The sequence below is a fragment of the Ochotona princeps genome, chromosome 5, assembly GCF_030435755.1.
Source record: "Ochotona princeps isolate mOchPri1 chromosome 5, mOchPri1.hap1, whole genome shotgun sequence".
Classification (NCBI taxonomy): domain Eukaryota; kingdom Metazoa; phylum Chordata; class Mammalia; order Lagomorpha; family Ochotonidae; genus Ochotona; species Ochotona princeps.
The window spans coordinates 82976316-83264673 of record NC_080836.1 but is presented as its reverse complement, the minus strand read 5'-3'; the positions used below and the strand labels follow the sequence as shown (position 1 = coordinate 83264673).

Sequence of the window (288358 nt, the reverse complement as noted above, 5' to 3'; positions counted from 1 at the left end):
TTGAACAAAATGTAAATGACTAAAAGGTGAGATGCTCATGCCTTTTGAATAACAACCTCATCTATTCATTAAAAAAAGTTAAGAAATGATAACATTTTGTGATAGCGATGCTCACTGTAGCCTTAGTAATAGTGGGTAAGGAAGGGGAGAAATCAAGAAGCTATATATTTATATTGGCCAGATGAGTATGAGTGTAACGTTATAATGAGATTGCATCTCTAATTAAAAAGATAAAACGTCTTTAACTGGTTTTTAATGTTAAGTTTGTTTCTTTTCATTTTATGTGATTAAGAGAAGGAGAAAGACAGAGATCTTCTATTATCGGGTTCATTAGGCAAATGCCACAGAGGCCCAGAGCTTGAAAATTAATCTGAGTCTCCCACTTGGGTGGTAGGATCCTGGTAATTGAACTGCTGTCACTGCTTCCCCGGGTGTGCAATGGGAGGTTGCTGGGATCCAGATCGGAGTTGGTACTCCAGCCCATAGTTTGATATGGAATGAAAGCCCAAGGAGCTTCTTATCTGGTATGCCAAACACCTGCTCCTTGATCAAACAACTTAATGAGCCAATACTTCATACTGGGCAATGCTCTAAGTACTTCACACATAATCCTATTTAATTTGGACATCAGTGCTACAAAATGGGTACTTACATCAGGCCCCTTATATTTATTATTAATTACTAGAGAAATTGTGTCCTCACTTTATAAGGAACAAAATTTAAATTCCAGAATTTCTGTTTGCAGAGCCCAGGCTTCTAATTTTCAGAGCTATCTGAAGTTCTTATTAGATTGAAAAATACTCCAATGTAAATTCTCATGATAGGCCTTTTTAATAATAAGATTTCTATTTATTATGATGCATATATTATAATAGTTATTATATAATAAAATAATGCAGGTTGAAAGAAAAACGTGAAAAATACACAAATTATAATATTTAATTCAGATTTACATATAGAGCTAAAATACTTTTCTATTTTCTCTACACTTGCATTGTTTCAAAGTTCTTTCAAAAGCAGATAATCTTTATAATGTGGTCAAAGGGCTCTGTGCCATGAATGTAGTTTTCCACTCCATTTCTGCTCAATACTATAAATATTCATCATTCTTATTGACTATGTCCCCCATTTTCTAAAAAACTATTAGACACCTCCTTGGATGAACATCAAGTACACTTTTGACTTCAGAGCATACAAAGCAAAATTCCTTTTTCAATGCATTTTTCTGTCTACTACACCTGGTCTCGATAAGCCTTTATTTTAAAAACTGACTAGGTAAGTAATGTGTCTTTTATAAGCCCCATACAACCACTGTCTAAGATTTGGTGATATTTTTACTAAGTATTTTTCTATTTTGATGTGTAAAGTATGTTAAAACTTTTCTGACAAAAGTGGAAAAAATCATCTAAAACAGTATTCTTTTTTCCTTCTTTGTTACTGTGAAGTGCTTTAATATCTCAAATAGGTTGAGTGTCCTCCTTTCAAAGATTTCTTCCCACTGAGCCTCTCTCTTTTCCCCTCTTTTCTCCCTCTCTCTTCTTCTCTTTCTACGGTGTCTTCTTTCATTCCATACACACTTATATCAAAAGCATTAACAAAATGAACAACACATTAAAAACATTCAGAGAATGAGAAAACTGATCATCTAATATTTCTTGCCAAAGGTCATAAATTGACCTTGAATTTTCTACTTTTTGATGTGAAATATAAAGAAGTAAGAAACATTCACTTCTTCCTCCTCTTCCTTATTCCCCTTGTAATGCATTACTCTACTTCTAGTATTTGAAGTATACAATGGGAATGGTGAAGCAAATCCTGGAGAAGAAATAGAAGATTTGAATTTTATTTTTCTTATTCTGTGTTCTTTGAAGCAGTTCTTTGACTAAAAATGGAAATATCAATAGTACCTGCCTTTGAGAGTTGTGCTTATTTCCACAGAGCTAATGATGTAAAAATGTCTGGTTGAGAATTCTGTTTGACGCATATTTTAGTAGATAATTTATCTACTCAGAATTTTCTCCCCGGTTTCAGACACTGCCATCTGATTGTTTACTGCACATGTCACCTTGCATTACCAGCAATTCACTCAGTGCATTCCAACAAAATTTTCTTAAATCAGGTTCTCTTCATGTTATTTCATAGATAATATTTTTATCACTCTGTTCCCCAAGTTAGAATGGTAGAATCTTCCTGTATTTCTTCTTGCATCCTATCTTACAGTTAAAACCTTTTTTATTCTTTCTTTGATATCTTCCATAATACATATTCTCTCGTTTGTGCACACACTATCCTTTGTGTACTTATACTGCCAAGGAATATGAATATACTATTCTTTGTTACTCTCTTTTCTTTTTATTTATTAAATGTAAAATGCATTCGTTATTGTTATTACCATTATAATTTTACCATCAGTTCCATACTAGAAAGGTCACTGTAGACAGGAATTGTGGGTTATCATTGCTGCTGCTCTAGTGTTTTGTAGTTTCTTGTTTCATTCATTCAGCAATTAACCATTCAATATAACTATGTTCCAGTGTACCAGTCATATACTGGTAGATAAGACCAATAAAGATTCCATTCTCAAATACAAACAAGACATTCTCTGGCACTTACGTTCTGTTCTTGGGTGGGGTGAGAATATCAGACATCAAAGGGTGCTATAAACAGATGTAAATGCAGGGTGGAGTCATGAGTAAGTGGTTGACTGTTTTACATGGATAGTTAGAAATGGTGATGCTAAGCTCCTACTGAGTGATAAAGGAGAAGAAAATGAGGGTGGAAAGTACAAAATGTTTGAACATTTCAGGATGGTGGGCAGAAGAAGATGGAAGGCGAGGCCAAATTATGTGTGGATTTGTAGGCCAGAACATTTGAATTAAATTTTAAATGACATCAGAATCACCAGAGTACTTATATGAGTAAAGAAATAACCGATTTTGTTAACATAGAAATGAAAGCAGGTAAAGGAATCAGGAGCTGTTTTTAAGAGCCCAGGCAAGAATGATGGTAAAGTCCACACAAGGATGGCAAAGATGGAGACATAGGCACGGACTCCTGCATATACAGTATCCAGGACCCAATACTTTCATGCTAATCATATAAATAAATGTAAAATTAATGAAATCAAATCCTTGTCCTCAAGCAGCACATGATCTAATTAAGATAAACATAAGTGGAGAATTATACTCAAATTTATTTTTATACTTTTTCATTGTGTAATTCTTATATTAAACCGGCTGTTTCACTCAATCTGTTAATCCTTATGAAAGATTAAAGATCACCTGCTTTAATGTTAAAAGAAAATAAATAATAGTGTGCAGATTTTACAAAGGAATTGCAAAGATACTCATAAAATCTGAAACTAAAATGGACGATAAAACATGTTAATATTACCGCAGCTCAACTTGAAACAACTTTTAACTTTTAGCTGTTTTACAGCTAAAAATATTTTAAAAATGAATAGTGGAGCAGGTTACAATAAAGGAGAGTGGAATAAACATTAACAAACTAAAAGACATCATTGATTGAAATGATACATTTCAATTAAATTTACAAAAAACGCTAACTTAAAAAAAGACATTTTTTTTCAAAAGTAGATTTAGAGAGAAGGAGAAAAAGACAGCAAGATCTTCTCCAAATGCCTGCAACAGCTGGAATTCAAGCCATCTGAAGTCAGGAAACAGGAACCAGGAGATTCTTTTGGGTCTCCCACATGGGTGCAGCAGCCCAAGGCCTTGAGCCATCTTCAGCTGCTTTCCAAGTCCACTATCAGGGAGATAAATATGGGATGCCAACACTGCAGGCAGATGGTTATACTGTTGATGGCCACTGTGAGGGCCTCCAAAATAGTAACTTTTATTTCACTTTCACTGTGCTTCAAATTCTTCGAAAATGCAGTTTATGATTTAATAATATCTCCAAATAAATAGATTACCATTCACTTAATAAACATTAACTTGTAATTTGAGCTATTTTAAATATTTAGTTGAAATTCTAAGCAAAAATATGTGCTTGATCAAATGTCAACTGATCAAATTAGCAAATTCTCTAAAGTGCACATTGACATAAAAATATAAATAATTTCATTCCAGAATAATCGAGCTTTGAAACATTTGGCTAACATACAACTGTGACTAAATAGTTGAAGAAATTTTTCTCCACTGACTCATTTTTATACCATTAATTCGAATTATTTATGTTTCTTTGCAGTTGCATATGAAGGTAGTCATGCAAAAATTATAAAGCAACATTAAGAATACAATTCTTCCTTCCCTAATGTATTTTAATTTGGAGGAAGTAAATCTGTAAAATTTAAGGGACTATCTGTTTTGATCGAGAATAAAATGGCTAAAAGAATAACCAATTAGATTGAATAGCCTGTGTTCTGCAAGATTCACACTTCTGTGCAAGAGAATTGCCCAAGGACAAATGCCTCTTCTTTTCTTTTCTTTTTTTCTTTTTCTTTTTCCTCTTTGTTTTTCTTTTTCTTTTTTTTCTGTTGTCTCAGTGAAATCTGAAATCCTGGACTCAGACACAGCCAGGACTATGAATGTACCTGTTTGCGGCAATTCAAGGCATGCCAGGAAAGTCTTGTCCGTCACTCAACTCTGCAACAATTTTTCACCTGTTTTGCCCCACAGTCCATGAGAATCTCCAGTGAAGCCCCTCTGTGTTTAATTGTTAACGGTTCAAAGACAATAAAGTCAATTTTGCTTGTTGGAAAGGGCAGTAGTTTTGGAATCAGGTAGAGGAAAGTTACTCATTTCTGATCTTCCTCTTGCCGGATGAAGCGAACAATATCATCCTGATGGAGCTGTTTGTTCTATGAAACCCAAACATAAGGAATGGTGTGTTACAGAAGGCTGCATACGGTGATGCTAATTCACTTCATTTTTCTTGTATTGAATGTCTCAGAGGCTTTGGAAAATGAAGGTGCCTGTGGATTGTTAGGGGATCTACTGAGCAGTAAAAACCAGTCAAGACACATTGTGACTGCTTCACTATTTAGTGTGAAGTTGATCATAAATGAAGGTATTGACAGTTTTAGCAGCATGTGATAAGTTGGACCTGTAAAAAATGATCTGGTAGGTCTGGTCTGTCCTTCAGATTTCAGGATGGCATTATTCCCAGACACGTTACTCATCCTCTTCCAAAAGCTTCAGAAGAAGAGCTTTCTGCCTTAGCCAAGCAGCCTAGGGCTTGCCAGTCACAACACGGAAAGACTTCCAAATACCTCCCTGCATTTAAGCTGCAGTTGGCCTGAATATGCCCTTCTGGAATATGGAAAAATACAGTTGGGATTCACTTAAAGAAGTTCATTACAAATGTGGAAATAAAATGACACTGGACTTACACTCTGATTTTTTTTAATAACTTATACATAGACAATTTATTGTTAAATACAACTTCTGAATTATGTATAAAACAATTAGGTTTAAAACACAGCCGAACATTAAAGATTAGATTACTTTGCAAATGTCATGATGGAGGATTTTATGTAAGCTCACTTTTGAACTGCTATTTTAGTTACTAAATTAGTTTCAAATAATTCAAATTAGGCTGTTGTTTGGAGGACTCAGAGAGGGGAAACCATAAAGAGAGAATGAGTTGGAAGAAAAGAAGGAAAAGACCAGAAAACTAGGATTCTTAAGAAATATATATGTATGTATTCTGCATACTTGAAAACAAGCTTGTTTAAAACAAACATAATAAAGTCCAACTTTTACTGCTTTTAAAATACTAGCATAAATGTTAACACCAGTTTGACAGTATTTTACACAAGACAATTTAATAGCACTCCTACAATCAAACTTGTAAATTTTCTACAAAGGAAACAATAGAACAATAATAGGTTTCTACTTTTATTCCAGGAGACTGAACTATTTTAGAAACCTTTAGGCCATTAATAAGCAATGAGCTGTCTACTTTGGAGTGTATCTGCGTATGGGCAACTTGTTAGTGTCAAGTAAACAAGTTCTATAGTGCACCGAATGGTATCCTAAGGAATGTTTCTGAAATGATAAACATAGCTAATATAAGGGTCAACATGGTGGCTTAGTATGCTAATCCTCTGCCTAGTAGAGTCAACATGCTATATGGGCACCAGTTCAAATCCTGGCTGCTCCACTTCCAATCTAGCTCTCTGTGGGTGGCCTGGGAAAGCAGCAGAGTATGACTCAAGTTCTTGGTATTGATCCTGCACCCATATGGGAGATCCGGAAGAAGCTCATTGTTCCCAGTTTTGGATCAGCTCAGCTCTAGCAGTTTTAGCTATTTTTGAGAGTGAACTAGAGATTGGAAGACCTCTCTCTGTGTGTCCCCTTCTCTCTTTGCGAATTCTGCCTTTCAAATAAAAAATAAATAAATCTTTAAACAGGTTTAATATTAGTAAACATTGACAATATGCCAGGCACTGTTAAGTGCTTTACAAGTAGTAGCTTATTTGTTCTTCACAATTTTATTATGGGAAGATCAAGCATTTTACTCCTATTTTACAAACATGGAAACTGAATTTAGACAGCATATAAAATATACCCCAGGTCAAAGAGCTCAGAAGGGACAGTTCCAGAAATGGAAATCAAATTGTCACGTACCCAGAGCCCATATTACTGTCCACAGAGAAATAGCAAAGCACACAGCAATGCCCAAAAGAGAAGTCAACGTCATGCTAAGGACAGATGAGTAGAGAAGTTCATTTCGCGCTCTCCAAAGCAAAAGGATATCCTGGAGCTCCCCAACTTTCTCATTTGGCCAAAGGAGATAAAATCTGAAATGATTAGCAAGACAGATTTGCAGTTTTTTTTTTAAACAAAGAGTTGCAAAAGCTAATCCTCCAAAACTTAACAAAGTAGTCTATACTGGATAAAAATATAATTATCATTATCTTTTAAAATGAAAATATTGTACACAGTGTTGTACTAGGTGTTTGTCCTTCAACTTTGCCCATAGTGTTCATCAACTTGCTGAGGGAGAAATTTGTGGAAGCCTTAATGATGGAATATGCTATCATATTTTCCAACAGATATCCTGAAGTTCCTATGAGATCAGCCAGTTCATTTTTGTCATTTTAAGGATGAAAAACTCCAGACTCAAGTTTAAATATCAAACAATAAGCAGGAGTGGTTAAAATCTAGGCCTTCTGAGAAACGTCATGTTGACTCTGTGAGAGAGACCCTAAATGCAGCCAGCAGAGGCAGAATGGATCTGTTCTACAGCTCACATTTACTCCTGCTTTGCATTCTGAATATTAATTCCAAGAAAGAAACATAAAGAAAAAGCTTCCGAATGGAGTTTTATTTCTCTCAGAAGTGTCAGGAAATCATGAAATCTAGGGAAGACTTATTCTTTCCAAAGGGACAAAGGAGCATCTTTGCTAACATGGGCATGGTGACCGGACATGACTAGTGACTCCCTGGAGCGATTTGAGATTTCTTAAATAAAGCGTCTTTGAAATGCCTTGCCCAGAACGGGTTGCCATAGAAACAGAGGAGTCAGCACTTGCAGTCAGCTAGTAAAAGATTTCATCGTTTGTATTTCTTTCAAAACCTGGTTGATACCGAATTTTAAAACTACAACGTTGCCTCTGAAACATTTAACATTGCATAGTGATTGTTACCAGAGGTCACCTTGGTCACCTTCATTCTCAGGGAGGATAAACCAGTCTGGAAAGATATACTGTAAGGGTAGCCATGCTTACAATAGCCCCATCATGGATCCTGAAATACCAATGTCTTTGTTAAAAAGCCAGTGAAGCATCTTTAGTTCCATGACCCCCTGGATCCATTCTCCAAACTAGAAAAATAAAGCCAGAGGAATCTCTTGATTTCTGTGTAAGAGGTTAGAGAAGAAAGTACACAAAGAGGAAGGGAGAGAAGGAAGCAGAGTCAGGAAGGAGGGGTGAGTGCAGGATGACTTGCAAAACTGAAATGCACACTATCAAGTGCAAGCAAAAAAGAAGCCAGTGTAATCCTTAGCATTAGACTGCAAACTTGGTTGGGAGAAATCAGTATTCCTAGTGTGTTAGGAGTAACATACATAAACTATGATCCAGCAGTTCCACACCTTTGAGTCTCAAGACGTTATACACATGTACATCACTAGTACAGCAACAATCTTGGTTTTCCTAGGTGTCACAGCAAAACTATTGGAGACTTTCCTGAATATAAATTAATATTGAGTTAAGCAGTGCATCATCAAATGAGAAGTGTTCTGAGAATATAAGGTTCATTACTAAATAGTTGCTATTTAAAGAAATTCACTCACAAAGATAGAATTATAAAAAAGCTTAATAAATTAGTAATTATTATTACCACAGAGTCAAGCATTACAATTACTTTAGTAAAGAGAGAGAAGCATTAAGTTAGGAGAATAATAACATTTCTGATAATTTCCTACTATACTGCTTATGAAAAATGTTAAATAAATGTATATCCTTACATATAATCTTGGAATTACTATTAAAATAAAAGTGTTAAGTGAAAATATGTACCTAATAATCAAAACAAAAATAAAAATTATCTTGCAATATCATTTTAGTCATTGTCTCTCTTAGCAAAGAATGTTATACATAAATGGACATTTTTATTTTTAGATATAATAATGGAGTTTTAATAGAATTCTTGAATGTATTAAGACTATTTACATTACTTAAATGTGAGTTCGACTATTTCTGAATGACATCCAGATAACAGAGACTCCAGTGTGACATACCCAAGGATACAGAGCTAGAAAGTGAATAAATCAACTAGGTGGCCTGATTACTTATAATTACTGTAAAAAAAAATGCTCTCTGAGGTACCCAGGTGTTCTGGCATCTTGTTTTCTCTGCCTGGGGTGCTTGTCAACTCATACCTTCTCTTTAGTTTTGTGGATTTCAATTAAGGTGGAACCTTATGGGGTTCTAATTGTGTTTCACTTTGTCATATCTAGATCACCATTTTTAACAAATCAATGAACTCTTTTTCTCTTCTGAAAGACCTCTAAGAATTAAGGTAGACAAAGACGTTTCTCTTGCTGACATATCCTTTTTACAATACTGAGGACTCCAACTTTCGTCTTCTGACATTTAATTCCATGATTGTTTGAGGTCTATAGAAGCTTAATTAAACTATTTGCAATACATCTTTTACTTTTTCATCATTAACATTGTTTAGTGATCATTTAAGTTTTAAGATTCTAGTTCCCAGGATGAGCAGCTCAGAGCTGTGATTAACTCTAGAAACCTCAAGGAAAAATGAGCAATTCAGCCCCACACAAGGGGGGAGTTTCCCCATATCTTCAAATTCATGTGCCAGGGACCTCTGCTGCCTTCTTCATCCCAAGCGAAGATGTCAGCTAATCTTGGAAAAATTCTCTTACAGCATATCCTCGTCTGACTCAGTGTCTATGACTCAGCATGCTTGACAGTCAAAGCCAACCTTGAAACAGCAGATGCAATTTCCTGGAAGCTGCTGTCAAATCTGTTTACAAAGCCAAGCAGAATAAGTTTTGTCAAGAACTCAATTATTCACCTGTCTTGGCTATATACAGAAGCTTCTTTATCTGTGGTGAAGCTATAGAGATTCCATGGAGGAAGGTGAGAGGTGAAGTGTTTACTGGATGGTGAAGTGAAGGAAGGAATGAATGTTTTATTACCACTATCAGTGCTGCCTCTACTCCTAACACATGTGCACGTATAAAAGGAGACTTAGGATACATGCAGTCACACACATACAGAGAAGCAATGTGGGGAGAAGAGGAGAAATGGATTTTGCGTTTTCAAAGGAGTCCTGTCTAGGTATCAGATTAAAGCTTTTGGGAAAGAGATTATAAGAACTAGGAGAACTGGTTTCTCTCTACACTGCTGAATTGAAATCAGAGTGTAAGTGAGAGGAGAATGGAAAGATTGGAGAAAGGTTTGTTGTACCCCTCCAGTGCATCCTCGTCATTATAGTGGTAGATGGTACTTGACTCATGTTCCTATGCAATTCGATGTCTTCCAGGGAGCTGTCTGTGAAGTTTGAGGACCAGTCTTCAGTTAGGGAAATGGTGTCCTTCCTGACTGGATTTCAGCATGGAATGGTGACTGGAGTGGCATAGTTGATGCTCCAAGTTCCATTTAGAAGTGGCAGTCACTTATACATTTCTGTACATATTTGTTTATCTAAAACCAGTCATGTGACCCTAATCTAACTTCTAAAGAGGTTAGGAAATGAATGTTTTTTTGAGTTTCAAATCCAAGAGACTATCCTTTCTCCTTCTCAACATTGCTCATTGTTCCTTTGCATCTATCCTTTTCCGTTGTCATTCACATTTAACTGTCATTTTCTCATTTTCAGACATTAACTTCGTTTTTTTAAGGACTGATTTATTAACTGATTTGGAAGGCAGAAGAACAGGTATGTGTGTATAAAAGGGAGAGAGAGAATCTTGCATCCACTAGTTTACTCCTCAAATGATGACAAGTCAAATCTGATCCAACCAAAATCAAGGAGACACACATTCCTGACTGATCACCCACATGGTTACAGGAGCTCAGGGATTTCACTCACATCCGCTCCCTTCCCAGGCTCGTTAGCAGGAAAATGAATCAGAAATGGAGCATCCTAGAGTACAGCTCCTGCTCCAATGAGGGATGCTGGCATTCAGCAACAACTTAATCTGTTGAGTCAAATTATTTCCTCATTTTTCACCTCATCATTTCCATGTTCTTTATCTTAACTCATTTCTCTATTATTCCTTACTTAATTTATAATCTGGTTATTTAAAATCTGTCTAGCAAACTACGTGAAAATAACTAGCCACATTAGTATTTTAGGGATCTATATTTTACATTTGACATTTTGTGTGGGAAAATCTATTTAAGTCAGATTATCACCAGATATCAATAATGTGAGAAGAGGTATTTTTTATCACTCACTTTTGTTTCTCTACATTTTGCCATGTCATGTTATTCTTTATTATTGCTATCTGTTTTGTATTTATTAATGTATAGACAGCAGATTTCATGCACTTTTATAGACATAATTTCAAGACTACAATGGTGTTTTCTTCCTTCCTTCCTTCCCCCACCTCTTCTTTCCTTTTATTTCTCTTCATTTTAGAACAGCACAGCTCAAAAAAAAAAAAAAAAAACCAAAAAAAAAAAACCAGAACAGCATAGTTCAGTATGCCTTATAATAATAATAGGCTCAATGCTCCTATAAATACAGAATTCTGCAAGTAAAAAGCAAACAGATCCTTGTTCTGCAGGGTTATGAACAAAAGCTACAGAACAATCATATCACATGATGGATCCTTATCCTTATTTGAACTGCAGAAAAATAATAAAAAGCTACGTTTTGCCTACTACAAGCCAGGGTAAAAACTTCCTAATTTTTATCAGTGTGGTCCCATTATAGCATAATATTCTGTTTTTCATTTTTCTCTCATTGCTTTATTTTAAATGGAGCTGCTACCCTTTGAAGAACTAATGAACTTCTAGTTTCATGGCTCAGGCTCTTCAAAGCACTCCTCACATTTTCTGAGAATTCCTGTTTACATTTGCATGCTTTTTTTCTAGTTAAATTCTCTACTTTATCACTTCAGCATTTTTCTCTACCAGTTTCAAAACAAGACAAATCTCATATTTAGAAACTTTACTGAAACTGTAGAGTTAGAGGGGTAATCTGATTAATCTGCATCTAAATAATTCCCTCTGTGAAACAATTTGCTTGGATGCCAAGCGAAGACACAGAAGAGTCCTGCTTTCCAGCAGTTATATCGTCAGTGTACGATTCTTCTTTATGTGTCTGACCTTATGAAAGGAGTAGCACAATCCACCTTTCTCCTTTGTTAGAATTCCATAGAAATTATAGAAACTAGTGTTCACTACCATGGGAATACTCCTCACCACAAATTATAGTAAAGTTTATGGCCTGAAAGGTATGCATTAAACTGTGATAATGTAACTTTCATAAGTAATATGTTTTAGATTATCGAAAAACTGCTCAAAGCATCCAGCCTTAATAATGATTCAGACCAAATCACGCACACACAAAAAACAGAAAATGCGAACAGATCATTAGTGAGTAGTGTGATTAGACTACTAGTAAGATTTATATCATCAAAGAAAGATATAGGATCAGATGGATTCGCTGATGGATTCTATCAAACATTTAAAGAAGAGTGAACAATACTTAATTGTGCCAAGAAATAGAAGAGAAGTATCTTCTTACAAACTCACCTGTACAGCCAACATTACCTCAATACAAAACCGACAAGAACATAACTAAAGCAGAAAGGTACAGGCTAACATCCTTGATGAAATACAGCAAAACTCCTCAGCAACACACTAGCAAATGTGTTCAAACAGCATGAAGGAAAGGTTATCACTACGATCAGATGGGTTTCAACCTGAGGATGCAAGAATGGTGAAATGTGTATCAATCCATACACATGCTATATTATGTCAATAGGATGGAACAAAATCATATCTCTATAGATTCAGATCAGTAACTTTTAGCATTTCTTTGTGAGAAAAATTGTGAACAAAATAGCTGGAGGAGGAATGAACCTCAAAATAAAAACAGGGTATATATAAAACAAGCTGACAGCCAATGATACTAGTGGGAAAAAAAATGAAAGTTTTCTCTTAAAAATAAGAACCAAAACAAGGATTCCTATTTTTCCTATACTTGTTTCATACGATACTGGAAGTCTTATCCAGAGGAAGTAGGCAGGAAGAAGAAATGAAAGGCATTCATACTGATACATGATCATATATATATATATAATGAAATGCTACTAGAATTACTAAGCCATATTCAGTTAAAGTTGAAAAATAGACTCAATAGTGGTATTATATATTAGAAGAAATCAAGAAAACGATCCCATTTCCAAGAGCAACAAAAATGTCTAGGAATAAATTTAACCAAAGAGGTTATCAATATCTAGGATGAAGATTGCACATTGCTGGTGAGAGAAATTGAAGCAAACATAAAAAATGGAAAAGCATCATGAGTTCTTGGACTGACATAATCAGTACCACTAATCTGTCCACATTAGATTCAAGGTAACATCAAAATTCCAATAAAAATGTTCACAGAACTAGAAAAAAGACTACCAAAATGTGTATACTTGTGTGGAACTGCCAAAGATCCTAAATAGCAAAGAATCTCGCCAAGTAACAACAAATCAGAAATCATTGCATTAACTGATTTTAAAATACACTACAGTCTTACAGTAATTAAAACAACATAATATGAATAGATTAGAAACACAAGCAAATAGAACAAAATAGAGATTTCAGAAGTAAATACAAAGCTAAAACCAACGGATCTTTGGCAAATGTGCCCAAAAAATGCTTACGAGGAAGAAGGATTTTATTTAGTAAACGGTGCTAGGTTGGCTATCCACATGTAGATGAGCAGACATAGACCCACATCTCTCATATTGCACAACAATTCAACAAATAACAAGTAATGTTTAGACTGAAAATTTGGACACTATTACATAAAAACAAAAGAAAACATTTTGTGACATTGGAATAAGTAAGATTTTTTTCTAATAATACCTCCAAATCACAGGAAACAAAAACCAAAAGCAAAAATAGACAAAAGAGATATTATAAAACTAAAGTTTGTACATAGAAAGGTAGACAATTGAGTAAAGCTAACCTACAGAATGTAAGAAAATAATTGTATGTTGTATATCTTACAAAAGCTTAATAAGCAGACTACGTAAACTGCTCAAATCAATCAATAAAAAACAAATAATCTAATTAAGGTATGAGCAGTGGATCTACACAGCTATTTATTAAAGGAAGACAATCAAATGCCCACAGGTACATAAAACACTATCCAATATTACTAATAAAGAAATACAAATAAAAACCACAATCAGAAATCATTTCACTCCAGCTCTAATCTACATGTGAGTCAGAAAATGGGGGGATCCCTGGGCCTATGGTATTGTATCATGAAAAACAGTAGTAACAAAATGTAAAAATGAGTGAATCAGTACATGGAAGATCTCTCTCTCTCTCTCTGTCTTTTGTCATTCTTCCTCTTTTCTCTCTCTCTTTGTAATGTTGCCTTTCCAACAAATCTTAAAAAATATAAAGATCACATCACTTCACTCAGGCGAAGTCTACAAAATAATAACCTCACCGAGTTTAGAGTACAATGGTGGTTACCAATGGCTGAAGATGGAAGCAATGGGGAAAGGGATCAGTCAACATAAATTATATGGATAATTGGTACTAAATTATAGCCAGAGGAGAATGGGTAGTCCTAGGGTCCTACAGTGCAGTACAGTGGATATAGAAAACACTGATGTACCTATACACCGTAATTTTTTTAATTAAAAAAGAAAAAGCTAGAAGACAAGATATTGAATGTTTGCAATATAGAGACATGTTACATTCTTTGGGAGATAAATGTGTTTGTCCTGCTTAGATATTACACAGTATCTGTGTATCAAAACATCACATGGTATCACACAAAAATCTCACAAGAAATTTACAAGTATTTAAATTCATATAGAAACTGCTAAACACTGAAGTGATTAAAATGAATAGTAGAACCACTAGTATCTTAAAAAATGTAAGAGATTGGTAGAATAGCTGTTGCCAGGATTGGAGGTAATTCTAATTTTACACTACCAGCTGCATATCACAGATAAACAAGGGTTCCAATGAGTTAGCAACAGAGAGGACTAAATATTGCCTGATAAGCCTCATTTCCACACACTCTATTTCCGTATAAAACTTGATCTTATATGCCTCACTTAAAAGAAGTACTCCACCATTTTTTTTCCAAATTATGTTCGACTCTTGGAATGGAGGAGTGATTCAGAAAAAAAATCTCAGAAACCACTGGGTGCCACACAGAGCTCAGATTACAGATCGATTCTCTTAATAAAATGCTAGAAGTCATGGTCCCTGCTCTAGCACAGCTCGTGGATTTTTATTTGCAATATCCTGCCTCAGTGTTCTACTGTATAAACTCCCAAGACAGAGCTACAGGCCTCAGTGACTCATTACTGGAGCCGGTGGGGTGTGGAATGGGTTAGGAATTGGTTTAATATCTCATTATGTTGCTGTTTGGCTCCATTATCTCATTGGCCTAGGGCAGTGTGCTGAGTATAATGTTGTTCTGCAGTTTTAGAAAGAGATAGCTTAATTCTTGAGATCTTTAAAAACTCAAAAAGGGAATATTCTAGAAATTAAGGCACATATACAAAACCCAAAAAGGTCTCAGTTGCTACACGCTGAACTCCAATGATCAAGTGTTGTACCATCGCTCACTGAAAGTGCTGAGGGGGTGAGAGGACTCAGGGCCACCATGAGTGTTTTGAAGTACAGTTGTCATTGAGATCAACCTGCAGATTTGATTTACTGTGTCTGCTTAGAAGTCCTTTTGTTCTTGGTGAGAGCTGACATATACTTCTTAGTAATGAACACGTTGCTTGTCTAGAATTGAGCCTGGCCAGGATGCACTGAGTCCTCCAAGAGCATGGCAGGCTATTTCCCTGGCACCTGTTTTGCTATTCTTCGATGATAATTATTCCCCCAATTCGAGTCATCTCCAATACAAGGCGTTAAAATGCTTCAGAAGCCCTTAAAACTGAAAATTCCAGGGATACATTGTTCACAACATCTAAGGATAGGGAACATTAACTGAAATCAGATTTTGTGTGTGCTAAAAATCATGTAACTATCCAGAAAAATAGTTGTGGTTTCTTTTTACACATACTAGTTATTATGGCCACTACATTTCTTAATTTGTTTTTCCTGACTGTACTTGTAATTAAGTGATTCAGAGCTTATTTAACTCACAAGCGGCTAAATTTTTGAAGGAAAAGAACTGATCCTTCCCAAAGTTGTTAATGTTGTACCAAGACTTCATAGGGGTGATACATAACTGATTCTCCATTAATCACTGGCTATAAGAATGGACAACCTTAACCACTTTCGTTTTGGTTTTTTGATGCAAGTAGAGTCTATTGTTACTCTTGCTTATCTGTGATTGGTGCTTAGGTGTGCCTGAAATATTATTGTGATCTGAAATGGGATCAATCAAAAGTGATACATTATCATTCAAAGAGTTTTTGAATACCTTAATAATTATGACATCTGGGCTGACACTGTGACATAGCAGGTTAATTCTCCACCGGTGATGGAGCACTGAGTTCTTGTCCCAGCTGCTCCATTTCTGACCCAGCTTGCTGTTTGTGTTCTGGGAGAGCAGCGGAGGGATGGCTCAAGTCCTTGGGCTCCTGCACTGGGGCTCCTTGTTCCTGACTCCTGGCTCCTGGGCTCTTGGCTTCTGACTTCAGATCAGCTCAGCTCCAGCTGTTGCACTATTCAGGAAGTAAATGAGTGGATGGAAGAAGCTCTCCTTCTCTGTAAATCTACCTTACAAATAAGAATAAATCTTTTAAAAACATGACATCAGAGGCAGTCATGTGGTATAAAGATCATTGTACTGGAAGCAACAGCATCTTCCTTTAGCATCTAGGCTATCTTAAGATGTTAGCTAACTTCTGTGAACATCCAAAATTTACTTTAAGAAAAGAGAGACAAAAATGGTTCTTCAACTGCAGTTTTAAGAAATGATGAGAAAACAACCATGTGTGTATGCAGCATATAATATGAATTCAGGTCAGCTTTAATCTGACCTCTACAAAGTCAAGTGGTTACCAGAAAAAGATGTGTATGATCACTGGGCCTATGTGCCAGCCTTGGCCCAGCAGCACCTTTTGGAGCCTTCTGCTTTAACAAACTACACTTTAGCTGACTCACACATGACTCAACTGCTACCCTATTACTGATCTTAGAACTCTCTCAGTTGGAGTATCATTAAAAACAACTCTTGCCAACTTGAAGAAGTCTTAAGAGAAAAACACAACTGCTAAGTAAACAATCTGCAATGTGAGGGTTTATGAGTTCTGCAATCCTCAAGTGGAAAACACTTTCAAATCCCAGCCTTTCTGCTCAACTCTTTCCTGACCCAGTGCACTTACGTGGGCTTTGTCAGGGAAACTTGGCGATCCGTCCTCCTTCTGCTTCCCCAGTTGCAGACAGGAAGTGAAGCATGAAGAGCAATCAGAGTGACATGATACAACGTCAGTAACTGTAGCCAAATAATGATATGATCTTCAGAATATATTCACCATTTTAAAGTTATTGAGATGCAGTATTTTATCTTAATTACAAAGTAACAGATATAAAAGAGTCTGGAATGATCTAATTTGGCCATTGTATCTTGTAATACTCCAGGACATAAAAAGGAATGTATCATATAGGTTCACGTGCTGCGTTTTAAATCAGTTGGTCTAATTATGGTGATGTGCAGTACGGTAATATTCCTCTGCATTTGCTCAGTCTGCTAGGATTCAAATAACATTGCAAACAGTTTCTCACTTGTGAAATACTGCAATAGACTGTTTAATTTCCTGGTGATTTTCAGTCATGGGCTGCACACAACAGTATCATTTTCATTCTACACCTGGTTGCAGGACTCTGCCAATGTGATGCCTTCATCCTTGGTTAACTGCTTTATTTTCCTGCAGTATTCTTCCTACTAATTGACATTCGGCCTTCATTAACAAAGTTGAAAGCCTGCCCACCACCTTCTTCTGCCGTATCTGGCCTCACGGCTATATTTTGAATAATAGTAATTAACATTTGTGCAGCATGATTTTTATTCACAGAGTTTCGAGGCATTAATTAGTGTTATAACAACCTTAAGAAGTAATTATAATTCTCACACATTTTACAGAGAACAAAACTGACACACAGCCTGTTTAAATCATGTAGCTATGCTTGTACACAAGGGCAAAGGGGGGACTGGAGGGACTGGGGTGCATGTTGCTACTCTGCCTGACACCAGTAAATCATCTAGCTCCCTCCTTGCTTGAAGCATCATGGTCCAGAGTCTCCTGGGAGGCTCAAAGTTCTTAGTTAATTCTTGTAGTGATGCTATTGTGTACATTCTCATAAAAACTGGGAATTTTCTGAGTACCAGTTTTCCTCATGGAGAGCTCCAGGGGGGAAGAAAGCCTCTTGGGAAGGCATTTAAAATGATTCAAAGACATAGGAAAGTAAGGTTTTGGAAAACCAAGTGAAAATTTTGCTAAAAAATGTTACATCCATGCATAAGCAAGGGTTTTAAAGGCTCTTTGGAAAAAATGTATTTATGCAAAGAAACCTATGGCTTTCAATTTTTGGTACCAAAATGAACCTACTTTTTTTTTTAAAGTTATCTATTTTTATTGTGAACTTACTCTTAATTACACTTTTCACAAATATTTTATAATACATTTGTATGTGATGCATCCGTCTTCATGTTTCCATGTTTACCAAAGATAGACTCTGATTCAGAGCTAAGAGACAGCTAACTATTTTAAACCAATATTGACTACAATACATCTGAATTAAAAATAGCACAGTATGAGCCCAGTGCAGTAGTCTATTGGCTAAACTCCTTGCCTTGAATACGCCAGGATCCCATGTGGGCGCCAGTTCTAATCCCGATGGCCCTGTTTCCTATCCAGCTACCTGCTTGTGAACTGGGAAAGCAGTCAAGGATGGCCGAAAGCCTTGGGATCCTGCACCTGTGTGGAAGACTCAGCGGAAATTCTGGTCTCCTGGCTTCAGATTGTCCAAGCTCCAGCTGTTGCAGCTGCTTGGGGAATGAATCATCGGACAGAAGCTCTTCCTCTCTGTCTCTCCTCCTCTCTGTATATCTGATGTTTCAATAAAAATAAAATAAAGCTTAAAAATAGCATGTTTAAAATTATTCTGCTTTAAGTGTATTATTTAATAGCTTCCATATGATACATAAGATTTGACTTTATCCCATTAATAACAATGGGCTTCTCTTTAGTTAGCTTTTATTTTAAAAATAGTGCTTAAGGGCAAGTGTTTGATATAGTAGTTAAGATACTGTTGTGATGCCCACAGAACGTATCAGAGTGTCTGGGCGTGAGTCCAGCTGCACTGACTGAGCCCAGCTTCCTGTTAACATGCACTCTGAGAGGCAGCAAGTGATGGAGTTTCTGGTTCTGTCCTGGACATTGTGGACATTTGGGAAATGAGCCAGTAGCTGAGAGCTCTCTCTGTATCTCTCAAATTTTATAAAATAAAAATTGAAGGTAACATTTATTGAAAAAATTTAATAGTTGTGCATTTCTGGTGGATTTCTGGTGGATTGCTTCTGTATTTGCTCACACAACAGATTAAATTTCTGAAAATTTATTTTTTGTTATGATTCTGGAATTTTTAACCCTTAAGAAGATAATGTATAAATTAATCTTGCAATCCTTTGCCTGATTACTAACTAATGGCAAGCAAAAAGGAAAATATTTTTAGATTAACAAGTGTTAATAAATTGAGCAGTTATGCCAAAATGTTGGCAGTAACTGTTGGTTATCCCAATTCTTCACCCTTTTCTTTTCTCCACAACAGAAGGCAGAAATCTGTCTCTCATCGAGCAGCTGAGCGAGTTCACTTCAGATCCATGCTCCAATCTATCGCTAGGTTATATTTTAAATGGAACTTCATATTATTTCTGTAGATGTTATTTAACTCTGGCTCTGGTTTAATAGATATTCACATTTTACATGAGAATATTTTCATTAATTATTGAGTTAAAAATTAAATTCAGTCCCAATATTGAATATTAAAAGAGAATAATTTCTTTCTTTAAGGGATTTATTTATTTGAACATGAGTGTTAGAGAGAGAGAGAGAGGTGTGAGAGAGAGATCTTCCATCTTCTGGTTCACTCCACAGATGGCCTCAGCTGCTAAGATTGGAACAAGAGAGAGATCTTCCATCCATTGGTTCACTCCACAGATGGCCTCAGCTGCTAAGATTGGAATGAGCTGAAGCCAGGAACCAGGACCATCTCCCTAGTCTCCTTCAGTAGCAATGGCCTAAGCACTTGCATCATCATCTGCTATTTTTCCTAGGCCATTAGCAGGGAGTCTTAGCACAGTAGCTTAGTCTTAGTCTTTCTTGTTTTTAATTTATTTTCCTTGTTGCTCAAATTAATGAATTGAACTGGTACTTACAGAGAAAATCTACAGTGCAAATTGCAGCATTCAGTTCACTCCTCAATATAAATTCCTTCAGTGATTCCAGGGAACCCAAAATAGATGTAAGATTTCATAGCAGGAAATAAAGCTGTTCACCATGTGGTTTCTTTATGTCCCATAATTTCCTACTGAAACCTTGGGTCTCGTTTACGTCACTATGGTGCAACTTTATTGAGCTGCAAATGGCATTGTACATGTCTGTACCTTCATGTATCATGCTACCTTCTAAGGAACATCTTCTCTCTGTATGTCAAGTGAAATCTTGTCCTTCAATATGCTCCACCACAATCATTTTAGGAACACATCTCCTACCATTCTCCGAGAAACAACAGCTGTTTTTACACAGTACTTTAAATATATCTGTCTTCACACTTATCACATTTTACTGTAATCACATTCAGGGCAGAAGTGAATTCTCTTGCTTTGTGAGAAGCGCTCAGTGTCCTGAAAGTGATTATTCACCTATCTTGTCATCTTTACAGTGCAGTTTCCCCTATGTAATCAATGGCATTGAAATCAGCTCTATTAATGTTCTATGTTATTCTATTAACTGGATCTCAGTTGTCTTAATCAGAAAAAGCCATGAAAATTACAGTTATTCAGTGTGAATTATACAAGGCAGATTCATGATTGGATTGGTGATATCCTGAAAACCCAGGGCACATTTTTTGGGTGTTATGTTTTGTTACTGAAGATAAGCCCGGAGGCTTACCAAAGGAGGAACATTTGAGAATCTATACAAAATCTGTAAGAAGAGGAAAGTTAAGTGTAAAGTTTCCTAAGTAATTTAAACTCTGAAAATTTATAATTTTTTATAGAAATTGAGTTAATCGGAATAAAATTAACAGAAAGTTAAGTGTTCAGTGTCATGACTCTTTTATAAATACATGTGCTATGTGCTATATGATGTTACTTGTATATTATCATGCATGCATAAGTATACGGTAGGTTGATACCAACAAACAATGTACATGTATATAAATATTTTGTATACCCAAAGTGTCTATACACATGTATATGGAGCATTCTTGTATATATTATGATGGCTTCATAAACAACTGTGAGGGATTCATATCTTCATTGACTCCCAGTAAATTTTTAATTTCCTGACTGCAAACTATTGGCAATATAGACATAGCTGTGTGTAACTTAACTTTCTATAATGCTTTACAACTTACAAAGTTCTTTCAAATATATTTACACTGAGGCCCTGTTCCCTGACATTATCAGGACTAATGACTTACTAGTTAATTGGAAAAAATAATAATGGGAAAATTTTATTGTGTGAGCTTTAAAATGATATATGCTTAATTTCTTCATATAATTGGCTTATAAAATTTCACATTGTTTTAAAAATAGTTCTACTTTACATTTATTTTACTTTATTTTATTTTATTTTGGGTTTTGTATTTTTTTCTTCTTAATTCCTAATCCACACATTAAATTTATCCTATATAATTTTTATCTCATTTCCTGAGAATGAGAAGTGAGAGATGCTTGCAAAACTGGCATAAACATTTATGTAGTTTGTGATTTCTCTTTCAACTTTTAATTTTGTTGATATGCATGATTCAATACACATTTTGGTAGACTCATATTTGTTGTATTCAGCTGAGTTTTCAAAAACAATTTTCTTTTGATATATCTATTTGTACCAATTAGTATAAAGATTAATTCAAAGAAATAGATGTAGGAGTAAGATCCAACGGCATCATTTGCCGATCAGTCAGTACCTGGGAGGCATGCAACTTGTTTAATTGAGGCAGAATCACACAGAATTCTCTGATTGACACATTCCGGTGAAAGACCAGAAGACAATGCTAAATGTAAAATCTTCTCTTTCTTCAGATCTGGGTTTATTCTGCCATTACAAAATGTAGGCATGGGGTATTTACACAATAAAATTAATATTTGGCATTTAAATCCCTATTCCTCGAGTTCTTGTCTAGAATTTTTCATCAGTAAATATGGTTTTCTTAGATAACTACCAGTGCCAGACACTGGGCAATATTTATTCTTCCATTACAACATGGCACTTCTCATTTTGTAGCTGATATTTACTATAGAGATTCATTCAACATGGGCATCATTTCCAGAGCTGCTGTGGCTTAGGGCAAGGATCACTGCAAGACTCTCTGTGGTTTACAGACTTGTAGGACAGACAAGATAGGTAGCAGTGCAAACAAACGAAATTAGCTGAGTAGATCTAAATATTTAGACACTAAATGTGACAATGCTAACTCCTGTGTGTATACTTGATAAGAGGTATAAATCGATTGGGAACCTGTGACAGTACTTCAACCTCTTTATCACATTTCTGAGCTCATATGGACCCTGACGGAGTAATGCAATCCGTGGGATGACATTCATTGTCCATAATGAATAATTCAACTGTAGCATTGCATAGTATTTTATTTTATTGTCAAATCATTTAAACATAAAAGTTTCTAAGAAAAATATGTACATTTTTATCATTCTCATTATTTATGGAAGGATAAAGAAATGGTGAAGTTACTTGTCCATATTTTCAAACAAATAAAAAGGACAGTGTACATTCTTCATGGCTGCACTTGTGAAATGTGCCTTAAAGCAAGAAGATTGTCTGTCTTGTTTGCTAAATGCTTGCGATACTTGGCAGTAAAACTTCCCTTTCAAAACAGCTACACACAGATTTTGCTACACTCTGCTGTTTCTTTTTCTCCACAGTAGATGAAGACATTGATGTTTTACACTGTGATGATTGCAGTGACTGGTCTGGAGTACACAGCTATGATATTTTCAACAGAATTTGTAACTCATCAAAGAGACCAGAAAAATTATAGAAATGTTTGGCTCATATGTGGGTCATTGCTCTTATCCAAGAGGAAGATGTCTCAGCAATTTAAATGCAGTGAAACTGTTTTAACCATACTTGTCATCAGCATAAACCTTTAACTCTGGAACATGAATTAATGACACCATTGTGAGCAGATCTACTTTCAGTCCCCATTGTTGGTGTCATTCCAGTGTCATGGATCAGCAAGAAGAGGTGGCATTGCCTCAGTCATCAAGTGTCAGCGGTAATAATGTCTGACAAGGCTCCAATCAGATAAGGAGCAATCTAACCTGCTAGTGATGTCAGGACATGCTCACAGGCAACAGGGAATGACACAGCTGTCTGGAATTAAAATTATTTTATTTTGATTAACTCTGGCCATCAATAAAAACAAAATCTTTATCACTAAATATTTGCATTACAATTTTAAGCACAAATCTAGCCTCATCTTGACAAATGATGTGATACATGACAGACTTATGTTATAGACATCCAAGGTCCAGGGGTAGCATGAAACTTCATTAAATATTTAAAGTCACAGACCACTGAGGCATGAAAAACACTTGTCTGAAGCAGAACTGCTTTACTGTCTTTTTCCGCAGTCCTTTCCTTGCCCTTCTGATTCAGAGCACTATACACTATACATCTTTGGGGATGTACAAAGAAAATGGAGCTTAACATTACAGACAGCAAGTCTGGATCTTGTGACTCATAAACATACCCTCATAAAATAAAAATGACAATAGGCAATATTTGCATAATCTTCCACGAACTGTTTTAAATGATTTAATGTTTCAAATTAAGTAATCAAAAAATTCCCTGATGTAGGTTTATTACTATTCACACTTTACAAATTCAGAGTGGAAAAGTAACTACTCAAAGCTCAAATAGCTAGTGACAGCTGGAGCTGGGATATGGATATAAGGTAGAGCCCATAACATTGTTCATAACAGTCTTTGGGTTAAATGAATGAAAACATAGAGTATATCGTAAGCACACTGTAAATACCCATGGCAGAAACTGTGAACTGTTTACCTAATAGTCTCCCAAACTTTACTCCTTCCTATGGTTCTCATTGTCTTTGGAGATTTATATGGATAAGGTGAAATCCTGTATTCTCAAATCTCAGCTGGAGCTAGAAGAAAATAAAGAAATGCTAACAGAAGCTATTAGGTGGAAAATAATACGGCGGGGTCCAGAATGTATGGTGTCTGCTCATCACTCCTTCTTTATCTCTCATTCCTGGATATGACTCCAGGAAATTTAGCTGTCACTGGAATTACAAGGAAGTCTTAAGGATATAACCCATCTGATAAGTCTCATCATGAAAAAAGAGACTGGATTGTTGGTAATAGATGCAACTACTGCTACTAACGTAGTTACTTTATCTTACATTTATTTTGATGTAGAGATATGAACTACTAGATACTTACACAGTTTTGCCATCAGCTGCTATTAGTTACAAAGAATTCAGTTCTTTAAAAGAAATTTGGGTGAAAGAACACAGACACTTTCTTTAATGTACTCTTGCTGTTAACCCTGTGAAGAGGGTAGAGAGAGAGCTCATTGGAAACAATCATGGATACCTCTGCTACTTGACTTGTTATACTTTTGATGGAGACAGAATGAATATAAAAAATAATATTGGATTGCTTATTAGCTTTTTTTTTTTTATTTGGTAGAATCTCAAAAGTTAGAAAACAGAGTGGCTCGCAAAAACTGAAGTAGTGGGGAAATTTTCCTGCAGAAAGTCAGCCTTGAACTCAGGCTTGGGATTTTGAGTTGGACAAAGTCAGGTAGACCATCTAGAAAAGTGAGATAGTACAGTAATAGCCATATTATCATGCGGCCATAAAGACAGTGGTCTGATTAAAACAGAATGCTAAAAAAAGTGCCCATACCTGGCGCAGTAGCCTAGCAGTAAAGACCCTTGCCTTGCACGCACCAGGATCCCACATGGGCATTGCTTCTAATTTTGGCAGCCCTGACTCTCATCCAACACTTTGCTTGTGGTCTGAGCCTGCATCCCTGTGGGAGACCCGGAACAAGTTCCTGGCTCCTGGCTTCAGATTGGCTCAGCTGCTGCCGTTGGGGCCACTTGGGGTGTGAATCATTGGACAGAAGATCTTCCTCTCTGTTTCTCCTTCTCTCTGTATATCTGACTTTTCAATAAAATAAAACTTTAAAAACTAGTGCCTATAAATGCAAGTAGTACATTAATACTGGAACATGCATTTTTATTATTTTTAGAATACTTCCACAGAATTAGATTCATATTCCAGACTATATCCAGACATCAAAGTAATTTTATATGTTGTTCCTAAAATGTTTTTCCTAAGTTAAAAATAAACTCACAGTTATCTCTTGATAAATATTCATTAAATTTCTGTTGCATGCAGGAAATAGTCCAAACTCATTGTTTTGATTTCATAATCTGATCTTTAACTCTACAAATCTCTTCTCAGTCTATCCATCTTCTAATAAAAAATGAACTGCTTCAAAATACATAAAGCTGTTTTTACAAACGCTTCCTTCGACTTCTCTCTGGAAAGTCCTTCTCCTCATGTCTTCCAAATAATCATTGTTTTCTTATAAGTTACAGTGCAGATGCTGCTGCTTTCCTCTACTTCAGTAAAGTTATCTGCCCTTTAAGAATCGGTGCGTGTAATATATCTACGTAATAAAAATGTCAAGTTTAAAAGTATATTGAATTTTTTAAAAAATTGCATACAAAAGATAATAATTAGCTCAATGGGAAACTATTTAGAAGGTAAATAAGAATTAGAATAAAAACAAAGCAGAGCAAAATTCAAGAATACATGTTGAATCACATAATAGCAATAGCTATGTTGGAGTGAAAACACTGTTCTCAGCCATCCATGGGGGAAGAAATTTTTGAGATTCAGAACATCCTTGAAAAACATTTTTCAAAAGCCAAATGCTTAAGAATGACATAACTTTCCATTCTTCTGAAAATATCTTCCAAGGGTCTTAATTAATAAAATATTGCATGATAGAACAATACATATTTTCTTTTTTAAAATTTTAGATACATAGAGGAGAGGGAGAGGAAGATCTTCTGTCCGTTCGATGATTCACTCCCCAAGTGAGCGCAATAGCTGGTGCTGTGCCGATCTGAAGCCAGGAGCCAGGAACTTCCTCTAGGTCTCCCACACAGGTGCAGGGTCCTAAGACTTTGGGGCATCCTCGACTGTTTTTCTAGGCCACAAGTAGGGAGCTGGATGGGAAGCGGAGCTGCTGGGATTAGAACCGGCACACATATGGGATCCTGGCACTTTCAAGGGCAGGACCTTAACCATTATGCTATCGCGCTGGGCCCAAAATTCCAATGCTTCTTATAATCCACACACAGCTTCAACACCTTTGTTTCTGTTCTTAGAAGCACAAAATAGATGCTTATCTCATCCACCAAATTAAAATCTTAAGCACGTTATTGCTGCTTTTCATTAGAATTTTGACTGTGATAACTAATTCTTTCGGAAGCATTGCCAGAATAATGAGCAATGATTCTGTGCTTACAAAAATACAAACTCATCAGTCCTCATGAATTTGTTTTCAGGAAAGTGTATTCCTGTACTAGACCTTCAATAGGTCTTTTAAAAATATATACTAGGGAAAACACACAAAGTTCAAGATTGCACTTCTTATTTTGCTTTTTCAATAAAACCTCATTTATGACATGTTTTGTTTGAGAAACCTGTGTGAAACCCACGTGGGAATTTAAAGTAGGGAATAGAATGAGTCTTAAGTCTGAAGAGGGCTACTATTTCCAATAATTGATAATAGGCAATATAATTTTACAACCGATATGATGTGAGCACGAATCAATCAGCAGGAGCAGGTTGCTGACTCCTGGCTTCAGATCGGCACAGCACCGGTCATTGTGGCCACTTGGGAAATGAATCATCTGACGGAAGATCTTCCTCTCTGTCTCTCTTCCTCTCTGTACATCTGCCTTTCCAATAAAATAAATAAATCTTTAAAAAAAAGAGAAGCATTGGAATTTTAAAGGTAGCTGCTGTCAGGGGTTTGATCAGAGGACCACATCCTCTCAGTACTGAGGGGAAGACAGATCTTCTCAGAAATTAGATCTGGACTCATGCCAGAGTCCTTTTAAACACCAGGAATGTTGGGCCTGTTATGTCACCATGGGAAATTAGCATAGCAGTTATAACTCAATATGATGATAAGCACTCAAGATTTTAATTAAATTTTAATGAAATAATTCTTTATCTAAATCAGTGTGGACTCTGGGATAGTATATTCGTAGGCATAAAATATTATTGTCATTTACATGCTAAGGCCCTGTGAGAACCGTTACAAGACACTGATAAAAGATACTCAGATTGGTGGTTCTAATCTTGAGAATGGGCTATTTCTACAAGGTCTGGCATCCTATTACAGATGGGGTAATACTTAGAAACAAATATCCTGTGCTAGTTGAGCTCTTGCTATGGGTATGGTAGGGTTTCCAGACTAGGTGGACAGAGCTAAGCCACTTGAATTTGCATACTAATACACATATATACATTTTCAATAATTTATTATGCATGTTAAACATTTAAAATAGAAATATCTTGAAATTAATTCACATAGGTATTTCCAAAAGAAATCTACTGTGAAATGCTTCATTCTGACAATCTCCTTTGACAGCTGGTACTCTTATTTGCAATCTATTTTCTTATCTGTTAAATTTCAGTGGTTTAGAACTGCTCACATGTGCCCCTGTGGGAAACAAATTTAGCAGTTTGAGTAGAACAATTTGTGTATTACTTTTTTGTCTTTGATCTTAATCAAGTCAAAATGTTGTACTCTACATTGCTATCGCAACCTTATTATTTACTAATTGTGTCTCAGTGGAAAATTTATTATTGTAATATTAAATTTTCTGGGGCAGGAATGAATACTTAGCAAGAACTGAACATAAACATTGAGCTGTGAGTTCTCTTTAGGGAAGACTATAATATCCTCTTTCATAATTACACATTTTGCTGTGTTTTCTTTAATCTCAAAAGCATTTTGCACTAGAAGACATTGTAACATTAAAAGACATATTCCCGTATATCTTTGTTTTAAATCTATGCTTAAGATATACTTAATGCTAGAGAAATATGCATATAAATGAATTGGCAAATACATAATTTAAGTTCCATTTAAAATTAAAAACCAAAGAAATTCAAAGAAGTCATATTTTAGACAATCGGAAATAATGTGCATTCATTTGAATTAAATATTAGAACTATAGGTCAGAAGTAAAATAAAGGAAGCAAAAAACATTCTTATACCTAATAAAATTTGTTCCAGAGCAATAGCATATAACATTTAAATAGATACTCATAAAAAGGGAATTTAATTTATCTGTTAAATATCATTTATTCAAAAGGATTAATAAAATTTTACATATATGAGAAATATTCCTCAAGTAAAATCAGAATACAGTGTAAGTAGATGATAAGAAACTGGTTTTTTCCAAAATTCTATAAAAATATCCTGAAGTCAATACAGCTTTATAGACTGTCAAGTATACACCAGCTATAAGATGTTGCTGGTCTAAACTGAGATCCTAGCTTCCTATACAAAGAGATAGCAATTACATTGCTCATGACTGTGCCACAGTAACCGAAATTTTGGCTTCCAGGAAAGCAGAAAAAATCATCTTCTAAGTACTGAATAACTAGTTTTTAAAATGCCAATATGATAAAATATCTGCAATGAAGCTACACACTAATTGCTGATCCTTTTTTCATAAAACGCTTATTGAATAAATTCATCCTGATTAATGCACTGGGCTGTATCCTTGGGAAATATAAAGATCAATACGATGCCCTATTTGTATACATTCAGGGTTGTAATAAACAAGAACATAGGAATGTAACTGATTAACATTTTTGTAAGTGTGCAAAAGGGAGACAAATGAGTACTATGTCTAATGAAATCAGAGAGAAGAAGCTTAGTCACTTACTATGAAATGGACTTGCTTCAGATATAAGATGCCATTTGGGGATTAAATTATTTTCATATTCCCAAATTAGGTGTAGGGGAGCGGTAGCCAGAAAATATTATGGTTAATATCCATAATCATTTTATTTTAAAAAAATATTCCATGCTATACATCATTTATTGTTTAAAATCACATTAAAATTTTGTAGACATTTAAATTGTAAAGATACTTTTTATAAACTATTTACTTTTTTATTTGAAAAGCAGAGTTACAGAGAAAAGAAACAGATTTTCCAATCACTGATTCTTTCCCCAAATATCTGCAACAGCTGAAGCTGAGTGAATCTGATGCCAGAAATAGGAGCATCTTCTCTATCTCTCATGTGGGTGCAGGGTCCCATGGACTTGAGCCATGATCTGCTGCTCTCCCAGATCATAAGCTGGGAGCTGGATGGGAAGTGGAGCAGCCAGGACATGACCCACTGCCCATGTGGGATTCAGACACAACAGGTGGAGGCTTACCATACTCTGCCACAGCACCCTCCCCAGTATAAAGATTCCTTCAACTTATCTTTGGCTGTTAATAATTATTCACACTTATGTAACTTTTCATATTACTTAACCAAAATTGCCTTGAAACTTGCAAGCCAGCAAATAACATCAAATAGATTTTTAAACAGATTTTTCTCCTTAAATTGAATTTGTCGTTTATAGAAGCTATACAGTTTATTTAACATTGGCCAGAAGATTTGACATATGTTTCAATACCTTAAAATGAGAAAGTTAACTTCACTATGGCTTCAAATTTCTTTGATTTGTTCTGAAGTCATTATCAGCTTTAACTCCTTCAGATGTCTCAGTATCTAAACAAAATTCAATTTTCTTGACTTGGAAGTTAACTATTTGAGTTGGTACTGTAATATAATTGACTATTGTCTTATAATGAAATATCTAAATGTGCTAATTTCTCCAGCAGTGAATATTCAGTATATTTGATTGTCAATATAGAATTATAGATCTGTTTCTTTTACGTATAGATAACGTTTTTCCGCTCAGTGATGTTATATGTGGGTTCTTGAGTGTGTTTTGGTAAAAAAAAATATTTTCTACTTTTTAAAAACTTTTTAAACTTTAAATTTTAAACTTTTACTACTTTCTATTTTTAAACTTTTAAACTTTACTGTTTTCTAATGCTTCTTTATAGAAAAATCTGATGAGGCTTAGTCTATAAAGATTGACAAGAAATTTGCAGTTCCAGGCTAAAGTATGTCCAGGCAAGCACCGTGGAATTGAACGGAGCACACTGGACATCAGTGCTCTCAACAGCTGTTTGCATTTGACTGTGGCTCATTCAGCCAAGTGACATAGACTCTACATCATTTCCAGTGGGCCTTTTGCTAAAACTTTCAGGAGCAGAGCTTCTTTCTCAAGAGCAAGAGGGAAATACTGATACTGCTTTTAGAAACATCTCAGTGACTAAAAATCAGATGTCAAATATTTGCTTCCTTCTATCAGTGTCTCCTTCTTCAAGGCTGATCACGTTAAGACATGAATGCTTGCGAGCATACTCAATGTGTGCACATTAACGGACGATTTCATGTATGACCATCAAGCTTATCACATCGCTATCTACATCACTATTGAATGATGCAGAAGATGTTTATGAAACATGTATTATTTACTTAACAGGTTTCCTACTGTAAGTTATATAACTTCATTTTTTTGTATAATAAACAACGCTGTCATCCATATTTTAATTAATTAATTAATGTATTTATTTATTCATATTAAGGGAAGAGATTTCATGTGTTTTATATGTACAGTTTTTAAGATAGAGTGGTACTTCCTGCCTGCTCTCCTTCCCCCCCTTAGTTACTCATTTTAAAATTTGTTTTAAAGACAGAAGGACTCGCCTAGGAAGATCTCTTACATTCTGGTTCACTCCTCAGATACCTGGTACAGCCAGTTCAGGGAAGAACAAAGCCAGGAGCTGGCAACTAAATCCAGGCCTCGGATTTAAGGGGCAAGAACCTAGCTACTCGATGACTCACTGCTGCCTCCCAGACTGCGGAGGAGCAACAGGCTGCAATCACTAGAGTAATAGAGACCCCCAACCCTGGAACTCTGTAAAGGATACAGGCATCCCAGCTCCATCTTTTAAAAATTAGCTTTTATTTTTAATCGTGTTTACATAGTGGATCAGGGTGGGACAGATCGAGGGTTACGGAAAAATAGGTGTGATCATCGTTTCAGGTTTTCTGTTTCTTTTTCCCATATCTGGGGGAAGGAAGGATATAAGGGGAGAAATCATTCCCAGCCTCCCAATCAACCCAGTACCCGAGATGGGGAACTGATATCAACCCAGTGTCCCCAAGTGGTTTCTTTTTTTTTCTTTTTTAATTAAATTTATTCATTAATTACATTGTGTTGTAATTACATAGAATCTGGGATTCTTCCCCCACCCTCCCCCCATGGTGGGTTCCTCCACCTTGTTGCATAACCATAGTTCAAGTTCGATAGCTCTGAAATGCTGCCAATCTCACCGATCCAAGGATGAAGAATCCTTTCCAATGTCTTCTGGCTGACATAGTCAACCTTAGAGCCTCCATTTGCCCAGATGTTTGCTGTCATTGTTTGGCTGGAGCAGTTGTCCACTTTGCTCTGTTCTCCTTCTCCTGCTATGGTAGCAGATGTCCTGTGCTGGCCCCAGTGGGCTGCCACATCCTCCATGTGCATCTGGCCCTGCTGCCTACTGCTCAGTCTTTTCCACTGAGGAGGCCCAGCCAAATTGCATCTTAACAGCCATACTAAACACTCATCCAATAAATTTTTATTTTATAATTATTGAATATGAGCATAATTTAGGTTTATTCTGACAAGTACTTATTACTTGTTCACATGAATACACAAAATGGTTGTTATAGGCAAGATATTTTGTTAAATTATCTTAAGCTTATTTTTTCAAAGAATCAACTTTACTTAAAAAACTACTGATTTCAAACGGGAAAAGACAATGAAAAAGATTCTCTAAGACGTCTTGAGAGGATGTAGGCAGCACGCTCTAAGTGATTGGGAGATACAGACCCCAGAGACACTTGAAAACAGGATTCCATGCAACAGGGAATGAAGAAGTTTTCCATGATCTTTTCCACCACTTTCCCATCACACCATCAGGGGTATAATATCCTGCTGAATGGCACAACAAAAATTTCTCTGTTCAGAATATGGAAAGAGTTTTATTCAAAAATAGGAAAAAATGATAATCTTTGGGATATGTCCAGGAGTCCAGTTAAGGGTCACCATTCATAGAAGAGCTGTTTTCTCCAACACCAAATGCCCTTTTACAGAAACTACAGGATTTCACAGTGATAATCTCTTGGAAAAAATTGTATCAGAAAAAAATTCCCTTAAGAGTTAAAAATCTGTGGAATATATCTACAAGAAATGAAAAAAAATCACTAGTAGGAAAATTATCGACTGAAAATCTGCAGAGGGATGATATTAAAATTGGGGAAAGATAGAATAGATTACATGATAACTTTCACTTTTGATTGATTAAATTTACTTAAGTGTTTTCTACAGTGAGCAAGAGTCATGAATTTCATGTGTGACTAAAATATTACCTACCATTTTTGTAAGGGAAAAAGTTGATGTTTTCAAGATTTCAATTGTAGGGTTCTTGGCCAATGGCATATAGGTAGGCTTACTGCAAATTATAAGCCCACAACCCAAGAAATTGTTCACCTTTAGATTTTTACAGTTTACCCTTTAATGGCTTACTGTGCTTCTTCCATCCTCATGTATAATCTGTATTGCAGTAGGTAAGCAGCCTTGAAATTTGGTTCTGAACTGTTACTCCTAAGTTCTCCCCCCCATACATGCTTATGTGAAATCTATGAAGACATCACCCGTTGTTTGGGATGAATAGATTTGGTATGTGAAGCAACTGCTTAATTAGAGTTTTGTTCTCCAACATGATTTTCACTGCTCTTGTGGTGTTGCTTTCTCCTTCATGCAGCTCTGAGTTGCTGTATATTCTCTCTCCTATCCAAACTTCACATTCCTGTCTTCAAGATGCTTTACAGAACAAAGTTGTGACTAGGCAGTGATGTCATTGTTATAGGTGACAGTTATTAATAGCAGTGTTGTTATGCTCTCTCTCTCTTGAAAGGAAAAAAGACAAAAAACAAAAACCTTCATCTGAAACCTTTCCTAATTCAAGGCTTTTTGACTTCCATTGTACTTACAGGGCTTTTCTTCCCCAATGCTTTTCATCCAACACAGGAGTGTCTCATCCTTTTAACTAAACACTTAGGACTGTACTTCTGAAAGTAAGGAAAACGTTTTACTCCTTGTTACTTCTGCACACAGGTTGAGTCATACTTGCATGAATTCTAGTTCCCTAATTTCTTTCAGTAATAAAGGAACTGTTCAGATTTGCTCTGTGAGAATGAGGAAGTCATTTTCCTTTCTTCCTACTTCAAAATTATCTCCATTTACTGTGACAAGTTATGGAAACACTCAGAAGAAATTTAGCACAAATAGATGAGAACATTGATTGTAGTGGGCCACTTGAAATATTAGAGACTAAACTAATATAGAATGGAATGAATGAAGTAACACAGGTGGAGCTTCATCCTGCAGAGTCCTGTGATGCAACGTTTTTTTTACAGTGTCTTTATCTAATGGATCCAAGACTAATGAGAAAAAAAAAAAAGAATTGCGGAAAATTTGGCACAGAACAAAAGAAACTGAATATATGCTATTGTAAAATAAGTTATCAGAACATATATTTACAAGAGGAGCCCTCATGGCAAAACATACTCCTAGGATTGACCAAGGAGTACCAGTCACTAACAACTCTCCATTAGCCACATCAAAGCAAACACTTTACTAAGTGAATAGAATAAGACCATTCTTCAGAAATGGAGAAATATTCACACATAACCACACAGCATTATGCTTATTAGTAGGACCAGATACTAAAACATTTCATCTTATATTTTAATGTGCCAACTCATAAATATGTGTATATCATAAAAATTAAGAACATATTCAAAAAATATCATCAGTCCCCAACAAAAAATCAAATTCTAAACACAAATAACATTAAGACATTTCTTGCCAAGTATGACTTCCTCATCCACTCACTAGAGGACACAAAGCCATTGTAAGTACTACTGGAAAAGGGAAAACTTTCATAATCTGTTGCATTCATCACACAACTCTCTGGGAATTATGGCTTCACAACGAATACAATGAAACAGAGCTTTTGCCCTTTTGAGAGCTTCTCCATGAAGGAAAAGATAAACCTTCCACACGTCAGCTTGGTAGACTCTTCACAGCCTGCAGGCTACTTGGTTTAAAACAATCACAAGGAAAATATGTAACAAAAGAGACATCTATGTGGCAAATATACAGCAAGGGATTACATTTGAGCAGCTTGGCTTCAATTATTTTCTTATCTCTCTTTATACTAGAAAAATCAATCAGATTTTTAAAATTAAAGAATAGTTAAATGGCAAGATAGCTCTCATACAACTGTGACAAAATCAGGGAATATTTAGCTGAAGGGGATGTTTGAAATTGAAAGATGGCTATTTCTCCTGCCTTTGAAATATTTCACTTTAATCCAGTCTATGTAAGATATGATTAGAAGTTATGTTTATGTAATTTTTTCCTATATTATCCTGAGCTTAGCTTCTGAAACCATGCTTCGAATGGCACTATTTTTACTTGTTTAGACTCCCCAATATACTGACTTCTGTTCTGCCATTTATGTCATTCATGCCTTATAGTGACGTCTGACTGTCTTGATCTGCATAGGAAATTTTCAATAAGGTCTTATAACATCAGTGTATCTGTAAATTATTGAGACTCTATAGGATAAACCCCTGTCAGAATGGCTGTTATAAAAATGAATTACATTCTGGTAAGGACTGGAGAAAGGAAATTCGTGTACATCATTGGTGGGTACATTAATTAGTGCAGACACTGAGGATAACAGTATGAAGATTTCCTAAAAGGACTAGAACTTCCATGCAACTAAGCAATGCCACTTTTGGATATTATATCAAATAGTTATGAACTTCTTGATTCAAACAAGTTCTTGCCTTACAATGTTTATAACAGCAAATTTCACAATATTCAAGATAAGAAATCAGCTAACTTACCCATCATTAGATGAATGGGTAGAGACTATATCTAGTAATTATGCACAATGGAATACTAATCAGCCATAAAAAGATGACACCCTGTTACATTGTGGTAAAAGAGGTGAAACCAGAGGATACCATGTTGGGTGAAACAAAGAGATGGACATTGTAGGTTTCCCCTTACACGTGGTGCTAAAAACAAAGCAAAACAAAACAAACTCAACTCAATCTGAACATAGAATGTTGACTATCAAGCTGTTGGAAAGGGTAGAAGGAACAAAAAAGCTTTAGACTAAAAAAATAAGAGAAGATGGGTGTTTCTCATTAGTTGTAATGAAAACATTAATATGAGCTATTGCTAGAAGAAGCTGAGTAAAAAGAATACAGGGATTTTTTTATTACTACCTCAGCTTTTGTTATGTAAATTTAAAATTATTCTGAAATAAATTTTAACTTAAATAATTAAAGTAAATTCATTTCCATGCAATTTTCATAAATATCTTGGTCAATTTTGAACATGTTAACAAGTAATATTAAAGGAAATGGAAACCCATTGCATAGATATTATCATAGAATGAGGTTGCAAGAACGTTGGGTCAGATTTTGTTTTATGCATATATATAATTGAAATTCTATAGCAATGTAATATATACATTTTGAACAATTTTCACAATAAGTAGAAAAAGTTACAGAATGTAAATGTTTCATCTGTTCACTGCTGACCAAGCTATGTGGTCCTAAGCCATTCATGAGACTTCACACCATCATACTTTATTCATCTACAGATGAACTTGGACCAGATTGTTTCCATGGAACTCTAAAAATACAGATTACTCAAACCAGATACACTGCAACAGAATTAATATTTAACAACACCTCTAGCTAATTCCCAGGTACATCCAAATTTGATAATCATTTGCCTTGGGGCTGGCATCCCATGTGGGTGCTGATCATGGATTGGGAAGCAGTGGAGGATGGTTCATGTCCTTGGGCTCTTACACCTATGTGGGGAACTCTGGATATGCCCAGCTCCAGACATTGCTGCCATTTGGGCAGTGAACCAGCAGATCTGTTTGTACATGTGTCTATCAAATAAAAATAAACCTTTATATAAAAAGAAAATCTTTGCCTTAGATAGTCTTCACATTACTCAAAATCATATTTTATTTACAGTCCTCCTTCTTTGAAAACACTGCCTTCTATAAGAAAGGCAATGGGTTTAGGAAAGAAATCAGCCATGGTTAAATTACAAAATCAGATAAACTTGGGATGAAACTCGAGCTCCAGCAGTTAGTTATTTTATGACTCTAGATAACTGACTCTAAATCACAGTTTTTAATCCCCCAACAGTGTATATTAATGTACTTATCTCATATTTGTTGTGTTAATTAATGTGTGTCAAGTTTGCAACACATAGTTGTGACTTAATGACTGGTAGCTATAATTATTGCCATTATACTTCTCAGTTTTACAACCCTGAATTTGTCTCATATACTCATGATAGCCAAGGCATAAGAAAGGTTAATAATGGCTTATAGATTGATCTATCCATCTCTTTGTGTATTTTCCTTTCAGAAGGAGCCTTCTAGAGGCTATTGTTCATGGGAGGACTTAATCCACAGGGCAGCCTTCTCAGTTGTCCCTGGGCTATTTTTGGATTCTTGAATAGGAGGGAATAGTGAAGCAATGTCTTCTGATGGTCACAGACCCATTTTTGGGAGGTACTAAGCAAATTGTTTGTGTGGTTCATAAGGAAGTAAGAAGTTTTCTGCCACAGGAAGTTTTTGATCTTTAACTTAAAGTTTAGAAAAGATTAAGTATTAATTGTTGTATTCTAGGTGGGTTGAAGCAAGGGACCAAATACCAGTGATCGCCACATACCTAACCATATTTGGATTAAACCAGTCCAGCTCAATTTCCTTCCCTGTTGCAGTGATCATAATTAGTGCCACATACTATATTGGAGGAGCTAATCAGACCCCAGAAATGCTATAACACAATTTTCCTAAACTGTTGTCTGAAGTCAAAAAAGCCAGGTTCCTAACATTTGGCATCATGCAGCCAGAAAACAAATGCACTCACATACTGTATTCCTAAATTATTAAAGGTTATAAATATAAACTTAAGTTTGGAATCATTCAGATATCTGGAAATTTAAAACTTAATTATATGTACAATTATATTGGTAAATAGCTTTAATAAAAATACAATTTCCCAAATCTTGGTGTATAGTATCTTCAAAGATGGCAATAAAGAATTCATATTTTGTACTGCAAAATAGTCCTCAGCAGCCATTTGCAAAAATTTCAAATTCTGCACTAGTTAATGAGTTTCTGAAAACTGAGATGTAAGGGGGGAATAATAAAATGGATCTTTATTACTTTTGGAAAGTGATAATTAGCCATATAAGAACTAGTACTGGGATTAATATTCCAGCAACTTACTTGACCAGCCTTTAATAACTTAAAAGCTTCAATTGCTTAACTTTCTTCTGGATTCTGAAGCAGTCTTTCCCCAAAATTTCTGGCCTGGAGAAACCCATACACTTGCTTTTAGAATATAGAATACAGAAGAAATGATATCTTTTTATAGGGCCCAGTGTGATGGCTTAGTGGCTAAATCCTCACCTTGTATGTGCCAGGATTCCATGTGGGCAATGGTTCGTTTCCCAACTGCTCCTCTTCCCATCCAGTTTCCTGCTTGTGGACTGAGACAGCAGTAGAGGATTGTCCAAAGCCTTGAAACCCTACACCGATGTACAAGACCCAGAAGAAGTTGCTAGCTCCTAGCTTTGGATCAGCTCAGCTTCGGCTATTGGGGATATTTGGGGAGTGAAACAGCAGGTGGAAGATCTTTCTGTCCACCTCTCCTTCTCTAAATCTACCTTTCCAATAAAAACATCTTATGTTTTTGAAAAGAAAGGACGTGCTGGCTACAGGCTGCCCATGGCAGATAACACAAGAGCACTTGTACCCTTCAGTTCACTGATTATTTTGAGTACTTGTGATGTGTAGAGTTTTTCAAATGGAGAATCTCAGAGTAGGAATGCCTCTGTTTGACTTAAAATTGGAACTGAGTTGATTTCTTTGGCTGATCATGCAGAGATACTTGCTAAATCTGCTTAATAGAACTACAGTGCATCTAGAAGCATATTCAAATAAACTCAAGCAATTTTTCCCATTGAAAAACAACTGGTTCATTTGGATTTCTGTATTGAGAATCAACAAGCAATGTTTCTATGCAGTTATGAAAACTCCCCTACATCATGCAATTTGGAGAATGGGATCTGGGTGAACGTGTTGCTGATAAATGGATACTTGCCTCTCCTTATTTGCAAAAATATGTATCATTTTAGGTAACCCATGCTAGGAGGCCTATGTTGTACATCTAATCCTGGTTTCTCCACAAATAGTTTTACTTCAGGGTATGTTATTTTGTAAAAGCAATTAATAATCCCAGTTTATCTTTTTAGTATTAAATGAGGAAATTCTGTATCTGACAGGGAGATTTCAAGGATTAAATATACACAAATGGTGCTCAGCAAATGACATAAGAATGCACATCCAAAAAATAAATTCCCAAACTAGAACTCCAGTTTATCACTTCTCAAGACCTACTGCTCCATGGTGGGCTGTTTGTGTTTGTAATATGAATTAATGTGCTATGTGGGTCTTTATCAAAAATCATAGAAGTACAGTCCAAATGATTCCTAAGTTTCTAAGTGCAAAATTTGGAACACAGTCTTCGTGGACATTTTACTTCATATGGCATTTGCAAGTGGTTAATCTTGGACACATGTGTATACTTGCACAGCAGCTGTATCCTTTTGTATTCCTGTGTGCTCTGTGCACAGCTAGTATGTGATTGTGGAATTCATTATGCGTCTCCAGTTTGTTCCCACAGCACTATTGCTCTGACTGCTACAAAGTCTTTCAGGAGGCTTAACCACATTTTCTTAGACTCCTTACTGTTGAGCTCCTGGATTGCCTCTGATTCCTCCAAGTCTCAAAGCTGCACTTGTGTCAATCTGGGTTATCTTTTTGGGGTTTGTAATCCACAAGTCAAGTCACTGAATGTTTGTGAGACCTTTATCAATACTTCCAGACTACTGCTGAGTAACAACTATACATCTATTTACCTGCCATTATGCTCTCTCTCTATTTCTTCACTTACTTCCCAACTTCTGAAATGACTTTGTTTTAAATTTATGCTCACTAGACTTATTCAGATTATTGTCTTTTTTGATAACTTTATTGATTTAGCAATCAAATTTTCTCTCTTATGTAATATCTTTTCATATTGTTAGAGAACTTTTTGTATTGATCCATTACTGGTTGATATTTGCTAATTTCTTATATGTTATATATTTATTATTTTCAGTCAGTTTTAGTTTTCACAAATGTCTTCTCCATCTGTAATTAGTGAGCTTGATTTTGTAGTTTAATTCATTAGACAGATATTCCTAATATTGATGTGCTAAAATTCAATTGTTTTTGCTTTACGGGTTGTGCTTTTCAGTCTTAAGAATGTCTTTTTAATCTTGTGAAATTTACGACAGACTATGTTTTCTTCTGTCAGCATTATCACTTTATTTGCACATTTGCGTTTTAAATCTGGATCAGTTTCTATCAAACAGCTTTAATTTTATTTATAGGACATCTTAAAATCAGAGATGTCACATTTTTAAATATTTTATTTTATTTTATTATGATACAGTTCCATAGGCTCCTTTCTTCCATCCCCAGGTCCCCTGCCCTCCACAGATTTTCCCCACATTATTACAGTAATATAGTCCTTCACATACAGTCCTAAATCCATCCTTCTGCTATTTAAATGTATCCTAACATTATAGATAAAAACAAGTGAAGAGAATCTAGCATCTAATTGTCAAGATATAATTTTGTTTTTATAATAATTTGTTCTATAATTTTTGCTTTTTTTTAAAGTTTTTTTCTTGATTAATTTTTTCACTGACTCAACAGCATCATTTTCTTCAGGATGATTTTTGACTTTTTCAGTTCTTCAGTGACACATTGGTCATTAAATAGCATGTTATTTAAAATCATGTTGTAATTTTCTATTTTTCTTTCTGTTGTTGATTTTGTTTTGTTTCATTCCTTTTCACTTAAGGGGATGAACAGCAACTGTGTAGTACAGACTATCATATGTGAAGATACATTGTGATATGCATCTCTACATCCAGATCAAAGATGGAGTCCCAATAATGTCATATTTTTATTTCCTTGTTTTCATTATAATTTTGCCCTCTAAAAATAAGCTCTGTGAGGGACTGCTTTATTTTAAACTTGTACTTTTACTTACTTTAGTGTCCAGAACAATGACTTCATACTACCCCTTATATTAATTTATTACAGAGATATTCCACATTTGAAAAAAATGACCCCCACACTAAAAAATGAACTTTTTCTGCCTTGACTCAGCAAACAAATACTTCTATGTTCCTGTTCTCAAAACTTGACCAGAGGCAAACCCCACACTTTCATTCACATCAGAAGCTGTCATTAAGGATCATTATTTCCAATTTAGTTTCTTCCAGTGCACTGTTTATTATTGAAATGTGTTTGAAGAGAGAACATGCCTCACATTTTTCTGTTATGTGTCGATCTTGTTCATATCCCCACAGTTAATCAGGGCCCTTCAAAGAGTTCATGAGAAAATGAAGCTAAACACAAGTTTAAAGACAGGCCTGTGGCGTAGTATTTAATTCACTTCTGGGTTGGCTGCACCCTGTATCAAAGTCTCTGGCTGTATTTTTAGCTGCTCTGTTTCCAAGCTAGCCTCCTTTGAAGGTACCCAGCAAAGTCACCGGTGGTGGTTCAAGACTTGCATCCCTTTATTCAGGTGGGAGACCTGGCCTAATGCTGGCCTAATGCTGACTGTGACCTTTTCATGGGAGTGAATATTGCAGGCTCCGGTCTCCCAAGGATTAACTCCACAGCTTAGCTTGTTTCTCAGAGGGTAACAGGATGAGCAATTTTGGCCTGATACATCTAGCCACTGGCTTAACCGCAAATTCCTGCTTCCTATTTGTCAAGTTATCTGCCAAGGGATTGGATAAACACTGGGAAGAACTCAAGGGATTTTGGGTGGCCACTAGAGGATTGGATAGACACTGGGAGGAACTCGAAGGATTTAGGGTGGCCACTTGAGGACTGGATAAACACTGGGAGGAGCTAGGAAGAGTATAAAAGAAAGCCTGGAGTTTCAATAAAGAGCAATCGATCGTTGGCATTCGGCATTCTGTGTACTGCGTGTTATCTTGTATTGTCTCTCTGCGTTGTCTTTTTTGTAACCCTAGTCCCTCCACTCAGCTCGGGATACGTGGCGACGCGGGCGTTGCCAACAGAATACAGCAGAGGAAAAATTTCTCTGCATCTGTGTTTCTCCATCTTTCAAATAAAATGAATGTTAAGTAAGAAAAATTATTTTAAAAGATACATTTCCAAAGGTGAAATCTATGCATTGATCTTAATACTAGGCACTTTCCTTGGGTTTTTGGAAGTGTATTACTCTAGAGAAACGTTTTGCAAATACAGTTCTATATACCTCATCCAGTGCCCTATAGCCCAGTACAGAGCACTAATACTTGTTTGTACTTATTGCTGTGAGATTGTAGAGCTGGCTGTTCTCAAAGTACTGAACACAGTGAGGAAAGTTCTTTGTGCCTTAACTCGAGATTCTTTACCATGATTTTCTTTTGGCAATATCAGTAGGAACATTTTCTTTCTGTATAAGTTCTATGGTCATGAATCCAGATGAATCCTGTGGGTGAGTATGCCCAATGCTTATATAAAAGCTTATTTGATTCGTGACATCGGAAACTGGCATGTTGCATTCCACATTTCATAGCCATTATGAATTTGGTGCTATAACTTTTTATGACTGGCATACTTTGAAAAATTGCCATAGTTTTTGCATAAACAAAAGTGAGAAAGCACTGGAAGTCTCTCCCTCATAGCTTTGTCTCAGGTGCCTCTTTGGGATGCATAATTTAATCATAAAGTTAGGCACATATGTTTTAAAATCTCCCCTCAAAATAAGTTTTACTTTTAAATTGGAAATTGATAAGGTTCTAAAAGCAGTGTTAAAAAGTTCAGAGAAATATAAAAAAATAAGATGATCCTTGGTAAATTCCCTGGCTATCACAGATTCCATTCCTTGAGGAAACCACTTTCCAATTATCTGTGTACAAAACTATATAGTTATGGATACACAACAGTAGACATTAACACCACTCTAGTTTGTGTATATATGTCCATTTCTGTGAGTGACAATTATTCTCCCAGCTTTACCTCAGAAAAGGGCAGATTATTATAAACAGGTTGAAGAAAGGGAAAGTAGAAGTAGTAAGAGATAAAGCCGGTCTGACTATGCATTATCTTTAATATAGTAAAAAAGTCATGGGAGGATTTTAGCAGGACATGAAGTGGCCAGACATTAAGACTGGACCAGGGATGACCAGTGGGAAGCTATTGCTAGACAATCTTTAGAATTTTCTAGGAAAATGATGAGTTGGAGAGAAAGAACAGACACATAAATGATGCAAAGATTTTAGTGTGAGCAAACTGTATAAATGGCAGTATTTTAGCCCAGATGTGAAAGAAAAAGTGAAGAATCATTTTACGTGGGTGGGGTATGTTGGGTTTGACACATTTATATCCAAAGTAACTGAGATGAACAAGGGACTATGTTAGAAAGGCACACATTCTACTCCACATCTGGCCAGCCCCTGTAGTTCATGTCACTACGATCACTGAGAAAACCAGGAGTTTGACAGACTGTTATTTCCCTTATACAACTCAGAAGCTTTTTAAAATTATGTATTGCATGTCATTTATAAATTTTATTGTTAGGTTATGTATATTTTATTAATATAATGACCAGTAGCTTTAACAATGAAGTTAATATTAATATTTATTGGCAATTTATTTTGGCCAATATTAAAACATACTATGAATAATAGATCATGTAACTTATTTATAAGCTTTGATCTCATAGAGGTACTATTTTCATAGACCATTTATCTCTATTTCTACTAAAATTTCTTCCCTTTTTATAATTTTTTTTACTTAGCTCTAACTTCCATTTGGGTTGTTTTTGTTTCCTAAGTCCGTGAGAAGCATTGTTCTGTCACGTATGTGATGCTTTTCCATTTATGCTGTAGGCACTTCTTTCTACGAACATTCTTCTTCATGTTGTGCTTGTTTTATCATAATTTTTAATGTCTTGTGCTTTCATTTTCATTTATTTTCCTAATTTCTTTCTCTTTTGATTTCTTGTTTGGCACAACTTTCATTCAGGAAATTATCATAGTGACAATTTATTTCACTCTTATGCCTGACTTAGGAGTTCTATTTCTTCTTTGTTGATGAAGAGTTTCGGGTAAAGTGTTCTAGGTTGGGACTTTGCTTTAGAATTCGGACAATAACTTTCCATTTTCTCTTGGCCTGTAAGATTTCTGCTGAGAAATCTGATGTCCATTTGATGGCAGCTCCCTGCAAAGTGACCTAGTACTTTTGTCTTGAAATTTTAGCGTTTTCTCTCATTGTTTTCCTTTTGGCAGTTTCACTATAATGTATCATGGTGAGGATATTTTTTGATCATGTCTATTTGAGGTTCCATGAAGTTCTTGTGTATAGAAGTTCATATGTTTCTCAAATGGGGGGAAGTGTTCACTATAATTAACTGAATAAGTTTCCAAGTCATTCTTTAAAAAAAACAACTTTTTTTCTATGCCCTGAAGAACTCTTAAGATGTATGTATTTGATAGTCTGATCATTTCTCATAGTCTCTAGGTATCGTTTTCACTCTTTGTCGTTCGTGTTCTTCTCCTCTGAAATATTTCTGAAGACCTGCCTTGTACATCAGGTATTCTTTCTTCTGACTCATAAAGTCCATTTTTAAGGCTTTCCTCTGTAGTTTATGTTTGAGTAACTTAGTATCTCACAACATTACTAGTTTTTCCCCAATATCTCTATCTCTTCTCAGCATTTCTCATCATTGAACTGATTTTCCATATTTTTGAGAAACCTTTCAGTCATTATTTAGAATTGAATATACAGAATATACAGAACCCTTTCATTTGTCATATGATAGTGAAACACATGTGTGTGTATGACTTCCCCTCTATTTGCATGTCAGTGTGATCAGATGGATATTGGTTTTCCCAGGCAGATAAAGACAAGCAAGGAATCCTAGTTTTTGTTAGAATAATTTGGCCATCTAGGATGAGAATATATAAAACTTTTCCATGAATGTTTGTTATGAAGACATATAATTTTAAATATCTATTTCTTTTGATAAAGATTGCGGACAGCTCATGATTGGGGTCCCAAACGTTTGTTCTTCTACTTTAATATGCATTGACTTTTTCAGGAATTCCCTCAATCTTCCCCTTTTCTCAGTTCATTATTATTATTATGACTATTAAAGATCGATCGATTGATTGATTTAAAAGTCAGCTATATAGAGAAGAGAGACAGGGAGAAAAATCTTCTATCTGCTGATTCACTCCCCAGGTGGCCACAACAGCCAGAGCTGAGCTGATCTGAAGCCAGGAGCCTCTTCTGAGTCTTCCACACGGGTGCAGAGTCCCAAGGCTTTGGGCCATCCTCGACTACTCTCCTATGCCACAGGCAGGGAGCTGGATGGGAAGCAGGCTGCCAGGATTAGAAACGGCAGCCATATGGGATCCTGACGCAAGCAAGGCAAAGACTTTAGCCACTAGGCTACCGTGCTGGGTCCAACTTAGTAGTATTTAGTATACTGTCCTTTAGAAGTTTGGCATGAAGGCACAACTGGCTAATTTCCTACCTGTAAGAGCCAGCATCCCATATGAACATTGTTTCATGTCCTGTCTGCTACATTTCCCATCCAGCTCTCTGCTTGTGGTGTGGGGAAGCAGTGGGGAATGTCCAAAACCCTTGATGCCCTGAATGCATGTGGGAGACCTGGAAAAAGCTTCAGATAGGCTCAACTCTAGCCATTGAGTTCATATGGAAAAATGAAGCAGAGAATGGAGATCTTTGTGTCTGTTTCTCTTTATATCTGCCTATTTTTGCTTGATTTTTCTGTCTCTGTGGAACATTTCCATCTCTTCTGGAGAATTTTCATGTTGAAGGTTTTATTTCTGGATATTTGTTTCTGAAATACCACAGAGTGTATAACATTTGCACTTGAGCTCCACTGGGTTGTAATAGTTGGGGTTATCAAAGTCTGTCCTCCATTTCTGGTGGAACAGTTCAGAATTATACACAAGATAAGCTTGGTTGATAACTTCAGGATATGGTCAATGGGTGAGGGGATGTTATAGCCAAATGATGTATTCGGAGTCCTAGCCTTTCTCTGTGCCTAGCATACTAGGTGATCCCACCACCAATGCAGCCCACCCACTCAAGGATACACACTGTTCAGAACAATGACTCATTCTGCAGTGTATGGTCTGATCTAACCGTGATATCTGTGCCCAGTGAGCAGGAAGTTCTGAGCTTCTATAGCCAGGATGGAGAGGTGCATGGGAAGCCCAGGACCTTCCCAGTTCTGGAGCTTACACCTGGAGCTCTCACTGCCACTAGGAGTAGTGATCTGCTCTCCCCTCTGTAAGCTTCTCGATTAGGAAGAACCAGATTTACAGAGATAATACAATTGTAAGTAGATAATATGGACTTTTTTTGCGGGGGGGGGGGGGAGCTAATTCAGGTAGATAGGTCATTTTGTTAAATTGAATTTTTGAAGTTTCATTATTTGACAATGTTGTATTAGGTCAGTCCTGATGATTTAATAATTTTTAAAATTTAGATTTGATCTTCATCTTCAAAACTGTTATTGCTTTACTTGGTGTAAACTTAGTCTGATTTTACCTCAGTGAAATATACAAATAATTTGAGGCCTGATTTGATATATGGCCCTAGATAACACCCTCAAATTCCCAGGGGAAGAAGGTGTTTATTGTTCTTCATAATTCCCAACTAGTACAAAGGGCCAGGAATATTTTTTCTTATCAGGGCTCAATGTAAAGAAAAGCAGATTTTGATGTCTGGGTGACTGGCTCCCCCTGCAGGTAATATAGGTGCTCTGCATCCTTAAATTCCCTTGGTTAAAAGAGCTTTGAGATTTCTAAAAATAATCTATTCTGCTTCTTCCCGTAATAGCTAAAAAAGCCATCACCCTTATTGGACTAAATACTGAAAAGATTAAGTTGTCCAGGAAAGCCTCACTCCCATGTCTAGCAATGGGATTGGTGGTAGATGGGTGATGATGACGGTGTATCTCCCATCTTTCAGCAACCCATTTGGGATTATTCAGATGACAGAAATCTCAGGGAGAATTGAAAATTCCAAAGACCATGTTTTTCTTATGCCCTTGCAATTCATAATTTTAAAAAAGATTTTAATTGGTCATCTTTTGGCACTAAACAGTACAATTTTTGATTCACAGTTGTGTGCAAGTCACTATAGTTAACATTTTGCAACATCACACTGAACCTTGTAGATAATAAACTGTACTTAATAATAAGATAATAATTGTATAATTACATAATTATATGTATTTATTATAGGTTTATATATAATTACTATATATTATGTTATATATTGTATACTATGGTATATTATATACTACTATATATAAAATATATTATATAATACTAATTAATGTGAGTTTATGTTTTTAAACATGTGCCTCTTCTTTATCTTCTTCTGCCAAAGTTTAAGCTACAGGACACCAAGTTTTGTTCCCTGTACAATTCATATGAAAACATATCTAGCAACAAAATGCAGTAGGACAACTAAGTACCCTATTGCATCTCAGCTTTGAGAAACAAATCTCACTTTTGAAAAACAATGTATTCTGTTTCTCAGTTCACCAGAAACAAAAATCAGGAGGAAATCAGGAACAGTGAAAAGTCGCCCCATTCCCTCTACTACTGCTCTCCTTCATCTAGTAACCACTAATAAAATTCCCCACTGTAATTTGAGATATAATTACTTTAATATACTCTACAGGGTACCACATTATAAGATCATAGCATATTTAAGAGCAAATACCTATTTGAAAAAGTAACTGTCGGGATTACATTTTTGTTGAAAAAATTGGCATATTTGAAGAGAGTTGTTTAGTTCTACTTTTGTTATGTTTTTAATGAACAAACCATTGCCAGCATTCTACTGAATTAGGAAAAGACTGAAGCATTTTCACTAAGATCTGAAATCACAAAAGGAGTGCTAACTCTTGCAACTGCTCTTCAATATAGTCTTGGATGTTTCTGCCAGAGCCTTGAGATAAGAAAAAGAACATAAAAGCATGCAAAATCAAAAGAATGGACCAAGTTATTCCTGTTTGTAGATGACATTATTCTCTATGTAGAAGAACCAAAAACTCTGCTAAGAGACTATTACAACTCCTGGGAGAGTGCCGTAGGTGCAAAAGGTAAAATCCACACACAAAGGTTAATGGCCTTTGTGTACATAATCAATGTATTTGCCATAACTTAGAATGTGCATAATCAGCCTCAATCATAATAACTGCAAAATATGTAAGTACCTTGGATTAAATTGAACCAAGAATGTATGGATCTTTATGATGAAAACTACAAAACATTAAAAAAGAAAATAAATAAATCACCCAAACGTGGGGGAAATTTTTGCTGGAATTCATAGATGTAAAATCATCAAAATATTCATACTGTTGAAAGCACTTTATATTTATGCAACCGCAATCAAAGTACTTACAACATTCTTCTCTATCGTAGAAAAAGTAATGCTAAAATTTATTTGGGAACATAAGAGACTCCCACTAAAGCAACATTAAACAACAAAAACAAACCTGGAGATATCACAATAAAAGACTTCAAAGCATGCTTTAGGGAAGTTGTAATCAAAACAGCTTGGTACTGAAGACATGAAGATCAGTGGAACAGAACAGAAATATCTGAAGTGAACCTACACATCTACAGCCAACTACTTTTTGACAAACCGAAATTGACCCAAGAAGAAAAGACAGTGTCTTCAACGTGTGCTGCTAGGGAAATTGCATCTACAAGTGCAGAAGTTTGAAGCAAGATCCCTAACTTACAAGTAAAAGTCAGCTCTAAATGGGTTAGAATCTAGATCTAGACCTGACACCATCCAATTACTAAAGGAAGCCGGAGGGGAATCTCTACGAGACACAGGCATATGCAGAGTTCTTGGCAGGGATCCCAAAGGCACAAGAAGTTGAAGCAAAAGCAAACAAGTGGGATTACATCCAGCTGACAAGCTTCTGTATTGCAAAGAGAACCCTCAACAGAATGGAGAACCCAAAGAATGGGAGAGATTATCTCCAATTATGCAACTGGTAGAGGAGTATTAATACATGGGATCTATAAAGAGCTCAAGGTATTCCACAACCACAAAGCAATCAACACAGTTAAGAATTGGGCAAAGGACATGAACAGGTAATTTTCAGAGGACAACATACAAATGGACAACGGACACATAAAATAAAATGCTCAATCTCTCTAGCTATCAAGGAAATGCAAATAAAAAATCATAATGAAGTTTCACCTCACCACAGTAAGGGCGGTTATTATACTGGTGAAGATGTAAAAGAAAAGGTACCCTAATCCACTGTTGGTAGAAATGTAAACTAGTGCAATCTTTATGGAAAACAGAATGAAGATTCCTCAGAAATCTCAAAATGGATCTACCATATGAAACAGCCATGCCACTCCCTGGAATTTGCCCAAAGGAAATAAAATCAGCATACAAGAGTGATATTTGTACACTGGTGCTTTTTGCAGTTTAGTCCAGATTAGCTAAGATATGAATTGATTGGTCTTTCAACCGGAGCAATTTTAACAATCTGGAATTCCATAGGTAGCTCCCAGCCCTCACTCTTCTGTTCCATGAAGAGGTTGAGCCCCTGTACCTCTTTGCCTCTCTGTGACTTCCATATGATACACTCGTTTCCACTTAGAGCTTTTATTAGAAATTTTCTTTCTATTTAAAGTTGTTTCCATCAAGGGAAGAATTTGTCAGCAAATTTAAGCCCCTCATTTTGTTCACAAGATCTTTGTTTGGTCTGAATTAATTTTTTTTTTTTTTATTTTTTTGCAAAGTTGGATATACAGAGAGAGGAGGAGAGACAGGAAGATCTTCCGTCCAGTGATTCACTCCCCAAGTGACTACAACGGCCGGTGCTGTGCCAATCCAAAGCCAGGAGCCTGGAAGTTCCTCCAGGTCTCCCACGCGGGTGCAGGGTCCCAAGGCTATGGGCCATCCTCAACTGCTTTCCCAGGCCACAAGCAGGGAGCTGGATGGGAAGTGGAGCTGCCGCGATTAGAACCAATGCCCATATGGGATCCCGGCGTGTTCAAGGCGAGGACTTTAGCTGCTAGGCCACGCCACCGGGCCCTAAACTAATCTTTTGCAGTACATTTTGTGCTGCATAAAATTATACAGGCATTACATAATGAAGCACTCATATTTCAAAATTTTAAGTTATTAAACTAAATGAGGATGGCCGTTTCTTTTTAAAAATGAATTGTAAACAGGAAAAAAGGAAAGAAATGGTATTTTTCCTAAATTACTGATAAAGTCTTAGATAAATTATTTGTCTTATGGCAAAGAGCACCCTGGCGTGAACACAGAGGAAGCCGATCCAAGCTTCTGAAGTGGAACATGCCATCACTGAATATCTCTGAGATCAGGTGATGTTTTCCATAAAATGAAATTGATATCTTCCTTACTAGATTATCCTAAGGATTAAATAAACCATGTAAGGTTTCCTGAAAGGGATTAATAATGTTATGAAGTTGTACGTGTGAACAGAACAAGCTAGCGGAAGGAAGGGACGATTGCTCCAAGGCTGTGGAAGAAAGTAGACCGTAAGTCATCGTTTAAAAATATCATACGTAAAAGACAGACTAAAGGTCACAAAATACAAGCACAAGTTTCACATACAAAAAAAAGAAAAATTAATACTATACTTTTTTTTCCAAATAAGATATATAATTCTGTAGTTTTTGTTCAGGGTCATGCTTAATTTTTTGATTGAGTTTCTCACATTGTGTCTTGATGATTTTATCACAAAGTCTACTTTGGAAGTCTTAACTTGATATCAAAGACACTCTTACTCTGTTTTCTTACCTGATCTATCAACAATAATAAAGCCTTGATTTTAATAGTTTTTTACTTTATTTAGACTAAATCAAAAACTCATGTAGAAGAACCTAAGGCTTATTATCCTCCATGCTTCCAGGTTCTTCACATATATGAACATTTTCACTGTCCTAGAAATACTTCTAGGAAGGAATTATTATTTTCGCCACTTTTCAAAAGTAGAAATCATATCAGAGATATTTGAATCACCATATTATAGCAACATTGTTCACAATAACCAAAATAGACAGTCAGGCCCAGTGCATGGCTCGGTGACTAAATCCTTGCTTTGCACATGCTGGGGTCCCATATGAGCCCTGGTTCATGTCCCGGCTGCTTCACTTCCTATCCAGATCCCTCCTCGTGGGCTAGGAAAGCAGTAGAGGATGGCCCATGTGCTTGGGACCCTGCATCCACACGGAGACCTAGAAGCAGTTCCTGGCTCCTGACTTCAGATCGGCTCCACTCCAGCTGATGTGACCACTTGTGGAGTTAACCAGTAGGTAAAAGATCTTTTTCTCTGTATCTCCTTCTCTCTACAAATCTGACATTACATTAAAAATAAATAAATCCTTAAAAAGTATATATGGAGTTAACCACAGTGTAATCAGGTGAGTGGATAAAGAAAATGTGCTATACATATGCATAATGTAATACTACTCAGTTAAAAACAATAAAATTGTATCATTTGGGTGCAACTGGAGAACATCACTTTGAGCAAAATAAACAGAAAGACAAACATCACATATAATAACCTGTATGTGGGAACAAAAATTTTTTAAAAGTGGAAAAATGCTTGGACATTTCAATATTACTACAAATTTGTTTTTTCAAACTTTGTATTTTTGTCACACACATAACCATATAAGACATACTATATAAGACATACTATTATAAGCATATAAGACATACTATTATAATTTTAAGAATATGTGACTATTTTTAAAAATTTATAAAAATTTGGCATTTTTATTTGATTGTTATTCATAACCCTTGTTTATATTCTGGCTGAATTACCATTTTTTACACTTTGTTATTGAATTTTTTCTTTAGTGAAGCATTAACCCTCTAATATTTTTAAATTATTATTTAACAATTAAAATTAAACATTAAAATCATTCTCTAAGGTAATAAAAAGGAAGGGAAAAGCGCAAAAAGGCGGGAGGAAGAGAATGAAGCAAGAGAAGTGTCATTGTATTTTTAGAATTATATCTATGAACTACACTCCGCTATTTTTAAATGCTATTTTCAAATTTTTCCTTCTAAATTTCTGTGGTTTGGGGGCTCCTAGTTATGTGTTTTCTTAAATTCTGGATAATCTAATTTGTGTACTGTTAAGACGGGTGATGTTATTCTTCCTTTAAATAGATTGATTTCATGGGTGGGCTGTTTCCTACAACTTACTGCATCCAAAGCATCCGCTTAAGCAGTGATAACCTTTAATTTAGACTGGGAAAGGAATCTCAAACTAGATTTTTTGAAGCTAAATCCCAATTAAATTTCATCTAAATATGATACATTAAATTGAGCAAAACCATGTATGTATTTATAATAATTCACTTTAATTATGATTTAAAGCAACTGTCTTCCTCATATAGCTTTGCCACAACTTACTCATTATTTAAAAAACTAAACAAAAACATTTTTGAGCTTTTTGTTACTGTTATTGAATTTAGATAGCACTGAAAATAATGGGCATAGCATCTTTTTTGATGTGTTACACTTAAGTTTGCTTTTATATCTCCCCACATTTGGTAGCCAATTATGACAATTCTTACTTAAGCTAATCACCTCTGCAACTGCAAGCATGTCAAACCTCTATTCCTTCACTTCCCATTTCCCCTGAGGAACTTACTGATAGTCCCAAGTGGCATCTTCCCACCCTCACCCTGTTCTCACTTTTGTTAGTTTTGTTGAAGTTGAGAGGTCTATAAACATATTTTTGATAATAGTTAAGGTTGATATGTGTGTTTAGTTCATAATTTTATCTGTTAATTAAAAAAACTCAAATTTTCATTGTGATGGCTAAGGAATTATCAAATCCAGGCAGTAGGTGATGCTTATATTATCATTATTGGTAATCAATAAGATGGAAAATGTTTCCAGCATTACTTATAACTAGGATGTCCTATTTTATGCCTAGACAAATGCTCATCTAATGTTCAAGATTTTCTATTGTGTCTCATTTGTACCCTGATGATTTTTTCCATTTGTTCTCACTTTCAAAATAATCTATACCTTTAAAACATATAACCATAATTGTGCTGGGGAATTATATAGGGATAACAATTAAAAAGACAATTAAACAGTAGTATAAGTTACATGATGTAGAAGAAGAAAACTTTTCAAAGAAAGATCATATCATGATAAAATCAGTGAACGCTAAGTTTAAGATTGTCTCTTATATTTTATAAAACAGGAAACCAAGGGAGAATAAGTTGTTTCTCTAAGATAGCAAAACTAGATAGTCATAATCTGGACTAAACAAAAATATAATATTTTAAAATTACTATATAATTTTAAGGTTCTTGCGGGGTCTCCCCCACAGATTCCTTTAGTACGCCGTTGCCTTAGGGGATGAGCCTGCTGCCTGCCACCCAGCCTCCTGGCCCGCGAGAGACAAACAGACAGACAGGGGTTCTGTCTAAGCAGTTCTGATTTATTGGGGAAATTCAATTTCTTATATAGGGTAAGGGATAGCCTCAGGCCGGGGATTTTGGGAATTCCAGGAGGGGAGAAACTGGGAGCCAATTACTAGGAGAATGACTGCAGAAGCACCTCCCATAGGCCGGGGTAGGTGAGTGAGATGGCCCTGGTCAATCAGTATTTCCTTGGAGCTACGTGACTCCTGCCCTGGTTCATGACCAGGGCTCTGTCCTTGGCCACCATCTTGCCCATCATTGACCTGGACTGTTAGTAGCCATCTTATTGACTTAGTGACCTCTTTGCCCCTGAGCCCCACAGGTTCTCTTACAAGTAATTTTTGCTTTAAGAATTTGACGCTGGTGCCATGATATAACAAGTAACATTTCTGCCTGTGACGCCAGCATCCCAAATGGGCACCAGATCAAGTCCCAGCCACTCCTCCATTCCCAATCTGGCTCCATGCTAATGGTCTGGTCTGGAAAGGCAACAGAGGATGGCCCAAGTCCTTGAGCCTCTGCATCCATGTGGGAGACAGAGAAGGGGGTCCCGGCTGATGGCTTCAGATCCATTCAACTCTAGTCTCTGTCGCCATTTGGAGAGTGAGCAAAGCAGCAAACGTAAGATCTCTGTCCCTGCCTTTTCTTCTCTCTGTAACTTTGACTTCCAAATAAAATAATAATTTTTAAACAAAATAAATAATAATCTGAAAAAACAACTAAAATTGGTATATTTTTAGATGTTAGATAGTTCCCAACGATAGAGGCTTAATAGGACATTTCATTTTTAGATGTCATGATTTTCACCTTTATATACCATCTTTCAATTTGGGGGAATCAAGCAGTAGAAGGAAGAAGTCTCTCTCACATTCCCTCTTTCTTTCTCTCTTTACGTGCAAGTGTGTGTGTCGGAGTCTCTCTGTAACTCTTCCTTATAAATTAAAATAAATCCTAACAACAATAACAGCAACAACAACCTATAGGAACAAGATGAAAAACAACTTTGAAGTCCCTTTGTTGTGCAGCAAATTCTTTCTCTAGTGACAAAGGTTAGCATTGTGGCAATTGGAAAGAGATGTTTTCAAGGCTTTGCTTTAAGATAAATGACAAGACAATGAAGACTGGAGATGGAACTAATAGACAAGAACTTGATAATAGATGCGCCTAGAACACTATTGTTTGCATAGCAATTTATACATTTTATTAAAATACATTTTGTTTTCTCTATTGCATTGCACACTAGTATAGGGATCATATCAGTAATAAGAAGAGTAGGAGTTAAATTATTGGTGTAGCTACCTAATGAGTAGAATCATGATATTTCCTATAATTTGCATTTTTGCCTTCAATGAAAGCTACAGTATCTTTAGAGTAAATAAAGTCAACAGCAGATGGTGCTATTCTCCTATATAATTTATTTTTTTCCAGAAAGTTTAGCAATACTCAGGTTTCCCTCCGTATAATAGTGCCATTTATATATATATTTTTGTCTTTATTTGAAAGATGAGAAACAGACACAAGAGGGAGAGACAGAGACAGATACAGAGATCTTTCGCCCACTGGCTTGCTCCCAAAATGCTTAAAACAGTTAGGATCCCAGAAATTAATCTTGGTCTCCCACATTGGTAACAGGGATCCAAATCCCAAATATTTGATCTTTACAGCTTCTTCCTGGAGTGAATATCACCTTGAAGTTTCTTCCTGGAGTGAATATAACCTTGGCTGCATTGGAAATGCAGCGAAGACACTCTGATATTCTGCACTCGAGGCAGAATATCAACCACTGAATCTAATGCCTGACCCTATGTAACCATTCTATGTAAAAGTTTTATATACATATATATATATGTGTGTATACATATATATATATATATAAATAAGAATACTTAAAAATTTAGTCAGATTTGCCAACTAGATGCATTTCAGAGGAACAACAAAAAACCCAAATAGAATAAGAACTTTCACTCTTCGATGTGTTGATTCTTGGGAGTAAATGCAAAGGAAGAGCATGGAAAACTTCTTAATACACCTCTACATTGTGGTGAAGTGATCAGAGCAGTGTGATTTTTATTATCTGAGTCTTTCTGGTAAGTTAATTCTTAATTCTATGTATCTCAATTAATATAAAAATTGATAGCACTAAACAGCACTCACTGTATCTCTTAATTTTTCCATGATAGACTTCAGGAATAGTATTCATTTTTGCTGTGGGAAATTAATGACATGGTAAAGTGCAGCATTTAAAGTATCATTTTATAACTTACTGTTGCATTATGTTTGTTTTAGAAAAGTAGGTATAATCAGATTTTAGACACCGGTGACAATGACAAAGAGCAGGCAGACAATTAATTGTGCAAAGATGAAAACCGGATACATGCCAAATATGAAAGTTGAGCATTCTACCGTTGAAGAGTGGTAGACAGTTTGTGCCCGTAAGTTTCATTTAGACATTTATCTACTTAAAACTTCACTGACAATGGCTTTATTTAAAACAACTTTGCTATGTCATGCAAAATACAGTTTAGGTATATTTTTCCGTGTGTGACTTGCATTATGTCAAGTGTGTTTGATTCTTTAAAAATACAGAATCCTGAGGGTGGGAAGTGGAACTCTGACCCACAGGGAAGTCCCTAGGGCTGTCACCATGACTCATATTGTGATTCCCCATTTCTGAATTTGCAACAACTTCATGTTTTCTGAATGATTCATACTACATGGACAATATTTCACAGTAAGCATAGCATGATAAATAATCACATTCATGCTTTTATGCAAAATTACAGTGTGTTTGTGTGTGCATATTCTGTAGTAGATGAAAATCATTAATGACTTAAAATTTAATTAGTATGAAGACAGAAAGACATCCTTTGAATTTTGACTGTTGATTTACAAGTGAAGTTTTAAAGCAAAAATCATTTAACTATTAAGGGGTATGAGTCTAGTGTGCAAGGTAAAATATGTGGAAAATGGAAATCAAACAGGAGTATTCTGTTGTAAATAAAGTTCATGCATGTTTTTTCATAATATGTATTTCCATGAACTTTTTTAGACTACTCTTATATATGGATATATATTTGTAAATATAACCCATTATATAAATATCAATCTATCATAATGTTTAAACAATTGATTTGAGAGACAGAGACATAGATGGACAAATTGAAAGAAAGCTCCATTCTGCACACTCACTCCCCACATGCCTGCACTGAAAAATAATCCAGGGTCTCCCTCAAGTGCGGCGGGTACATAATTCCATGAGCTTTCAGCCATGTCTCTCAAGGCTTGTTTTAACAGCATATGGATCAGGAACTGGATTTGGGAATCAAATCCAGGCACTTCCAATATGGCAGCCAAATGTCTTAGCCACTCCGCTGCTCCCCTAAGGCTTACCCTATAATTTTTTGGCTTTTAAAATCTTAATTACTTTTGTAAGTTATGAAGTTTTAAAGATGGTCATTTAATATTAAGTGTATTTGCTATTCTCAAAGGAGATTTTTTTCACCTTTTCCATTTCTGGACTTCTTTGTGCCAGTTAGAATCTTTTAGGTCTACTGAGGTCTCACAGAACCCATTAGGTCACTAAGCCAGACTTGCTGGTCCAAAGAAGACTAGAGAAATGTTTATTGATCAGGAAAGTATAACACCAGGGACATTTCAAACTGCTTAGTCAATGTATTGTGCACTTCACCAAGGAGCTCTCCCGAGAACTTCTACCCACTTTATTAGGCTCTGTTTGTCACGTTACACCTCCCACAACATGCAGCATAAGAAGAGACTTTGTATTCTGCTCCAAAGGAATGAAAACTGGCTTTAAAACCCTGCCCTGTATCTGGGCCAGCTCAACCCCAATTTTTTACACCCCATTAGGTCCCTGTTGAAGTATTTTCTACTGTAACCAGTTGCCTCCCTGCCTTGTTTGAACTCAAAGATGCTAAAGCCTAGCAATGTCTTCTTCCTTCTCCGCGATAAGCTCTCCTTTCTTTTTGCTTTTTGCAGGAAGGTTGAAGAACTCTGAATCTATCTCATGCTTCTAGAATGTCCCTGATGCCAATTAATATAAAACTTGGGAAGTAATGGAAGAATAGAGGAAGAAATGAGTTTTCTAGAAAAGCCAAAACTTACTTCTGACATATGCTCAAACTTGTTGCATTATGGTGTGCAATAATTCTAGGGATTTGGTGATTGTGGCACATTCTTCTTTGCTAAATTTGGTGCTGCCAACCTCAAATTTTAGCTTTCAGATTTTTGAGAGAAACAAAATAAAATTATAGGACAGATGTATAGATATATTATGTAATAACACTTATTTTAAACTATCTGAAGAACAATTTATTTTAGCATTTTTTCAATTCAGATAGCTAGTTTCTGGAGAACAGAAAACATTTTTCTTACATTTTTCTCTTGTGTTCTCTTCACTTCTCTTTGCTTCTTCTCTTCTCTTCTCTTCTCTTCCTTTTTTTTTTCTCTTTTCTCCCATTTCTGCTGATTTATTTGAGAGGGGCAGTTTCCACTATTTCACTCCTCATTTCCTTCAGTTCCCTGGGAAGGGACCAAGCAGAAGCCTGGTATAGAGAAGTCAGTTCAGGTCTCCCATTTGTGTGGCAGCAATCCTTATGACTTGAGCTATCACTGATGCCTACCAGGCTTGGCTTTGGCAGAAACTGGCAGTAGATCACTCAGGAACTTTGGTGGAGAGAACAGGTGTCTTCATCACTAGGCCAAGCATCTGCAACTGAACCTTTGTACAGTTTGCTCTTCCTTTTCGACCCCTTCTTTTACTCTCATTTCTGAAGGCCATTTAAAAGCAATTGAGTCCTGAAGCCTTCGGTAGAATTGAGCAGTAAAAAGAAGGATGGGAAAGAAACAAATGGAGATGGAAGATCACAGATGCAGGAACAGGAAAGATATCATCTTTGAAAGATTGCTTGGGCCCTGATGTCAGCTTCAGAGCTCCAGCATGGAGGAGGAGGCCTTGGGTCCCTCCACTAAGGGTGCTCAGAGAGGCATCAGAAGACTGAGAAAGGTTGTTCCTTGCAGGGTGCTGACCCAGTGTGGGGAGTCAGAGTCCAAGCAGAGTAAAGGTGGGACAGAAGCACAGAGCATAGACCTCTGAGCTGAGGCTGGTGTTCCTGCATGGGGCAGCCCAATGTGGAGATTCAGGGACCAAAGAATCAAATGAATGGCATCCAAACGGGATAGCATGACTTTTATAAGATGACAAAAGCAGGATAAGGAAAGCAGACCCTTTTTTCCTGATGTGGGTTTGTACTGATATGAATTGGAAACTAAACTGAATTTAGAAAACGTTGCATCTATCTCCTATGATGAAATCCCCATGCTTCATGATTATTATGCATAGTCACCCTCCTACTTTTTAGCAGGTTTGAGTTCATTGGATTTTATGTTTATGAAGGCCTACATTGTACATAAGATGCCTTTGAGAAAGCAAAGGAGAAATTGCTCCTGGAATAGCTGTTCTGGTCTCCTGTTTCTTAGAGTAAAACTGGCTAGTATTTTCCACCAGCAGTCTGGGCATCCTCACCATGTCTTGGCATGTTTAGAAAGTCTTCCTGTTTTCCCTTCCTGCTGCATTAGGCAAGACTGACATCTGTCCACTTAACAGGATTTATCACAGCTCTGCTACCCAGGTTTGGAATGAGCACTTACACTTGGTTTGGTAACACCCAGTCTTCCATGCATGCCTTACAACTTGAAGGCAAAACATCAAAGATAGCATAGAGTTCCATTCCCAGTGTTCTCTTATCTACCTTTTGGACAGCACTCTTAGCTGTCCATTGGTATCTTTACAGGAGAGTTTAAGTTTCTGATTTGAAATCTCTAGTGACAGGAAGTCATTATCCACATGTCCCTCATTTTATCTTTACTTAGAATGATGTTATTTGCCTTGGAACCAATGTCTCCTTATATTGGGGCATATCAGAACACATTCTATGTCTAAGGATCACAATAAATGGGGTCTAATCCGTGTTTGCCCAGAACAGACTTTCAGATGATTTGCTGCAGTCTGTCCTATCCTGCTGTCTTCTTCACAGTCAACAGCCTCAGTTCATTCAATGGAATGATTTTATGAAGTGTGTTACTTTAATTGCTTTCTCACTTGTCTTAGCATGTTCCCATAGATCAGTATACCGCTTATATTCACTTATCTGGAACTGAACATTATACTCCTTTTTATTCTCACAGTATCAGTATTGGTATGAAAAATTTAGTACTTTTATGTTGGAAAATTAATTGTATGCCCTTTCAGTTTTTCTGTAAACCCCAAACTATTTTGAAGAAAAGTTCAATTGAAAACTACAGAAAATAATTTTAAATAAAAATGACACCTGAGATATTTAACTCAGTACATTAAAACATATACATAAATATACTTTCATTAATATTTTACACTTGATCTTAGCCAAAAGACTAAAAAGTGATTCATTAATATTTTAATAAATTCTGAAATATTATTAAAACTTAGCATCAATGAATAGTCATTCACTTAATTTGCCAAGTTTCATTGTACAGAGGCATGGATTAAGTGGTGTCCAACTTTTACACATTTATTTAACTCCATTAGCAGGACTCTTTTTGCACATTTTCACTAGATCGTAGAATTTATACTAGAATCTTCATAATGCACAGCAATTTAGTAATATAGTGATGAGCTTTCCTGACACTTTTGTAATTTTCCATGAGATGGTGCTATATTGCTGTGAGAAAATATTTGCACTTCCAGTTTCACAGGGTTTGGCATAAAGTTGCTTTCCTTATCGTTATATTGCACTTATTTTTGATATACCTAGAAAAATAAAAACTATAAATTTAGTTAATAATTTATTATAAAATTAATTATTTAAAAGATAGGTGGGGTAACTTTATTGAAGGTCAGATAGAGACGAGGTTAGAATTTATGGTTCAGATGGTGGTCTCTAACGTCACTACTGTCATGGTTATCCTGAAGCAGCCATAGCCAATAAAAAATAATTGGATGTAGTTGTGTGTGAATAAAGTTTTGTTCACAAACGCAAGTATCTAGCACATGAGCTGTCATTGTTTAATCCTTGGCATAAATCACACAGAAAGGGGAATCATCATATTATAAATATTTGTGTTGGTTGAATCAAAGCTGATACTTACATAAAATGGACAGACTCAAGCAGAATCCCTATAATCTTTGCTGGCAATGTTCACCGCCTTCTCTGATCCCTTTGCCTTGATTGTGGGCAAGAATGGAGACTTCCCTGAATCCATATATATAAATCCAAAGATAATGGAATCTTACTTTTGTTACGTAAAACTCCATTTCGTTAGTGGACTTTCTCTGGATACTCTCTTTTCTGGCACAGTGAATAAAGAATGATGAGGGAATCCACATGGAAAGCAACTAAGTCCTTTTCAGCAGACATCCAGGAAATAACGGGAAGCAGTAGTTACAGAGCCACAGGAAACAAATCTAACAACAGACGCGGGAACGTTCTCCGGGGACGATGTCTTCCCTGCAGTGTGTCGGGTGACCTAGTGAAGGTGTGCATGGACTCCTGACACCCGCCTCCCAAATGTGAGATGAACAGTGTGAGCTCTTTCATATTGCCGTTTGTTATACAACAATGAAAAAGTCATCTAGAAAACTTCATCTGTATCTCTATATACATATATATGCACATACAATTATACATAATACACGCACTCTTACGAATTATTTTGTTTAAAGTATATACCTTCCGTAAAAAATTTGAAATACTATAATTGTAATAAATTTTCATTTGATTAATTCACTTACATATGAGTTAAGATCAGTGATTTAAAAATTATTTTATTTGTTTTATACTAATGTATTTTGAGTTTGTGCTCTCCTCACCATGATTAAAAGGGATAAGAGACACACACATATCTGTCAGATACATTCTAACTGGAATCCTCCTAGTTAGAAAATTTTAGTTATCAGTTTTTTTGTCAAATGAAAGGTTATTGCCATGGATAACTCTAGTGTGTCTAATATGTTAGGATCTCTGATGCTATAACTGTATTGTAGGAGTAGTGTAACTGAATACCAAGACAAAACTACTTACAAGGAAAAGAAGTTTATTTAACTCACTGATCTAAAGTTTAAAGATCCAAATGGATCTGGTATAAACTCCGTGTTGAGGGGTCTCCGGGCATCACTTTGTGGTCCAGATAAAAATGACAGGAGCATGTACCAGAGAAAGCAAGGGATTTCAGCCGGAACTGGGAACAGAAAGAGAGGAAAGCACAGCCACGTTTGTTCCTTTCATAATAAACGTCTTGTGAGAACTGCGAAGGAGTCACACAGTTACTACCTCATGTCCCCAGTAACCTAATGGCTTCCCAGTGGAACTCAAATCCCAAAGGTTCTACCACATTCCAATAGTCCCCTCCCAGCCCCCCGGGACTAAGCTTCCAAACACAATGGACCTTGAGGACAGAGACCATGTATGACATGGGACATATCCAAGTGCTGCAAGGTTGAGAAGTCAATTTTGAAACACTCAAATAAAAAGAGTGCACATGTGTAATCAACATCAAAACTATGAACATTTTTTGTTTTGTAAAGTTTGTGAACATATTCTAGGTAGCAAAATAGAAGGATGTTTAATTAAAATTTCCACTAACTGCAAACACTTTTTCTCCATTATGGTGGAGAAGAGTTTATGTGAAAGTTAATCTGTATATATTGTTTAAGTTAGCCAACAGTCAAATTAACAATCAGCAGAGAATGGAAGTTAATATTTCTGAATCATTCAAAATATTTTTACAGTGGCTATTTACTTCTCATTTTTTAACATATCTTTAGAGTTTCTGCAAAGTTAAGAAATTATAATTCTACCTTGTTTCCTCTGTTCACTTGGAAATTAGTATCACCATCTGAAAAGTGATGCAAACAACTCTGATACCTTTTGAAAAAGTGGTGAAATTATGCCCATCTCAATATAAGGACTTACTGCAAAGTCATTTTTGAAAAAAAAAAAACTATATTTGGACCATGTCATCTAGCCATAAAAACAATATGATTTTATATTTCTTTCTTTTTTTTTTTCAAGGCTTTGTTTATTTCAGCTTTGGCATGTCAGATGTACAGAGAGAAGGAGAGACAGAGAGGAAGATCTTCTGCCTGCTGGTTTACTCCCCAAGTGGCTGCAATAGCTGGACCTGAACCAATCTGAAGCCAGGAGTTAGCAGCTTCTTCTGGGTCTCACATGCTGGTGCAGGGTCCCAAGGCTTTGGGCCTTCCTTGACTACTTTCCCAGGCCACTAGCAGGATGGGAAGCTGGGACTCAGTGGCACAAACCAGCGCCCATACGGGATCCAGGCACATGCAAAAAGAGGACTTTAGACACTAGGCTAATGTGTTGGGTCTGATTTCATATTTCTAAAATATATAACTTACATATCCCAAAGTTCAAGTGTTTATAATGTACAATTTTTTAAAAGATTTATTTATTTTTATTACAAACTCAGATATACAGAGAGGTGGGGAAACAGAGAGGAAGATCTTCCATCCAATGATTCACTCCCCAAGTGAGCCGCAACGGCTGGTGCTGTGCCGATCCAAAGCCAGGAGCCAGGAACTTCCTCCAGGTCTCCCACATGGGTGCAGGGTCCCAAAGCTTTGGGCCATCCTCAACTGCTTTCCCAGGCCACAAGCAGGGAGCTGGATGGAAAGTGGAGCTGCCAGGATCAGAACCGGCGCCCATATGGGATCCCAGGGCATTCAAGGAGAGGACTTTAGCCGCTAGGCCACCGTGCTGAACCCTACAATGTACAATTGAGCATTTTCTAGGATATTCACAATGTTGTGCAATTGTCACAACTAATGAATTCCAGGATATTTTCCCAGATACTCAGTGATCACTGCTACCCTCCTAATCCTCACTGCTTTAAGAAACACTCTTATTTTCATTGTGCTTGAAAGGCGAGGAGGGGGCTGGGGAGAGTGGGCAGGAGAGACACTCCGTGTCCAGCAGCTGGGTCATTTCCCAGATAGCTGCAACAGCTGGAACTAAATAAAGCTGTTGATCTCTTAGTTGTTGAGAGCGAAATATTGATGGTCAAAGGACGAGATGTGCTGAGAGGAAAAAAGGGATAATAAAAGAGTGATTAATAGTTAATACATTATACTTAGCAGTAAAAAGTTCTAGAAATCTGTTGTGTAGTTGGATAACTATAGATAATACACTATGTATTCTATTTAAAGAAAAGGTGGCTAAAAGAGAAGATTTTGGTGTTTTCTCCATTAACAAATGATAAGTGTCTGAGGAGATAAATACATTTTTTTCTTGGACTGAACATTGGGGGTATTCAAGAAGTTCATGGAAATGTGCAATATTAAATTATGCATGGATTTCAAACTTCTTTTGCATCAGTATAAAATCTTTTCATTCTGCTTTCCCAAAATCTTTGGAAGAATTTTTCCACATATGTTTAAACACTGGAAAGCACCCCAGGCTTATCCCTTTTTCAACTCTGAAATTCTTAAAATTGTCCTCATCATATCTACGTGAAGAACAAAGTGGCTGTCACTAGGCTGAGAGGCACAGGGAGTGGAGACGCTTTGATTCCGCAGTCTGAGGCCCTCCTGAGTTCAACTGGAGGCAGCTGAAGCCCTGCAGGTCCTAAGGCAGGAAGCGGAGAAGTGCTTCCTGTTGGGCATCATTAAGTTTTAGTGTTTTTATGCACATTTTTTGATCAGAACAGCTGATTATTACATAAGCATATAAACAGTGTATTAGTGGGATTTTTTTAGACGTAATTCTTTCTTTGTTAATACCAATCATAATAACTCTTGAAATAAATTTTAGGTTAATCTTAATTATAAATAAATTCCAAATCAAATCTTATCGGCTCTAAATTGTTTCACACATCTGAAGTTGTTATAATGTCTTTCTTCTCTTTTCCCCTGAGGAATGAACATGATTCATGTTATATTTTTCTGAGAAAAATTCTACAAAGTAATTCTCAATGTACTACTTTTCAATCTGACAAATAATATACCTAGCAGAATTCAAAGCAAATTTAGTATGAGTGAGTCATTCAGCAGTTCCTGATTCTGCAGTTGAATATTTCCAAAAAAAAGTACTTATGAGTGTTAAAATAATTATTTCTAGTTCTAATTAAAATTTCCAAGCAGGTAAGTTCCTAGAATTTTAAAATTATACCAGAGCATTCTGAGGTGTGTTCTATTATAACATTACATGTAGGGTTTTTTCATGCTAACAGTGAATTAGTGCATTTTAAAGCTGATAATTAATATCCTAATAACTTCAAGAATTGTAATTGTTATATTTGTGGATCCATGCTGGCTGAATAGATAGAACCTGCTTTTGCCTCTACTACAGAGAAAAATCAGAACAATAAAAGGGCTGTGTATCCATGAGAATAATGGACAGGAAACTTCAGTTGGGAAATGATGAGAACTCTACACAGGCAGCAGAGAGAAAATAGCAAATCACAGCTCCTATGCTGATTCCCTGGCGGGGAGCTGCCTCCTCACTGAGCAAACGGAACCTGAAGGTAATTCAAGCCCTGTAAGTGCCACAGCCCAGCAGCCCTCACTGCGGAGGATCGCACAGTCCTCACTACTTTTTAATCCAGTTCAGGTAGCTGACTGTGCTCTGAGTGGTGATTTGTTCCAAATACGAAACCCACATCGCCTCCCATTCAAATATCCAGACCCCAGCTGTTAAGGCATAGCTTGTGATAAAAGTCTGTTTTGTCTTAGAGGATTGCATGCAGCTCTGTTACGCCAGAATTCCCCAGAGCTGGAGCTCAGAGCATTTCACAGTCAGAGACCAGGCTCCTCTGTTTTCTGAAGTTGGGGGAGCACAGATACAAGTTTTCCTTTGTTTCTTGATCTGCTTCTTGGAGCAGCTTGGTGCCAACAGCAATCTACATCCAAATCCAGAAAAGCAGAAGTGAGGAAGTCAAATTCTGCATCTCTTACACAGGGTGCTGTTGTCCAACACGCAAACATGAACATGCTTTCATTCTCTATGGGAACTGGGTGTGGCCTTTTCTGCGTCCTGTGGCTGGGGCACCGTGGCTGTTGGTACAAAATGCATGGAGTAACTCACCCTCTCTTATGGTACTTGGAGGGTTCTATCTGCTTTCCTCCACTTCAGGTTTGCAGCTGCCAGCCCACAGTCTCCAGCATAATCTACCATCACAACTCAGTATTATGCAGCTCTGGTACTGTGACTCATTTCTATCAACCCCATGGGACCCCAGAAAGGGAAGCAGTCAAAAATAACCTATGGGCAGAATGGCTAAAATTAACAGGACATAGCCATATGTACCCCAAAAGAAACTCACTGCAGGTAAAGATACAGACAGAAAGCAAGGAGTTCAAAAAAAGGTATACCATACAAATGGAAACCAAAAATTAGGTAGAGTAGCTATACACAACAGACTAAGTCAAAAACTAGAAAAAGACACAAAGAAGGACATTATATATTGATAAAAGGATTGATTCAACAAGAAGATATAGTAATCACAAATATGCATACACCCAGTATAAGACATTTAAATATCTACTTAAAGGATTTTACTATAATAGTAGTAAGGAATTCAGCTGCTGTTATTATTAATGGACAAATCATCCACACAGAAATCAACAATGATACATCACATTTGAACCATACTGAATGATAATTTATATCAAATAATCTAGAGTCTAAGCTTTTTTTGGGATCAAAATGGAGATTTTATACAATGGAAATATTCCATGTTATCATGTGAGATAACATCTTGAATCATGTCTTTTATCAGGGACCAGAATTGTGATTTTAATGTAAAAAAAGAAGTGTGTAGGGGACTTTCTGCTTCTGCTGAGACTTTTTATAAAGCAATTTTATTACTTACTTATTTGAAAGTCAGAGCCACAAGGAGAGAGGCAGAGATGAGAGAGATCATCTATCTGGTTCACTCTCCAGATGGCCACAATAGCCAGGGCGTGGCCAGGCCAAAGTCAGGAGCCAGAGCTTTGTCAGGATGGCTCATGTAAGTGGTTGGTGCTCAAGACCTAGCGTCATCTTCCACTGCTTTCCAAGGCACATCAGTTGAGTACTGAATTTGAGCACACAGCCTGGAGTTTGATGTGATGCATCAGTTTGGTATGGTAGCATCACTAAAAACAGCCTAAAATACTTTGCCACAACTCTGCTTTCTTCTCTTCCCATTTTAAATTGTTGGTTTTTTTTTATCTGAATGCCTGTAATTTTCCATTTTCTGGTCCTCTAAAGGTTGCCTTTTAGCAGTGCTGACTGTAATTAAAATAATCTTCTCAAAGTTAATATGGCAACAAACCAGTCTTGTTTGAGATTTCTCAGCAATTTCACCTCATGTGAAAAAGCAAAGCCTTTTTGTAGTTTATAATGCACCAACCAGTTGAATGCTTTGTACCAATGTGATTTCATGGCTCACTATTTCCCTCCTGGATTTTTCTTACCTTGGTGGGGTTGTCCCAATTCTAAGAAAAACTTGAGGTTTCTTTTACCATAGGGCTTTTCCACTTATTATTTATTTACATCTGAAACTTTCTCCTACCAAGGTAGCAAGACTAACTCCTTCGTTTTCAAGCTCGAAAGGCTCACCCAAATTCCTTATAGGTCTTTCTGGCACTTTCTTTAAAAGATACCTCTTCTGGTATTGGGATGATATAAGGTGAAATCAGTGATCTTAACTGGCAAAACTCCTGGATTCAGTTTTGTTCATCAGGAAAGAGATGCTTAGTCATGACATAAAATTTCTTGTGAAATGGATGCTAGAATTTCAACTACACTAGCTAACATCCATGCTTAAAGTGATTGAATTGATATAGTTCCGCCAATGGGAGCAAGTAATTTTTGTGCAGAAGCAATTTTGAGGAAGTTCTAACTTTTATTTACTTAATTTTTAATTTTTAGAGTTGTTTTATTTTTATTGGAAAGGCATATTTATAGAGAGAATAGACAGAAATATCTTCCATCTGCATGGACAAATGCAGAATTCTTCTCATTTATTACACATTAGTGTACAATGTTGTCAACCTCATGCATATGTATAAGAACTAAGTCAGTAGAGAAAAACTTCTGTTTGTATTTCCACTAAATTTTAGTCTTTTTATTTTTTTACTTGAACTTCTTACTTGGTAATGTACTAAGCTTTTTACTTTGGTGTAAGCCTGCCAAGATTTACTATACCCCTCTTCTTCAAAGAAGAAGCTTGTGAGGAATTTCACAGAATGTTTTAATGAAGGAAAGGGCTCCAGTGAATCCTGTGTGCAATATGCTTCCGAACCCACTAGTTCTCAAGATGTATTTCACAGGACACCTCTTCACATTATCTTGGCAATGATCATCCATTGCTAGAATGAAAGATAAATATTGGCAACTCCTCTTAAAATTTTCCTTGTGATTGTCTCCTCTTGGGCCAGTGGAAAGGAAAATAAAAAAAAGATGGAGCAGCTGTTCTCAACAGATTAGTTCTATATTAACTCACTCTTGGAAAAGATGAGTTGAAAATTAGTATGGGATCTACTTAAGGTTAGATATTGAGGGAACTTTGTTTTAAAAAAAACACCAAACATGGATAAAATAGTTGTGCATCTTACATGAAGTAACTGAGCAAATAGTACTTCATTGACAGAATGCCAAAGGTGATGCAGTTCAGAAAGACCAGCGTGAGCTTGGGCTGGACCAGCCTCAGGACACAGGAGACCTCAGAAACCCTGTTTGTGTGACTGAGGGAATGAACACGTTAGAGAGCAGAGACCCCACACTAGCTGGAAATTACAGTTGCTAGGGTACCACTTGTGCTTACACAGAATGTAATTTGAGGATAAACAAGATAGATTCTTACATGGTTTCCCCAAACAAACGTGTTGTAACAGAGAGGGTCTGAAATGTCTGTAGTTGTGTTTATCTTGGGAAAGGTGCCTGACCTAGGCAACAACCCTGCCTTGGAGGTGAAGGCAACCGATGCCACCACTTCCATGACTTTGCCTTTAGAACCCACGGGAAATCTTCTGGTTGTTTCCTTTTCTTTTTTAAAGGTCTTTGATTTTTTTATAATTCAAGCTGAGTGTAGGGTTGATGTGAATGAAGTCATTCCAGACGCCATTGTGCAACTGTTTTGTTCATCAATGTGAGGATTTTGAGCCAAGTATATTCGGCACTGTGGACCAAGTTTGAAGCTCAGTAGAGAAACTCTTATCTTTTGTTAGGGATAATGGATATTTTTTATGACAAAGCAGGACTCATATTCTCTAGACTTCCTCAGTCTCTAGTGAGATGATAACTCCAAAGGACATACGAAACAGAAAAAAATAGAAAAACAGTAAAAGAACCAATGTCGCTATTTTGTTTGTTTTTCAAGGCTTTCAGTTTAGTGCCATTTATAAACTTATCTTCAATATAATAATTGCAGGAATATAAATGTTTTGACTAAAATCAATTGTTTGCTTTTATTCCAGTTGAACAGGAAAAAATTGCTAAAAATTGCATCAAAATTTCAAATTCATTGAATTCATTTTAACCATAATAGAAAGATTTCATTATGATCAGGAACATTTTGCTTTTCATTTATGTCAAAAATTTGATTACTCTCTGTTTGAACTAGTTTTTTCAAGGCAAAATTTTGCCTGAATCTCAGTTCACAAACACTACGGATGTTTTGGCAATGGATACAAATGAAAATATGATTTGTAGAATGATACTACATTGATAAGTATCCTCTACCATTAATAATAATTAAATTTTGTTTTTTCAAGTTTATATTCATTGCATATCTGCCGTGGATGACATTACTTATACACAAACAAGGCCTGTTACCTTAAAAGAATTATTTAGTCCATCTCAAAAGAATCCGTCACTTGCATTGTTTGTTGGAAGGCAGTTGAAGAAGCCATGGCTTCGATAGGCCTCCTCACAAAGTTAAAATGTATGTGTATTTTTCATCCAATAGTTTGACAATTTTATAGGAGCATAGAAAGGCTATTTCAAGATGTCACATATTACATCAGATGAAATTTGGTCATTTTCTAATTAGTAAAGATATATATTATTGACATGTAGATTTATTAATGGTGCTCTTGGGTCATTATGATTTGAACTGATGTATCCCAATACATGCAGCTATTTTCATTCCATTTATAGAATCTGCTAATCTATTTTCCTACCTAATGCCAGCCTCTGGAAGAGAAAAAGGAAATCTCATCACATATTCAATCACAGAGAGAGTTTTTGAAATTTCTACAATTTCATAGTTTTAAACTCATATTTTTTTGCCACAAGTGAAGAAAATATTAATCTATAAGTTGATCTCATAGTATCAGCAAGTTCATGGCCAATGATATGTGCAACATCATAGCACATTGACTAATTCCTTGATAGGTATGACTCCATGTTTGTTTTTAAGAAACTAACCTTGTATTGCAGTCTTAAATTCCTCATCTCATAGCTTTTTAACACAGAGAAATTGAAATATTACACTGGGTAGAAGTGAATATCTTTCCCCAGCTGTAACAGACACTTCACGATTACAAAAACATTCACAAATTCCATATATATGTAGTATACTATGTATACACAAATACTATATACATACATAATATATCTGTATACACAAATCATATATATATATAAAGAGAAAAAGAGAGTATTAGGTATACAATGACACAGAAAACATTTCACTAAGCAGCATCAACAATGCACCTGACATTTAAGAAGTCATATTTAAGACATGTAACACTTTAAGGCAGGAGCAGAGTAGAAAATCCCCAGGGTGAGGTACCACAGATTTGTGGATGCAGAGCAGAGTCATGCAGAGCCATTTGTTAACCTGTGGGGACAACCTTGGGATTAGCTAAATGCGTTCTTTCCACATCCTTGCTACATGTTCAGTGGCAGGTAGCCTTTACCTCTGGATAAAAATTTGGCTGAATGAAAATTACAGTGACAGGTTTATCTTATTCTGTATATCGCACTCTGTAGCTCATTTATGCTTGCTTTCTCTTGTAACTTAATGTATAATTGAAGTGTCTGAAATTTCCTATTATTGGTATGTGACCTGTTTTCTGCATAAATTTTTAAAAGCAAGTTCTTATCACCAGCATTAAATATTTTGTGGGAAAGAATCAAGATGAGAGAATTTTTATTTTTATTTGAAGTGTATTTGATAACGGTTCTAATTCTCTGTCAGGAAGAATGCTTCTTAAAGGAAGAGTCTTAAACATACCAATTTCTTATGAAACAATCTCTTAGTTGAAAGGCAATGAAAGTTTACCTGTTGAACTACCAGAGTAAAATGTCCTTGTTCTGTGTAGCAATTAGCTCTTCAACTTTTCAGGTTGAACACTTTCTCTTGTGTAATATTTCTCACAAATGATCTATCACATCAATTTATTAAATTATGGAGGGGATTACTAAATTGGTGCTGATAGCAATTCTGTAAGATAGATTGCTATTCCAATTCCAACATTCTGCCATTTAGTGTATCATAGTATTGTAGGTATAGTCGATGAGAGAAAGTCCAGCATTTTATTGTCAAGACATATTTAACAGTTTCATTAGAATTACTTCTTTTATTCAGGGCTAGAAATGCATACTGCCATGTATCTACTTTTCAGTATGCTAGTCTCCATTATACAGTTCATCTGTGAGAATATATGTGTATACATTTTTATATATGTTAGTCTTGTTTTTTTAAAAAGATTTATTTTATTTTTATTACAAAGTCAGATATACAGAGAGGAGGAGAGACAGAGAGGAAGATCTTCCGTCCGATGATTCACTCCCCAAGTGAGCCGCCGCGGCCAGTGCTGCGCCAATCTGAAGCCGGGAACCTGGAACCTCTTCCGGGTGTCCCATGCGGGTGCAGGGTCCCAAATCTTTGGGCCGTCCTCGACTGCTTTCCCAGGCCACAAGCAGGGAGCTGGATGGGAAGTGGAGCTGCCGGGATTAGAACCGGCGCCCATATGGGATCCTGGTGAGTTCAAGGCGAGGACTTTTAGCTGCTAGGCCACGCCGCGGGGCCCAATCTTGTTTTTTGCATCAAGTTTGTTTTAGAGAGAACATATAATATTTGTCCTTTTGGGGTTGGAATATTTCAATGGCATAATGACTTCTAATTGGCACCGTTTTGTTGCAAATGATAGAATTTTGTTCCTTTTAATGGCTAATCCACAGAGTATATGCACCACAGTTTCTTTGTCCACTCCTCTGTTGACAGGTGTCTGTACTGTTTTCTTGTTTTTGCTATCATAGATTGCGCTGTTATAGACAGGATTGCAGATCACTTTCTTATATGCATGTTTTAATTTCTTGTTTATTTTCCCAGGAGTGGGATAGCTGGGTCATATGGAAGATTCATTTTCATTTGTCTGAATACCCCTTATGCTGACTTTCATAATTGATGTACTAGCCTATGTTCTCACCAGCAGTGGACTGGAGTACCTTTCCTCCCCACATTCATTCAATAGTACTGTGTTTTATATTTTGTCTATAACTTCAGAAAGTCTTAAGTATGAAAAGTTTATGAATTAGTCAGCATTTCATACGAGTTGGCAAAATACACAGAAAGATTTGAAATGATAGTTGAACTTTCAAATATGGTTTGATTGATGAGTTTAAGCCATATACAGCCAAAGTTAATCCTGACCTAGTGTCTGCCCCTAGAGATCCAGTATCTCCCTTTCAGTTGGCTGCAGTATCTCTCCAGGAGGTTTAGTTATAAACTGTAAGGGTGTGGGTGGATTCTGCCTTTGTTTCCTGAGTTCCATCCCTGGCTGATTCATTCCCCAGCAGCTCACTCCACATTGGCTCACTACCCCATGGCATGGCTACACTACTCGGGAGGGCAACTGATCAGAAGCCTGTGGGGTCACTCAGCTTTGCCTCCCCTCACCAGTGTTTTGTCCTATGGCTTTTCACCTGTCACTGTCTATTTGAGGATGCTCCCACCAGGAATCTGTCTGCTGCTATTTACTTGAGCTGGCTCCAAATTCACCAGTCCTTTGTGGGCTGGGGTGTGCTCTGGTAGCTCACCTGCGCTCACCTTCCTCCTGGGCTGCTGGCTGCAACCTCATGCGTTTTCAGCAGATGTTCCTTGTGCAACACCTGCTTCTCTCTGGTGGCCTCCAAGGAGCCTCACCCTGCCTGGTGATATTCCCTCTGCAGCTCTGTGCTCCACCTGATCTTGTATTGCAGCTCTCTCTGCACTCTCAGCTACACTTTCCTTCCCTGATTAGCCATCTTGTCTCTCCTCATGTAGGAATTCTTGCTGTGATTTGAATTCACAAAGTCCATATGTCTTAAGCCTTTTTTTTGAGTTTCTTGTTTATTTTTAAGTTGAATATGCCCCCCCTAACACCTTGCTTATTTAGATCATCCACAAGAAACGCCCCTTATATCTTATCGAAAAGCTTTTTTGAGATCACATTTGCATATATCTGCTCAGTATTCTGTGTTCGCAGGGCTTCTGAATCATCATGTAATACTATTTCAGAGTCCCTGCTATCATAGTACAATGATGTTCCCCTATTCCATACAATCATTATAAAAGGCATTCATCTTCACACAAAATTACACACCAAGATCATAGTCATTGCATCAGAATCAATTCTGTCAGAGTTCTCACTGAATTTCATGTGAAAATATTCAGTATCCTATCATTGCAACCCATGGTTTTATGAAGAAGCCCCAGTAATTAGAAAGTATGAATTTTATACCATTATTTAAATTTTAAAATATCAAACTTCTATTACTTTTTGCATTGGAATTTTTTTTAATTCCATAATGATGTAAATTTTTGCTGATGGTATGTTGGAGCTTTTAATTGATCGGGATGATACTCTGCTGGCTCTGTCTTCAGACCAGAGAGGGTATACCTAAGAAGCCGTTGAACTTGACTGGACAATAAGATGCTGGACTCTATGTTTGGTATATGCTTGCAATGGGGGAATTTCAACTGAACTTGAACTGTGGTTATGCAATAAGGTGGAGGAATCCACCATGGTGGGAGGGTTTGGGGAGGGGTGGGGAGAATCCAAGTACCTATGAAACTGTGTCACATAATACAATGTAATTAATGAATTAAAAATAATAAATAAGTCAATAAAGAAATATTCAGATGAATGGAACTTGGCTTGGGTCTATGGACACCATCAGAGACCCAGTACTGTTCTAGTACTTTCCCAGTACTGTTCTAATACTTTCCCAGTATTGTCATTTTGGAAATTCCACCCAAGTCTTAGATGTGGAACAGTTATAAGAACACACCTAAGGGCATTAGTGCATTAGTTCATACTTGCTAACGTGCTAGCCTGAACAGAGAAAAGCTTTTACAACTGTCTGAGGCAGAAATGTTTGCATCTTCATTAGCTGTAAATTATACAAACAGGTGAAAAGGATGGAGAATACATGCTCTGAAAGCAGATAGTCCCCAAAAGGTCTGAACTAGTGAAGCCTTCTTCCTTCTCTCAGGTTTGCTAAGTCTGATGAATTCAAATTTCAATCCTCTATGGAGAATAAGTTGGGTAATGCGCAAAGGGCTAAAATTTGGTTGCTATCATTTTTCTCTTACAGAATAGGCCTAATTTTTCTTCACTAAGTATGGAGTATTACTAGTTCGGTAATCATTTTAAAATTTGAATAGATTTTAAAGTATTTTTGCGTAATCAACCTTTTCAGGTATAGCTAATATTTAATCCCTTTTAATTGAGATACTTAAGTGCTGGAGTCCAGCTCCAGCCTGGGTTTCGGGACTCGGGAAGGGTGCGTGGACGAGGCGCAGAAAGAAAGAGACGGACCACTAGGATTCCATGATGATAGTGGACACGGCAATAAAGCCGTCTGCTTTATTTATACAGAATCAGTTAAACTCTGGCTCAGACTTTCCAGGTCATGATCAAGTGCGTGTTTCTAAGGACAACCATGCCATCTGCTTTATCCAAAAACAATAGGAATTCCTGCTACAATTCTTATCCTACAACCTAATCTTGTATCACAAAGAAAAGGAGAACCTAAAGATTAAGGAAAGGATGAACCCTAAACACAGGTCCCTTGATTAGCATAAGGTCAATGGGGACACCCAAAACAGTAGGAATAATAGAAGGCCCTTTTGTAAGACATTATCATTGACATTAACCTCCAAGTTCACATTGTGTAAAAAGCCAGTCTCACAATAATGAAAATGCCTGGACAGATTAGAATTCTTCCGCTGAGCTGGCATAGTAGGCACGGGGAATGTCCAAGTGAAAAGCACACGGAGACCATGGTGGTGGTAGAAGTGCTGGGAGCCATCTGCTCCAAAGCCTCCTTATTACATATTATCTCCTCTTCCCCCCAAGTCCATTAACAGGACAATAGGACGTCAATGAGTCTGCAAAGGCCAGGTGCTACTGCCTTAGGCCTGATTCCTGAGTGCTCAGCTAAAGCAATGTAAATCAGCTCCACAGCCCACAACATATTCCCCCTTCTGTATTAAAGCAGACTTGAATGCGCCTGTCTTAGGTTGTGGACTCTCAGGTTTGACAGCCTTACCCGTCATGGGGAATCTCCGTAGCATGACGGAGTCCCTGTCTTAGGTCGGTCCGTTCCTGTGTCCATCTTACCCGTCACTGGCTGCCTTTCAACGCGTTGTCTGCTGCAGCTGGCAAACCTGTTCCAGGGCTAGGAGTGATATCAATTGAGTAGCAATGAGCAAACACCAGTTCCCGGGCTTGTGAAAACAAAGCACTTCACAGGTGAAACATACATAAAAGGCACAATGGGAGACAAGAGGCCATGAACTTAGGAGTAACTTAGCTCAGTAGCAATGAGCAGACAGCAGTTCCCAGGCTTGGGAAAACATTTTGCACTTGCACAGATGATACACCAGAAATGCATACAATACAGCAGAAATGCATACGATGGGGTACAGGAGGCTTAGGCAAAATCTAACAATATCTGCTATTTCTTTTCCAACAAATCAACCCACAGTCACAGCATAAGCATTCTCACCCGCTCATGTTCATCAGTAAAGTCCTGTTGTTCCATAACTCTGGCAGTCTGTTCTGCGACCTTGTTATTCAGTCCCAACAGCACAGGCAGGATTCAGGGCAGCTGCAGGATAACAGCAGAATCGCAATTGCCATTCCAGCATGCTGTCAGGGTGCACCGGAACTTGGTGTCATTCACTTCAGAAGCGTCTCCTGTACAGTCAAGGGGTCCTTCCACATAACATAACCCTTCTGCTTCTGGTATCCAAGCAAAGAAAGGTGAAGCTGCATCCAGGTGACTGTAGACATCCGCCGGGCCCTGCCTCAGTGGGAAGTTCCTTGTGGCCCTGCCTCATTGGAACAATGTCCTCACATCCTTGTGTCTCCCACATCCACTGCACGGACCCCAACATAGCACGGAGGATGACTGGGCCAGAGAACAATACGAAAAGGAGAATAATTAGTGCAATTCCTAGATTTATACAAAATGAAAACTGTAGCAGTATCATATCATAGTTCAGGCAAATTTACAGGTAACATTACATATGAGGACCTTCTCAAGACAACAAAAGTATCAGGCATCAAGTAACAATTAACAATGCACTAGTACAAATTACAGTGTATACAGAACCATCTCAGGGAAGCTGGAAGGAGCTTAAGGCTCCATCTTGTAAGGGAGGAATGTTACTTATCAACAGTCCTTTTGGAAGAGGCTTGAGTTCTGTGCAGAGATGTCTTCCGTGGTAGAAGGTAGTCAGCAGATGTACGCATGACGTGTCCTCATGGCAGGTGTTGATCTTCAGACTCAGCCTTTAAAACAGTCCCGGGTGGGAGTGTCTGTCGATCCCAGCAAGCGTAGCACGGAGGCTAGAGAAACTCTTTCCGTTGTTATGGCCACAGGGAGGCAAGAAGGAGAGATAGCACCCTGGTACCTAGCTTGCTATTCTTCCTCTGGGCCTCTGGGAAAGTGGGCTGTAGAGGCAATCCTTGGGATTTCAGTCCCATAAGTTAGCCACACCTATATAAACTCTGGAGATCTAACTGTATATTCTGAGAGGCCCTTTGGAGTTTTTGGAGAGGAAGTATAAGAGAAGTGAAGGAAAAGTTAAAATAATTAAAAATAATTATATAGATCACTCTCAGTAACAATATCAGGTGAAAACCATCAAAAAACAGCCTTAGAAAATATTTGCCCAAAGGTCCAATGTTTGCTATAAATTTAAATAAAGGCACATACCCAAGTAACACATTGAAAAAGGCAATGAGAGTATAACATGAGAAACCTGGCCATAAGTGAACTTAAGCAAAAGCATACGGCTGACTAAAAAACATTTTCAATGATAGTCTGATTTAAATTAAGTGAGCCAAAAAACAATATTAGCTTAGCACAATAAAGTAGCTTCAATAATGATCTAAGAGCTTTAGACATTTAAAATTATAAATTGGTTAGAATTACCCTGTTGTTTGTAGTAAAATAAGTTTGCATGGTTATTCAGATGGTTTACAAATATAGAATAGAAAATGGATTATAGTAAAAATTTTACCAAGATGGCTTAGGAAACATATATCAGACAAGTATATCTGTTCTTTAAATAATTTTTGTTACAAAACCTTTAAGAGTTAGTTAAAATATAGTATTTCCCAACTAGCAAATGCAGTAATGTATAACAGCAATTAAAAATTGTTCTGTAATAACTAGCTAGGAAAAATGGCATAAAACTAAGATCTATCATGTACCCATTTCTCATCTGATCTCAAGGAACATTGAAGACAAACAATAAAACAAACACACACACACATATACATTCTCCCTCTTTTTTTTTTTTTTGAAAACTATAGAGGATTATAAGAGTAAAATTTCAAACAATTTTAACAAAAAGACGTACAGCAAGACAGACATACGTGGCCACCACACTCACTCAATTTTAAATAGCGAATGAGCCATGACTTCTCATATCCTGACTCAAGAAGTTGTGTTGCATCCAGTCCTTTCAAGTCCCAGATGAGTACTCAAGACAAGCAAATTTGGATGATGAGGTACCTGTATATAGGCAGAGGTCAGTGCAAATCCTGCGAGCCAGGAAGCCAGGACTGGCAGTGGGGCCGTGTTAATCATCACGGTGGCCTCCCCAGACTACCGAGTCAGGCTCTAGAACTCAGGATGGCTGCTACCTTCTGACTGAGGCCTTCAAAATATTACAAAGTGCACAAGAGATCATGTCAGATAAATTTAGGATTAACTAAGGCGACTTTATAAACCAAGCTTGGTGATAGCTGTACCCATTAGAAAATTACTAAGTGATAAGTCAATAATGATAATTCAGTCTAAACTGAAATCCTGAGAGAAAAAAAAAATTGGTCATTACTGAAGACCTTGATTTTAGTTATCTGAGCAATTTAGATTAGCCTAAGAGATAAGGAGTCAACAGCTTAGACATATTTATAAAACCGTAAATATTTATCCTTTTCAGGCTTTTTTGTTGTTAAGCATTACCTGTCCTGGAACTCTTGGAAATACAGAAATTTGAATTAACTTCTGTAAAAAAAAATTGTTTTATAGTAGTATATTGATATGACAAAATTTTGCCCCACTTGGCATCTGGCAGTATCTGTAATACAATCCAAATGCTTACTCAGTTGCATCTTTTAAATAAAACTTTTGAATTTTTAAAATGCATATCAAGGATGTCAAGATCTATAACACCTAGTTGAAATAGAATCTTTATATAACACAATATAGATTAGATGTAATTATTGGCATTAAGTGATCTCTTTAAATACCTATAAAATAAGTACATAACTTTTATCAATCTTCAGCAATGTGAGCATACTGAAAGGCAGAAAACACAAAGATTACTTCAATATAGAATCTTATCATATTCTGAGACGCTTCAGCAAGGTCAGATCTGGAGTTCACTGGAGCTAACTAGAAAAATTTAATCATTAATTATATCAAAACAATTAAGAAGATGTTATAATATTTGGTCTTAAAACTTTGTTGTTATGACAGAGGGTCAGATTTTAATTCCATGTATCAATGATGAATATTTTAGAAAATGCTGCAAACAGTATTTTAAAGACTATAGATCTAAATTAAAAACTAGCAGATAAAAGCACGGGTACATCCCATACCTGGAAAAAATTTAACAGTGAATTAAATGTTACCTTTATATTCAGTTACAGTTTATATTTGGTGTAAATGTTACACTTTCAAAGTAACGCCTTAAACAATACCTTAAAAGTTATATTCCTAAGATTCAAAAATTCAATATAAAAGTTTAATAGAGTTAGAAAAGAGATGTCAATTATGAAAAAACATTGTTTATGAAGTACAAGAGGCTAGGTGTTCTTCTGGGGACCCAGTTTAGTTTATCTCCCATCACTCTGCTCTTGGCTAAAAAAGGATGGAGGAATGCTTGACAAAGGAATTAAAACAAAATACCTGCTGAAGAGAAGAGAATTTAACCCTGAAGTTGCTGGGCAGGAGGAAGAACTTCTGTAGAAGATGCTTGCTGCTGCAAAACGGCAGGGGGTGGAAATGTAAATTGGATAAGATCTAGAGCCCTAGTCAGCAAGTCCAAGCTCTGTGGAAAAAGAAAGCATTCCCTCCTCAAAAGTTACGAGGAGACCGTGTCCTTCCCATTGGCCTGTAAGGAGGTTTTCAAAATCTATGATTAAAGAAGCTGTTTTGTTATATGACCATCTGTAAAGACTAAAGAAGCAGGTTAAGGAAAGAAAAAAGGTTAAAAACAAAGACGTTAAGAAACAAATCTTTTGAAATATAACCAACGGATTTTTAACAAAATGTAAGAGAGGATTTTCAGCTAACTGGTTTGAAATTGAATCTACCAGGGTTAAGAGTGCTATTTGTCTTATCTCAACCTTGGGTATTAAAAAAAGTAAGCTGTTTAGAGCTATAAGGAATAATTATTTACATCTTTGCCAAAAAAGCTCCTTATTCTTATGACATCTCTTTGTAATTAAGGTGGAGCTCAAAGCACAATAAGTAATAATTTTTATACATGAAAAGAGATGGAGCCACTCTAATGACCCTTGTTGCCACAAGCATCCAGTTGGGATACGAACAGTAGGTAGTAAATAATTGCCAAGGAAGATACCAATTTTTAATTAGCATATCCACAGTGAATATCAGGTTTTAAGTCTGTTACTCTTCTACAGGCACAGCTTGGGTAAGATAATGCTGTCTTTTAAACCTCTGATTGTTCAAGGCCCAAGACTGGCCCCGCCACGAGTTTCCTGACCACAGGCGCTGGCCATTATGATCAATTTTAGATTTGCATTTACATACTTTTGCCCATTGATCCTTAGCAGTATAGGTGCCACATTTTTGAGCTAAAAGAGATGCTGTTCGGCATTGCTTTGGAAGGTGGCTGGGTTTCCCACAATCATGACATTTAAATCTATTTTGCTTTAACCCAATGCTTAAGGTAGCACTCAACATTTTAGTTTTGTACCTTTCAGAGACAATATCCATACATGACCCTATTACTTGGGGGGCCCAGGACTGGGCCCTCCCGCTTCCCTGCTTCTGACCCTGTATAGACTGATTACTCAATTTAGATCGACTGCGAGGCAATAGAACTGTTCCATTCTTGTGGAATTTAGACTGACAAGCCTTCTGCCAATGAAATCCCTTCTCACACCGTGGACAGACAGTGCGAGGAATACTTAAATTGGGTCTAGCAATGTCCCTATAAGTTTCTTCCTGTTTGAAATTTTGAGATGAGTTTCTGGCAGGACAACTGTGGCTAAAATGCCCTACTCCACCACAAGAATAGCAATTGTTTCTTTTTTTACGTCTTTGATTGCCTCTTATGTTCTTTAAAATCTGAACCGCAGTTTGACCTTGAAGAGCTGCAGCAATAGTTAACCCTTGAACGTAAGATGGAGTTACCTCGGCACAAGCTCGAACATAGTCTGACAACTTTCCTTTCCTTCTCACTGGCTGAATTAAGGTTTGGCAAGTTGGAGTAGCATTTTCAAAAGCTAACTGTTTAACTATAAGATCTGTAGCTGTACTGTTAATTACTGTCCGGCTCACCGCTTCTGTGAGTCGAGCTACAAAATCTTCAAAAGGCTCCTCAGCTTTCTGTTTAACATTTATAAAACCTGAAGACTTTTGATCTGGAGGTGGCAGGCGTTTCCATGCTCCTAATGCCAGGGAGGAGATAAGCTGTAGAGTCTCCTTAGGCAGAGTAAGTTGTTCTGAAATGCCAAGATGAGTGCCCTGTCCTAAAAGCATGTCTAAGGTAAAAGAAGGTTTGCCACACCTCACAGATCCCTGAGACTTTACTTCTGCCTTTGCTAATTCCTCATACTCCATTTTCCACACAAGGAAGTCTCCTCCTGTGAGGCAAGCCTTAGCAGTCTGAAACCAATCATACGGAGTCATCCACTTTGCTCCCAAGCTCTCCACCATTGCCATAGTGTACGGGGAGTTTGGCCCGTAGTCTGAGATAGCATGCTTTAGTTCTTTAATAAGCTTATAAGGCAACGGTTCCCATTCAGGTTCATCCCATTCGTAAATCACAGGAAAACAGAAAAAATCGCCTTCTTTATGAGCTTGCTGCATTGCTCCTTTAAAACCAATCTTTGCTATATCTAGTCTATCTGGAAACGGCTTGGAATGCTTAGCCGAATACCTTGAAGGCTTGTGATTAACAGCAGGAGACCTTTTATCATGTAATTCAGCCATTTGCCCCTTTTCACAATCTCTAACTCCTGGTTCAAATATTTCTGGTTTAAAAAAATCTTCCTCATCTGTTAAACCTTCCTGGTCAGTTTTACAATATTTTACATTATCTTCAGGACAGACACTTTCTATTGAGCCATAAGTAAGGTCTAAGCCTCCCTTCTCAGGATCAAGAAGGGGAGTATGTTCTCTCCGCTGAGCTGAAGGTGCGGGATAAGGCTCGAGTCCCACATCTAATGCCTGCCTTAAAGCATTCCAAATGGCATATGCGGAGGATGGCATGCCCACTCTTCCATTACTCCGATACCACCTTTTCATATCATTCCCTACCTGATCCCATGTGTGTAAGTCTAAAGTGCCCTGCTCAATAAACCACGGGCTAACTTTTTGCACAAATTGTAAAAATTCCAACAGTTGCTTTCTGCTAACTTTAATGCTCTTCCTATGCAAGGTATGTTTAATAATATCAGCATATAAACTTCTTTCACTAGAATCACTCTGGCCCATTTTTACAGCACAGAGGGTACACGAATTCTCAATATAAGTTCTGACTATTCACCCCTCCTAACCTGACCTTCTGTCAGGGGGTCTGCAGTGCCCTGGGTGAAGTCCTGTCCACACCGCAAAGAGAAAGAAAAGACCTACCTTCGTCGAGTCACTCACGTTGGGCGCCACTTGCTGGAGTCCAGCTCCAGCCTGGGTTTCGGGACTCGGGAAGGGTGCGTGGACGAGGCGCAGAAAGAAAGAGACGGACCACTAGGATTCCATGATGATAGTGGACACGGCAATAAAGCCGTCTGCTTTATTTATACAGAATCAGTTAAACTCTGGCTCAGACTTTCCAGGTCATGATCAAGTGCGTGTTTCTAAGGACAACCATGCCATCTGCTTTATCCAAAAACAATAGGAATTCCTGCTACAATTCTTATCCTACAACCTAATCTTGTATCACAAAGAAAAGGAGAACCTAAAGATTAAGGAAAGGATGAACCCTAAACACAGGTCCCTTGATTAGCATAAGGTCAATGGGGACACCCAAAACAGTAGGAATAATAGAAGGCCCTTTTGTAAGACATTATCATTGACATTAACCTCCAAGTTCACATTGTGTAAAAAGCCAGTCTCACAATAATGAAAATGCCTGGACAGATTAGAATTCTTCCGCTGAGCTGGCATAGTAGGCACGGGGAATGTCCAAGTGAAAAGCACACGGAGACCATGGTGGTGGTAGAAGTGCTGGGAGCCATCTGCTCCAAAGCCTCCTTATTACATATTATCTCCTCTTCCCCCCAAGTCCATTAACAGGACAATAGGACGTCAATGAGTCTGCAAAGGCCAGGTGCTACTGCCTTAGGCCTGATTCCTGAGTGCTCAGCTAAAGCAATGTAAATCAGCTCCACAGCCCACAACACTTAAGTAGCTATTGAGGAAAGTCTTAAATACTTGAAATCTATGACATATGAATCTGAAGTTATGTTTTACCTTGTTTTAAAGAGAATGTTTCACTATAATTAAACTAATGAATAATACATGAAACATTTACTTAGTTCTCATTTACATAAGGTGACTCCATCACCTCAAATGAGCCAATTTCGGCAAGACCAACAACTAGTGGAATTTAACTATATTTAATAGAGAATGTGAATATGTGTGAATGATAAATTTATGAGTCACTGCATGAGATATTGTTCATATAAGGAATATTGCATAGAAATAATACATGTGACTTTGAAGTCAGACAACCCCCAAAACTCATGATGAACATGTTTTTAACTAATTTAAATTGTCTTGTTACAAGAAATTTTAAAATGTGTGCAGTATTTTATAAAAATTTTACCTTTAAATTATATGTCATGATTGACATGTAAGTAAGCTAGAATTTTTAGGAAAAGGTGAAAACATTCCAAAAAATACTCAAAACATTTTGCTGAAGTCTTTATGAAAAACACAATGTGGATAATTCATGGTCAAAATAGGATTATGATATTTGAACATATTCCTGTGGAGCAAGGTACGGGTTGTAGACAAAGGTTTGCCTCTGTGTTGTGAAAGTACAGATGATTTTTTTCTTCTCCCAGCAATATATTAAGTTAAAACTGCTTCAGTAATAATTACAAATAAATTTAAAATGTAAAAACATTTAAACCAGAAATATATTTTATAAATATCCTTTTAAGATCCAACTCATTTTTGATATTTCCAACACACATTTGGTATTTCACTTAAAAAGAAAAACTTTCCTCAGACTCATGAGACATATGTCTGTGTTGTTTTACTGTTAAAAAGCTGTACCGAAAAGCCCTGCCCTTGCTCACAGTTTATGACAAACTATATAACGCAGGAAGCCACTGTGGCCTTCACCACAGCAGTAATGCCAGGGTTGGGGAGTACATTTCTAATTGTAGGCTTTATAGTCCCTACATTTCAAACTTGCACAGCATACACTTATATGCTTCTGTGATGGAAATTTCAGCCAATTTGCAACTCTGAAATGTTAGGTTTAGTCTACGACAATGCAGGAACTCAGTTTGCTGTAACAGTTTCACAGACTGGGTTGCTTCAACAATGGAAAGTTATTTCTCATATCTGGATGCTGAGAATATTCACATTAGGGTGACAGATTGGCTAGATGCTTTTAAAACCCATTTTTGGTTTGCAGACAGCTGCCTTGCTATATGTTCACATCAGAAATAAACCAAAAGAGAATGAGAAAGAAGCTGGCAGGTGAGCAGCAGGGCGCACTGGTGCTTTGTTGTCTTCTAAAACACTAACCCTTTTCTGGGTTCTCCACCGTTGGGACCCTACACTAATTCTGTTATTGGTCCTCCACATTCAGGACCTCCTCTAAACTTCATTGCTTCCAAAATGACTCACCTCACAATGCTGTTGTGCTGGTGGGTAACTGTTAGTAAATTTCAAGTTCATTCGTAATAATTTAAAAAAAAACACAGCATTCATTCCATAGTACTTAATTTGTTTTGGTCTGTCTAACTACAAAGACTTAAGACAGTTTCAAACTACTTTGAGAAACTGATACGTGTTAGGAGCCACAGACTTACGGGCCTTAGACTTGGCCTACCTGACAGCCTGTTGCATTGCAAAGCCTGCTTGGGCAAGCAGAGCTATAGCAAGCAGGATATTAGGCCAAAACATCCTCTGTAGAGCAAGCAGAATAGAACCTCCACCCTTGTTCCTGTTCAAACAATTAGTTCCTCCCCTGTTTCAATATAGCTGATTAGTTCCTTCCCTGCTTCAGTGAAGATAATTACTCCCAGGAAACCCCTCCTTTTCTCCCCCTCCCCTAGAGAAGAAGGTATGTATATGAGGAGTAAAAATAAAGAGAGAGGCACTTTTTTTCCACCAAGTACAAGTGTCCATGTGTTTCTTGGGCCAGCAGCCCGGGGCTAGCAGCCCGGCATTCCCAGTCCACCCTCAGGGTTTGAGCATCGTGTCCTGCAGGTCGGGACAGATACACATGAAAAGTAAAGACCTGGGAAGTGGAAAGGGAAATCCCAGAGCCTATGGAACTATATCATAAAATGATAACAATAATTAAAAGAAAATTTTTTAAATTATGGAAAATAAACCCCCCTCATTAAAAAAATTATTAAAGAGATTCAATTTCCTCAAAAAAAAAAATGATGAAGATTAAGACAACCATATTCCATACTGAGTATCAAGGTTTGGTACCTGACTCCAGCTGCCTGCTAATTCTAACCCTGAATAACCAGTGGTGATGGCTCAAGCAACTGGGTTCATGGGGAAGCTGAACTGATTTCCTTGCTCCCAGTTTGAGTCCTGGCCACTGTCAGCATTTTGGGGTTGAACCGTATATGCAATATTCATTCATCCATCCATCTCTAGCTTTCAAATAAATGTTTTATATAAATCTAAAAAAGCAAAACTTTTAATTTTAATTTAATTGTATTTTTAAATGAAAATTAAGTGATACACATATTATGATTGTGTTTACAGAACAGCACTTGTTGACAAAGAAAGGAACCATATGTAAGATAATAGCTACATTATTTGAAAAATTCTCCTCAACCCAGTAAGTGACAGTTGTTGAAATTTATTGCAAGTAACAAATAAAATTTTTCCAACTTTTCTTTGAGCTACAGAAAGTAATTATTAGATTAATAATACTGATGATGGCATATATTAATTAGTAACTATGTGAAGATCAGTTGGTAATTATTCCTGTTACATGTATCCTCTTGTGTTTGCTTCAGTAGTGAATACAATAAAATTGGAACTATGCATGTATTCACTCACTGAATTTTTAAAAGAAGATTTATTTTTATTTTTAGTTAAAATGCAGAGTTAAAGAGAGGGAACACAGAGAAGGAGATCTTACACTGGCTAATTCACTCCCTAAATGGCCTTAAAGGCTAGAACTGGGCCAGTTCAAAGCCTGGAGCCAGGAGCTTCTTCTAGGCTTTCCACATGCGTGCAGGGAACCGATGACCCCAACCATCCTTTGTTGCTTTCCTAGGCCATTAGCACAGAGCTGGATTGGAAATGCAGCACCAGAGACTCAAAATGGTGCCTATGTGGGATGCAAGCACCACAGGCAGAAGCTTAGCTTCCTACACCATGGTATCAGCCTCATACATTCATTGACCATACATCTACATACAAGCATGCAGAGTAGAGTAAGAGCTTTCACACTGTTACTGTCAGATGAGAAAACAGAAGTTAATTAACTTGCCCAAAGTCATATGGATAGGAATTGATGGAGGCATAATTAACAACCGGCCCATTGGATACCAGGTCCTCTATTATTACACTTAAAAAGATAATAAAAAGAAATGAAAAAGAAAATATAAATATTTTTCATTTATTTCCTTTTCCAAGATATTCTAAACAACTAAACTAATCTTGTTTAAATATGGGTGTTCTTTTTTACATTTCTTTTTTTATTATTTTCCATAATATAGTTTTGGAGGGCTTCCCAGAACCGACTTGTCAAGGATGAGGATGTCATCTATCCACTTCATATTGAATGTTTCATATTATCTGAAGTGCACTTTGCTGTTTACAAAGAAACTTGACTTTATCTAAAACATTTCACATATGCTTCTTAATTACTTCACAGAGAAGTTCCTTAAGTATTAGTCCTCATCCTTTCATTAAAACAAATCAGTATAGAAAGGATAAGAGGAAATGTGATGAAAACGATCTATGTGATCAGCAGGAAACCCTCTGCTGATTGCCTTTATGGCACGGAGGTATGAATATTCATTTTGCCTTTGGCAGTTATGAAGCAATTACAGAACATCTTATAATAAAAAAATGAAAGTTGATCCATTCTCATAAAAATCAGAGAAAATCTTTGCATTTCCAATAAAGTGATAATGAAGTACCTTGCCTTATGACATTTGGTTGCAGTTATGACAACAGTGTCTCTGTATTTCTGTGATAATTGGCAAGTTGTTTTTTCCATGTTTATAGAAGACAGATACACCAGAAATCCATTTTATGTCCCATTTGAACATCTTTTACGAAAATTGTAAGGCTCATGTTAAATATTTTTATGAATTTCATAAGATGTTTATACACATGCAAACACTGTGTCTTAAATTGTGTTATTAATATTACATAATGTCGGGTCCTGAAAAGAATAATCAAGTGAGTAAAAAGGGTAGATCACTATATGGATGATATGATTTAGTGAAGATAACACTTATTCGTATACAAAATGATACAACACCCGCAGATTTTTCATACTGTCTATGTATATTAACTTCAACAAATGAAAGAAAATGTGATGTTTTACACATGGTAATGTAATAATCTTTATCATGCTTTCCCCACATTTTGTTGCAAAGATAAGGATTTTATGATTTTATGACTTTATGATTCTGTTGTGTTGATATACCCTGTTTTCTTTACCTCGTCATTATCTGATGAACTTGTAAGCTGATTGCATGCCTTTGCTGCAGAGAATTGGAATGCGGTCATAGGCTGCATCTGAATTCCTCTGGAAATACTGTCAGAGGTGGAATACCTGGATCATACCCACTTTTAGCCTGATGAAGAATCTTGATACTATTTTTCTGTAATACATATATCAATTTACATCCTCACTAATAGTATATTGATTACTTTTTTCTCCTCAATCTCAGCACAACACGTTGGGCTGGAGCAATGACTCAACTGCAAGCACCAGCAAGCACCAGGATCCCATGTGGGTGCTGGTTCATGTCCCAGCTACATCACTTTCCCTCCAGCTCCCTGTTTATGTCCTGGGAAAGCAGCTGAGAAGGGCCCAATCCTGAATCCACCTGGGAGACCTGGAGGCAGCTCCTGACTCCTGGGTTTGAATTGGCTCAGCTCTAGCTGTTGCAACCAATTGGGGAGTAAACCAGCAGATGAGTGAACTTTCTCTTTGTTTCTCCTTCTCTCTGCAGATCTGCTTTTCCAATAAAAATAAATAAATATTTATGAAAAACGGAAACATGTCATTGTCACTTGATGGGGATTTATTACTATATATGTCAAAGTAAGGAAAGCTATGAGGCTTTCTGAAGTTCTGGAGAACTGGAAAACCAGTTGTAACCATTTGCAATTCAATGGAAGTAAATATGGCAAAGTAGTAAAAAAATTGAAATATAAAATAAACATAAATCTTGACTAATTCTAGAAATACAATAATAAACTGAAAAATATTTTTGACAACTATTGCTATTCAACATACCTATATTTTATTGGGGTAAGAAGGCCATTCCTTGAAAATTGGAAAATTTTTGGGTGGGCTTTTTCCCTGGTGGAAAAACATAGTTACATAAAGATGATGCTCACACACTGTGTGCAGATAAATTGAGCCCATTGACTTTTCATGTTTTTGTAATAAACCATGCTTGGATTTTTCTTTTGTAGTTGTTCTTCCTTGAATATTTGACTTTGGGACAACATGAGTTTATCTATTTTTGCAAATGTCTTACAATCAGTTGTATTGACTAAGTACATATAACAGTGTTATCCTGTTGAATATACAAACTCTACAAGGGTTACAATACATACTGGCATAACCAAAATGCTCATATATCATGGTGTGATGTTTGTTCTGAACTAAAGTGCATGTGTTGATCTATCACATGATGATCTTGAAAAACCATAGATTGAATGAATTCAAATTGTAAGATTTGGGCTCAGTGTGGTGGCTCAATTGGCTAATCCTCCACTTCCACACACCAGTATCCCATATGGAAGCTAACTTGTGTCCTAGTTGCTCCACTTCCCATCCAGATCCCTGTTTGTGGCTTCTGAAGACAGCAGATGACAGTCCAGAGTTTTTTAAACTAGCACTCATATGGCAGATCGGTAGACGCTCCTGGCTCCTGGCTTTGGATCAGCTCAGTACCAGCTGTTGCAGCTACTTGGGGAGTGAATTAGTGGATGGGAGATCTTCATGTCTCTTCTTCTCTTTGTAAAATCTGTCATTCCACAAAAATAAATACATCTCTTTAAAATATAAACAAATAAAATGTGAGAGTTTCCAGAAACATATTTATCCTTGACCTGACCACCGAGGAAGAGCAAAGTCCTTTCTGCAGCTCATCCCCAAAGCACGTCAGAGCTCTGGTACACCTGAAGGCTCAGAACTCTTAGTTGAAGGGAAGGCTAAATACTGGACATTGTCACACAACAGAAAGTGAGGCGAAACCTTGCATCTTAATGAAGACATAGCTCCAAATGTCAGCAGACATATCTCCTCTCATAAATTCTTATGGAGAATTTTATAAGTGCTGATGCTAAAGCTCTCGGTGGGAGAATCTCATGTATGAGTGACTGGGGAATATAGCACATTCTAGCACAAATGGCAATATTAGATGTTTATACTCCAGTAGCACTTCTGCCAACTTCAGACTAGGCAGCTCTAGGTTATAGAAAAAGTATAAAAATGTAACTAATTTTTATATTATGTGGAATATAATAATACTATATGAAATAAAGAATGAAAAAAGATTTCACATTATACAGTTTAGTCTCTCCTTTTATGCTACATATTTAAATGTCCAACTTTTGATTGATATTTGATGTGTAATTACATACAGTTTGGAAATTTTAATTTCATGTGCCATGATAGTCATGTCCTGTCCATCAGTGTAGCAAAAGCTTAAGGCATAAATATTCTACTATTCAATTTTGACATAGAACTCCAACAAACAACTTTAATGCGATTTTTCACAAAATAATTCACCCATTTAACTATCATTAGGGGATACAGTTTCATCTGAACATTTCCTACTTTCTCAGCCCTCTAATTAAACAAATGATTCATATCCATTAAGTTAAATCTGGATTACGTTTGTTACACAGAGATGAAACTGGCACACAGGAAACACCAGTCAGTGAAGACTACAGCCCTTTCAACCATGGCAGCACTCAGAGATGATCGACTTTTACTCATTTTACATAAATTCTTTCAGATTGATAAATGAACACAGGAAATGACCTTGAGAGATGAAGTATATTACAGCAATGCTTCAGAAACATATTGATTGAGCATAGCTGAATTTACTCAACTGAATGTGTGAGTCTAGAAGCTTTGAAGATACACAGTGAAAAAGATTACTTACCCAATGCACTCAGAACAGAAATGATCAATAATCTAATTGATTTCAAGTGGTAATCTCTTGCTTACTTAAAATCATATATTTTTGTGTTTGATATGTATTTGTCTTGCTGAAGGTTATGGTGCTTATGTAGTCTAGGGTCAGCTTTAGATCCACAGTAACAAATTTCTTCATTCAATGTTCATTCAGAATTTCCTATCTTCCCCATAGATACTCCATTAGCACTTAAAAGAGAAAAAAGATACTATTGGTTTCACTCTGTAAGCCCTCATTTCCTTTGAATAAAAACAAAATCAGAAATTGACTTGTAGAAGAATTAGCTTTTGCTGAAAGTGCTTAGTTTATAAATTATGTTCATGATAAATTAGTAATGGAAGTTTGTCATTCTGATTTGATTGTTTACACCACTGTAGAACAGTGTTCTTTCTACTTTTTACTTGTTTGTCATTTTTGCTAGTGCAAAGCACTTGGATAAAATTTGTAGAGTAGGTATATATGAACAAGAAGAACTCTGGAAATATGAGGTAAGGATAGTTATCTCATGTTGAAGAAACTTTCTGGGAGGGAGGCAAAAAGAAAGAAAAAAAAGAGGTAGTATCTAAAAGAGAAACTGTTAACAGTAGCTAATCCTGTGATTATAAAGTAAGTTGAAACTACGTTATTGCAAAAATTGAAGGTAAAAACAAGAAGGAAGGAGACAGAATAAAGGGAGGGATGGAGAAAGGGAAAGGGAAGTAGAGTAGTCTTAGAATTGAATCTTATCTAATGCAATATGTTATCTTTATGTTAAAAAAATTAGCGCAAATAAATTAAAATGAGATTTATACAAGAAGCATTTGCAAATCAAAGAATTATGTGATAGCTCCCACGTGTGGTGCCAGAAGTAATCATCCTATGAACAGAATCTTTTTAGAACAGAACCAACTAACTGAGCACTAGTGCCACAGAATGCACTTAGAATTCCTTTGGCAGACATTTATTTAGCCTGCAGAGAAAAATCATCAGGAAATTCATTAGGTATCCTTAACATTTAGATTCCTTCATGCTCTTGGATAGCTCCAGGCCATGTTAGTCAACCTAGAAACTGTACTGAAGTACATTTCTAAAAATTGCTGTCAATCTATGGTTTGCTCTTTTTGCTACCACTTAAGTCAATATAACTCTCACTGCTTTAGAGTTTGCTAAAATCACAACAGAAATTGATCCTCGAAGTTCTGGCAAAGATTATGTGTCAGTAATATTTTTATCCAATTCATGTGGGATTAATATCTCTGAATGAAGAGCAGTTTTTTACCTGGTGTCCTAGCCCTTTCGCACTGGCAGATGCACTCACTCTGATGGCCCTTGCAGGTATTTCTGGCAAAATTATTCTGTTAGTAACGATTGTTTATTAGTCATTTAATCCTGGTCTATCCGCAGATTCTTTGAGAACAGTTAGTGCAATCACCCTTATAAACCAACATGTTTGAGGGAAATCTTTTTTAAAATGAGATTAAGATTAGGATCCTCACAAGATTATTCTTTGTGTATAATTTCAAAAAAAATTCAAACTAAACCATCTTTGCTAGATTCTGATTATTGTCCTTCAGTATTAACTCATTAAAAAAGTTAGTGCTTATATAAATTAAATTTGAATTAATTCAGTTAATTTATTGAACCATCTTATTAAAATTGTAGATTGTATGGGTCAATAAATCAATGTCACAATTCTTTCTGCATAAACTTGATATTAATACATGGAAAATTTACCAGTATGTCTTAACTTTGCAATTAATAAATACTAATTTTCCCTTTGAGTAAAATTTAAATCTTTATCATCTCCTTAGTCTTGCAAGAGTGTCAAAATATTTCAAACTATGCACATATTTATTTCAGAGAAATAAATGTGAATAAGATGTGGAACACAAATCAATATATACACCAACTGGAAAAAGTAAAAGTAACTCATTAATATACAACGAGGATGCAACAGCAAGAAAAAGCGATGCCAGCCTCCTATTGCTGCAGCATCAATAATGCAGGAAAAGTCCTCTAGGCCAAAAATGTTCCCCAAGATCAACAGGAATTTTGTGTATGTTGCATTTTCACTTCTAATTATGTATGTGCAAAAACAGCAAAACTATATATTCCAGCATTGCCATCTTATAATATAAACCGAGGCTTAGCATTGGAAAATTGGTGATGTTAACTTTTCTCTATGATTCTCTTACTATATTATGTATTATTTTAACTATCATCTGCAACCACCATTCAGCAAAATATAATTACTAAGTAAAAATGCCTAGAAAACAATGCCATAACTGTTGACAACCTATTTAGTATATACTTTCAAAGATGTATTTTAAAAGTTAAAAAAAAAAACGATGCAGTGGCTGAAATGATTTTCTTTGGCAAGTATTACAAACTGTAATTATTAAGATGATAAATAAAATAAATAGGGCTCATCAATTTGCTAGATATCATTTGCCAATAAAATAATTCAGTTTCTCTCTGGTGGTCCTTTCACACTGCTGTCCTCACTCTTTCCATCTTTCCCTAACCCGTTGAGTCCTCAGTCATATAGAGAACTACCAGGCCAAAAGCAAAGACCAAACTCTCAGCGTGTGCTGGATGCTTCCAGTGATGTATACAAAGTGGACATTTGAAAATGCATAAATATTTCATAATTAAGCAACTGAAAAAAATGGGGAGGGGGAAGACTTGGCTACAGACGTCCACATTGTTTTCTGCTTTCCATTGCCAAGCTAATTTAGGATGTTAGTAACAAACAAATGTGTTCTCCCTAGAAGAGACTTAAAACTTGTTTTGATACATCTCTGCAATTTAAGATCATGGAGATCTTGCATTTCCATTCTGGACTGCATTATCTTCAGTAGTTGCATCCCAGCATGCTGACTACACATTACACATGATTTTTGTTATCATTTTTCTTAAATTGCAATATTCCTTTAAGATTATGAGTCTTTTCAGCTCTTAATTTAAATTTTAATTTTGAGATAATAGCAGATGTATGTTGAAATGCAGTTGTAAAGTATAATATAATCCCTTGTAGTTTTTCCTCAATACTCCCAGTTATAACACAACCCGAAGTGCATATCACCCAGTAAACTGATGTTGATGTAACTCACCAACTTAATTCAGATTTCATCTGTATTCCAAACAATCCTCTATGCATGTATTTAACTGTGTGACTTTGTCACAGATATGGACACAGACAACAGTTTCAACATAGCATTCTTTATGCTGCCCACTTAAAACCACCTATCCTGTGTCAGTTCTGAACAATGACAGATCTGTTCCATATTGCTAGAATTTTATTATTTCATGAATGTATATTGAAATAGAATGTAAACTTCTAAGATTGATTTTATTTCACTCAGTGTAATTCCCATATCCTGCTTAAATTGTTGCTGGTATGGAAAGTGTGTGTCAATCTTCTGCTAAGCACTATGCAGTGGCACCCATGTGACAGCAGGGTGAGTGGGAGAAGGATGCTTTTTCTGTACAAGTTCCCTATGCTTGAATAATTCCCACTTCAGTGATGGCAGATCTTTATTCACTCTACTGATTGGATTACTCATCCTCTTTTGTATAAACTTCCATAGAAATGTACTAGCAACTGTGTTGGAATTCCTAGGCAAGCGAACAACATAAGCGTAGGTCTCATAAGCTGTTTCTAGTTTTGGTTATTACTATAATCTGACTGTGAATGCACACGATTTCATGTGAATCTGTTCTCGTTTATCTGAAGTAAATTTAAAGTGTATAACAGTTGAATTATATGGTAATTCAATAATAACATATTAGAATGTTGAAGACTAGGATACAGTAGCGAAGTTATATTTGGTTGCCAAGCATCCAAATCCAAATGCAGTAGAGACAACTGGGAATTTCTAGCCAAAGAACTTGGTGAATGTAATCAGTGGATGGAAAATTACTGAGATAAGATTTCCAGGGTAAGGAAATTTTTGCTAAACTGACCTTATAAAATTCTTGCCTCAGATAGATCATAGGAATCCATACCAAGATGAGAGATTCTCTTTAACTGACCTAGCATAATTCTTGAAAAAAGAAAAGAGCTAGACTCAGCAAGAGTAAGCAAAGAAGAACAAACACAGGGCCAATATTGGAAGATTCAGAACAACCCATTCCTGCAAAATATTAGCAATTCAGGATCTGAAATGCTATAAGTCAAATTATATAAATATGAATGATATGTTTGACATTTAAAATGCAAACATTTTCACAAATCAGGAAGATTTTAAAATATGTGTAAGATTGATGGAAGTTAATGATTTCATTGAATATCAGATTTTCAAAGACACTGGTGATAAATAAAACATAATATGAAAAGAGACATGTAAATTGGGATATATTAATATAACATACAGGAAAGTAAGAAGAAATGCATCCAATATTATTAGCAAACTATCTCTTCATGATGACATTGCTATTCTCAACATGCATTTTCAATTATGTATTTTCAGCAAACATAACATTGTTAATATAGAATGTTTTAATAAGGCATTTATATTCTTACTTCAAAATTATCTTTATAATTAGGCATATATTTGAAACTTACAGAAGATTTCAATTTAGTTATTATGTTTGCATCCAAAGGACATGCTAATCTGTGAAAATTGAACAAATTCCCTGATTTCTGAATCAATGAAATATTTTTAACATTGAATTAAGGTAATATTGCATGGTGATTACCAGAGTCTGGGGAAGGAAGATGGAGGTACAGATAAGCACCCTGTTAGATATAATCAGTAGGCGCCAGTGCTTCCCAGCACAGCACAATAACTGTAGGTCACAATAATGCTTTTTCTACCTGATAAAGCACTAGGAAGGAGATCTGAAGCTCCAAGCAGTAGGATGGTCAGGAGATGGGGATCAAATTTGTGCAGTATGCATGCAGTGAAATTCTGCATTGTGCTCCATAGATGTATGCAACTATTATGTGTTCTTAATGAAAATGAAAATGAGATTTAACAACTACTGTTGTAAAACTTGAGAAGAAATCCTGCTTTTATTTGTAATACAAAGTATTCTTCACTTTTTTTCATACAAGTTTTCATGGAAAACTTACATAATGCTGTCAATTAAAGCTAAAACCATTTGCATGCTGATGTGGAAAGAAGTTTTCAGTAACCTTCAAAAATTTCTGTTACGGAATGATTTAATTACAACATATATTCCTGTACCTATTTTTTTCTGAAAGAAGCTTTTGCTTTCCTTGGAGTTTTGAAACTATGCTTGTTCCTCTGTAGTGTGATCATAGTGAAAAGAAATAAAACATTTGCATATCGAGTATTTGTCATGTACTCCTTTTCCTCGAAGTAAATCGTGTAAAATTCTTAAGTGCGTAACAATGCACGTTAACAAATATTACAAGATTATTGAATGTAACATCTTCTATTTCTATACTTTCACAGACCAGGATGATTTTAGCCCATTTGTGCATGTATACTGAGCGATTGAAGTAAGGCGATCTAAGTGCATATTTTGTTGTCAAACTACAAGGGCATACATCCTGAATAAGGACATAAGGACAATACAGTTAAAATACAATAGAGAAACATGTCGTCCTTTTCTTAAATTTCATTAAGTAGCTGGAGCCCATCTATCATTGCCAAAACTCATTTTAAAAGCATTGGGAACTGTAAGTGGTGAGTTTCGTATTTTAGGCCACAGACTGATATGTCTTTGTAAACATCCAAGTGCAAATCAGCTCAGAAGTCAGACAGATCCTAACAAGCTTCTGGAACTGGCAGGCCTGGGAAACCCTCCCCCCGCTGTCCAAGTTCCCAGGGCAGAGCAGCAGAGGAAATCTGGGCCTCTCAGCGTGCCAGCTTGGGGCTAGAGCCGGCAACCCCTCCTGACCGTGACCAGGGCAACTCCGGAGAGGAGCACGACAGCCTTCCACTGGGCAGGAAACTCCGGGACCTTGAATCAGGGGACGTCTTACCGCTCCCTCCATCCCACGTTGGAAAGGCAGAGGGCTGCAAGAGCAGTCTGAGACTGCAGGGATTCTGTCTAGAAGGGAGGACCAGTCCGAAGCTGTGGGGCGGCACGACCAGGGTTTCTGCCAAGCTGGCGAATCTGAAAGGTTCTCTCCTTCCTAAACTAAGAAAGAAATCCCTGCTTCTCTGAATCGCTGTTCCAGGAGTGAGGCTCACGAAGCGTATCCCAAGGTCTGGGGGATCATGAGTCTGTGCCCTGGGACACCTGCTTTTCAAAACCTCCGGCATGGATTCAGCGTGCGGTAAATCACTGACCAACACAATGCATTTACACACGGCGTCCACACATCTTCACACTAAAACGTGCACACACTGCCATGCCCGCACACTGGATAGGCACACAGTGCCACATGACATATGCATGCATACTCTGCATTCACACGCCGTCCTTGACACCCTGCGTCCTCACATACACATGCACACTATTCCGTCGGACACATGTTTACACTATAGCTGCACACACCAACACGTGTGCGTATACACACTACACCTGCACTGGCTGACATACTGTCACAGGCATACACATTTCATCTGCACGTGCTAATGCACGCACAAGCACTAACCAACGCTCAGGTCAGCAAAAGCACAAAGAGGAAAGAAATACAAGACATTAAGGTATAGCTCACATGGTGTCAAGCTGAACAAAGAGAGGAAACATCGTGGCTTCTGAACATAAACATTCAGTCCAGGCGCTAGTTGTATAGATTGTGGGTCTTTTTTTCCAAAATTTTCAATTTCAACCATTAGTATATGTGATCAGAAGGAGCATGCCTCAAAATTGTGTTCTTTCTTATTTAGATAAAATGTGTTGTCTTTAGTCTTATTTGAAATTTGTATTCTCTAATAACTGTGGTAATGAGGTAACTGAGCTCCCAGGAAAAGATGAGTAAAATTTAGTACAGTGGATGGCACTGGGTCACACTCTGTAGTACAATAACACACAATGAGCAATAGTTTTGTTTTCTGCAAACTTTCAAGTTTTACTTACTGCTCTTTCCTGATGTTATATTTGACACTGAAGAATAAATCTATTCTAAGCTATCTCTTTTTGATTTATAAATGTAGATGTGGTTTTATGGTTAATACAATGTAGCACAAATTAGGAAAGCCAAGAATCTTCCTCCAGTTTTCATTGTATTGTCGACTGGCCATCTCACGCTGTTCAATTTCCAGGAATTCTTGGCCAGTGTGCTATATGTTTCTCCAGACACACACACACACACACACACACACACACACTAGTAGTTATAGCATATGGGAAAGTGGGGTTCGTTTGTGTGACATTCAACTTACTGTTCATCATTTATACTGAATTTCATTAATCACTAAAGAAAATCACCATGATTTTCTTCTCACCTGAAATCGGCCTTTTCGCTGCTGACTGTTCCTTTGATTTGATTCATTTCTTTCCCAGCTGCCCGCAGCTAAGCTGAACACCAACCAACCAATGAAAATCAGTTTCCATAAATGAAGTCTGAAGTGAATACATTTGGCCTTTATTTTGTGTGTGGGAGTGGGATGAAGTTGGGGGAGATGGGTCCAATTTTTTTTCAGACTCAAATTCTTACTGATTTGTTTTGTGTTGTTTGAATCAGCATCGGATCTTTGATTTAGTAAATTTACTTCCGAAAGGATTTTAGTCAAGCAGAACTGAAGTGCACTGGGCATCAGGAGTGTGAAGCATTGACACATTATAAATACAAGGGATGCACTAGTTCAAAGATAGCAATGAGTAAATATTAACTATTCCATCTATGCAAGAAAACTAGCCATACATTTTAAAATATGCCCTAATAGTCTTATTTTTATATCAGTGCTAACTTTGAATTTAGAAATATATTTTTTAAAGTCTCATCTTTCTCCATTTAAAGTGCTGTTAAAATGGCCAGCAAATACAACCAAAAAAAAAAAAAAAAAGCGCAACTACATTATGTAACACACACTGAAACCCCTTTGACATATCACCTTTCTTGCATTAGACTGATATCTAAAAATTAATACCTAGCAAGTGTTGGCAAAGAGGTTAAGAAAGGGAGACCATTACACATTGCTGGCAGGGCTATACATTTTTATAGTTGTTGTGGAAAAGAGTATGTAGCTTTCTCAAAAATAAAAAAAAAATAGAATTGCGATGTGATCGGGCAATCTCAACACTGGTACATATACAAAGGAGGTGAAATCTGTTTTGAAGGCACCTGGCCTTCCAGATTTATTACAGTACTATTTACAACAGCCGAGAAATTGAAAGCACTTAGGCATCCATCAAATGGCTAGTATAAATAAAATGTAATTTATATACACAATAGGATGATGTTCAGTCACAAAAAGGATGCAGTCCTGACATTTATGATAACGTAAATGGTAGTGGGGGTCACCATGTTCAATAAGTCAGGCACAGACAGACTAAAACATTACATGTTCTCACTCCTACGTGGACTCTAAACCGTGGATTTAATAGGAGTTCAAAGTATAACAGTATTTTCCACAGACAGAAGAGAGTGGAGAGGGGGGAATGACAGAGAAAATATTACTCATACTGTGTTTTGTGTGTGAAAATGCTTCTATTTACCTTGGTGTTATGGAAATTAACAATAAAAATAAATGGGAAATGTCACATTTTTGTAAAATAAATGTGTGTCTCACCAGAGATGCCTTTATTTAAATTAAAAGCAAATATTAAAAATGAATATTTTGCATTCCTTTTACTGCAAATCATGATGTATTTTTGCAAACGATGTATTTATTTCTCTTCATAAAAATGATGGCTTTCTTTCTCTTCAGCCAGTTATATTCATATTTCCCCCACTCTAGATGATCTTTACTTCAATAAAGTACATCTTTGATTCTATTTCTCTTTCAAGTTCATATTCTCTATCTATATATGTATGTATTCCTAATGAGCCACTTTTTACTGAAAGTAGTATTTTACCATTATAGCAACAGCCATCCTAATTTTCTACTGTGGTAAGAAACTTATAGATATTGAGTGATAATATGCACAGAGTACGTCCCATCTGGGAATCTCCCCCAAGTCCACAATTACAGAGTTTTATTGGATCTACCTCCCATATTGCCCACCTGACCTTTAGGCTCCTGCTCTATTATGTCCCAAATCTCTGTTAGTCTCTGAAACACCAAAGCCCACGGGCAAACAATAGCACTCCAAGAATTGAGCCAATTCAAGGACCTAGATAGGTTTCCTCCAGTATTTGAGAACAAAAGACATACTTTTCACTTGGGGAACTTTAATCTTTCAACATACATTGTGTATTTTAAGTGACATGTTCAATATGGTGACTGTAAAAGAAAAAAATAACTACTTTCCCAAAACATGAAATAGAGTTGTCTCCATTACCCTTTTTCTGATAACAACTTTCCTACCAATAATTCTTGTGGCTTGAGCACTATAAGTGAAAATAAGAAAGTAGAAAATAGCTTGAACTTTTTAGAAAGTGCTATAATTTCTGAAAGCTGTGGAATTAACTTTCTATAAGCCATTTATCTTTGAACAAAATACATCATACTGATTGTGGATCACAAGACCATCCAGGTGGTTCAGATCTATTTCAAAGTAGCATTTGAGACTGTAAGGCAACATAACCATGAATGGAGTTGGAGTCTACCTTTGGAAACAGATGGACTTGGATCCTCTATTGAGAGTAGGGTATTAAGATCCTAGTTACTACTGCAGAATGTCTATCAGTTCTACTAATTTCCACTTCATTTGCTTCAGTGGTTTCATTTCTAGGTGCATAAAGTTTTTACCTATTATAATATGCTGTATTGAACTTTGAAAAAATGAAGCATGTGGCTTATAACATGCTATTCATGAAATGATGGGAAGACAGTGAATACCACCTCAGGCTGGACCCCTGTATTTAATTAAACTACAGCCCAACGCAAGAAATATTTACTCAGTTGGGTGAAGAGGCAAGTTTGTAAAATCCCTTGTGAATTAGATCCCATAGGGAGATGATGCAGGACCCTCAGTTCCTGATTTTCCCACAGAGGGAACTCTCGTCTCTTTTGCATTCCATGGGAGAATGAGGCTCAGAGTGCATAAGTTGTATTTAATATACATAAATAAAATGTGCTACTTTGTTTCTAGTAGCCCTTTTGGTTTAAAGTGTGCTTTGTCTTACATTAATTTGGATGGGCTATATTTCCTATCCTTTAACTTTCAAAGTATTTATGTTATTAGATCAAAAGTGAGTCTCTTGTGGATACTATATAGTTGGATCATGGTTTTGTCTTATCTGTTTGGCTAATATTTATGTTTTAATTGGAAAATTTAATACATTTACATACAAATAATTACTGATAAAGATGAACATGATTTTTTGGTTTTCGCCTTATAGCATCTTCCCTGAATTATATGTATATTTTTGTGCTAGTTGATTTTTTTAAAAAAAGCTTTGTGCATTTTCTTGGAAGACAGAATAGGAGATAGAGGGAATGAATTATAGAGAGAAGTAGAGATGGAGAGACGAAGAGAGAGAATGTAAAGACAGAGTGAAAGAGAATCTTTTTTCTGCTGGCTCACTTCAAAAATGGCTCCAACAGCCAGGCTAGAGCAGGGCAAAGTCAGGAACGCTGGACTTCATCCTGACTGAGACCCTTGATGTGCACATGGGATGCCCTTCTCATACACAGAGCTTTACCTACTCTATCACAATTCCTGCTTTTAACTAAACACTTGAAAAAAGAAAATCCTTTCTCACCTCCCTTTGTAGAGAACAGCTTATGCCATAACTATTGCCTTTGCCTGGGGAAAAAAAGGATTACAGTTAAAATTCTAAAGCTGAGCTTATCTTCAAAAACATAAGAACTCTGTTCTCAGCTCCATTCCCAATGTTTTGTCATTAATGTCACAAAATGATCATTCCTTCCTGTATGCTCCCAAACATAAGTTATTAATCCATGAATCTCTTAAATTATGTGGAAAAGCAAATATGGAGTCACAAACCAAAGTAACTCCATATTGCTTTGATTGTAATAACACTCATTTCTATATTAAGACTGAATTTCAGGGGCTGGCATTATGGTATAGCTATAAAGGCCTCAATGAAGCTCCTGGTTCCTGGCTTCAGCCTGGCCCAGTCCTGCTGATGCATCCATTTGGAGAGTAAAGCAGAGAATGAAAGATTCTCTCTCTCCCCGCCCTCTCTCATTCTGATTTTAAATACATAAACACATCTCTTGACTATTATTTTGAAAATATTTCATTTTTTGTTAATAGTGTTATTGATTTAAATCAGAAACCCTAAAGTGCAACTGTAAAACATTATTATAATTCTGCCTTTCATAATTACCCATGCATTTACCTTTACTGAGAATTTTCCTTCTTTATACAGCTTTCAAGTACTGACTAGCAACCTTTCATTTCAATCTGCAAGACTTCTTTTAGCGTTTTTTAAAAGACAAGTTTAATGCTAATGAATTACCTCAACTTTCAATTATCTTAAAATGCCATTACTTACCCCTCATTGCCTTTTGAAAACTATTTTTCCAGATATAGAATTCTTGGCTTACAATTTGTTTCCTGTTAGCCCTTTGAATATGTCAGTGGACCGTTTTCTGGTCTCCAGACTTCCTGAAGAGAAGCTTGCAGGTGATATTGAGAATCTTTGCTTGCATGGGATGAGTCACTTTTCTTACTGCGTTCAAGATTTCTTTTTGTCTTTAGGACACTTGATTGTGTTGTGTTGATTTTGTTAATTTCATTCATTCCACTTCATTGAGGATGAACTTGAGGGGTATGTAAATGGCTACACACCTCTGTGTCTACAATTCCATGATAAAAAAATAACAGTCAATGCTCAGAATCTTGATGTGTAATATTTGCAATAAAAAATCCTACTGTCACTTCTACAACCCGTGTAGAAGCTGCCTCAGGAACACTTCAACAGCTGCCTGACATGGAGCTGAGTTGTGTGTAGGTAGTGTGGGGGGATAGATAGACACTGAATTAAGAACTAAAATTAACCACAAATTACTGCCCAACCTTTCTCTAGAAGTTGCAGTTTCCATGCATGCTGAATTTCCAATACAATTACATCAGACTAATTCTGCTGGGGAAATTGTTAAATGGTGAAGGGATTGCACATTTTTCCTACCTCTTCAGTAGTCAGCTGGATGTCCCTAGGGAGTTTTTAATTGGATTCTAATGGAAAGGGGGCAAAGTCACCCAACTCTGTTTCTGGTTAAGGAATAAATGAACTGGACATGGAATATTCAGTTTTCCATCCATTCATGTCCTTAGTAACAACAAATCAAAGGAAAAGAAGATATTGAAAAGACAGGTATGGATTATTTGTTTTTATAGTTAAACTTATTCAATAAAAAAGTTTAGTGTGACAATATAGTTATATTGAAGGTTAACTTAAACAATGAAATAGTCAACAATACATCAAATACCTTGTACTCCACATTACTTATTTATTTTTAGCTTCTAGGTGTTTAAATTTACTCAATTTTTAAACTTATTTTGAAGGTATTTTGGGTTGCTTGTTTTCTCCTCAAGTTTTCAAATTAAATTATCTTTATAACACTAATTCATGAAATATGAATTGTGCATTACCAAATACCATGAACTGTGCTAATGTTTGGAAATTTAGTGTTAACCATCAGGATAGAGGCCCTGTTGCAACCAAAGAGCTCACTGTCTCCAAGTAGGAAAACATTAAATCTATATTTTTCTTCTAAAAAAATGCTGGCAATTAGGGAATCCCAAATGAACTTGAGGCTTGCACCTAATGGTCCTCAGAGCAACCACAGGCAGGTGCGTGATTCACGGCTAGGAACAGGCCCAAACTGGGAGGTAAGGGGACACCACAACTGGGATGAGGCTCCCACCAAGGAGTGTATGTGCTGGAATGGGGGCTGTGTTCTATCTAGGAAACAGTTGCAGTCACCCGAGGCACTAGTGTGGGCTGGGATTGGATGCACCAGGCCGGTTCAGATCCCAATACCATCTGGAGTTATGGAGAACCAGGGTTGATGTGGGACTGACTAGGCTGGGTCTCATTCCTCTTCTGAACCATGTGTGAGCTGTATGTGGGTATGGACGAGCCATGGCCAGGCTGAAACATCCAACAACAGGAACCAGAATGGGGTGAAAGCCAGCCAGGAAAAACCACTGTTCCTGCTAGGACAGGAGGTGAACTGAGTAGGGCTGGCTCAAGAACCCCCTGGCAAGCGCAAAATCTGGCATTGGGAGGGGTTCTGATGGAGGAGCCTGGGCAACTCCTCTGGCAGGACACAGTCCCTGCAGGTAAGCGCAAGAAGCATGATAGGAAACAGCCCAGAATAGGCCATGGAAAGTTTCCCACTGGCATGCATTCAGCATGGGTCAGGAGCAGATCAGGCTGAATCAGTTCATGTCAACCACTGGCAAATCCGATCGCCAGACCAGAGTGTGGGATGGGCCGGGTTTGGTTGCGACAAAACCAGTACACATTATGGAATGCCAGGGCGTGGTTGCCTGTACTGGATATGAATGCAGCACCCATCCAGCACACGTGAAATCCAGGAAGGAAGGGGCAGAGCTGGCGGGGGGATTAAGGGGCTGGTCCCCTCGCCGGTCAGCTACTCCCACTGGAGAGTGTGGGCTGGGATAGAGACAGACCCGACTAAGCAAGGCTATAACACCTGTGCGCTGCATGTGGACTAGATCAGGGCCGCAGCATCAGCTGGCAGAAGCTGGCACTGGGGACTAATTCTGTCGAGTCAAATCACAGGACCACCTAAAGAGTGCATAAACCGGGACAGAGAGACCTGGGAGGGAAAAGTGGGTTCCCCCTTCTTGAATCACTATTCCCGTAGGAGGGCATGAAAACTAGGACGGGGACTGGGATGACTAGATAGAGAGGCACTCAACAACATCTGTGAGGGCTGGATGGTTGAGTTGGTTAGATAGAACTAAGCTTTAATACCCATTGACGGGTACCAGAGCCAAATGGGATGGGGGACAGACGGGTCTTCTGCTACACATACTGGCAGGCCAGGGTCGGGGGCGGGCTTGGTGGGGGTTAATGTGGGTCGCCCCGACTAGGCTGCAGCTCCCACTGGTTGATGTAAGGGCCGAACCAGACTGGACTGCAACACCCATTGGTTCCAGTGCAACTCGGGACTGAAAACAGAACCAACCCAGCAGTTGCAACCACCAGCTGATCGGGGTGATGGACTGTGCCGGGCCCTGTGCTTGCTAGAACATACAAAAAACTAATCTGGGAATACCTCAAAGTATCTTTGGAGATCTCCCCAATCGAACTGCTGGACTCAGAACTCTAACCAAGGAAAGACAGAAGACAGAACGGGACAGTCATTCATCTCAGCTATATGTTGGCAGCAAATTATGGGGCAAACGGAGACTTTATGATGGACCATATCAATCAGTGGACGACCTCATCGAGCGAAACGGGCAGCGATTCATAACTAGAGAACTATTAACACCACTTGGGCACATATCTCGGAGCATGCCCCATATCCGGGACTTGGGGTGGGCGGGAAACCGGGTGGGGCTTCTCCCTCAATGTCCCCCTTTACCTCAGATGCAGGATGGAAACAATATGGGCATAATGGCATTGCCCACTTTCCTATCCCCCTGAACCTTTTTCTTCCTTTTTTCTTTTTTTTTTCTTTTTCCTTTAACTGTAATTAACTATGTAAAGATTGTCAACAACAATACAATAATAAAAAAAATAAAAAAAAAGAAAAAAAAATGGGGAGATAAATGATAGAAAAATGGCTACATTTGGCTTATTTGACTTTGAATTCTAATTATGCTAGCTCCTACCCATGGAAAGTTGTCAAAATATAAGTATACCTATTTAAACTGTCCCTCCTCAGGTAGTCAGAGGTTGAATGGAATCTATTTCATATGAGGTCTTCATAATGAGTTAAGTAACAGTCATATAAAGTGTTTAGCCAATAGTTTGCACATAGAACATCCTTAATAAATGGGAGTTGATAGATGTTGGAACAGGCATACTAGCAGCACTAGTAGTTGAAACAAACATAGAGGGTCTCTGAGAGAAGCACCTGTAGCATGAGCCTGTGAGCTCTTTAGAAGCATTCTAGAATTTCCAAAGAAATTCACTCTTACACGGATACCTCAACAATAGATACAAGTTTAAAAAAAAAAACAACAAAGCAAACAAGTAGAAAACTTGAGTATGGGAACATTTTTTTGCAAAGTCTGATGTACAAGAACTGGTAGAATTAGAGCTGGAGTTTGGGGAAATGGTAGAGACAATTGTGAGCTGAACACCAATGCTTCCACATGCTTTGTGACGTCTTTGGCTCCTTCAGCCCCTTCAGAGCCCTGTACATAGGATTATCTCCATTTTGGTGTTCTGAATTTGGTCAGGATGGGGTTTTCTTAAGGTGATTTCTAACCATAACTCCAAACATCCTTGGATGAATTTTCATTTTGTTTCCCATATAGAAGGCATTTCAATTTTATTTATATTCTTTTACCATCCTGACCCATACAGTGGAATTAATTCTGATTGCTTGCAAAATATGGAGGACCAACACCATGCTACAGTGGTACATAAGAAATTCTCCAATTGGAGTCTCCAGTGATTGTTCTGAGTCTTCAGTATGAAGAAAAGTATGGAAAGAAATAAAGAAGTTCATGCTGATAATAATTACCTCTTTTATCACTATGCCCCTTTTTCTGATTTTAAAATAATATGTGATGTTTTAATATTTTACCCTATACTCCTTCCTTTCTTCCTTCTTTTTCCTCCTGCTTTCTTCCCTCCTGTCCTTCTCCTGCTTCTTCTCCTATCTTTCTTTCTTCATAGAAACATAATATATTGGTTAAATCAAAAAAAGTTTAGTCAGGTTCCCAGCACAATGCCTTAGTGGCTAAATCGTTGCCTTAAATACGTTGGGATCTCACTTGGGTGCTGATTCGTGTTACGGCTGCTCTATTTCCCATATAGCTCCCTCCTTGTGCCCTGGGAAACCAGTGGAGGGTGGCCCAAAGTCATGAGACCTGGACCAGCGTGGGAGACCCAGAAAAAGCTTCTGGCTTCTGGCTTCGGATTGGCTTAGCTGTGGCTGTTGTGACCATTTGGGGAGTAAACCAGTGGACAGATCTTTCTGTATATCCTTCTCTCTGTAAATCTGCATTTCAATAAAATAATAAATAAATCTTTTAAAAAGTTTAGTCAGGCTCAAATTTAAACTTTCATGTTCTACCATTATGAATCAGAACAGGTTTTTCCATTTTTCTAGAGGGTAATTTTCTTTGTTATCCACAAGAATGTTGTGATGACTACTGAGTTAGTGATTACAATTTGACTCCCTGCTTGATATTAATACTGAGATATTGAGACATTGCATTTAACCAATATCTAAAAACCAATATGGTTACACTGTATTACAAAGCCAGGGTTTAGCAAACACTACCTTAAAATAAGTGAAAAACTCAGAAAGAAAAAGATCTATCTGCCTTTCCCTCTATTCTTCTCTTTTGGAGGTCAAAAATCCATGGAGATTGCTCTCTGACTCTCTTCCCCTTTCCTCCTGACACATACCAGAAGGCTGATTCTAGAAGGGATGTCTTTATACCACTGGGCATTGTCATGGACATTGTTATCACGGAAGAAGGCAGAACACAGAAAAGAATCTGAACAAATAGCCTGTGCTGGTCTGCCCTGCTTATGATCATTGTTCTGACCCTGGTTCTCCAAAATTGTCCATCCTGCATCAAGCCTAAGCACAAAAATACAAAGTTGACTTGCATTTTTGGGCTTTTATTTCCTTATGAAATTTCTCATGTGTCACAAACTTACACTAGCTACATTTAATAGGGTTTTGCCTTTGTTTATCTGTCTCCTCACTTTCCTCTTGAACTGTGTTTTGTTGTTCCTTGTATCCCCACCTGTGCTCACTTACACATCATTATGTGCTTCTCTAGTTCTTACTCAGTTCAACTCTGTCCGAGCAAAGTAATGTTAATTGCTCTTGCAGTAATTCTTTTCAACCCTCATTTGACCTCATACTAACAAAATATAGTCTTCCCTCTCTTTGTACAAATTGCTAAATGTCACTGAAAACTTTTCTCCAAATAAAACTTAACTTTGATTGTTCCTAGTAGGCAATATCTGTAAAACACAAACAAGCAAACAAAAACTAGATTGAAATAGAAGATAGAGTAACTGGTGTGAAATCCTCAAAGATATACACGTTTAGATCGTATATTTCCTTGTGAAATAGTTAATTGAATATTTCTTACCAGGCTCTCCAATGTATGCATTGATCATTGTCTATGTATTAATTAAGGAAGATCTTTCTACTAGTATCACTGCCCAGTGTTTTTGGGTAGGGTGCTAATTTGGTTGGCATGGGTATAGTCACCCACATACACTGCGTAACTACCCACATCTTACCAGCCTTTCTGAAATGTAGAGCCACCTAATGAGATAACTCAGTACACTCACTGACAGTGACCTTCTAACTTCAGCTGAATCCTTGAAGCAGGCTTTGTGACCAAGAACAAAGCCATCCTAGCAAAAAATTTTTCAAAGATTTCACCCACAGATTGTATTTGGAAAAGTGATACCTCAATATTTGCTATTTTTGAAGCCATGACTCAGTCTCAAAACTTCTTGTCCTTCCACATTCTGTCCTTGTTTAATCACTAATATTTTGGAGGTCTTAGGCTAGTTTGCTGAAAAAAATTCTGAGGTAGCAAATTTCAATACTAAATTTTGGTCAGAAGCTATGAGTCTTAGAAAACGTTTGATCCCCACGAGGCAAATCAGTCTTCACCTTTCTATCCCCTGAACACTTTGTACTTGTTTTACATTTCTTGAATTTCCTTATACTAACATTTTGAGAAACATTCTATACCTCCTGCTTGATATGAATCCTATCAAAACAGGGGACATACCTTATTTACCTTTACCTTCCTCTCCTGATTTTCTAGAACTCTATGTGTCACAGGGAATGTACTTGGTTGAAACTGTCCACTGGACTGTTGTGTTTCAGCTTTCACACTCTTTGTCCTATTCCATCCAGACACCAACACTGAGATGCTTATATTTCAGATGAGGAAAGAGGCTCAGGGAAGGTCCTTGAAGTAAGAAAGTAAGTGGTGGACTCAACCTTAGGATTGAAGATTCTGATTATACGATCATAGAAGATGAATTTATAACAAAATATACAAATGAAATATAAAAGTGTTCACACAGTTGTTTCTTTACATGGTGGAAGAGACAGAGACACTCTTGGGAACCTCTTTTATAAAGGCACTACTAGTCCAATTCATGAAGACTCTACCCTCATGAGCTAATCACCTAAAATAGCTGCTTTCTAATACCATCACTTTGAAAGTTAGAATTTCACTGTATGGATTGAGATGCTATAAACATTCAATTGATTACAGTTAGTAGTATTGAACATCTTGAGCATTGCTTAATTATGTGCCATCTTTGACAAAACAGCTACACAAACTCTTTGCCAACTTTTGTAGAAGGTTAATTGATTTGGAGCCAATGAACTGTAGGAGTACCTCATGTACATTGTTAGTTAACCCTTTATCACGTGTATCATTTGCAAGTATTTGCTCCTATTCTGTAGGCTGTCTTCTCTCTGTTGATTGCTTCTTCACTGTGAACAGCTTTTTGGTTTAATGTAAGGTCACTTACCTATTTTGGCGGTCATTGCGTGTGTTTTTTGTTTCACTCCCAGGAGACCAATGCCAAGAACAAAGCTCTAAGGCTTATCTTTTGTGTTTTCTACTAGGAATTTGACAATATCATGTGAAAATTCCCTGTGCTTCAACAACACTACTTCTTAGGTTTACTCAAATGAATTGGAATCACTATCTAGAAAGGACATCTTCACTCGTGTTCACTGGCATATTTTAGAGTAGCCTGGATTTGGAAATAACTTCCATTTCCATTTATAGGTGAATGGATTAGAAAATGTGAAATACACATGAAGTGAAATATTTCAGTCTTTAAAAAAGAGAGATTAATGCCATGTGTGAAACCAGTGATAAGCTTGGAGGATTTTAGGCTGCGTGAAAATAAGTTGGACAAGGAAGGGCAAACACTATATGGTTTCATTTCCATGCAATATCTAAAATAATCTGTGCTGGAAGTTCTGACTGCTTTGGGAGAAGTGGCATACACTGAATTAATATAAGCTGAACAATAATTCACAGGCTACAAAGCCACTGGATTCTACCTCTCCTGAATGCTGACATTTCAGGATTTTTTTCCCTTAAATTCCTTTAAGGCAGGATATTCCCCAGAGAGGATTATTTCTTTATTGCAGCTGCTTATTCAGATGGTATCTCTAAAAATAGCATATGAGACATGAACCAGTGCCCATATGGAATCCAAAGGCATGGAAGGTGAGGACTTTCGCTACCAGGCTACTGTGCCAGGTCCATTTTGAGAATTTTTAAAAGTCGAATGCTTGAAATATTACTGAGATAAATCAGATAAGACTATAGACCATAAATTTTAATGTTCTGAGGTGAAAAAGGCTAACATGACATTTTGATGTAGGAACTAAACCTCTGAAAAATAAACTGGAATTGGAGTCAGTTTAGCTAAAAAATGTATATGGCAAAAAGGAAATTATAGAATTAATAAAATGTAAAAATTGTGAAAGAAGGTAAATGACTTTTGTATAGGTAGGGAGGTAGTCTATAGAGTTGGAACTGTTCCATGCAAGCCCCTTGGTCAGTGTTTGACTGTCTAGGAACATGCAGTTTGCATGACTGCAGGCAGCATGTCCACAGTAATGATGTTACCATGGTTGGCATACTCACCATATTCTGCATTTGAACCCTACTCCATTCATATAGCTGATGCCACGATGCTCTTACAAATTCAAAAAAGGGGGAACACAGAAATGTATGAAACTCAAGCCCTGCTTCCTTTGCATATTCATTTAAACCCTGTTTCAGACAGAATCCATGTCTTATTAGAGGACACTCCCAAACTCCTACTAACAACCCTTTCTCATAAGACTGCCTAAATTCACTCCTGGATGTGCATTCTTTCTTTCACTTAAAATAAATCTTGCTTTCCTTCTTATCTTTTTCTACATTTCCTTCTTCAATTATTTCTCATGCATGGGTAAGAACCTGAACCAAGACTAACCAGGGTTCTCACACAGAACAGTTTCAAACAGTGAGGCACTAGCAGAGCTAGCCAGAACAACATTTTCTACAGAGTCTACTACTAGCCTGCGGTAGTAGCTGTCCTGATTTGTTGACCTTTTCTTTAAAATTTCTTTTAAAAAATTTTGAGGCCATCATTTTGGCTCAACAAGTTAAGCTAACACTTGCGAGGCCAGCATTACATACTCAAGTCCTATTAAAGAAACAGCTGCTCTGCTTGTGATCCAGCTTCCTGTAAATGCACCCAGCGAGGTAACAAATATTGGCTGAAAGATCTGATCCTCTGTCTCCCATTTGGAACACAGAATGGAGTTCCTGGCTCCTAGCTGCTTCTCGACAGACCTGACTTTCATGTTGGGGTGAACTTGCAGGCCCCGGTCTCCCAAGGATTAACTCCACAGCTTAGCTTGTTTCTCAGAGCATAACAGGATTGGCAATTTTGGCCTGATACATCTAGCCACTGGCTTAACCGCAAGTTCCTGCTTCCTATTTGTCAAGTTATCTGCCAAGGGATTGGATAAAACTCAAGGGATTTAGGGTGGCCACTAGGGAGGAACTCGAGGATTTAGGGTGGCCCCTTGAGGACTGGATAAACACTGGGAGGAGCTAGGGAGAGTATAAAAGAAAGCCTGGAGTTGCAATAAAGATCAATCTGTCACCGATCGGCATTCTGTGTACTGCGTGTTGCCTTGTGTTGTCTCTCTGCGTTGTCTTTGTTGTAACCCTAGTCCCTCTGCTCGGCTCGGGGTACGTGGCGACGTGGGCGTTGCCAACATGAACTAGCAAGTGGAAGCTTTTTTTTCCTCTCTGTCACTCTCTCCAATCTCTGTCTGTTCCTCTTTCTGCTTCACTCTGCCTTCTAGATAAATAAATGTATCTTCTAAAAATTAAAAAAAGCATTTTAGGATCTAAGATACTGACCCCTGAGCTTAGTGTCATGGATTATTTGTGTGTATATGTGTTTATTTTAATGTCTTTTCAGATAATGATTTCTAAATTAACGCTGTTGATGAAAATAACTAATCTTACACATTTAAATTTGGTTTCAGAAAACATGAGATAAAAATAATTGAGTTAAACATTCTTAAAAACTAAAAATTGGGAGGGGTGCTATTGTAATATTAAAATTAAAAATAGGATTGAGTTGACTTGATACTTTGTGCTAAAATATTTATTTTTCTTTCTGAGAAGTTTGGGCAAATAAATAAATAAAATATATTTCCCTTAAGTAAATACAAGTAGAAATATAAACAAAATATATATAAACAAAATATATATAAACAAAATATATATTGACATTTAATATATGTATTCACTGAAAGTGAGAGATTTCATAAGGCCAACTGCAGGAATAAATATATAATGATATAACAATGTCTTGGGAGAAAGAAAAATGTTTTTTTTTTTTTCCTACCATCAAACAAGGAAGCTAATACACCCGCTTTCCAATCTGAAGAAAAGTAGAAGTGTGACAATTGCAGGCATCTACTCTGAGTTATAAAATTATTCCCTTTCTTGAATAAAAGAGGAAATTCATTTTTCTTTGCATAAAGTTAGTTAACAAACATATATGACTTGTGATGTCTCCACAAATTCAGCTGTTAAAAACTTAGTGCCTTAGATTTCAACTGATTAAAATTCAGCCTGAACTCTGCCTTTCCATCATATTTCAGCCGTCTTGAATAGTTTTCTTTGCATGTGTCATTTTATTAATTAAAATTTCGTTTTGTCATACACAAAAATGAATTTTCTATTTGAATTTCTATTTGAATTTCTCACACGTTTGTGAAGTGTGAGGGCGGGATGCATTTGTCGCAAGCACAAGAATGGGGAGCAGAGCACATGGCTTTACATTAAAAGAGCAAATGTTCAATGGAGTGACAACAGAAAAGCAGCAGAGGAGAGGGTGGGGGAAAGGTACAGCTCCGAGTATTCCAACTAGACACTCGCCAATGATTTTGCGCAATTCCTGGGTATTTGTCCAATTAGAAAACAATGCTGTACTCAGGAAAAATGGAATGGATATTTCCAAAAGAAACTTAATGTAGAGAAGCCTGTAGTTCTTTGCATTCTTTTGTCCATTTTTAGAGATAAATAAACCAAATAAAGAATTTCTAACAAAATAATATAAACAAGAATCTGAATCCACTTTTCTTCATTCTTAATCCAGTAAACTTGAGCTCTAGATAACTGAATAGGGATAGCCATACTCAGTTGTACTACACTCCTTACCTCCTCCAGCCCTACAGAGTGCCAGAACTTGCAGTGAAAAGTCACCCAGTTGGTTTCTGTTCTACTCCTATCAGAATCAGCCAGAGTCAGGGCAACTTGTGGGACAAAGCACAAATTCAAAGCTTCCTGCAACTGTCTAGGCTTTGCCCTCCAAGCTGAGTTCATGTGTTCTACATGAGCAGGGTGATGAGGGATTCCCCTTAGCTTTAGGGGGCTAACACCAGAAGCAGCCCATAAAAAATATTCTTCTTTTTTGGGAAAAGCGATTACCAGTATTTTAATAATTACTTCGAAATTTTTTGATCCCTTGGGAAACTGCCTGTTGAATCTAATGAATAATTTATCTGAATTTCACCTGTCTGGAGTCATACTCAGAGCAAAATCACTTGTATACCTTGTAGTCAACCTTCAGTACTAGGGCAGTGTTTAGTTCACATATCCTAGTCCAGGCAGTAGCAGAACTTGAAGAATGGCCCCTCTAATTCATACCGTCCCACAGCAACAAAAATTGAACCCACAAGTGGGATATCACTTAGGCTTATGAATGGAACAGGGGACAGCCACCTTTGTTTTCTCAGCAATTGGAACAAGGCCATGGCTATCACAATCCCCAGGCAGACTGACACCATACTTTCTGTGGACCAAAGATACACACCCTAGGAAACCCAAATTCATCCTAAGGACATAATTGTATCCTTATGAATTACTGTAGATGAGATCATTGCGACACTGGTAGACACGGCTGGCACTTATTAAGACAAAATAATTCACCAAGAAACTGCACTACTGGACTCACCAAGAACCAATGACAAAGCAATATGTTAAATGATATAGTTAATTCCAGCTAAACTGATAAACTCATTTCCAACAAAACATATTGCATAAAGAAGGGGCAATTACAACAGAGGTGCAGGCACCAATGTGGTGACACAAAAAATTAATGAGTGACATGAATGAAAATCGTACTAGATAGTTAAAATCATTAAGAAGGGCCAAATAATGAAAATTGAGCTCCAATATGGTCCAGCTATCCTACTCCTGGGAATATACACAAAGGAAATGAAATCTGCATATGCAAAATAAATCTGTAATCCTATATATACAGTAGTACAATCTTCAATAGGAAAGACGTGGGAACAACCCAGATCCCCTTCAAAAGAGGAACGGATAAAGAAACTGTGGCACATCTATTCGATAGAATACCATACAGCCATTTAAAAAAAACAAAATTCTACCATTTATAAGCAAGTGGTCCCAACTAGAGACCATAATGCTCAGTGGGGTCAAATATCATATGTTCTCTCTGATATAAGGCAAACTTCATGCAAAATACAAGATCAATAATCCTTTCAATACTGTTTTTGCTACATCTCATGGGTTTTGATATTTTATTTTTATTTTCATTTCTTTTTTTTTTAAGATTTATTATTATTGGAAAGCCGGATATACAGAGAGGAGGAGAGACAGAGAGGAAGATCTTCCGTCCAATGATTCACTCCCCAAGTGAGCCGCAACAGGCCGGTGCTGCACTGATCCGTTGCTGGGGACCAGGAACCCTTCCAGGTTTCCCACACGGGTGCAGGGTCCCAAAGCCTTGGGCCATCCTAGACTGCTTTCCCAGGCCACAAGTAGGGAGCTGGATGGGAAGTGGAGCTGCCGGGATTAGAACCGGCGCCCATATGGGGAACCGGCGCGTTCAAGGCGAGGACTTTTAGCCACTAGGCCACGCCACCGGGCCCTTTATTTTCATGTCTTCAAAAATTTTTTTCCTTATTTTTTCACTGATTCATGGGTTATGTAACAGCATCATTTGCTTTAAGGTTTTTGATTTTCTTTTTCATTCCTTCAGCAACATATTGGTCATTCAATAGTATATTATGTAATTTCATGTTGTTGTAAATTTGCTATTTTTTTGTCATGTTGTTAATTTTGTTTTATGAGTTTTCATTTAAGGGAAAGTATAGTAACTGTGTACCAGAAACTATTATATCCAGGTGTGAAAGTATAATGCGATATGGATCTCTACTTCCAAATCAAAGACAGACTCCCAAAGAAACTGTTAAATATATCTTGACAATAGGTTGCTGGAATTTCTGCCATTGTCCCTCTTTATAATGTCAGAATGCACTTAAATAACAGAATGATGGACTTTTTAGTGAAGGACTACGCTGTTGTAATAATATAGGAGAGATCAGTGTGTGGGAGAGGATTAGGTAAGGGGAGTGAGGAAATCCCAAGGCCTATGCAACTGTATCATAAAATAATAAAATAAAGAAAGAAAGATAGGTCAAGTAGAAATTTTGGAAATAAATTCTTCAACAAATGAAATAAAAAATATTATTGACAAATGTAACAGCTGAATAGGCTGCCAGGAGGAAATAATTTCTGACTTTAAGGACAAGATTTATAAAATAATCCAAGAGACAAAAATAAGGAGAAAAGAAGCAAAAGAATGAAGAAAATCTACATGTAATATGAGATACCATTGAATGATAAAATATTGGTATTTGGGGAATTTTTAAAATTTTTTATTTTTAGTGATGTTGACCAGGGTGGGAAGAATCAAGCGTCAGGGAAAGTGGGCCAGACCATTATTTCCAATTTTTTTCTTCTTTCTGTATCTGGGAGAAGGGGGGAGATAAGGGAAGAAGCCACACCCAGCCTCCCAACTGCCTCCATACACAGGGATTAGGAACGGCCACTTGATATCAATCCAGGCTCCGCAATGTGGAGCATGTTTCAAGGTTTCTGCTTAAATGGTTTCAATAGTTCTGAAATGTTGTCAATCTTGCTAATCCAAGATGAGGAGATACTTTCCAATTTCCACTAGCCGACATAGCCCACGTTAGAGTCTCCATTTGCCCAGATATTTGCTATCATTGCTTGGTTGGGGTAGTTGGCCAATGTGTTCCACCCTCCTTCCTCTATGCTACCATATGTCCGCAGGACCCAATGGACTGCCATATCCTCTCTGTACATCTGGCCCTCCCATCCACTGCTCCATCTTTTCTACCAAGGAGGGGACCCCAGACTGCCTGAACTGGGCCCCACCAGACCCCTGCCCCTGGGGCTCATGTACCTGGTACCCATCAAACAGGTGAACTTGAGGACCCAGGCCAGGCAATCCAGGCCCTGCCAGACCCTGCTATTTTGGAAATTTTTGCAGGAGAAGAAAAAGGAAAAGCTATTGAGAACTTGTTAAATACAATTACAGTTGAAATTTTCATAAATCTTAAGAGACATGGGCACCCAAGCAAAAGACATTCAAAGAATCCCAAGCAGACTTAACCCCCCAAAATCTCAAAGGCATACAGTGGTCAAATAGTCAAAAATTAATGCTAAGGAGAAAATCCCAATAATGGCAAGGGAAAACTGTCAAGTTACATGTGAGGGAAACCAATTAGATTACCATTTGACATCTCTGGAAATCCTACAGACCAGAAGATAGTGGGATGATATTTTAGTTTCTTAAAATAAGACAGTTATGAATCAAGAAAATTATATCCATTGATGTTATCCAACAGAATGAAAAAAAGATATTTATGAGATATCTTTCTTGCAAAAGATTAATATGCAAAGTATATTAGCAACTTAAAAAAACTCAACAACACGAAAACAACCAACTCATTTAATAAATGGGCAAAGAACATCAGTACTAAAAAAATTGGGGGGGGCAAACAAATATATGAATAGATGCTCAGCATCACTAGCCATCAGAGAAAGGTAAATCAAAACTACATTGAGAAATTACCTCACCCTGCAAGTGTGGCTTAATGTACTTTTGAACAACTTCAGGTGGAAAAAGAAATCAAAAGGGAATGTTTCTTGACATAAATGAAAATAAGCTTTATCCAAATTCAAGATGTGTAGCAAAAGGAGTAGTATGAAGAATGTTTGCAAGGCCCTCCCTGTATCCCCCATTGTTTTCCATTTATCCTTTATCCTTGCCTGTCTTTCTCCCAAAACTTCACTGAAATGATCTCTTCTTCATGATAAAAAGTAGTTTCTCTGTTTGCTTTATTACTTCAGTCATTAATGATTCTCTTAAATCTATTTAAACATGAAATTGAATGCTATATGATATTAATTACATTTGTTCAACAAAAGCTCCTATGCCTGAAATTCTTTGTGTGGGAAGAACTCACTGTCAAAAGGGTAGAATGAGGAATAACTGTGGGAAGTTTAAAATCTGCCTTAATCTATCAAAATGTCATGATCAAATAAAGCTTTAATTATAAGTAAGAAAAAGTCACCTGATATTAAATCCCAGAAAATTATTTTAGAAAATTACTCTTTGCAGCATTAGTGCTCACTCGGCATTTTATCTGTTTTCTAAACCATGTTGCCATTTGAGCTGAATCTGCAATGTGAGGAATGTTCCCTCTATACCCAACGTGGTTAAGATTTTTATCATGAAAGAGTGTTCTATTTAATCAAATGTTTCTTTACAGCTCATTAAACAAATTATGTAGAGGAGACAGTCCTCAACACAATCAAGGCAATATGTGATTAACCTACAACCAGTATTACACTGGATGGGAAAAAGTTAGAAGCATTTCCACAAAGATATAGTATCAGACAAGGCTGCTTACTTTCACTACTGCTATTCTGTATATTTTCAAAATTGTTAACCAAAGTTTTAATGAAAAAAATGAGAAGAAAAAAATAAAGAAACCGAAGAGATACAATCTAGGAAGAAATCATTAAATTACCCCTGTCTGCAGGTGATGTAACTTATCTGGAGGGAAATCATAAGCTTCAATAACAGGCCATCAGAACTCAAAAACTAGTTTATTAAAGTTGCAAGAAACAAAATCAATGCACAAAAATCAATAGCCTTTCATACACAAAAAAATGTCATGATTGAGAAATAATTTCTAAGATAAATCCCATTCACAATCGGTACAAAAAAACTAAATATCATGTAATAAATTTAAATATGGGGTGGAATATCTCTACAATAAAATAAAGTTACAATGCAATTTTAAAAAGCAACAGGAGAAAAGACTAAAAGAATCTTCCATGTTCCTAGATTGGAATAATTAATATCAGCAAAATGTCCATAGCAATCAAAAGCAATTATAAAAAATGAAAGAAAAAAGAAAGTGCTGGTGAGGGTGTATGGAAGAAGGCAATTTTTGGTGGGAATATAAACTAGTACAACCATTTCAAACAGATTCCTCAAAACTCTGAAAAAAGATCTGCCATACGACCTAACCATCCCACTTATGGAGATTTACCCAAAGTAAAATCCACTTGTGAAAGAGTTATCAAAAAAAATGTTCTGCACCTAAAATGTTGACATATATCTTGTTAGAGTTACAAGCCAGTCTGGATTATCCTAAAATCCGCCAAGATCAGCAAAATTTTACTTCAACACAACAACTGGCTAAATACTAAGATGAAATGGACACGAAACAGCTGAATGGTGCCTTATGGCCATTTTAAGGTATAGAGCAGCCGGTCCTGTATATGAACTAAAATTGAAATGTCAATGAGCTAATCATAGGTGGTGGCTAGGACTTGTTTTCCTTTTTTTTTCCTTTTTAATACACTGGTTACTCAAAACCATGTCAATTCCATAACATTGCAAATTGCTGTTGATGTTATATTGGGACTCTTAATTGACTGTGATGATATTCTGCCAGCTCAAACTTCAGACCAGAAAAGGTCTCCTCAAGAAACTATGCAACCCATCTGGACAATAAGTAGCTGGACTCTATGCTTGGTATATGTTTGCAATGAAAGAATCTTGATTGAATTTGAACTGTAATACTGCATCAAGGTGGAGGAATCCACTGGGGGGAGGGGAGGGGGAGGGAGGAGAGGGGGAGGGAGGGGGGGATTCCCAGAGCCTATGAAACTGTCACATAATGCAAAATAATTAACAATAAAAAAAAAGAGTTATCACATCCCTGTGTTTATTGCAGTTCAATGAAGAAGAGCTAAGACATTGAATCAATGTACATATCCATCAACTAATGGATGAATAAAGAAAATACGGTGTAGATCAGCCACTGGCACACGCAAGATCTGTGGCTGGAAACAAGTCTGGTTTGGGAGCGAAGCGGATACACTGGCTGGGTGGTGGCTCCCACTGGTGCGCATGAGAGCTGGAATGGGGCATCAATCTGGGCTAGACATGACTGCAGTGTTCCTTGGCTCAGGTATGAATGGGGTTTGTAGTGTGCCAGACAGAGCTTGACTCCAACATCCACTGGTGGTCATGCATGCCAGGCAGGACTAAGTCTCATCACTTGCTGAACCATGTGAGAGCTGTGCAGGACATGGACCATGTGTTGCTGGTGTATAACATCCAACAGTAAGAACTGGAATGGGTGCGGGTCAGTTAGACAGGGCCAAGTATCTACTGGTGTCAGTGAGATCTGCCACTGGGAGGTGACCTGATGGAGGAGCTTGGAGAACTCCTTTGTCATGATGCAGTCCCTGCAGGTGAGCACAAGAACCAAGGCTGAGAAGAGCCCAGAGCAAACCAGGTTACTGTACCCACCGGCAGATGTGTGGCTCAGGTCTGGGGGCGGGCCAGGAGAGGCCAATTCATAGCACCTACTGGCAGATCTGAGAACCAGGGTGGAGTGCAGGATTGTTGGGTCAGGCTGTAACAGTAACCAGTTCACACTGGGGTCAGGAGTAGGGGCTGGCTGGGCTGGACTAGGCTGCAGCACCCAGCAGCATATGTGAGATCTGGAGTGAGGGTCATGAGCCTTGTGGGAGGGACTTTAGGTGGCTCCCCTGCTTGGCCACTGCTCCAACTGGTGAGCAAGAAGAGAGCTGGGACTGCGGGCAGACCAGGCCAGGCAGACACCAATGCCTGCTGCGCTGCATGTGAACAAGGTTAGGAGAACCAGGCTGGGAAAACCGACTGTGCCTACTGGTGTATGCATGAGCCAGAGTAAGTGAAGTTTGGTTGGGTTTTGGTGCAGCATCAGCTAACAAGTGCTGGGACTGTGGGCAAATCCTGTCAAGCTAGACCTAAGAACCACCCAGAGAGTGCAAGATCCAGGACTGGGAGTGGGTACAGTAGTGGTCACTTATGTCTCTGTCATCTCTGCTGAGAAAGCCTGCCATAAACTCTTTCTGTAGCGGAGATCACTAATGTTTTGAACTGGCCAAATAGATGGTGAAATGTGACCCTTGCCACAGTTAATGCATGATTTGTTGCCTGTTGTACCATGGTGATGTTCTCAAAAACATCACCACAGCCATTGATGAGGCCTGGGCTTGCCTGAACCACAAGTTTGACCTGACAAACATTGGCTTTGTTTACACATTCAATTTATCTAAAATATCCAAATGATATTATTTAAAGCAAAAATAAAAACAGCCATAGGAAAAACTATGAAAACTAAAATGAGTCATGCAACACAGAAAGATCAGAGAATGAAAAGGATGCAAATTCAGGTGAGGGAAAAATAAAGATGAGTCACGAAGCTTATTCATTCATTTACCTTGCTTTGCATCAGAATTTGTTAAGGCAGATGACAAAGAACTGTCATGAGTTACATATTTTTATTCAGGAATTCATTGGTGCACAAACAACTCTTTATTCATTTATTTAGAATAAGCAGATGTATCAACAAGTCAACATTTTGCTATCCATATATTTCCATGGAGAACGCATACTGTAATACATCCAGTTCCATTAAACTACAACACATCACAGCTCCATTTTATTGACACAAAATCTTGCCAAATAAATGGATATTTTGGTTCAATCATGGTACACTAGGACCAGAACTGGAATCATAAATGACCCAAATGACGCTTGTGCTCTGTGACACTTGATTACAGTAAGAAAGGAACACACTTTTATTGCAATAAACAATTGACATATGTAAGAGGAATGGATATGCCATGAATTAGACAGAGAAAGCAAAATGTTATTATGGTTATTAGGACTGCTAGAGCACAAGGTGAATTAGTATAAAATAGGATGAATAGAAGGTGGTGTTTCGTCATATTGGAGTTCATGATTTTCTTTACCAAATTATCTGGATATCTGGAGAACGTTGGAGGCAGAGGACACAGTTACATAAAAAGGTCTAAAATAAAGATTATTTGGGAATGACCTCAGCAAGATTCCAGACTGCTGAATCCTAGCCTCTACTTAAAAACACAAACATTGGCAAACCCAATTAGCTGTGAATGAAGACAACTCTTGGAGAGGCTCTGAGTGCAGCTACAGGATTGCAACAGCTTGTTGGAGTGCAGATGTTGGTTGATTGCTTTGAAAGTGTCTAAGGATAATTCTTCCCATGTTTCTTCATTTTCCTAGTCTGATGCAAAGCAAAAAGGTTCCCATGACGGTGTTCACATGAAGGTAGGGGAACCTTTGCAGTCACTGACACCAAGCAGTCCTCAATACCACTCTAGAAATATCAGTCTTTCTTGGCAAGGACCTCATCTCCTGCATACAAAGAGGGAAGAGATGCCAAATGCTACCAACCCATCTCCTGGAGTTAGAGCTGCTATATTGGAGCCCAAATGAAGCCAGACATGCCTGTGTCTGATAACAGGTACTCAACCTGAAGTATGTTTCTGCACACAAGTCCTAATACCTCGTGATACTACCATACGCATACTCTTATGCCAATAGAAACAGGCCCATGCATCAATTGTGCATACCTGACCAAGTAACCAAATATCTGGTGAACCCAACATTCAGAATCTTGGAAAAGGTGCTATGGCAATTACTCATTGCCCACAGATGCGGTTGTTGTGTGAATGATGGTCCATAGTATATGAACCAGCACACTCAACAGCTCAGTCATGATCTAAAGTTGTATGCATGTTCTTGGCACCCATCAGACTCAGTATGTGTATGTGCCTCTGAGGCAGCATCCCACTCTTATCCACCATTAGACACAAATTCACAATTATGTTGCAGTTCACTCAATGTTTCCATGGACGAAGACTTATTTTCCTGCCTAGGTCAGTCTATGAAGCTCCAGAGATTGTTCTTCTTTAAAAGTGAAGACAATGCAAGAATTAAAGGAACATAAAGAGGCAAGGGGCTCCAGCACCATAGCGTAGCGGATAAAGTCCTCACCTTGAATGCGCCCAGGATCCCATATGGGTGTGGTTTTAATCCCTGCAGCCTACTTCCCATCCAGCTCCCTGCCTGTGACCTGACCTGGGAATGCAGTCAAGGACGGTCCAAAGCTTTGGGACCCTGCACCCGCGTGGGAGACCCGGAAGAGGTTCCTGGTCCCGGCTTCGGATTGGCGCGCACCGGCCCGTTGCGGCTCACCTGGGGAGTGAAACATCGGACGGAAGATCTTCCTCTCAGTCTCTCCTCCTCTCTGTATATCCGGCTTTCCAATAATAATAATAAAATCTTTAAAAAAATAAATAAATCTTTAAAATAAAGTTTCAGGGAAACACATCATCAAAGCAATACAGTAACTCTTGATCCAAACCAAGGAAATGAAGATAAGCAAATTATTGAAAAATAATTCAAAAATTGAGGGATAGAGAGAAATTCTTGTACACATAGAATCATATCATGGAAAATAAAAATACCAACAAACAAAACAAAACAAAAAAGAATTTCAATGAGTTGCAAGAGAACATATGTCATTGAAATCAGAAAATCACCACATTAATACTTTAATACAAGAAAAGCTCAACAAGCAGAAATCCAGGTGCCTCTCAACTTATGATGGAGTCATGTCTCAGTAAATGCGCATTAAATTGAAAATATACTACATTAGGAATTCACTTAATACATACAACCTATCAAATATTAACTTTAGCCTACCTTAAAATTCTCAGAACATTGGAGTGAATTTAGGTAAAATCGCTTAATGCAAATACTATTCTGTTACAAAGTATTGAATATTTCATGTGACTTATTGAACAATTTTATCCAAACAATGCTGTCAAAACTGTACACTGTAGATTGTGATCATGGAATTGACTTAGAGCTGTATCTTGCTGTCACTGCCCAATATCTCAAAATATGTCAAATAGTATATTGTTAGTAAGAGAAAATGTCAAAATTCAAGCTGCAATTTCTACTGAATGCATTTTGGTTTTACAGGATTGTAAAGTTGGAAAATTTCAAGTTAAACTATGTGAAGTCAAAAATACCCATAATAAAAAGAAACCAGAGAGAAATATTAGAGGTGAAGAATACAATTGAAGTAAAAAACATAAAAAGTAGCAGCAACTGTTAACTCAATAAAGCAGGCAAAAAGAGTATGCAAGCATGACGGTAGAGCTTTTAAAATTACTCAGGCAGAGGAGAAAGAGACAGAAATGAAAATGTGAAGAAAGTCTACAGGATAATTGGGACATGGCTATATAAACTTTACACACATTGTGGATGTTCCAGAAGACAAAGAAAGGTGGTAGAATGCCTTTTTAAAGTCTAATGACTGAAAACCTTCTAAACTATATAGTTATTCTTATGAAGTTCCAAAGTCACTATTATATATTATAATATATATATGACAGCATAAAAAAGAATGTTTATTCTTTCTTCAACTAAAATGAAGTAGGACTTCATTTATGCTTTGAAAAAAATCTCAATCATCATTCCTTTTATCAATGCAAAACTTATTTGCTCAATTTAAAAAGTTGAAACAATAGAATCGTAACTCTTAGAGAATGGTAATAACACAGCAGAAAGCACTGTTATTGGTTTCAGAAGTTGTGAACTATGTTCCAATTAGTGGTCTGATTTATTTTCAATTGTTTTTTTTTCTGTGTATACTTAAATAATTTCTTCCAAGGCATCATGCTTTCAGATTTAAATAACCAGCTATCCCAATTGTGGAGCATGTGTGTGTGTGTGTGTGTGTGTGTGTGTGTGTGTGCTGCATGTGTATATATGTATAGATATACACACATATATTCCAAAGAAATAAGATGAATTTGTCATAGAGATACCTTCACTAATGTATGTCTGGAAGCATCACTCGCAGTTGACAAGGATCTATCTAGATGATAGACCACTGATGACTAATGTAGTAAGGGTTGACAAAGTTTCATAGTAGGTAAACCTGTGGCTTGCAACTGGGGCATCTCATGTGGGTGAAAGTTCGTGTGCTGATTGCTCCAACTCTGATCCTGCTCCCAACTAGTAGCCTGAGAAAATCACTGGTTGATGGTTCAGGTGTTTGGGCTCCTGGCACCCAGGTAGGAACCAAAAACAGCTGCTGGCTTCTGGCTCCAGCAGGGCCAAGTCCAGCTGCTCTGGCCATCTGGGGAGGGAATCAGCAGTAGAAAAATGTCTCCATTATTTTCTCTCTGTAATTCTTTCAAATAAATAGATAAATAAACATATTTTTTAAAACTGCATAGTTACAATAAAATATTATTCAGTCCTGGAAAATAATGAAGTTCTGATATTTGTAGTAAAATGAATGGAACTGAATCATTCTGTTAAAGGAAATAAACCAGACATAGACAAATAATATTTGTTCTCTCTCATGCATGGAAATTTTTAGAAAGTTCGTATGTACTTAGAATAAGAATTACTAGGGAATGGGATTAGTGAAGGGAGGAGACATAAAGGAAGATTTAAGGAGGTTATAGAAAAGGAGTTAAGAGTTAAGTAGAAGCAACATATTCTAGTGTCTCATAGCTCATAGTGGGACTACAGTTCACTTAGTGGGGAGGAGTTAGCAAGCTAAAAGCGTGGAAGAAGTGGGGGAAATGGGAAGAATATTTGCCTAATATGATCAGTTTTGCAGTTTCCTGTGTGTGTTAAATTATCCCATTGTACGCCATAAAGGTGTACACATATTGTCAATAAAATATATTATTAAAAAGGATGAAAGGAAGTAAAATATTTACCATGAACAGAAAATAGGACAAGGGGAAAGTCTGGGAAACTGGAGTATGGATAAGAAAAAAAAAACAGAGATTAAAAAACTTCCTGCATATCTCAGAACACATACGGGGAGATAAGGCAAGGGACATGTGACCAGGAACAAGAAAATATCAAGTCAAACAAAGGGAGTTCAAACAGAAAAATCTTTAGAAAAATGTTTGCCTTGCTTAGTCTCTTCTCAATCAAAATCTCTCGCATTTCCTCTGCTGAATTAATTTAATCTGAGCTATCAAAAAGGACAGAACTGAGGAGGTTCCTGAGCAGTCTGTTCTTTTATCCCCTTTTTTCCCACCAGTACATCTTTATCCCAAGAACGCACCAAGCACCAAAATACAATTTCTAAATGAACAAGTATGAAGTTAGGGGGATAATGGATTCAGGCAACAGATTGTGTTTTTGCCCCTCTGAGAATACTTATGTAATGAAGAACAAGAAAAAACCTTGTTAAAAAGATCACAATTTCAATTGAGAACAGATTCCATCTGGGTTTGACTTGAATGAGCTCTGACCTGTTTGTACTGCATTTTCTAAAGCAGTGATATCAAAATCTACATTTCTGTCTTAAAAGCATACCTTTATAAGTGTAGTTCCTTGCTTTTTTAAAATTTCACTTTAAATTCTGGGCTTAAGTATTTGGAACTGGTAAGTAAAGAATTGGGTTGCTAAGAAACCAAATCTTAGGTTAAAAATCAGAAAACCAGACTTCTGTTTGCACATCTGTTACTGACTATAGGACTTTGCAAAATGCATTTATACATTTTATACATCCATTTTTTAATGATCCTTCTACCAACTTCATTGCTAGAGAATCAATTATAAGAACTTTTTTTAGAGGAAGAAGTTAAATAAAATTGTTAATAAAAAGAGACATTACTGGGTTTTATCATTGTAAAATTATTTTATCTGTAGAACTGTGAGTCATATGTGTTAGATTCACCGACCACCAGGAAAATAATAACTCAGGTGAATATATAAGAAGAATTTAGATGGCCTTTATTTCAGGGAACCACGGTCACAGGCTTCCCTTCGCCGTGCAGCAGAAAGACAGACTTGAAGTTGAAGGCTATAGAGCAAGAGACTTGCAAGTGCCTTTTGAACTCCCCTGGACCCAGAAGCTGAAATGGGGGTCGCCTTGACCTTTATTTGGTGGGGGAATCTGGGTTTGTGCCCCTCATTGGTGCAACAGTGGTTTCACAGCCTGGGGTGCTCTGCCAGAATTCCATCATACTTTCTAGGTTGGGTTGGAGGCGACCTCCGCCCTCCTCCGGTTACTGTGGTAAGCATCACTGTGACTTGAAGCTTTTTCTGGTTTTGTGTGTAACTGTTTTATCAATGTGTAGCTCACATACTAACAGACTCTCCATATACCCAGGCCCTTAGCACCTGCAATTAATTTTCTATCTCCATAGATTTTCTTATTGTAGTCATCATATATATATATTTATAAATATAATATATTATACAATAACATATAATATATAATAACATATAATATATAGTATATATTTATATATAAATCATGAAACAAGCTTCCTTTCTGAATGTGATCTTATATAGGATTTCAAAGTTCACATATGTAGTATATATATGCATTTCTATGATTCAATAAGATAGTCTATGTATTTCTGACTACAAATGTACACTTTATTTATTTATTTATATCATTCAGTAAGATCCCATGCTGTGTTGATATGTCACTTTTGTTTGAGTTGTTTCCATCTTTGGTAGCTGTGAATAACACTGCCTTGAGTGTGTGGAGTTTGGGGTACAAAGCTGGGAGGCAGGGATTTACTCTTAACAACAGTAGTGATAAGGGAGTTTAACTGTTAGCATAACCGCTATACTTGGCTTCTGTAATCGTTGCTTGGCTTTGCTGCATAAAGAACAGGACTGATGCCATGATGGGCCTAAGGTCGGGCAGTAGCCATAAGTCTCACTTCACGTCAAAGTTTCATTTTCCTCAGAGTGATGGAGTGGGCAGGGGGGAACAACCTTGGAGATGGGCCAATCGGGGACATCCACACGTCCACAAATGGAATGTGGCCTACACCAGTATGAGATATATATGACCAAGATAAGAACTGCTTGCTGGAGACGTGTTGCACGTGACTAGGAGGGAATAAAAACAGTTCACAAGAGACAAGCAGGGTCCTTGTCAAGACTCCACTGCGATGGATGAGACGTGGACCCTAGCTCAAGCTAGCAGTCAAGTTTCTTTGCTTTTGCATTGTTGCTGTCCGTGGTTCCGGGATCTTTTGGACCTTACACGTGTCCGTCTCCTCTCTCTTCTCCTGGCTTGCCATGTGCTCTTTCCTCTGCACTTGCTTTGCTACTGCCATCCACTCACTGTGTCCAACAGTCTGCCTGCCAGAAGAAGGACTGTGAACCTCCGAAACCCTGAGTCCAGCTGTGCCTTCTTCAAAAGCAGTCTTCGTTGGATACTTAGTTACATTGACAAAAAAAAAAAAAAAAAAAAAAAAAGCGCTGATCAATGCAAAGTGTCAAAAAACACGAGTTACACAGATTGCCATGGTTCCCTTATTTTCAGTAGATTCTGGAAATCCTGGTGGCAATTAATTCATTGTCCCAGAGTGCTTCAAATAACTTCAAACAGAATTTGGTTTAGAGTTAAATGTCTCTTTCACCATATATTTTATTCTCTACAGCATCCCAGTTCTTTTCAGAAGCAGGGCTAGTGACTCTTTGGGAAAAAATATAGGAAAAATGTGAGAAAGACATAGATAGATCTTGCCTATTGAATCAAAAAAAGGTCACATTTTGTTTCTTGTGTGACAGAGAAAGTGACCGCTGTGTCCGAAAACGAAGTCTGAGGGTACCTGTGATGAATTACAGTATAAGGATGCCATTGTCTTCATCAATATAAAGGAAACCATAGTCATTTTAAACAGAAAGGTAAAGTAGTGGCTGGTTTTTGAATCAAGGCAAGTGAGATAAGTATGTTCTTTCATTACGGTGACCTGGGGTTGCCTGTCTCCTAGTTACCTGCTAAGCCCTTTAGTGCTGTAGTGGAATCCATTCTTATCCCAGAGGGAAGGCTGAGAAAAATCTTCAGATTTGATCAGACTTTTTCAAGTTGACACAATTTCATTCCTCTTAGTAACTACCTCCGTAATAGTAGCTGTTCTAGTTCAGACTTACTTCACATTTGTTATGATCAGGTGTTTGTTTAGTTATACCCCAAGCTTTCTTCTCAGAAAGATTTGCATTTTCCTCAAAATACTATTTTTTTCAATTGTCTATGAGATGCAGAGGAGAGAGAGAGCTTTTCCCCCCACAAACTGATTCCACACGTGACAGCAATGCAGGGATGAGGCCACACCTGGCAGCCAGGCCTGTGGTCCAGGTGAGTGTCAGTGAGCACCAATCACCACCACTGCTTCCCAGGATCTTCGCTGGAATAGGGAGTTAAAACGAGGAATTGAATGCAGGCACTTCAATGCCTATGAGATCTAGACATCTTAGCTTGTTGACTACCTCCACCCTATCGAAGATGAAGATGAAGGAGAAAAAGAGGAAGGAGGAGGAGAAAAGGAAGGAAGGGAAACAGGAAGAGCAAGAAAAATTTTGATAAAACGAGAATATACTTATCATAGTGAACTACTGCTCTTTGAGGAAATTTTTCAGTGTTCCTTTAAATTTATTTCAGAGGTGCAGAGACACAATTCCCATTTGCTGGTTGTCTCTACAAATGTCTGCAATGATAGAAACTGAGCTAGTCTGAAAATAGAAGCCAAGAACTGATTCAGCTCTCCCAGGTGAATGATAGGGACCCAACTAATCAAGCTCTCACCACTGTTTCCCGGAGTCTGCATTTCCAGGAAGCTGTAAGTAGGAACAGGAGCTGGGAATTGAATCTTTGTACTCTAAACTGGAACATAGACTTCTTTCTTTTCCCAAAAAAAAAAGTTGTATTTTCATGGTCATTTTTATTATAAATAATGTCATAAATATCAGCTAGGAGTTTTCAGTTATAACAATTTTTACACAAGCTGAGTTATATATTAATAAAATCAATGTGGTTGTTTTATTAAATTCAAGCAAAAATATATAAGTTTGTCATAATTGCTATTCATATATTATTCATTAATTGTAAGTATACACATGTTATATAAAAGAAATACTAAGCATTTTAAATCACCTAGGTTCCAAGAATGCTAACAACAAATCTAAAGTCAACATTTTCTTCCACGAAATTAAAAAAATTCAGATTGAAGCAACCTAGCAAACCAACTAAATCCCTCAATACCATTCCTTTCTTAATGTTTCTTCAATTTTTGCAAAACTTCAACTTCAATCCACTCCAAAATTACAATCTTAATGCATCACTAACCATAATACTCAACAAATAAAGGCAGAAAGACCATAGTTCCACAGGACGGTAAGAAACTGCCCACAAACAACTATCAAATCATAAGGTGCCCATTTCATGCCTAGGTAATTTTTGTGTATTAACTACCATATAACAGAGAAATGACATAAGATGAATGGTGAATCAATGATGTAACATAGAGTTCGTAATATGTAAGTGTTCATTCAGAGTGAGTAGGGAATAAAAAGGCCTATTCTCCTCCAAACTTTTTATGTGCAAAATTGAAACTCATGATGAGTGGGATCATGCTCACAAGTCAGAGCCACCATAGGTCTGAGACTTCCTCTGCATCAGTTACAACTATAGTAGCTGAATGTCACTGACCTGTCTTCCTCAAGTTAGCCTGACATCTGAAGATATTTACTCTGCTTATAACCAGAAGTTCGGGGGGGGGAGGGGGGGGCGGAGGGAGAGAGAGAGAGAGAGAGAGAGAGAGAGAGAGATTGGCCAGAATACAAGACTGACTCAAACATGCTTCTAATTTCTGGGCATTATCATTGCCTTTGCTTTCTTTTGCACATTGGTATTATTGAGATAAAAATGCTTCTGGATTTTTTCAGACACTTAAATCTGCCCAAGGAGTTTCATGATAACGAATAAACCAACCTAATCAATTAAGATGAACAAAGAGAAAGCATTATCAAAATAACAAAATAACAGGTTTTCTTTTAATGTGATTGAAAAGTTAAACTTTGTATAAATTATTTCCGTTTAAAAAAACCTCCCTGAAATGTTTGGACTTAAAAAAATAGTATTAGGGCCCAGCGTGACTGTTCAATGGCCAAATCCCCACCTTGCATGCACCGGAATTCCATATGGGTGCCCTATCTTGTCTCATGCAACTCTTTGCTTATGGCCTGGAAATACAGTAGAGGATGGCCTAAACCTTTTGGCCCCTCCACCCATGTGGGAGATCTGAAAGAAGCTCCTGGCTCCTGGCTTCAGATCAGCTTAGCTCTGGCCATTGCAGCCACTTGGGGATTGAACCAGGAGATGGAAGATCTTTCTCTCTGTCTCTCCTCTCTACGAATTTGTCTTTCCAATAAGAACAAACAAATCTTTTAAAAATTATTAATTTTTAATTATTTGAAAGGCAAATAATTCAGAGAAAAGACAAAGGCAGATAGACAGAGATACTGTATCTTCTAGCTCATTACCCAAACAATTGGTATAGCCAGAGTTGGGCCAGGCCAGGGTCAGAAGCCAGCATCCTAAACCTGGTCAATGACACTTGAGTCATCAACTGTTGCCTCCCAGGATACATGTTGGCAGAGAAGCTAGAATTGGTAGTAGAACTAGACCTCAAACCCCGGCTGTGTAATATGTGATGTGCATGTCCCAAGTAGTGTTGGAACTGCTATACCAAAAGCACATGCAGATCAGTCCGTATCTGGCATCATTTGTCATAATCTGTTTGGCTTAAAGCTTTCTCAGATGGCGAGCAACATTAACACAAATGGTATAGGATTGATTACCACTTTTGAGTACAAGACTAACTTCTTTGATGATCACATTACACAAGGGAAAGTTTGAATACTCAGGACACAACACAACTGTGTTTTGTAGGAAGTAGGAAGGGGATGTTTCATATTGGGAGGTCAGCACACAGTGCTCAATACACACCCACACCACACTGTCCAGAACTCAGAGAAAGAGATAGTACTTAGCAGGGAATATAAAAACACTTTGTTCATAAAAGTACAATGTTCTTTCCTTATTATTGGATTGATATCATATAAGGAACCTTGCTTGAATAAAGTATGGTATCTCAAGAATACCATGATAGAAATAATTAAAATTCATTGCAAGAATTATTCAAACATCCATTTTCTTCACTTCATAGTTGGACATGGATCTTGTGGGTACTATCACATGATAGACCGTGAAAGAAAAGAGGGACTAGCGTTGTGGTGTAGCACAATAAGCTGTGTCTTACAATGCTGCCACTCCAAAGGGTGCTGGCTTGTGAGGATGCTGGTTGCTCACTTGTGATTCACCCTCATGCCAATGGCCTAAAAAAAAGCAACACAAGATGGCCCAAATTCTTGGACCCTGTTACCCATTTGGGAGACCTGGAAGAAACTCTTCCCCTGCCATTGTTGCCGCCTGGGCAGTGAACCAGCAAATGGAGGATCTCTCTTTGTCTCTATGTGACTCAGACTTAAAAATAAATTAAAAATTTTTTTTAAATAAAGGGAGAGTGGAAATTCTATTTTTCTATTGTTTTATTATTTAGCATATAAAACTAGAGTAGTAGAAAGATTATATTCAAAAATTAATCTCAAATACTGTTCCTTTAAATTAGTAAAACACAATTGGACTAGTATTTATAATATACCAGATGCTATCCTGGCTAGTTGCATATTCCTCATCAGACTCATTTTTCTTATGGGTAAAAAGGAGGTCTGAAGTTGATGATTTTCCAGGTATCTTCATCTTGGTCAAGCTCTCCACCATCGGTTCCAGGATACATGTAGCAATGTCAGTTCAGAAAGGAGAAGATACCAATGGTGTCAAATGCCCAGTGAACACTGGCTCTATGGAACATAAAAAATAAATGGAATCTCATTCTCCTTCTTATAAAGATGGATAATTAAGACTTTGTCAGGCCAAGTAGTATACCCAAAACTGCACATCTATGCATGAAAGAACAAGAAGCCAAAGACAGGTTCTTCTGATTCCAAAGACCATTCTCTAGTTTCTTGACCATGCACAACTTGGACTATAAGGGATCTTTGTTCAGTGGTGCTTGGCTGTTTGAAATTGGGAATATGATATAATATAATCTTGCAAAAATACAAAGAAACTAAGCAAAATTAAAAATAAGGGCACAGTCTACCCTGAATAGAAACACTTCGGGCAGAAAGAAACAGACTTGTAAAAGTTTTCATAAAGTGTAATTTGGGGAAATCAGTCTTCTAAATACCAACACAGTCGAATGGTTATGAACCTCACTGTAGGTGATTTCCATGCATTTAATTTATTATACATACAGACCAAATATAAACAGTTTAAAGATAAATTTGTCATTTACCCAGAACTACTAATAGGAAGTATGTGGCCAAAAGCTGATCTACTGTCACACCACTGTTAAACTTGACTATATACTGTCCATATTTTACATCAACAAGGTGATGAGAAAACGCTTCAGCCATCTTTTCCCTTAGCATATTATTTTTTGCCCTTTCTATTCTCTCACTGTTAATTCACTTTACTTTTCAACTCTTGAAAAAGCAATCAGATGAGACAGAGTTCAATTGAATACTCGTTGAAATATCAGGCATATATCAACTGTCAGAATAATTAACTGAAAGAGACTACATCCTTCCTGGTCCATCAATATACCTGACACATCTGTAAGCTTTATTAAATTCAAAGACTCATTCTCATTCCAAATGTGGAGTGATGGCAAAGCTGGGTTTTCCAGTTACAGTGGAATTCAAAGAGAGCTTTTTTCCCTCAAGATATAAGCCCATCTCTTTTATAGCAAAAGTTGGAAATGTTCATCAAATGCTGGATGACAGCAGCCTTTTATGGAAATTGAAAAAGAATATCTACAGAATTAGGAAAATCAGCGAACTGATAAGTAACATGCTTAGCCTAAAATCTAAATACTGTATGCTGTTCTTCGTGGGGGAAAATGCAATAGAGCAAATGCAAAGAAACACACATAAAACAGGGGAGGTCGTTTCAAATTTATGAATATATATGTTATAGATTTTCAAAATCAGTTGTAATCTTTTTTTTCTGACAATGTGGGGTCTGTGGAAAGTCTCAAGGATCTTTGTTCTGAACATGCACTTATTTTTACCCTGCCATATTTGTGCCATAGAGATAGAAGGCATCTGATTGACTAACTGAAGGAATTCTCTGTAGTCAGGGAAACGAGAATTCTGATAAACACCTCTGAATGCTGAACGTATAGATGTGTGTGAGCGTGTGGCACTTGAGAGAGAGTTATTTTAGTAAAAGCTGTGATTGTTGATCAGCTCAATGAAAAACCGTTTTTCCTGGTATGTAGAGGAGTGAACGTCATACTTCTTATTTAAATGGACCAAGGAAAACAGAAATATAATGTTTGATTATGTTGCAACATTAGGAGGGAAGAATATTATTATCATCATTTTTACTTATCAGGAAATTGAAGCACAGATATGCTAAGTGGCATGCCGCACAGTCTCTAGCCAGGAATTCTAGCTCCAGAGAAACTACCTGTTACCCTATGTGACCATTTTCACCGATAGCATTTCAGAAGATCCACTTTCTTCCTAACTATCCTTGCAGAGCCTCCCAAACCTTCCAAGAGAACAAAGGACCACATTATTGCATGAAACACACAGGACATATTTTATTAGTTTCCAGACAGAGAAAATAATATATTTAGAAATTTCAGTAGAAATCCACAGCTCTCCTCAAAGAGCCCACCCTGGCGTTCAGGGCCCCCCAGTCGTGGTATCCCCTGTAGCCCCCCGGCCGCAGCAGGTACTGCCGCCCTCGGTAGTTGGGCAGCTCATAGAGGATCCAGGAGCCCTCGAGCACATTGAAGGAGTGGATCTCGGTGAAGCGGAAGCGGTCATGAAGAGTCGAGCAGTCCTCAGTGAGCTCCACCATCTGGCCTCTGAAGTCGTCGCGCTCATAGATCCTGATCCTGTGGGAGCTGGCCTGCGGAGGCAGCCAACAGCACAGGAGCACAAGTCAGAAAGCTCACTTTGTTTTACGAAGTTCATCACACTCTTTCAGAACTAGGCATCCTTTACCTTTTCTGTATCAAAAGTGACCGCAATAAAAGAGGCTGCCAACATCGCCTGTTTTGAACAACTGAGAAGGTTGTACCTAGTGAGACTCAAGAAGGCGCAGTTGGCCATTTATCCCATATGAACTGTAGTTTCTAGAGTTTCCCTGGCACCAAAGTCAACATGAGCCATACACACTGGCCCTGCTCAGCAGCATTGGTGTGGATTGTCTTTGTCCTCTTTTTCAGAGGGTTGAGATTCTCTGGGATTGTATATTACAAAAAATAATTAGATAATACAGTTAAAAGGCAATGTATACTTGAAAAATAGTATTATCGTCTATCTCAATAGCATTAGGTAAAGTTTCAAGGAAAGTTTAAAATGAGGCACAGATTCATGGCAATACATGAAAATTCAATCCTAGCAGGGAATCCCAAAAGGACTCAACTTGGGCCAGGTTAATCTCCTTTTGTTCTCATTAAACCTGACAAATAAACTATTTAATTTTGTCCTTATAGTTTTAGCTCTTACCAAAGACTGCTCCTCTTTTCCCTTGAGCACTTGTTCTTCCTGGATCCTAGTTTTCCTTCACATCTTTTTCTCCTTCCCCCATTAAACCTCTCCCTAAGGATTCTGATAAGCAGTTCTCAGGCATAAAGGGTGACTAAGATATCTTCCACTTGTCTAGCATTCCATAGTTTGCCGATGTGTCTAATCTGATTTATGACAGTCCAGCGCATGAAGAATACTCATTATAAACCTTTTCTTCTTTTAAGAGAAAGTTAGAGACTTTTTGTCATTAGAATAGTTAGGGTTAGGATGGGGAATTCCAACTGCTCTGGTTTCTATTTCCAGCCTACATCCAGTTCAGCAATTAGATGCTCTGCCACTTTGTTTGGAAAATAGAGGTCCTAGCAGGAGCTCCTGGAATCTCCTGGGTGGTTATTTGTTTTGTTCAAAGGCAGGGTTAGAGACACATTAAGTGTTCCTAATAATGGCAATCCATGGGGATCAGGGAATCCCAAAAGGGCTCACCTTGGGCCAGGTTAATCTCCCTTTGTTCTCATCAAACCTGACCAAGCAACAACAACAAAACAACAACAAAAAATAGAATTATTTTACAAGTGAAAAAAAAAGGAAATAGAGTATGCAGGCTAAGGCATCCTATGGCAGGAAGTCAATATTGTTCATTCATCGCCTTTGGCATAGACACTGAACTGCACCATACTTATTTTCTGGGGAGGCTAATTGGTTTTAGCAAAATAGAATCAAATGCCCAGTTAAGAGCATTGCATCACACGGAATGGCAGGAAACCTTAAGGAGGCCAGCGGAAGAAGGGGAGTAGAGTGAGAGCCAGAACACAGCAGGCTGCCCTCCATCCCCTGATCCAGAGTGTGAGTGACACCTGCGGGGACCTGATGGGACTGCGGGGCCCAGATGGCAGCAGCGATGGACTCACGTGCGGGATGAGGCGGCAGGAGCGGACCGAGTCGCTGAGGCCCATCCACTGCTGGTAGTCGGGGTACTCGCCCCGTCGCAGGAAGTACTGGCTGCCCAAGTAGTTGGGCTGCTCATAGAGCATCCAGCAGCCGCTGTCCACGCGGATGGAGTTGCAGCGGCTGAAGTAGGGCTGCAGGTTGGAGTGGTCGCTGCTGCACTCGTAGTGGCGGCCCTGGAAGCCGAGGTCCGAGGTCCTCGTAGAAGGTGATCTGCAAGGCAGGGCAAGGCGAGGCAAGATGAGGCCAGGGGAGGCACGGCTCAAGGGCCCTGGGCGGGCCCCGACCCCCGTGTGCCGGGCCGCGTGCCGGGGCCCTGGGCGGGCGCTGGGCTCACCTTCCCCATGGCTGGTGGACCCGGAGGATGCGAGTTGAGTGCGTGCGGCGGGCGGTGCAGCGGGTCTATATAGCGGGAGCGCTGCTGCGTTGGCAGGAACCACACAAAAGGGGCCCGCGGGAGCCTCTCTTTCTCCCCTGTTTCTATATAATGACCTCGGGGGTGGCGCTTTATTGTATGTTTTCTCTGAGACTTTCCAGAGCTTTCGAACTGATGACCTGGATAAAACTGTCACCTGATACCATTGGGCCTTTCAATGACGTGAGATGTGAAATTGGAACTGAGCAAAGAACTTGACAAACATAAAATGTTTTATTTACCTTTTTAAAATTTCAGAATGGTCTCTTCTCAAATATTAATGTAGGAACAGGACCAAGTATGAGAAACAATGGGCCAAAGCAGGAGGCAGCTAGATGAAAAAGACTTTTCTGGATGTAAAAATGCAAAACCTGGGAGTGAACTCGCATCCCCTATGAATGGTTTGAAGGAGGATGCAGTATTCCCCTAAGAAAACTTGGATTTAGGCTTAGAGGGGTTGAAACCTCAAAAAAGACTGGATTCAATCCCTGTCTGAAGCTCTGCTCCCTGGAAATTCCATCGGGCTAGGGACTGGAGTCATCACCAGGCAAGCGAGCATGCTGAATATTTTGAATCCCACAGTGTTGTAGAGATTCTTGCTTCTCCCCTGGCTCTCTAGTTAAGGCCTTGGCTCCAGGAGCTGGAACACCACTCTTACCCTTACAGGCTCCTCCAGCACCAGGTACACACCTCTCCCTAAAGCTCAAGTTTTCTCAACTCACACCATTGTGATATTTCAAACGGAAAATTCTAATCTGGGGAGTCTCTGTGAATCTTGTAGGATGTTGGGCAGCACCCCTGGCCACTGCAGCAAATGTCATTCTGATCATTATCCATGTTAGGGCGAAAAAAAAAAATCCTCAGATGTGGCCAAGGTAGAGCGCAAGAATGGCAAGATCATCATGGTGAATACCATGTTACAAACGTGGCAGCCACAGGCTTCAGTCTCCCAGCCCTCCTTTCTACATTGCATAAATTAACTGTGTCATGGGAACCACAGAGATTTCTCAGCAGTTCCTCAGGGCCACTTACAGAGCAGGTAGAAGGAAGACAGGGGAGGTTACTTCAAATATATCAATTTTCATGCTGCAGACAAAATCATATTTCAGAGTAGTGTTTTATGATTCAATAATGACAGATTTTTTTGAAGGTAAATATTTGAAAATTATGCTTTTTGTCATTGTGTTTTCATTATATATCTTTAGAATATAGAAAATATTCATAAATTTTAAAATGCACATTATCCACCACACAATACATAATGTAGTCATTATTTAAAACATCCATGAGTATGAACTTACTGGGTCAGTTGGCAACTTCCTTGTAAAAAGAGAGATCTTTGTAGAAGAGAACACAGGCCTAATAAATTATGTTGTGACAGTCTAGAAAAGTTAGATCATAAAATCTCAGAGATAAAAATGATGGAGATAAGGTATAGAAGTTTCTGCACAACCAGGGAGCAGCCCATGAATGTAGGCCCAGGGAAGGGGCTCTGAACTACTGGCAAAAACAATGTGCTCAAAACAAAACGAAACAAAAAACCTGCTCTGACAAAGTCAGTTTAGATGTGGAGTTCAGCTTGGAATTTTGTTGGAAGTTTTCTAAAACATTTTTTAGTAATTTGAAGATGAATGGAATTCTTGGTTTGTTTTAAACCATAGATGACTAATACAGCTCCTCATAGTTTTTAAGCTATTTATATATTTATTTCGAAGCCAAAGAGACAGTGGCAAGAGAAATGAGATCTTCCATTGACTTATCCTCTCTCAAGGTACCTCCAGCAGCCATGCTGGGCCAAAAGGAGCAGGCAAACATTCAATCTGGGTCTGTCAAATGAGTGACAGGAATCCAGGTAGTTGAGCCATAATCTACAGCATGCAGAGTGCTCTGTAGGAGAAAGATGGCATTAGGGTCTAGAATTTGGACTTGAACCCACGTGTCCCAACATGGGATGCGGACATCCCAGGGAGATTCTCAGGTGCTGAACCAAAGTGTGGCCTCATGAGGCTTCTACTATCTCACTCTACTCTCAACTGTCTAACTTCTGAAACATGTTTAAAAGCAGATTTTTTCCTCATCAAGGCTTTGCAGGAGTGCAGAATACTTCATTAGTGGAGAATCATGGGGAAAGATTTTTTTTTTTAATATGAACACAAGACAAATACTGTAAGTGTTATTATGCACAGTTCTTAGGAGGAATCTAATCTACTTTTATTCCTTTTTTCCTAGAAGCTTTCCTAAGACACTTAAATTTCATCTCTATGCCTTTGGGTGTGGAGAAACAATCCTTAGAAAATAATGCGAAATAAACTGAAGAATTGAGCTGCTGTCAAATAAAGGAAGTTTTGGCTAGACAATATGGAAAAAATTGAATCCTCAGGGTCTCCAAAGTATAACATATTATCCTAAAAGGATTTGACAAAACTCACTTCTTCTAACAGAGTGTTTTATTATTTGTACCTTTCGATCAATGTTAAAGCTGTTTATTTTTCAAAACGATTCAAATAATGAGTTTCCTAGAACTATAGTTCTTCCTGGAGTATTTTAATGTATCCAGAAAAAAAAGTGTTTAAAGCCAACTCGTTGTTTTTCAACTCCAAATCATATGATATACAATGAAATACTATAATTGAATTGGTCGTAATAAGAGGCAGAAGTAATTCCCTAACTGATCAGGAAAAATACATCACAGCGCTAGAAGGAGACGGGTCTGTCGTTAACAGAGTTATTGTCACGAATCTAAATCCTCCGAGGAACACAGAGTAACTCAGACCATCTCAGATCACTTCTAATACGGCCTTACAAACCATGTGTACAACTAACAGAACTATCCTTGTAATAAATTTTAATATACTAATATCAGAAAAAGCTAGATAATTCATGCTTGAATTAACACATATAAGTACCTATTTTCCTTTTTATTAATAAAGATTTTTTTATTTATTTAAAAGAGTTATATATACATAGAGGGAGAGACAGAGAGAAATCTTACATATATATATAATGTGCCTGGGAGAACATCGAAAGAAAGCCAAAGGGCAGGGTACAATAGCCTAGTTGCTAAAGTGCTCGCTTTACATGTGTCAGGATCCCATGTGAGCACCGGTTCTAATCCCGGCAGCTCCACTTCCCATTCAGCTCCCTGCTTGTGGCCTGGGAAAGCAATTGAGGACGGCCCAAAGCCTTGGAAACCTGTACCCGCGTGGGAGACCCGGAAAATGTTCCTGGCTCCTGGCTCCTGGCTTCGGATCAGCTCAACTCTAGCCACTGTGGCCACCTACCAGCGGATGGAAGATCCTTCTCTCTGTCTCTCCTGTCTACAATTCTGACTTTTCCAATTAAAAAAAAAAAAAAAAGACCAAAGTCCTTGGGCCCCTGCCACCCATGCTGGAGACCTGGATGAAGCTTTTGCCTCCTGGCTTCCTCTGCCTTCAGCCCTCATCATTGCAGCCACTTGGAGAGTAAGTCAACAGATTGGAGATCTCACTGTGTCTCTCGTTTCTCTGTAGTTCTATCTTTCAAATATAAAAATGAATAAAGTTTAAAAGAAAAAATAAAGCAAAAAAGACCACCCTATGACTATTGGTGTGTGTAATGCCATGCCTTACACAACATTTACTAATTTGATCATAGAAGATTGCTAGGCATTGCACTACAAAATAATGTAAGATGCATGGTTGAAGAAATGCATATCCTAAATTACAAATTTATAAACTTGGCATGGGTACTGAATTTATCATGAGAATTCCCTTGGCAGACCACCAGCTACTGGAAGACTCCTTGATCAAAGGTTCATTGGACGAAGGCTGTACCCAGAAATTGATCTCTGTATTGAATGGAAAACATGGTTTCCAACTGAGACTTGATTAAAGCAAGGATTTTCAGTGTGATAAACTCATGGGATGTAAGGGGTCTTCTCCTGGCAGAATGAAATTCTGCTCAATCTTCCTTGACTGCACATCTTCCTCTCCCTACGCCTTCTTGCTGGGTAAGACTTCCCTCAAACTGAAACGTCTCTACCAGTCTTTCTCGGCTTCATTCCCATCATCACTTCCATAGCAATCTCTTCTAATTAAATGTTTATTTTGTTCTCTAGGATGTTTTAAGAATCCTTTCCAAGTTACAAGGAACACACCACTTAATGCTCTCCTTGCTTAGCATCCTAGTTTTTTGTCTTCATTCTACTTTTTTGTTCCTTTTGACCAGATGGCTGCTTCTGTTCCACGGAGCACTCCCACTGCATTTCCATGCATATTTACTGTACTTCTCAGGAGGTACCTGACTCGATTTTAATTCTGCCACACAAATCTATTTTCCCAGTGGCATCTCAAAAGGCTTTTACATCTTCCCTCAAAATGGGATTCTGAGATTGTTTACAGAAGCTGAAGGAAATACTTCTAGGCAAAACAAAAATAATACATCAACCAACATCTTGCTAGCTAGAACCCAAACATGCTCCTGGGTACACTACCAACTACAAAAGGATTTGTGATGAAGAGAAAATGAGATCCCAACCAATAGTGGTTAATAAGCTTCAGTTTCATTATGTCCCAACCTGGGTCAAACAAAAGCCTCCTGGACTCAATGACCTCAAAATTTACAGCTTCATCAACCTAACAAATAATCCACACATGCTGTTAAGTGTCAAATTCTAAAAAGCAACATGAAATAACTACTATCACATCAATACCGTTTTTAAACTGTATCTTTGGCACTATAAATATTTTGAACATTTAAGGAAATCCAAATTCAACATTTGATAAAACAGTGCTTATCGACTGCTTTCTTGTTACATTAAATACGCTGAATTCTGGGGCTGCCATAGTGCTACAATGGGTCAAGTCTCTGCCTGTGATGCCAGCATCCCAAATGGGCACTGGTTCACTTCCCAGCTGTTCTGTTTTTGATTCATCTCTCTGCTAATGACCTGGAAAAAACAGTGGGAAAATGATCCAAGTGTTTGGGCTTCTGTTACCCAGATGGGAAACCTGAAAGAAGCTCCTGGCTCCTGGCTCTGGCCTGGCCCATCCTAGGCAGTTGCTGCCATCTGTGAATTGAACCAACAGATGGAAAGTTTCTTTCTCTCTCCTCTCTTTGTGAGTCTGACTTTCTAAACCAATCATTCACTCTTCGAAAAAAAATTGGAGATGAATTATTTTTGAGCATGTCATAGGTTTGTGAAAATGGCTTGTATATTTGCTATTGGCAATCATAAAAGGCGAGTACTTATTAGAAATGAATCTAACAACAAATGGTTGCAACAGAAGCAGCAGTGAGCAGTCTGATTCTTCAATTAAAGAATAGATAGAAGTCTGATAGTGACATTGCTCAATTATCACGGTATTTCAAGCACTTGTCTTATTCATGTTTTTCAAATCATGTCTGCTGTTTTAATGATCAGATTGTTAGCACACTGAAATAATGATTTGGATAAAAATTTACAATGACTAATTTAACAGACCATGAAAGAATTAGTTAAAGATGGGTCTGGCTAAATCATCACCTTGCAAATTGTCCGAATAACTTATGGCTGCTATTTCATCCACATCCCATCCAACTCCCTGCTGGTGGCCTGGGAAAGCAATCCAGGATGGCCCAAAACCTTGGGACCCTGCCCCTTGTAAGAGACCCAGAAGAAGCTCCTGGCTCCTCTTTTTGGAACATCTCAGCTCCGGCCATTGCAGCCATTTGAAGAGTGTACCAATGGATGGGAGATTTTTTTTGTCTTTCATTTCCGTAAATCTGATGTTCCTTTCCAAGAACAAAAAATACATAAAATTTTAAGAATCAATTAAAGGAACAATCTGTAAATTTTGATGTAATCAGAAACCCCAACATGAAACAGATATAGAACAACTAATCAGAAGTTATTTAAAACTTACTGATTTAGGAAAAGGAGTATAGAAAAAAAAATACTGTCACAGAAGTAATATAAATCACTCTATGTATGTCATGGTGAAAGTAATATAACAAAGCTAAATTTTTATATTAAGCGGGATAATGAAGTGCAACAGTAGTGTCACTAGAGCTATTTGCAACTGTGGTTTATTTAACCTTTATCAGCAAAATAGCACTGAGAGAAGGCTTGTGCTTGTTAGTACAAGAAAGAATAGGAAGGACCTTAAAGTCAGTAGGGGAAAAATGAACAAGGAACAGTCACAGAGATTGTGCACAAAACAACTGGATTTTTTTTTTCCAGCTTGGAAGCTCAAGTCAGAAAAAAGCAGCTACACACCCATGTCATCCGACCCAACTGCATGGCTTCCCACAAATAGCAAAACTGAAAAGAAAAAATTAGTTTACAATACTTTTCCTTTTTTGGTGAAACCAATAATTAAAAGAGAAAAATAAGTGTGGGGGGGAATACTAGCAGATGTTAAATAGAATTGCAGAGAACAAAAGAAACGAGCAATGGGGAAAGAGATGTAGAAAGACTGATTTAACATGAAGAGAGTCCATGTGGAATCACGGTTTATAATTTATCTCATTATTTGTGCAGCAAAGGGAGATGGCGCGGTGGGAGAGAGATAGAACTTTGGTACAGTCAACTCACTAGCCAAACGCCCACAAAAACTGGGAGAGCAAAGCCAGGAGCTGTAATGCAATCTAAGTCTCCCTACAGAAATCAAGAAGTCAGGCACCTTGGGGTCTGCATTAGGAGGAAGCTGGAGTTGCAAATGAAATTTGGAACTGAACCCAGGTACACCAATGTGGGACACAGGTGCCCTAAGCATCGTAGCAACTAGGTCAAATGACTGCCCTGAAATAAAATCTACCCCAAAATTCCAGCTGAAGTGTTTGTGTTACAATATATACCTTCAAAGCAAAAAAGGGTGTAAATAACATGTCGTAGGCTGGATGTAAAAATTAATGTGTGTTTTCTGAACGCTGCACAACTGATCTTTTTTTCCTAAAGAAAAATAAAAAGGTAACATTTTTATTTGCTGGAGTAGTTATCTGGATATGTTTTTCCTATAAAGAAAGTTTATCTAGCATATAGATTTAAAAGCTTTTCTTCTTCTTCTTCTTCTTCTTCTTCTTCTTCTTCTTCTTCTTCTTCTTCTTCTTCTTTTTTTTCCTGAAATAAGCCCTTTGGAGCTTCCAGACGGTAGGTATGATTGTCAGGTAACTAGACTAGGATGCATATTGGTCTCTATGCCCACAGTTTCCTCATTTTATCTGTAGAAACTGTTCTTTTGTTTCTTTAAAACTTTGACACTTTTTGGTTTACGAAAATGTATTTCTAAAATCCTGAAAAAAGCATGGAAAACATTGTCAATGTCACTGCTTTCTCTTTGTCTTTAATAGATGATGTTTTTCCTCCAATCCCTTTTTATTTTAAGAAATGTTTATAAATTATTGGTATGGAGGAATAATTCTATGCTGTTCAGCACTGATGCTTTTTATCTGATCTACAATTACAAGGAGACTTCAGAAAGTTAATTTAAAAATAAAATTTAAAGGAAAATTTATTTTAGATGCAAAAACATTTTTGAAATCCATATTTATTCTTCACATATCACTTTTAAACCTTAACTATTTTAAAAAGTATTTCTAAAAGCATGCTAAATAATTCTATATATATTCCAGCTTTTATTTAGAAAAACTAAACCGTATGTAGGGTTCTACTCTCATATACTGAACAGGGCTTGCAAACAGATTCCTATATATACCATGAGGGCAGAACATCAAGGCTTGTCAGCAGGAAAACTGGTGGCAGTCCAGAGCCAGAGGGCAGATTTTTTTTAAGACTTATTTATTTTTATTGTAAAGCCATATTCACAGAGAGGAGAGACAGAGAGAAAGAGCTTCCACCTGCTGGTCACTCCCTAAGTGCTATGACTAGAGCTTCACCAATCTGAAGCCAGGAGCCAGGAGTTTCTTCTGGGTCTCCCACGCAGATGCAGGGTCCCAAGACTTCAGACTGTCCTCTGCTTTCCCAGACCACAAGTAGGGAGTTGTAAAGGAAATGGAGCAGCCAGGACGTGAACCGGCACCCACATGGGATCCCTGTGCATGCAAAACAAAGATTTTAGCCACTAGTCTACTGCACCAGGACCAAAGACTTTGGTATATAGTATATTTGTATTTCTTGCAAAAAAAAAAAAAAAGATTAAAGGAACCAGTGAGTAATTGTTTTCTTTCTCTCTTTTTTTAAAGATTTACTTATTTTTATTGGAAAGGCAGATATTCAGAGAGGAGAGACTGAGAGGAAGATCTTCTGTCCACTGATTCACTCCCCAAGTGGCCACAACGGCTGGAACTGAACCAATCCAAAGCCTGGAGCCTCTTCCAGGTCTCCCATGCGGGTGCAGGGTCCCAAGGTTTTGGGCCGTCCTCAACTGCTTGCCCAGGCCACAGGCAGGGAGCTGGATGGGAAGTGGATCCACCAGGATTAGAACCACACCCATAAGGGATCCCGGTGCATTCAAGGAGAGGACCTTAACCACTGCGCAATCGGGCTGGGCCTGAGTAATTGTTTTCTAAAAGTGAGCCTCTTTGTGATCTTTCTTCACTTCTTATTCCATTTTTTTAAAATTATTAAAACATGTTATTAGTTTTTAAAAGAAAAGAAAAAGGAAAGAGAAGATTCCCAGTTGAATTCACAACATTCTAGTGGCAGGCATCTTATTCAAGTCTTCAGAAGAGGTGTGAAGAAACAAGCAAACTGAGGAGATCAGACATAGCCGATGAACAGAAATTAAACAGGAAAGACTTGGTGAAGCTGAAAGTTTTCCCAAAGTGACATCATATCTCATCCCTAAATTGGGACTATTTGGCTAACTTTCTAATCCCTGTACATTTAGAAGTTGTATCAGGGCCCATATGTCCCTGTGTCTAATCCAGGGCATAGCTCCTCTCTTTTAAAGAGGGAGAAAACTGTGATTAGCACATTGAGATTTTGACTATCATGGCTTAAGCTTCAAATTTGGAATTTAAAGTACAAATTACAGAAGGTAAAGTAGACAAAATGTGGAGTAAATCAGTTAAAAGAAATCTATACTTTTGGAAAACTGCGTTTTGAAATAGTGGAGGATCAGGTATTCAGCCCAGTGGTTAAGATGCCTGTGTGCGTGAGAATTCCTGCACTAGGTTCCCAGCTGTGGTTTCTCAACCCAACGTTTTGATAATGAGCTCCCAGGAGGCATCAATGACGACTCAAGTAATTGGATTTCTGCTCCAGTGTGGACATCTTGTGTTGCATTCCATATTCCTGGATTCAGATGAGCCCAGGCCCAGCAAATGTCAGCACTCTCTTTGTGCTATTCAAATTAAAAAATAATTCAAAAAATTTTAAGTGTAATTTTTAAAGCCAATTTAAAAATATTTAATCAACAATTAACAATTGAATGTAGGTATGTAGCATACCATACAGTGGTCTTTCTAAAGATTTGTTTTATTTGGGCTTGGCGGCATGGCCTAGTGGCTAAGGTCCTCGCCTTGATCCCATATGGCCGCTGGTTCTAATCCCAGCAGCTCCACTTCCTCTCTGTCTCTTCTCCTCTCAGTATATCTGACTTTGTAATAAAAATAAAATAAATCTTAAAAAAAAAAAAGATTTGTTTTATTTGTTTGAAATGCAGAGTTACAGACAGGGACAATGATGGAGACAGAGGAGCACCTGCCACCCAATGGCTCATTCCTCACAATAGTCAGGGCTGCGAGAGGATCAAGTCAGGAGCCTAGAATTCCCTTCTTGGTGCTAGGGCACATTAATCAATCTTTTGGGCTGTTTTTTTTTTTAACTGCAGCATTGTATTTATTTATTTATAAAATAAATTTATTAATACATTAAATTTTTAGGGTCGTAGCAGAGGCATGATAATTACTACAAAAAACTCACAATTTCTCATAATATGATATTACTACAAATAGAATGGATTCAGTGTAATTTATAGATACAATTCTAGGAATATTGTATTTTCATATACTTGGAATATCTATTTCCATCCTTTCACTTTCAGCCCGTGTGTTATCTGTATTAGTGAAGTATGCATCTTGTAGGCATCAAATAATGGCCTTTTTTTAAAAAAAATTCAGTCCCTCAGTCTGTATCTTTTAATCAGATAATTTAGTACCTGGACATTCAAGGTTATTCTTGATAACTAATGACTTGATCCTGACATTTGTCCATGACTATCTCTGCTATTTGTTCCAAACCTCCTTTGATCTGTTACTAGGAAGTTTCCTTCTGCAATACCAAATGTCTTTCTCCGTTTCTCTGGGTAGTCCACATCCTTAAGTAAAACCTGTAAGCCTGGCCAGATAGTGACAAATGCGTTCAATTATTGCTTGTCTGGAAAAACCTTAATTTCTTCTTTTATGAATGAGAGTTTCACTGGGTAATGTTTTATGGGCCAGGCAGTCTGGAAACAATTCGTTGACAGGGTGAGAGTCCAGAGTAACACCCAAGTTAGGTGTGGTATAGCACCTCTGGTTATGGTCAGTAGGGGGAGAAGATGTTGGAAACTGCTAGTGTGTGTGTGTGTGTGTGTTTTCTGTTTCTTTAAATTTTATTTTTGGTGATGTTTACACAGTTGATCAGGGTGGGAAGGGTAGAGGATCAGGGGATTGTGAGTGGAGACTATTGTTTACACATTTTTTTCTTCTTCCTGTACATGGAGGAGAGGGGAATGTAAGAGGAGAAACCATGCCCAGCCTCTCAGCTGCCACCTTACCCAAGGGATGGGGAACTGCCACCTGATGTCCATCCAGGGTTCCCATTGTAGAGCATTTTCTGAGAGTTCTGCTCATGTGATTTTGATAGTTTTGAGATGCTGCTTCTATTGCTGCTCCAAGGATGAGGAAATCCTTTCCAATTTCGATTGGCTGTCCTAGTCCACCTCCAAGTCTTCATTAGCCCAGAAATTTGCTGTCAAGCTTCACTGGGGTAGTTGATCAGTTTGTTCTGCCCTCCATCCTCAACAATCCAATGAGTGCTGTGGCCCAGTCCAGCCTAGCCCTGTCCAACACACGCTTGGTCCCCGCATACCCTAGGGGGAGCTACAGCCCAGTCAGAACAGCCCCCCAAAACCCCCACTGGACTGTTCCCCCACTCCGCTTCCTGTGCCTGCCAGCATGTATGGTCTGGACTGTTCCATATCCCATTGAGATCTCACATACATCATTGGGCACTGAAACCTTACTCCACCCAACCAACTCCACCCTCCAGACCTTACTAATGCTAGTGGGTGCCACTGCCTGTCCAGCCAGGCCCACCCCCAGTCCTGGTTCTCATACTTATCAGTGGGAGTTGCAGCACATCAGAGAGGAACTCACATCCTCCCCACTGGATCCACTCCCAGCCCTGGATATTGCACTCTTCATGTGGTTCTGCAATCCAGCTGGACAGGACTGGCCTCAGTCCCAGCACTTGCCAGGTGATGCTGCAGCAAAGCCCAACCTGCCCTTGTTCTGGCTCATGCTTGCACCAGTGGATACAATCAGATACCCCAGTGTGGCTTTCTCCCTAATGCAGTTCACATGTAGACCAACAGGTGTTGTAGCCCTGCCCAGCCTGGTCTGCTCCAATTCCAGCTCTCATGCTCTCCAGCCTGAGGAGTGGCCCAGCAGTCAAGTTCCCAATAGTCCCCAAACAGGTTCACTCTGCACCGCATCTCACGTGTGCTGGTAGGTCCAGTGGTCCAGTCTAGTGTGACATGTTTCACCTTGGCATTTGCTGGTGGGTGCTGCTGCCTGGCTAAGTTTGGTCTGCCCCTGTTCTAGCTCATGCTGGCTGTAGCTGCCAGTCAACCTGACAAAGTCAGCCTCCAGTCCCATCTCTAATCTGAACTGGCTGGTGATGTGGCCAGACCTAGCCTGTTGCCCCCAGTTCTCACATCTGTCAGTGGCTGTTTGGAAGTGGCCCAGCCTCGCTCACCCCCATACCTGAGCCTCACATATGCTGGCAGCTAATGTAAGCTGCTCTGCTCTGAGCTGCTTCTTGCACTGGTTTCTGCACTCACCTGCAGAGATTGCGCCCTGACAAAGGAGTTACCCAAAATCCTCTGTCTTCTTTCAGTGGCAGATCTCACGCACACAGATGAGTCCTTAGCCAGGGCTGACTAGTCCACTTCCTGTCCTGGCAGAAACAGTGGTGTTGCCCAATTGGCCCACACCCAACTCGGTCGTTACTATTGCATGTCACAGCCCAACTAGTCCCGGTCCATACCCTTACACAGCTTTCATGTGGCCCAGTGGGAGCAGAAATCTAGCCCAGCCAGTCCCATACTCACTCTGGCTCTTGTGAGTACCAGTGGATGCTGGAGTCTAGCCCAGTCTGGCACACCTCAAACCCTGTCCACACCCATGCCAAGGGACACTGCAACCATGTCCAGCCCCATTCCAGCTCTCATGTTCAGCAATGGGAATCACAATCCAGCCGGGGTGTCCCTTAGCTCCCCACACAGACCTGTTCCTAGCCATAAATGTTGCACATGACAGTGGTTGCCGTGATGCAACTCTACATAGTTCATCCCCTATGTTGACTTTTGGTATCAGATGTTACAGCCTGGCCTGACCTGGCTTGTCCTCAGTCCTAGCTCTCTCTAGTGAGTACTGCAGTCTGGCCCTGCCCAATTTGTTTCCATCCCTGATTCTCATGGAAACCAGTAGGTGTGATAGCCTAGCACAGCATGTCCCGCATTGCAACCTGTCTCCTGCACTTGCCAGTGAGTTAAGGTTTTCCTGGCCCTGCCCTGTCTACCCCTTTCCAAAACCACCCTACACATGTGGACAGGTGGAGCTGCTCAGTCTAACCAATAGCTAGGCCTGAATCATATGCTCACCAGTGGGAGCAATGGCCCATCAGGAGAGTTTCTTGAGACCCACTCTCAGACTCTGATTTTGCCCATGCCAGTGGGTGTTAGGCCCTTACTGGTCATAGACTGCCTCCTCCATCTTGCATATGTATGAGCAATGGATGTTGTGCCTTGGTCCACCCCATACCATATTCTTGGGTGTGTTTGTGGGTGCTGCAGCATGGAACAGCCTAACCTGTACCCAACACAAGTACCCATGAGTGTCTGGGTGTTCCATGGTCATGCCTAGCTCAGCCTGTCACCACGCCCAGCTCCACCCAAACCAGCTAAAATTGCCGATCATAGGGATGGACCCACACACCCCCACTCAGACCCAGTTCTCTTGCATGCTGGTTAGTGCCATGTCCAGCCTAACATTACCCATCCCCTGTTTTGACTCTCTGGTGGGTACTGTGCTCTAACCCTGCCAAGTAGGCCCCTAGTAGTGTGCATCAGTAAGTGATATTCGACATTGGTCAGTACTAACTACCCAAGCTTTGCTACCCCACAAGGGCTGGTGCTTCAGCCTGAATTTTAAAGGTCCTTGCATTGTCCCCTCAAGTTCCCACTGCCAGGTGGCACTGAGTGAAGCCCTCAGGCCACTCTGCCTGATTCCTGCCACCTGGGAGCCAGCCCCAGAGACAGCTGACTCCCTCCAGCTCTGAGCACCTGGAAGGCCCATCAGCTCAGGTCCTCAGACCCAAGCCCCACCCTAGGTCAAACTGACCCTCCTGGCTCCCATCACATGGGGGTGCCAATGGGTCCGGCCATCCCTACAGACCTGAGCCGTGTCTAGGGACAAACTGGCCTACCTGGCTCTGAGCTCGTGGCTGGATTATGGACCCAGGCAACCTAGCCTGAGCTTGGGAGCCCATCCCAGAGGCTGGCTCACCCCCTCTGGCTCCAAGCACCCAGTCACTGGTATGTTCTTAATTCCAGAACTGCTCTGTATTGAGGTGAACCAGTTGATTCACCACCTATAAGTAGGCTCACAACGCCTGCATACCCCACCCACTCGGACACATGCAGCTTTCCCAACTCTGATCCACTCTGGGGTGTTTCCCTGGGTCCTCCCTCTGATCTGTCCCTAGTGCCCAAGGAGCTCTGAATTCCCACAAGTAGAGTACACATATATGCACAGGAATCCAGTCGCTACCAGTGGTCTTTTCACCTCGATGCTTACGGTTACAACTCTAATAGTCACAGGCAAGAGGAGGTATCCTCTCAACCCTGCAAGGGTCCTGGCCCCAGCACAAACTGTCCCTGAGTCAGGGCAAAGGGCTGCACCTCCACTCAGCACACATAGACTGGTGCTTCAGTGGAGGGAGGGATAAGAAGCAAGGTGGTCTCCCTGCATTGAGTAAAATAGGTATTCAGCCCATTTGCAAGTCCCTAGGCAGTGTGCAAATCAAAGCCAGTGTGGACCATGGAAATTTCCCTTGCTCAACAGTGCAGGCGCCACAGGCTGTGGCAGCCTCCCCCCATTTTGCCTGGAAAGATGATGTCCCCCAGCTGGCGTCAGAGGTGACTATGTTGGAGTCCCTGGCAGTGCATGGCTGAAAGCTACATATCTGTTCTCTCTACTCAGTCACCTCATGTCTGTTCTATTCTCTTTGTTCTCCAACACAGATGTCTCCCAACCAATCTCCTTGGTAGGAAGGGTAGTCATGTTAATTACAAACTTCAGGGAAGCTTTGTTGATGTGGTGATGAGCATAGCTGCCTTCCAGATGTCAGATACATCATTTTATTTATACCTAAGAACTCTTTGAAATAGGCATCATCACACTTTTGAAAATAAGGAAACTAAGGCTGTGGTCAACAAAATGTGTAACTTCAGAGTAATTGATAAGATCTAGGCTCAAAAAAGACATTTTATTCCAATTCAGTGAAACTGAATGGTATATAAACCATTACATGATCTTACTGCATCCGTCTTCCTTCTCTCTTTTGCTGCAGGTTTTCTGCTGTTTGGCCCTAAGTATCTAAATTCTGCCTCATTCTAAAGCAATTCCTGTCATAACAAATGTTAAGAAGACTTGGAGGGGAAGTTTTACAGTAGCAAAAACACTATCTTCATTACTGATGGTAAAATTGCTTAACTGTCTCATTTTCCCCAGTTTCCTGCCACAACCATATTCTAGCTGCAGGACTCTATTTACTAAAAGGTTTGGGAAGAAACTTGATAGAGAATACTGAATTAATACAAAACTAAAAAGAATGTGAGATGTTAGAGTTTTCACCCTTAAATTTTTATATATCTGACTTGACACAGGGTTATATTTGAACATTATCAGTAATTTTCAGTAAGAATAAATAATTGCATTCTGAGTGATCAACCATATAGCCTCAAATAAGCAATTTGCCATTGTGGGAACCTCATTTTATTCTCTTATAGTTATTTTTTAATGTTATATCATGAATTGGAGACTCAAGTTCTAGTGTTCCATTGCACAGCATGATGGCTAAATGTAGTGAGAGTTTTCCCTACATATTTCAAAAAACCTTGGAAGAAAGGACTTTGAATTTTTGCACCACAAGGAAATAAAAAATGCTTGAGGAGATAGATGTGCCTACTTTCATTAAATATTCTTATGCATATATACATTAGAACATCATATAATACCATATGAATGTATGCCATAATTACATGTCAACTAAGTCTGTGTAAATCTGCTTTACTCTACAACGCATGTTTAAATAATTTCTTTCTTTCTTTTCTTTTCCTTCTTTTTTTTGAATGGTATATATACAGAGAGGAGAGACAGAGAAAGATCTTCTGTCTGCTGGTTCACTCCCAAAGTATCCACGAAGGCCAGAGCTGAGCCAATCCAAAGCTAGGAGCCAGGAGCTAGGAACTTCCTCTGGGTCCCCCTCATGGGTACAGAGTTCCATTGCTTTTGGGCCACTCACCACTGCTCTTTCAGGCCACAGACAGGGAGGTGGACAGGAAGTGGAGCAGCCAGGACACCAATTGGAGCCCACATGGGAACCGGTGGTTGTAAGGTGAGGATTTAGCCACTAAGCCATTGTACCAGGGCCCCCAGGTTTAAATCTTTATTGACAGTCACACTTGTGTATCTTAGAGGGATCAAATCGTCTTTTGTGGGAAAAAAAAATGAGTGTGCTTTCTGTAAAGGGATGTTAAATGCTTGCTTAAAAGCTCTGAAAGCTTAGTTGCCTGTCTTCGGACATTTTCATCCTTAGAACTGAAACCCCATCAAAGGAGTTGTAAGAAGTGCTCTTCATGACGGTCACAACACTGTCACTTCTTGTTCTTGTATAGTATTGTATATAGAAAAAAACTGGTATCTATATGTAACTCTAGGAAATAATAAGTCTCTGATTCTGATTTATTTATTATGAATCTAAGCATATTTTTTTGCTTTCATGTTCATTGAATAGACAATTAAAATGAGTCACTAAAGATTGGATTCTATTTTGGCTTGCCAAGAATTACACTTCAGTGTGAAGGACAGTTCAATATAAATATGGCATAGTCTTCATGCTATGTACAGATGAGTTGCTCCCTGGGATGTGCATCAGCCATGTAGATGGCTGTGGCAGGTTTACTATAGAGATGAAATATCTAAGGCAAATGGTCAAAGAGGAGTGAGCTTAAACTCCAGCAAGAAGGGCATTATAAAACAGATTCCAGTGAGGACAGAAGACTTAGGGCAGAGAAAATGAACAAGAACATACATGCTCAGAAGGCCGGGTTTTTCCCTGGTGAAAGTAGAAACAGAAAGGTGGATGAGGTAATCTGACCCAAAATTAGTGCCAGCACCATTCTATGGTGCTCACATCCCATTGAGGTACCAATTTGTGTCCTAGCTGCTCTACTTCAGCTCCCTGATGGGAAGTGGTAGATGATGGCTCAAGCCCTTGGGGCATTGCACCCATGTGGGAGACGAGGGGAAGTTCCTGCTCCTGGCTCTGGGCTTTGGATTGGCTCAGTTCTGGTCACTGCAACCTTTTGGCAAGTGAAGCAGTGGATGGAAAATCTCTGTCTCTCTTCTCTGTAAATCTGCCTTTTGAATAAAAATAAATGAATCCTTACAGGAAAAAATTCTGACCTGTACTTAACAAAAGAGCTTTCATTTACTTAGTTTTTAATCAAATCACTTTTTAAATGGAACAATGTTTAAATTTTCTTTCTCACTTTATGTATAAGTATTATATATACACACATATTTACAATTTTTCCTAAGAACAGAGATACTAACATCCAATAACACTGAAGTTTCAAGGGTCACAGAAGGAGGAAAGAAGACTATATAATTATGTAGGCTCTAGAGAGTATAATTTAGTGAAGATAATATTTAGAAATAACTTTATATCAAATAATATGACATATATGTATTTTTAATACCTGGTTCATACCTTTACTTTCAAATGAGAGAAAACATGTGGGATTTGTCCCTCTGTGGCTTGTGTAGAATGAATATTTGTGACAGTATTACAGTGATGTAGACAAGAGAGGTAGTCACAAGTAGAGGTGATAGGTAATACTAAAATTCTGGATATATTTTGAAGGTAGAGCCAGAATAATTTGATAAGTAATTGGCTATAGCCTATGACAGATAATGAAATCCAGCCTCACTTCATGTTTTTGGCCTCAATAAACACTATGAATGAAGTTGACTTTAATCAATAAAGTGTTATACAAGACAGTCCCTGGCACATAGAGCCCAGAGGAGCAATAAAAATCAGAGTTGATTAGGAAAAGTTTTGGAAAGTTTTAGGATGCAAATCCAAACAAGTTAATTTTCTTGCTGATTTGTCCAACATTATGATCAGTAATGTATGACAATCTCATTGCTTCCATTCTGTACAGTAAATCTCTGTGAGCAATGACTCTGTGCCTGCCTTAGAAATTAAAGTGCTAAGCATTGGTTTGTCATAGCCAACTATTGGCCATTCAGCAATGCGTCAGCAAACTGAAGGCAGTGAAGAAATTAATGGATTTTAAGTATGCTGACTATAACATAATGCTGTTCATCCTCTGATGTCAATAAAACAATGATAAAAGGCAATAGATTCTCCTAGTTTTTATGCTCACTTATAATGTCATGCATAATTTCTGAAACATATTTAGTCTCCTATTTGTTTTGCAAAATTAACTTTTAAGGAACTTAATTATATCTATCTAAATTAATCAATGTTTTGAGTGAAGAACTGAATTCAGAGTTGATTGAAATTCTAGTCAATAATTAGATTTATAATTATAAAAATTGAGAATGGAATATTTCTAATGCCAAAGGAATGTAAGTATAAAAGAAAGAGATAATTTTGATATGGGACAAATACTCATCATTTATTATGCTGCTCTTATTTTAGTGCTAGTCGAGAAACTATGACCAGCATATGAGAATGAGAGCGTAATTTTAATTGAGCATGGAAATAATTATAGAAATTCTGAGAGGGCATTTAGAATCTGTTCTATTGAAGGAAGTCTATTGATTTATGAAAACACACACACGCACCCACACACTCCACAATATTCAAGTGAGTGTCATCTAGATGTGGCCTGCATTAGTTAGAATTCAGGACAAGTTGCATGATCTTCTTCAAAGGCGTATGTTAAAAAAATAGGCCTTAACAGAAAAAGATAAAATTTATAAAACCAAGAATTGCCATAAGAAGAATGTTGCTTTGCATCCCACCATCCCACAGAAGCACAGACCAGAAGTGGAGTGGGGCTGAGCCCGTATTTCAGGTGTGGTGGGAGGCGAATTCCATAACTGGTAGGAAACCACAGTGGAGCAGCCTTGTCAAGGATGGAATCTCTGTGGTGGCAGCTGTCTTTGGGATGCGAACTTTTCACAAGAATCATCTGTTACTGCTGTGCTCCTAGAGACAGTGAGGTCATCAAGCCAAAGTCCCGGGCCCCTACAATTGGTTGCTATCTCCCTTGGTTCACTGTCCTGGCTACCAAGACAGAGCTCCCTAAATTGCTTCATCATATGCAGTGTACTTCTTAACTATGCCTATATTTGAGTGAGTGACATACTTTGTAATACAAAATGCCAGATGGTTCCACAAATTTAAGTAACAGAAATACTGAAGTAGTTTCTTAGTGATGATCTAACTTTAATTCTTGAGTGAATGTATGATGATATTTAATATTGACTTTGGAGAAAAATGCAAGCTTCTAAAGGTGGGAGGATTCTTTTATCAAACATTTTAGAATATGACTGCAGTGCTAATAACTAGGCTTGCAGCTGTACTGGATATATGAGACTGTTTATGATTTCCCATATGACTGAATATCTCATTTTAGCTCTCATAAATACAAAAATCATTTCATCAATAATTAAGGCAGTACACTTGTTCCCATGAGCTAAGCAAAAGAAGGAAAACGAGACCCGATTACTGGCTTTATTAGTGTTTTAAACCTTTTACTTCTTGAGTAGCAACATGGGAACAATTGTGTTGAATATTTTAGGAAACCTTAAAGTGTTATTTGATGTTTGCTGCTTAAGTATTCACAAAATCTTTCTCATGTCTTAGATACCAGAAATTTAGTGGCTAGAGAAGTCCCAAAACTGTTGGCTCCCACTAACTTACATACCTGAAAGAATAAAGATTATCCTATCCCTAAAAGTAGTGAAATTTCCACATGCGTAAAAATAGCCAACGTGAAAAAGCAATCTAAAACACTATCAGTGAAAGCAGCTGACAGTAAGAAACATATCCATAAATCACAAATGCTTCCTTTAATTCTCTGAAACCTGTGACTTGCCAGAAAGTCAGCCCACGTGTAGAGTAAGCAGCCGTCCATGTTGGCTGTGAAGATGCCAGTGCACATCTCTTGCAATGATGCGCGTCCCCTCTCAGTCTGTCACCACTCTGCCTGGGTCCATGTTTTCTGTATGCTTTGCTCATGTATAGTGCATGATTTTTTTGTACTCTGTATATTACCATAAATTAGAGGAAAATATTTTTCCAGCCAAAGGACAATGCATTTGTCTCAGCTGGGTCAAATATAGTCTTCACTTTAGTTGCTTTTCTTTTTTTAATCAGAAAATATTCAAACCAATAAAAAGCTTTCTTATTTACTTCATTTTTTAAAAATCTTTGAGTCTATTTACTACCACTTTCTCTAGAGATGATGTTCCAATTAATTGAACTGAAGAAATTGTTTTTCAAATATTAGTCAATAGTCCAACTTGTCTGAGTAGATTTTAGTATACTAAACCAGTTCTGTGATGCAATGTACTCAAAATCTAAAATGTCAAATCCCTCTTTTATAGGCCATACTTGACTCCAATCTTCAGGAGAAAGTAAAATGAACTGTATGTTTTTAGAAATGAGACAATCTTTTTTCCTTCTTTTCTGATACATGGTTGGAGTTATAAAACACAGTATGATAGTCCTTTTTTTTTTTTCAAATGAAAACTTCAGGCTATTGGATTTAAAATGTCACACAGTGATTTCCAGAAAAATTCAATTGTGTTTTCCTCTAGACTTCAAAGCTGTAAGTGGTTTAGAATCACTGACATCAAATCCTCCTCTTATAGTAGAATCATTGACACTTCATCTTGCACACCGTGCTGGCAAGGCCAGAAATGACTCACAAGCCCCATCTCCACACTCCAAGCTGAATGCTCTCTTTTCAGCTGGTGTTACCCTAAGTCAGCAACGGGAAGCCAGAGAGCAATGATGAAAATGAAGACAACAACCTCTTAAACCTGCTTACTACATGCCAGCCATAGTTCTAAACCCTTCACTCACTTAACCCTCATCATAACCCTTGGCAGTTCTGTTTTCATCTTCATTCTGAAATTGAGGAACAGAGTGTATAAGTTGTTTTCTTAAAGTTCAAGCAGCTAGAAAATGTTAGAACAGGGATTCCAGCTAAGGCTGTCTTCAGAGTTTGTGCTCTTTAATACTTATGATATAATCTATGATGCCCTTCAAAAGTCCCCTCCTCCCCAATCTGTTACTTTTCTTCATTCATAACACTCAGTATTCATGGATCTCTTTCCATTTTTCAGGTTGCCTTGGTGGTATAGCACTATTTCACATAGTACTTCTTCCCCTTATTTAATCTTTGATTTAATATATATTAGGAACAATGAAGAGAAAATAAACATAAACCAAATACAGCTGTTTATGGTTTTTGTTCTGAAAGAGAAACTGTAAGTCCCATTCATTTGAATATGTGCAAAATGAAGTCCACACAGAAGTTATTCGAAAGTGTGAAAAAAATAAGCATGATTAGCTCTATCTTTTGATTTTCAAATTGATGCTGTTTTCACTAAAACTCTAAGAATGCCAAATTGCTCAATTGAATGTGAGGCAGATTTTATTGGGTGACTCTGTCCTTTACCCTTTTTTGTGCTTGTCCCTAACAATTCCTTTCTCCCTCTTATTATTTCTTCTCCTATTCCTCTTTTCTTGTCCCTTCTGCCCTATTTTGTACTGCAGATAGAGTAACCGGAACGTTCTGCAAAACTTCTAGGAATATAAAATACTATTGTCCCTTAAATTATCTGGCAGTCTACTAAAATGTTCAGCACATATCTCTTTTTCAGTGCTTCACCCATTTTTAGTAACACATGTAATAATAATAAATAAAAGATGTGAATATCTAATTTATAAAAGGCAAGCTGGATGAATTAAAAAATAAGACCCACCGATTTGCTGCTGGCAATAACATCTCAGCAAGAGATGTACACATAGAGAGAAAGTGAAAGGAAAGAAGTTAGTAGCCAATTTTATATAAGGCAAAGTTAGACTTTAACACTGAAACTAGTTTTAAATTACTTTTTATTTTCCATGATACAATTTGGTAGAGATTCCCCCACTTTCCTTCCCCTTTCTCCCTCCCTACTTTCCCCTCTCATCATTTCCCCCATGTTATTATAGTAATATAGACCTTTAGTAACAGTTACAGGTTTAACATCCTGCTATTTATGTGCATCATGGCATTGCATGTATAAACAAAGGTAGAAAACATAGTATAATATATATTTTTTTTAGATTTTATTATTATTGGAAAGCCGGATATACAGAGAGGAGGAGAGACAGAGAGGAAGATCTTCCATCCGATGTTTCACTCCCCAAGTGAGCCGCAACGGGCTGGTACGCGCCGATCCGAAGCCGGGACCAGGACTCTTCCGGGTCTCCCACGCGGGTGCAGTGTCCCAATGCTTTGGGCCGTCCTCGACTGCTTTCCCAGGCCACAAGCAGGGAGCTGGATGGGAAGTAGAGCTGCCGGGATTAGAACCGGCGCCCATATGGGATCCCGGGGCTTTCAAGGCGAGGACTTTAGCTGCTAGGCCATGCCGCAGGGCCCAACATAGTATAATATTACTGAGATATATTTAAGTGTTTCACTTTGAGTCCTTTTATTTAGGCATAGAGATGGATAATGTAAGACATCACCAGTTCCACTGTTCAACCCATCTGGACAATAAGTAGCTGGACTCCATGCTTGGTATATGTTTGCAAGGAAAGAATCTTGATTGAATTTGAACTGTAATGCTGCATCAAGGTGGAGGAATCCACCAGGGGGGGAGGGGCGTGGGGAGGGGTGGGGGGATTCCCAGAACCTATGAAACTGTCACATAATGCAAAATATTAATAAAAATATAAAAAAAGACATCACCAGTTCCTAGTGTGCTGGTGTCTGTTATACAGTTCATCTTGAAAATATTCATAAATACTTATTCACCTCTACATCTGTTTGCTTTGTATTTTGTATGAATCTTGACTTATATCATAGAGAACATATGATACTTGCCCTTTGGGACTGGTCTACTTCACTGAGCATAATTTTCTCCAGTTGGAACAATTTTGCTGCAAATGGTATAACTTCATTCTTTTTAATGTCTGGGTACTATTTCTTGGAGTAAATGTACCACTATTTCTTTTTTTATTATTAATTTCATTGCATTATGTGACACTTTTTTTATTCACTGGTATTCCACCCACCCCTCCCCAAACCCTCCCCCTCCCCATGGTGGATTGCTCCACCTTGTTGCATTTCTATAGTTCAAATTCAGTTGACATTCTTTCATTGGAGGTTTTGACCAAGCATAAAGTCCAGCATCTTATTGTCCTGGTAAGTTCAATGGTTTCTTGGTGAGCTCATCTCTGGTCTGAAGGTACAGGCAGCAGAGTATCATCGCAATAAAGTAAAAACCCTAACATAATATTTCCAACCATTTACAACATTATGGCATTAATTGACATGGTATTGATTAACCAATATGTTACTAGGGAAATGCAGGTTCTTAACCACAACCTGTGACTTCCTCATAGACATTTCAATTTTGGTTTATATTCAACCATGTTCTATATACCTTAAAATGGCTATAGATTGCTATTCAGCTGTCTCTTGTCTATTTTAATGTTAGTATTTAGCATTTTATAGCATTGAAGCATGATTTTGCTGAACCTGGTTGTTTTTCGGGTAGTCTAACTCTATAACTTTAACAGGACATATGTCAACAGTTTAGCTGAATGTTTTTGGGAGGGGTGTGCAGAGAAATCTTTATTACCGCAGAGAGGAGTAACTGATCTTTGTGTCCCACCCAGTGAGTTATAAGTGCATCCCGGCTGACCGCTTCCTGTCTTTTTCTAAGCATTCCTAGTTGTTCTCTGTCTATCTATTCTAGTTTGTTTGTTCATTTGTTTGTTTGTTATGACGGGTTTCTGGAGCGATCCTGATGGTCCGTACAAAAGAGGGTGGGGACCCAAACTTGTAAGCAGGCAAGGGCCAGAGAAAGCTCCTCTCCCTAGTCCCGAAGGAAGTTTACTGTTCTTCTGTTTCTGCGGACCGCTCAGGGATCCTGGTTGTTGTTCTGATGACCCTGGATCCTGCAAGGCAGGAATTGGGCTTCTTCCATCCCATTTGGTAGATCCAAATGGGGGTGGTTGACCTCAGAGTTCTTGGTCTCCGAAGGCACTCCATTTCCCCTGTGGTCTCCTTGGCAGTAGGGATGTAGTCCTCGGTGCTCGTACTGATAGTCCTTGGTGAGGCTTTGGGAGTCTTCAGGGTTGGGATACAAGCCTCCTCCTGTCCCCCTGCTCCACTCTGGGGTCCCCCCCCTGCTCTATGTGTATGACCTCCTGTTAAGAGGGTTGTTAGGATTGCTCCTGATTCCCCCCACATGCCTTTGTAGTTTTGCTATTGTCTAATGCTGACTCAAGTCTGTTGTCTATGAGTTACCAGTTATGATTCTGATAGGTTATACTTCCCGTCTTCCTCACACCTACTAGGGTGATGTAAGATTTCTCTGATCTCCCTCCACATTTCCAAGTATCATGGGGTCTTACAAGTTTATTAGGTTTTACAATTCTTGATATAGATCATAAGCAATCTGCCTCATATCATTATTTTATCAGGGTGCTATAATCTGTTGTTGATGTTGTTGTTGTTGTTGTTGTTATTGATGTGGCTGTTATGAAATGATGTCAATTCAGAAAACAGTAATATTATTTCAACCCCAAACAGCCTGTATCTCATGCAATAAGATATTGTGAAGTAATCAATGAACCGATGTACCACTATTTCTTTATCCATTCCTCATTTGAAGGGCATCTGTTTGTTTCTATGTCTTTATTATTGTAGATTATGTTGCTATGTATATAAGGTTGTAGGTCATTTTCTCGTGTTCAGATTTCATTTCCTTTGTATATATTCACAGAAATAGGATAGCTTGGTCATATAGAAGGTTGATTTTCAGTTTTCTGAACATTCTCCATACTAATTTACATAGTGTTTGCAACTAGCCTACACTCCCACCAAGAGTGAAGTAGGATACCTTTTAGCCCTCATCCACACCAGCAGATACTGTTAGTAGATTTCTGAATGTAGGCCAATTTATGTGGAATCTCAATATGATTTTTATTTGTACTTCCCTAATAGCTAAGGGGCCTGAGCATTTTTATGTGTTTATTAGACATTTGAATTTCTTTTGAATAATGCCTACTAAAACTGTTTTGAAAGGACAGAAAAAAGACATTGTTAAAGGGTCAATTCAACAGGAAAATAAAGTTCTAATAAATGAATCTGCACCCAATGCCAAGGCACCTGGCTATTTAAAACAAATATTAATGGATATAAAGAGAGACTTGGCTTCCAATACAATAATAATAGGAATTTTACCTCTCTCCCTCCAAGTAATCAATCAACCAGACCAAAAAATTGAACAAAGAAGCATCAGAACTATTCTATACTCTGGACCAAATAAACCTACCTGATATGTACAGAACATTTCATCCCACAGCTGCAGAAAATTCGCTGTTTTCATCACTGTATGAACTTTCTCTAGGTCAGACATTATATTTGGCTATAAAGCAAGTCTCAATGAATTGAAAAAAATCTAAATTGTACTATACGTTTTTTTCTGACCACAAAGAATGAAAGCTGGAAATGAACACCTTCAGAAATTGTAGAAAACATGTAAATACTTGTATATTTACATGACATATACCTTAGTGGCACTAAATTATAGAAGAAATCAAAATGGAAATTCCTGGAAAGGAATGAAGATGACAATACTGCAGAAGCAAACTTAAGGAATACAGCAAATGCAGTGATAAGAGGAAAGTTTAGAGCAAGTAGTGGCTACAGAAATTTGAAATTTAAAATTAAATAAACGGGCCCGGCGGCGTGGCCTAGCGGCTAAAAGTCCTCACCTTGAACACCCCGGGATCCCATATGGGCGCCGGTTCTAATCCCGGCAGCTCCACTTCCCATCCAGCTCCCTGCTTGTGGCCTGGGAAAGCAGTCGAGGACGGCCCAAAGCTTTGGGACCCTGCACCCACGTGGGAGACCTGGAAGAGGTTCCTGGTTCCCGGCATCGGATCGGGGCAGCTGCGGCCGTTGCGGCTCACTTGGGGAGTGAAACATCGGACGGAAGATCTTCCTCTGTCTCTCCTCCTCTCTGTATATCCGGCTTTCCAATAATAATAAAATCTTTAAAAAAAATTAAATAAACAAATTCAATAATCATCTCAATGATCTGGAAAAACAAAAATATACCAAATCAAAAAAATAAAGGAAAAAATAAAATTAGAGAAGATTTAAAGACACAAATATCATTAAAATGAAGAGCTGCTTTGAAAAAAATGAAACACCAATGGCCCAAATAAGAAAAAAAAAAGAGCCAAATTGATAAAATCAGAGATAAAGCCAGGAGCCTCCTCCAGGTCTCCCCTGTGGGTGCAGGAGCCCAAGGAATGAACCACTTTCTACTGCTTTCCCAGGACATATGCAGAAAGCTTGATTAGAAATGGAGCCACCCAGATCAGCACAACACTGGTCATTGTGCTTACTTGGGGAGTGAATCATTGGATGGAAGATCTTCTCTGTCTCTCCTCCTCTCTGTATATCTGACTTTGTAATAAAAATAATAAATAAGTCTTTAAAAAAAAAAGAAGTGGAGCCGCCAGGACACAAGGTGATTCCTAAATGAGATGCTATTTCATTTAGGCAGAGGTTTAGCCTGATTTATGCTTGTACTAGATACCCCAAATGGCATGTTTCAATCCATACCAGAGATGAAAAGAATCTTCAAGAATTAAACAAATAGCTATACACCAACAAATTGTAAAATCTACAAAAGATAGATATAAACCTAAATACACAAAATCTAGCAACATTGTATCATGAAGACATGAAAAATCTGAAAAGCCAATAAACAACATGGAGACTGAATAAGTAATAAAGATCTTCCTAACAAAGAAAAGCCCAGGACTGGATGGCTTTGCTATTGATTTCTATCAAATGCTTCAAGAGCTAATTGTAATTCTTCTGAAATTAATCAAAACAACTGAAAAGGAGAGGCTTCTCCCAAACTCATTCTATGACTCCAGAAGGTACAATACAGAAAGAGAAGTATAGATCATTTTATCTGGTAAAGTCCTCAACACAATGTTAGTAACTCAAATACAGCAACACATCTGAAAGACCACTTACTGGGACCAAGTAGGTTTTATCCATGATAAGCATGGATAGTTCAACTCATGCAGATCAACAAATACAATACATCATGTTTAAAACCAAAGAATAAAAACCATCGGACATCACAGAAGTAAAACAATTTATTTTTATGGAACTCACACTCCAAATGTTAATTTTGAGCATCATGCAGTATTTTGTTTCTTGGGAACATATATAGAATCCATGTCACTCTGGTATAAACAATTGAATTATTTGCCTCAATAAAATCTTTCTGAAGTCAAACTGCCTGCTGTGCCAAGAGATGTAAAAGAAACTAGTTAGTTCATAGAAAATGTTATCATTTGAAACCAATATCTGTGAACTAATATCATGGATAAGGAATACTCAGCATATCTATAAATAGATAAAATGAAGTGTATTTTCAAATTTATGGAACAACTGAACAGCAATTTTGTAGAAACAGCGATTGTTTTCCCCATAACTTTCATAAGAATTAACGGTTGGGATAATTTTAGCAATACAGTTTCTTAGAACTAACCTCAGCCTTACCAGGTCTGACTCTCCAGATGTTGGAGCCTTAGCCTAGTTTTTAAAATCTGGCAGACAGCTATAAGGTGCACATGTTAAGTTAGAGATTTTCTGATTAGCATTTTGTATGATGTTATTCTAAATAAAAGATAATTAGATTCAATCCAAATCATCCCAGAATACTTGAAAATATCTTTCTGAATAATCACTAAGTTATTTCAAATCAGTGATTCTCAATTATCATTCAACAATTTATATCAGAATTCTGCAGGCAGAATACAGAGACCCAGAATCCATGTAAGGCTTCCTTTGAAAGAATCTGAGAGTGATCTTCACCACTATGCAGTTTAAACAAGTGTTCTCTCTCTCGTTTTGTTGCTGTTGTTTTTGTTCTTAATCTGAGTTGGGAATTAACCACAGAGTTGCATGGCAAAATTAGTACAGTACTTGCTGAGTGGGTAATTATACAAATTGACAGATATTCCATGGCTAACATAATCAGCAAAAAATTACAGCTCCTGCGATAAAGCCAAGGTATCACACATACCTTTTCTCTAGAAGGACATGACTATACTAATGGAACAAAGCATCAAAACAGATTCAGTTCAGGGTGAGACAAATAATTCAGCACACAAAATGATAACTAGAAACACTCAACAACTATGTCTTATCACTTTACAACCAAGATGTAACTCACTAAAGATCAACATATAATAGAAAAATACATTCATAGCTTGAGTATCAGTGTTGACTTTATCAGGCAATTTCTTAGCTACCAACAAAGAGATAACAATATAGTTCACCTAGTTTTATCACGAAAATGTTCTTTTAGAGGATGTCTCCTGTAGAATCTCTGGAAAAACCAGTAACCCCAACAGGCATGAACTAAGTATCATGCTCTGAAGGCTTCTGCCAGAAGGTCACCTGGATGTGTTGAGCCACTGTCTCTCATCTGTCCCACAATAGCCAATTGTGAGAATGTATTCCTTGCAATAGCTGGCAATCAGTATGCTCTCCTGCCTCTCTTTGAACACTCATCTGTTAAATACCCAATATTTTACAATAAAATGTTTAGCCAGCATGTGTTTTGATGATACATTTCATAGAGATTTTATATTATATTTAATTCTATTATATTTCACTATCTTCTGGATTTCTTTTCCCCATTGAGAACCTCACCTAAGAGTGCTTGCCTCTGTGTGTTAGCACATGTGCCCAACTTTTTGAAATTGACATTGTTCTGATATTATGCACTATCATGATCTCTCAACTCACTTTTACCACAGAGTAATGCTGAAGTTTTTTCTGTTGCACCTCAGAAGGATTATCATTCTCTTTGAAATCCTCTTTTTCCCCTTACCTGTGACATTTCACCTAATCCCTTCCAAGTTTTACCTAGAATGTTTTCCTCATTGAACCATTTATCAAAGAATCTTTGTACTGGATCTGCTTCAGGGATCCTAACACAAGGCACTTAATAGTATTGTGAGACTAAGGGAATGTACATAAAGAAAGTTTAGTTCCATGAAAGTGTTGCAGGTTGAATCAATTTTTTCCTCCAGGATATTGTTATTACTTCCCTCCTTTCTTCTTGCATGTATTATTATTATTGAAAAATCTGAGGAACCTGCTGTAATGGCTGTAATGGCACAATGGCTAAATCCTCACCTTACAAGTGCCAGGAATCCGTATGGGTACCAGTTAGTGTCCTGGCAGTCCTGCTTCCCATCCAGCTCCCTGCTTGTGGCCTGGGAAAGCAGTAGAGAATGGCCGACACCTTAGGACTCTACAGTAGCATGGGAAACCCAGAGCATCTCCTGGTTCCTGGCTTTGTATCAACTCAGCTTTGGATGTTGGGGCCTCTTGGGGAGTGAACCAGTAGACGGAAGATCTTTCTCTCTGTCTCTCCTTCTCTCGGTAAATCTGCCTTTCCAATAAAAATAAGTATATATTAAAAAGAAGAAAAATCTAAACCTGTTTTTATTGGTCTTAACGAGTGCTTGTGTTTTCCTCCTTTGAAGCTTAACATGTTTATGTTTTCAATCTATTTCAAGGCTGATGAATACAGCAATGTTGATGATCGGTATAATAAATAGCAACTAGGAAGCATTAAAATGTCAAGTATTAAGAATTTAATTAAATACTGCAATAAGAACATGTTCACTTAAATATTAAAACCTGTTAAAGCACAAATTATCTTAGCTTTTATCCTTAATTCATAATGTAATATTCTCTAAAGTAAATAACAGTTCATGTTATAATTAGTTGAGGAACATTTACTGGTTTTTAATTAATTTATTTTAAAGTAGAAAAACATCCCTATTTATTATGCACAGCCTGATATTTTGAGGTATATATATGTTGTAAATTAACTATACCTAACTAACACATGTACCTCACAGTTGTTATTGTTGTGGTGAGAATTCTCATGCACTCTTAGCAACTTTTAAATATTGTATTGAAACATTGGTAAACAAAATGTTGTTCAATATATATAATTTGCAGATTGAGAAAGCTGTGATGGCTTTTTAAGACTGAATGTTATTTTCTGCTGTATAATTTCATTACTTTATGCTAACAATAGCTGATGTGAGAGTTCCAAGATTAGAAGTTTAAAGGGTGCTAGAACTACTTTGTTGGCTTTTTAAATCAAAACTGATCTTGAAACTATCATAGAAGGAAAATTACTTTTTAAGTATAATGGGCATTATGGTTCACTCTTTACTATCCATTGTGTAAGCTAAATATTCAAATCCTACTTCTAAAATTAAAGAAGGTTGGATTGTACCTATGGAAAAAAATGTGTTAGATGAGTTTCATTAGGGCATGAGTTATAGTATTCTTGGCCCCCTAGTTCTATGTTAATGAATCAAGAATATGTATTAAATACGTCTTTAAAAAGAGCCGTATATGGAAAAAAAGTTTATTTATTGATTGGTTGGCAAAAATTGTCTGACAATATCTGAATCTCTAGATGTTGACCCCTTAGCTTAATTTTTAAAATCTGGTGGACAGCTGTATTAGTACAAAATACTGACCTTGTATTTTCTTGTATATTTCAGAACTTTAATTCAGTGTTGCTCGAAATACTACTGTCATGAATGAAAACCAGCATTATATCCAAATCCTTCCCTTGAGGCTGACTTATTCTCAAAGATCTTCACTTATCTACTAATACTAGTAACTCTAAACTAGAACCTTAGCATATTATTATACATAAGTTTTTCCATTCTTCAGTTTGGTCCCCAAAATTATTTTTACAGTTCTGCAAAGGAATTTTGATGCCATCTAGATATGATTAATACTACATATATTCTTCTCATTATTAGGCTATTACAAGTTAGCTATGGTTGGCCTGTTCCAATTGCTGTACTAAGCCACTGGCATTCGAGCTTTGCTATACAGCGTCATCGTGGCAGCAGACAACTCACATCAATGCTGAAGTAATTAATAATGGCTAGATTTTCGTGAGTCTTAATTGTGTCCCAAACATCATTATGAGATCCTCAGGTTTATTACATGTGAATAGCATTAAAAGGAAGTTTATACTTAGCCCTATCATGATCATCTCATTTCCCAAAGGAGGAAGTGGAAGAAAGCACATCAGAAGGACCTGCTTCTCAATGAATGCGGAAAGTTCCTCTCTGAAGGATCCTTCTTCGAACAAAGCAGAGCTAAGGCACGCACTAGGGTTGTTTTCTGACAGTGCTATGTAATTACCTAGGCTTAGTCTGTCTGAAACTGTATCTGCATTGGACTTTCAGCAATGAAATCTCCTTCCTCTGCCCCTGCCCCCCCTTTTCCTCTCTGTTAAACATTTATCATCATACATCAGTTGAAGTTCTGGACTTTTTAAAATAATTTATTTATTTTTATTGGAAAGGCAGATATACAGAGAGGAGGAGAGACAGAGAGGAAGATCTTCTGTCTGCTGATTCATTGCTCAAGTGGCTGCAATGGCCTGAGCTGAGCCAGATTCGAAGCCAGAAGCCAGGAGCCTCTTCTGGGTCTCCCACTTTGATGCAGTTTTCCAAGGCTTTGAGCTTTCCTTGAGTACTTTCCCAGGTCATAAGCAGGGAGCTGGATGGGAAGCAGGGCAACCACGTTTAGAACTGGCACCCACATGGGATCCTGACATGTTCAAGGCAGGACTTTAGCCACTAGGCTACCATGCCAGGCCCAGTCCTGGACTTCTTTACTGGTAACCAAATACTCTGGTATCCTAGCTCCAGCTTTCTTCATGATCATGGTTGAATTTGGTCTGGTCTAAAACCTCTGCCCTGGCAAATAAACATATGTTTTTGGTGATTTTAATGTGCAGATAAGAAGGCTGAAAAATTAAGTACCAAAGCAAAATCACTTTCTTATGCTATCCTTATTTAGGGAATTTTTAGGTAAGAGAAATTTGAATGAAGTATGAATGGTCAAAATAGACACAGGAAAAAGACTGCTGTAGCCAATCAAAAATAGTAGGAAAAAGCAGTTGTTGACTGTGCTCTGTGTGCTGGTTGCTTTGGAGGCACTAAGTTTTCTGAAACAAAATTGAACTACATATACATAACTTATCCACAGGAACTACCTGCTGTCCAAAGGGAAAAAACAGTAACTGAAGCAATAACTAAAGCAGCTCGTGGTAATATTTTAAATACTACAATGGGACAAAAAGCATCAAAGACATGTATAGGCTTTCCTGGGAGCAAACAGGACAGGTAGCCACCTTCACATTAAAGTAGCCAATATCAGGAGGAAGAGAGACACTTGTAACGAAAAGTAAGAAGGGTATTTTAAAAGTTATGAGTCAGAAAACCTGGAATATTTTTATGACTATTTTTTAGATTTTTATGACTTTTCAGGTGTGCTGACATAAACTGATTCGTAAGGTATTACTAAAAAAATGGTTTGAGTCTGATTTTGAAGAATATGTAGCAATAATTTGTGATAATACAGAGCAAGAACAAGAACAACATCCTAATGGTAACATCATAACCAGTCTTGATTGAATCTAGAACTTACAAAATGATTGTCTTCGGGCCCAACATGGAAGCTTAGTGACTAAAGTCCTAGCCATGCATGCATTGGGATCCCATGGGGAGCCAGTTCAAATCCAGGCTGCTCCACTTCCCTTCCAGTTCCCTGCTAGTGGCCTGGAAGAAGAGTAGAGGATGGCTCAAAACATTGGGACTCTGCACTGGCGCAGAAGACTCAGAAGAGCTTCCTGGCTCCAAGCTTCAGATAAGCTCAGCTCCAGCCATTGTAGCCACTTGGGGAGTGAACCAGTGGATGGAAGATATTTCTCTCTGACTCTCCTCTCTGTAAATCCTCCTCTCCAATATAAATAAATAAACCTTGAAAAAATAAAACAAAAAGATACTTTACTTCCCTATACTAGTAGGTAAGACATGTTTTGGTTGCTGATTTCCAGCCCATTTTCTTCTTGTGAGTGCAACCGCATGTAAGTATCAAAAAGAGAAAGAAAGAAAGAAAGAAAGAAAGAAAGAAAGAAAGAAAGAAAGAAAGAAAGAAAGAAAGAAAGAGAAAGTCACTTGAATAACTCACAATTCTTATGAGATAAAATAATAAAACCAGTTAAAAAATATTGTCCAAGTTCTTCTAAGCCTTTCTACTATATATCAGATATATCAGAAATTAGAATATCTCAACATTGGTCAAAACTCACCACTTTTGACTTAAAAATAATTATGTTAAGCTGATAAAACCCACAAAGTCCTATCATGGATTTTAAATATCATGTGTCTCTGTATGCTTCAGAATGAGGAAATGCATGAAAAATGGAATTTGATTTGTAAAGTAGGATATGCTTGAATGTGAAAAGCAAGACAGGAAGAATATAGCAGACTGCAGGCAATCAGAGTGAAGAGTGCAGTAGAACTGGAGGATCCGGAACTTCGGCTCCCTAGATCTGCCGGTTTCCATTCAGCAGTTTGAAAGCTTTCTTGGTAGTTTGTCAGCAGTGATAAACATGCTATGAATAAGATTACTGCTTTATCACAAAATGAGTTTTTTCATCTTATAAAATATGGAATTTCAATAATGTGTAACTATAGTGTTTCTGAGATGAATCATGTTTTCTAGGGTTTTTTTCTGATCAAAGAGTACTCTGGAGCATTAAATATCAGAAGAAAGATTTTTTTTAAGTCTGGTTTACACAAATATCTTTACCTGATCAAATTGGTAGAGACGTTGTGGGGGAAACAAATTTTGATTATTTTTGGTACTGCTGCCACAATGATGAAGTGTGGGGATAGAGTTTTATGAATGTGAATCTCTAGACCCAACTCAAGTAGAATATCTAAAATTAATCTTATTCAAGTTGTAAACAGAATTTATCACTGTGTTTTTTAAGTCTGACATTGTTCAGTGACAGTGAAACAAAATAAATTACCTGTATATATGGTCTATTTCAACAAGATACGTATTAAGACCTGCTGTTACAGCAGATAGTATTCCTCAATATTCACAATAGAAGGAACACTTTTTAAAAATCTGCATAGTGATTAACTAATTAGCAAGTCATGAAACCCATACTTTACAAATATATTAAAGTGAAATTTAAAAAATCTTGGTTGCTGCAGGTTACACTGGATATGTTACAGTCACGCTGTTGTTGTATTCCCCTGTATGCTATGGGAATTGTCTCTGTGAGATAGTGTGGCTCAGTAGAGAGGAATCGTATCTCGGAATCAGACTTAAATTAGAGTTCAGCATTGTGACACATCATATTGGGCTACTGCCCGCAGTGGCAGCAGTCCATATGTGCACCAACTTAAATGTTGGTGGCTCACTTCCAACCTACTTCCCTGCCAACATGCCTGGAAAAGCAGCAGAAATGCAGGGGCCCTTAATCATATACATTTTAATTAAGGAAGAGGATCAAATTAATTGGTCTAGGAAACATGCCCACTCTAAGTTTAATCATTGACAAAACAAATAATACAATAACATCTGTATTGTTAACGTTGAGTACATACATATATACACACACATATATGTAATTATGTAGAATTCTATATGTATTTATACAAATATTTACATATATGCATTTGTAGCATATGCATCTTCAGTTGCTTTTTATTAGCAAAACAAAAATTAAAAGTTAACATAAATAAATCATTAAAATAATTGGAAGATAATTATTTCTCATAAATTTATTCGCTCTGAAAGTAGACTGTGTATGAGATACAGAGACAGAGAAAGATCTTAAATCAGGTGATTCACTCCCCAAAGGACATGAAGAGCTAGAGCTGGCACAGGCTAAAACCAGAGGACCAGAACTTCACTCAGGTCACCCACCCTGGGGCCAGAGGCCCAATCTCTTGAACCGTCTTCCACACCTGTTCCACATGCATTACCAGGGAGCTAGATGAGAAGCAGGGTAGCTGAGAGTCAAGACAGCCAGCCTCATTGGAGGAGACTAAACACACTGTGCCATAGTGTGGGCCCCAATTGTTGCATTGACAAATAGACAAATTTATTTCTTTACAGTTATAGATTAGCTTGTGTTTACTGTTGTGCCAGTAAAGATTTGTGATTGTTAAATTAGATCTATTTTAATAAGAAGGATAAAAATTAAGATTTTTTAAGGTAAATTCCTTATTAAGAAGCTATGGTTAGTGCATTACTAAAAGTCAGTACAAATATAGAAATGGAAAAATAATTACGTAGTAGGCTAAATTGTGAGTTTAAATGCATCCATAAACCTGCAGCATTGCACAAACATTCTTTGTTTTTGAACAGGATAACCATTTATCTCTTAGGGAGCAACTTGACATAATTTAGCAGAAATGCCATTACTTAAATTGACAGGAAATTAGATGAGAAAGGCTTATTTTAGTTGAAGGAAAATAGACATTAATTTCAAATGGATGATCTAATGGGTTGCTAAGAAATCCATATACCAAAGATTTTCTACTAATTAGAATTTTAATAAAGTTAATCAAGTGAAACATATGACATTTGGAAGTCCTCTTTCAAAACTGCTTCTAAAAGTTACTATTGTAAACTTTCCTAGCTATATCAAACTTATGTTTGCCTTTTTGAGAGGTAGCAGCATGGGAGACATTTCCTTCTTCTGGTGGGTGGGAAACATAACATGAGAACACCAGGATTCTGTTAACATCATCTGCGTAATGTGGTGATAAACGCACTACATAGAATCCATGTGTTTCATAGTGATAGTAAGCGATGTCTTCTCCGGCCTGGCAAGATATCAAATGGGGCAGAAAATTTTGAAGGGATAGTTTCAACATCTTTTCTTTTTATCCTGATACTTCGCATTTGTCTCCATCCAATAAGCCATACTTATTTTGCCACAACACCCAGGAAGTGTTACACTTCATTTATTTTGATGCACAGGTAACCATTCTAATGGCTAATATCATTCTCAAACACCGTGCTTGAAATATTTAATTTGGCTTAATTTAATTCTGAAAATTATATTTCCAATATAACTGGAAAAATATTGGCAATGATTCAATTCTTACGTTGAACTGAGACAAATGTCACTGGCTTGAATCTCTTACTTCTTTCATAAGCATTCAAGTTCATTCCTTCCTTGACGTACTTATAGAAAGAAGCTGACACAAGCTAAAATACTTCAGAATTCCTGTCTTCTAGTTTTATCATAGAGAAATGCTAAAATGTTGGATGAGATAGATATATTTATTCTGATGGAACACAACATAATGTAGATATGTTTCTGTAAATATCACATAGTGTTCCATAAATATGTATAATTTTTATATACCTACTAAAGTGTTTTATATAATTTTTAAGTCATTCTTAAGATCTTAATAGATTCATTTTAAATTTTGTCTTTTTTATTAATACAAGGAGAACAAATTTCATGTTTTTCAGATAAAGTTATAAAAAGATATCAAAACTTCCTTTTCTTTTTTACCCTCAATCCTTCCTCATTTTTCTTTATTTTTTGCAATGAAATAATTTCAGTATCCTGCATAGTCAGAGGCTTAATGTATCATTAACCAGAATGTTCAATGAGTTTTAAGTAGAAAGATTAATGTTCTGTAAGAATAAAGACTAGGACTATAAGCATTAATTAATAAAATGTCCATTTCATTCCTAAGTATTTTTTTATTCAATAATAACTGCCACTTGTCAGAGAAAACACATGGCATTTGTCCTTTGGGAACTTATTGATTTGATTAAGGATAATAACCTCTAGTAACTGGAAGAGATTTCCTCAGAACTACAGATCCTAAAGCTATTTGTTCTTTATTATTGTAACTTAAGAACCACAAAATTTACCAAGTATCTCTGCTGTTGTTTTCCCTATTATAGATTTTTCATTTCATTGACTTCTGCTCTGTTAATTCACTTCTTTCCTTTGGGATTGTCTCTAAATTCATAATCTAGTGATCAGGACAATACAGATTTATGCTTTGCATTTGTCCTGTCACTGTTCCTTATTCTCTATGTTTTCCTGTTTAGGATATATCAGTGGTCGCCCCCTCCCCGCATTTTTCCTGGAATTTAACTTAAACATTTATTTTTTTCCATTGCATTATTTCTTTATTGTTTTGTGTTGATAATAACATGTTAATGTTACATTTTACCATCTTTGCAGTTACTATTTTTATCACTTTATAAATAGTAAAAACTATTTAAATTTTAACCATAATTTCTTTCTCCTGATTATTTATTGTATTTTCAATGTTTTATTGGTTTATCTTTAAACCAGGCAATACACTATTTTTATTATTTTACCAATTTTGTTCCTTTCTAATGCTGTTCCTGCCTGCGTGAATCTTTGCACCTCCATTTTAGGTGATTTTCAACCAGGCTCAGAGTCCCCTTCAGTTTTCCTTATGTTATGTTTGAGTTCTTCCTATAGAATACATTTGCTAGTAAGGTTTTAACACCTGTATCTCTTTTAAAATGTCAAGGATATTTAGTTTAAAGCCTCTGACTGTTAATACCCAACATACGTATTTTTCTTGTGGACTATCTTTACTTGTGGACTATTTTTTCCGTTTTCTGTAATTTGATTGGGCATCATAAGTTTTAATTTGATGCCATGGATTTGTTTAAATGTAGTGGTGCTTTATTTCATCAAAATAGTGTCATGGTTGATTCTGGAAGGCAAAGATGGGCCACAGGAATCTTACTGAGGCTTTACAAGATCCTGGCATGAAGCCTGCTCATTCTGATTTGATCCATACACCTACAGCAGGATTTTGGCTTCAAGGCCATGATTCTTTTCCTTTGGTACAATTTTTGTATGATTTGTAGCTGAAGTCTTCAGTGTCCACCCGACTCCTCCCTCTTAGAAGGGCACTTGCCTTACCAAGACCTCCTTCACCCAGTGCAGCAACTTCCATCTCTCCTCAGGTGTTGAATTCCTAACTTCCTTTGTCTGATGGTTCTCTTCAAGATTGTCCTGGTATGTAATTTACAAGCACTATATTAAAATAAATACAATACTTATACAGGCCTGAAGTTCATGACTTGAATGCCAATTCCTGCCCAGAAATCTTTCCCTCAAAGTACATGTGCATTATATAATCTGAAATCTGATGACTCTACTACTAAGATCTTCTTCCCTCTGAAGTGAAGTAGAAAAGTCCCTCATAGAAAAAACAGAGTGGGTGTGAATATCGCTTCCTATGCTTCTCTTCTTAAGAATTTTCAGACTCTATCTGCTTTGAATTCCATAGATGCTTCCTAGGTTACATTGCTTGTTTTACACAGGATAGCTTGAGCTGAACTCTCATGATGTTCTAAATTACTTACCCTCTTACAGAAATGTGTTTTACATTCATACTTTTATGCATGAGCACATTTCACAAGTGATGCACTGAACTTTTAAAATACATTTTATCTGTTCTTCATGTGAGGCATAAACATCATGTGGTTTCTCATGGCATAAAGAAGTTCAACAGAAAAAAATAATAGCTTAGCTAAGGTCAGCATAAATATGTGGCATTGAACAATATTTCACAATTACTTGAACCTGAATATTGTATGGTTTCCATGTTCTGTCTTGATAAGCTCTTTTAGGTCTGTAAAATATATAACGGCATCTAAAACTTGGAAAGTAACTACAATGCCCCTTCCTGTAATGTCACATTAAGATTCTTTTGCCCCCGTAACGCACTCCTGGCTCCTAGCTTAGAATCAGCTCACCTCTGGCTGTTGGGACCATTTAGGGACTGAATCAGTGGATGGAAAAACTTTCTCTCTCTCTCCTCTTCTCTGGGAAATCAACCTCTCTGACAAAAATAAGTAAGTCTTTAAAAAAGACTCTTTTTTGCACTTTGCGACCTACTATGCTGGGATTACACTTGGGCACGTGATAAAGACCCAGCTTCTGGTCTTGCACCTGCTAATTTGCCTAAGAAAGCTACAGACAGTGAATGAAGTGTTTTGTCCCTTGCACCTACAAAGGAGATTCGAGAGAAGCTCCTGACTCCTGGTTTTGGTCTAACATAGCTCCAAGACTTGCTGCCCTTTGGGGAGTGAACCAGGAAATGGAAGTCAGTCTCTCTCTCTCTCTCTCTCTCTCTCTCTCTCTCTCTCTCTCTCTTTCTTTTCCCTCCTTCCCCCTCTGTAACCGTGCCTTTGAAAAAGTTAGTTCTAAGTAAGACTTCAGAGATGGACATATGCCATAATAGGCAAATGAAATATTTTAAACATAAGATGTCCATTGAAGAAAATACATTATTGTAAAAAATGTGTTCTGTAAACACTGCATCTTACTATAATCTTTGCATGAACTTCATGGGAAAATTATAGGGTAGGTGGCATAACAATGTAAGTATGATATTCTCCCATGCATATTTGCTGTCATCATAAAACATCTTCAAAAATAAAAAAAAGACTCTTTTGACTTTAAACGTTGTTGTTGCTGTGAAGCACGAAGAAATTTGGCTAACGAGGAAATTTCAGAAGCTCTTGCTCCCACCTAACTTTGAAGTGACTTTTCCAAATTGTAACAAAACACACGCGCTATAAATTTTACCACTTTAAAGGTATAATCCATAATACTAATTACATTCACATTCGATCCACAGAACTCATTTCACATCAAAGCTCCGTTTCTATTAGAAATAATTTACATTATTCCCTCTTATCCAGCCCCTGGAAAATACAGTTATATTCATTCTCTATGAAATTCACTACTGTAATTTTTCATGAGTAAAGCACAATATCCTTTTGTGACTGAGATTTCATTCAGCAAATTTTCAATATGAGTCATTCTTTTGTAGCACATATCAGAAAATCCTAGTGTTTAATGTGGTGTTAGTATCTCATTTAGCTATTCATTCCTTTCTGTTTCTCCGTTCATCCTTCGATATATATTTCAGTTGTTTTCACCTTTTGGCTGTTACAGCTAATGCTGCAATACGTACCGGTGTGCAAATAGCTTTTCTAGTCCTGTTTTAATTATTCAGAATATGCATCCAAAAGAGGGACTACAGAATCATATGATAGTTTCATTTTTAACTGGAACCACCATCCTCTGTTAAATAGGCCTATAAGAACACTTACTGTTCCGCCAATAACACGTTTCAAATTCTTTCATATCCTCACTAATACTTTGTTTTCTGATATTTAGAAAAGTTTGATGGGTATGAGGTAAATTGGCTCCAAATAAAAAGGTAATCAACTCCTCATAGACTAGGTTATATGATAGTATTCTCTTATTACTATGTTCACAAATATTTTTATCCTTCAGTAATATCTGAGCAGAAAGTTACTAGACTTCTTTCAGTTTCAAAATGACTAATTATAAGGTTCATAGAATATGAATAAGATGTTCATCGTAAAATAACATTCAAAGAGGGCAAATATTGATTTGCCTGATTTGTCAGTACACATTGTATGCATGTACTGAAGTCACACAATATTTCATAAATATATGCAAGTATTGCTAACAAAACTTAAAATTGGAGCTTGCAAAACAAATTTGATGAAACCAAATACAAGTGCGTATGCTTAAGATTTTTAAAAATACACACATAGCTTAGAATAATAGCTGTACTAATACTATTTTATAGAGTTCACATGATGGTTAAAATACATTCTGAGAAGATGTATAATTTGAATATTGATAATAGTGTTATTACTATGTAAATATAAATAATAAAAGTACTTAATCAAGTGGACATTCAATCTGTTAAGATACTGCCTCAAACTTCCATTCCTCATTGAGGTGTTCCTACATTCAATATCGACTCTGGCTCCTGACTGCAGGTGCTTGTTAATACAAAACTTGTGAGGCGGTAGACTCTTGTAATTGAGTCCCCACTATCCACAAAAGAAAACAGATTGTCTTCCTAGCCCCCTGTTTCTACCTGGCCCAGTCCTAGGTCTTCTGGGCACTTTGGACTAAAGCAAGAGTTTCTGCCCTCCTCTACCTTGCTCCTCCTCCCCTTCCCTCGGTCCCTTCTTCTTTGTCTCTCACAAAGGAATTAATTAAGTATTCATTGTAAGAAGGTATGAATTTTAGAGTGAAGAAATTATATAGCAAGAATAGTAAAAATTATTTGTCCTTTAAATTTAGCATGGAAAATCATTTGTCACATTCCAGTGCAGAACATTGACAATCACTTTCTAAAATTAATTTCATAAGCAAGATGACTAAACAGTCAATTCAACTGCAGCAAGACACGAAAACACTGAGGACTACAGATTGTTCAGTCTGTCTAAAATCATTCACTCATTTCTACCACAATGTGAAAATCACTTGTAAGTTCCCACAAGGTATTAATAAAATATTACTTATATTTCCATTTTATTGAAATTACAAATAATTAATTTTAATGTCACCATTAAAAATGTCATGAAGAAAAAGGCATAACCAAGTTTAGTTAAGAATCTAGATGTTGAAAACAAAATCTGACAGAACTAACACATAGAAATCTCTTACATGAGAAGTATATTCTGAAATAAAATGCTAAGAAAATGAATAATTGTTCTGAACATCAAACTACTTTTTTCAAAGTCTAAGAAAGCTTAAGTCTCCTGTGAGAGATGAATGATAAATCCATTATGCCAAGGGTAGCATATATCAGTATATATGTATATGTATGTATATGAATATATATATGTATAATTTTACAATTTTAAATATACTCCAAGGAAATTGTATCACATAGTGGTGAATTACGGCTGTATTATTTTGGGAAAGATAGCTAGCTGGAGTCTAACAGTTCCTCACCAACTCACAGAAATCAGCAATGCACAGTTTCAGGAAGCTTGCGTTTTGGCAGACTCAGCAGGTGCCACACAGCTGAGGTCAGCCCATGTGACAGCTTGGCTGGCCCACAAGACAGTTCTATTCACCTCCCACACTCCCTTTCCCTTCTATGATCAATACAAGCCACACCCTCTCTGCATCATCAGGGCCCACCTTCTGTGTGCCAGCAAGTCCCATCCCTTTTCAAGTAGCAGAAATCCCAAATTCCATAGCTTTGGAAGCTGGCAACCAGAGCTAGCTGGAAATAGTCAATATAACTGCAGGGTGTGTTCCCCTGCTCAAGACATTTAGATCATTATAACGAAATTTGCATGTAGGGAATACCATGACACTTAAGATATTTCTGAAAAGGACATGGAACTGGTCCATGATCAATACTGACCCCTAACTCCATCCTCTTTGAATAGTCAAAAGGACTCCAGCCTGGACATCACCGTCCTATACTTTTGAAGGCCATTCAGGGAGGGCCTAACCATGTGAAGGGGCTTTTTGCTTTGCAGGAGATGTTCTTTCACTGTCTGGTGCTTTTCCTTGGAGAGTAATTTTTCTTTGGGGCCCTTTTGTATATTTGTCTGTTGTTTATGCATGAATTGGTTCTTGAGTTTGTGCTTTTGTTTCCCAAAAATTCAATCCTGCTCTCCTGTGCATCTTTGTGTCAACAACCTTTTAGTTCTTTCACTTGTGGAGGAAAGCATTTGCAATAAACTACGAGGCAACTCCCCACCAGCAACGCTTATCCTGCCAGCTGATAAACAGCAAAGTTTTAAAAGGTCTGAAAGTGTGCATAGGATCAGTGAATATTGATCAGAATATGCAAATTTAAATTTAAATTTAGTAAGTTTTTAAAGACCAACTAGAACCAAAAACAGCTAAAAATTCAAATAACTCCTTGAAGAAGCCAAGTGAAATGATAGAAAATAAGATCATTTTAATGAATTACAATAGGCAAATTGTCCCTCTGAAGAGTTGTGGTTACAAGCCCTGGTTATGCACATGCTGATCTGTTTTATTTCACTCTGTGATAAAGGCAAATGTGTAAGTATCAGGGGTGGGGAGTCATATATATATATATATATATATATATATATATATATATATATACACAATATATATGACTTTCATATATATTGTAAATCAAACTTTATGATTAGTGTACATTTCTGTTTGTGGGGACAGAGTAAAATATATTGAACATATTAATCTGGTGCTAGTGAGGAAAATGGGAATTATACCCACTACTGTTTGGGAGTTGTTTAATGCTAAGAATTGGCTTAATAGGCAAAATTTCCATTGTGTAGAAAGAGATAATGTAGTCAAGTTCTTCTATTCTACAACAAGAGAACTGTGTCTATTTGAAAGATCAAAAGATAAGTCCTGGCACGGTAGCTTAGCAGCTCAATTTCTTGCCTTGAATGTTGCCAGTATCTCATATGGGTGCGGTTCTAATCCTGGCAACCCCGCTTCCCATCCAGCTCCCTCCATGTAGCCTGGGAAAGCAGTTGAGGACAGCCCAAAGCCTTGGGACCCTGCACCCGTGTGGGAGACCCAGTGGAAGCTCCTGGCTCCTGGCTTCGAAATGGCTCAGCTCTGACCTTGAGGCCATTTGGGGACTGAGTCAGTGGACAGAAGATCTTCCTCTCTGTCTCTCTCTCTCCTCCTCTCTGTATATCTGAGTTTACAATAAAAATAAATGAATCCTTAAAGAAAACAATATAAATCCCAGATTAGAATGATAGACTGCAATGGCCTGAACATTTCTATACCCTTGAAATTCACACATTACAATCCTACCTCTAAAGGTGATGGAATTTGGAGTCAGGGTCCTTCAAGAAGTGGTTAGGTCATGAAAACCAAGTATCCTGAATGCAAATAGTGCCTTCATACAAAAGGATGTCAAAAATTTCAGCCACTTCTACTGTTCGAAATTATTGCAAAGATAAGCTTCCCAGAATCTCACATTTTGAAATCTGAAAAAATTCCTAGTTCTAATAGTTCGATCAGGTAGTAACCACCAAAGAAAGAGAGAACACCACAGATTTTTAAGCAACAGAAAGATAGCTATATACAAAATAGATTAAATGGGTACAGAATAATAAAAGGCAAAAGAAAACAAGGAAATAAGATGGTTGGGACCTTTGGGAGGCAAGCACCTATACCTTTGCTGGAAGAATATCCAGAAGACAATGGATCCCTGGAACTTAGAGGCTTGGAGAAGAAGCTGCTCAAAAATGCAATCCCAGCCTCACAGGAAGTGGTCCTGTCTAGCTCTTACTTATTCACCAAGGGTTCAGTGAAGGGAAGCAGGGATCTGAGCTAGTGTATCTGAAAGGACCGTTATTTGTCAGGGTTCATGTCTTTTTAGAAGAGGTATTTTTTAGAAGGGAGTGAGCACCTGTTACTGTTTCTGAAGAAGCACAACACAGTCAATGTCAAGATTTTAGAGAAAATATGGAAATTTCCAGGCCAAAAGCATGAAAGTGCCAACGATGTAAAAGAAAGAAAAACAGGGCCAGAGCTGTGGTATAGTCGGTTATGCCACCACCTACACTGCTGGCACCCCACATGTGCACCAGCTTGAGTTCTGGTTGCTCCAGTTTCTAGCTAGATCCTTGCTTATGAACCTGGGAAAGCAGCAGCAGAAGGCCAAAGTTCTTGAGCACTCTATAGCCATGTGTGAGACCCGGAAGAAGATTCTGGCTCCTGGCTTCAGCCTGTCCCAGTCCCTGCAACTGGGGACATTTGTGGAATGAATCAATGGATGGAAGATCTCTCTGTCTCTCCCTCTCTCTACCTAACTCTGCTTTTAAATAAATAAAGCAAATCTTTAAAAAAATACAAGCTAAAACAAGAAGAAACAAATCTGTCTTACCTTCTTTCCATCCTCCACTCTCCCTTTAGCATTTCCCATGATCAGAGAGTAGCTAGAAAAGGAAAATGCAACTGAAGATTTTCAGTTTTTGCACCAGGAAGCAGAGAATAAGACTGTCTTGGTATCTGAGAGCCAGTGCTTTAGTAACAGGCAGGTTGGGCATGGACGTGTTGCCTACTGTGGCAAAAAAAAAAAAAAAAAAATGGCTCAGGAGTGAAAGCAACTTGATGTTTGTCAATTTGTGCCAAACTGATACAAGCTCCTTTGCACATCTGCCATCTGAAATGAAAAGAATAGACCCTCATTGTTTTTAACCCAAGGAAAGTCAGCATTCACAGTTAGCAGAATGATGTACTTCACAACATTGAATCAAATTTCAGTCAACTCACAAAAACCCTTAACAAGAAAAGAAAATGTTTGTTACTATATGCTAGATTTTTAAAAATGTTTCCTATAACCACATAACAATAAAGCTTAAATGATTTATTTATAAAATGATAGTGATGACACTACCAATCACTCAGCGCTAGTGCCATATTTTCTCAGAAAAAGTGAAAGATAAATTTATTTACAGAAAATAAACTGAGTAAATCACTTTTTTTTTATTGTTTCTCCTGATTTGTTTCACTGTTGGTTGCACTAGTCTTAACTCCTGCTTTCAGAGCCAGATTAAAGCAGGACAAAAATATTTTACCAGTGTGGACAAACTTGATGGTATTTCTGGGTATCCAACAAATAGTATTATGTGATTTTGTTTTAGATTAAGTTTCTTTAGAATTCTTTATTCATAATGTAAAAATCACCGTATCTCACTTGCATAACTACTTCCATTTGCCAGAGTTTAAATAGTTCTCTTGATCCATCTCAAATTTATTCTCAAACTCTTTTCAAATTTTTATGTACTTTTCAGAGACAGAAAAAGACAGGAAGACAGAGGGAAATAGACAGAACTAGAGAATTTCACACTACCCATTGACTCATCAAACACCTGCAGTGGCTAGGGGTAGAATCCAGGGGATAAAAACTCAATTCATGTCTCCCTCATGGGTGGCAAGAACTTGAGGTCTCAGTATTTCATTTCATGGTCTGCATCACAGAAAACTTGAGTAAGAGCCCAAATCAGTGTGTTGCTTATTCAGTGTAACTCCCTATTCAGTACATGTTTATAGCATGTGTATTCTATTTTTGTTTGTTCTTTCAGCAGTATTACATGAATTGTCAATTATGGCTGGATGGAGTTTTTCAAGACCCGGGGTAAGGTCAGAGGATTTGCTGATGAATCAATTTTGTTTCCCCAGTGTGCCATTTGCCTCACTGTAATTGCAAAAAGTGTAGTAAGATCTCAGTGTATTATATAATCGTATCAAGGTAACTTGCATAGTTGAGTCCACAGTAATCTTGTCCATAATATAACCTTTACTGTCTATCCTCATGGCAAGGCAAAGGGGTCTTGGAACAGATTCTGTAACATGAAGTAGTGAGCAGTAACTAGAAAACTGGATTTTGTTTCTCCTAAATTACATTAGTGACGGTTGACACAAGAAATATTGCCTTAAAATTGATTACTTAGACATCAGTTGAGGGTCAAATTTAGAGTACTGAGTCACATACGAAGAACTGAAAGGGGAAACATCTATTTTGTCAAAATCAGCAATGATTCATTTGCTCACTTTTAAATGACACACAAAGGCAATCAAAGACTTGTGTTCTTTTCTTATTTTGAACTCCAGCAAAAGTCAAAAGTAAATATTCAGAGGTAAATTGAGAAGCTAGACTCTGTTCTGAAAGAACACAAAATGCTCCAGGGAGCTCAGGAGGCTGATTTTATTTGAGATTTCTAGACCTTTTAGTATCTCAATGGAATATAGAGAAGAAACTTTCATCTGTGTGCTACCACCACTAAAGGAAATGGACTGAAAGCCACTTCCACTCTCCTTAATTTTTTCAAATATCAAACACAAAAATGTATTGATACAGAAGCGTCCATGAGTATAGACAAAGAAGAGTCTCGAGTGCATTGGTGTTGTCTAGTAATAAAAGGTAAAATTGGAGGCAGCAGGGTGGCTCAACAGGCTAGTCCATCTGCAAGCAATGGCATCCCATATAGGCACCAGTTCATGTTCCCATTGCTTTATTTCCCATCCTGCTCCCTGCTTGTTGGCTGGGAAGGCAAGAGAGGATGAACCAGGTCCCTGGGACTCTGCACCCTAGTGTGAGAGACGGAAGAGGCTCCTGGCTCCTGGGTTTGAATTTCCTTAGCTCTGGCCATTGCTACCCTTTGGGGAGTGAATCAGCAGTTGGAAAATCTTTCTCTGTCTCTCCTTCTCTTTAAATCTGCTTTTCAAATAAAAATGAATACATATTCTTTCTGCCTTTTAAAAATAGATTTACTTGCTTTTATTGTTAAGTCAGATGTACAGAAAGGAGGAGAAACAGAGAAAAAAATCTTCAGTCCTTTGATTCACTCCCTATGTGGCACAATGGGCAGAGCTGCGCCAATCAGAAGCAAGGAGCCAGGAGCCTCCTCCAGGTCTCCCACAGTTGAAGGGTCCCAAGGCTTTGGGGCGTTTTCTACTTTTTTTCCTAGGCCACAGCAGCGAGGTGGATGGGAAGCAGGTCCTTATGGGATCCTAGTGCATGCAAGGCAAGGTAAAATCAAATATCTATACCCAGCTTTAGAATCAAGTCATGTAACATTTCCCACTGATAGGAAAGGCTAGGCAGAGACTAAATAATTTATACTGAAGACCACACAACATAGTTGTTGGCCCACACAGTCATAGATTTCTTCCTTTTATTTAGAAAGCTTTTTCGGATCAAATTATTATCCTTGCTATATCATTCACAGCAATTAGGCTGTTTTTCATGATGAGTGGTCCTACAAGAGGTAAGAAACAATGAATGAGGAGTGCCAAAAGCCATGGCAGGACATTTTATTCCATTTGAAAAGTACTCGAGAGTTATCAAACAAGTGTAGCTCGACCAGCATTATATCTAAAGGTGAATTCATTACCATAAAAATGAAATTGAATCTGTAAAGTCTAGATATTTCTCTAATGATAAGGAATTATAGCTTTGTTATAAGAGGTGAATTCAAAATTATAATGTCTAAGAATATCCATATCAAAACACAAAGATAAGAAAGAGGGAGCAAGCAAAACCAACACTGTGTACAAGGCTATAACCTTATATGCAGAAATTATACGATAGGAAGCATTTTTTGTTGAAAAGATAAATGCATTGTGTGATGGGATTTGCATAGAAGGAGATGGCATGTCCGTATATAGAGGTTCTATTATGTAAGTTCTATTTGTGACTAATCTGTGTTCCTCAATCACAAGTCAACCAAGCATAGCTATATTTAAGCAATTGAACAAAGTTGAATTAGCAAGGACAGAGAAAACACACTGTGAGTAACTTTGGATGGTTTCATTAAGGTTTCTGGGAAAGAACTGTGAGATCCACAAATATATGAGGTGATTTGGGGGAGAATTCAAAGTGGTACATTGCCTAGATTGAATGACGTCAGGACATAGGAATAATTCTGTGATTAAGTAACATAAGGCTTTCTAAAAAAATGAGAATAGAATATGTCGAAGCTTGACTGGTTTCCAAACAGTCATTATGAGCCAGGTTGAAAGAATGCAAGATGTTCATTTTTCAAATTTATTTACAGCATTTACAATTTTGCTGTGTTTGTACTTGGATCCAAACAGGCCTTGTTTTGTCTTAATCTATCAATAATTAACTTTGTGTGATATTGATGCTGCGAATATTTGTGAGGCCTGACCAGCTATGGCGGGACAGCAACTGCCAGCAACACTGCGGCAAGATGATGGCACAAAGCCAACAGGCAAGATGATGGCACAAAGCCAACAGGCAGACCAGTCGCCTTGCCATAGCTATTGTTCTGTTTCTTACTGGGTGTCTCAGTTTCTGCTGCTATAGCAAATCACCTGAGATTTAGTAATTCATAATTGATTGAAGCATGTTTCTCACAGATCTGGAGGCTAGGAAGATTGAGGTGAAAGGAACAACAGGTTTAATGTCTGCTCAGGGCCCAGTCTCTGCTCCCAAGACAGTGTCTCCTTGCTGAATCCTCCAGAGAAGAGAATGCTGTGCTCCCATGTGGCAGAAGCGGTGAAGCCCTAAAGAGGTCTAAGTCAGTTCCCATAAGCCCCGCCCCTTTTTAACAACACTAGTCCATGCATGAGAACAAAGCTCTGGGGTCTTAACAGCTTTCCAAAGGGCTCTGATTCTTTTTTTTTTCTTTCTTTCCTTCCTTCCTTTTTCTTTTTCTTCTCCCTCTCCTCCTCTCCTCCTTACCTCCTCCCCTTCCCCTCCCCTCCTCCTTCTTCCTCTTCCTCCTTCTCTGTCTTTCTCCTTCTCCTCCTCCTCTTCCTCCTGCTTCTCCTTTTCTACCTTCTCTCCTCCCTTTCCCTCTCCTTCTTCTCCTTCTTATTTTCAAAGATTTATTCATTTTGTTGGAAAAGCAGATTTACAGAGAAAAGGAGAGACAGAGAGAGCTCCTCCATCCACTGATTCACTCCCTACATGGCCATAGCAGTGGAAGCTGAATCAATCCAAAGCCAGGAGCCAGGAGCTTCTTCTGGGTCTATCATATGGATTCAGGGACCCAAGGACTTTATCATCCACTGCTTTCTCAGGCCATTAGCAGGGAGTTGAATCAGAAGAGGAGCAGCTGGGATGTGAGCTAGCACCCATATGGAATGGGGGTAGCACCACAGTGGAGGATTAGCATGCTATGCCACCATGCTGGCTCCAAGGCTTCAGTTTTTTTTATTGGAAAGTGAGACATACACAGAGAGGAGGAGAGACAAGAGAAGATCTTCCTTCTGATGATTCACTCCCCAAGAGGCTACAATTGCTGGAGCTGAGCCTATCCGAAGCCAGGAGCCAAGAGCCTCTTTCGGGTTTCCCACACAGGTACAGGGTTCTACGTCTTTGGGCTGTCCTTCACTGCTTTCCCAGACCACAAGCAGGGAGCTGGATGGGAAGCTGGATGGGATCCTGGTGCACGGCAAGGACTTTAGCTGCTAGGCTACCATGCAGGGCCCCAAGGCTCCAATTCTTAATAGCAATACAGTGGAGTAAGTTTCAATATGAATTTTGAAGGGACAGATTCAAATTACTGATGGCATTCTGCACCATCACAACTATGTAACTAATAGAAATAGTACACCAAATCTCTGATGTTATGCCAATAATTAAAAAGAAGTGAGATTTAGAATTCTAAGACAGAAGAATGGGAATAGGAACAAGAAATACATGGCTCACACTGCCCCAGAGAGCATTACTGGAAGGAATCTGGAGCTCTCTTGGTTCCAAATCCATGAGGAGAGATGCTTCTAGTATCACCGGGCTATCGCCTGTGTCCTGGGTGGTACCTGTTGAGGCGGAGCTTTCTTAGACGAGATTGGGCGCATTCAGGGTGGTATGGCCATGGACCAGAGCTTTCTTAGGTTTGTAACTGCTCCAAGGGGGAAACTTACCCTTATTTTGACCTTTTATATTGGTTTTTAACACTTTTCCTTCCAGTGGGTTGGCTGCCATGATTACTCCCTGCCATAAATAAATCTAATGAGATTAACAGGAGAGATATTGAGAGAACACACATTTTCATTTTCTTAGTAGTGGGCACATTCATGCATACTTAAAAACTGCTCAGAGTTTTGGACTTCCTATAATTAAATATTTAGACCAGAGTGTCATTGCAATTTTGTCACATTTCAAAGTATGCCTAAAATCTTCTCCACAATTTTTTTAAACTGGAAATAACTTGCTACCATTTCTTTCATGACACATATAACTAATGATGTGGGTGCTATGAAATCTAGGCTGTAAGAGAGACAGGAAAGGTGTCAAAATTTGGCACAAGCAATGAAACAAATACAGCATGTCTTTTTAAATTGTGTCTAAAAACTGTGTCCTAAAGTAAAACCTAACATCATAAAATGTTTATAAACATATTGACAATGGAAGGGATAGACATGGCTAGTATAGAACGTACTTTTTAAGAACGCCTATTGATTTATTTCATCTAGGTATTGTCAAAGGCTTCCAACCATAGCATAAAAATAAACAGAAGTTTGCTCTGAGAAAAGATGAAGTAAAAATTCTTGTGCTGTTAGGAGAGCCAGAGATTATCAGAAAGTCCCTATAGATGCCTTTCTGATTTTACTGCACTTCCTAATGATGCTTTAAGTTACAACCACTTTTTAAAAAATATTCTATTCATTGGACCCGGCACGATAGTGTAGTGGTTAAAGTCCCCACCTTGCACGTGCCAGGATCCCATATGGGCACCGGTTCTAATCCCAGCGGCCCTACTTCCCATCCAGCTCCCTGCTTGTGGCCTGGGAAAGCAGTTGAGGACAGCCCAAAGCCTTGGACCCTGCACCTGTGTGGGAGACCTGGAAGAGCTCCTGGCTCCTGGCTCCAGAGTGACTCAGCTCCAGCCGTTGCAATCATTTGGGGAGTGAACCATCGGATGGAAGATCTTCCTCTCTGTCTCTCCTGTTCTCTGTATATCCGTGTTTCCAATAAAAAATAAATTAATCTTTAAAAAAATACTCTGTTTATTTATTTTATCTTTTGAAAGGCCAAGATAAAGAGCTATACTGGTTTGCGTCCCACAATGCATGCAACATCTGGTGCTGGGTCAGGCTGAGTCCACATGTTGAGTGACAAGGACTCAGTTATCCGAACAACCATCTGCTACCTTCAATCCCAGGGTTCCTGTGAGCAGGACACTGGATTGGAAGCAGAGCCTGGACTGAACCTCGGGCACTCCAGCATGGGATGCAGACATCTCAGATGAAACCCTCCTCATTGCACAAAGCACTTGCTCTTGGAATTAATTCTGTACATGAGTATTGCTACCAGTCAGATATTGTGTATAATGGACACATTCCTAATTAGCTGTGTAATCCTAGGAACAATCTTTCCTTCTACTCTTTAAACAGATTTTCCTTTGTATTATCCCTGTTGTTTGAGTTGTCTGCATTCATAACCTGGAGAGAAGATAATGAGTATAATCACAAATCTTGCTCAGTAATCAGTTCAAGGGCTTACTCAATACTGGAGTAAAACATAACTTTTGTCCAATAATTTGGGGAAGAGATGCTATTTAATTTTCTGAGTAACAGTGGCAAACCACGAAACCCTGAATATGTTTAGCATCAATTATTTTTTAAGAAATATGCTTTTTAAGATGGAGTTGATTGTGGAAAGGACAAAAATTAAAACAGAAAATTAATTTCTGATTCTTAGTAGACCCGTTGCATATCTGAATCAAACCACTAGGAAGCTTACCTTACTGCAATTTTCATTCATACCACACAAGAAGTTATCTTATGCTTTACAAGATTGTGCATTGGGTTTTCAGCTATTTGCATCACCATGAGTCCTATATCGATAATTTTAAATTTTCTAAAGTAAGAGACAGGCGTTGTATTTTGTCAGTCCCCCCCCGCCCTCCCAGACTTTATCAGGTCCTTTGGACCAACTTTCACAAGTATGTCTTCAACATTGTTTCTTGAATTAGTTGGTGCTATTTTAATTTGCCATCTTTAAAACATCCTTAGTGTTTCAAATTTTATCCTCCATTCCAATTCACTTGTCTTTTTAAATTTTAAATCTCATTTGCTTTTATTTGTCTCTGGCATCTCACTTGTCTCAAGTCTAAAGTGTCCTTTGAGTTCATTGTTCCCTTCTCAAGCTCTTCCTTCTGCAGAACAATCAAAATTTGTAAATTTTTATTCTCTCTTTAGTTACAATATAAAGATTTTCCTAATGGGCAAATTGGAATATTATCAATTTGAGGTGCAGTCACAGAGGGCAAACAAACATTAATCAATATATTCATCAATTCCAATGCTCCTTGTGAAATCCCCACTATCTTACTCAATGCTTCTTTAAATTTTCTCTTTGGGGTAGAGATCAGCCTATTGGTCTAGCGAGATCATCTACAGTCAGAGCTCAATAGGTGCAAAGAAGCTGCACTGTATTAATTAAATGATATATTTTGTAAGAAACTGCTTGGAGAACTCTTCTATGAGCTCATTCTGGGTCTCAATTCACTGTAAAATGGGGTGGATTTGGGAGCTTTGGTTCACCTCCTTTTACTCTCTTTAGGGACAAGAGTCTTTCAAACAGACCTGACCTATGCAAAACATTATTACTATACATGTTAGTAATTAAGATTTTTTGACAAAGCAATATATAATATGTCAAAATTGAATTTATTTATTTATTTTTCTAATTTTATGATACAGTTCCAAAAATTGAATTTCAAAACACTTTTCATAAAAAAATCTGTTCTTGGTCTCAAAAGTGTGGATATAATTGCAGTGGTAGTCATAAACATGAAACACGTAACTGCTCATCAATATATTTTATCTTGTAGGAGAATAGATTATCTTGTATGCTTTAAAAATGATGTCAGAATATGTTAATCATTCCAAGTGGAAGCAAGTTATAAAAGGTGTGAGCTCAAAATTATTATTTGAAATTTCCATTGATACAACCAATCTCAGAGAAAAACAGTCAATATATAGGGAAAGTTGATGATGTGTTTATCGTATAACCTGAGAATTCCACCATTATATATAAACACTAATGATATTCTTTCAGGGGAGCAGCACAAATGCATATGATATTTGTGTTGCCTCTATATGTGATAGTGAAAACGAAGAGGGGATATGAATTTTCATTAAGCAAAATGAATGTGATTTTGACACAGTAACAAAGCAAGAATAAATCAATAGAGACTTAGCACAACATTAAATAAGAAAATGTTCAAAAGAGTGTCTATAAAACAAATCAAATTTATCTAAAAGTTAAAATTTAGGAAATTTGGGGGCCAGTGAGATGACATAGCATGCTCATCTCCTGTCTGTGGTGTTGGTATGCTATGTGGACAACAGTTCTAGTCCTGGCAGCTCCATTTCTGAACCAGATCCCTGTTCACGGCCTCTGAGATCAATGGACGATGGCTCAAGTCCTGGAGCCCCCACACCCACATGGGAGACAAGGAAGAATCACCTGGCTCCTGGCTCTGGCCAAGGTTGCCATTTGGAGAATAAACGAGCTGATAGATCTCTCAGTGTGTGTGTGTGTGTGTGTGTGTGTGTGTGTGTGTGTGTGTGTGTCTTTGTAACAATGATTTTCAATAAAAATAAATCTTTTTTCAGAAAAAAATTGGAAAATATGAGCAACATACATAATTTAGGACAATACACAAGGAACACACCTTTTAGGTCTACGGTGAGAATCAGGAATATGTAATCATAAAGTACTCTCCAACAAATTCACAGATGTTGCTTATGTTCTAGTACTTGTGTTGGTTACTGAGAATCTGGATTTTTCTAAAAACCGTTCTTTATTTTAACCACTCTTGTTTTATGTACTCTTTTATGTGTGCTGTGTTGTAAAGTAAATTGTATGACAAAACGAACACAATGACTATATTTCTATATCATTATATTAATTCACTCCCATATAAGTTCATACTAATGCCCTGTGGCATAACACTGTTGGTTTTAAGAATTTGTACTGAAGGTATTTTGCATGAGGGGTATTTTGCCAGCAGGGGAAATCTCAGGAGGAACCATGCCAAATCATGCTGACCAACAGCAGTTTGGAATTTCAAGAAAGAAGCTTTAAACTCCAGGCGATGCATTCAAAGCTTTTCTGAGAGGAACCTACTTACACAGGCAACATGGATAACAAAATAAAAAGGATTTTATATCTAGATATGGCCAGAGCAAAGTATTAGGATATGGAATCTATATGAAAATTTCAGGGATTTGGGCTCAGGATTGGAGCTTATTTTTATCCAGTGATTTCTGTAGTAACTTAAACATTTGTTAGTATCATGAAATGCTCAGGGATCGGGTTTAGGCTTTAACCTGCTTAAAACACACACACACACACCCCAAACAAAAATTCCTGTGGTTGGCTGAGTCACTGAGTGTTAAGGTCATTCTGTGATTTGCACTCAGGACTCAAAATGGATGGGAAGATCCTGTAAGAGGAGTAAAGCACATGGGTCCAAAGCTGTAAACATCCTTCATTTTTAAACTTTTATGCACCTAAGAATGTTTATTTTGTTAATGGAAAAGCTCGATAGATTCTTCTCTCAGTTTAGTATAGAAATAAAAAAGCCATGAATCACTTGTAGTAGCTGTGATAAGACACAGAAAGGGGAAATCACTTCCCAGGAGAGATATAAAGTGTTTCCTGAAAAGAGAGAGGGAGAGGTTTTAGGGAGTAGCCTGAGTTTTTAGGCATTCCCTGACTCTTTGTCTGATTGGGAACCTGTGGGTAAGAGTTTCCCCAATGGTGGTGGCCCAATTGGGAAAAGGCTGGACAATTCATGTGCTGCCCACTTGAAAGTGATTTCCTGGCAAGTCAGCAAGTTTTCCTTCTCATTAGGGTGTCAGAATTCTCAGGGTTTAAACACTCTCCTGTTTGCCATTAATCACAATATATACAAATGTAGGACAGTGAGATAGTGGTCCATGGAGAATAGCCTCACAAGGCTTGCCCCTAGGCGTGAATGGTTTCATATTTAGTTATCATAATTACAATGAATCAAATTTTCATGAGCATGTGTGATCGTGTTTGTGCATGCGTACTGTGTCTCTAGGGACTTTTGTGTTCACATTTTTTTTGTTTACATTCTCTCCATCCTTCCAGCCACAACTGTATTACTCCACTAAGCACAGAAATTTCTTTCCAATGTTACTTCTGGCCTTGCAAGGGTCCTCAGAGGCCCAACACTTTTGAGACACTCCATACAAAATGGGGATACAAGAAAGAGTAATAGAAGAAGAGTTTATGTAAAAGAGTTCAGCTAACAGTATTCTACTGGAAAACCCACATGAGGCTCCTAAGTGCAGCCACAATTTACATATGAGTGATGACATTACCATATTTATCCAGTTCCAGAGATCAAATTAGTTCAATTTTTGAGTTCTCTTAGCTGAGATCCCCCTCAAAAATTTTTATATTGTCTTTATTGCTTATTCACAGAAACAGTGGACATGATTAGTGTGTTATAATCACTAAATCTTGAGTGGATTTTTGTACACCAATAGATAATTGATTACTCTCTAAAAAGGTTAGAAACAATATATCCAAGTATGTTTTACATTGTTGTCTATTTTTTTTCTTATTTGAAGTTCAGATGTTACAGCTATAGTTTCTGGGTTCTTTTTAATGTGAAATTACTTTGCTAAAAATATGAATATCACAGGAAAACAGTTTTGAAACTTGCAAAGTGAAATGACTGAAAATGAATGAACAAGGTTTCCATAGCACCAAAAATGGTTCACTGGTTTTAATTGTGAGCAAAGATTTATTTTTTATTTTTCTTATAAAATATATGAATGCTACATCAGGTATTTTCAGGAATTTATTTTCACAGCATTTTGGGACATTAAGATTTTTGGCATATGCTTCATTTAATAGAACTAAATAGCACATACTCACATCCTACCCCAATTGCTACAGAAATTTTGGATCATTTCATTATTTTTGAATGTTGGCCTTACTGCAATTAGGTGTAGAAACAGGGTGCTTTAATATGGAAATCAGTACTGTAATTGAAAGACTGCAAAAATATTGAGTAAACATTGTATAATTTATGAAAATAAGCTAATTAACTTTTTAACACGGTACAGTTTTTAAGAATAAAAAGTAAAGGTATTGACAAATGTCTTGTAATCAATTTCTAAATCCATGAAATACAGGACAAATCCAGCCAATATCACAGACAGAATAGTTTTGTACTTCAAATACAGTAACTACTTTCAAGGTAACTTCTGACAGTTCTCTAATATTTTGGCAATACTAACAGCTATACTCCATAAACACAGTACTGTTTATATGTACAAAGCAGATTGCTATTATTAATCATTGGTAAATTATAGACATGTGGTAACTTTGGAACACATTGGGAAAAATATTCTGGGAAGGTATGTACTCTGTGATGACATGCAGATTGTGTTTAGAGAGGTTAGGGATGAAGTTGTGCCCTGTTAACCTGGGTCTTCAGATGATAAAACCCCCCAATCCAGGGATGACTTGTTGGATGGGAGCTTGAAGCCACCTTCACTCAATGTGGAGCAGTTACTGCTGCAGCTTGCTGCTTCAAATAAGATATGTGGAATGAGCCTACAAACATCTATACTTACATGGTGTGCATTTATTCATTCTGTATCTGCTAGCTTTGTCTTCTGCACGGAAGCTGTAGTCCAGGAATGAACATTCCAAGAAAACAAGGTAGAACTTGTTTTCCCTGAAAATTGTGAGCTGGATATTTTTCTTTAAAAGCGACCCAGTATTCAGAGGTAGCAGCAGAAACTCTACTAAGCTTGTTATCCTCAGAACTTATAAAGCATGACTTCAGGTACCTTGTGTTTGTCTACCCATTAGCTAGCGAAAAAAAGAGGACGCACAGTCACACTCACTGGAAGACAACAGAGAACTATTATAGCAAAGTATGCAGGATAACGAACACTGCAGCTAACATTACTGAAAATAAATCATCTCTACGAAAACAAAAACTTCTCTGAGACAATATGATAGAGCATAAATATATGAATGTTAAAATTTAATCATCTACAGGAGTTTTTCTCTCTTGCCTTTCCCCCTGCCACTATGGCAGAGGATCTCGAGGCCCCCTCCCATCACTAGGATGGGAGTCTACTTTCTCAACTATTTCTAATAAATCTTACTTTAAAACTAAAAAAAAAAAAAAAAATTTAATCATCTACAGCATAATGTGAATGAAAAAATAAATGCAAGATTCCCTATAGAACTGCTATATTTATATTCACCCTTCTTCCTTCAAATGCATCCCACATACTACTATATAATTTATTGTATTGGAGAAATTCAAGCTTATTACTTAGAGACAATTACTTATTTGACTGGTAACCTTGTTGGTTTTCATCTTTTCTTCCTTAAAATCAACCTAAAGAGTGGGAAGAAGAAAAGATACATCACTGGGAGTATACAAGGCAATAGAATAAATCCACTTCTATTGCCTACGTTAAAAATGTTCAACTTAAATATTGAATCTCTTTTACCTAAGATGTTGCTGTAATGCAATCATTTGTTCTTTCTGTATTCATTATTATCTCATAGTTCACTGTAGGGGTTAGACCAGATGAGTTAAAGTGCCACCTTAGTTAGTTTATGAGTGCTGACATCCCATATAGCTGCCAACTCAAATCCCAGTTACTCCTCTTCTGATCCATCTCCTTGCCACTGCAGTGGGAAAAAAATGGAAGACAACCCAAGTCCTTGGGTCCCTGCTCCCCTGTGGGAGATTCAAAAGAAACTCCTGGCTTCCTGCTTCAGCTGGTATCGTCCCCAGATTTGGGGGGATGAACCAGTAGACATAAGAAAATATTGAGAAATCATATCTAATACTTAGATCACAGAAAAAGTGGTACATTAAAGTTAGCCCACACCAAGAAAGGGGATTAAAAACAGTCTTCTTACTGTTCAATTTATCTGGACAATAAAATGCTGGACTCTATGCTTGGCATATGTTTGCAAAGAAAGAATCTTGATTGAATTTGAATTGTAATACTGCAACAAGGTGGAGGAATCTACCATGGGGGAAGGGCATGGGAAGGGGTTGGGGGAATCCTTGAGCCTATGAAACTGTCACATAATGCAATGTAATTAATAAAAAAAAATTTAAAAAACAGCCTTTGTATCACTGATGACTTTGAATTTCTTGCTCTCACATTCTTTCTCTCTCTTTCTGTCTCTCCCTCCCTCCTTTTCTCTCTCCTTCCCTTTATAAATTCTAACTAGCAAGTTACTCTGAAGCAGCCATGTCATTTTTAGTGGTGTCAGCTAACATCCTTGGTGGACTGGATAACACTGTTCTCAGCTAAATTTCACATGACAATAAAACTTAAGAGCTCTGCCCAGTAAGTACTGCTTTGCAGCTGTGTCTGGCTTTTGGGCTTGGTAGGTCTATGTACCCCATTCATGGGAGAATGCAGACATTTTAATAACATGTGCAGGCAGTTCAGGAAATAATTCCTGGATATTTTGCTTACTATTCCTCATGTTTATTAATAAATCTATTAATATACATTTAGAAGTAGTTATTTTAAATGCAATCTGTAAATTAGCAAAAAAAAGTTTTCAGTTGTTCCTTAAGTGGCATTACAGTGCATTTTTCTAATTAGGATACAACACATTGAATTAATTGTTCTATTTGCATATGTAGGTTAATTTTAATCTACACACATGCATGCCATGCTGTTACTGATGAATTTTTTAAAATAATTATAAAAGTTTTATGTTAATACCACTCTTTCTAAGCACAGCCTGTTTCTGAATCCATTTCAGTTTTGTATCTTCCTTTACTCCACTCCCTGTCCCAAGGCCTGGAAGTTTCAGACATTTAGTGGCCCAGCAATCTTTATCAAGATATATTTATTATGGGTTCTAATTATTCAAAGCACTCTCTCCTGCTGGTACAAATTTGCTCTATCACATTCCGTTGAAATTGCGGGCTTATCATATTACCACCTTACAGGTAAACATTTAGCTTTAATAACTTAGCAAAACATACAATTATGATGACCTTGCAGTGTACCGTGTGAAAATATTGTTGGCAACAACGTTTCCTAGGATTTCTTCGGACACTCATAACTACTCCAATATGACACTTTGAGATTTTGAAAATTAATGTAGTCTCCAGTGTTTTTCAGGAGATAGTTTCTGTTAGTTCCAGGAGCTGATTAGGATTCGCATCTTGGGTTAGTGATGCAGATGACTGATCGTTGCAGTGGGAAGATTTCTAAGATGTTCTCATCCCCTGTGGTACTTGTGCTATATAATCTCTTTCATATGAAATAAGATGGTTATCACGCCTTTGATTGTTATGATTGTTATGCTATATGACAAAGGCGATTAAAATCACAAAATACTTGGCTTTGAATTGATCAAAAGGGACAGCATCCTGGATGGGTCTAACCTAACTGTATGAAAGCTTAGAAAGAAGAACTAGGTTTTCTAAAATACTTCCGCTACTAGCCTTGAATACTACCACAAGTTCACATTGTGAATTTGTGAATTGTGTCAAAAACTGGCAGTGACATGTAAATACTGAGAACCCTCCCCAGGAAGCATCACAAGAAAACAGGAGCTCTGGTCACATACCATGGGAAACGGAATAGGCCAACATCCTGAGGAGGTTTTCAAACACCGCTTGACAAAGTATGCTGACTGAGACACAACTAATTTACACACAGATTTCAGACTGCTGAGATCCTGAGAAGACATTCCAAACACTGTCATTCTCTCACCAACACCAACAGAAACAGACTGCATTTTTCAAGTCATTGTGAGCTATTGGTTTATGGTATCCAGTTTGGTTGCAATAGAAAGCCTGTATAAATGTAACAAAAACAAAAACATAATCCTGAGTGGTCTGTTTTATCCCTCATGAAAAACATATATCAACTTGATAATACTTCCCTGGAAATATGTATCAGGAGACTAGGAAAAACTGCCAGCATGAGCAAATACTACAAGCCTTGTGATATCTCCCACTTATCACAGCACCTCTCTATATTCATATCTATAGCTATGTTGGAAATCATTCATGACCACCGATGGAGGAGAAAATGACTCAAGCCCTTCAAGTCACAAATAGCTCAGCTAGGGAAACTGGTAAAACTGAAATTAGACAAACAGCAACTTCATTGCAGGTTTATCAAAGCATGACTTACAAGACAATGGTAGATGAAATCCTCCCACTGACCAAAGGGAATGTGATTAGAAAGGTTGTGCTTAACTTTCCCATGTGGCTTTGGGTTCTCACAGCTAAAGCTGTGGTGTTTGCACCTCAAGATCTTGTGTCCACTAACCAGGGGGCAAAATGCAGAGTTCTCAGCCTCTCCAGAAAAAGCAGAGATGCTGCTACATTTTAGGGGCAGCCAGGAGCATGTTTAGGATCAAGGTGATTCTCCCTTATATGATTCCAATAGTAAAGGAATGACTAGAATCTGAGACAGGCATCATAACCAAGGGTTAAGTCACTGCTGAAAGAAAAAGCTAACATCACAGTTTCCATTCCCATCTTTCAGACATTCCTCACAGCAAGGACACTGTTGCAATGAATTTTAATGTTACAAAGTAGAACACTTAGGCTTTTCAATTTATTCTAGTGGAAACTATTAACTAGGGTGATTTAATTCTAGTTCAGATAGATGAAGTAGATAACTTCCTTAGAAGAAAAAATTCAGAACAACTTTATAATACTGTCTGAGACTCATTTCATAAATCAAGGATTCATCATTCTGCACCATGGGGAAGATGCACATCCCAAGAGAAATTTAGATTACATCTACCAATTAAGATAATATTTAGGTGTAAGTAGTTTAATTGTTGACAGTTAAGATTACATGGTGTATTTTTATTAACTTTCAATATTTCTGTGTTAATATAATGCCTGAACCCATTGGTAAACCAGCATCACAGGGCATGCTGCACCACCATACCAGCTCCAAAATACACTCCCTAAAGCTCATTAGGTGTTTTGAATTTCTTAGTCATATCTCTGAAATGATAATGCTGCTTATAAAGCTATAAGCATCATCAACAAAAAGAAGCCAAGGAGATGTTTGAACCTATTTCTATTGAAATTCTACTGCACCTGCACAATGGCTCAATTGGCTAATCCTCCACTTCCAAGTGCAGAGATCCTATATGGGTGCTGGTTCGTGCCCCCACCTGATACACTTCCCATCCAGCTCCCTGCTTGTGGTCTGAAGAATGGCCCAAAACCTTGGGACTGGGTATCCGTGTGGGAGATCTCGAAGCAGCTCCTGGTCTTGACCTCGGATCGACTCAGGTCTGGTCATGGCAGCTATGTGGAGACTGAACCAGCTGATAGAATATCCTTCTCTCTGCCACTACTTCTCTTCAGAAATCTGCCTTTCTAATAAAAATAAATAAACTTTTAAAATAGAGAAATTCTTGTTTTGCTTGGATTTCTCTTTTACATTTTGGTTACATTTTATATGCCAATTGTCTTAGATAACATTTGTCAAGTATACATATTTTGACTGCTTTGTTTTTAATATTTACTTGGATTATATTACTGATCCAGTGGGATTTTCAATATTTACGAAAATTCTAGTAGTCTACAATTAGTAATACGAAGCATTCTCGTTGACTTTTGTGTTATCCTCTTTCTCTAAGTATTTCACTGAAAACATGGGATTTAGATTTATTACCTTTTGGTATACTGAAAAATTAGCTGGTAGCTATGAAATAGAATGAATTAATGATTAACTTAAGAATTTCTATCTGAATCTTACCCTTTGATCATATATGTGATGCATGTTTTGAAAAATATGAGTTTTGTGATGCAATACATCTATTTTGACATCTTTCTACACTTACAACTAAACTTTAGTTTTATAACATTTTTTTCAAAACGTCGACACAGATGACATTTTATGCACTTCTTGTATAGTTTGCATTTCATGTTTTTTGCAAATGACACCAATATACGGCTTTCACTGAATTTCCTGCAATTATTATAGATGATACAACCTTCTTAACTATGTGCAGTTCAATCCGCATTTATTTTTGTAAATGGCTTTTGTAGGAGAGCTTTCTTTTTGCATATTAAAAAGGCTTCACCACACTAGATCTTCTTCATATCCATGGTAATAACAACATTTTACATTTATGCATCCTATTTCCTTTGAGAAATGTCAGTATTTTCCTGTCAAAAAGTTACACCTCTTGCTAACTGAAGGCACCTCACTTACTAAACCACATATGATTTCATACAAGACATCAAACGAATGTTGTATCCTAAGCCTCCTTTATGAATGTTTCAATAATAAATTAGTTTACTTGAAAATCTTCTGAATGTGTTAAAAGTATTTTATTAAATATATTGAAGTAACTGTGTTAAATTATATTGAAGCAATAAAATACTACTTGGCAATTATTCATCTGAGAATTTCAGTTGCCATGTTCTTTGAGAAAGCACATTAAAATAACTCAGCTGAAAATATTTTTGGGGAACATCAGGTACAGTTTATGTTCTCTGTCAGGCTACTCAGGAATGTGTTCATTTTTAAACTGCTGACAGCCCTCATTTACCTCATGTAGAATCACTTCTTAGCTAAATGATTCAAGTAAATCATATACCTAAAATTAGAACAGGATCTATTCAGTAAAACCCTGGCATGTTAGCAAAGTTTGATGTTGTGCTCAGAATGAAAAGTATCATGTATAGCTAAAATAATCTTCCATGGCTAAAATTTTCCTAAACAAATCGCCAAGTATTACTAAGAAGCTTTTCAAAAGCATGAAAATAGAGCCTAAAATTAAATCCTTATCTTCAACTGATGGAATTTGTGAAAGCTCATTTGTGACATGTTTTATATCAGAATCCTCATCTTTATGTGAATTTTGCATGTCAGGTTTTTCACAGGGACTCTCTATTCACCCTTGCTTGTTTTAGTGTTGTGCCATGTGCCTACAATCTTTGTAACAATACTTTTAGCTGTTCTGCTTAATTGTAAATAGCAATCTTTCCTTGCAAGTGATATGACTGCTGGATAAACTTGTCCAGGCTGATACATGTTTTAAAAACTTTATCTATCTATATACTGAATTATTAATTTATATAAAAGGTAGTGTGACAAAAAGAAGGAAAGTATAAGAGATGTTCCATCTGTTGATTCACTTAAAAAATACCACAACACCCAAGGCTAGGCCAGGCTGAAATCAGGAGCCATGAACTACAGCCTGGTCTCCCACTTGGGCAACAGAGACTCAAACAATTGATTCCACTGCTGCCCAAGCAGACACAACAGAGTGAACCAGATGGGAAGCCAAGCAGTCCAAACTCAATATAGAATGTGGTTGATTCAAGAATCGGCTTAACCACTGCACCACACTATCTGTTTGTCATACATTAATTTAAGATACTTCCCTGGTTGGCCAAGCCTGGTAGCCTAGTTGCCAACTTGCCTTGAATGTGCCAGGATCCCATATGGTTGCTGGCCCCTGTCCCCACCTGCTCTGCTTCCCATCCGGCTCCCTGTTTGTTATCTGGGAAAGCAGTGGATGGCCCAAGGCCTTGGGATCCTGCACCTACATGGGAGACCAGGAAGAAGCTCCTGGCTCTTGGCTTCAGGTTCGCTCAGCTCCAGCCTTTGGGGTCACTTGAGGAATAAACCAACAGAAGGATTATCCTTCTCTCTTTCTTCTTTTTATAAATTCCAGGGTCCCCAATATGAAGTAATTTTGACAGTTCTGAAATGCTGTCAACCTCGCTGATCCAAGGATGAGGAAATCTTTCCAAAGTACATTGGCTGAAATAATCAACTTGCTCAGATATTTGCTATCAACACTTGGATAGGGGAGTTGACCAATTTGTTATGTCCTCCTTCCTCTGCTATGGTACCAGATGTCTTTTGAAAGTGCTAATGGGCTGCTATACCTTCCATGTGCATCTGGGCATCCATTCACTGATTTGTCCAAGCCATTGAGGAGGCCCAGCTCTGACACATGCACTCCACAGTCAGACCACAGATCCTGTGATTCTCCCCATGGTTGGAGTTCTGAGTCCAGTGATTCAGTTGGGGAGATCCCCAAAGAAACTTCATCTGAGGTGATCCAAGACCTGATTCTTGTGTGTGCTAGCAAATCCAGGATCTGGCTCAGTCCATTACCCACATCCACCCACACTGATAGTTTCAATTGCTGGTTCAGTTCTATCTCCAGCCCTGTATCTTTTCCACGCTTAGTAGCCCAGCTTAGGTATCCACGTGAGCTGGTGCATCAGTCTGACCCATAAAGGTCCTTCAGCTTCCCCCCTCCAGACTTATCTGCAAGTACAGTGACCTCGTCAATGGAAGTCCCTCAGAAGTAATTTCTTATCTGCAACATACTCCCTCAGTGGTCCTTCCTCCCACATATCCCTTAGACCCTTTCCCTGATCAATCCACAGTCTCTGCACCTAGAAGTACAGGAGTTCCCCAGTCCAGACTCCCAAAGCCCAATCATCTGGTGGGGAGGTATGCTGGACTGGAGCTCTGTCCATCCACTAGGGTCCTAAGCTCCTGGTACATGTGCTAGCCGGGACCTTACCCTTCCTCACAACCAAGATCCAGGCCCTTTCAAAGTTCCCCAAATCAGGTCTGCCAGCACACCAAGCCAACATGCTAACCTAGGTCTCTCCACTTCCCTCCCTCCACACCATCCCTCCAGATATCAAGCACGTGGAAAATCCCCAATCCCACTTCACCAGCATGGACATGAGCCCCCAGGTCCCCACACCCCTGCCAGTGCCATCCTCCAGGCCCCACACAAGCCCACATCCCCAGGCCTCCACAAGCGTGCTGCCCCCGGTGCTCTGGTGCAAAAGGCAGCAGCCATCCAAGGCACCCCAGCACAAAAGACGACAGTCATGCTGGATCAAAAGGCTAAAAGTGGCCCAAGCAGAATAATTGTAAATCACAATTTTCCCCTAATATTGATTAGATGCCAAAAAATCAATTAAAAGATTAAAGGCCTAAAACATTAAATAATCATGATTATGCCTATATGTGCAAATACCAAGACTTTATAAAAATAGAGCTGGATGGATCATAGTTTCAGGCCTCAAGACAAAAATGGAACAGTGATCATTAAGACAGTCTGGAACTGGCACAAAATAGAGATCAATGGGACAGAACAAAAACCTCAGAAGGGAGCCCACCACATGTACAGCCAACTAATCTTTGAGAAGAGCAAAGAAAATAACAGAGTGAAAAAGCTTGATCTCTTCAACAAATGCAGTTGAGAGAATTGGAAAATAGCCTGCAGAGGCAAGAAGGAAGATCCCCACCTCTCACCTTATATAAAAATCAGATCTACATGGATCAGAGTGCTAAATCTGCACAGAAATAAAGAAATAGGACTACATCAAACTAAAACGCTCTGTACCACAAAGAAAATGATCAACAAGCTGAAAAAGCAACCAACAGGATGGGAGAAAATCTTTGGATACTACACAACCAATAGGAGACAAATATTCAGAATTTACAAAGAGCTTCAGAAACTCAACAGCTGCAAAACAAACAACCCTGCAAAGAAGTGCAAAGGAAATGAGCAGACATTTTTCAAAAGAACAAATTCAAATGGTTAATAGACATTAAAAATTGCTCCCTGGCTATTAGGGAAATGTAAATAAAAACTGCATTGAGATTCCACCTGATCCCAGTAAGATCACCCTGTATTCAGAAATATTACAACACCTGCTGATGTTGGTGTGGAGAGAAAGGGATCCTACTTCACTGTTGGTAGCAGTATAGGCTAGAATAGCCACCATGGAAGTCAGTATAGAGAGTGCTAAGATAACTGAAAATTAATCTACTCTATCACCAGCTATTTCACTTCTGGGAATATATCCAAAGGAAATGAAATGTGAATATCACAAAGTTTCCTATAATCTTATATTTACAGCAGCACAATCCACAATATCAGAGATGGAAACAACCCAGATGCCTATCAAAAGAAGAGTGAATAAAGAACTGCAGTGCATCTATTCTGTGGAATACTATTTAGCCATCAAAAGGACTGAAATTTCACCATTTGTAACAAAATGGCCCTAACTAGAGGCCATTACACTCAGTAAAGTAAACCAATCCCAAAATAATAAATATTATATGTTCTTTCTGATATAAGGCAAACTTCATGCAAAATTATTATTTTATTATTTTATTTATTTATTTTATTATTATTATATGTGTGTATGTGTCTTGAATGTTATGATTGTAAAAGTGTGTATATATATTCATTTAGATTAATTGTATAATGGAGACTAGCATACCATTAAGTGAAAATTTAATTATTCATGTCTACTGCTGAATGAAATACGTATTCCCAATGAAACTGTTAAATATACCCTGACAATAGGATGCTGTACTTTCCATCATTGTCTATGCCTACAATGTCAGGATAGACTTGAATAGCAGAATGGTAGTCTTGGACTGTTGCTGAAGGACTACACTGCTGTAATAATAACATGGAAAACAGTGGGAAGAAGGCAGAATGGAGATGGGGAATGCAAGAGTCTATGGAATTGTAGCATGAAAAATAAAAATTTAAAAAATTTCAGCAGGCTGAAAGTTGCAAATAAATTCACATTTTGGTTGTGGTGCAGCCTTATTGTCTAATATTATATTTCCAATAACTCAGACCATGGAAATTAAGAGCAGGAAACATACTTAAGTAGCTTTCACAAAGTTGTCCTTTTATTTCTTAAATTTCCATTCCTCCCACTCATTGCCAATATTCTCTCTCAAGTGTCTGTTTTCAACAACATAATAGCACCATGTAATTGCAGCATAAACCCTGAAGTAGTCAATTAAATGAGTGCATTCCTCATATTTGTGACCTCCAAAGTAATTAACAGAGTATTACTAATAGAAATAAAGCCAGTGAAAATGTGATGATTCTGTGTGGTAAATGAATAAGGGATGGAAAAATGAAATAGATGCAAATAAACTACACTTGAAGAATTATTTTCTACGAAGAGTGATTTTGCCTAATTAGAATTATAGTGGAAGATGATACAGAAAGATCCTGAAAATGCATAAAATCATGGAAAATAAAACAACAGCTGGTACTGGGATTGACATCATGCACCATCTATCTGCATTCTAACACAAAAACACATATACATAAATTCAAAAATACATAACCTTTAGATAGATCCAAACAGGACTTTGTAATATTGCAAGCCTTGGGCAAAGCATGGGCACGTTTCTGGAAACAGGTCTTTCATTGTCCGCCTGAGTTATTTTGATTGCGGAATGCCTTTTACCATTGTTGATCTAACTGCACAGCTTATTTTGCAATTGATTTTGTTTCTCCTCCTTGAATTCAAAAGAAAGAGAGAGAAAAAATAACCCCATGTTTCACTTTAAAGAACTTTACAAAAAGGCTAACTATGCAAAAGTAAAGAGAAAGCTATAGTGAACTCCCAATCACTCAACTTCAGCAATTTTCAACTTATGGCCACTTATCTTCCATGAGGTTATTTACATTTAAACTATGTATGGATTTAATGCATTTATATACATATTCAAACATGATTATGCACACATAGGTATATAAGCATGTCACAATATTTGTTCATATTATTGCATGCAAAATTTAATGTTGATTTCTTAACATCATTAGCTGTCTTCTATACATAATAAATTTTCCCAATAGTTTTGCAATGTTTTCCAAAGGTCATTTGAAACAGGTTTATAATACAAAGAGTAATTCCTATAGAACATGAGAAGATAGAAACCTAAAACTTTCTTTTGCCAGTTTCAGAGAAAGAATTTCCTGACGACAATGAGCTTTTAGACTCCTGGTCTGTCCCCTCCTTCCCACAGGTTACAAATTCTTGAGTATACTCTTTTATCTTTCATTGCACAAAGAAATAAATGCATCTATATAAATCCATTTAATAAATAAATGGTTGTACATTGTATAAAATTTCATCTTCTATGCCCGTAAGATCTTTTTATAACAATCTGTTAAAAATCCCTTACCCTTTTCCATAATTGCATAATGAGTTTAGGATGAGTATGTAACACAATTCCTTTCTTCAGTCAACTCTAAATTGAAATTTGTCTTATATCCAGACTTTGCCATTATCAATAGCATTGCAGTAAAATTTTGTGCAAAGGTTTTATTTATTTATTTATTTATTTATTTATTTATTTATTTATTTATTTATTTTGCATTTGGTTTTTCTAACACATTTTTGGGATGGAGACTGGGATGTGATATTTCTATGTCAAATGGGTAATGAAAATGTAATTTTTCTAGATTACAGAAACCCTGTAACTCTGCCTTTCAAACAGTCTTCAATAAGAGTAAAAATAAAAAGATACACACATACACAAATATGCAAACTGTTTTGTAAAAGCATGTGTGTTTGCTTCTCTATAGTCTTTACAATATGTATGTAATCAAGTTTAGGTTGCTTTTTATATCTGATTAAAATTGGTTGCTTATAGTTTTAATTCATAAAACAATATTAGTAAAAACAATATTAGTATCTTTTCATGTCTGTAAGCACTTCTGTACTTAAGCTCATAGAAATCTACATTCATGATAAGTAGAACATAGGAATTCTAACAAATAGAAAATCAATACTGTGTAATGCTGACTAAGGCAACTTGTTCAAATTTGATGTATACAGAAACTGACTTGGGCATTATTAAATAACATTCTGAACTGTATTCATGTCACCTAGAACTTATTACAGATTTTTGTTGGAAACAGAACACTTGCACAGACAAAGGTACAGAATGCTTCCTGGGGCTGTTCATTGAAGTAGCTTCTTTCATGTTCATCCATCTAAATTTCACACCAATAAAATTATTGATAGACCATTTAACTTAAAAATTGAATTACTCTACTAAGAATATATGGAATATGTGGATCATGACTAATTTAAAAAAACTTTTATCCCACCTAATAGAGGTGTTAAATGAGACAATTATTAAGAAATTAGAATGAGATTTAAAATGCTGCTTGGTTCTTCAGATGTAATATCTTTGTTTTTAATTTTTATTTTAAATTTTGAATTTTATGATACAATTCTGTATAGTCTGGGATTCGCCCCCCCCAACTGCTACCCCCAGACTGATTTTCCCCATATTGTTACAACAGTATAGTCCTTCAAAAGAAGTCATAATTCCATCAGTCAATTATTTAAATGTGCCCAATACTGCTGGTAAAGACAATGTCAGACAGTTCATCACTGCATTGTCTTGATATATCCAACCATTTCATTGGGAGTCCATCTTTGATTTGGAAGTAGCAATGCATGTTGCATTGTGTCTCTACACCAGGATATGGTAGTCTCTATTATTCCATCAATATACATTATAATTTGCATGATGGCTTCTTTATAATAGAGAGAACATATGGTATTTGTCCTTTGGGGGTTGACTTATTTTACTGAGCATAATGGTCTCTAGTTTTACCATCTAGTTGTAAATGACATAATTTCATTTCTTAAATGACTGAATAATATTCCATGAAGTAGATGTACCACAGTTTCTTTAGCCACTCCTCTTTGGATAGGCATCTGGATTGTTTCCATGTCTTTGCTATTATAGATTGTGCTACTGTGAATACAGTATTACAGATCTTCTCATATGCAGTTTTCATTTCCTGGGTCATATGGCAGTTTTATTAGCAATTCTCCAAGCATTCTCCATACTGATTTCCATATTGTACTATCCTGTACTCGCATCAGCAGTGAAAGAGGGTACTTTTATCTTCACATCTACACCAGCGTGTGTTGTTAGTAGAATTCTGAATGTAGGCCAGTCTCACTAGAGTTAGGCAGTAACTCAGTATGGTTTTCATTTGTATCTAGCCTGATGGCTAGGGAGCCTGAGCTTCTTTTCATATGTCTGTTAGCCATTTAAATCTGTTCTTTTGAAAAATGTTTGTTCATTTCCTTTGCCCATTTTTTCACAGAAACCATCAAACTATTAAAGGAAAACATAGAAATAGGAACAGGAAAAGTCTTCTTAGAAAAGAAGCCAAAAGCACAGCCAGTCAAAGACAAAGTGAACAAATGGGGCTACATCAAACTAAAAAGCTTCTGTACAACAAAAAAACTATTAAAGAAGCAACCAATAGAATGGGAGAAAATGTTTGCATGCTACGACAAGTGTTGGGGACTAATATCCAGAATTTCCTAAGCTAAGTGCTTCAGAAACCCAGGACAGTAAAACAAACAAACAAACAAACAAACAAAAAACCAAGATGTCCTATTTTGAAAAGCAATTCCATGGGGAGATTTAATCCAAATATGACATCTACAGCAAGGCATTTGAGAGGTGACTGGGTTGGATCAGGTTTCTAGGGTCAAGCCCCATGACAAAATCATAATAACTTCCTAAGGAGAGATCTCATATCATGGAACCTTCCATCCACACATATTTTGCCCTCATCAGAGGCCAGAGTAATAGATCAACCCAACTGAGACTGTGATCTTTTAAAACTAAAAAAACCAAATAAGCCTTCTTCCTTCCTACTTAGCCCCCTCAGATATTTTTTCTAAATTAATGCAAATGTGATTAATATAGTGACAAGAAAAATATAAATCAAATAATGTATCAAATCTGGATATCAACAGTATATAAATCTGTAAACATGTATCAACTACAAAAATTTAGCTCTTAGCATCAGAAACATACTATATAGTTAACCATATGTATACTAGTTGGTTATAATGTATTATCCATAATTCACTTCCTGTCCCACGTAGAATGTACGCTCCATGAGAGAGAAATTTTACTTGTTTTTGTTTTTTTCACTGATCCATCCCAAGCTGAAAATTGGGAAGCTGAAAATTTCAATGACTACAGCATGAACTAAGTAATGAATCAAATGAATGACGTATAATCAAAGTGGTAAAGGCATTGTATGATAGTGAATCATTTATGCATTTACACAAGAAATGATGGCTTGCCTGAATCAAAACTGATTCTATACACAAAACCTGTGGATGACCTGACATAGCTATCTGCCATGAACCGTTGTTTTCCGTCCCCAACCACAATGCTTCCGCTACCAGAATTCTATCAGTGCTATGCATGAGTTTGTTAGTCTCATTCAATTTTTTTTATTTTTGTCATCTATGATACAGATCAAGCAAAACAGGTAAAATGATTAAGCTCTGTGATTCACACATTGTCTTTCTGAATATTTTTCTTTTATCCTTTAAACTTCCTAACGTACCATAATTCATCTCTTTAAACACTTTTCTGTTTTCTCCATTTCTCTTCCTTTTCTATAGTAATTGAAAATCTTATCTGGCTTTTAAAAGTAAAGTGAAGTGGATCGGTGTTTGAAGTGGTTAAGGCCCCACCTACAATGCCAGTTTGAGTCCAGGCTACTCTGCTTCAGATCCAACTTCCTGCTAATTTACCTGGAAAGGCAGGAGAGGATGGTTTACATATGTGCACCCCTGCCAAGACATGGATGGAATTCTTGACTTCTGGCTTCAGTTTAGCCTGGTCCTGAATGTTTTAGCCTTTGGGTAAGTGGATGGATGACCTCTTTTTGTCTTTCTCTCTCTCTCTGGTGCTCTGCTTTTCAAATCAACCAACCATTCATTCTTTAAAAACTTTTATATCAGGCTTGGCATTGTCGAAGACTTCTTATTTATTTGAAAGGCAGGGTTACATAGAGAAGAGAGGCAGAAATAGAGATCTTGCATCTACATCTTCACTCCCTAAATGGCCAGACCAAAGCCAGGATTAGGGGCTCCAGCTATGACTCTGTGTGTGTGTGTGTGTGTGTGTGTGTGTGTGTGTGCGCGCATGTGCATGCGTGGGACTCTGGTGATGGAGTTATCAATGACTAACATTGTTTCAGAGGTGGAGTAAGGGTAATTGGGTAAGCATGATCCAGTTTATGCAAGCATACTGGAGTATTCTAAAGTAAAAAAATCTCCTGGCAGCTGGCTAGAATTTCTCATAAATACAAGTGATACTTCACATGTTTTTCCTTAACTGTTCCCTAACGGGGTCCCTCGTCCAGCGAGTGAAGCTCCAACACAGGTGCTTGCTCTTAGGAGGATTTATTGAAGGACAAACTAATTATGTAACATAACAAAACAAGAAATCCAAGTATAATACAGAAGGGCAGTAACTACAGCATATTTACAGGCTTCCTCTTCTACTACTACTACTACTACTCTACCACTACTCCTCTTTGTTCTTCTTCTTCTTTGTTCTCTCTCAAACTTAGGTTAAAACCCTATCAACAGCCAGTTCCAACAGGGCTGCTTGGCCACGCATCAAACACACCAATCACAGCCTTGATCACGCACACACACCAATCACAACTCTGATCACGCGCACACCATGCAGACTGCATGAGACCTTGAACCAATCCTCTGCAACTTTCTAAAACTTGTTTACTGCCTTTGTGCCGTGAGAAGACAATAACAAGTGCCATCTTGGGGCATAGTCCTGCTCTCCACAGTCCCCCAATATCCTGCCATTTTTAAATATACTTATAATGGAAATACATTTCCAGCTTGGATTCTCCTGAATCTTGGGAACCTCTCTTGTATAATAATGTCACACTTCGCAAGAAGGACTTGCATCTTTCACAGTTGATTTTCACACACAGCAAAATGAGTTGTGATACGAAATTGGAATTAGAGCCATTGAATTTGGGATTTAGCTGTGACTGAGAGAAATAATCATCATGGGTGGGATAGATCCAGAAAAGAGGATGAGATTAGATAGACATTTTCCTCTCCTGAACCCTACAATGGACATCTATTTCTAGTATAAACTGAGGAGTTACATTTCTTATCTTAATCTCATGACCTGGTCTTTTTCACCTGGCATTAAACTGAGGAGAATGCTCTGCCTCTGATCACTAAAGGCACACAGAGGAACTGTGAAGCATGTTGGGCTCACAAACGTCTTGCTGAGGGCCATTGATGTCAACAAGGAAATGAAAATTTAACATATGGGATTAAGAGTCTCAGTTTAGCAGGCTCTATAGGATATAAGATCTGCAACATAATGCAAGTTTAAGATGATACTCACTTGATTCTATAAAAGAAAACAAGCCACTTTCAAAGAAAATCATATAGATTAACTCTTAAAGGTTTGAAGGGAAAGAGAATTCACTCGTATCATTTACAAGAAAACTGATCCATAATCAATACCTGATGAATATCATATACTAAGTCCCAGTATGGTAGCATTTGGGTAGCATTTGATGTTCTTGAAAAGCTTAAGAAGCCTTCCTGGTAAAGGCATTTTTCAATTATTACAAATGAAAATCAACTCCTCCAACCTAAAATCTTGCAAACATTCTATGAAATTAGAATTTGACAAAAACACTTCAGAAAGTGCTCTTATAGATAATTATGAGAAAGTTAATGTAACGTAAAGTCATACTTCAACTAAATGGAAATTTTTAAGAGAATGCAACTTTTCCAATTACATTACTACACACATTTCCCTTGTTCAAGATGCTCAGTACCACTGAGACATACCATTACCATGCTTGGTGTTCAAATTTCTAAATCCTGTAACATTGCTTTAAAATGTCCATTTATATGATTGTTGTGCATAGCCTTATTTTGTGGTTAAGACATTTGGACAGAGTATGCAACCATTACATTTAAATTTGCATGCTTATTATTTTCTGAACAATACATTATGTGCAATGTTTGTATTTTAATTTAGTTTTGAAGATACTGTATTTTAAATTTTTGACATAGATGCTCAAGAGAAACTAGTAATCTAAGTTTCAAATATCAAGCAAGTAAAGAAAGTAAATTTATACTGTTAGTTGCAAATAAAATCATGAAAAATGCTGAGAAAGAAGTTGTAAAAAGTATTAAATGTTAAGTGAAATGAACCAAAAGGGTAGCACATTTGGCTGTCACATTTGTGGACATGTCATCTCACCCTGTGGGCAGAGGTGCTAAAGGTAATAAATAACCAAACATTTACACAATAACAAGATGGACCTGATCAAGACAAATTTATTTCATGGACTAATAGTATTTTTTTAACTCACAGGACATGGATACAGATTTACTCAGAATCAAAGATCTGAATTCTAGAGCTCACATTGGATTAATCCAAGGAAGAAACTTAAAAACAAGGAAATAAAGAAATTGAATCTTATAGAAATTGAGTAAAGAGCAAATTGTAAGACAGAGAGTTCAGTTAAAAGAAAATCATTGAGGGTGTGCTTTTGAAAGAAAAGAGACAGAACTTTCATCTTTCATGACATAGCCCATCAAACAACTTCACAATTGTGTGCTTTGTCTAGTCTTCCATGTCTAAAGTTTTATCAACTTTATTTTCAGCATAGATACAATATTGATTACTATGGGAAATGCAATAAAAGACTTAATCTCTATCTGTTTGAAAAACTTTATTCTACATCTATTTGAGTCCTTGGCTCACATGAGAAAACAAATAATGAAATGAATAATTTTTTAAGATTCATTTATTTATGTGAAAGGAAAAGTTAAAAAGAAACAGAGAAAAGGAGAGAAGGAGAGAAAGAGAGAGATCTTCTGTCTGCTGATTCACTACCTACATGGCAACAAAGGCTGGAGGTGAGCCAGCTGAAGTCAGCAGTCAGGATCTTCTTACGGATCACCCGCATGGATAAAGGGCCCTTGCACATGGGCTGTCCTGTGTTGCTTTCCCAGAAACATTAACAGGGAACTGGATTAGAAGTGAAGCAACTGGTTCTTGAACCAGTACTCACATGGCATGCCTGTGTTGTAGGCAGTGGCTTTAACTACAATGCCACAATACAGGCCCTTAAAGGAAAAAATTTTGAAAGCATTTCCATTTCAAGCTGGTTTCAATTTGATGCACCAAATTTGTTTTATTTTGTCAGGAGTCATATTGCATTTATCATTTAAAACAAATTTAATGTTAAAGTTGAAAATTAAAATAACAAAAAATTAAGCTTACATTGATGTTACAATTTGCATACAGCATTTTCAGAATATATAAACAGAATTTGAGTTTGAATTGAAGACTACATGCAGTGCATTCAAAGCAACAAATTTTTCAATCTATTAATTTTCCCCTAAGATGTATTTTAATCACTGTTCTTAGAATATTGACTAGATTTCAGAATTTTGTGATTAAAAGAAAAACTGCGCTAAATTTCTTACTATTGCCTATTGTGCGTTCAGCAAATGAGTTTTAATTATCACAATCATGTGCTTTATAGACTTCTCATGATGTAATGAGAAAGAACCCAGGTTTTAAAAGTATACAGACTAGTTCTGCTGCTTGATTGCTGTATTCATTTCTTAGTTGTGCAGCTTATTCAATTTTTATGTGTCAAATTTCTTTCTTTTCTTTACACAAGATAGTAATATGATCAGCCCCACAGTCCTTCTGTGGCAAATGTATTAATTCGTTCACCTATAGGGTTTATATCAGTGCCTCATGCGCAGTAAGTGCAGCATCATTGTAATAAATCATCAATAAATGTAGTAAGATCAACATTATTATTCTCTAATTTCCTCGAAGTGAATCCCTAAAAAAAAGAACCGTGCACAAGGATCTGAGGCTCCTGTTCTAGCTATGAAATGTTTCCCAGAAAGTGTGAGTCAATTCTCACCAGCATCCTAGCGACCACCCTTGTTCTACATCATTCCTAAATGTGAAGTGATGCCAGCAAGAGCCAAGCTGAGACAGCAGAGGTTGCAGTAGCTTTCCAAACATGAATTTGGTAAGGTGACTATGCTCTGAATCCCACACCATAAAAGGTTATTTTATTCACTCTAACTGTTCCACTTAAGGAAATAGACTGTTAAAAATCTCTTATGCCTTTTAGCTGCCTCATCATTGAAAGTGGCTAATATAGAGAAAATAAAAAGTCTTAACTTTTTTCACTGCCTCAGTCTGGATATGAGACAAGTAAGTTCTGACTATGTTTCCTTATCTGGAATCAAGTACACAGCCTCTGCAGGTGGCCTAGGAGATGGATAGGCAGGTTGATTGATTTCCATGATAGGTACGTTCCCGTGCAGCTCAATATTCTTCACACAACCTTGTAACTGTTTTACTATTTACATATAACTTTTTCAATGGTGAATATTTACTCAAGATATCATGAAAGAAGTCCCATGGCTTTTGTGAAGATTTAGTAATTGATTATTTTCCATATGATGGTTAATTCTGTCAAGATAATGCTTTTTTTGGAGAATGGGAATACATATCCAGATGTGTACCGAACAAGAACAGGTGCTCTTCCTGTCCATGTCCATCAGAAATAGGCACTTAGATGTGGTGATTCTTTGAATTGTACAGAATCCACATCAGAATGTTTCCTAATTGTTCAGTTGAAAATAAAGACATTTTAATGAGATTTTCAAATGCTGAATAAAAATAATTTGAAACACAAAATACAATCAGGTATTCCCAACAGGTGTAGGAAATTGAACCACCTTCCTGCAGAAATAACATTTGCTTCACTTGTGCTTCATGTTGAAATGAGTTACAAAAATTAGCTTTAGATTGACCTCTGGCACATGGATATGTTACAAACAACAATGTCACAGAGTCTTTGGTTTAACTACTTGATTTTCTTCTGTACTTATGGGAGAATAATTACCCCTTAAGTTCTAGAAATAGATGGTCACCTGAAATGAGCAGTGACACATTCATATACCTGAAGTCTTAGCCAGGTGATCACCTAACTTAGGTCTGGGGAATGGCCACCCAGGCAAGGCCACCCTATTTCTGGTCTTTCTTCTAGATGTGTGGCTTTGCATGTGAAACATCTATTTATGGAAGGGGGAAAAAAAAACAAGCTAGAATGAAAACAAATCACCTTTAGTTCTTAAAGTGAAATTTGGAGTGCTGGTGCTACTCTTGGTGTAGGTGTCCCTGCTCCTATTTCTTTTTTCCCTTCTTGCATTACTAGTCTCACGTAAACCAAAGCAATAGCCTGTGGCTCTAGCGGTTTTTTTTCCTTTTTTTAATTTACTCTCTACAGTCTGAGCATGCTTGTTTAAAAGAGTATTCACTAGAATGAGGATGTGAAGTGCCAAGTAAGAGAAAGCAGAATTCTGAGGGGAGTCGTTCTGTTTCATTGTGAAGAAGTGGTTCTGAGAAAAGTGACGATTTCCTGAGAAATAAAATGATCTATTAAACGTGTATTTTCAATTGAATAGCGCAACTGGATTCTTTTCAAAAACTAACATTTTTTCTATGTTCTTTTTTCCCTTTGTGTTTTTTTCTTCACAAATTAGTAAGTATAAAAAACTTTAAAACATTTTACTATTTCAACTTTTGATTAACACATAATATTTTATGTATTTTTATGAAACATAGTGTGATTTTTAAAGCACATACACAGTATAAACTGATTAAGCCATTACACTTGCCCCTCATATCTTTATTTTTGCTTGTTTTAGACTCTGTCACCTTTACAAGGGTGTGGAAGGTGGCATGATTCTTGTTACATTTATTCCAGGACACTGCTAAGATAGGAAGGAATCAATGTAAGTCAAAAACTAGAATGATCAAGGCCTAGTTTAAAATAGCTTTTTCAAAACTTTTTCCTAACATCTACAGAGGCATGGGGAAGTGATACTTACTGAGACAAGACCGTTTCCCACCAGAACAATAACTCACCAATTTCTTTTGGGGTTTTTATCTGACAGTGGATGTCAAACAGTTGTCAACAATAAATGCTCCTCAACTTTTACTCTATCGGATCCTGCCCCTAGTAGCTTATTCTAGTAGCAAGCAACATTTGAGAATCGCTTTTCTTTCCCTCTGTACAGAATATTCTTTTTTACATGCTCATTTTTAATATCCATAAGGCCTCCAAAAGAATCCTATTTGCTAGATTTCCTTTCATTGCAACATATATATATATTTCATTGCAATAAATCTGTATCTGTATATGTTTCTTGCTTATATTTTTATTACATAATATAAAAAACATATAATATATTACATATATAATGCATATATTATATAATATTTATTATTATACATATTTACATATTTACTTATATATTTCATTGCAATAAATATGTATATATAGTTTACTTATTTTTATTGGAAAGGCAGAGGAGAGGAGAGACAGAGAGGGAGACACTCTGTCAGATGGTCCAGTCCCCAAGTGGCTACAATGGCCTGAGCTGAGCTGAGCTGAGCTGAGCCAGGACTTCTTCGGGTCCCCCATGAGGATGCAGGGTCTCAAGGCCCTGGGCCATCCTGTACTGCCTTTCCAGGCCACAAGCAGGGAGCTGGGTGGGAAGTGAAGCAATCAGGACATGAACAAATGCCCCTGTGGTATCCTGGCACATGTGAGGCAAGGGTTGAGACACTAGGTCATTGCACCAGGCCTGGTTTTATTGACTTTTAAATACTAAATATGAGCACAAAAACAGAGACAATACTAAAAGGATACAGGGAGGGAAGAGTCTAAAGTCAGTACTTATGAATTTCTCCTGTTTTATTTTTCACACAACTTACAACATTAAAGAAACAAGTCTTCAATGATTACTTAAAATGGTATCAACTACCAAAAATGTAATGTGAATATAGATATGCAAATAAGTATAATAAAATCTAATATGAATTACTCGTCTTTCAAAGAGGTACTTGGGATAGATAGTACAGTTAGGTTTATAACAGGTGCATGAATATATACAAATATCCATGCTCCTAGGAAGCTTGTTCTAATACTTTCAAGGAAAAGTTGTATCCATTGGAACTAAATAATCAAGGAATACTTTATCCAGATGTCACAAAAGAAGAGGGACTGTAGGCTACTCTACCAAAACAAAATGCAGGGAGTTTTTACATCTAGGCTATGCTCATGAAAAAGTACTGGGGAATATTAAGAAGGAGGTAGTCTGTGTAAGATCAACCTTCTCTCTCCCCTCCTTCCTCTCTCCCTCTCTCTGCCTCTCTTTAGCTCTTTCAAATAAATAAATTAATTTTTTAAAAAGTTGAGCTTTTGCCCTTTGATGGGAATGAGCAGGAGACAGAAGACCTATCTTTCTTTTTTTTTTTTTAAAGATTTATTTTTATTACAAAGCCAGATATACAGAGAGAGGAGGAGAGACAAAGAGGAAGATCTTCCGTCCGATGACTCACTCCCCAAGTGAGCCGCAACAGGCCGGTGCGCACCGATCCGAAGCCGGGAACCTGGAACCTCTTCCAGGTCTCCCACGCAGGTGCAGAGTCCCAAGGCTTTGGGCTGTCCTCAACTGCTTTCTCAGGCCACAAGCAGGGAGCTGGATGGGAAGTGGAGCTGCTGGGATTAGAACCGGCGCCCATATGGGATCCCGGGGCTTTCAAGGCGAGGACTTTAGCCACTAGGCTACGCCACCGGGCCCAACCTATCTTTCTTAATGATCAAGTTTCAAGAGAAAGGCTCCCTGATCTTTGAGGAAGACATTATTGGATTTAAAAACTGACCAAAGACTAAAATATTTACAACTCAAAGAACAGGGAAAGTACTTACAATGGCACATGTTTATGGAGATCAAAAGAAAACATACTTTTTGTGAATACTAAATGAAAGCATCTCTCAACCCAGATATAACCAAAGAATACTTGCCTTAGAAATGAAGTAGAAATCCACTTTCAGGAAAAAACAAAAAATTAAGAGGGTTTCTTAATTGCAAACTTAGCCTTAATGAACAGCTAAAGGAATTTCTCCAGAAAGGAAATTACAAAGATGCTTGTAAAAGCAAGAAAGAACAAAGAACAGATATCACACACACACACACACACACACACACACACACTTATTTCTCATAAATAGATAAATCTTTGGAAAGAAAAAAAGGAGACAAGAGACAAAGGAACGAAAATATTTTCTGAAAAAGAATCAATGAATCAAGGTATTGTTCTGATGCCCTTGAAGTTGCTTGACAGCCTGTGTCTTCTTATCTGTTTACTTTAGCCATTAGCAGTTTCCCCCATGTGTTTTCTCCATGATTTTAAGTGTCACAGATAGGACACCTGAGCTAAAACACATTTTGTCTCCCTTTTACAGAACCAGATTTCTCCACATTTAATTCTATAAGAACAACTGAATACATCTGACTTAAGATACTTTGTGCACAGAGGAAAAAAAGACTTTCTGATTAAAATCAGAAATTATACATGAACATTTTATAATTTCAAGTTTTGCATCACAGAAATCTTAATTTAGCAAAAGGAGCAGGTACTTTTCTCCACCAATCTGAATGGATCCGGTGTCTGCCTTCCTCTCAAATCAAATCGTAGATGTCTTTTGCTACAGAAATAAAAAGCCACTTTCTATAAGAATTGTCAAATACATCTGAGGCTTGTTTTTTTTTTTAATTGTGCATAGAGGTACAGAGAAGCCAAGCGTTAAAGTTGCCTTGCTGACTGTTATAATAAATTAGAAAGAGAAAAAGTAACTGTTAAAAAAAAAAAAAGAAGAGAGAAAAACAAAAAGTAAATGTTCATGTAATTTTTTAAAAGGAATCTATTCATCATTTTCTATTTGGCTCTCTTCTCATTTTAAAATGTGTTACATAATAAAAATATGGGAAAAATAAGCATTTTCAATCTTTTATTTTAATTCAGTACAGGTACTCAAAGTCAAATGCAGTATGTGTTCTCCAACCATGAAATCTCTTTGGTATGTCACTTTATTGTTAAGAATAAACTGAAGTAATATAGCTTCACGTAGAATCATTGTGTGAGTAATAGAGTTCTGAGAGTGTTTGTAGCTGAATGTAGCTTAAACTCAGAGCCATTATATTCATCCAAATTGGAAATTAAGCAAAGAATCCAAGCCATGTGTACTGTGTAATGAAGTCAGGAAAACATGTCCTTGAAAAAAAAAGAAACTGATTTTTTCTATGATTAGTCAAAAGTCCTCATAAACAATTGTACTGAAATTGATTATTAAATTATCTTATATAAGAATTTTTAAGAGTAAGTACAAATTCTTTCTTTTAAATTCAGAGGAGAAAAACACATGAGACTCGGTGTTGAAGTGCAATAAAAGCCCAGGCACTAGTAAGACACATCAGGGTATACATTCACTAAATGCAGAAACCATCTTAGTTTTGGTTAAATAAAATCCAAGAGTAATAAAATCCAAGCACAATTACTACACATTTTGCCGTTTAAAACACTTTCTAGTCATTTAGCTTAGAAATGGAGACACCTGTCAGTCACATGGGAATACCTGGGTTTGATTCCCGACTCCGGCTCCAAACTTCAGCTTCTTGCTAAGCCCGATCCTGGGAAGCAGTGGTGTTAACGTGGAATCTGTGGATAATGTCCCCTCCCCCTGGCTCCTGGCTCCAGGCCTGGCACAGCCATGAATCTACTGGCTTTTAAACAGCAAAAATATACACACACCATGCAGGAATCTAACACAATGGAGGGGCCAGCAAATTCAGCATCTGATCAAGATGTGCTCTCTGGTTCTTAAAAATACCTTCTCACTGCAGCGACACGTGGGGAAAGGGGTTAGACAACTCTCCAGAGTCTCTTTGATAATGTCACAATCTGAGTATTCCTGTTACGAGGACACTGATCATCTCCCAAAGGCCCACCTTCTAATCTAGTCTTGCAGACTAGGCTCCACAAACGAATCAGAGGAGCACCAACGTTCAAGTCACAGCAGCTTAGCTTGCTAAAGCACTGATAGCCAAATTGTAATCATATTCAGAGGAAAACAGAGCATTCCTTTTAAGGCAGTGAAATGCAGTGTGTTCCAATACAATGTCTTCTATAAAAGCAGTATGATTTAATTCATACAATTTGTTGCAATTTGTATTTCCGTGATGGAAGAAAGATTGCCTCATATGTGTGTGATTTTCTACCATTTTATGCTGTAATATATAAGATACAAAAGTATAAACATTTAATAATCTGGGTTTAATTGAAAAAAATCGAGTTGTAGAGCTCAGTTTTCACATTCTTGCACAGTAGGAGTAGCAGCTACTGTACCTGTGTAAGGTAAAGAGTGTGTGCTTCAGGATTCTCAGATTTCTATCACAGTTTTGGCCTAAGAATGTAAGTTAGATTTGTAATTCTTTAATTGAGCTGAGGATCAGGAACATGATTTTTTTTTTATCATCGTCCTTTAAGACAAAATAATGAAGGTTAAAAAAAAAGATCAGAATTACCGAATGGAAACAGAAATATGGAGAAGTACAGAAAAGAAGAAAATGGTGCGATGACAGATGGCTTAGGTTTATCCAAATCAAATGCCACTGCCACTGCAGATTCTTCAGTTAATAAGCTGAATATAGCTTACAGAGTGTAAACAACATACCAACACAAAAATGTTAATAGGGGAAGCTGGATGTGGGAATAGGGAAACTTTGTATAACTTCACAATTTCGGTTTTGTAAATGTAAAACTATTTTGGAAAAAACCCAACTTACAGGAAGAGGGTTCCAAATGCTTTACTGAAGGCAACCAAAGTGAAATCCTGTAAGTTGGTAGTGTCTTAAACACAAAAAATATAATGTATGTGGGCAAAATAGATATTCTGGGACTTGGTTGTTGTTTATTGGCCTTGTCTGTACTCTTGAGTATAGTTATTTTTCTACTAAGTACTTGCTGGATTTCCTGTTTAGTGGAGAGTTAAGTTAATGAGTATGAAGATAATTGAAAACATGTCATTGTAAAAATTAAAAGAAGAATAAGCAAAAAAGGAAAGGGGACAGGAGTCAAGGAGAGAAGGTGGGAACACTGAGAAGCATCATTTGCTTTTAAAATTGGGTATACAAAATGCAATGGAATTTGTTCTTTTCATATTATTTTTAAAATTTAAATAAATAAATCTCACAGCTATCACAGGCAGAGGTCTTTTGCCAGGATCTAGTAATAAACAAAATAAAAATAAAGACAAGACACTCTTGCCAGTAATCGAGAGAACTCCAGTGTTTTCCTTAGTTTAAATGAAGTTTTTGATAAATTTCTTACTGATTCTAGGTCCCAACATCTTTTTCCCTAGAGAACTTATCTTAAGGGAAAAAAATAGGCATAAATTCTTTCTGTGACACTTTGACATGTAAAATTTTCTTTGAAAGCCACTTGACCAAGAAACATCTTTTTGTCTTACGCTGGAGACATCTCTTTAAATATAATCAAGAAAAACAAGATCTCACTCTTCTAGCATTTAGAGGAGAGCAGAAACAATATGCTTGCTGGTGGTCAAAGCGCAACCCAAATGAGATGCTGGCATTGCAGGTAGCAGCTTTACCCACAAAACCACAACACTAGCTTCCTCTCCTTCTTTCGCTACTTTATGGGATGAAATATTTCCCATAAAGGACAGCTAGGGATTGACAAGAGTTGGAGTAGTTCATTCAGCCTTCATCCCTTTCACTCCAGTCATAAAAATAATTAGGTCATTCATCCAGCTAGTTGCAATCTATCACATTGTACCTGCCTGAAGCTGTTTTTCTGTTTTATTTTTTAATGCTGTAAAATCACTTTGTTAAAAATTTGATTAACATAGAAAATGCTGTACATATTTAATGTGGCTTAATGAGTTTGAAAGTATGTACTTTTTAAAAAAAGTTTAAAATAAACTAAACAATAATGATTTAAAGTTCTCTTTTTTTGTTTCCTTGCTTTAATATTTTGCTTGGTATAAGTCCCCAAATTCTTGTTATTCACTGGTGGTGAAGAGAGATTGTGAAGACATTAGAAGAACAAAGTTGGTGGGGAGTGGTGTTTTATTCGACATATGAATTAACTGTGAGTCACACACTGGTTTTATTTGTAAAAGAAAAAGATGCAACTTTCAATCTTCACCTCAATTAATCATCTGTGTTTATTATTATTTTAATTATACATATTGATGAGACACAGTGTAGTAATTTGACACATATACACATATAACATATGTAATGATTTAATCAAAATAACTAATATCTCTATCTCCTTTTTATTATCATAAATTTGAGCTTTCAAGCTTGTATATTTGTTCATTATATACATATATATGTATGTATTTGTTCATTACATATGTGTGTGTGTGTGTGTATAAAATAGGTTAAACTATGGTCACCCCATTGTTAATGATCTTATTCTCTTCCACTTTAACCACAAATGAGTTTATTCAGAGTATTACAGGACATTTGATTAATATAGACACAAACCATGATCTTTAAAAACCTGTGTTGCACTTGACACAATTGCCTAGTGGCTGGATCTTCACCTTGCATGCAACAGGATCCTATGTGGACACCAGTTTGTGTTCTAGCTGCTTTACTTTCCATCTAGCTCCCTGTTTGTAGTCTGGGAAAGCAGTGAAGGATGGCCCAAAACCTCGGGACCTGCACACACATGGGAGACCAGAAAGAGGCTTCTGACTTTGGATCAGTTCAGCTCTGGCTGTTATGGCCTCTTGGGGGGTAAACCAGTGGACAGAAGATCTTTCTGTCTGACCTTCTCTCTGTAAATTGCCTTTCCAATAAAAATAAATAAATCTTTAAAAAAGAAAAAGCTACGTCACCCAATTTTTTAGCAAACACTGTTCATCTTACAATTAAAATTAGTGAAGTTTAAAAACAAAACAAAATGGCAAAAACATACTTTATATTTTCTGATTTTTTTGTCTGTGTCTTTAAAGGCGGAGACAAAAGGATCTTCCAACCATTAGTTCATTCCCCAAATGCCCAACATGGTCAGGTCTGGACCAGGCCAGAGTCAAGAGGTAATGTCTAAGTATTCTGGGTAATTGGAGAAGACCGAAGTACCTGGACAGTTAGTAGAAAGCTGTGGTTGTAAGCCAATCTGGAATTTGAACTCAAATACTCATTTTTTTTTTTTAAGATTTAAAACTGGCTGATTCACTCATTGCTCACCCTTTCATGCATACTTTTTATTAAAAAGACAGAGATGGAAACAGAACCAACCCAGCAATTGCAACCAACAGCTGATCGGGGTGATGGACTGTGCCGGGCCCTGTACTTGCTAGTACATACAAGAATCTGGTCTGGGAACACCTCAGACAAAGTTTCTTTGGGGATCTCCCCAATCGAGCTTCCAGACTCAGAACCCTAACCATCAAAAGACAGAGAACAGAACAAGTCAATCAACCACCTCAGCTATATGTTGACAATGAAAATACTGGGCAAACGGAGACTCTATGATGGACTATGTCAATCAGTGGATTCTTCAATGACTTCATCATGCTTGGAGTGGTGAGAGTGGCAGCAATTCAGAACTGTTGAATTATCAGAACCACTTGAGCATGCCCCACTTCTGGGACCTGGGGAGGGTGGGTGGGAGACTGGGTGGGGCTTCTCCCTTAAAATCCCCTTTTACATCAGATATATTAAGGAAACAATACGGAACTAATTGTTTTGCCCATCTTCCTGTAGTGCTTGAATCTTTTTACCCTAATTACGTCAACATTGTCAAAAAAAATCCATGTGATTTCTCCCTTCTCTGAGAACCACATGTGGATTTTAATCTTTTAAATTCAAACTAGATGAAATGCCAAAATAAGAACTAGGATATAAAATTTGTCATGAATTTCAAATTTCCCAGAAAGGCTATTTCTCAATCCCAGTTTGTATAATGTTAGTTCATTTAATCATAGATGAGTGGCACGCTGCTGTAGAAATAGTTGCTTAGAAACACGAAGGCTATCATGGAGTGCGGAGTGGTACAGACCTTTATTGAACTAGTGCTGAATTATAATCACTGAGCTGTAAATTGCTGAGCTGTTAAGGTAATTTCCAGCAGTGGCTATAGCAACCTGGGAAGATCACTGAGGATGTATTAATATCTAACTAGGTTATTCATGGTACACATTGCCCTCATTTGGAGACAAAAGCATTCTTTGTGCTAATCAATAGCCATTCTATCTACTGGATCCATACCCTTCAACCTTTTTTCCCCCACTCTGCTGCTTCTAAATACTTTTTTAAAAATTTAACATTTACTCAAAATTCAGAAGCTAAGTGTCACAGGATAGCAATCTATGTAAAGTGTTCATGTCTCAACCAGTAGTCTTCGGTCAGAGTCATTCTCAACGTGGTTCAGGAACCACTTTGTGTCTAAGAAAACTACTCCAAGTGTTCTAAGAAACTTAGGTCCCCTTGTGTTCATCCAGACACTGGAGCAATCATTATTTTATTTCTGAAATTAACATCTAATCCACATACAAAGTCATTCATTGGTGGGGCCATCTTTGAACTTACATGGATATTTAACTAGCAGTGGTTGATCAAAATGCAATAATTTTAGTGGGAAGGGTGCTTGTTAACTAACAAAAGGCTTTTCTCACTAGTATTTCTCACAGATCAATTTTTCCTTTCAAAAGCATGGCAGTACTGCCCAACAAGAAGACAATGTGCTCTAAACATATTATCCCCATGGGATTTTCCTGCTTCTCCAAATTGCCCAGCCTTTCACCACAAACATCCTGGCAACACCCAATCTGACTTTTAGCTAAGGCATATAACTTAGCGTTTTACTGGAATTATACTCCATTTTAAGGTACCACATTAGGCTGAGAAAGTTAACGGTATATGGCACACAGCAGATGCTCAGTAAATATTTGTAAGATGGATGATGAAAGAAGGGAATCAATAACAAGATTTGGAACCCTAAGGTGGATGAAGTATCTGTATGACTATTTGGAGCACTTTCCTAATAGAGGAGATGGATGTATATAAAACAAACATGTATCTTAGTCATCAACCCTTTATAAATCCCTATTTCTTGCTACGAAATTCTGATTTTTTTTTTTTGAGGAAGCAAAGTTAAACACTGCTCCAACTTCTCTTCTTTCCATACATAGATCAGACTGTAAGAATTTTCCCCTTGCTATGTAAGTAAAGCAAATAGATTTAGGTCAGGTCTTGTTTTGTGATATTTATTATAAATTAAATATTCATAAACACCTGAAAACATAGCCTTAAATATTTCAAGAGTATAAAGTTTTATTTATTTATTTATTTATTTATTTATTTATTTATTTTAAAGATTTATTCATTTTATTACAGCCAGATATACACAGAGGAGGAGAGACAGAGAGGAAGATCTTCCGTCCGATGGCTCACTCCCCAAATGAGCCACAAAAGGCCGGTGCGCGCCGATCTGAAGCCAGGAACCTGGAACCTCTTCTGGGTCTCCCACACGGGTGCAGGGTCCCAATGCATTTGGCCGTCCTCAACTGCTTTCCCAGGCCACAAGCAGGGAGCTGGATGGGAAGTGGAGCTGCCGGGATTAGAACTGGCGCCCATATGGGATCCCAGGGCTTTCAAGGTGAGGACTTTAGCCACTAGGCTACGCCGCCGGGCCCAAGTTTTATTTATTAAAATGAAATTCTGTTAAGATCTTTAATCTACTGCTATGTTTCACTGTAAAATTTACCTTTGTTAAAATTTGCTTCTGTTCAAATTTGTTGAGATCGCACGTAAAAGTATCCTAATATTACTTTGGCTGGTATTTTCTAATTACTGTATAATATTTTGGGAATGCAAGTTTCATTGGAATGTCAACTACAGTTAAGCATGTGCCTTTTGTTTTTCTTGCTCAGGTTTTGTAATTTGATGGAATGTTTTTATTATAGTTTAATAAATGTTTGCTTTATTAAAAAAAAAGAAATTCTTATTAGGCAAATGCTTGTTTAGATGTATAGACTTATCATTATTTTAAAATTGAGAATTTTAAATAATATAGTCCACAAAATGGGACAACACCATGTGAAGAGAATTGTAAAACCCAGCAGTTACTTTCAGCAATCTTTTGCTTATAAAATTTGTCATAATTTGGTCATGATTTTGACACAAATTCCTTATTTCTCCTTGAGACAAACATAATAAATGAGTACAATTCTCATAACAATACTAAAACACCATCAGTAGTAAGATTAAGTTGTACTTTTAATTTTACCAAAGCAGAATGGATACTGCCTCAAAGTTGTGTCCGCTTGTAATTCATTTTGGTTTTGTAAACCTTTAATATAAACTATAGTTAGAATACAAAAGTAGCCCCTGCACCTACGAAGAGCTCACCACTTGTTAAGTGGGAGACTGAAAAGAACTTGCAATTTGGAAATAATGGCTGCTAGGATACCTGTGACATATTTAATTGTGTCTTCTTTAGAAATTTGCTTTCTCTGGTACAATAAGATGTGAAAGAACTTGGGTACGTGTTTACATGGAAATAGTTTCTCAACTGTAGGTTGATAAAACTCACAGGAAACCACTCCTTGATGACACCTGACAGTGATTGTAGTAACACTATAAGCAGAGCCCAGGCATTTGGCCTTGGAGCTAGCACTATTGGGTTAATATAATAAAGAAAGCATTTTAACTTACAAAAACAGATTTCAACTCCAAATTGCCCTGTGTTAATTCAACATGAGCAGCTTCCAAAACCATAATTATTATACTTTAGGAAAAATGGGAAGGGTTATGAAAACGAAAAGTTGCTTCTGACACTTAACACATTATTCTGTACTGAAAGTTACCTTTCTGTATTACAAGCTTTGTACTGCTGATATTTTTCCCCCTTCATTCATGGTTAATCAAGAGACAGCACAAGGAGACAAGCCCAGACAATCATGACTGGGAATCCACAGTGAGTTCAATGAGCCATCACTAGTAGATGTTCAAGTGTCACAAACAGTGGGATACTGGAAACTGCACGCAGGAAATATTTGAAGTCTTTTCTCCAAGTATTAATAAAAGTGAAAATCATTCAGAGAGTGTTAATTAGTGAAAAGCAGCTTAGATGCTATGCATACATTGGAGACTGGTTAAATGTTAGAACAAAAGTTAATGGGATACAATATCTTCTAAGAGCTTGAAAACAGCTTTCTTAGTCATCAACGAATTCTGAATTAAATATCTGGAAAATATTTGCCAAAATTTTCAAAATTAAGTATCAGGCTTTTTTGGTAATTAATGGATGAAAGAATCAGCCATGACAACAATTAGATTGGATTATTTGAAGGGGAGAGATAGTGAGTACTTGGCGTGCTGCTAGCCACATCAAAGACCCAGTGAACTTTCTGATCCTTGACTTTGGCCTGGTCCAGAACTGACTAATATGGGCACTAAAATGTCTTCCTTCTCTGCCTTTCTCAGCCCTTTGCTTGTCTGCCAAGATAACCACACCCCCAACTCAGGCACAGAGCATCCTTTCTCTTTCATTCCAAAGGGTGAGGCACGGTGACACTCCAACCAGCCCCCTCTGCACACTCACACCTTATCATCCTGGAATCGCCCAGAAAAACCAAGAGGTGCTCCAAAACTAAATCTGTTGGTTTCCACCTCTCTCCATGGAATACTTCAGGCACAGGTGGCACAGTTGGAGTCTGGGACCTCCAAATACCCCTCAGGATGGATGGCCTAGAGGGATTGCTGCACAGTGTGGCTTCAGCTTGGTTTTGCTAACTGCAGATTTTGTCTTGTGGCACTGCCCTGGGAAACTTCCATTTCAAGACACAGGTCACAGTCATCTCATTCCACCCCAAGCTCCATAAATCTTTTTCTGATGGTCTCAGGAGTGCATCCTGGGAAGCAATAGTGATGACTGAGGTACCTGGAATCTTGACTTCAACCTTTCTTAGCTTTGGTTGTTGCAACCACTGTGGAGTAAATAGACAAAAGATTCTCTCTCTCTCTTAACAAATAAGTAAATGGAAATCTAAGGGGGGATTTCTTTTAATTAAATAAAAAGAAACAAAACACTTAAATTCAAAATCTTACACAAGGAAAACTTCTATTCCAAATAGCCTTACATTCACAGATAAATTCCTCCAAATGTTTAAAGAAGAAATGACTTCAAATGATCTTAAATTCATTCTTCCAGAGGACAGAAAGGAAAATAATGTATAACTTGCTATGTAAGAAAAATATCAGTTTGGTATGTTAAAATCTGGAAGCCTTCAAATAAATTGGCAGAGGATGGTAAGCAATGATAAAATGTCTGGATATTTACAATTAAAAACAGTGTTTTAAGTAAACTGAATTTTATTAATATTGAGAAGTAATTGCTTGAGGAGGCTAGTATATGTCTAAACTTTGGATCTCACTTTCAGCGTATTAATCCCCCTCCTAGTTAACAAAGCTTGCTGATTAAAGAAAGTGTCAGAAAACACCAGTGAGGCAGACTAATGTAGGTCAGTAATCAAGAGACCAAACATGATCCAGTGAATTGGCGAGATTTTCCTGTTCTGAAAGTTTAGAATATAATTATAATCTTTAACACCAGGTGAAGTTAAACACATATCTTCATAAATTTGTGCCATAAAAGGTGCACAATTTCCAAATTGTATCTATTCTTATTTATGATGTAACTTACTTTGATCACTTAATTTTGAAAAATGTATTTATTGTTTACCACAATACAGTTCTGTAGTTATAGGGCTTCACTTTTCTCCCCTCCCCATCCTTCCTCTCTAGTTCCTTCTGCTATAATTCCCCAAATGATCCCTTAATTTTTTAAAACTCACTAGCAAAAGCACGATGATCTTTATAATTCAATGTAGTCTACTTATTTTTATCAATCCATTTATGCCTGGTATCATGTGTTAAGAAAATTTTCACAATACTTGTAAATTTAACTTTCTAGTTACTATAAAACATGTAATATGAAACATTGTCCCAGGAAAATGATTTGTTGGTTAAATAATAGTTATTTCTTTAGAGAGTTGACAGGATCCAAGAAAATCTTGAAAAAACTATAATTAGGAATTTGTCTGAAAACAATGCTCACATGAATCTTGCTCATGGCATTGGGGAAGAAGGACTTTAGGTGTTGGTCTATGATTTACTTCTCTCTTGATTGCTAGGAAATCTCAGAAAATAAAGAAGGCGGAATACTTTATTGACTTTCTTCATAAATGTTTTGAAAATTGACATCGTAAAAATTATTCCATATTAGTGTCAGTCACATCAACAGAGCAACATATCCCACTTGGAGCATCATTTATTATAATGAACAAAGCTAAGATCAATCAATCTATGGACATAATGTCTTGAAAACTTCTGTAAAAGCTGGGCGACTCTCTGAGGTATAAGATAGATCTTTCAATAATCCCAACTGTGTAAGTAATGAAGTTTTCACCTCTCATGAAGGCATCACTTAATCTGGATTATGTGTCAGATAAAATTACATCCATAGAGCTACTAGAGACCAAGAATCAATGGATTACCATTGATCTTTATTTATAGTTGCATAGGATAAAATGTCAAGTGCATCAGTAAATTATTAAATATCCTAAACCTTGTTAATGTGTGAGTTGATATGTTTAGGAGATAAGAATCTGAGATTTAGTGACTATTTATATCATGCTTTTTACTTAGAATCTACTATTTTTTTACTATTATTTTTCATGTTATGGTTACATAGGCACAGGAATTCCTCTCTGTTTCTCCATTCATTTCTTCTACTGTTTTTTCCCATAATATTCCAATGCTATAGCCCTTCAGGGAGAGTCACAAGTTCAACATTCTGCTATTTAGTGTATCATGGCATTGTAGATATAGGCGATGGTAGATAGGCCCAGTATGCTATGACAGTTGCTGGAAGTCTTCCTTTTATCAGGAGTAGAGATGCAAACTGTAACATGTATTCTCTTCCTGGTATATGGTATGTTTTATTAATGGAATAGTGACATCTAGAGGCCCTGTTTTACATTAACTGACAGGTATTCAGAGGTTCACACCAACTGAAGTCACATCTAGCCCAGCATACATAATCTGCTGAAGAAAGTATAGAAATTCAACAACCACACTTAACTTGAAAATGTTAATCTCTTATTGATTGGCTAGGATGCATTCTTCAGGCATAAAATATAATTATGAAGATTCGATGTCTCATAATGAGCACATTATGAAAATAGCAGAAGTAAGTTAGTTCAAAGTGATCCAAAGAGATTATATCATCTGAAAAGCAATGTGAGACAAGAGCAAGTAACTGCTGTCTTTATGGTGAGCTCCAATTTAGATTGTGCCCATTATCTCATCTTTGAGGAGATGCTGACACCTCATACTATATAATGAATACTTAATCATGCTGAAGTACAAAATGTTCAAACTATAAATATCTTGGAAACCAAGAAAACACAAAAATTCTGTTTCCACAGAGATACTTCTTTAACGTTTCTTCCCAAATAACTAAGGAAAAATAAACTGGTGTAGCCATTTTTATATCAAATAATACAGACCTCAACGTGGAAAATATTAAAAGAGGTGAAGAAGGACACCAGATAATGGTCAAAGAATCCATTCAGCAAGAAGAGATCACCTTACTAGTTTCTTAGGATGTTTTCTTTTTCATCTCTAATTTTACTCGGCTTTTCTCTCTTGCTTTTCTTTGCTAGTCCAGCTAAAAGTTTGTTTTGCTCATCTTCACAAAAATAACTTTCTTGTTACAATTTGCAGTTCATTGTTTTAATTCCATTTATTTTTACTGTGACTTTTATCATTCCTTGCTTCCTGTTCATTCTTTTCAATAAGTCCTTGAGATGCATTATTAGATCACTCATTTGAGATACTTTGATTTTTTCCAGGTACCTGATGCTATAATGCACTTTTCAATATTATTTTTGCTAAATCTAATGGGTTTTAATATTTTTGTCTCTATTTTTATATCTTCAAAAATGTTTTTTATTAATTTCTTCAGTAACACATATATTATTGGGTAGCAACCTTTTCTCCAAGCATGTTTATGATTTTGATTTTTTTCTTCATTTCTTCAGTGGCACATTGGTCATTCAGTAGCATGTTATTTAACTTCATGCTGTTGTAAATTTTCAACTTGTCTTCCTATTGTTGATTTTGTTTTATGTCTTTTCATTTAAGGCAGTGTATACTAACTATGTAATGGAGATTATCATATCCAGATGTGAGGACACAGTACAGTATGCATCTCTATGTCCAAATCAAAGGTGGACTGCCAATGAAACTGGAAAATATATCTTGACAACGTATGATGCTGGACTCTCTGCCAATGTGCATACTTACAATATCAGGATACAATTAAGCAGCAGATGATACTACTGTTTATGAAGTATACTATAGTAATAATATAGGTGAAATCAGTGGTGGGAGAAGGATTTGGGGAGGGGGGAGGTGGGAGGGGAAATCCCAGAGCCTATGGAACTGTATCATAAAATAATAAAATAATTAAAATATTTTTAAAAACACAACTAGAGAAAACAAACATATTGAGAAAAATCTGATTGGTAGCAGGAGAGTTGCTGATATTACAAGAATCAAAAATGGCAAAAATCATGCATATAACAGAACTATGCAAGACATAAGTAACATGTTGAATAAGCTGCATACCTTTGGGTAGTTGCCACTTCTACTTTGAGTTCAAGAGGCTGAAGATGCAGCACATAACCCAGGTCCATTCTCTCAAACACAAGCAAAAAACCAGCAGAAATTATGGAGGCATCTTGGACATAAAACTACAAATACTGGAAACATGCAGGACTAGGATTCTGGTAAGAGAGTGGCAGATATTATAGAATTAGTCTCTCTCTCTCTCTCTCTCTCTCTCTCTCTCTCTCTCTCTGTGTGTCTCTCACTTTCTCTATGTCCTTGTTTCACTGTAACAACATGAGTTTTATATTCAGTGAAAAAGACTGATAAAATGAATAGGAAATTAATATTTTTAAGAAATATAAATAAATTTATGGCACTACTAAGTTTGAAACATTTTATGCAGATACAAAAGAAATGATGATCAATGGAAGATAAAAATACGTTAGCATATATAAATGTGCATTAACTATGTATATCAAAACTAATAAATGTGTATATGATGTAAAATATGAAGAATTAATCACACAATAATGAAATACACATTATCTGACAGTGAAAACAGAGAAAGTAAAATGGAAGTATGACATTGCTGAAAAGTGATAAAATTAGTTTATATAGTAGACATTAGTAGGCAATGAGTGCATGAGGCGATATTTCAAATGATCACTAGAATACATCAAAATGTTGAATAACTAAAAATAAAGATGGAAAAAAGATAATGATGACGGTGACAAAGAAATATGGTGGGAACAAGCAGATATTTGTAACTGCTATACTGCAATGGATGCCAGGAGTGCTGCTGATGGTGTCTGTGACAACAAGTTCTCTACTGAAAGGAATTTGGACAACATTCCCCCCATGGCTAACATAATGCTGTACCAAAGGTAGGGAACCCAAAAGTTCATTGGAAAATAACTTTAAAACACAAAGTTACCAGTATGCAAACAAATTTTAAATGAATTTATGTTTTCATAGTACACATTTTCCATGGAAAATTGTGCCATAATAAATTTATCATCTAAATTAATTTTCCATTAATTTTGTGGATTTCAGCCACATACACATACCACCATGGTCGATTATTAAAGTATCTCATTTTTCCTCCTCCAACATTTGGTCATATGGAATATCATTTAAATATCCATAGGCATGAATTCAGGGAGCACTGTTCTTCAACTCTGGGAATCACATGTGGGTATCGATTCACCAAATGCCAGCCAGAATCCTGAAAGACATTTTAGACACAATCTGGTAAGTCTAGCCTTTCAAAGATCACAGTCCAGAAAGATGAAATTCCCCAATACTGAAATCCTTCAACTCAAATCCTTCAACTCATAAATTCCATTGAGGGGGAAAAACAACAACAACAAAGAAGACTGTAGCAGAAGGATAGAAAGTAGTAAGCCAAACTTCCTAGAACAGATTAGAGTGCTTGAGCTGCCAACAAGATGGTTGCATCATGTTTGGTGGAATCAATACCAAGAAACAAAGCATGATTTTGCATGGATCTTTGAGAGTGCTCCAGCGGGTATTCATGTATGAATTTGCGTGGACTAGATGGGAAAGCTCCAAAAATTTCAAAAGAAGTAATGCCATGTAGAAAATGGGTATGAATTCATTCTCCAAATGAGAATGATGGCCTAAAATGTTAAAAATCAGCTATTTATCACGAGGCAAGACTTTAAAATAGAGGTACTGATCATGAAAACCATCAGCTATTTAATTGGACTACCTCCATTCAATTACCAACAATGTATGCACATAAAACATTTTATCATTTGCTGGATTTTTGCTTGTTTTTCCTTTTGTTCTGATTGTTTTAAATTATTATTTTAACAATATTTTCTTAAAATTCTTCTGCTATGTCTTCATCCTCATGTCATCTCCTATTCTGGAAGTATAAATCTTACAAAGACATTTATGGAGTTTTAACTGTTTATGCATTTATTTAGAAATCTGACACAGTGAAAATGTATATGTGTGTGTAAATGTTCTCAAAAAACCAAAAATGTCTTTTTTTGTCAGCATCTTCATTCTGGTCCAGCTGCAGCTATCCAAAATGTACCATTCCCACCTTAGCATTAGCTGCTTTTAAACCTATCCAACTTGTGACTACTTAAGATGAACAAAATTAACTCATTAAGAGCAACCCCAAGTATACAATCACCAGAAGTCAGTAGGCTAAAAGGAGTTGCTTGCAAAAACTATATCTTTCTGCTGCAGGTGTCCCAGACTCCTTTCAGTATCTAATGTGTTGTCACCCTCTGACCAAGGTTTACCATAAGCACAACTCTATCTTTTATCATCACTGACACTTCCAACACACTAAAACCTTTGAGGTCACATGAACTAAGTGGCTTCTCGAACCACAACATGCTATCCTGCACTATCCTGTTCCCAAACCTTCCCACAGTTGTCTTATCTCTGCATGAATGACACATAGACTCAGTCATGGGATGTGCTACCTCTAGAGCCTGAAGAAGTTTGGAAAGCACTGTGCCTTCCCTGTGGACTGCAGGCTGCAGCCATTTGTCTTTCACTTGGTAGAAATATCCTGGTAAGCCACAAGCACTGGATATCTAAAAATTTCTACTGAAAAGTTAGATCGCACAAATTCAAATCACTGATCTCCCATCCTCTGGAGTGCATGCATCTTACCAGGCCTCCAGCATGCTAGTCAGCTGTTAATGATTTTACTCAAATTTTAAGTGCAGTATTATTGATTGAATTACAAAGCTGCAGACAAAAATTGATGAAAGATATATGTTCCACTGTTAGCAATTATGAGGAGAAACATTAGTTTTCTGAACAAAAATTATTGCTCAGAACCAAACCAGTCAAATTGTCACATGTTTCAATAAACCAACTGCAAATTCACGGTTAAATTTTCCCCTTGGTATTAATGCATATTTTTAAAAAGTAAGAAGAAAATGAAACAATTGTTTGAAGTACTTAGTAGGTTTCAGGCATGGAGGTTTGTCATCTATAACCCTGTGAGGTCATCATCACTACAGAATTGAAAACACAAGGACTCAGCAAGTTTCACTTAACTTTGGCAAATCTCAATGTTGCAAGTTCTGGTCCAACAAATGAAAGTTCCCAGATTTTAAAAAAGTGACTTATAAATAAGATTATAGACAGAGTGATATATTGGAAAGGGCTTGGGACTTAATGTTTAAAATTTAAATTGGAATAGACTAAAGAGTTTATCTTAAGATGTGGATTTGTATCTTGGATCACATATTTGCTAACTGTATTCTTGCATAAATCATCAAAATTCTTTTAACATTGATTTTCTTTTCCAGTTGCATGAGTTTCAAGGGTAGCATAAATAAATGACTGGATGGCTTCCATTAATGTCCAGAACCAGTTGAATAATAAATATATGGTGGGGAGAGTAGAAAAGGAAGATATTAATGCATTATAGAACTAAACTGAACAATATTACTTAAATCAGTTAATTAGAAGATTTATCTCCCCTTGCAGACTTCAAGTCAATCCTTCACCAAGGAGACAGCAAATAGGTGCTAAACAGTTGTATGTTATTTTCAGCCAGTGACAGAATGCTAAAAATGACTTACCTCTTACATCAAATAATTCATTGTATCTCCCTGGATACGCACGAAGTATATAAGTTTGGCAGAAGGATGTGAAATTTTATGGAAAGGTCTACTTGAGAAATCAGAAATATGATATTTCATAAGGAAGATTAAAACAATATGCAGTACATTCCCAATAAACCACAATTGTTTTTATTATATGTATATTATTAGAACAATATAATGTATATCAAAAGAATTTTTATAAAGTTCAGATAATAGCTGAAACATTTTAATTATGTTATTTAAAAATATAAGACATTATCATGATACACATAAAATATTCTGTAAATTGAATATTTCTGGGGCCCATGCATGACAGGCACAGTAAGCTAAACCTCTCCCTGTAGTGCTAGCATCCCATATGTTCCATTTAGAATCTTGGTTGCTCCACTTCTGATTCAACTCCCTGCTGGTGGCTGGGAAAGCAGTGGAGGATTTCCCTAGTCCTCTGGGCCCTGCTCATGTGGAAGCTCCTGCCTGCACTCACCCAGAGGCTCCTGGCTTCTGGTGTTCAATCAATCCAGCTCCAGCACTGCAGAAATTAGGAAGTGAACCAGCAGGCAGAGGATCTCTCACTGTGTCCCTCCTTCTTTCTATGTAACTCTGACTTACCAAAAAAAATAAACAAATCTCAAAAAAAAAAAAAAAATCCAGCCTATGATATGGATGTCTTATTGTCCCTTTGTACAAGGAAACTGCAAGGTCTTTTATTCAGATGATTTTTTAGATTGAAGCAGACATTGCTCAAAGGCGTTAACACTTACTTGGAACCTCAGAGGACCAGAAACTCCAGTTTTTATGTCTTCCATTTACTCTTTAAAAATGTTCTGAAAGTTAGTAAATAAACCTATGGTCACACAAACATTGTCAGGCATCCTTATAAACCTTTCAAATAACAATGATGGCATTGAATTGTGCTGGTTATACCTGCAAAACTTTTGGAGGAATTTTAATCTGTATTAACTTTCAATGTATTTCATCAGTATAGTTTTAAATTTTTGAAGTTGCATTATATGAATCACTATATAGCGATGTATATATTGACTTGCCAGCACATATCATCTCTAATCCTTATAAGATCAATAGAAGACATGTTTTGTTATCTCCATGCTACTCCAATCTGTAAACAGAGGTGCCATGCAGTTCTATGATTTGAGTGTAGTCTGTGAGCTATGATAATACAGCTGAGATTAGAATTCAAGTGTATGCTATCTTAATTCTGTCCTCCCATATTTTTAAGAAATTCTTTAAAAAAATAAAAAGCATTTAAAATCTTGGTGGGAAGGTATGGAGGAAAGTTCTTAAAACTATGTATAAGAAACACAAGAAAAAATTTCCCTTTATAAAAATCTACAAAGCTTAAAAACTATCTTAGTACTAAGTAAGCTACATTCTTTGCAATACATACACATTTATAATGACTATGGTTTATCTATATTCAAGGTATTTTGCAGTGTAAAGAGTCTATCTATCCTGTTTTTGTTCATGTGACAAAAGCTTTGCTTTTTTTCTTTATCAACAATGTCTTTCCAAAAGTCTAGGAAAATGGAAAGCGTTCATTTCTGAGTGATGTTCTTACACAGCTATTCTATGTAAACTGAACATAACTTCCTTGATAGAAAGCATTTTTAAATGCTTAACTACAGAATATTACAAGTGGGTATTCTTTTAGACATACCCTTAGAAATTTATTTTCTATAAGTGATTTTTATTGTCTCTTTAAAGCTACACTGAATATATAATCTCAATAAAGAAATGTATGGTTTGATAAATAGTAACAGTGCAATATTTTATTACTGAGGAGAAATCTGTAAGACTAAAGAGTGAACAGATTGTTCGGATAAAAACATGAATTGTCCTGAAGAATATTTTTCACAAATTCTTCTATCTTGTTTCAGTACAGAAAATGAGTAAAAGCTGATTTTTCTTTTTCTTTTTTTTTATTTCAAGCTCCAACTTTCCAATAACAATCTAAAGTCCAAACATACGAGCTTAGAACATAGGTCTTTGAAGTTTACTGTTCAGATATTATACGCATATTTGACAGGATACAACTGCTTTGGAATTACACTGAAAATTTTCCCTGGAAAAATTATCTTAATAAGGGTGAAGATCGGGCCCGGCGGCGTGGCCTAGCAGCTAAAGTCTCGCCTTGAAAGCCCCGGGATCCCATATGGGCGCCGGCTCTAATCCCGGCAGCTCCACTTCCCATCCAGCTCCCTGCTTGTGGCCTGGGAAAAGCAGTTGAGGACGGCCCAATGCTTTGGGACCCTGCACCCACGTGGGAGACCTGGAAGAGGTTCCTGGTTCCTGGCATCGGATCGGCACACATCGGCCGTTGCAGCTCACTTGGGGAGTGAATCATCGGACGGAAGATCTTCCTCTCTGTCTCTCCTCCTCTCTCTGTATATCTGACTTTGTAATCAAAATAAATCTTTTAAAAAAAAAGAATAAGACAATGTAAACTCAATTTCTAACTCACTCTATTTCATATTTCAAGGTCATTAATGAATATGGCTTCAATCATCAGTCACAACTTTAATATATCATATGGTAAAGGAAAAAGAACATAAAGCACAAATGCTATGAATTTTCTGATAGGTCTCTAAGTTTAATAGTAAAATAAGAATATGAAATTCTGAAAATTGAGAAAAGGTGATTAGATCATTATAATGTTTTTGAGTGTATAGGGTAAAATATTTTAAAATTTTGAACCTTGGATATACAATATGGTTTATGGCATGATTATATCACTATGAGATTCTTTGATTATTAACTTATAATGGCTTTTATTTTTGATCCATGTAGTTCACAGATCTTCACCCTTTTTTTTTTTAGATTTATTCATTTTTATTACAAAGTCAGATATACACAGAGGAGGAGAGACAGAGAGGAAGATCTTCCGTCCGATGATTCACTCCCCAAGTGAGCCGCAACAGGCCGGTACGCGCCGATCCAATGCCGGGAACCTGGAACCTCTTCCGGGTCTCCCATGCGGGTGCAGGGTCCCAAAGCATTGGGCCGTCCTCAACTGCTTTCCCAGGCCACAAGCAAGGAGCTGGATGGGAAGTGGAGCTGCCGTGATTAGAACCAGCGCCCATATGGGATCCCGGGGCTTTCAAGGCGAGGACTTTAGCTGCTAGGCTACGCCGCTGGGCCCTAGTTTACATTGTCTTATGTGGTGAGAAAACATCAAATGCTACCACCTGAATTGGGATAATAATAGAACTCAATAATCTATATGAATAACGTGTCAATCATCAACATAATGAATAGGATTCACTCTGTGAAATCAAATCTATCCATAACTATTATTTTCCCATTTTAAATTTGTGTCTTATTGTACAAATAGTGACTATCTTAACTTTCCAGAATGTCAGTAGGTATTAGAAGCAAAAATCTACCAATGTGTACATTAACAAATTATAATGCATTTTTCCATTAAGAAATAGTGCCAAAGCCTAAAGACAACTAAAGAACACAGAATATAAAAAAGTTGTAATGGACTGTAAAATAATTCAGAGGACAGAACCTATATTTGTTGGACATGTATTCAAGTTGCTGAACCAGATAACAAATGGTACTGAAGCTACATGTTCTGTCACTAAGGGAAACATGAATTCAAAGAGATGACTAGGGTGAAGACTTGCCATTTACAGTCATCCTACTTAATTGCATTTGTGGCTGGAGAAATGTGCATAAAATAAATGGCTACAGCCTCACAGCTCCCCACACAATATATTTACATTCCATAAATGTGTTTCAGCTGATTTAATTCATATAATAAAGGAATTTTAAATGCACATAAACAGCTTTTTGGAAAAACATTTAATCTCCTTTTACCCATATCCTATTTATAAAAAATTGTGTTTACATCCATAATCTTATTTAAATAAATTGTACTTAAAGATAAATGCATTGAAAATAAGAGCAGATGTTTTTATTTAAATGGTACCTATTCTAAAGAGAATCTGTATCCTTGCTAGCATAATTGGTTAGCTTTAAAAAAAATACATTTTCACATTTCTAACATACATAGACATGCCCAGAACTTCAACTGTAACACATAGCACTGTTCACATTAGCTGGTGCAAGAACAATCATTGCTGACAGGAAGCAGTAGAAAAGCATAAAGTTATATTTCTATGAGAACAAAATAACTTCTGCCAACCCTGTCTAAGTCATGCTTAGACTCAGTAAGAGGGAGCTTAGGATCTTATCACGAAGCACAAAGACAGGCCTAACACACCGAGATCTGGCGTCTCGTAAAACCCAAAAGCATCTACCCGTCAGAAAATACTCAAGACTGAGTAAATAGATTTGCCTGGCATTAGATAGACACCTGTGTTTTGCTGAGTTGAACTCATTATAGCATGTGTCTCGGACAGTCTCTCGCGGGTAGGAAGGGTACTCCTGGAACTTTGATCCAGGAACTGTGCAAGCCAGGTATAACCAATCTGGAGCCAATCCAGGTGGGCAGAGTGTTCTTTGTCATCATTCTCCAACCTTGAAGAAATAGCAATGTATCAAAGGTCTCATCAGTGCTCAGCTGGAAAAGCCCAATGCTGGGCAGACACTATTGGTTGCCATTCTTAGACCAATACCTGTGGACAGCCTCTGTACTTGCTACATTATCAACAGGAAGACAGGTCCTGGTGAGAAAAATATGCCCTGGTGTACAGCAGCATCAGCCTCCTACAGGTGCATGTACATCAGCATGTCATGCCTACATCCTCAAGACTGCACAAAGACTACAGATTGAGGGACCCAGGTGTGACCCACAGAGGGCCTGTCTAAGTAGGGGATGCCTCTATCACCCCTCCTGTGTCCCGGACCTGGCAGCAAGAAATCACAGCACTGTTTTGAATTTCACGGTCCACTCTGAAGTAAAAATTCCTTGAATCTCTGCGTAATAATGGTATTTATCTCTTTATCATTAATACCTAGAATATTTATTTAGTTATGCAATGTTTTAGATTCAGTTGTTTTGAAAAATGATGAATTATTAATACACAGAATTAATATTCACTTAGATTACTAAACATCATCTTCCAGTGTATAAGTGACCTTCAGAAAAGCATTAGATGGCATGAGGAATCAGACTGAAATAGATGAAGACAGATTACAGCATTAGTATAGATCTTTATGAAATCCTGTGATGAAAAGCTAGAGTTATTTCATTTACTACATGACAGAGCAGACGACTGAAAAACAGAATTCTGTGTTTGCAGAGACTGATCAAATGCAGCAGAAAAATATGAATTTTTGAGAATAGGAGCTATTTTCCTTTTTTTAGGTTTATTTACTTTTATTGGAAAGGCAGACTCACAGAAAGAAAGACAGAGAAAAAGATCTTCTGTATTCTAATTCACTCCCTGACTGGTTGCAATAACATCACAAAGATATACTTTTGATTATTGTTTGATTGTTTATGAGGTTGTAAAGCCTGCAGTTATAGGCGGATTTAATGTTTGAAACTTTTTGTCTTAGACCTTTATGTTTTTTCTCTTCTGATGTATTTCTCCCAATAAGTTATGGATACGTTGTAAAATAAGAATTGTAGTAGGAGTGTATTACTGATTAATATGTGTTGTCTACTGAGGAATTCCCAGCTGCAACGTCAGAATGGATAATTCCCTGTCTTAAGGTGAAACAAATTGCAGAATTATCTTTGGAAGCACCCACTTGTCCATTGTAGAGTTGAAACCAAAATAGAGTAAACATGGCTCATTGATAACTGCAATTCTTTTTGTCATTGTAACTCCAGCCTTACTTGCTTAGTTAACAAACTGTGTGAACTTACAAGCCCAATGTCCAACTAATGTCAATGACCCCAATGATTCCAATCCCCATAAACCAAGGCCCCAGCCTTACTAACCCATAGATAATTCAAAGTAGGGGTCTGGTTGTCACAGGCAGCGCCAAGGTTAGAGCCCAGACCTGAGGAGAGCAGACGGGGATCAGGGGCTGACAAGCTGAGATTATCAAGGAATGCGTAATCTTTTATCACTCACCTTTCAAGCTGTTTTAAATTGTGCCCCCCTTGAAGTTATGTCAATCTGCCCCTAAAGAAAACTTTATAATTGTACTGCTTGGGGCTGCACTCTCAGATCGAGTGGATGCAACACCACAACGTAAAAGGTCTGTGCCAGAGCTTATGACTGTTTCTGTATAAATAAAGTGGACAGCTTTCTTGCATTGTCCACGATGATCTTGGAATTGTAGTGGCCCATCTCTTCTCTCTATGCCTATTTCACGCACCCTTCTCGAGCTCCGAACTCAGCTGGAGCAAACTCTGGGAGTACAATGGCAATGTGACCCACCAATGCAGGATGCAAGTAAGAGTGACCACGTGATTTCTAGGGCATCGTCTTAAGCACCAGTCAGAGAAACTCTGGAGAAAGGTTTCTGTAGCTGCATCCTGTTATCTTTTGTTACTTGGGGTGATGCTAATGGAGATGCTAAAGGCTGCTCCCCTGCGTAGGAATTGAAGGCAACAGAAAATTAAGGGGCCCAGGTGAGCTTATAGATAAGGGTGCATGTTGGGACAAGAATTACCTGACAGTCTCTGAGTTGAAGAATGTGAAAGGGCTGAAGTGTCCTACAGTTAGCAATAGACAAGAAATTAACTGAAGCTGAACTTAACCTGTGAACAACTTAAGGGTTTAAAGATGAGCATTCAACAGCACTCTGTGAGGCTATTAGGACGGTAGCAATACCAATCGGCAGCTCAAGAGTTCTTGGCTGTCAGGAGTGCTCTCTGCACTGGATGGGCTTTGTTAGGATCCTAGAGGGTCACTACCACCTGGAGGTCCCTCAAAACATGCTTCTGCTTTCTAAACTTGCTAAAACATGGGAAATGTGTACTTTCTCATATTGTACCTGTTCTGTTTTTTAATCTACCATAAACAAATATTTTTCCTCCATTTTGGAAGGAAATTGTTGTTTATTTATTTAGAATCATTTAAAGAAAAAATAGATTGGCTTTTATTTCCAAAGAAAAATTTTTGATCAGATGTTCAACTTACAATTCTGGCCAACATCTATACACCATTCGATCTAGTTTGGTTGTAAATGCAATTTCCTAAAAGACTTTGAAGTTACAGAACTTAATTTGAAAAATGAAACTAGAAAGGTTAATCATAATTTATAGAGATTTAATAGTTGTATTCCCTGGTACATCTTATAATAATCTATTTCATTATTCAACCTCATAACGTGATGTTTTACAATAATTGAGCACTGACATTGTTAGCGCATCTTGCATTATTTGTAAATTATTAATATCTCAAAATGTTTTCAAAACGTCCCACTCACTTTCTTAATTGATGATATTAAGTATGGTGGGAAAGGTGATTCTATAGTGTCTCCAGGAAAATGTAAATATTACAGGAAGAATTCAGAGAGAAATTTTGCTTAAATGTTTTCTCAAAATAGTAATCATAGTGAAGAAAAGTAAAGCTGTCACTGGTACCCAACATGATTAGACTCTGAGAAGGCTTGACCTAGGGCATATCTCACTGTCTTCAACTGACATAAAGCGATTTGCTTAATTCCATCAGAGTTACAGAGGTCATGGGATTGTAAGTGAAAAACAAAACTTAATTTTTCCATTCAAGGACATTTGCGTCTGTGTATTCTAAGAAAAAGCATCAATTTGTTAGACTATGAAATTCTACAAAACAATTAATCATAGCATGTGATATTTAATGAAATTATATTGGTTCCTAAATAATTACAAGCCACAACTTTTAAAATGAAAGCATCATTATTGTTTTGTACTTGCAACAGGATAAATGAATCCTTTCACGTTCATAATGGAAATCATTAAAATGTTTCCTGCAGAGGTAAAATAGATTTATTTGTGCTTATATGTTGATTCGCTTTAATTTTTCTCTTTTCATGATATAATGGATTTTTGAGCAGACATATCTCTTCTGAACATACCAAAAGAAACAAATTGATGCTTGTGGAAAATACAATTATGAAGAAATAAGGGGCATCTTAATCTCCTCTGTGATGCAGATGTTATAACTCAGAGGACGGGTGGCTCTCTCCTCAAGCATTTGTGTTCTATACAAAGCTCAAGGAGTGAATCTAAACTCGGGATGCCAAGCTTGGTCAAAAATAAAAGAAGAAACAGATAAAATGTTATAATACAGTGTAAGAAATAGACATGTGAATGGGTAGAGGAGCAATTGTGCACTCAAATTTCAAGAAAGCATAACCTTGAGGAATGAGTTTTTAGAATTCTTTTAACAGGGTCTATAAGTCAAAATCAAATCTCCGTAGGAGAGCACTTTCAAAAATAACAAAACTGACCTTCCAATAGCAGGCCAGGAACTTTGAACGCATTTTCTAGGAATCACAATTTGGGTGTCATCAATTTATTCATTCTTTATCTGCAATTTCTAAATTATAGACTGTGTAACAGTATATAATTTCATATGTGTAAAGCTCTTGTTAGCAGCTAATAACAATGAGTAACAACAGTAAAACCCTTTTTCTAATCAGTTTTCCTCTTCCTCACCACAAGGAAGCCCATTCCTGGCAGATTTAGGGCCACACCTGCAGTAATTAAGTTCAACCTGAAAATGAGCATTGTCAGGCTCCTGTGACATGGTTTCTGAGTCTGATCTAATGACCTACTTTATTTCTGGTTTTTAACTTCTCCAAATCTTAAATACATAAATTACTACTCAACTATTTCTTCCTATTTGGTAAAAGGTTTTACTTTAATGAGATGGGAAACAGAATGTGGCTACAAAAAAAGAACTGCCTTCATACGTGCATTAGTTTTCTATTTCTGCTGAAATGATCATAGATTTAGTGGCATAAAACAATGCAAATATCACCACACATCTTAGCCCTCTAGAAGTTGTAAGTCTGAAATGGACACCAGGCTGCCGGAGTCCAGCTCTGGCCGAGGTTCGGAACTCGCAAAGGGTGCGTGGCGGCGGCGCAAAGAGAGAAGAAAGAGACGGACCACTAGAATTCCATGATGATAGTGGACTCAGCAATAATGCTGTCCGCTTTATTTAAGCAGAATGAGTCAAACTCTGGCTCAGACTTTCTACGTCATGGTCAAGTGGGTGTTACTAAGGCCAATTCTGCTGTTTGTTTCACCTAAGGCAGGATGTTATCCATGCTGGCGCTTATCAATCAATAACACATTCCTACTACAATCCTCATTCTACAACTAGTCTTGAATCAGCTAAGGGAGGAAATGTAACACAGAAGGCAGGACCCAAAGATCAAAGAAAGAGGGAAAGAATGGGTTTCCCCTATACCTGGAGACTAGCACCCTTGATTAGCATATGGTCAGTGGGAGAGGAAAGGCTCTAAACAGGTTCCCACCACCTGGGGACAGAACACCCGTGATTAGCATATCAATGGAGGCAGCTGCAGCAGCAGTGGTGAGAAACCTTTTGGCTAAAAGCTATATCAGCAACATTAGCTTTCAAGCTCGCATTGATACTATATGTTACTGTTAACTCTGCAGAGGCAGACAATGCCTAAATAAATTACAGAAATCTCAGTGGGATAGTCCAGTGTCCATGCAAAGGCAGGTGGAACTGCATTCAGGTGATCTAGAGATATTCCCGCCGGAGCCCTGCTGCACAGAAGGAGGTTCTTTGCGGCCCTGCCAGCAATGGAACAATACTCTTTATACCTTCCTGTCTCCCGCATCCATCACACGGACCCCAGCACCAGGCCTGTGTTCCTCAGGAAGCGAGACATTCCTGGCATTCATTCTCAAAGTCTACACGGTGGCTTCTTTGATGGCTGCTTCAGTGCCCACATGTCTTCCCATGGACCCCCTATCTCAAACATATAGGATATTCTTTCCCACATCAAGAATTCTTAACTAAATCACATGTGTAACTTTATTTTCCTTTGTAAGGTAACATGCTAGTATAGTCTGTAGATAAAGTCATCTTTGCCATTATTTTGCCCAGCACAGCTCTTAACCACTTGCCACATTTTCTTTACAAATCTCAATCCCCCTCTATCTCTTCCTAGCTTCGTTTCCCTTTTTCAATGTCTACATTAATGCTTATCACAGCATCTTTCACATTTATAACATTGTAAACCAGTGTGTTTTCTAAGAGAGTATATAAACAGTACAATCAAAACACTTGGAAGATTAAACCTTCATCTAAATTTTACATTCTTGTATTGTCAACTATACAATGATCAGTTAAGGAATTTTTCTGCTTCTAGAATGGCTTCATGAATTGTATTTTCTTATTGTGTCTTTTCCAGATTCTTATCATTTTTATTTAATGTGTTACGTTGTTGAGAGAAAGAAAAAGAGAGATCCCTATTACTGGGTCACATCCTACATAACTACGCCAAACCTGGAAGCTAGGAATTCAATCCAAGTCACTTCTAGGGGTGGCAGGGACTTGACTGAACCATCGCCTACTATCTTCCAGGGTTCACTCCAGGGTTCACTGGCAAGAAGCTCGAGTGGGAGTAGCACTGGCATTTAAACCCAGGTGCATTGAGAGGGCATCTAAGTTGAACACCCATCTCTCTCTGGCATTCTTTGACCTGGACAGGATCCTCACATAGCTAAAGAGCAGAGGGAATTTACCTAACAGACCCCGTATCAATTGGTTCTTTTCTGAGGTTTCCTCCTTTTTCCTCCCTTTTTTAGGCATTTCCAGTCAGAAAATTACAAACCCAATTTTCTCTCTCAAAGTGTTACATACATAAGAAAAAGATATCCTTGTGCCCCTTACTTATAACTGTTATTGAGATTTTGCCAAATTATTTATAATCTAGCATTTAACAGTAAAATGCAAACAGTTTTTGATGAATATTTACAGATTGGTGATGATGAGTATAAAATTACAGCTGGGTGAGAGAAAAAGGTACTGGCGATCTGTTGCACTGTAGGGGAAGTATAGATAATGTTATTATATAACAGATGGCAAAAAAACTACAGGAAAGAATTTTGAATGTCTTTATGACAAAAAGCTGTAAATATCTAAAGAGGTAGATATTTTTACCCTTTGAACATTATACAATGTTCATATTAAGTCATCACACTGCATACATCTATATAATTTTATGTGTCAAATAAACACATAATGAACTCTAATTGTTTATCTAAATATTTCATTCTAAATGCCAAATGAAAGATCCCAAGACAAACTGGAAAAGAAATCTAAGGAGGCCAAATTATTAAAAGTCACAAGTTTTTGATTTCCTAATGTTCAGTATCTAACAATTAATGCTGCTTTGATGGGACTTCAAGAACATTTGTATAACTTTGATCCTCTTTGCTGCCTATCGTTTTCTAAAACATATTTCTGTGGTTTTTTTTTTTTTTTTTTTGGAGAAGTAAAGCAGAAGGCTAGTGAGAATAAGAGTACTATATAACTTCATACTGTGGTAATTCACACCTTTCAGCAAACGAATTATTCTTTCAAATGTGTGTATTTTTAGTTTTACTTGGAAAGTCACTTTTGACTTTTTGTCACAGAGTAACATCATGGAGTTCTATGTTTTACTTTAAATGAAAGTAGTTATTTCTTTGAAAGCAGGCACTGACTTTCCCAGAAAGACAAAGAAAGTGTCAATGCAGCTAAGTTTGGGGAAATTGGCTCAATTTGAAAGTCAGCTTCTTTTCAGATAATAATTTAAGAACTCATGGTTAAATGATAGTTGGTTGCTGTTCACTCAACAAGTATGTGACTTCAAACATTTAGTTATTAAATGCTATCATGTCAATAATTTTGTCATTATCATGCATTATCATACACAGACATTATTGTATTCAAATACTATTTACAACAATGACAAATTAAGAAAACAATTTTTAAGGAACAATGCAAATAAAAAAGCATAGTGAATATTCAAGTTCTGCCTGCTGCACTGCAGCACCAGCTCCTTGCTAAATGCTTCTGGAAAAGCAACAAGAGACGGCCTGAGTACTTGGGTCATGCCATCCAAATAGGAGAACCAAATGGAGTTCAATCTCCTGGCTTTAACTTGACCCACCCATTGGCCATTCAGGCTTTAGTGGAGTGATTCAGCAGACAGAAGACAAATCACATTTACTTATCTAATTATTTGAAATGCAGATTAAAAGAAAAGAGGGCTAGAGATCCTCAACTTGCCGGTTCACACGCTAAATGGCCCTAGTGGCCAGGGTTAGCCAGGTTGAAGTCAAGAGCATCCTCTGGATCTCCTACATGGGTGACAGGTGTCTAGGCATTTGGACCATTCTCTGCTGCCCTCCTGGGCACACAAGCAGGGAATTTTATTGGAAACAGCAGCCAGCACACAAACACCCACATGGGATACTGGCAACACACATAATAGTTTAACATGCTATGCCACAATGACAGCTCCAAATTAATACACACATACACACACAAACACACACACACACACACACACACACACACACAAAATCTGGTGAGGAAGGCTGTTAAAAGTAGCATATAAGCACAAACGCAATTATCTACAACTTACAGCATCCTATAAATATTTGCATTCCTTACAATTTCTTTTATTACTATTTTAAATTCCATTTATTTTAGACCAGTATATTTGTGAAGCACAGCACAATATTTCAGTATAATACAGCATTACCAACCACATCTGGCAATTATCCTTTCTGCGCTTTATCTTCTCTATCTATTTGGAGCTTACTAGCTCTTCTCCACCAAGTCTTTAAACAGAATATAGCATACTGTTTTGATCTGTAGTCATCTCACTGTGATGTGGTACATTAGAATCCATTATTCTCTTTCAATTGCATTTTGATTCCCATTGTACAATTAGCCAATTGCCCCCTCCTCCTACACATCCCAGCTTCCTAACCACTATTTTATGTTCAGATTGACTATTTTTTTAACTTACATCTAAGAGAGAACATGCAGTATTTGTATGTTTATGCACAATTATTTCACTTCAAACCAAATCACATTGTTTGTGGGTATACCATGGCCCATTTATTACTCTTTTTTAAAATCTTCATACCTCTTGATCCTTTGCATTCAACATGTAATAAGAATCAGAAGAAAAAGAAAAGAACAGAAATTTGAAGAACACAGAACAGTGTTTTGGAGTACAATGCTAACTGAAAAATAAATCAGACTTAGTAAGCATTTGAAAAAAATGCAATTCCTCATTATCTGGCAACTGGTACTGACAAGAAAATTCTACCAAACCTGTCCTCCAATGAGCTGTATCAGCATAAGATGACATAAGTTAACTACAGATGATGAAATACTCATAAAGAGATGGAAGTATTGGAAGATACATTTGAATTCTTTTCCTGAAAATAGTCTAAACTCATGAATAAAAAGTGTTAAAATGACAATAACAACAACAAAAAATCTTCAAGGAAAGTTGGGAGCTAATTGTGTTCTTTGGAAAAAGAAAATTAGCAGAGTGATAAATGCAAATGCCTTCAAGGGCCAAGTGATGTGGAGCAATGAAGTCAACAAGGTGTAGAGCCATCACGAATGCCACAGAAACAGATGGGCATCATTTCAGAGCTTTAACCATGTCGTTGTACGCCCCATCCAATGTTTCCTTATAGGAATACAGACAAGTTGCTCCCCCAATTTCTGAGTTATCAGAAACCAGAAATTCAGATTCCATATTTGCAAGCTCCTAGTTTTTAAAATGCTAGCAGTAAAGCCCAAATAGCAAGAACAATTCATTTGGTGTTAAACATTGGTCTAGGCATACAACCTAAGACATCTAATTTAAGTAGATGTTAGATAATATATGAACTACAATGTCTAATGATAAAATAATTAAACACACAACCTCAAGACTATCCCATAAAAACACATGTCAACTTATACAAGGTTGAGGAATTCCTTACACTTGCAAACAGGATTACTTTATTGGAGGATAGATGAAACCAATAGAATACATATTTTAAAACTAAGCATTATTAGTGTTCAGGCATAAATAATACAAATATAATAATATCATTATCAGTTAAAATGTTAAAAACAGCAACTGTTGGGCCTGGTGTGATGGCACAATCACTAAATCCTCACCTTATCAGTGCCAGGATCCCATGTGGGCAACGGTTTGAGTTCCTGTTGTTCCGCTTCCCATCCAGCTCTCTACTTACGGCCCGGGAAAACAGCGGAAGATGGCCCTAAGCCTTGGGGTTCTGAATCTGCGTAAGAGACCCAGAACCTCCTGGCTTCAGATCAGTTCACTTCTGACCATTATGGACATTTTGAGAGTGAACCAGCAAAAGAAAATCTTTTTTTCTCTCTCACTCCTTCTCAGTATAAATGTAATCTGTTTCCAGTAAAAATAATCTAAAAATAACCAACAATTTTACAGCACTAAAAGGCTCTAAGTTTGACAATGCCTATCCAAAGCTAAGACATGTATTATTTAAATGAGGTTCCTTTTCAAAACTTATTATTATTTTTCATAATATATTTTTGTAGGACTAGGGATTTCCCCCAAGGGATCCTCTGGGAACAAGAGTCTGGGACGGGCCCCAGAGACCTTGCTGCCCTTCCCTGAGGCAGAAGCCTTCCTCAAGAAAGCTGTGGTGCAGCCCCCGCAGGTCGCAGAAGTCCTCTCAGGCACAGCTGTGAAGGCCCCTCCACAGCACCTGCCAAGATGTCTGGAGGAGAGAGAGAGAGAGGTGGGGAGCAGCCCGGGCCCCTGGCGGTCCTCGCTGTTGTTTGTAACCTGCACCTTATAGATGGACATCTCTGTGGCTGGAGCAGGCCTGCCCTTAGTGCATTGGTGTGCTCCCACGCGCGGACACCTCCCCTGCCCCGCACACACGCACACTCACAAACTCTTTGGCCTGGTACCTCGAGGAAGAGCCACCTGTAGTATTTGCCTGGGTTCCGTGGGGTACAGCGGATGTGAATACAGTACATAACTGGGGCTCAGACCCCTCTATGTGGAGGGGGTGGCACAGGAGGCAGACCCTTCCCCAGGCTCCCTGGGGAGATCTTCCTCTATTTAACTGTAACTGAGGTGGGAGCACAGGCTGGGGGTGGGGGTACCTTGAGCTTCAGGAGTACCCCTGCCTTCTGCCTCGCAGAATCAGTGTTACTGCATCCAATCAAACGTCTCCTGAAATAAAATGTGAATAAGTAAAAAAAAAAAATTTCCTCTATATTATTACAATAGTATGGTCCTTTAGTAAAAGCAACAAGTTTAATATTCTGCCATTTAAGTGCATCATGGAAATGTAGGTATAGACAACGATAGAAATTCCAGTATCATATTGTCAAAGTGATTCAATATTTAAACTTTTGGTCTTAAACAACTGTAATAATTGCATGTTTTACAATGTGAATTTATTCATGTAATTGGCATAATTTTAAGCTGTTCCAATTTTTCAGCAAAGTGACTAAATGATTGTTGTCTTTAGTTTTGTAATGATTGCCTCATAAGATTGCTAGAAGAACAAATAAAACCCACAGAAACATAAATATTATTTGGAATTATTTTCAACCCTAAATCAATTTTAGAAAGAATTAGCATTTTTAAAGTACCTTTATATTCAAATTTGTTTTCGATTTTTGCTCATGAGTATTTATGCCACTTATATACATTTTCTCATGTACATAAAACATAGTGTATTTAAGTTTGCTGCTGTATTTCTTTAAGGTGCAGAACAGAACATTTTTTGGGGGGGCATTGATTTTTAATAAAGTCAAAATACTGACTAAAAATGATTTAAACACCACATGTGTTCTTTCTGAAATACATGAATATTGGGAGAATTAATTGCTTAATGGGAATAAGTACTAGAAAGCATCTCTCAAACTTCAATATTATTTTTGAAAACTATAGATCTGCACAATAAAACTCATTTTCATAAATACCTCTGGAGAAGGGAGAAGGTAATTTATAACAGCAAAGTCTGGCTAATCTGAGCTTACATTTAAAACAACACCCATGTTTTATTTGTAGACAAATATTCTCATCACCACCTTGATTTTTTTATATTTTTAAGAACAATTTTCTGTGATTTATGAATATTCTTAGAGTTATGCCTAGGCCAATAATTATGCACATAGATGGTTATAGACCAACACTATTGAATTTAAGAGCTGAGAAAATCTTCCACTTGTTTCCATTTCTTGCATATGATGTACAACCAAAACTTGAGTAACTGCTTTAGAAATATACCAATAATGTCAGAGCACCAGTTCAAATAATGGCTGTGAAAAACATATTTGTTGACATGAAAAGGTATATCTGTTGATTAAGACATTTATTTCACAAAGTTGAAATAATCTAATCATTTATAATACCAAAACATGAACAAAGATATGTTTTTCAAAGGAAAAATTGTTCAGTATATTATTTAAGGCACCAAGTATTCAGACAATGATCATGGAGGAATGTACATAGCTAGCAAGCACGAACTGGTATCTGATCACTCCAGCTAAATTGCTGCTGGACAGTTCCTCAGCCTCTGTGAGGATCCATGATTGACAGCTCCATCAGGCTGATGTTTTGATAGCCGTGGCCAACCGTCTGCACAGTAGCTGTGGCCCTACCCACATGAGAGTTCCCTTGTGTACAGCCTGCAACGTTCTTCCCTCTCTGTGCACAGCCCAAGTTTCCCTTTCTGTGAATGATGCATGCCTGTCTCTCCTGCAACAGTTAGCCCCAGTCCTTTTCCTAGCATTGGGAACTGCAAGTTCCACAATGTTGTAAGTTTATCATCAGCTTTAGCTGGAAATACTAAATGTGCTTCTCCACCATGACCTTTAGATCATATAATGCCATTATGATAAAATTATCATGGGGGCACACCCACTCCCATCATGCAACTCTGTGCTGATATTTCCTAAAACGTACATAGAAATAGGTAGCGCTGAAGCTCCACTATTTTTAAATAATCATTTGTGCTCCACCCCAGACACCACCACCTGTGCCTCCTAAGATATAAAAGGAAGGTCTACCTGTTTTGATGGAGTTTTTCCCTTTATGGAGTTATTTTGGGGGGGGGTTGTTTTTGTTTTATTGTTGCATTTTTTTTTAAATAGGAGCTTTGATTTGGGGTTATTGTGTGGTTTGGGCTGTTCATGTAGCACTTAGCTCTTAAGCTTGCACTTTTTTTTTGCTCTGAGTAAATTTTGCTCTCCTAAACATGCCCATGCCTCCACCTTTTATTTGTACTGCATCTGGACCAAAGAACCCAAAAATAAGCTTAGCAGGGAACCCTGCAGCCCACAACAGTGAGAGCACACAAAAGAGAACTCAGTCCTACCACCTCTGCAGCAATCAGCCACTGATGACAAACTGTGCAGGAATGATCCCAGAATAGTCAGAACTTGGTAAACACTACCTGCTTACCTATTTTTGTGTCTGCCCCCAATTCAGCACTATCCAAAAAAGGTCTGCTCTCCAACCAATACAACACTTACAGTTAACTGTCTTGATACTCCTCACCTGTAATTTACAATCACAGCATACAGATTTTGTTTTTGTTGTTGTTGCTGTTGTTCTACTTCATGTTTCCCTACTACCTTGGCTATCTTCTGCCATATACAAGAGATGTTTGTTCAATCATTACAGCAACTTCTAAGTAAATACCCTCTTTTTATTACTACCAAAAAACGTCACTAAGTGGAATATTTTACAGAGTGCAAAATCAATAAAAATTAAAAGAAACAGCCAAATCACCTTCAAAACTTCAGGCCAGAAGAACATGAAAGACCTAAGTCCATCATGTATGTGTATGTTCCCAGCACATACTGCAGCCATACCAGACCCAAAGTTCTCCAAATCTGTGATGTGTGTACTGAGAACTATAGTTTATATTAAAACAAAAATTATTTCCATAGAGAGTTGTCATTTTGCCCCTAAACCCATTCCCCTCCCAGAGCATTTTTTGTTCAAAACGCCTACCTGCCTCCCACACCGATTCCCTTCTTTATAGCTCACATATATAGAGAGAGAGTGTGTGTGTCTGTGTGTGTGTATAAATTTGTCCAATCTATCAGTTCCATTCTTACATGAGTGTATGCTAACCCACCTGGATCAATTCTAAATTCTTGGGAAGAAACCAATATAACTTCCCTACATGAATGCAGTCCTTATATTTACAATGTATTTGAAACATGTTAAGAAATTAGAGTGCAAGCTTAAGACCACATGAGTTTTGTGGTCTCTCAGACTGCAGCTCTAAGCAATCCCAAATACACTCTTATTAAATTTTTAATTAAGATTCTTTTCAGAGTTAATAAGCATCAAGACAAACCTAATATTAAGTGAAGAACAAGGTAAAAGCAATATAAATGTCCACATACTTTGGATTCAAATTAGGTAATATGTGCTAAAACTGAAGATATACATATACCATCAGTTTATTCTTAGATATTAATTCTAGAGATTTTTTTTGCAATGAACACAAAAGGCATACATATCGACAGGCTAATTTTTGTAACATATGACAAAGGATAATTCAAATGATTATCATCAAATGATTAGATAAGGAAAATATTGCCTTAACACAACAAGGTCCTATAGAGTCAGGAAACATTTCTGTGTGTTGCTGTGTTCTGTATTAAACTATTGTTTCAAGGGGCCTAGCAATCTGCTGTGCAATTTAAGCCTCTGTCTGCAGTGCTGACATTCACGTCAGCACCAATTCAAGTCCTGGCTGCTCTATTTCCAATTCAGCTCCCTGTTACTACACCTGGAAAAGCAGCAGGGGATGGCCCAAGGCCTTGGGCCACTGTACCCAGATGGGAGACATAGAAAAAGCTCCAGGTTGCTGGATTCAGACTTGCCCGTCTCTGGCCATTGTAACCATTTGAGAGTGAACCAGTGGGTGTAAGGTGCCTCTGTCTCTTCTCTCTCCATAACAATGTCTGCCAATAAATAAAAATATAGTTTTAAAAAGCCAATGTTCTAGACATGCACATCTCCAATCCAATTTTCTGCTAATGCACATCCCAGGAGACGATTACTCATGTACTTAGTCCCTACTGCACACATAGGCAACCCACATGTAATTCCTGGTTCCTGTTTCAGTTTGGTGCAACCCAAGCTTTTGCAAGCCTTTGGTAGGTAAATTAGTGAGTGGAAGATTGATCTCTCTCTCTCTAGCTCTCTCTGCCTTTCAAATAAATAAAATAAGTAAATAAGTTATTTTCAAAAAGAATCAGTAAACAAGAGCTATGTATTTGGACAACGATGAATCTTCCAAACATAACAAAATATGAACAGAGAAACTCAGATGTAAAATGACTCTAAGTATACACACACACACAAACATACAAACAAACCAGGCATTATTAAAATGTACAAAATTAAAATGTAATTTTAGTGTACTACAAAATAATGAAAATATAAGGAAAAGCAAAGGAATATTTGAATTATAAGAATAATGTGGGAAAGTATAATTGAAAACAGCATGAATACAGTTTGAAGCATACTGATAATGTTCTAATTATTTAGCTTGATAATTTTAGTTTTTCATCATTCTTTAACATCTATGTATTATTTATATTTCTACAAGCAGCACATACGTTATAAAATATTATTGGTAAAAAAAAGTTTTATATTTTAAAGTTCATATGGAAGGGTACAAGTTTTAGATAAAAATATCAAAAAATTAAAAATAAAGTGAACTGTTATCAAGGAATACTTGTAAAACGTAACAACCAAGTCAGTATTGTGTTGGACACCAACTGGCAAAAAACAGTAAGGACAGGAAGGAGATTGGTTAATAGGAACAAAACTACAGTCGGAGAAGAATGAGTTCTGTCCCATCACACATTAGGGTGACTAAAGTTAGCAGTAATTTACCAAATATTTCAACATATCTATTGGAGGGAATTTTTAGGAAAATTCCAAATGACATGATGGGTAATGTTAATATTCAGATTTGATCATCATACATTGCACATATGACACTATATAACTATAAAATTATTCCATATGAATTTTAAACATATTTTAACTGATTAACCACAATGTTTTCTATAAACATTCATTGAAAGCGAATGATGGATTTTGATTTAAAATATAAAATTGTATGACTATTAAGGAGAAAGTCCAGGGTGGAATCATAATGCTATAAGGCTACATAATGAGTTCTCAGACTTAACACCAAGATCATGATCCAAAAAGGAAAATCTGATAAACTTGACTCAGAAAAATTAAAGCTTTTTCTCAATAAAGCTTTTATAAAGAGTATGAAAAGACAAATTCAAAATGCAAGCTATTTACCTAATGTAAAAAGAACTCTCAAAATTCAATAGGAAAGGAAAAACCTAATTATAAAAAGGCAAAGGCATGAAGAAACTGTTCACCCAAAAAGATATACAAATGAAAAATAAGCACACTAAAAGATCAATATTTAACCATTAAGATAATTCAAATTTAAACCATAATGAAGTATTCCTATACACCCATCAGAATGGCTAAAACATTATGTATTAAATAACATCAAGCCTTGAACCAGTGCCGAGCAACATCGACCTACCTTGCTGATGGGAGCATTAAAGGACAATACAATTTTTAAAAAGCTTTTGAAAACAGAATGTTAGTTTCTTACCAAATTAAACTTATACCCATCATACTATCTGGTGATTCAACTCCTAGCTGTTTAATCCGAAGGCTTGAAAATGTGTCCAAATAAAAACCTATGAAGGAGTTCACAGAAGTCCCGTTTACAGCACCAAAGTTTTGATGGAACCCATAGTCCATCAACTGGTGAATGGAAAAAATGTGGTACAAATACATTATAGAATACTAGGCAACCACTAAAACAAATAAGATATTAGCACATGTAACATCATGAATGAACCTGAAAGCATTATGCAAAGTGAAAGAAGTAAATACAAAAGGCTATACAATGTATCATTCAATTAACACAAATTCTATAAAGACAAAACTACAGTGATGAGTCAGGACTCATGGGAGATGATACATTGCAAGAACACAAGGAATCCTAGGATAATGAAGCCATTCTGATTGTGGTGGCAGATTGTGCATGATCGAATACATCATGAGCTGAATTGCATCCAGCACTGCATTAGCACAAACAAGATCTTGAAAGAGGTTATGAAGTTTATTATAAGGAACTAGAGTAAGTAACTTCAAATGAGGTCATTCGGGAGGCTCTACTACAACTGCTAATATTTGCCAACACTGGCAACATTTACCATGTGTAAATTATACCCAATAAAGTTGAGTGAAGGCCCAAAACAATCCCACTACCATTTAAAATCAAAACAGCCCTTGCATTCCTGGAGACCTTGCTATCAACTTCAAAAGGTGTGACTGGTTTTTTTTTTGTTTTGTTTTGTTTTGTTTTTTATCACTCTAGAAGGAAATAAATATTGCAAGGAATCATGGTGATGAACAAACTGTATGTTGAACTTGGCAATGAGTTATGAGCAAAATCTTCCTGTACTATAGATTTAAAGCTCAATCAATTTAACAAACTAAATCAGCTAAGACAGGTGGACTTTGTTTTCTAACCCCCCCCAAAAAATCAGCAAATAGAATGAGCTTAGCATAAAGGCTTATCAAAGCTCTAGATTGAAAATGAGCCAATTTTGTCTGTATTTCAATTAAAAAAATGAAAAACCTATGCCTAGTGTATAGTTTCTGTGAGACAATGCAATAAACCAGAATGTTTTCTGAATTCCAAAACATACTGAATACGTGAAATAGTATAACCACAGAGCAGTTGCTGTGTACAACCAGGTGGTCTTACTTGTTTTTCTTAGAAGTTTATGTCTGAGCATAATCTTTCTTTTAGGAGATCATGTCATTTTTCTTTTATGCCAGACAGAAGAGCTGGAAAATAAACTATTGGTTTGTCAAAACTCTCCTAGCATACTCACTGCATTTAACTTGACAGAGTTTGGCAGTTAATATGGGATCTTTGTGGCTGGGAGTACAAATTAGGATAAACAAACATGATTACCTTGGTCAGTTTAGAGAGACTAAACTTAACCTTTGTTATGGGAGGTGGAATGGAATGTAGTCATAACCAGGTGGCTTCACGTAGTTTTATTCTTCTATTTTTTCTGAAAGACTAAAAGACCATTCAGGATGTTTATGGCATCCTGCTTCTCTGAAATCCACAAGGACAAATCAGTGCAATTTTCAGGCAAAGAGAATATTTGTATAAATCACAATGAAAAATCTCTGAAATAAATGCCTGGAGCCAATTGATATTGATTTTTTAAATGGGAAACAGTATAGAAAATTTTGCCCTGAAATCCACAAAACCAGTGGCCAGGGCAGTTGATACTAGCTCATAAAGTCAGTGGGTTAGAGTGCAGGAGGACTATACAGAAAGATAAGAGAAAAACCTTGAGGCAAATTCCATATCAGAATTTTAAAAACTCGATTCACAGATGCATCCTGTGGCAAAAAAAAAATATACCCAGCCTTTCATGCAAGTCAGTATCAGAAGCAACAAATGTTTTCCTCTCTACACCGATTTATTTTCTATGTTACCTAAGCAACACATGAGCTTGAGGAAACATGCCATGTACCATGCAGGCTGTAAGGGCAGACAATGAGACACAAAAGAACAAATATGCCTCTTGTCCTCTGTGCTCACATTTGAGCCAGCAAATCACTACAGTCCTTCCACCCCATTTGTGTATCAGATATATCTACCTGAGGGGGACATGAAGGAAACATGGGAAAGCTTCTCTTAGAAGAATGATAACGGTAAACCAGCAGATTCCAAAAAGTTGTGATGAAACTGTCTGCTTTGGTGACAACTCTAGAACTTGGTTCACAGAAGCTGTGGTCTCAGTATTCCAAAGTTGTGTCTCTACCACATAATAGTGCTATTATAATAATGTTGGAGGTATTCAGAACCTCAAAGAGTTTGGAAACATTGCCATTATTAGTGTCATTATTATTATTATTAGTTGAGTCATTATTAAAAGTAAGAGAAACTGTTTTTTACAAGACTACCTATTCTGAAGCTCAGGTCACAGTGCTTAGGGTAAGCAAGTAGAGAAAATACATACAGGACAGAGAAAGAGGAAGAACATTTCCTTTATTTTCCCTTATTCTGTCTTGTTTCTCCTTTTAAACCCGACTTTTTAATTTTTAAAATTTCCTCCCTAAATTAGCCTTCTGAAGATAAAGTTAGCTTCCTTTAAAAAATATATGCTTTTAGTGGAGAACTACAAATTAACCTTTTGGGGGTTTGTAACAACTTACTCATCATTTGAAAAAATAAGTTGTATGCTTGCCAGATACATCCCTGCCAAATGCAGTTTGGCTTAAGAGAGATATAAAAACTTGAACATATCCCTAAATGGTGATCATTATTTTTTCTACTCAGGAAAAAAAGCACAAGTACAAAGTGTTACCCAAGGATGCAGATGAATATAAAAGAAAAAGATGTAGAAATGAAAATCCATTCAAAAGATTTTCTTTGCTTTCCAACTAGACAGGAAGTCACAGTAACAACTGTTTTTAAAATACCTGTTTTCCCTGACAGTTAATGCCAAATAATGCTCATAAGTGAAGGGTAAATTAGGGAGGTTTCAACAAAGTGAAAATAGGACAAAAGCATGCAGCATTGTTGGTTTCAATGAACTGGTGTTGCATGCATTTCCCAGGGGCTGTTAGAAAACCTGGGTGATTTATGGTCTAACGGTTTATTGTCAACTAACGGTTTATTTCCGGCTCTGAGGCTGGAAATCCATGATCGATAGGTTAGCAGGGGTGATTTCCTCTGAATACTACGGGAAAAAATCTGTTCCCTATCTCCTAGCCCCTGATAGCTTGCTGATAGTCTCAAGCATTATTTGGGTTGTGGACATACCCATTTTGCAAATTCTGCATTTGTTCTTACAAAGGTTTCTCCCTCTGTGTTGGTCATTTTTCTGCTGAAGCTTCTCCACTTTGTAAGGATATCCGTCATATTGGATTTATCTACACCCTGGTGACTTCATCCTAACTTGTTCATCTGCAAAGATCCCATGTCAAAGTAAGGTCACATCACAGGTGTATCACACAGGATTTCGTTAGCACTATGACGTCCCTAGGAGGGATATAATTCAACCCATGAAAAATATTGCTTCTTACTGACAGTGAGCTAGCTGATTCTCTAATTAGACTAAAAGATGACTGTTTTTCAGAGCCCAAGTGACAAGAAGGTTTGAAAAGTTAAAATTTATCTATATTTTGATGTTGAAGGGCATCTTTATTCCACAAAGCATTCAAAAGGTTACAATTTTTCTCTTGAAGCAGGGAGAATGAAAATAATGGTAAGTTCTTAAAAATCACAAGTCTCAATTCAGGTAACAGGCTTTTCAAGTCACCCAATCTGTACAATCCCTTCATGAAATCCCAACATTCCCTGAAATTTAGGAATCACTAAAGTAGATGTATGGCCAGCCAAAAGAAACAAAGTAAAAGCACTTGATTGTCTTTTAGTGTTTAGGGTTTGCTTTAAATTGCACATTTTGCATTAAAGTCATTTTGTTTGGAAATATCCATTTATTGTTACAGTTTTAGAATGTTTCTCAGCGTCAAATACCAATGCATGCCATAATGTTTTACTGTTGCATACTCAAACTTAGGAGGTGGAGGAACTTATTTTTTGAAAAAGCTGATGTAGGTCAAAATGACGTCAGACACATAGCACTTTTGTTAAATTCATTCAGATTAGAAAAATGCACTTTGTGTGAACTTTCAGCTTTGATGCAAACTTGCTAGAATATGGTACACAAAAGTTGTGGCCAGGGTAAAAATATTTTTCATCTTTATCAGACATTTTATTTTAATATGCAAACTATTTATCCTTCCTAAGTGACGTCAGATAGTAATTAACAATATTTATAAGCCATTTGTTTCCCTTCTGAAGAATACTGTTTTCAAGGAAAGGTATGCCCTGCAGAAGGAACTAGGAAAGAGACTTATAACACCAAAATGTTTGGCCACACTTTATAGGAATAACTCATTTATTGAGTACCTCCCAGATGCCAGATACTTGAGTTACATTATTTTTGTAATGCTTTACTTGACACTACAGGGATATGAATTATACATAAAAAGGATGAATGGATTTTAAACTATTTTTCACCAAAATAAACTGGCATTTTAATTCCATTTTCCATAAACTTTGTGATTCACCTTTGTGTTAACCCACTTTGTAAACCAGGAAAATGAGATACTTTAAGGGAATGGAATTTATACCAGAGTGTAAAACTAGCAGGAGAAGAACTAAATCTGAAATCAGTTCTTTCTTGACTTTTGCCCTGCCAGAAAAGTAGCAGGCATTCTAACCAAAACAACTGACAAAACAAAAAGAAATCTAGAGGCAAGCATGAAAATGACATAGTCCAGGATGTAGCATAAATTAGATGCAAGCAAAACTTATCCAGCAGTAGAATGGTAGGAAAAAGTTTGAGAATGTTAATATTTGTTGGACTTCGAACTTCATTGTATTCCAACACATTAGCCTTTTGTAGTTACCTAGTTCTTATAACAGAGGCATGAGAACATGAGATGTAAGGACATAATACAGGGAAGTTATAGTTAAAACAACCTGTCACTGGCACAAAATATTATGAAACTCCAGATTAGAAGCCTCACAAATGAATTAATACTTCTACAATCAATTTATCTTTGACAGAAGAAATAAGATTGCTCCCTGCCAAAAGGACAATCCAGTCAACAAGTAGTGGTAGGAAAATTGGCATATATATATATATATATATATATATATATACACACACACACACACACACACACACACACACACACACATTCATACATACATGTCGGCCAAGGGAGCAGATTAGAACCCCCAGAAATTTCTCCATTCCTCTGTAATCAACTTAGCTTTGACTAATTGGTTAAGATCACTACCTGGGGAAGGGAAAATCTCCCAACAAATACTGGTGGCAAAACTGAACTCCGCATGTTGAAGGATGAAACAAAACCCATACCTCACACGATTCTATTCCAGATGGGTCAAAGATCTAAAGCAAAACTCAGAAAAGCTTCAAATTAACAGGGGAAGACGGGGGAAATCCTTTAAAGCAGGATTGAAGGATTGTCTTTTCTGCAGGGAGTATAGTATAGTATAGTATAGTATAGTATAGTATAGTATAGTATAGTTTAGTATAGTTTAGTATAGTTTAGTATATAGTATAGTATGTCCTCTGGGAATCACAGTGACTCAAAAGCAAAATGGGACTACAAGATATTAGTTACATAAAATCAGAGGAAATATGCAATATTTGTCTGTTCTGAACTAACTTATTTCACTAAACATAATAGCCTCCAACTGTACCCTTTTTTGTTGTCAAAGACAGGATTTTAATTCTTTTTATGACTGAACAGATTTCCATAATGCGTACATATTTCGCATTTTCTTTATTCACTCATCAATTAATGGACACTGGGTTGATTGCTTATTTAGCTATCATGAATTGAGCCACTATAAACATGACAGTACAAACAACTCTTCCGTATTTCATATCATTTCACTTTGGTAAATTCCAAGGAAAAGGGTGGCTTGGTTATATGGTAGGTCTATTTCAAGATTTCTGAGAACTAGTCATACTGTCTTCTATAATGTTGAAGGATGTTGGAGGATGTACTGGTTCACATTCCTACCAGCAGTGTAGTAAAATACCTTTTTCTCCACATATTCACTAGCATTTGCTAGATTTAGATTTTTGAATGAGAGCCATTCTAACTGGGCTGAGGTGAAACCATGGTTTTACTCAGTATTTTCCTGGTGTCTAGTGATCTTTTCATGTGTTTAATGGCCATTTCTGTTCCATTCTTACTTGTTTGGTTGCTGTATTTCTTAAGCTCCTTATATATTTTGGATTTAGTTCTTTGTTACATGTTTGGTTACAGAATTTTTTCTCATTTGTCAGTTGCCACTTTATATACAAAGTGGTATGTCCCATTTTGTTGGGTATGTACCACTGATTTCTTCTATATTATTATAATAGTACAGTCCTATTTTGTTGACTATAGATTTAGACCAACAGTTCTCAAAAAAACATATGCGATGACCAACAGGAATGTGAAAAATGCTTAATATCATTAGCCTTTAAGGAGATGCAAATCAAAATCCCTTTGAGATATTACCTCACCTCAACAAGACTGCCTATAATCAAAAAGACAAAATATAGCAAATGGTTTTGAAGGCGCAGAGAGAAGGCAACTTTTCATTCTGTTTGTGGGAATCTAAATCAGTACACTCATTGTGGAAAACAGCATGTTAGCTCCTCAGCAAATCAAAAATAGAATAATGAAAGGATCCAGCAATCCCACTTCCAGGTATTTATCTAAGGGAAATGAAATTAATCCATTAAAGAAATAACTGTGCCTTCATATGTACTGCACTACTATTCACAATAGCCAAGAAATGAAAACACCCTATGTGTCCATGCACTGAGGAAAGGATAAAGGAAATGTGGTACCTATACAGAATGGAATATAAAACAACCATTAGAAAGGATGAAACTTGTCATTTACAACAGCATGGATGAAACTGAAAGTCACAATGTGAAGTGAACTAAGCGAATTACAGAAAGAAAAATATCATAAGACTGCACTCATAACTGTAATTAAAAAAAAGAATAGGCTATTCAGTAAAGTTAAAAACAAATGTGGTTACCAGAGAGTGGGGAAGAAGTAGAGAGGAAAACACTGCAAAGATTCATTAACCGGCACTAGGGTATAACTAGATAAGTGAAAGAAGTTTAATATTTTTATTGTATAACCGTTCTCTAAACTTTAGAGAAATGATAATTTTAGGTTTATGTATCTTTACAATCTGGAATAACAACAACATGGAAACAACCCAGGTGCCCATCAAAAGAGGAGTGGATTAAGAAACCATGGTACATCTACTCCATGGAATACTACTCAGCCATTAAAAAGAATGAAATCCTACCATTTACAACCAAATGGTCTCAACTAGAGACCATCATGATTAGTGAAATAAGTCAATCCCAAAAGGACAAATATCATATTATATCTCTGATATAAAGCAACCTTCCTACAAACTGCAAAATCAATAGATAATAGATATATAGACATAGGTAAACACACACACACACACACACACACACATTGTCATCTAGAGGAACTTGTATAATAGAGCCTGTCATATTGAGAGGTGAAGAGACAATCCAGTAAGCATCTCTACTTCCAAATCAAAGATGAACTCCCAATGAAATTGCTAACAGATCTTGACAATAGGATGATGGACTCTGCCATTCTTCATACCTACAATGTTAGTATATGCTTAAATAGCAGAAGGATGGACCTAATGATTGTTTTCTAAAGGACTATGTTATTAAAATAAAACAGGGAAAATTAGTGGGGGTAGGGAGGAGGGGATATACCATAGCCTTTGGAATTGTATCATAAAATTAATTAATTTATTTATTTATAAATGATTTATTTATTTTTCTTTTTTATTTTGAAAGGCAGATTCGCAGAGCAAGAAGGAGAGGCAGAAAGAGATCTCCATTCACTGTTCACACCCCAAATGGCCACAACATCCAGAGCTGGGCCAATTCAAAGCGGGGGGACAGAAGTTCCCTTTGGATCTCCCACAAAGGTACAGGAGCCCAAGGACTTGGATTATCTTTCACTGATTTCCCAGACTACAAGAAGGGAACTGGATTGGAAGTGGAGAACCAGGGATCAAACCAATGCTCATATAATATGCCAGCCTGTTTCTACCACAGACCACACTTAGAAACACCCTTCCAGATTTCTCCTCTTTTAGTTACAGACCATGTTTAGAGGTATTGTTCTTATTTCTCTCTCATTAATGGGAATTGGCCAAGTCATGGTGGGTATTCCTCTGTGTACTGCCCTGCACTTGTCTGTGAATGTATGTTAATTACATAACTGATAAATAAATCCTGTTCCTATTTGCCCACATTGTTAGTCTCTGCTGAATGTTTTTATCTCTTGTGGGAGACAAGAACTTGGATTGAAATTTGATATATTTATTGTCAACATCGTTTCTCTCCCTATTTTCCAGAGCTATTACAAATCTGCCCCAACGAGACACTATGAGATCTAGGATGAAGAACTGTCAACCACAAGAACTCAGTGGAACATCATTTCCTGAAAATCTTTAAAGAGATCCTTTTCTTTTTATGCATGTAACACAACAGAAATCTTAAAACTCATTTTATATAGTCAGCCTTCTACATGTGTACATAAATTATTAAAAGGATAGAAATAAATATCAATGCTTTACTTTTCAAATTATAGTTAACATCAGCTAGAATCAGCCATTAATTTGGTATTGTGAGCCATTTTGGAGGACAGGTGTATTCCTAGAGCTATGAACACTAACAAGACTTTCCAAATGTTTTAGATTTTCCTTGAATTTGCTCTACTCCAATACAGTCTCCCTTGGAATCTCATGCTAGCTGCAAGGAGAATGTTTGACCTCCATTCCTCTGTCTTTGTTACTGATTGATTCAGCCATGTCTCTGTGTTTGTACCTGGAAGAGGATTTCATCTGTCATTGTAACTATCCAATTAGGCCCGGGTAACTGTCTTCCTGCTGTTACTTTTCTGTCTGATGCACCCCTGATGATTGCACAGCCCTCTCGACTTCTGGGTTTCTGTGAGTATCTATAAAGGTTCTTTCATTTGGTTTCCACTATGGAATTGACACTCTCTGAGATAAATGGACTGAACTAATTGAGGTCACTAATGAGCTATTCCTTTGTCTTAAAAGAACATTTGGTTCAATTTCTGACACATACATAGCATAGCAGCAAGCAGCCTCTTTATTATGTCACTTGTTTTTCTGGAATTATTAAAATGTTAATCATTGACATGGATATATATCCCCTACCTTGTCCCTGTGGGCATTTGAGTTTGAAACCTAACACTGACAAGATAATAATGGGATGTTGCTAACTTGTAGCTTTTGACTTATTGGTCTTAACAGACATGGCAATGAATTCTAGTTATTCACAGATATTTCAGGAGGAGGTAAAGCAGAAGTGATAAATTTAATGGATACACTGATATACTTGTTACATTTTACTTGATAAATCAAATAACAATAATTACTTAGTGGTCATTATATATCAGGACAAAACAAAGTGTTGAATTATTATTTTGTTAATTTTTACAATTTTCTCATAATTTGAAGGCAGAAAGACAGAGGTAAAGCAGAGATAGGATTCACATGCAGGCCTTTGCACAAGGGATGCAGGCATCCCAGCAGCATCTCAACTGCCCTGCCAAAAGTCCATTTCAATGATCTTGTTTTAATGATTTGTAACCTTTGATAAAAAAAAAAAACAGCATAAGAGATGTTAACAGTTACATGGTAAATAAGAGAAAATAAAATAGATTCTAAAAATTAAACAGACATATGTTATAGGGAATAACTGACAGAAATAATCAATTTCTAATTGATGTGTACATGAAAGTATTTACTGCCCACTAACGAGGGAAAAGGCTTCAGGCTGGGAGGGACCAAGGAAGGCCTTTATCCCAGCTATGCATGGAAGCTGATTGTCTGTCAGCGTAGACAATTTATCCCAAATGGGAAGCAGTGATTGGGGAAAAAAATACAGTGATTGGAAAAATGGGAAAAAATTCAGTGATTGTTTTCAAATATTTCACCTGGATACTAAGAAGTTAGTCATGAATCTAAGTGCAGTTGGGAGTCATTGTCAATTTTAGTGCAAAAAGAGAGAGAGAGAGAGAAAAATTATATGAAAATTAGACATTATTCAAATATTTCAGGAACTATTAGAATGTTCGTGAAACTATGCAATTGCAAACTCATTCACATAAAATTCAATAGGTTTAGAAATCTAATATTTTATGTTGAAATTAATATATGAAAAAATAAACACTACAAAAAATAGGAAAGCAGAGATTACTAACAATCATCCCACAGTTTATGTAAAATCCAGTGGATCTTTGATGTGAAAGGTTGGTTACTGGGAATATCAGTCTGATTCAATAAAGTGCTTCTTAACATTTTTGTCAAAAGTCTTTGATATTCTAATGAAATATTTCTCTTTCTCTCCAAGTTCAGTGCCTCCAAGTTCAGTGTGGGCCATAAATTTTTCTCTTAAATCGGTATAGAAACTCACGAATTAAGATCTGTTAAGTCATTGCCCTACAGGTCTGTACTGACTATTGTACGTCATCAGTCATCCATCCTGAGTCCTAATCCACTGCTTCATAGAGCAAGGGGTGGGGAATGCAGACAGGTATCAACACTTGATCAGATTCTCTGTTATAAGGGGCTTGTCATTAAGCTATTAGAAGACACACTCTAACTTCTAAAGAAGAGAGAAAAGCTCTTTAAGGGGCATGCTGAAAGGATTTGATTTGCTGTCCTTGAATTTTGCCTTCATTTCTAATGCTCAAAATTCGCCTGATACAGTGTGTGCTCACTTTCGTGCTTTCCCTTGTGCCTAAAAAATTACTTTACTTATTTCAAATGCAGAGTACAGAGATAGAAGTAAAGGCAGGGAGAGAAAAAGATCTTCATACAGATTGTCCCAGCCTCAATGGCCAGGGTTGGGTTAAGACAAAATCAGAAACACTTTAGCACTTCAGCTATCTTCTACTCCTTTCCCAGGTTCGGGGATTTGGATCAGAAGTTCAGTAGCCTGGACTTCAACTGGTGGGTCTATGTGAGATGTTGGTATTTCAGGCTATGGCTTAACCAGCCATTCTGATCCCCATTTTGGTGAGTATTCAAATCTCCAATACTATCATAAAGGGTACCTTATTATAAACAGTATTTGATCTTTGCATTCCCAACACTGATATGTGTAGGTCACCTCATGTACTCCAGTTGAATAAGATTGGTTCCAGTGCTAGCTAAACTCAAGTGAGTTCTTTAAATTGTTGATAATAACTGTCCTTAATCTGTCTTCTGAAGTGGGCAGGGTCTCTGCATCCCATCTATGGCTCTGTTTTCACTTCCTTTCTATGTTATGACCACTTGATTTCTGGAGTGCTGTAATGTGACAATGCAAGAAGTTCTCTAGTACTTTGTGGAAACTGAGCTTTCCATCATTGTGTTTCTGTGGCTAAATGACTAGCTACAGCACACAAGTAAAACTTAAATTCAGTCTGGAAATCTGTAAAGTTCTGTCTTTAATATAATTCATGAATTAATGATGTAATTTCAATTATCCCACCCATTCAGTTTTTCACATCTTCCTCCCTTTCGGGTTTTATCTCCAGGTGTCAGAGCATCCCACACAACCATGTGTAGTGCATAATGAAGAATCATGTGATGAACTTGGCCCTTTATAGAACCAGAATATTTAACTTTTGTATTAGGTTGAAAACTTGTTAAATTTATACATACAGAACTATGTCTTAAATTCACTATGTTCTACTGCAATATAAGATTTATACGATCACGCTGAGAAACTTACAGAACTATTGTCAGATTAATATATATCTGACCATATTACTGTGTATAGGAGGTATAAGTCCCATGACGTGGCTTCAAATCCAGCTGCTTGATGGTGTGCACCCCAAGAGGCAACAGCTGACAATTCACTTGACTGGGACCCTGCTAGCCACATAGGATGCCTGGAGTGTGTCTCCAGCTCCCAGCTTCTGCTTGGCCCAACCTCAGGCATTTGAGCAATTGAAGGGTGAACCAATAAGAATGCATTCTCTTTTCCTCTCTCTCTCTCCCTCTCTCTCTCTCTCTCACACATACGTGTGTATTCCCTCATGCTGTTACGCTTTCCATATCTCTTGTTTTGCTCTCTCTCAAAAATTTCTTTTTGTAAACTTCAATTAATTTTAATTTTTAATAAAAGTAAGGCATATACATCAAATTATAGGCAGACCTGGAAATTTTCACTACCACTATAATTTCATTAGGCAATCGGAGCCAAGTCCTAGCAGTTGTGCAGGTATAGAATTAAAACTGTAACGCATGGGCCAGCATAGTGCCATGTATGCTAATCCTCCACCCTGCGATCCTGAAATCCCACGTAGGTGCCAGTTTGTGTCCTGGCTGCTCTACTTCCAATCCTGCTGTCTGCTTTTGTGCTAGGAAAGCAGGTGAAGATAGTTCAAGTCCTTGGGACTATGCACCTATGTGAGAGACCCAAAAGAAACTCCTGGCTGGGCTTCATATTAGCTGTCTGGCTACTGCAGCCATTAGGCAGTGAGCCAGGATCTCCCTCTGTGTCTTTCTGTCCTTCTCTCTCTGTAAAATATATCTTTCAATTAAAAATAAATACTAAAAAACTCTAATGTATGTGTTTTATCCACAATGAAAACATTAAAAATTTAGTACATGTAACAGCTTTGTGAATCAAACACCTAAAACACAGTTTCAAAGAAAAATCAAATTGCTCATTAGGTTCCACTGTGACTAAGAACTGACAGTTTGGTGAACTGGGGAAGACCTGAATAGGAAAACCCAAACACCTAATGAGATTTTGAGGGGCTCATACTGCTTCTAATAATCTTTGTATGAAAGAGAAATGCTCCACGGAATTGAGTGAAATCCTTGGGCCCTGCCTCACTCGTGTATACAAACCTCACACCTAATCAAAAGCAAGTCCACATTCTAAGGAATTGATTATCCACTTGAGGGCCAGTATGTAGTAACTCATAGCATTCATTTCTGTCACAAAATCCTCTTTTTGAACCGTGATGAACTATTTCTAACTTCTAGAAGTCTGACCTATCAACTGTTTTCACTTTTTCCTAGCAGGCTTTAAAAACCGTCAAGTCCTTCACTACAAATTGGTTTGCATAAACAAAGGGAGAGGGTAGGAGACACATAGCAAAGGTAGACAACAGTACAATGAGTGAAGAGAAATGTTTCTGCTTTTGTCATGTGGTAGTTTGTGATGAGATTTCATCAAAGCATTGAGACATTTGAAGTACTTTGGCAAGGATTGATAAACTGCATTAATAAAACATAAACAGTATCGTTAGACACTAGACAAAATTTCACAGCCAGTTCATAAGAGACAAAGAGGGGAGTAAAATACAGATCAAAGGTACTGTCAGAGATTGGCTTACATAGTTGCTAAGATGGACTGGGTGAGACTGAGCTACTTATAAAGCAGCATTACACATGTGACTCCATGAGAATCAGGGAAAATTGTATATAATTGCTAGTGGGGCCAAGTGAGAGGTTGTAACCTACTTCCATGTTTCTTATGAAGTTTGTTAATCAACAAGAAGAGGAAAAATGCAATTAAAATTTGTGGGAAATATAGATCATCATAAGATTGCCATGGTGTTTCCAGGCCATTTTTCATAAGATTTCCTTACCTTTTAATAAACTGGCTATGATTGCTCTACATATAGTAGTTAATACAAGACAAAAATGTGCTAGAATGAAGCAGATGTCTTACGATTTGATTATTGGTTTTAACCCTTGTCTATACTCCTGTGGGAAGCGTGTTCTTCCTACTCTTGTTGAATATTGTGGTTAGTGATGTTTAAGTATAAAATTATAATATGAAGCGGAACCAACCCAGCAACCGCAACCACCAGCTGATGGGGGCGATGGACTGTGCCGGGCCCTGTGCTTGCTGGTGCATACAGGAATCTGGTCTGGGAACAAATCACACAAAGTTTCTCCTGGGATCCTCCCAATCGAGCTTTCAGTCTCTGAACGCCTAACATCAAAATACAGAGGACAGAACAAGTCAATCAACCACCATGCCAACTACATGTTGGCAATGAAAAGACGGGGCAACAGGTGACTAAAGGATGGACTATATCAATCAGTGGATTTTCCAACGACCGCATTGTGCCTGGAGTGGTGAGCAGCAATACGGTTCTGTGGAACTATCAAAACCACTCTGCCAGCTCTACCTTCAGACCAGAGATGGTCTCCCCAAGAAACTGATGAGCTTTTCTGGACAATAGGATGCTGGACTTTTGCCTGGTAGATGCATGCAATGAAAGAATCTCAACTGAATTTGGTCTGTGGCTATGCAACAAGGTGGAGGAATACATCATGGGGGGGGGAGAATCACAGGGTCTATAAAACCATGTCACATAATGCAATGTAATAAAAAAAAAACAGAAAAATGTAATACAGCAACAAGGTGGAGGAATCCACCGTGGGGGGAGGGTGCGGGGAGGGGTTGGGGCATCCCCAGAGCCTGTGAAACAGTGTCACATAATGCAATGTAATTAATAAAATAAAATTTAAAAAAAAAAACAACTTGGCTTCCCTATGCGTTTTACCTGCATCATTAGGAAATGAACAGAGATCTAGACACTCAGAATTTCCACTCTATCAGCAAAGTTCAATTCAAAACCAGGATACTTGATATAAATAAACTCGATCCTCTCAAGAAAATAAATACCTCTTCTTCAGTTCCACCTTTAAAGCAAATTTAAAGCATGACCACAAATTACTATTTTCATGCTACCATATCCGGCTGAGTCACCTTCATCTTGCCCTGGATTTCTGCAGTTGTCTTCCGACCAGTCTCCCTAGTCCTGCCCTGGACTTCTCACTGAATCATAAATACAACCAAGAGTGTCAAAATGTCAAAATCTTTGCAAAATATCAAAGCTTATTCTTTCACTACTCAAAATTTTCCACAGGTTCTACATTTCACCCAGAATCAAACCCAAGATTTTTATAATAATCTTCAAAGTTATAATCTTTCTTTTATAAGAAAGTTAGTACTGTTAGTACTCTCCACCTTTGATGCTACGCTCCAGCCTCCTTGTTGTTCCTCCTGCGGACCAGGCATGCCTTTGCAGAAGCTTTACAATGCTCCTACTCCTTGGCCCTGAGAGACCCTCATGACTGCTTGGAATTTGTGTGCTTCAGTGTCACCCGAATGAGATTTTCCTGTCACCCCAATTAAAGCTGAATTTTTTTTTCTCCTCTCTGTCCTCAGCACTCTTGAATATTCTCTCGTGGCTTGTCCTTTCTTTTCTATGATACCAGTAACCTTAACCATACTATGTAATTCATTAGTTTGTTCTTTTGGTTCTACTGGAAGCACAGTCTAGATCAGTATCCTATACAAAATGTACAAAATAAATACTGGCTGATTGAATTACTGAGTAGGGGAGCTACTGATGAAATTCTCAATCATTTGAATTTCAAAAAGAATTTACAACTTAGTAAACAGAAAACCACTGTTTCTCAAGAATATAGAAAAGGACTATAAACAAAAAAGAAGTTGCAAAAGTCAGTTTCTTTTTTAAAATTTTTACATTTCTTATGAAACAGTTCCATAGGCTCAGAAATAACCTCTCCTATCCTCCCCAGTCCCTATTGCCCCCTCACTCATTTCCCCTATATTTTTTACCATAATGTGGTCTTTCAACAACAGGAACAAGTCCAACGTTCTGCTGTTTAAGTACATCCTGAGATTGTAGGTATAAAAAATGGTAGAAAATCAAGCATCCTACTGTGAAAACATTTAACAGTTTCATTGGGAGTTCATCTTTTGTTCAGGAGTAGAACTAGATCATTCAACGACTTCACTGCTCAGTATGCTAGTTTCAATATTACAGTTCCATTAGATGAATATATGCATATACATGCTTACCTACATAATCTTTGAGCTTGTGTTTTGCATGAAGATTGCCTTTATCAGAGAGAACATGTGACATTTGTCGTTTTGGGATTGGCTTATTTCACTTTGCATAATGGTCCCTAGTTGGGACCATTTTGCTGCTAATGGTAGATTTTCATTGTTTTTGATGGCTCAATAATATTCCATAGAGTAGATTTACCACAGTTTCTTCATCCATTCTTCCTTCAATGGGCATTTGTTTTGGTCCCATGTCCTGCTGTAAATATAAGAGTACAGATCACTTTCTCACACACAGAGTTCCTTTCCTTTGTGTATATATTATCAAAAGTGGGATACTGGATCATACAATTTTCAGTTCTATTAATACTCTACTTACTGACTTCCATAGCGATTGTACTAGCCAACACTCTCGCCAACAGTAAAGGAAGGTAAATTTCTCTCCATATGCACACCAGCAGGTGTTGATAGTAGAGTAGTAGAGTTCTGAATGTAGGTCTTTCTCACTGGAGTTAAACAAAACATCAATGTAGTTTTTCTCTATAGCTACGGAGCCTGAAAACATTTTTAGATGTCTGCTAACCATTTGAATTTATTCTTTTGAAAAATGTCTGCTCACTTCCTTCACCCATTTTTTTCACAGAGTTGTTTGTGTTGCTGCCATTGTGTTTTTAAAGTTCTTTGTAAATCCCAGTTGTGTAGTGTACAAAGATCTTCTACTATTTTGTTGGTTGCTTCTTCACTTTGTTGATTGCTTCCATTTTTGTACAGAAGCTTCTTATTTCATGTAATCCCATGTGTTTATTTTGGCTTTGACTGCCTATGATTTTTGCAACTTTTCTAAGAAGTCTTTCCCAATTTCTGCATCTTACACAGTGCTTCCTATGTTTTCCTCTAATAGGCTGATAGATTCTGTGTACAAATTTAGATCTTTGATCCATAGATCTGATATTTGTATAAGGTAACAACAGGTGTAGGATCTTGCTTCTGATATCTGCAGGCTACTATCCAATAGCTTTGGCTATTCATGGTCTCTTGTGTTTTCAGATGAGTTTTCCTATCACCCTCTCTAGTTATGAGAAGAATGTTGTTGGGGTTTTGATTGGATTTGCATTAAATCTGTATGGTACTTTTGGTAATATGGACATTTTGATTATGTTGATCTTGCTGATCCAGAAATCTAAAAAAATCTCATCTTCTTACCTTTTAAATGTTTTGTAATTTTCATCATAGAGGTCTTCCACATCTTTGATTAGCTTTATTCCAGGGTATTTAGGGTTCTTCCCACTATTTTAAAGGAAATGGTATCTCAATTTCTTTCTTACCCATGGAGTTATTTCTGTATACCAGAGTGATCAATTTATGTTCATTAATTTTGTATCATGCTACCCTACCAAACTCTATTATGATTTCCAATTGTCTTGACTGAGCCTTTTGGTTCTCATATTTAGAAAATCATGACATATGTGAACAGGGATGATTTTAATTCCTTAGTTACAATTTTAATTCCTCTTATTTCTTCTTTCTTGACTAATAATAGCCCTAGTGAGGACTTCCAATATTATATTGAATAGCAGTGGTGAAAGATGACTTCCTTGTCTAGATCTGAGTGGAAAAGTTTCCAGTCTGTCCCCATTTAGTATGATGCTGAAATTGGGTTTTTCATATATTGCTTTAGTTGTGTTATAGAATGTCCCTTCTATGCCTATATTGCTAAGGATTTTTAACAAAAAGTGGTGTTAGATTTTATTAAATGCCTTCTCTGCAACTATTGAGATGGTCATATTGGATTTTTTTAAGATTTATTTATTTTTACTACAAAGTTAGAGATACAGAGAGGAGGAGAGACAGAGAGGAAGATCTTCCGTCTGATGATTCACTCCCCAAGTGAGCCTCAACAGCTGGTGCTGCACTGATCCCAAGCCGGGGACCTCTTCCGGGTCTCCCACACGGGTGCAGGGTCCCGAAGCTTTGGGCCATCCTCGACTGCTTTCCCAGGCCACAAGCAGGTAGCTGGATGGGAAGCAGGGCCACCAGGATTAGAACCAGCGCTCATATGGGATCCCAGGGCCTTCATGGCAAGGACTTTAGCCTCTAGGCCACGCCACCGGGTCCCATATTGGATTTTTTAAGATTTATTTAGTTATTATTGGAAAGTCAGATTTATAGAGAGAAGGAGAGACAGTGAGAAAAATCTTTCATGCATTAGTTTACTACCCGAGTGGCCACAAAGGTTGGAGCTGAGCCAATCCAAAGCCAAGAGCCAGAAGCTTCTTCTGAGTCTCCTACATGGTGCAGGATGCCAAGGCTTTGAGCTGCCCTCAACTGTTTTTCCAGTCCACAACAGGAAGCTGGAATGGAAGTGGAGCACCTGGGATTAGAACCAGTGCACATATGGACTTTAGTTACTATGTTATTGCACCAGACCCCATATGGTTTTTATTTTACAGTTTGTTGATGAGGTAAATCATATTTATGGATTTGGACTTATTAAACCATCCCTTCATGCCATGGTTAAATCCCACCTTGTCCAGGTGTGTGCTCTATCTGATGTATTGTTGGATTCTGTTGGTTAGTATTTTGTTGAAGATTCTTGTGCCTATATTTATCAAGAAATCATTCTGTACTTCTCTTTTTCTGTTGTGTCTCTATCTAGCTTTAGTATTAAGGTAATATTCATTTCATCAAAAGAGTTTGGAAGGACTGCCTCCCTTTCCATTGTTTTGAATAGCTTGTGGATTAATGGATAAAATCTTCTAGAATTGAGCAGTGAAGCCATCTGATCCAGGACTTTTTGTTTGGAGTGATTTAGTTACTCATTTAATCTCAGTCCTGGTTCTGTAAGTTTATTTAGATTATTAATGGCCTCATGATTCAATTTTGGTAGATTGTCTGTGTCCAAAAATCTATGCATTTCTTAGGTCTTCTGATTTTTTCTGCATATACTTTCTTGCCATAGTTCCTGATCACTCTATGTATGTCTGAGGTGTCCGTGGTTATAGACCTGTTTTCATCTCTGATTACATTGATTCATATCTTCTCCCTCCCTTTTTTTAATTAGTTGGACTAGTTGAAAATCTATTTTGTTGATTTTCTCAAAGAATTAGCTCTTTGATTCATTGATCTTATGTATTTCTTTTGGTCTCTATTTGGTTTACTTTCTCCCTTATTTTGATTATTTCGTTTTTCATGTTAGCCTTAGAATTGCTTGCTGCTTTTTTTCTAGCTTCTTCAGATGTACAGTTAACCTGTTTACTTAGTGCTTTTCTAATTTCTTGACATAGCATTGATTGAGGTTAATTTTCCTTTTAAAACTGCCTTGATTGTGTCCCATGAATTTTGACATGTTGTATAGATGCCTTCATTCATTTCAAGCAATTTTTAAATTTCCTCTTTGATATTTAATTTAACCCATTGTCCATATAGCAGTGTATTGTTCAGTCTCCAAGTATTCACATATTCTGAGGTATTTTGACTAGTTGGTCTCCAATTTCATTCCATAATCATTTGAGAAGAAGCATTATATGATTTAGATTTTTAACATTTGCCAAGACTCATTTTGTGGCTTGTAATATTATCAGTCCTAGGGAGGGTTCTATCTATTGATGAAAAAAGTGCAACCTGTGTATGTAGATGAAAGGTTCTGTAGATATCAATTAAGTCCAGTATTTCTATTGTCTGCTTGAGTCCTGTTTTTTCCTTGCTGAGTTTCTTTCTGATCAACCTGTCCATTGAGGTTAGCAGGGGGTATTAAGGTCTCCCACTGATATTGTGTTGGAGTCTATTTATTCGTTTATACCCATTAATATTTGTTTCACATAGCTAGGTGCCCTGGAATTTGGTGCACATGTTTAGTATGGTAACTTCTTCTTGCTGAAAGGATCCTTTGATCAATATGTGGTGTGCTTCATCTCTTTTCATGCTTTTCACATCAGTCTATATCATTTAAGAATGGCTTTACCAGCTCATTTCCCCTTTCCATTAGCCTGGAATATGTTTTTGCATCCTCTTACTATCAGTTTCCTCATATTTTTATTGGTAGGATGTATCTCATTTAGGCAACAAATAGATGGATTTTGTTTTTTTAAATCACTCCACTATGATGTTTGATTGATTGCTTTAACATTCAGGGTTACTATCAATAGGAAGTGATTTGGTCCTGTCATTTAACAATGGATCATTCAACAATGGATCATTCGTTGTTTGATTTAGTCTTGTTTTGCTGTTTTATTAAGATGTTCTACATGTTTGGCTTTGGTTTTGCTAAGTGCTATTTTTTTTCTCTGTCTGTAGGATATCATTAAGTAACATTTTTATGGCTAATTGAGGTAAAGTCCTTAAGCTTCTGTTATGTTATTCTTGGCTGACAACATTTTTCCTTTTAGGATCTGGAATATGTCACTGAATTCTCTTCTAGCTTGTAGAATTTCCTCTAAGAGATCAGTTGTGAGTCTGATTGGAGTTCCTCTGTAAGCTTATTTATTTTTTTATTTATTTTTTACTTGCATATTTAAGTATTTTTTTCTGTTATTCATAGCTTGATTATATGTCAAAGCAAGGATCACTTTTGGCCAACTCTATTTGGATTTCTGTGCCCTTCCTACATTTTGTTTCCCAGTTCTTTCTACATACTAGGAAAGTTCTCAATTATTAATTTACTGAATACATATTTGAATCCAATTTAGTTAACCAGACCTTCAGAAATTTCCATGATTTATGGTCAGATTTTAATGTTGTCCCTTACCTCTGAATGCTTTTCTTCACCTGATTCAGTTCCTCTTTTAGATTTTTGAGTGTTTTGGAGTTATTACAAAAGTTGCCTTCCAACTCTAAGATTCTTTCCTCTGCTTCACTCATTCTATTATTGAGGCCTTTCACTGAATTTTTAATTTGTTGTATTGTGTGCTTCATTTCTAATAATTCAGCTTTATATTGTTTCAGTGTTGCTATTTCCTGTGTAACATATTCCTTGAGCTCCTGATTGTTCTTCTTATTTAAAAAAAAAAGAACTTCGTAACATTATTTTCTAATTCTCTATCCCTTACTTCCATAATATCTTCCTCAGCTGACTCTGAAGCTGACAAAATAAACTTTGTTCTTTTGCGAGGGAGGTACCAGTAATGTTGTTCATTGTGCCTCTGTCTCTTCTTTTGCCCATGGTCATTGCAACTCTGATAAGCAAATTTTTTTTCATGGACCAGTTCTTAACCTATGTTGTGCACAGGTCTAGAGTTGACTTCACTGACCCTGTTTAGTGCCCAGTTCTTCATTTGCCATCTGTCGTGCCATCCATCCAGCAAGTTTCACTTCCATGCTTCCATGCTTCCATGATATACTTCTACCATAATATCTGTACCCCTGGCTCATGGCTCACTACTCTCCAAGCATCATGATCCCATGCTGTGATTACACCATTGCGTGCTCAGCCTTCCTTCTGCTCCTGAATCCAGCAGTACCTGAGATTAGGGAAACACCAGCTAAGACTTTGACCTAGATCACAGGGTTGTCAGTGGTACTCACTGCATGAATTTGACTTCTTTCCTCTTCTAGCCACTTATGTCAGTATGCAACCTGAAAGTGTTTTGGATGGAACCATGAGATGCCAAGTCAATATTGTTTTCCTGGTGGGACCAGTGCAATACATTGAGCTGAAATTGAGTTCTCCCCTGGTTTATCACATGTACAGCTCACTGTTGTCTCCCACCCCACCCCACGAGCCCTTATACCAGTTCACAAAATGATGCCCAATGTGGCACTGCTGGGGGTTTGGGCCGTGAAATCCACACTGTTCCCACACCCAACTGCTTATACTCTGGCATTCTGCTCCTGCTCATGGTTGGATTAAACAAATCATCAGGACCCACAATTCTATGAGTGGGTTCACCTCCTGAATTCCCAGTGTACACCCCTTCCCATGCAGCTACCAGTGGAGCTCTTCCTGCTGATAATAATTGGGGACCTTAACACCCACTTTCGTCAATGGACAGATCGATGAGACAGAAACCCAGCAAAGAAACAGATTTCGATCCATCCACACAGTTGAACAAATAGACTCAATTTCTGTTGAGCCTTTGATCTTACAAACATAGAACACAGATATTTTTCATCAGTGCTGATTACATTATAGGCCACAATACAAGTCTTATAAAATTTTAAAAACTAGAATTATACCATGCATTTTTCAGATCATAAGTGAATGAAACTGGAAACTAGAAAGTCAAAATACTCCCAGGGAAAAAAAATGCAAATATTTGGAAACTGAACAACATACTGCTAGGTGAACAATGGATTATAGGAGAAATCAAAAGGAAATTAAAAACTCCTTGAAATGAGTGAAAGCATCAACACAGCATATCACAAATAGGGCATGGCCAGAATAGTGCTAAGATGAAACTTCATTTCAATCAATGCCTGTGTCAAGGCACGAGATAAACAAGCCAACTATTTCATCTGAAGTAACTAGGAAAATGACAGTAAAATAAATCCAAGAGCAGCAGAAAGAAAGAAATAGTTAAGGGCCCAGCACAGTAGCCTAGTGGCTAGAGTTCTCACCTTGCACACGCTGGGATTCCATATGGGCACCGATTCATGTCCCAGCAGTTCACTTCTGATCCAGCTCCCTGTTTGTGCCCTGGAAAAGCAGGGGAGGATGACCCAAGGCTTTGGAGCCCTGCACCTGCATGGAAGACCCAGAAGAGCATACTGGCTCCTAGCTTTGAATTGGCTTTGCTCCAGCCATTGCGGCCTCTTGGGGAGTGAACCAGCAGGTGAAAGATCTTCTCTCTCTCCTCCTCCTCCCTGTATATCTGACATTCCAACGAATGTTTTAAAAACGTGCAATAAGAATTAATTAAAATTAGGAAAGAAACATACAAATTAGAAAGAAAAGAATGATAGATAAAATCAATGAATCAAAGAACTGGTTTTGTAAAAAAAAAAAATCAACAAAATATATATTCCTCTAGCCCAACTTTTAAAAAATGAAAAGAAAAAAAACGTCTTAAGACTGTGTGCTGACCTAACTTTTGCTCTCCCTGCCAAGAAGGGAAAGATTACAAACAGGAGACTCATTTCAACAGGTAGACTCTTCAGGTTGCCCAGGTAAGTGCAATTGGTGTAAAAGGTTTGAAAGTCTTCCCCTGTGAGACAATGGCTAACCCCTAAACATAGCCAAAACATCTGAGAGGATGTGGAATTCGTAATGTGATCAAAGGTAGCATACAAATAAGAGAGGATTCTGGTGATCCAATGCCAAATTATGATATATAAAAATGATTCTCAAATGACAAATCCATTGAAGTAAATATTGAAAAGTATTCGTACAGTCTGGTAAGCATTGAAAGTTTCACAAGTATAGTGGCAACTCATCTTTTATGCTTATAAAGAAAGTTCAGGTTCAAGCCTTGGGGTTGGGGCAAAAGCAGTTCCCTGCCCAATGCTGGTGACTCAGGCCAAAGCACTGCCAAAAGGCATTGATGGAGTTCTAGGCTTTGGGCACCCAGCGGTGAACTCTGGGGTTTTTAGGATATGTAATTACTGCCTAGGGACACCCATGAATAATGCCAGTGTTAGTGTAAATGAGTGATGAATACTGTGTGATTCCCAGTGATGGAGTCACAGAACTTGCTTGCAAACCTGGAGACTGAGATCTGAGGATTTGAAGGGGAGTGTCCATAAGATCTATTTGGGCCAGACTGATTCACCAGCCTAATTAGGAATCCTGAGATGGGCTGTTAGCATGGAGCATCACTGACTGCCACGCACCAATCCACACCAAAACTATGGATGGAGGCCTGTCTGGCAGGGCTAGGTACCAGTACATGACTGGGTGGTAGAATAGTGGACTGGTCACACTTGGTAGGCTCAAGACACTAACCAGCATGCGGGAGAAAAATGTCCGGGGATAAACTCTGTGGGGGAAGTGTGGGCCCAACACTGTGGACCTGGGATGGGTGGGAGGCTGGGTGGGGCTTTTCCCTTTGTTTCCCTCTGACCCCAGATACAGGGAAAAAATTATATTAGTGTGGAAACAATGGTATTACCCACTTTGCTCTAGCCCTTGACCCTTTGTACCCTAAACAACTAAGTAAAATTATTTTTAAAAAATAAATAAAAAGAAAGATCATTGTCACTTTTATATGCCAACTCTTGTTATCTCCTTATTCACTACAAAACATCATTGCTGTTCCCTATCTATTTTTGTTATAAAAACAAATCAATAACTTAGAGGTCAATTAGAACTGTTCAAACTTTCTGGGTTGAGAATACAAAAGGATAACTTGATGAATGATGAACCAGAAACACAAAATACCTCTTGTGCTCTCGATTTATTTAAGTTTTCTATGGGCTTTTACTCAATCGTCAGACTCAAGTTTTGTTCCATGAGAGATGACAGAATAAGCTTGTTCCTCCATCCAAATACAGAGAAAAAATCAAAGGAAGATGTTTTTCTCCCTAAGTATGCGGTCCTTCTTATATTTTCCAGCAACTTACCTGTTAGTCAAATACTTAGATGACAGCAACTTCTTATGATACAAGAAGCAGGATTCTTAAGAGACATCACTGAGAAATTTGTTAACATTTTCAGGGTAAAATTTGAGCCTGTGGGTGTGTATTCTAAATTAGCAGTTTATTTTTAAACCAATTGCAGATACAGCAATGATAAAGAAAAAAAAACAAAAAGGGAAGTTGTATTCCATATATTAATTCTTGTTCTTTGAAATTTTATTTAAATAGGGCTTTTTTCTGTAACAAGATTCAGGCTGTAGAAAGTTGGTAAATGTTTACTGTGAACATGTAATTACTTCTTCCTATCACATTTGTACCCTTCGAGAGCTGTTGCCAAGCCTGCTGACTGAAGGAATTATCTCAACCTAGAAAGCTGAAACTTGGATGAAATTTTTTTTGAATGCTGGCAAATTGTTTACAGTGATTGTATAGCCTACCTCTCAGAAAGATGCATTACACTCAAACAAACTAGATAGTGCAGTCTCATTTTTCCTTTCATTTCTAATTCTTCATTTTGTTTCTATTTGGTCGTGAAAAACATAGTGCATTTTCCCTTATTATGAAAACTTTTATGTATTTTTGAAAAAGAGACAAAAACATAATGCATTAAGATATAGCATCAAATTTAATACCTACACACTTTCGTTTGCAATATGCCCCTACTCAGTATGCCCTTTTGTGGAAACACCGTATTTTACATAATCAATCCATTACTGATAAACTATTGGTTTGTTCATTCCTGTGTTAGAAAGCAGTAGCTAGATTTCCAGTGGATACTTTCTTACATGTAACTTTCACATATGTTCCAGGACATAGATGCCCGTCTTGCAAATTACTCATCAAGAGTTAAAAACTATTTTAATTATTGTTAGATATGGCAGATTATATATAGAGATATGCATGTATGATCTCAAATATTATCCTCTCTATAAAAATATGCATTTATTTTTATTTGAAAAGCAGATTTCACAGAGAATGTCCTTATGCTGGTTCATTCCTCCAAATGGCCAAATGGTAAGAGCTCAATCAATCTGAAGTTTGAGCTGGGAGCATTTTCCAGATCTCCATTATGAATGCAGGGGCCAAAGGACTTGAATCATTCTCTGCTGCTTTCCCAGTGCCTAAGCAGGGAGCTGGATCAGAGCACTGCAGCCAGGACTACAGCCAGTGTCAAATAGTACTTGACACTGCACACAAAAATTGGCCTGTTGAACCACCACACCAGCCCCCTCTCCTCTGTATGTATACACAGATTTCTCTGGCATTTGTGACACTGTTTGATAGCATATTACCTAAAGCAGAACATTCTTCAAAACTGGAGTATTCCACGTTAAATACTGTCACTGCTTTATCAACTGGGGTTATGTAATATTTCATGTCCTTTGTTGTCATTTCAACAATGTTCACATCCTCTTAACCAAGACTGGATTCCATCTCAAGAATCCACTTCATTTACATAGCTATGAAAACAACTCCTCTGGCGCAGCACTGTGGCCTAGCGGCTAAAGTCCTCGCCTTGAACGCCCCAGGATCCCATATGGGCACCGGTTATAATCCCGGCAGCTCCACTTCCCATCCAGCTCACTGTGGCTTGGGAAAGCAGTCAAGATTGGCCCAAAGCCTTCGGATCCTGCACTCACGTGGGAGACCTAGCGGAGTTTCCTGGCTCCTGGCTTTGGACTGGTGCAGTACCGGCCATTGGGCTCATTTGGGGAGTGAATCATCAGATGGAAGATCTTCCTCTCTGTTTCTCCTCCTCCCTGTATATCTGACTTTGTAATAAAAATAAATAAAATCTTAAAAAAAAACTCCTCTTCTGTTAACATTTCACTGTGAGATTCTAGCAATTCTCTGGTTCCACTTCGTATTTCAATCTATTTCTACCATGTATGGAGCTTGTTTCTTCACTCAGGTCTTGATCCCATTAACATTTTGACCTAATATGATGAATTATGAATATTTCCAAATGATATCTAGAATATTAAATTCTGTCCATAAATTTTACAATTTGCCTTGCCCAGCTCAAACGGAAGAATCACAAACTATAACAGCTATTGCTTATGAAATTTATTTTCAAAATAATAAGACTTGAGAACAGTGTCATGGTTAGGCAATAACCAGTGATGCCAACACCCCACATCAATGTAGCAGCTCAAGTCTAAACTGCTCTACTTCAGATCCAGCTCCCTGATAATTCTCCTCAGAAAGCAACAGAAGGCACTGGCACCATGGAGTAGTACGTTAAACCTGTGCCTATGGGTCTAGCATCGTGTATGGGCATGCTCATCTGATGCTCCAATTCCAACTCAACTTCCTGCTAATGTGGCAGGAAAAGCAGCAGATGATGGCTCAAGACCTTGAGCCCTACTGTCATGTGGGAGACCTGGAAGAAACTCCAGGCTTTTAGCTTCAGACTGGCCCAGCTCTGGCCATTGCAACCATGTGGGGAGGGGATTAGGAGATGGATGATCTGTTTCTGTTTCTTCCATTCTCTCTGTAAATATGACTTTCAAGTAAAAATAAATAAAAATCATTTTTAAAAAAGCAACAGAAGATAGCCCAAGTACTTAAGCCCTTACCACAAATGTAGGAAACCCTGATGGAGTTCCGAGATCTTGGATTAGCCTATCTCTGGCTGTTGCCAATATCTGAGCTAAAAACTGAAGATACAAGAGCTCTTTATGTTTCTCCCTCTGTGTGTCACTCTGACTTTCAAATTAAGTAGAATAAATCTTAAGGGGTTAATGTTGTGGTAAAGCCACCACCTACAGTACCCATATCCCATCTAGGTGCTGGTTTGTGCCCCAACTGCTCTACTCCTGATCTAGCTCCTTGCTAACTGCATGGGAAAAGGAGTAGAAGATATCCAAGTGTTTGGGCCCTGGCCACCCACGTGAATTACCCAGATGAAGCTCTTGGCACCTAGCCGTCTGTGGCCATCTGAGTTAACCACAAATGAAAGATTCTCTGTCTCTCTCACTCATTCACTCACTCTGTTTTGCTCCCCTCTCTCTTACTCATTCTGCCTTTCAAATAAATAAATTTCTGAAAAAAAAATCTTCAAAAAGCAAAATCAGGTTTTGAAAGTAAAAATCACTTTTTGATCCATGGGTTCTCAGATGTTATCAGGTACAAAGCTGACATTGATTTCATTGTATATCTCATTCAGAGCTCTTGAATAACAAAGTGTGTTGTCAAAAGCAGTGACATTTTGAAAGCGATCTCTAAACACTATGTCTCATCAGTAGTTTAGCAACTTCAGTAAACCATGTTTTTAAGCAGATACACTGACAAATTATGAGCAAGAACATAGAATCAGAAGTACCCAGTTTATATTCTTTTCTGCTCTTTTCAGGTACATGATTTTAGGATTACTACTTAAATTCCCAAAGTCATTGTCTCCACATCTGTAGAAGATCAAAACATCGTGAGATGCTGTGTTCAAAACCAGCGTAGCCCTGGAAGGAACTGGGTGTTTGGTAACTATGGATGAATTTCCCTTGAGAATCACTTCCCTACAAGCCATCGATCCACTTTCTAAGATAAAGGAACTGAAAATTTTAGCTCAGGACAGTCTAGCAGAAAAGGTTCAGGCTTAGAAGATTGCCTTTGGTTTGAATTCAAACAGTTTGCTTAACTTATTTCTGCTTTTTCTTGTCAATAAAAGAATAAGAGAAATAAAAGTATGTGCCACAATGTTTGACCCAGAGTAGCTTCCCAATAAATACTGAGCTCATTTGTTTTCTTTATTTGAAATTATTTTACCTAATATTTTAATGTGGTCATGTTAATCTAATAACATACTGAAGTTCATTTTTATCTGCATTTCTATCGCTGACTACCAAAATAAAAAATAAATAATTGCTTAAAGCAAAAATTCTTGGTTCACCAAACTCTGGTGCTACTTCATGACATATTGACAAGATTGCATGCAATGCATTTCTATTTTACATTCATCAGTAAATAATTTCACAGACCAAGAAATGTTCTCATTGTAAAACACCAGGGTTTAGCATCCTCTTATAAAGTGTCACTTATTCTAGCCCTGATAGTTTTTGTCAGAAACACGATGAGCTAATCACGGGATGAAAAGAAAAGAAATCAGCTTCAGGCAGCCCCCTCCCTGCCCCAGATAGGAAAGTGAGCCTTTTGGAACTGAAAGTTGGTCTGCTCTGAGGAACAAGATTCTGAGTTAATTTTGTCTTTTTATCTACAGCCACTATGGCCAATCGGTATAGTACAACACGGAGCCAGTGCTGGCACAAAATGAAAATCCACCTTTTTGGGGATCAGGGAATAATCACTGGTAAAGGCTATGCATGCAGAAGAAAAGGTTTACGTCTTGTAGGATAAAATATGTGACTGAACACAGGATTCATCCTTTAATGTGTAATTTCTTTAATTAGAAACTCCGAAGTTCCATCTCAGTGATCCCGGTTAGGAATCACTAAGGTCAAGGAGAAGAAATGCGAACTTGTGGAGTGGACGGAAGGTAAAAGCAGCTATGGTCCTGTCTCCGCTTCAATGTGCAGTATGACTTTGTTGAATGTGTGTGTGTTCACTCCAACAAAGCATCCACGGCTGAAATGGTTACCAGCTGTAAGAATATGGTTAAGCCATCATAAAATTGGGTAATACTGGCAATAATATAATAAATTTAGATATAAAGCACATGCATTAATATTGTTTAGATTAAATTTTGAATCAAAATTAATGCTCTCATTACCCTACTGAAAAAGATGTCACATTCATTTTTTGCTTGACCTAAGACTCAGTTCAGAACAAGGTCAAACTGGTGATTTTTTTTTAAAAGATGTTTATTATTATTGGAAAGCCGGATATACAGAGAGGAGGAGAGACAGAGAGGAAGATCTCCATCTGATGTTTCACTCCCCAAGTGAGCCGCAACGGGCCGGTGCGCGCCAATCCGATGCCAGGAACCAGGAACCTCTTCCGGGTCTCCCACACGGGTGCAGGGTCCCAAAGCCTTGGGCCGTCCTCAACTGCTTTCCCAGGCCACAGGCAGGGAGCTGGATGGGAAGTGGAGCTGCCGGGATTAGAACCGGCGCCCATATGGGATCCTGGGGCGTTCAAGGCGAGGACTTTAACCGCTAGACCACGCCGCCGGGCCCCAAACTGGTGATTTCTTTTATAATATATGTTAAAATGTTAGTTTGAAATTTGTTCAGGGTTGGCTACTCAATGTTTACAAAAGCAAATATTTATGCATAACATTAGCCAAAAACATGTGGAAAGCATACATTCTTGTAGTTACGGTTGCTTGTGGCAAGTATCCCATCAACTGCCATTCCTGTTTCTCTGAATTTACTTACTGACTATGGGGTTATGGTAGTGTAAAAATATTACTTTTGAGAAACACATCTGTTTCCCTCTCTGCTCTTAACAGAACTCCAATTGTGTTAAAACATTCAGCCCTCTTCAGTCTGACCTAATAAAGGCTGCGGTTTTTCCACAAAAACAGATTATTAGGATATATTTACAAGGATAGGGATTAATTTTAAGAATGTAACTTATGTGATTGTGGGAACTAGCAGTTCTAAAATTTATTAGGCAACATGATCAACTGGAAAATCTGATATTTGATACATTGCTGAGTCAAATCAACAGGGTAAGCCAGTAGGCTAGGAACTCAGAATTTGCTTTTATAAACTTGTGGAATTTCTTCTTCTTAGGAAAACCATGGTCTTTATCTTTAAGGTTTGCAACTGATTGGCAGGAGGCCCATTAATTTATGAATAATAATTTGATTTACTTAAAGTCTACTAATTATTAATGAGAATCACATCTAAAAACCATCTTTGCAGCAACCTTTAGATTGGCATTTCATACACATACACACACACTGCATCTGAGACTAGCCTAAATGACACATAAAACTAATCATTATGAGGCACACATAGCTTAAGAAAGCTGACCTCATCACCTGCTCAAAGATGTGTCCTGATGATTTTAACCCAATCATAGTTATCTCTTCCCTTTTTTAGGTTGCTTTAGAATCCAGGAATGCCCCAAACAGAACATGACATCCTTCTGGTGGTTTTCATGTGTTCAGGAATAGTTATGTAATCCCAATCGTGGTGAATAGGTCAAGATCAGCCACAAAAACAGATGTTTCGTAGTTAAAGACATCCAACTCTGAATCTTGACCATGCATTTTTCCACAGGTAATTTTGTCACTCACTCACCTTGGAATGTGAAAAGAGAACTTGCATGGTTCTACCTGAGAATGCTCCTACAGATCTGCTACCACAAGAATGCAGAACCCCTTTGTTGATTGCATTCAATTTAAGGACCCCCCAACAAGTTTGTTAGCTTCAATCCAACTGCACAACTCTCTAGTTAGTCTCGCACTCCTCTTTTGTCTCTATCTCCATCTTCTAACTGTCATTCATGTTTACTGTATTGGAGTCTAGTGGTACTCGAGGCATGCCTAGCTGCCTCCCTATTTTCTTAAACAAGGTATGCAGCTCTCACAATATCCTTGCACACTGCATCTTATCTATCTTGGTGACAGCTTCTAAAAAATAGGGATCATCTCTGAAGACAATCAAATAATTGAGGGGAATAAATACACTGGAATTAATTACATGGTATGAATATTGGATAAATAGCTGGCAAAACTGACTTATATAGCCTATAATTGAGTTTAAGGAGCCAGTAAATTGCACAGTTTTTTAATTAGGTTGAGTTTTCAGTACCTGGCAACTGAAAGTGCACTACATGATTGTTATTCCTCTAAAGGACGCTATCTTTAATGTATATCTGGGCCAGTTTCCATGATATGGAGATCAATATCCTAATGACAGCTAAATCTTGCATTTCATTTGTTTTGAAAGGTCAGAAACAATCACATTTTCAAAAGATTTTTTCGCACAAGAAAACACAAATGGCTTCCATTTAAATTAAGGAAAATTCCCTTCATATAAAATCCTTCCTTGCTTTTAAAAACTTTTAACTTTTCCAAGTAAAACTCTTTCATTGCATGATTCACAGCAGTAAAGTAGGCAGTTCTCCAGAGGGCATTTGGAATGACTTTCATTACCACCTTTGACATATTCTTCTTGGCTCCTGTTCATGACAACAAACAATTCATTGATTGTAGAATCAGCTTATGGAAACAACCCAAATTTATTAAACATCAATGTCTTTGTGTTAAAAAGATGGTGATTAAAATGACACCATTTTTAGCCCAAAAATGAAATTAGGTTATGAAGAAGCTATCTTACTTTTTTTTCCTATTTTTTAGCTGAACATAAAAATGTCATGCCTCTGGCCCTGGAAAACAAATTATTCAAACAACAAAGCAATAGGAGAGGAGAGGAGAGGAGAGGAGAGGAGAGGAGAGGAGAGGAGAGGAGAGGAGAGGAGAAGAGAGGAGAGGGAAAAGGAGGAGGGAAAGGGAGGGCAGGGGAGAAGAGGAGAGGAGAGGAGAGGAGAGGGGAGGGGAGGGGAGGGGAGGAGAGGAGAGGAGAGGAGAGGAGAGGAGAGGAGAGGAGAGGAGAGGAGAAGAGAGGGGAAGGGAGTGGAAGAGGAGGGGGAAGAGAGGAGAGGAGAGGAGAGGAGAGGAGAGGAGAGGAGAGGAGAGGAGAGGAGAGGAGAGGAGAGGAGAGGAGAGGAGTGTGGAAAGGGAAGGCAGGAAGAGGAGAGAAGGGAATTGAAAGTTTCACATAAGCTATTCTAAGGCTTTGAATGATATGTGATGCATGCTCTGCTGAGAAATAAAAAGGGAAATCTAAATAACTGTAAATAATTAGATTGATTGAACTTTCGTTTTGCTAACTCTGATTTTGTCTGTTATGCCTTGCCTTCTTACATTGAGCAACCAAGGTTCCCACTGCAAACCTCCTTACTGCTTGTGATGACAATTGTACCTCTCCAATACTATAGAACATAGGAACCTTTAGATTCATTCTCAGAGAATTTGCTACACATTTTCTAAGGCCTACTGAGGAGCAAAGAATTCTTTATTGTTAAACTGAGAGTACTATAACCATTTCTCTCAAACCATCCAAATTATTTTTCAAAATTATATTTCATTTCTTTCCAAAAGTACTACATATTCCTTACAATATATAGTATATAGTATATCTACATAATATGATATATATATACATACATACATGTATATACCATATATATCTAAAATTGGACCCGAGTGCATTTGACATAAAATAACCATAAAAGTAGACTTAAAGCACTTGGGCATTAATTTTTTTCTTCCTTTTCTAAACAATAAAAGCAATCTATTTACTTCTAGATGGAAATTTTCTTTTTCCTTAGAGTGACACACCAGCAGGAATTTAGCACAGGGACTTTCATTTACAAACTGAAGGACAAGGAGTGTCATATGACCAGCCAAGTGTATATGAAATCAGGAAAACAACTGGATGCTTTCATTAATGAAATAAAGAAACTGTGTAGTGACTCAAAATAACACCTTGATCAAGAGCAAAGAATGCTTCTAAGCAATTTAATTCTATTTCTAGAGTCAAAAAGAGTTCACATTTTTTCATGCTTTCTAATCCTACATAAACCTATTACAGAAGACAATTTGTTTCATTTACTGCTGTTCAAATTCATCCTTTCCTTTGGCCTTGATAATGCCAAGAATTTCTACTTCCCGAACAAATAATGAGTAGAACATATAAGTGGCTTATGCAAAGTCCTACTCACTTTGTAACAGATGTGAGAACCCAGCACAGATTTGCTGACTTCATTCCTAACAATTCCCCCTTCCTTCTGTTAGTGCCAAACGTCATGCCAAGATCAAAATGGGATTAACTGTCCAAGAACATTCCTCCCTCTGAAATTAACAGTTCTGTTTGGCTGATCCTGCACTCACTCCTTTCAGAGGACTAGATGTGTGTGATGTTCAGAGGCTCTAGATATGTGACATTCCTCCTGGTAGAAGCAAACTTTACTCATGATCTTTGTCCATCTTTGCTGTAGTGGGAAGAATTCAAACACAATCTCAAAATGACTTTTTCTTGTCTAATTTCCTTCCCTTGAGTCTATGAAGGGAAGGTGCAATTGCACTGTGCGGTGGGTACCATTGTGCTCTCAAGTGTGGTGAAGAAAGTGATCATTGTTTTCCCTTGTATGTCACAACTGACCTGAAGATTATCCAGGTGAGCCTAACCTTCTCACAAGAGACCCTTAATAAATGTCCTCAGGATAGGTGCAGAAGACAAATCTGGAAAATTTGAAGCATAAGAAAGAATATATTGCATCCTTTTTTTCTGCTTCAAAAGCAGAAAAGAGCATCTTAGACAGGACCTATTAATAGTATCTGTGAGCTGAGAGTAAGACGGATCAACAGTTCAATAAAACAAACCTCACTCCTAAGGCCACACAACAAGTTATGCCAACAATCTGAATGACCTGATTGACTTCAGAATCAAATTTTCCAGAGATCTTCCAGATGACAGTTGTCTGGGCTATCACCTTGATTTCAGAATTGTAAAATCAAAAGCCAAACCAAGCCCACTTGAAGCTGAGCCACAGAACTAACACATAACATATGAAATAATAAATGCCATTTTAACATGTCTTAAAACACTAAGAAAAAAAGTGTTTTAAGCCACAAAGTTTTGAAGTGTTTACTGTGCTGTAATAGAGCAGTAATTTCCCTACTTTGTCAGAGACGCTGCATTTTAAAATCATATATATATGTATATATATTATAATGTGGTGTAAATAATTCATAAAGAATTTGAAATTCATAGAGGCATATACTAAGTAATTAGATGATAGTTCAAAACCTACACATTACCAAGTATTTCACTTTAATAGTTAATATTTAATATTTCATCTGTGCACTTGTAAGGAAACACTTGAGACATATTGCTGATTATTCATTATCATTCTTTGCAAAAGTATTCAATAATATGTTCCAAGACCTTTGAATTATTTTCTTTGGTTCTGATATCTAGCTATTCAGCAGGGGCCTCCATTCACACAGAAAAATACCCAGAGACCTTTAATAGGTCATAATAATTCAAATGGAATTGTAGGAAGCAAGCTCTCAAATCCTGTCATTTACTCTGCTGGAAAACCTCTGATGAAAGTTATTTTATAAATCCGTGATTCAAACTCCTTATTTCCCAAGCCCAGCTGTCACTTTAACTGGCTCATGTGGAATTCATTCAAGAAAATGGAGTTGCATTTCCGTTCATTCCTTAACCTCCACCAGGTAGCGTATTCGATTGTCCATCATTCCACAAGTACAATTGTATGAGGGAATTTCAAAAAAGTTTGTGAATATGAAATTAATATATGTTCAATTCTTTGAAATAATTATTTTGAGAGTCATGTGTTTTGCAAAGGTGGCTAAACACTACTTGGAATTGCTGTTTCCCATGACAGAATGCTTGGGTTCAAGCCCAAGCTGTACTCCACATTCCGACTTCCTTTAAATACACTCTTTTAGAGGCATCAGATGATGACTCATGCAGCGGATTCCCTGCCACTCGCTTGGGAGACCCAGATCAAGCTCCAAGCTCTGAGTTTTGTCTTGGTCTATTCCTGGCATTTAGGAAATGAAACAATGGATAAGATACAAATAAATTAAAAAATATTGGAGATCCATGTCATGAACAGGCTTCTCAAAATATGTATTTCCCATAAACTTTTTAAGCTTTTCCTCTTCCACTGTGTGTGTTTCATTGTCCTCTTGCTACTCCTCAGATGAGGTAGCTACCATCTTCCATTATCCTACTGTGACCTTGAATAACTGCTTTTGTATGACCAATTATGGTCAAATATACATAATATAAAATCTACCATGTTATCATTTTGAGTTGTATACTTCAGCAGTGTTAAAAACATTCCTAATACTCTGTCCAAAACTCTGTTCATCTTGCAACTGAAACTCTATACCCACGAACAATTCCCTATCCCACCTGTTCCCAGCCCCTGGCTACCATAATTATACTGTTCTACCTCAAAGAATTTAACTACTCTAGGCACCACACCTAGTATAATAACCTAGAGAATTACCCACCATGGTACATGTGTCCAAATTTTCTTCCTTTTAAAAACTAAAAGGACTTTTGAGTAAGTATATGTTGTGTTATTTTCATCTATGCATACATCCATGAATATGTCAAAACTTGTCTATTGTGAATAATGCTGCTTTTTGCATTACCTTATTAACCTCTTAACTCATATCATTAATGTTTTTGATGAGCTGTTTCACTTGTTGCAAGTTTCTTGACCATCTTATCTAGAGAATACTTCCAGGGCCTACCTCTGCATTGACACCATTGTATCTGTTCACTAAATATTTGTGGAAAAATAACATTCACATAGGCATGAAAATCTGGACACAAAAGACCCTTCAAACAGCTCATCCTTCAAGAAAACACATTGACAGGAAGTACTTTATTGCACATATCATGATTTCTATATAGTAACTATGATCAGGTTGCTGAATGGGACATCTAACTACTGAGAAAATGATTGGAAATGGTGACCGGAAGATGTCCAGGCAGAGGAAGGCAAAATAAACATTCCAGGAAAAGGACAGTAAGATGAAGGGGTCACCATGAGGGAAGAGGCAAGAGAGTACATGTTGGGAACACCCTCGTCGCCACGTACCCCGAGCCGAGCGGAGGGACTAGGGTTGCAACGCAGACAACGCAGAGAGACAAGGCAACACGCAGTACACCGAATGCCGATCGATGACAGATTGATCTTTATTGCAACTCCAGACTTTCTTTTATACTCTGCTTAGCTCCTCCCAGTAGTGGCCACCCTAAATCCCTTCAGTTCCTCCCAGTGTTTATCCAATCCTCTAGTGGCCACCCTAAATCCCTTGAGTTTTATCCAATGTTTATCCAATCCTGTTGTGGCCACCCTAAATCCCTTGAGTTTTATCCAATCCCCTGGCAGATAACTTGACAAATAGGAAGCAGGAACTTGCGGTTAAGCCAGTGGCTATATGTATCAGGCCAAAATTACCAATCCTGTTATGCTCTGAGAAACAAGCTAAGCTGTGGAGTTAATCCTTGGGAGACCGGGGCCTGCATGTCCCCCTTTTTTTGTTTTTTTTAATGGACGCCTGTCTTAGGTTGTCTAGCAGTCAGTTGACGCCTTACCCGTCATG

General features: G+C 37.3%; 1 protein-coding gene across 1 annotated transcript; it reads right to left on the bottom strand.

The window, feature by feature from the left end:
- Nucleotides 1–132114: 132114 nt before the first annotated feature.
- On the bottom strand, nt 132115–134134 carry LOC101530154 (gamma-crystallin D). The gene is made up of 2 exons (XM_004576878.2): nt 133919–134134; nt 132115–132387 (listed from the first exon to the last, which is right to left on the bottom strand). Exons 1-2 carry the CDS (start codon nt 134039–134041, stop codon nt 132115–132117), a joined length of 396 nt encoding a protein of 131 aa, XP_004576935.2. The 5' UTR covers nt 134042–134134.
- Between the last annotated feature and the right edge of the window lie 154224 nt (nt 134135–288358).

What these genes read in the sequence shown, in the direction of transcription:
- LOC101530154 (XM_004576878.2), bottom strand. Translation starts at nt 134,041, where the DNA reads ATGCTCTATGAGCAGCCCAACTACTTGGGCAGCCAGTACTTCCTGCGA. An exon ending in CCTGCCGCCTCATCCCGCAC is followed by an intron (nt 132,388 to 133,918) that starts GTGAGTCCATCG and finishes CTGCCTCCGCAG; the next exon opens with GCCAGCTCCCACAGGATCAG.